A 245,991-nucleotide genomic window follows, 5' to 3' on the forward strand; every position below is an offset into this window, starting at 1 on the left:
ATAAGCCCTCATTGAGAGCTTTTCAACGATATATCATGTATCACTTATTTTTATTGGTTCCAGAGTTATAGCCAAATAAAATTTAAATTAATGAAACATTTGGATCTTACAAGGAGAAGGCACTTCGGTTTGAATCAGATGTCATCTTTTTTTTTTTCAACTTTTTTTAATTTAAATATATTGGATTTACTCATAATTATTAACTTCTGATGGTAAAAAAAAAATACGATAAATAATAATTCACTAATAACAATAAAAAAATAGAAATACGAAAAAATATTAAAAGTTACTAATGAAATAAAATTTGACGTACTTTTTATTTTAAAAATGTGTATAGGTAATTTAATAGGTCAAGGAAGTCATGTTGTGTCCCCATCAGACTCATCAGATTTCTTTTTAAAATTTTACATTACCAACTCACCGTTTGATCTAATGGTTAACTCGTCGTCGCAAATCAGTCTGTTAATAGCTGATTTTCGAAGTCGATGGTTCTGAGGTTCAACATCTAGTAAACGACGTTAATTGCTTTTATATGGATTTGAAATAATACCACACAAAGCACTCTAACTACAGTAATACATGGTTTTTATTACCTTCAAATGATTGATTCCATAACTTGTAAATATTTTGTGATGAATTTAACCAAAGTTTTAAAATTGCTTAATTCAAGTTGTTTTGGTATTGTAATTACTATATATATGCACGTTTCAGAATAATGAAAAGTCAGCAACATTGTAGAAATAAAAAGATTTGAAAAAAATGTAGGCCCCTCCCCGATAAGAAATGTATCATTCAATATATCAAACGTTTTCACTTTTATCAATCAAAAATTCAATATTTTACAATGATATTGAAACTATTCTACCCAATTAATATATTATTTCAAATTAATCGCGAAAATCTCGAAAACGTTATTCTTCATGTAAAAGTAGTTTACACGAAAACAGCTGTAAAGGAAAATCTTGAAATCGTACGAGAGACCGGTTTTCGAAAAACCTGTTTAGTTTATTAGTCACAAAAATTTATAGGACTTGGTTGCGGTTTTTTTTTTATTTATAATATTCGTTCTGAATCTTTTGTTATTTGATATTCTTAATGACTAAATAGTACAAAACAGTTTTTCCAAGATGAGGGATAGAATCTTATTTAAAAATTAAAATCATATTTCCTGGTTGTAACAAATTTTGCTCCATTTATCGTTAAAAAAAATTGTCAAAATATAATTTTTATAATCTTTACAAATTTAACAGAATTTATCTTCACCAATTTAAAAAAAAAAATAATTAAAAAATTGTAATAAATTATATGTACAAACATTTTTTTCACCCTTCAATAATTTTGATAAAATTTAGTCTTAATGAGTAATGGAAAAAATAAGTTTTTCATAAAGAGGCTACACTTATATATTTTAACTAGCATTCCCGTAACGGCTTGGCACGCGCTATTAGCGTATAGGATTCTAATCTTGAAAATAGTATTTTAGTGATTATTTGTTGGTTGCTACTAACAAGACTTATAGCTATTCACAATTTTCTTTTTCTTATCTCTTTTTGTCCAAATGATGTCATTACGAAATAGGGTGTTGTTTTGTTTAGAATTATCTAAAAAAACTTTCGGATAAAAGATTTGTTTCCAAAATCAAATTTTTAATGAAATCAGGAAAGTAAAATGTTCAAAAACTACTTTGCTCGCGACACGGAATTCCATTTTTGACATCGCAATAGTTACATACTTTAATCGTGTTATCTATCTGAGTAGCTTTCAGATTTAGATAGTCATTTTCAATATGGTAATCAAAATAGTCATTATCAGGATAATAATCGGACTGATTTGAAACCTAACATACTGTCGAAGATCAAATTGAGATTTTGAGCCGAGACTTAACACACTGCTTTTCAAGTCTTTGAGAACGTTTTGGCGAAAATTCGCGTTGTCTGCGATCGTAAATTCTAGTAGCCCTAGAAGTTCTTTCCATTTGTAACCTCGCCGACCTAGTCGTTATTAAAATATTAATATCAAACTGAAAGTCGAATATACGAGATCTGTAAATAAAGTGGACTAGTTTTCACTAGCCAAACTGGCAACACTCTAAAGTTACTAGTAAACATGTGGCCGTAAGAACAGCTGATTTATATCAGGTATTAATATTTTTAGTCTATTGTTGCCACGTGAGACGTAAACAAACTTTTCGTGAAACGAGTTTTTGTTATGCGTTACAAAATTGAGTGATACTAATTATGAGCAAGTTGTACAATCAAGTTTTGTGTTAAACTCGGTAAGAATACTACTGAAACCTTTTCAAAATTGAAAAGAGCGTATGGAGATGACGGTCTGTAACTAGCCCTAGTTTTTAGGTGGTTTAAAGCATTTTCAGATGACCGAGAATCAGTTGCGGACGATCCACGCTCTGAAAGACCGTTAACTTCAAAACATGACAACTTTGAGCGAATCAGATACTATACGACCGGCGATTAACTGTCACAATGATTGTAGAATAATTGAATTTGAACCGTCCATCAAATTTTGACAAACGAATTGGACATGAAAAATGTTTGTGCAAAATTGGTCCCAGAAAACCTCACTGTTGAACAGAAAAACAACAGGGTGGAAGTGTGCCGCGATCATCTAGGGCGAATTGAAACTGATTCTGACTTTCTAAAAAAAATTTATTATTGGTAATGAATCTTGGATATTTAAGTAAGACCCAAAAACAAAACTCAAGAGCAAGGAGTGGCACATTTCAATCTCACCCTTCCCAGAAAAGCAAAAATTATCAAATCAAAACCAAGCTAATTTGTTTCTTCGATAGTAATGACATTGTCCGTAAGAGGTTTTTACCTGCAGGACAGACTGTAGTCAATATGTTTACCTAGAAATTCTTGAAAGACTGCGAAAAAGAGTTTCCCGCGTGAGACCAGCCATCAAAGACAACTGGGATGCTGCATTATGACAAGGCACCATGTCACACTGCACTCTCAATAAATGAGTTTTTGGCATAGAAAAACACTCCTGTAGTTCCTCAACCACCTTATTTACCTGACTTGAGTCTGCGACTTTTCCTGTTCCCGATCTTAAAAAAACACCGCAAGGGATACCATTTTGGAACAGTAGAAAAAATTTAAAAAAATGTAACGGACCATCTGAACGATATTCCGGTTTCTGAGTTCCAACATTGCTACGAAGAGTGGGAAAACCGTTTGAAGCGTTGCTTGATTTCTCTTAAGAACTATCTCGAAGGTGATAAGAGTCAATGTATAATTGGATTGTAAATAAGAAGTTTTTTGAACCAGTCTCAATACTTTATTTACAGACCTCGTATCCCGATTATGTGTACGGCTTACCCTGAAGCAAGTTCTTAGTTCAATTTATAAAAATCTATAGAGTGCTACTTGACTAGCGTAAAGATGAGTTCTCGCGGACCTCCGCCTTTTTTTAGACAATGGTATTAAATTTAGTAGATCACATAATTTTCTGATAAATACGATAACGATATAGCAATTCAATATTTCTCAAACTATCAAAACTTCGTTAAATAAATAAATAGCAGTCATTCCCTTTAATTTTATTTTCAAAATAATTTGTTTTACGTATATTACAACAATACACATTGATATTTTACATAGAATGACATTAAGTTTAGTATATCGCATAATAATTAACTGAAGAAGTCGATATTGTCATAAGACAATGAACAGTAATGATTCGTTGAATAATTTTCGCGGTTGTCGGGAACAAACGAAAAGACGTCTCCTCTCGTATATAGGAGGGAGATGTAAGAAATTATATTTTGTAAACTGAATGTAAATGAAGTAGTTCACCTATCTACAGTCTACCTACTTCATCTACATCTAAAGAAGACTACTTCAAGACCAGACAATGAGATAATTTGCTTGAGGGGTTTTTGGTTTGCCTGGTATTTCTCCCACCACAACTCCATTCGGTCGCCCTAAAGCATAAGACTGAATGTCCGTACCACAAACAGCTACTGTTTCTCAAAACGCTTTAGCGACCAATATCCTAATTATCTCCTTGAGCTTACCTAACTGCGTGAGCGGAATAAGCGTGGTGGCCTATACCACTCGCTTGCGTGTCCCACCGCTCACTTATCATATATTACTAAAATGGGTAGCCGCACTCCGTCTACATACTAAAATATATGACCCGTCAATAAATAAAAATTTAATCTGTCAAGGACAGCAATTTACTGCTACGCCTAGGTCGCTGAATGCCAGCAAGTACCCGTCTATCATATTAGAGTGCTTGGAGCTATATTTGACCGATGGCCAGCCATTTCTCGAGGGCAGCTTCCTACGGCTAGCGGTAGGAGTCTTATATTCCTTAAACTACTGATGCCGGTTGAAGAAAGCAACGGTATCAAAGAATTCCCACACGGTCCGACAATGCGGCTCACGCCACATTGACTCGCCGCTTATGAATGGCTAATTTTCCCCCTGACCTCTAAGTTCCAGGGTGACCTGAGTTTTGGCCCCCCCAAGAGCTGGGCAGTCGAACATCATGTGTTCGTTCGACTGGACCTCCCCGCAGACGCACAGCTCATTAGCTACCAGGTGGAACCGAAGCTGATGTGCTTGCTTGAGTTTAATATGAAATCAAAAAAGGTATACTTTATTTAAGAAAAACAAAATAACAATAAACTCCGACTTGCACAAAAACTAACAAGGCCCGCACACAAAAAGAAATTTCTTTCAATAAAGACAAATATTAGATATTACACACTACAACACGGTAATACGACCAGAAATAATCTATGCATGTGAAACGCTATTAAATCTTAGAAGCAAAACCAGAACAGAAGAACTTCAGAAAGTGGAAAAAATTCTAAGAACAATTATAAACAAAAAAGTATAGTACACATAAAATATCGACGACTTCTTAATGAAATTGTATATCATGAGAACAAACTCTTATTGAACACCATAAGAAAAAGAAGAATAGCCTTCTATAATCATCTAGTAAGGATAACCAAGAAACTAAACCTACCGAAAAAAAAAATTATAAACAACTGGCGTAAAGAAATATAGAAGAACTTAAATAATTTACAATTACAAAACAAAGAACAGGAAAGAAAACATTATCCTTAGGAACAAGGAAACAAAACTAAAAAACAAAACTCCGAAATAAAGAAATAACATCACAGAGGAATAGAAAAAGATCTATAAAAGGTCTAAAAGACTAAAAATGTCTAAAAGAATGAGAAAGTATTGTGTAAAGAAGAAAAATTCGCAGAAATGATCTTCCCAACATTGATTAGAATTACTCCAATGAAGGCCTAAACCACGTAAAAAAATAACAATGAATCAATAGTAATCTTCAGAATTACTAATTTATTAACTTTAAATTTTATAGTTTATTGTAAAACAAACTGTACAAGTAGACATTTTTTAAGATATTTTTTTATTTTTAAATTGAGATTCTTTCAAGTTAAGAAATATGTATTTCATAAAATAGGCATCAACTGAAGCCCCGTTGAAAACTTTAATCATAGAAAAAAAGCACATTATAATGCATATGAGTGACCCTGACTGTAGCTTAATGAGAACAAAAAGACCAGTCGATTTATAATAAAAAATAAATAAATTTATTACTAAATAGAAATAATTAATTTCTAGATACACTGGTTTAGTTTAATGAGAACAGATTGACCAATCGATTTACTATAAAGAAAAACAAAAAATGATTTATTACTAAATAGAAGTAACAGATAGCTAGTATTCCATTTTACGGATGACTGTTAATAATGTAAAAAAATAAAATAAAATAAAGAAGGCCTGATAGATTTAGTTTAACCATGCATGGGATGGTAATGCCCTTGTCACTTGTTAAGATAACAAAGCAGATTTTCATGGCATTATGGTAATTTTCCTTCAAAACGTTTTTTTCAACTTTCATTATTTTAAACAAATTGGCTCTTATAAATATACTTTTACATAGATTTCATAAGAAAGTTACCTATTGTAATGGGTACAGTGATTCGACTTCCGGAAAATTTCGACATATCTTCGCGTTTCACATCCACCAAACCCCAAAGCTACCATCAGCTCAAAAGTATATACATTCAATAATATATACATATGTCCACAAGAAAGTTATGTGGAAACGTTGTAATGTGGAAATTGTGGAAACTGCTGTAATTTTCAAACTGCCAATCACTTTCAAATTGTTCCTTATAAAAAAAATCGACCCAAAATCTCGGTCGAGTTCGTTAACGTACAAAATCGAACCATAAGGTAGAAATTTTTTCGAAAAAAAATATTGCTATAAATTTTTTATTAAGTAAAATAACGAATTTGTTTAAAGTTCCTACGATTCTTTGGGTAAGGGCCTAAAACTTATGTACGTAAAGTTTTTTGATATCATTAACGATTGGCTCTGGGGGTAGAAAAAATTGGGTTTTGAAGACAAAAAAATCACTCTCCCTTAATAGGCAAAGTATTGCATCGGTTTAAAGTGGTCGTTAATTCTCTAAAAATTACAAAAACTTTTGTCTGAAGCAATCTTTGATGTCCAACCATTACGGCAAGGGATGACCAAAACAAAAAAAAAGAAAAAAACAAAATATTAAAATAACTTTCTTATTGAGTAAAATATAAAATTCAGTTAGTTCTTACTATTCCTTGGATAAGGATCAAAAACTTATCTAAATAAAGTTTTTTGATATAACCACCATTGGTCCAGGGGATAGAAAAAATTGGGTTTTGAAGAAAAAATAATACCGTACCTCCCTTAATAGGCACAGTATCGAAACGGTTTAAAGTGGTCGTTAGTCCTCTAAACATTACCTAAAACCTTTGTCTGAAACAATTTTTGATATGACCAACTCTTACAGCAAGGGATGATAAAAATGTTGCTGGAATTGTAACATCGGGCTGTCGCATGCTAAACATGTGAAACTTTTTTCACATACAATCACTCTGGAATTGAGTAAATTTGAAGTTTTTTTAACTCTAAGGTGGAAATTTTTTTATCCCCTCCTTAGCACCGGTGAAATCTTTTTTTAATTTATTTTTTTTTTAAATTTAATTATATTGATTTATTAATAATTATTAACCTCTGATTGTAAAAGAAAAAAACATTTATAATAAACAATAATTCAATAAAAAATAAAAATATGAAATAATCAGAAGCTATTAGTGAAATAAAAATTTATGAACTTTTCATTTAAAATAAAAAAGGAAATGAAGTCGGATTCGAACCGATGTATCTTCCCCTTGTAAGAACCAAATATTTCATTAATTAAATTTTGTTTGGCTATAACTCTTTAACCAATGAAAGCAAGTACCACTTATGATATATCATTGAAAAGTTCTCAATGAGGGCTTATTACTGCAGTTAAGAAAAACTCCATTTGGATTTTGGGCTATTTTGGATACTTTTGGTCAAGTCGATTACAATAAAAGGGGAGGCGCACAATTATATGTTTCAACAGTCCTAACTCCAAAATTCCAACATTCTACGCCTAATCGTTTTGAGTTTTACGAGATACATACACACATACTACGTACGGACGTCACGCCGAAAACAGTCAAAATGGTTTCTAGTATAGTCAAATGGAAATTTCCGTTAAAATCAGAAAACCGAAATTTTTCACGATCAAAATACTTCTTTTACCTCGTACAAGGATGTAAAAATCGAGATTTATAAATAACAGTATATTATTTTATTTGGTTCCAAATTATTTTTATTGGTAACTGGGCCCTGGTTATTGAATTCACTGCTGTAACAATTCGATTTCACAGATCATGAAGAGTAGCAGGCTTAATTGGTAAACCCACCGGGTTGGTCTTGTGGTTAACTTGTCATCGCAAATCATCTGATTTCGAAGTCGGAGTTCTAAGGTTCAAAACCTAGGAAAAAAAAGAAGATTTTTACGGATTTGAATATTACATAGTGGATACTAGTGTTCTTTGGTGGTTGGGATTCAATTAATCACTCATCTCACGAATGATCGCCTGAAACTGTACATGACTACACTTCATTTACATTCATACATATCATCCTCATTCATCCTCTGAAATAATACCTTACGCTAGTTCCGGACGCTAAATAGAAAAAAAGATAATATACCTCTGAAATAATAGGTTACATAAATATATTTGTTGCTTATATTCTAATCTCGACATATTGCAAAATAGAATTATAAACCAGTGTTCCGGTCTAAAGTAATAATAAAATGTATTATTACATTTGCTATTTAAAAATTAAAGGGATAAAACATTTAATTTAATATAACGTAATAATATTAAAAATGCCTATCTTATAAAAACAAAATTTATAAAAAAAAATATGAATAATACACGTGTAATGTGTATTACACATTACACGCTTATAATAAATTCCAATATGAAAAAAAGTTTAAATTTAATATTATATTAAAATAAAACAATACGAATAGGATAAGGAAGATTTCAATTTAATATCAACGCATCACTTTATGTTTAAATGACTTGAAAATAATGACGTAGTATTTAATAATTAAATATTAGATGTTTAATCTAATATAAACGAGGTCATGGTTTTAAATGGACTTTTATTTAAAATCAATAAAAGATCTTTAATAATTAAAAATAAATTTTTATTTTTTCGTAAAATAAAAACAATTTATTTTATGAATTATCCAATTTTAAGTAGTTGTAAATGGGTAAAACTCCCCAAATTACAAAATTGTAATCTAGCCGATCGAGCTAGCCGTCAGCTTCCAACCTATTATCTGGAGTTTACTAAGAATACTTCACATCTGAAACCATACAGACGGCAGCTCATTCAAACGCTTTCCTATAACGACAAAAATAAACGATCGGAATTTTGCGAATCGATGCTGCAGAAAATGGTAGAGGAAACCTTTGTTTCACCTTTAATTTTCACTGATGAAGCGATCTTTCACTTAAATGGCACAGTAAAACGTCATAATGTTCGCATTTCGGGATCGGAAACCATACATGAAACAGTTGAGTACGGGAGAAATTCTGCTACGGTGAACGTGTTCCATGCAGCGTGCAAGGACAAGATTTACTTTGTCTTTTTCTTCGAGGGAAACACAGTTACCAGGACAAACCTTCTCGACACGCTCCAAAACTGGTTCTTCCCGGAAGAACCATCTGAATCTGCTTCCAGATTCAGATGGTTTTATTTTAAAATTAGATGGCGCATCGCCTCATCGGTACCTTTTGGCACGAGCTTTTTTGAATGAAAAAGTGTCCCGACGATGGAACGGTTGAAAGATCTTGCTGTTTGTGCTTGCCCTGCGAGATTTCCAGGTTTAACCTTACGTGATTTTTTTCTTTTAGGAATATGTTAAAGATCTTGATTGCGTCCACCGCTATTGACAAGCATCGATGACCTTAAACATCAAACATAGACTCAGTGAATCGTGAAATGTTGCTAAGCGGCTGGGATGAATTAAATTATCGACTTGATGTTGTGCGTGCTGCTTCTGGTGGTCATATTGAACACTTGTAAGACAATTTATTGTAGTCGAAATGAAACTTGATTATGAGTAGAATATATGTGATTTGGTAAAAATTTTATATTATTTGTTCTGAATAAAATACGAAGTTATGAAATCGATTCATTCTTTTTGAATAACCCGATTTTACATATTTATCCTACATTATACTTTTATCCTGCTATTATAATAAAAATATTAAATAATATTTTTTTATTTTATTATTAAAATAAGTCATAAGGACAGCTTATGAAAGGACTCCTGAAGATTTCCTGATGGCGACTTCATAATCAATAGCTTATATTAATTTGTTAGATGTTTGTTTGTAATTTTTAATTGTAATTGCTCTTGTGTCTTGATGCCATACGCTAAATAAATAAATAAATATTAAATAATGTTGACAAAAAAGTGAGTTTTTCTAAATTAAGATACCGGTCCTTATTCAGACTCAGGTTTAAAGAAAATTTACACACTCAAATATGAGACAAGAAATGGAAAACCGTTACAAAGGTCACGCAACCCGCATACATTCTGCAAATAGCAAAGTTCATAAAGGAAGTATTATTAGTTAATACGGTTAATATTTTTCACTAAAAAGGTTGAAATGTTTCCGATTGAAAATAATTTTATATCATTTTAAGAACTCTCTTTTCTCCCGAATGAACAGTTTAGCTTAGACCCTTGCAATTTAGAAATAAATTTAATTCAACGTCTGAGATACCCTTTACTGAATACCCAAGGGATCATATTTAGAAAAAAAAAACACTTCAAATATATTATTGGAACGTTAAACTATATCTTATAAAAAAAAAAAATAATAAATACCTCGTATTTTCAATTCCCAAAAAATAAAACTTTAATTTCCAGTCGGACTGGGCGAAAGTGGTTGGGGATATTTAGCACAGTGACAAGATAAAAAGATAAATTTTCAGTTGATTGACTGGAATGGTTAAATATATAATGTTAATATAAATCTCTAGTTTTAAGAGCGGGTATTTATTGATTCCGGTTGAGAAATGCCCCCACCCTAATAACACCTCACTTAGAGAAAAAATAAAATTAATTTCGGTAAAAGTTTCAAACGGTTAAAAGTCTAAAAATTTAACCATTATTTTGTTTTGAAAAACTGAACTGAAGATTGAACTAGATTGGCCTATTTTTATTTTACACAGGTTTAAGCTTTACTTCGAAAATCTCTTGAAACTAAATGTTATTATTTTTCACGAAACTATTTTTTTATCGTTATTATACAAGAACCTCTTCTGGTATAATAAAATAGTTTTAATAAAAATTAAAAACAAATTTAAAATTGTATTACATTATAAAAAAAAATTGTTATTGAATATTTAATATTTAAGATGGTTCTTTTAAAAAATTCCGACTTTATAAAAAAGAAAAACCTGACTTTTAACCAATAATTTTCATCCTGTTGTAAATTTTTCCAAACAAGATAAGCCGAAAATCTTAAACATATAACATACAGCATACCTACACAAAAAAAAATAAACTGTCTACAAAGATGATTTTAAGATATTTATTTTCCTCATTACTTATTACTGTATTATTCTCTCTCTTTTTCTTTTTAGCCTCCGGAACCGCCGTCAGGTATTACTTTAGAGGATGAATGAGGTTAATAAGTATGAATGTAAATGAAATGTAGCCTTGTGTAGTGTCAGTTTGTCCGTTCCTGAGATGTGTTGTTAATTGTAGCCCAACCATCAAAGAACACCGGTATCCACGTATCTAGTATTCAAATACGTATAAAGGTAGAATTTTTATTGAAGCAGGATTTTTAAGCCTTCAGTAGAATTTAAAATTAGCTGATTTGCGATGACAAGTTCACCACTAGACCAACCCCGTTGGTTATTACTGTATTATTACATTCTAATAAAACAAAATCAGATATAATTGTGATAAATTTGTATTTTCATAAAAAAAAAAAAAAAAATTAATTGGCAAACATAAAGCAAATAAATAAAAAAAATAACTGCCCTAAACATTCCAATATTTCAGAGAGCCTTAATCCACGCTCGGTAGTAGTGTTATGTTGTTTCTCTACAACGTTTTTCTTATTTTCATCAACATGCAAGTTTCTTATCTTTGTTTATTTTGCTAGAGACTATTTTTTTATACCGGCAGAATTATTGTAAGCCTACTCTAATTTATATAAAAAATAAAACCAAAAAAATAAAATAATTTTTTTTTTTAATATTTAATACTTCTTAAATATTTCGTTAAAAAATTCCGACTTGTTTAAAAAAAACCTCAGTTATTAATCCATAATTAAGTAAATTTGTAATTGTTTTTTTTTTAAATTAATTTAATCCACCGGTTTGGTCTAGTGGTAAAACTCGCCATTGTAAATAAAGTGATTCAAAAGTCGAGAGTTTTAAGATTGAAATCCTAATAAAGGTAGTTGCTTTTATTCGGATTTGACTACTAGATCGTGGATACCAGTGTTCTTTGGTGATTGAATTTCAATTAACCGTAAGTCTCAGGAATGGTCGGTCTGAATCTGTTAACGACTGCACGTTTACTGGTATATTCACACAGATATTGTCGTTAACGACAATATATTTTTGATGTGACTATAAATAAAATATTGGAAAAAAAAATTTACTCAAGACTTCAAGAATACAAAATTCAAGAGAAACTGTCATATTTTAATTAATAATAATAATAATTTTACTTTGATATACGTTGTAATAGCCGGAAAAATAAATTGCTGAATACGAATAATCTGTAATATATTAAAAATAAATTAAGTAGAATTTTATAAAAATTAATAGTTATAAATGCAAGTATTTGGGCGCAAATGCAAATACAAATGTGCACACACACACACACACACACACACACACACACACACACACATATATATATATATATATATATATATATATATATATATATATATATATATATATACATTTATATACATATATATACACATTAATACACTGTAGTGTAATGTGATAAATTCTAGGTCTACTTAAGAGTTACTGCTTTAGTTTGTTTTATATTCATCATGTTGGTAATGGCATCAATTGAAGAAAATGATGATGATGATGATGACGGCGATGATGCACGAGTGTGTGTATGTATAATGAGTGCATGTTGTATGTGTAAGTATTTTTGAGTGAAGTGCTGTGGTTTACGCGCAGTCTCGGGTGGTGGTGATAGCGAGCGGAGGCGGTGACAGGACAGGTGCCCGCTTCAGTATAAATTTTGGCCCAAAGGGGCGGAACATTCATTGTATCTTCGGCGGCACCCGTGTAGATAACTACAAAAATCATCTACGATAAAAATATCATTATCACCGCAACATAATGTCTTTTTTAATTAAATCTACGACAACTTCTACAACAATGCTTTTATTATGTCTGTTACTGATAGCCGCCGCTTTAGCAGACATCGCTTCCGCGAAGAGTAAGTCATAAATTTTTAATAATTCTATTTTTTTTATATTAAAAATAATGTTAATGATTTTTTTTTAAATTTATTTGTAATATACCATTAAATAGTTAATTTATTCATATACACGTTAAAAAAGATTCTTAAATAACGACTTTTTTTTTCAATTAAATCGGCAAGAAATCTTAGTTAAAATGAGAAAAAATTATATAAAATATATTTTTTTTATATTATATCCAATAATTTTATTAAAGTAGATTTGATATTTTTATTTTGTTAAAAGAGCTAAGTCAACTAATTTGAAACCAAACGTATCCCTTGAAAATTACAAAATAAATATAAAAATTTTAATCAAATAAATTTAATGTAAGCTTACATAATAAGTTAATATAAATTTGCTCAACTTTTTCTTAAGTAGTACCAGTATTTATGTTTTATAACAATGAAAAAATAATATTTCAAATTAACTCGCATCCGTTTTTTACAACAAAAAAAGTTCTGCGAACGCTGAAATAATTTCACGAACAATGAACTAAAATCTAAAATAGTAAAAATAATATATATTTAATTTTAAAAAATGTTTTTTTAAGAAATTTTTATCACAAATCATTTTCTTAAAGACTATTTAAATTCGACGCCTGCGTCATCTTCAGTTTAAATGTTGATGTTAAAAAATAAAATATTTAAATTTCTTTTGTTAAATTTGTTTTAATTGTTGTCAATTAAAAAAAAAGAAGAAAAAAACGTTAAAAATTTGTCAACATTAATTATAAATTCAAAGATTAAGTTAGTAAGGAAACATGTAGTTTAATTCTGTTAAAAAAAAAGGTTTTTGCTCTCTCTCCTCACTCTATATATAAATAAATGTACGTGTGTGTATATAAAAGTTTCAAATTTAATCACAAAAACGTAACGTTATTAATTAAGAATAATTAATTTATATAGCTTCAAAATTAATTAACATATACGTTTACACATAAAACTCCACTGGGTTTAGCGTCTCCACTGGGAAAATCATATAATATTTAAAATAGCTAATCATTTAAATGATATATTTTTTAAAATTATTTATCAGTTAATTTGCTGTAAAATTTATATGATAGTAAATATCAACGTGTTGTTTTTAAAAATTTTATAATTATTATTTAAACTTATCTCATAGAATTTTTCTAAATAATAAACATTTTGAGCAAGACAAAGTTTTTCAACAAAAACAATTCTAAGATTTTAATGTTTTCTTGAATGAAATTTATATTGTCAAACATTTTTAATTACAATGAAAATTTATATATTTTTTTTAAATCATTAAATTGTGAAAAAAAAATTATATATATATATATATATATGTATAATGTGGAAGTAAAGTAAAGTATAGAATGGTAAGAAAATTGGTAATTCCATTATTTAATGTACACTACATCCATTACTACGTCCATTAATCCATTAAAATTGTACGACAAAATATGAAAGCTTGGTTTTAAAAAAAGCACGAATCTCATCTGGACAGATTCATAAATATTTTTATATATTAGCTCGTTATTGTTATTCTATTTATTTAAATAAATCATCATTCTATTTATTAAAAAAAAAAAATTATTCCGATGTATTACTAATAACAATAATTATCGAAATCGGAAAGATATACCAGAATTTTATTTTATTTTTTAATTTTATTATTAAGTCAACAACATAACTATTTATCAGATGTAATTACAAACAAAAATCTCTCTTTGATAAGGTATATTTCCATATTTAACAAAAAAAAGTGTTATTTAAATAATTTAATACTGTAGAAGTAGAGGATAAACACATACAGTATACTTTAACTTTCTGTATATAGGAAGAATAAACATTTTTTTTCATGAAGGACATGGAGTATCGGAAAAGATACAAAAAATAAATCGTCTCAAGGAAAGTATCACCAACATCAAATGAATACAAAAAATATAATACATAGAAATTTCGTAAAAGATGAGTTAAAGCTCCCTAGAATATAAACTATATATATTTTACTGTTAATTTTCCTGAATTTTCGCGTAAAATATTTTGAACATCAGCCCATATATCATTAAATTCTTAATTCCAATACTGTGTAATAATAATAATAATGACTAAAAATATGAAAAATATCAAGCATAACTGGAATTATGCTTGTAATGGATTTGGTGATACGTTCCTTGAGATGATTTACATCCATGGCCTTAATAAAAGTTTATTTTTCTTATGAATGGAAACTTACGGGGTTACGTGTTATTCAGCAGTGAAGGACACGCATAGAAATGTATTTTCAGAACAACGAAAATTATATAGAACATGTGTTATTTATATATATATATATGATTTTCAAAAAAAAAAAAAATTTTTGTACGGAAACTTACGGAGCACTCTGTATACAACCAATTTTACAAACTTAAAAAAAATATGAACAATAATCCCGAAAGAATTTTAATACTTCTGAAGGATTTTCTATAAAACTGAGTGAAAAAAAATCGGATGGCGGGTTTTTTTTTTAATTCAACATCAAATTAGGATGCCTCCTAAATAGGGCTAAGGTACAGATTTATGTAACATCTAGTGGTTAAACTCATCATTGCAAAATCAGCTGATTTTCGAAGCCGAGGATTTCTAAGGTTCCTTGTAAAGGCAGTTGCTTTTTTTTGTATGGATGAATATTAGACTGTGGATACCGGTGTTCTTTGGTGTTTAGGTTTCATTCCATTAATCACATTGAGAAGGCAATGGCAAACCACCCGTAAAAACCTGCCAGGATAATTCCAAGGGATTGGAATCGCCAGTGGTCGAACACGACTGTGAAAATTTATTTTTTAATTAATAAATTATAATTAAATTTTTGTCGATTTTATTTTTGTAAAATGTGAATTAGCGAAATAAAATAAGTAATAAATACAATAAAATTAAAAAAATGATTTTATTGCAAAATTTAACAGATTAAAAAGAAAAAAAATTAAAATTACTGGTTCATTTTATATTAATTCAGTTGTAGGTTTTGTTTCCATTCGTCTATTGTGATTAATATAATTTGTTTTAATTTTCCTTCCTATCTTGTTTTATAATCATTCAAAAAAGTCACGTTTATTTAAATTCCTATGAAATTTCTCTAATCCCTTATTAATATTAAGCATTCGACAGGAAAGTACCTTAGTGAAAAAATATGTTTTAATAAAGAGACCTTTTATAAAAATCCTGCTGCATCTATACCACTCTAACCCAAAAAATAAATCAGGTAGACGACATTAATATCGTAAAGTGTGTATATATATATATATATCTTCTTAATTCGAACCTTTTGTGATCATATTAGATACATTATAAAAACCGATTACAACGAGATAAAGTTGTAAAGCAAGATTTTGATAAATCTTGCTTTACTCTTAGCTAAAATTTCAATAAAAAGATATTTAATTTTTTGGTAAAAATACTTATTGAGAAATATTAGCAAAACATTAACAAAACTAAAACTATTTTAATAAAAAAAATAAATTAACAAAAATAATTTCACTGTACTGTTCTTAAAAAAAAAAAAAAAATAAATATATATATATATATATATATATATATATATATATATATATGCACATATAATTAAAAAATAAATAATATATTTGTTAGGTTTAATTCGTAGGAAAAATCGTTAAATATTTCGAAGGTATACCACTTGCCTCGCTCTTAAAGAGTCGCCTCTTGTTTAACAGGCTTTAACATTTTTAATATAACCATATAACACCTTTAACTTCTTACTGTGTAAGAAATTCTTATTTTCCAAAATTCATAACTAAATTAATGTTAACTAACTACTCTTAATCAACTTTTTATAGAGAATACAAGATCTGTTAAATGGAAAATGAAATAGCTGAAGAAAAAAAATCAAGAAAATGTACAAAAAGTTTTTAATAAAAATTAAATAAATAAAATAACTAATAACAGTACATAATAATTAAAAAATAAACAATAATTACAAAACACTATTATAATCTGTTAGAATTACTAACTATTAAATAGATAATAGAATTTACATTTTCAAGCATTTATTAATTATAGAAGATGTAGAATATAAAATGAAAAATGGGAAAAAGCTACTCTTTTTTGGTTCAGACAATGGAAAATTACACTTTTATAGTTGGAATAGAATAGTTTTTTAAATGTATACTAAAATTTAATACTAAATATATAGATTTTATTAAAAAAAATTGTATTAAAGCGCGTGTATATTGCAGAAAATCTATTTTATCCTATAAATACCAAATATAAAATTTTTAGATTGAAAAATTTAGCAAAAAATTTCTTTGAAGAGAGATAAACATTAAAAGGAGTGAAATGGATTTAAAAAGAAAAAAATAATTTTAACGAAAATTCTTATCTGGAACTCCCAACATATTTTCTGCAATCACCTTAACTGCTATACAACTATCACGGTGAACTAAAATTAAAAAAAAAAAAATAAGAATAATCCAAAACTGTCGTAATCCGGTTTTCTAAGTAAACTTATTAATGATAACTAATATTTGGGATATAGAATAACGGGCTAAAATGATGATTTTTATTATGACGAAAATCCACTGTGGTCAATAGGTGGATATACATCTGATGTATTTATGCATCACGATCAAAACAAACGTGCAAACAAAAATTTTATCAAAAATATTTTTTAGACAAAGATTTTGACAAAAAAAACATGATTTTTTTAGAATCGTCGATTTTTTTAAAAGTCAGAAAACATCTAAATATCATCGATAACTTAACGTGGAGATAAAAAAAGTACTTTTGTACAAGATACTGACCAGTATTACAGCTAAATTTAGATTTTTTTTTTAATATAAAACACTTTAAAATAGATTTAGTTAAGGGTTATAAAGATGGCAACGCAAGGGGTTGAGAAACAACGCTCAAATTAGTTGTTTTATTCTGAAAAAAAATTCAAACATCTGTTATCTTCATTTTTATTTAACTTGTATAACAATTATATTCGCTTTATTATATAAACAGCCGTAAAAAAAGAAATAAAAATATTAAAATGTAATTTATTACTCGAATCAATAAAACATAGTTAAATAAAAAATATATCAGCAGTTAGATATTTTATTACGCGATTTGAAAAAAAAAAATCGGTTATAGAAAAGCTTTGATGATACCGAAGAAATGATATTAAAAAGTCAATATAACCTATAACCGGTAGGTAATAAGCCACGAAAAGGCATTTCGTTGACAAAAAAATTATAACGAAAATATGTTTTTACGAAAATATAGTTTGTAATCAAATTTCAGTTTTACTTTTCAATCGGTACTAAACGTTTTTAAAACTTGATATTTATTTTACATTATAAAAGAAATATGTATATATATATATTTATATATAAACTACAAGAACGAGCTACAAGAACTACAAGAACGAGTAATTGGATTAACGTGGGGATTCAACTCGAGTTCGGGTAAGTGAGATTTCTAAATAACCAAGAATTTTGTAAATAATATATTGTAATGCAAAAATATTAGGTAAAAACGCTTTAAAAATAAGCAATTACAAAAAAAGGTAATTGAAAAATAAAAATAATAATTAAATCTTAATCTTAAAGTTTGTAGCAATAAAATATTCAATTTTTATTTTTTAGATGAATTTTTCTGAAAGTTATTTTTCTTCTTTTTCTACAAATTATACCAACCTGGTTCATTTAATATTTAATGTTCCACCAGTTACGTAATTTTACATATGTAGAACAATTTATGTTTATACTATTTAATTTGTAAGTATAATTATCATTGCAATTAAATTTTTTGTAACACTAATAAATTTAATAATATATATATATATAAATATATATATATATAAATATATATATATATATATATATATATAAAACATATTATAATATTTATTATTATTAAATGCTGATACGGTGACCGTATTAACATTTTATATTAGTTTGTACGTTAATTTTGTTTCACGTCGCTCAAATAGTTGTGTTGTAAGTGAGAAGGTGTCGGATCCGTAACCATGCACACATCGATTTGAATCAGACTTCATATACATACACACACACATATATATTTATATATTTTTAATTTATATATATTGATTTATTAATATTTATTAACCTGTGTAAAAAATTTCTGAATTACAATGAAAAGTATATAAAATATTATTTCATTAATAACTTCTGATTTTCTTTCATATTATTTAAAATTTTATATTTATTTTTATTATTGAATTATTATTTATTGTATTTTTTTTATAATACAAACGTATTATTAATAAATTAATATAGTTAAATTAAAAAAAAAAAAAAAATTAATAAATATATACGTATATGAAGTCGGATTCGAACAGATGTGTTTGCCCCTTGTAAGATCCAGATATTTCATTAATTAAAATTTCATTTGATATACTTCTGTAACCAATGAAAATAAGTACTTATTATATCATTGAAAAGCTCCCAATGAGGGCTTATTACTGCAAAGAAGAAGTCCAAAATCAATTTTTTTTGGATTTTGGACTTTTGGGGCACCTTTCGTCTAGTCGATTGCAATCCAAAGGGGGGATGCACAACTAAATGTTACAGCAGTCCTAAATCCAACATTTCAAAATCCTACGGCTAATCGTTTTTGAGTTATGCGAGATACATACACAGACGTCACGCCGAAACTAGTCAAAATGGATTCAGAGATGATTAATATGGATATTTCCGTTGAAATCTGAAATTTTTCGCGATCGACAAAACTTCCTTTACAAGGAAGTAAAAACTACAATTTGCAAGACCATTTTTTAAATAAATTTCAATATCGAAATCTCTCACTAGTAATTTACATATGATTAAAAATCAATTTCAACATATTTTTTGTAATACACATTTTACAATTTTTCTGCAAGTATTCTTATAACTCTAATAAAAAATAATTATTATTTTCAAAAAAATGCTAAATTCTAAAGCTTTATTTCTTAAAAACAGTTAATACAAATTTTTATAAAATTTTAATAAATTCATTGCTGCATACAATAGAAAATTTTGTGTATTTATTAAAGAGCAACGGGTAAAATTCACAAAATTATTAAAAAATACACTTTTTTCAAGTTATATATTTTTTTTAAAGCCGGCTGATAATATTGATTCAATGTCGAACTCTTGTTTATCTGTAAAATGCTTTAACCGAATGTTTAACGACTTCACACGAGACAAAAATCATATTAAAAAGTCTCATTACCATTATCAAGAATAATAAGTATCTCCTACCAGGTTCACTAGGATGAATAAGAATTGCCTCGTTGAGCCTAATCTAATGTTGTAAGTCAGGAAACAAAATCCACTGAAATGCAAGTGACATTCAGTATTAAAAAACCATTGTCACTCTGTTCTTCGAATATTCTGACCATATGATAAATATCACTACTTTCATAGAATGTTGTTCTTGTCAAATGCGTTATAACAAGAAATAATGACACTAATAGAGTACGACAAAATTAATAAACGAGGGTACATAAATTTCTAATAGTATTAACGTAGAATACGAATCGATCAAAACTACTATGTTTTTTTCACTTATTTCAATAAAAGGAAAATGCTAGCAATTACACCCGTACATTGTTCACAAGATGGACTGATTTCGATAATTTATTTTTATTTTTCCTGTAGGAAATTCGTCTGATCGTACCGTTCCAAGCATTAAGTCAAACATTTTTAAAAGAAAGTTTATATTTTACAAATAAACGATTTGAAGATATTTTTCATATTTTTAATCATTGCCATTAGACAGTTTGGAATTTTAGGGCTTAACTGATATAGGCCGATGTTCGAAAAATTTCTCCGCGAAAATTCAGGAAAATTAACAGTATTAATATAAGGAAAAATAACATATTCCCATATTCCAGGAAACCTTAACTCAAGTATTTTTTACAACATTTTTATACGAATTCTACTTCTTATTTTCATTTACTTTTTTCGCTTTATTATTTCCCGAAAACGGTTGTTTTTCTTGTATACTTATCTATATTTTAAATAAAATAATAAAAATAAAAATAATTAGAAATAAATACAATTTTAAAAAATATATATATATATCGACTTAAGAAAATTCTTTAAAAAAAAAAAAAAACAACTTTAGCAATTGATGTTCAAATTTTTTTAAGTCGGCGCCCAATTACGAATTAGTAAGCTATTGTTACGTTTAATTTGATTTTTTTTCTTTTTTTTTGAGATGACAGGCATCGACTGTTTTGTTCATTTTACTCTATGTAGATGAAAAATTTGTAGCGTATGAAAAATGCCATGCATGACCGGGATTCGAATCCAGGACCTTCGGATGAAAGGCTGAGACGTTACCATTCCGCCACGAAAATCGGCAATTTTTTATTTGATGCTGTATTCAAAAACTTGAAATTTAAAGAAACTTTTTTTTTACTTTTAAATTTGATTTTTTAATTTTTTCAACATGAATATGTTTATTTTATTCAATATTTAAAGAAAGCTTCTTTTTATGATACCAAGCATTACTATTAATACCAATTTTATACGCAATCTTCAATAAATTTAAGCCGAATCCCACAGGAAACTTTAGTAAAGCATATAAGGTTCAACTGGATACTTTTAAAACGCTACACAATTTTTGGGATGTACGAAGGTTTTCCTCGGGGAATGTTTCCGCTTTTACAGCACTAAAAGCAACTTATTGGAAGGTGCATTCACACTATAACATGTGAAGAACTAAGGAGGAAAACTCGATATTTTTATTAACAGATTCATTAAAAATTTATATCGGTCCTTACGATTCCAAAATGTTTCGAATAAAACCCATTCAATATGTTTTATGAAACTAAATGACAAAAAAATTCAGCTGACTTCATCAGCCATTTATTATAACATATATTTGAACTAATCTATGAAAAATAATCTATCAGTAAAACTGTTTTTCTTCATCGTAGTAAAAGCTACTTGAAGATTTCACAAAAAAATGTGGGTGTAACGGGCAGCCAGTAATCTAAAAGAATATGAAGCGCTCCTTTAGGGTAGGTTTGTTGCGTTGTCAGAAATATGAGTAGATCGTAACATTCTACACGCCTACATTTTTAAAAAAAAATTTTTTTATATTATTATTAACATTTTTTTCTCGATATTTTGTTTAGAAGATGTGTTGAGGAAGCTAGAAACTTTAGTTATTAAATTTTTGGTATTTATATATTTTACTGACGGAAAGCGCGGATCATCTTATGTCTAGGAATGTGTTGTCTATCCAGTAGCTGTAAAAAAGAAGAACTACGAGCTGAATACTTATCCAACAAACCTTTTAAACCTTCCAAATAAGATATTCAGACTGGATTAACGTCAACTGAGAATAGAATACAGGATTTCTATGCTCATTTCTATATCATGGATACCGGTGTTCTTTGATGGCTGGGTTTCAATTCACATCTCAGGAATGGTCGACCTGAGACTACACAAGACTACAGTTCATTTACATTAATACATATCATCCTCTGAAGTAATAACTTACGGTGGTTGCAGAGGCTAAACAGAAAAAAAGAAAGGTAGTATTTCTATGCTATACCTTTTTAAACAATACAGAAACGATTTTGTTACAATTTAATGAATTATTTTTAATAAAATTACATTAAAGTAATAATTAATTTACAACAATAATAATGCAGTAAAAAGTATTCTTTTTTGTAATACACGGATGTTATATATTTTTAAAATTCTGCATTTAATTTTTTCCTATCTTTTTAGTCAGATTTTTCGACAATACTTTTAAGAAGTTAGGCATTTTACAAGGTGTTTTTCAGGAATATAATAACAAATAAGAAGGGAAAATTTATATAAGCTATTACACTTTTAATACAACACATATTATTAAACATTAAAAAAATATTTTTAAGAAAGTTTTAAAAGTTCGTTTAATTTTAAGAATAAAAATATACGAGGCATGTTTTTTAAGTAAGTACAGTTTTGAAATTCCGCCTTTGTTATGTTGCGGTCGACATTACACACATGCGCACTGTGTACCCGCATCTGTTGGCAAATAGATGGAAATATTCGACTGTGTTTACGTTTGTCTGTCAGTATTTATAATGCCTCCGCTGATCGAGAATCCGCCGACTGTGAAATACGTGGTATAATTCGTTTTCTTAGTGCTAAAGGCGTGAAAGCGGCTGAAATTCATCGGCAGATCAGTGAAGTGTATGGAGAAAACATTATAAGCGATGGAATGGTACGAAAATGGGTTAGAGCTTTTAAAGTTGGCCGCCAGAATGTTCATGACGAGGAACGTAATGGACGACCGTCTGTCATTATTGAAGATTTGGTGTAGAAAGTTGACGAAAAAGTGAGAGAGAGAACAGACGCTTTAGGACTTCTATCTGAAGAGTTTTCTCAAGTTTCAAGAAGTGTTTTCTATGAAATTGTGACCGAACGCTTAAATTATCGACGATGATGGTGTCAAAACGATCGTGTTGCAGTGGTTATTAAGTAAGGCGGTAGACTTCTATGATGATGGTATTCAAAAGCTGGTTGCACGGTACGACAAGTGCCTTGATATTGGTGGCAATTACGTAGAAAAGTAGATTAAAGTGCAATTAAAGTGCAGGATTTCACGTAAAAATAAAATTGTTAAGAATAGTGTACTTGTTTTTTTTTTTTTTCAAAACGTACTACTTTAAAAACATGCCTCGTATATACAGTATTAGTTAGTCATTTTTAGTAATTCAATTATAAAAGTAAATAAATCAATAATTGTAACATAATGATAATAATAATTAAACGCGTGTACAATACTTATTTATTTAAACCGAAATCCCTCGTGTTTTACAAACTGTGGTGTTGCCAGATTGTGTATGTTTCGAACAAAATATAATTTAATTTTGTACTATGAATCTGATTTTCATTCGAAATTTATTTAATTCTCTTGAACCGTTTGCTTGAAACGTTTCATTACAATTATTTAAATGTTTAATTTGCAATACAACTACGTCTACTTTATAACTATTATATTTTTTCTTTTTAATTAATTTTAATCTGTATCAAAATAATTTATAATGGTTTTTCTATTTCACCAAAGCTTATGATCTATTTTATATATTTTTGTATTTTTTTTATCAAATACAAGAGAATCTCTTTTCAATAATCTATTATGTATAATTATAAAATTGCAACACGTCTACCTATTTTTTTTTTTTTTTTTTTTTTTTTTTAACCTCCGGACCCATCTTTAGGCATTCTTCAGAGGATGAAGCTGAATGATTTGTAGCGTGTCTAAAAAGGGCATGCCTGACCAGGATTCGAATCCGGGACCTCCAGTTGAAAGGACGAGACGCTACCACTCGCGCCACGGAGGCCGGCGCAACACATCTACCTTTCTTTCTTTTTCTTGTTTAGCCTCCGGTAACTACCGTTTAGATAATTCTTCAGAGGATGAATGAGGATGATATGTATGAGTGTAAATGAAGTGTTAGTCTTGTACATTCTCAGTTCGACCAATCCTGAGATGTGTGGTTAATTGAAACCCAACCACCAAAGAACACCGGTATCCACGATCTAGTATTCAAATCCATGTAAAAATATCTGGCTTTACTACGACTTGAACGCTGTACCTAACGCAACACATCTACCTAAAAACTCTTTACGTAACACAACCATTTTATATTATTAAAAAAAATAAATAAATAAAAAACAGAAAAAAAACTGATGTGGAGATCACATGACTTCCTTCTACGCCCATTAAATTATATTAACCCATTTTTTGCTGTACTTCATTTAATTTTTTTTCTTTTGAAAGCAAGATTTGATTCTCAAATTCTTCAGTAAAGTGGACACTTACACAATTGTATTGTGGTGGAAAAAACATTGCATCAGATTTTTTTTGTGGTGTCTGTATCAGTATTATATGTTAGTTTATATATTAATTTTATTTCACGTCGCTCAAGTAGTTATGTGGTGTAAGTGAGAACGTGTCGGATCTGTACCTATGCATACGTCGGTTCGAATCCGACTTCTTATACATATATTTCTTTATTTTTTAATTTAATATATTGATTTATAAATAATTATTAACCTCTGTAAAAATGTTTGAATTAAAATGAAAAGTACATAAAATTTGATTTCACTAATAATATTTTTTCATATTTTTTTTTTCAATCGGAGGTTAATAATTATTAATAAATCAATATATTTAATTAAAAAAAGTTAAAAAAAAAATTAAGAGTCGGATTTGAACCGATGTGCCTTCCCAAATAGATCGAAATATTTAATTAATTAAAATTTGATTTGGCTATAACTCTGGAACCAATGAAAATAAGTACCGCTTACGATATATCGTTGAAAAGCTCTCAATGACGGCTTATTAATGCGGTTAAGAAAAAGTCCAAAATCCAATTTTTTTAACTTTGGCCACTTTCGGTCCACTCTATTGGAATCAAAATGGGATGTTCACAACTAGATATTACAACAGTCCTAAATACAAAATTTTAACATTCTACGGCTAACCGTTTTTGAGTTACGCGAGATACGTACGTACGAACAGACGTCACGCCGAAACTAGTCAAAATGGATATTTCCGTTGAAATCTGAAAACCAAAATTTTTCGCGATCACAATACTTCCTTTACAAGGAAGTAAAAATGGATATTAATGGTTTAAGTGGTGTATATTCTAGTATAATTTAATATATTTTATCTGATTTAAATAGAACGAAAACGATTAATATATAAGATTGTATTGCGTAAAAGAATTGCTATTTCGGTATTTGTATATAACCCACCAGTTTGGTCTAGTGTTCAACGCGTCTTCGCAAATTAGTTGATTTGGAAGTCGAGAGTTCCAGCGCACAAGTTCTAGTAAAAGCAGTTACTTTTATACGGATTTGAATACTAGATCGTGTCCAATTGAAAGTATGATAAAACATTAAAAACTGAACGGATCTTCACAAAATTTAATGTTTCACTTTTTCCCCTTCCCCTTTCTCGTTTTCCCCTGTTCCTTTTCCATTTCTCCTCCCCTATCCCCATTCCATTTCCTTTTCCCATTTCCCCATTTTCCCTTTTTCTATTATCCCTGTTTCCAATTTCCCATTTTCCCGCGCGTAAATCGGTCAAGTAGTTTTTTTTCTATAGCGAACATTAAAAAACATTGCCTTTTATATACATAGAAGAAGAAAAACAGTTTACATATTTGTTTCGTAATTATCTTGACACCAGTGCCACCTAGCGAGTCCATTTTTCGCAGAAATATTTCTTTTCGCGTAATAAATAATATAATTTGAATATAAGCCAAATCGGACCATAAATGCAACTTTTCCAAATATCTCAACCCCAGCGCCATCTAGCAGGTCCATTTTTGCAGAAGTATTGCTTTCCATGTAACACATATTCTGAATACGAGCCAAATTGGACAATAAATACAATTTTTGGCAATATATCAACACCCAGCGCCACCTAGCTGGTCCAGACTAATTCAGAAACCTTTGCGGGCGTGCGCACAACAACTCACCAAAGTTTCATCGCAATCGGATGAATGGTAGAGGAACGCATACGGGACAAACAAACATTCATTTTTATATATATAGATTATAAAGAGTATGTATGTATACATATATATTTGTATTTTAGTCATAATCGATTAATTAATATAGTGAATTCCGGTTAATAAGACCACCGGTTATTCGGGACAGACGCTTAATTGGGGTAGTTTTGTAAAAAAAGAAAACTTATTGGTATAATTCATATAAAAATTAGGCCGGTTTAAAAAGGCCAAATTGCCCCTTATAATTCCCACTAGTTCGTAAGTTTCTTTAATTTACTCATAAAATAACATAATTTTATTAGTGATGTTAATCATGTAACCGTTGTTAAAAAGCTTTGGAAGAGAGGGATAAACAATGAAACTGAAGTTTTTTTCCATCAAATACCAGTTTAATTCAATCACTCGAAATGGTAGTAAGTTTTATTTACCGAAGTAAACTAGTAAGTTACATTTTACAAGAAATTGAAGGAAATATGTTAACTTCCGCTACGAGTGTGCACGTCTCCATTTGTTGTAAGAAATTCATAGTATTTTTTTTAGTTTATTTTTTTCAAGTACAGTTGTATTTCAGTTCATAGCCGAGTGTAATCAGAAACTGCTTTCCCAGATATGGCTAAAAGTCTCTGAAATAATCGATTCCGAAAATGATGGTAATACCTTTTTGCAGCAGCAGGTACACAATTTTACAGAATTCCAGAAAATGTACGAAAATATAGAACGCTATGACGGAAATTTAAACAATAAAAAAAAATTATTCAAAAACTACACGAAGTTGATAAAGGTGAACCCAAAGGCAACGCTAATCTATACAAGATTCAAAAACCTTTTTTGACAAACTTCAGCAATATTTCATGTAATAGGGCAGTGATGGAAAGCCCTCTCTCAGAATTGGGAATCTTTGTCAAATTTGCCAAAAAATGAAAGTGAGACGACAGAGCAAAGTAAAAGGTTTTTTTAAAAGAGGTTTAATCAACTAAGAGATTAAATACATAATATTTTTGTATTTTACTGAACATAAAAGGAACTCCTTTTTTTGACTTGTAATATGTTTTTTTTTTTTAATACCAAGCTTTGTTTTAATTACTGATGTATGACAACAAAAAAAATTGTGTAATCTAATAATGTTGTTAATGTATCTTTAATACTGTATTGGACATATAATTATGAATAATAAGACGTTAGTATGTACTGTACTATATTTGTGTATATTTTCTCATTTTTATTAATATATCTTAATAGGTTCAGCCGTTAATTAGAGCAGTATGGTCCCGGTCCCGAAGTGGCCCGATTATCCGAAATCCACTGCATAACATTCTGGCAAAAATGAATATATATAAACATTATATTGATTTTTATCAAAAAAGGTAAGACACTACATTTCTATTATCAAAATCTGCTATTAGTTAGAATCTTGTTAAAAAAAAAAAAAAAATATATATATATATATATAAATATATATATATATATATAAATATATATATATACAAGTTATAATAAATATACAAGTACATAATACAAGTCCTAGATATACAAGCTATAATATGTAATAGACAACAGATATAAAATAATAGATAATAAACAATGTTTAAGCGTTCCATATAATAAGTAACAAATAGAAAAATTTGTTATAAAACTCCAACCGGCCCGATTATGTAATACATATCACATTTACATAAGTAATACAATTCTTATGATTAATCGTTGTTTAATAAATAAAATCGGGCCGGTAATACAAACTTTTCTATTTTTTGCTTATTATATGGAACTCTTGAACATTGCTTATTATCTATTATTGTATATCTATTGTTTATTACATATATTTAACATGGATTTTTTTAAACGAAAACAGATTTTGATAATAAAAACGTAGTGTCATACCTTTTCTGATATCAGTAACATTTGGCCAAAAACAATTTTATTTATACTACAGAAATTTTTATTTGTACAGTGGAAGAAATGATATTTGCGCGACTCTTACCGTACCGTTTATAATTTCATTGTAATTTTTCTGAACATCACTGCGTTTTGGTAGATTATTATTTTTTTTGTTTATGAATTACTGATTGTTATCTTATGGATTTATTATTAAAATTTATTGCCTTTCTTGAACAAACAAAAATACATTTTATTAATTTTTTCGGCCAATTATTTTTGTTGATAATCATATCATTCACTTCGTACCACATTTATCCTTTTTTTATTAAAGTTAATATAATGACCTTCACGAATCAAAGTTCCGTGGTGTAATATTATACTTACTACTTTGTAAGTGTAACTCTCGATTTTTATCGTATCCGTGGACAAACCTTTTATAATATTATTATTATTAAATGAATATTTTATTTCTCCATCAATTATTTAAAATAGTTCTAATTGTAGAATAAAAATATTACCAATAGAATCTATTTCTGTTTTATGTAACAAATCTTTGTTGCTACATTTGCAACACTTTTCTACTGTTCGTGTTTTAATGAAGTGATGGGAATAAAAAAATTGTTTCATCTTCAGTACTTTCATTTACATAAGAGCATTTACTATTAAAACAAACTGTAGTATATTTTCTTTTAAATTTTATTATTTCAATTACATTATCAAGGTCTTGTATGAGATCATTCGTAAATTTAAAGGCGCCGTTAAATACTGCTACCTAGCGGCGCGATTCGTAAACCCACCTTTTTGAGAAAGTTTAACATAATCGAATACCGCGGTTCATGAAATGGAAGAAATACGTTGTCTAACAAAATTCGAAGTATTTTTTGAAAGTATTCTTTATTACAAATCTATTTGAACTGAAATATAATGTTTCATGCTTATTTTTTAATTTTTTCCCTTTTTATTTCATTTTTAGGTTAGGTCATGTTTAGAACTGTAAACATAGTTCGTTGACTTCGCCGTGCCGTCCATTCTGCGGATTCTTACCGGCAAAGCTCTAACGAAACTTGATTATGACTTAGAATACGCTAGCTATTACGTAAGATTTTAACCAGAAAGATGAAATTAACAGTGAAAAAATGCCACATTCTGGCCGGGAATCGAACCCAAAATCATATCATATAAAATACATCTGCAATAATTTATTAATTTAAAACAAATTCATTTATAAATTACAATTATAATCTTTTAATTTAATTTTACCAAATATTAATAATTTTAATTTCATAGGAGAGGTTTAGATTTAATCGATCTTTAATTACAGTGTTTAACGATAAAAATTATTTAAACTGTTTATTTAAAAAATAATAATAATAATAAATTATTAATTAGTATCATATTTTTTATTCAACTTGTAAAAAACGGACATACTGTACTAGTTTTTAAGTTATTTAAAACTAACCAGATCTTACAGAAAATAACCGAAAAAATTCTGATTACCGAAGGACAGTTGATTGAAAAACATTCAAATTTGATGAAAACAATGACAGAAGTTTAATTACCAAGAAAATAATAGTATTTTTTTTTCTGCGTTTCACACGAAAATTTTATAGAAAATAAAAAACATAATTTTTATTTTATTAAAATATCATTTAATATATGACACTTTATATTTTACAAAACTTATGAACCTTTAAATCCTTTGGGAAAGACTATTCTTACAAATTATCAATTAAAAACTAATCTCAAAGGTGTTAAACTCGCTCAGATAGCTTAGCATTTATATGTCTTGTACAACAACATATTTAATTGTTCCAAAAAATCTTCAATATATACTGGACTTAGCAGTTCCAGTATTATGCATATTTTAATGAAAAAAAAAAAAACAATATAAAATTGATATGCTGCATCCTCTAGGAGAGAGACATGTTAGTTCTCTCTTTAGAGAGCTTTGAACGATCACATCTCCCAACCAACACATAAATTTCCATAAAAACGACGAGTTCCATTAGGTTTTGTAATTACACCAACCTCTCTTAAAGAAAAATTTAACGTTTAAGTTAGTAAGAACTTCTTAAAGACATTGAACGATAAGTATTTCGTTCTTCAGCAAAGGACACTCTGTTATAAAAGTTTAATTTTCCCACGTTCTGATTCTTAAACATAGCTAACTTCCTTAAGGAAGTTATTGAGATAAGTGGTCTGAGATGGCTAATTGTAGTTCCTATTTGTTTATCGTAAAAGATTCTATGGTTTTTATTTTTTTCTTCTTTCTTATAATTTGTGTAATTTTTTTTAAATGTATGTCCATAAAATAATTATTCATTTATTATTATGTCAATATATTATTATTAACATTTAAATAAAATTTATTATTACTAGGGGTCCATGCCCCCTGGCCGCTTCGCAGCCCAACCCCCACTACAATCTGGTAAAAAAAATTAAAACGTTAAAATGAATGTTTCTGGTAGAGAAATAGTATTGTTAAAAATTAACATCATATATTCCACATGTGGATAACTTATTACTATACTGCTACAATATATCACTAAAAAATAGTTGGCCACACTAGATTTTTGACAGCGTTGGTTTACTCATTGTTTTTAAATTTAATTCCAGTATTGGCAGTAATGTAGGGAGAATCAGTGCTCGCTCATATCTCGACTGAGGGTTAAGGAAAAAGTTTGGGTGAGGCCTCATTAAGTGTGGCTTGTTTATCAGAGTGTTTCAAGTCATTGATCATTTCAGTATATCATTAGATCTCAAGTAATTGCAATTTTTGTGTTTTCAGCATTTTTCATACCATTTTATAATGTACGGACGATTATTATAACCAGATCTAATATAAAAATATAAATTTTCCTTAAATAAGGGAATGAAAATAATAAAATGGTGATTTCCTATAACAGGCTAATTTCATACTTATAAGTATAACTACAAAAATGTTTCAGTAATGTCGCTACTCTAACACTATATAAATAATAATTTGTATAGTATTTCGACCGTATCATCTAGAATAAATACAAATGTTTTTTTCACTTCACTAAACTTAAAAAAAAAAAAACACCATAACGGAAAACTAAAAAAAAGGAATAACAATATTATTCTTTCACTGCTTAAGTGTAGGAAGCACAACATAAATGTCACCTACAAAGAGGTTTTGAAGTAGCCACAACATAGCGCTAAATCTAATTTGATAAGTTACATGGAAGAGAATAACAGGTTACTTCAATACCGTATCTTTATTATACCTTTTTTTTTTCTACCATTAAATATTCAGTACCCTTGCAAAGCATAAGTGCACATTTACCTATTGATTTTATGACAGTAATATAAATAAGCTGACAAGTATTGTATGACTTTCCCGGCTATGCCGGGTGAATCATATCTTGCATAGTTTTTTCATTACAAAATCATTTCATTTTTTGAAATCCAAACATTAAGGATCTGACTTGAACATTGTTTAAAAATATTGAAAAAAATAAAGGATAACTTTTATGAAAGTAATAAAAAAAATTGTTTCTCATTTTGGGTCTGTAATATAATACAGGTGCCAAACCTACTTTAATTTTAACAGCCACTTAAGTGATGAAGAAAAATACGAAAAAAAATTTTCTGAATATAAAAATTAAAAGAGTTTGAGCCAAAAAAATATATACATTTATTGTACGCGGGGAATAAATTATAAGAACCTTTCTAAAAATATTCATATATAGGTTAATAATTTAAGTAAAGTTTTCTCTAAATCTAACACCCCCATCAATAAAGACAATTAAGAAAAAGGACACTTTTAAAAACATTTTCTGCATTTCAGGTCTATAAATAAAAAAAAAATGTACAAATCTCTTGATAGATCTATAATTTATATGAAGAATAAACTTTCAGAAACGTCTTAAAAAATATTTAAATCGAATGTAGGTAAATGAAAAGAACAAAAACCAAATATTTCCATTTTAAGGTGTAGGAATTGATTTTTTGGTATTATTTATAAAGGTATAAAGTTTTCGAGAATTCCAACGTTCAAGTCCTAGTAAAGACAGTTTATACGGATTTGAATACTAGATCGTGGATACCGGTGTTCTTTGGTGATAGGGTTTCAATTAATCACACATCTAAGGAATGGTCCAACTGAGACTGTACAAGACTACATTTCACTTACACTCATACATATCATCCTCTGAAGTAATACCTGAACGATAATTTCCGGAGGCTAAGCAAGAAAATTAAAAAAAAGGTTTTCCTAAAATACCTCTGAGAAAATCAAAATTGTTTTTTATGCGATATTCTCCAGCCCCTTAACGAATTCTTTAAAAATATGAATGTAATCAATATAAGAATATTTAAGCCAAATTTAAAGAAAATCTGTTCGGTCAATCCTGAGATAGATTTTAAACCGAAAGTAGTGTACGTATATGTACATACATGGATTTTTGGTCTAGATAAACTAACTGGATCCTTACACGTAAAAATTTACAAAAAAAAATTCTATACCCCATTTTTGACGATATTCTCGTACTTTCTCTTTTAATAGTATAATTATTTCAACTATATACGCGGGGAATGTAATATACTTGTTTTTCAGAAAATCATTAATTTTTAGAAGTTTACCGATCTTAAAAATAGTTAGTCAAATTTTCTTATAAAAGTATAAATTTAAAAAAATTTTTTTCTGAAGGCATAAATTTTGAATTTAATTTTAATAATCCCTTTTTGGGGCATTTTAATTATTCTTAAAAAATCTTTTCTATAAAAAAAAGAAGAGAAATAACTTTTCAACTTCAAAATAAATAAGATCTATTTAACGAATAAAGATCGCTGATAAAAAAATAAATCCAGTCTACCTTTTATTCCAATAATTCATTGATTTTTATTATTATTATTATTATTTTAGTTAATTTACAAATATTTCCAATTATAAAATTAAAATTTTTTAAATTAGTATACTAATATTATTAATTTTTTAATAAATATATTTTTAGTGCTTTTTGATTTGGTAAAAATATAGAGCACTCAAAGAGACTGATTGGGAGGTACATTTTTCTAAAGGTTGATGGAGCATGACTTTAAAGATGTATGTAGGCTACACATCATTACACTAAGGTAAGTGGCCGAACGTCCAAATATAAGAGAAATATTTGGACGTAATGTCCATAGATTAGGTTTATTATTCATTTTAAAAAGAAATGTTCTATATTTTTTTATACGTCCTTTTTTTCAAGAGGTTTGCAATTAGAAATTATTTTAAAAAAATATATATAAATGATAAATTGTTGAATATGTTATACGCTTATTTATTTAAAACTAAAAATTCATATGTTAATATATGATATTTAATAATGGAATGGAATTATTTTATCTGGTTATAAATAATAAAATATTTCAATAAATACCTAATCCTGATGATTTTATAAAAACAAAAATATTATTTTTTAATTTATTAATAAAGATATCTGAAAAACGTTCATGAAATATTAGAGGAAGTTTTATAAGTAAATTAAATTACAGATAACAATTTAAAATGAAATACATTAAATGTAGTAGAGGAAGTATAACAAAACTAAAAAAAAAAAAAATACTGGTAAAATTAAGTTTATTTAGAATATTAAGAAATAAAAATGGAAAAAAATATAAAATAATTGTAACAGGAAATCTAGTTATGTGTAATGAAAAAAAGATAAAAAAAAAACTAAATTTCCATAATTTGTTTTTAATGTTATTTAAATTGAATACAATTTTTTTTTATTTTTGTTTCATAAATTTTTCTATTTGTAAAAAAAATTATAAAATTAATATATGCTAGTTTACATAAACTATTAATGACAACATTGAAATGAAAATTCTGCCTCGACGTTCAAATCTCAGGTAATGTATAATAAAATTTCCTGTGAGTTTTCAAGTCTCATAAGACTAATCGTAAAAAATAAATGTTTAATTATTTAATAAATAAAATATTAAACAGGTTGTTTAAAAAGTGAAGCAACCTTACAGTAAAATGAGTAAGTTACAACAGTTGTTGAAACTGAGCTCCATTATAGAATTCACATAATTGAATACGAGACTGTATTCTTAAACACATGTTGCAATGTTTTCTTGAAGAATTGCAAAGACATATCGTTTAATTTTTTTCTGCAATTCAGGAACGGTGTGAGGATGAGTTTTGTAAGCTATATCCTTAAGGTATCACCACAAGAAAAGTCGGGAAACGATAAATCAGGAGACCGAGGATGCCATAACTCCTTCGAAATCATTTGTCCATGAAAACACTGATCCAAGAAAGTCATAGTGTTGTTGGTTGTACGAGCCGTAGCATTGTTCTGCTGAAACCACGTGTACTCTAGTCGATATGCAGGGATAGTGTTTACAAAATTGTTTCACCTTGTGTATGTAGCGCTCACTGTTCGCTGTGCAATGAAAGAATGTCATGAAGAATGTCATGCCTTCATGACATTGCACACTAAATACGCACTTTTTGCCTGCAGCTGATGTGGATTTTCCGTACACCACATGCGTGAATTCTGTGCAGAACTGTCTTTCAGACACGTAGGTAACTACTCGTGAACAAAACGAATTCTTGTACGGATGCATCTTTAAACACTTGTGCGATGCCGTGTGGTACTACCGACGGAGACCAGACTTACTAGATAGGAGTCGCGCTGGTGATATCAAGAAATAAAAACATCCCAACTTATATACGAGGGCTATCCAGAAAGTAACTTACGTTTTGAAATAAAAAACCAACGGAATAAAAAAAAAGAAATTTTATTATATACATTTGAAACGGACAATCATAAACAATTTTTCTACATAGTCGACATTTAAATTGAGGCACTTATCATAACGATGCACAAGCTTTTCAATTCCTTCTCTGTAGAAATCTACCTCTTTAGATTTTGGCACAAAACTTGTGATAAACAAGCTTCTTCGATACAATTTCATGCAGTAAACTCCGTAAAATGAAGCGAGAGTTCCGGAATCGTAATGCAGCGAGCGCTTTTCACGAATTTTATCGTTGATTTCCATCGTCAGTTCATCAGTCACAAGGCCAGCCCGACCACTGCGGTCCTCATCATGAACATTGGTGCGGCCATTTTTAAACTGAATGCACTCCACCATCATTCGTTATTTCATTGGCTTGAAATAACGAATTATTCGTTCTTTCATTCGAATTTCAATTGGCTTGAGGTTTTTTTACTGTAAAAACCTAATCACTGAACGCACCTCACAACTCGCGGGATGTTCTATTGAAGCGCACATTTCAATAATTCACAAAGAACAAAGTAGAAAAATCACAGTCCACACGGTACGATAGCTTGATGCCTACTGAGTGTAGAAACGTTTTGACAGCAAGATGGCGGCGGCTCTATCCCCACCCATCTCCACGCTAGGCAATAACATAAGTTTCTGGACTGCCCTCGTAGATACATCTTTTCTAACGTTCTCAATGCTAGTTATGTTTTTTTTTTTTTTTATTAGAAGTGGCATGGAACTACAACATCCCGCCAAAACACTAATACCTAAAATTTAAGCTGATTAGCATAATTTATCTTAAATTTTCCATGTAATTATACACGTAGGTAAGTAAAAGAGAATTACTATTAAATTTTTGTTTAAATTTCAACTTTTTCTAAGATGGCATCGGCTTCAAAAATACTAAATTCGAAGTATTAAGAGTAGAACAAGATTATTGTTTTTAATTTTTAAAGAGTTTGATTAAAGTCTGTTTTATTTGCTTAAAATCTTTTTTTAAATAATATTCAGTACATAAAACCTCATAAAAAAACTGACAACACATTTGTAGGACTTTCCCGCCACGCGGCTTTTTTCTGATGCACGGCTTACACACACTACTTAATTAAAAATATTCATCATTTTATTTAAATATATTTTTTCGTTTATTTCATTCAATGATTCTAACCAAAGCACGTGCGCACACCGTATTTCATTTGCGCGGGTGTCGCCGTACTATCGGAAACTTTAAATACTTTTAGGTAGGTTTCGTAAGAAAGCTACATATTGTAATGGGTACTATGATTCGACTACCCGAAAATTTTGACATATCTTCGAATTTCACATCTCCCACAACCCAAAACCACGGTCAGCTCAAAAGTTATATTTATATATATAATTTTTTTTTTAAATTTGTTTTTCACATTCTTGTGGACGGTATAACTGCCGTAATTTTGCGCCAATCACTTTCAAATTGTTTCTTAAAAATAACTCGTCCCAAAATCTCGATCGAGTTCGTTTATGGCCAAAATCGGACCATTTGGGGCTTTTTCGAAAAAACAAAATACTGCTACAACTTTCTTATTGATTAAAATATCGAATTCTTTTAAAGTTCCTACTATTTTTTCGATAAGGATCTAAAACTTACATAAGTAAAATTTTTTGATATCACCAACGATTGGCTCAGGGGGCGGAAAAAATGGGGGTTTCAAAGACAAAAAAAATTATACCTTCCTTTATATGCACAGAATCGAATCAGTTTTAAGTGGTCGTAGGTCCTCTAAACACTCTCTAAAACTTTTGCCTGAAACAATTTTTGATATTACCAATCCTTACGGAAAGGGATGACCAAAATGTTGCTGGAATTGTAACAAAATGGGGCTTGTCGTATGCTAAACATGTGAAATTTTTTTTCATATGCAACCATCGTCGTATTGAGTAAATTTGGAGTTTTTCTTAACTTTAAGGTGGACATACTTTTTATCTCCTACTAAGCACCGGTGAAATCTACCTCCGCCTTGCGGTATGCCGAAAGGAATTTTTTTAAACTTTGAATATGCTTCGTTTATTTAATTCTACTGCTCACCTGTGACGTTACAACACACCTGATGCGGGAGGCAAAAAAGAAAAAGAAAGACCACTACAGCAGCTATACATCAGTGCTATACTAGCGGTCCTTGTGGTGACCGGAAGTACTAATGACATACTGTAACCACTTAGCCGCTAGTTTATTTAGAGAAATTTTGGGAGTAAGGATACAATTTCGCAAAAGTTTTTTTTGAAATATTATTTTTTCATTGTTAAGAAATTTACTTAAGAAAAATCAGACTTTACTCAGGCAAAATCTCGAGATACTGAGTGATATTGTTGTACAGCATCACCCCCTTGACCTTTTAGATTGAAAATTTAATGGTACCAATGCCCCATATGTAGAAGTAATCTTAGTTTACAGAAATAACAAAATTTTGTCAGATTACATATTAAATCGGTCGAGTAGGTCTGCAGATATAAGATGATTTAGAGACCAAACCCCGAACACACGTACATACGAAGATCCGGAAAATTTATATCCGTTTTTTTTTTGTGTTTTGGATACCTTAAGAGTCAAAACGTCCGATGAAAACTATATATGTTCAAATTGGACCGATTACCATGATTTTCCTTTCTATAGGCATTCATTCTCAAAATGCGCAATAACGCCCCATTGTGAGCGCTGGAAGCCTTCAGTGGGAGCGGTAGAAGGCCCACAGAAACGTTGGGGCGTTCAGGCGGTCTAGGAAGGCAATAGCCGATTAAAAGAAAGACAAAAATTATGTCTTCCTGATATTTCAAACTCAGAAATAGGATATGCCATGTTTAAAAGCAATAATTGCAATTGCTGTTTTTTTTTAAAACAGCAATTGTAATTATTATTATTTAACAGATGGTAAATTTAAACGTTTTGGGGGCGCTAGAAAATTTTTGATTCTCAGTGTGGGCGGTGGGCGAAAAGTTTGAGAATCAATGTTCTAGAGATATAGCTCTGCTATAGCAGTAGACGGGAAAGTAAAAATCTGAGCTTTATTTATTTATGTATCCAGCCAAATTTAAACTTTTTCGGTCAAAAGGGTTTTTGAGATATGAAACAAAAACTGTTCAGAAATAATGTTGAAAATCCGATCTGCTTAGAAAGACGTCGTGTATTGACGCCTGGACTGCATCGATAATAATTGCATCTATAACAGCGCCATGCAGGTCAGATCGTTCGTAGCTGGTACGAATTATAGGTGGTGAACCTGTTTCCCGAAGATTGCAAAAAGTCGGTCTAATTTTTTTGGGACCAGGAATCTGGCGATTCGGTAAACGTATTTCATATTCTACTGCAGCAGCCGTAGCTTAACCGTTACACATACCCATAATGAATGCCATATCAGCGTATTCCATAGTTGCAAATAAGTTCGGCATTACTTCAATGGCAAACCGATCACGTTCAAACTAAAGTTTATAGAAACCCTTCGCTTACGACAGCATAGTTCACAATACCCGATATATTTAATGTACCTTACAGAATGATTGAGACACTAATACAGTATTGGGTATTGCTGATCAGGTGTTGTTTTTTTATTGCCAACTTTGAAACAATAATTTTTCAAAATAATTTATTGTACTTCTGTCATTAATAAAAATAATTATTATCTAAGTAATTTTTATTTAATCATTTTCATTTTCCAGCTTTTAAATTTTTTAACGGAAATTTTTAACAATAAATTTTATTTTTACAAAATTCTCGCATCACCAAAAAGAATTTGGTTTTTGTTTATATTAAATAGGTACTTTTTCTGATAAATGTTTTAATGAACCATTTCTAAATAAAATTTGAATTTTTCTTCATTGTATTCAACTTATCTTAAACCATTTTGCTCAAACTTAAATTCTCTACAAGGTTTATTTAAACGTTTTATGAGTTTATTAGCCGTTTAACAAAGCTACTGTACGCCAAACATAAAAAATAGAGTTCTTTAATCCAATTTTATATTGGGTTTCACTCCAAATCTCTCAAAAATTACTATTTTATTCGATTTTCAGGTCAAAAGCCATACGAAATCCCTAATTTTGTTCGTTAATTAACGTCCTAAAAATTACTTCAATTACCGGGTTAGCTGAAATCCGAGCGAAATCTTTCACTAGCCGTAACTGGCAAACGAAGCATTTTAGGACATGTGTTCATATGAGATTTTACATTATTTTCACGAGTAGAATAGGTTATGAAAGTCCCCGGGGAACTTCGGGATACATTATTTATCACTTCGAGATACATATATATGAGTAGGGATGTGAATCTACCCACCGGGTTGGTCTAGTGGTGAACGCGTCTTCGCAATTTAGCTGATTTGGAAGTAAAGAGTTCCAGCGTTCCAGTCCTAGTAAAAGGCAGTTACTTTTTTACGGATTTGAATACTAGATCGTGGATACCGGTGTTCTTTCGTGGTTGGGTTTCAATTAACCACCACATCTCAGGAATGGTCGAACTGAGACTGTAAAAAACTACACATCTGCACTCGTACATATCCTTAGAAATCCTCTGAAGTAATGCCTGACGGTAATTTCCGGAAGGTAAACAGGAAAAAGGAAGAGGAATGTGAATCTAAAAATGTTTATACAATATAATAATGTGTAAGTCGATCGAGAATACGAACATTTATATAATAAAAATTACCAATAATCAATTCTTTTAAGCGGGAATGAGTAATAAATGAAAGTGATTTTTACAAATCATTTCAATGCTATTCAAATATACAGTGGAATTAATCACATATTTCACCTACATTAAATAGCATATAAAAATAAAATATGTTAAGACGCATGAAAAATATAAAAATTAATTACAAAAATAAGAAATGTAACAAAAATAACTAGGTAAATGAACAAACACAACACAGATCAAATACACCACAACACTGAAGTAGTGGTTTCCTAACCACTTCAAGACGAACCCCCTAACAACAGTGCCACCAGCAAGACCGCTGACAAAGGAACCGCAGAATAGAATGAAAAGAGAACTCCTGGAAAGCACAAATTACATGTATATAGATTGTAAGTTGATTTTAGTTTTTTTTTTCTTTAAAAGAAAAGAGATCACATTTCGTTAGCAAATCAATGCAGTTTAATATACTGTAAGAATCTATTACACAGGTTAATAAACGTTATACTTTAATAATATGATAATAACCGTACTAATATTATAGACAACATTATTAGTTTTGATATAAAATTAATAAACAATCGACGCTGCATAACTAATTAAATTACCATAATGTTTACAGTTTTAATCAATTAATTGTAGACTATGTACATTTAAATAACTCAAATATTAATTTTAATTATATTAAGATACAGCGGTAACTCACACTTTGAAAATTAATTAAGCGCATATACTTGCTTCTATTTTCGAGATTTATTATAAAAACCGATTCGAAGCTACTTTAATATGATGATCTGAACCGTATTTATTTTAATAATTTTATTTATTTACTCACGAAAGAACTCCGCTTATTAAAATTACTGTTAGCGATGAGAGATAAATTTTTGTAACTTGCAAAAAATGTAAAGCCTGATCGAGATTCAAACCAAGAACTTTCCGGATAAAAAAATAGATATTACCACTTCGTTTACAGAGGTATATTTTTTCGTTTTAGAAAATATAGATTACGTTATTTCAACTTAGTCGTTTTTTTCAGTATCTTTTCTTTCACATCTTATTCATCATTTCCCGCTTCTTTCTTCTGTCCAATTATACTTCTTCCGTAGTTTTTGTTTTTCATGGAAACCTGTTATGTTTTGCAATATCTTTCTCAGTGATAAATGCACTTTGACGTCATCTTATGGTATTCTCAGTTCTTAATATCTATTTTAGTTTCTTCGATTCATTTTAACGATTTTAAAAATAAATAAATAGCCTGCTAGGATTTATTTATTATAGGTGACCGTAAAAGGCGAATCTTCTTTTTCTGATTATATCCGATATTTTCTATATGTTTATGTATAATTATCTATTGTTTCTTCTGTATTCTTTCCCGTTTTTGTGTATTCTTTTTTTCTGTTTGTGGTTTATAAATTTCTTGTTAAATGTCATTCGTTGTTAGGTGACATTCAGCTACTTATACAGCTTCCTGACGAAGTATTGTAGCTTAGTGTCTTAGTTTAGCGTTACTTGAAATTGACTTCTTACTGTAGGAGTTCTTACTTAATTTATCAACTAAGAACTCCATTTTATTGATTCTTCACCTGATGGCTTCCATTTCAGAGACGTCAACTACAATTACCTCTCCTCCGTATCTGAGATTTTTCGGTCATGAATTCTGTTTCCTCGAAGATTTTCAGTCGTGTTTTCTCTGATTGTTCTTTTACTAAATTTATTAGCTTCGTTGCCGTCTCTGTTTAATCTATTTTGGTAACCAGATAAATCATATGCAGACGCTAAACAGTCGTTAATTTTGTGTTCTTCCACTTTTCTTCTCCGTTCTCTAATAACATTTTCCAGAACGCAATTAAAAAGAATAGGTAAAAGTTCATCACCTCGTCTTACCACCAGTCTTTATCTACAAAGATTTTGAGATTTAACTTGGAACTTTATCTAGGAGTGAATATTTATTGTTAATGTTTGTCGGATGAATTCTTTTGTTTTATTACCTAGACCGAATTCCTATAAGATTTTAAATAGATTTCTCTAGCGACTGAATCGTATGCTTTGTTATAATCAACAAAGTGACACGAAGTTCTTGGAGTTATAATTTTTTTTTTTTTTTAATCGAACCCAACGATGCATAGGTGCACGGAAATTTAATTACTAATTAAAAATCTAAATAATGTATAAACGCTAAAACCTCGGGAATAGTATAACAGAATGTGCTGTCATACCTGTAATAGGATAAGCGATTAAGATACACATACAGTGAAAGAGTCATTGCCTTCCGCGCTCTTTCACCGATAAGAATACTAAAATACACTTTCACATATAGGATAGTTACCAAAACCGAAAAATTCATATCCATAGGGAGGTGACTCAATGTCTCTGAAAGTGAGACCATCAAGACAAGAATCGATAAAATGGAACTAGACTGTCAATCAACTAAGAATACCTACAGTAAAAAATCAATTTCACTGAACGCTAAACTAAGAAACGACGCTACGTTTATCATCGGAAAACTCTACCTTCAACTTAACGTATGGAATTTAACAAGAAACCCTAATCGATAAAAATACAAAAAAAAAAAAGATGAATACTCAGAAAGATTATAGGGTCCATCAAAGACGGAAACGAATACAGAAAAAGACACAATAATAACCGTACACGAACAAAGACGAAAAAAATTGCCTTCTACGGTCACCTACAAAAAATGAATCTTGTAAGCTATTTACACACTTTAAAAATCTAAAAACAAATAACTACTTTATTAGAAAAACTAAAACAGAATAAAACTAAAAATTGGACAAGATGATATCAAAGTACGTTCACCACTGTAAAAAAAATTGCCAAACACCACAGGTTTTTAGGAAAAACATAAAAACAATAGAAGAAGTACATCTGGTCAGAAGAAAGAAGCGGGAAATAATGAAGGAGATGTGGAAGAAAAAGAAATTGAAGGAGTCCAAACTGGCTAAAAGGAAAAAAATAGAAGAAATTTGGGCGTACAAAAATAATGATAAACGATGATTCATTATAGCTTTTTATTTTTTGTAATATGTAACGCTAATTTTTATCTTGAGCGACTGAAAAATCTCAAGATTTTCTTCTGTTATGTTACTCATTTGATCTAGATCAAGATGCAGACAGAAGAATTGGAAATTTACATAAAAATTTACTAGTTTTGATTTTAATAAATTACAGGGACTTAAATAACAGAGAATAATTTCGAGATAAATGGAATCTTACATTTCAAGCGGAACGTCAATTTATTACGTTACTGGAAAAGCAAGTATTTAGTTATATATCTGCGATAAATTATATGTTAACTTTTACGAGGACTACGCTACTTACAAACTATTTTAATAAGAAATTAATTAAACTTTCATAAAATTTTATTAAAACAAACATTTATTTATCGGTTAATATATATTAATATTAACTTAGTTATTTAATTGATATTAAGGAGCAGTTAAAATTAATAAGGTAAACAGACTGGTAGAGAGAATACCGCACAAGAAAAACAGTTTTCTAGTAAATAGATGTATTCCCAGCATATTATTGTCTACAAAATACAATATATGAAGTAACAAAAAATCTGATGTGGACACCACATGACTTCCTTGTACGCCTATTAAATAAATTATATATAAATATTTTTTGCTGTACTTCATTTGAACTTATTTCATTTCAAAGTGAGATACGATCTTCCAATTCTTTAATAAAGTGAAGAGTTACAAAATTGCATTGTGGTGGAAATCACATTGCATCACATTTTTTTGTGGTGTACGTATCAGCATTATCTATTAGTTTTTATATTAATTTTCTTTCACGTCGTTCAAGTAGATATGTGGTGTAAGTGAAAACGTGTCGGATCCGTAACCATGGACACACCAGTTCCAATTCGACTTCATATAAATTTTTTTTTTTTTTAATTTAAATATTTTGATTTAATAATAATTAACTTCGGTAAAATTGTTTGAATTAAAATGAAAAGTACATAAAATTTTAATTCACTAAAAACTTATGTTTTTTCATATTTAAAAAACTTTTTTTATTGTATTATTTATTGAAAAAAATATTCTTTACAGTCAGACATTAATAATTATTAATAAATCAATATATTTAAATTTAAAAAAAAGTTAAAAAAACAGATATACGAAGTCGGATTTTAACCGATGTGCCTCCCCTAAATATTTCATTACTAAAATCTCATTTGACTATAACTCTGGAACAAATGAAAACAGGTACCACTTATGATATATCGTTGAAAAGCTCTCATCACGCAATAAAGAAACAGTCCAAAATCCAAATTTTTTGGATTTTGTGCTTTTTTTGGACACTTTTGGTCCAGTCGATTGCAATCAAAAGGAGGGGGGGGGGGTACACAACTAGATGTTAAAACAATCCTAAATCCAAAATTTCAACATTCTACGACTAATCGTTTTTGTGTTATGCGAGATACATATGTACGTACGTACAGACGTCACGCCGAACTAGTAAAAATGGATTCAGGGATGGTTAAAATGGATATTTCCATTGAAATTTGAAAACCGAAATTTTTCGCAATCACAATACTTCCTTTACTTTGTACAAGGAAGTAAAACCCTGTATGATAAAGAAAATATAATAATAAGTTGATATATTAATCCGTCGATACTTGGGGATTTAAACAGAATCCGTCGATACTTGGGAAGTACCAACAAATCATCACTGGGATAACGATATATTGATATACACCGTAAAACAGTATTCCCGCCAAAATACTTTTATATAACTTTTTTTCTTTTTATCTTCAGCAATTACTTTTTCAGTTTAATAATTTTCAACGAATCTACACTAACTTAAGCTGTAATATAAGATAAATCTAGAAAAAAATATCAAAATTGTCTTGAACGAAATTAACTTACATAAATATAAAAAAATAACTTTTTCCTATTAAATTCTCTCATTATTAATGAAAAGGATGATTTGGTCTTCTAGAACTGATTAAAACTTAAGATTTTACCCAACTTGTTAAAAGAAAGACTTTTTCTTTTTTCCGCTTGGATATTTTATTTAAAATGAACGTAACTACATTTTAGCTTCATAAATCTTTAATTTTAATAGTCTTTTAAATTTTTTTTACGATATTTCAATACTTTCCATCTATTATATCACAATTTAAGAGTTGTAATATGTATGTATAAACCAGCCATCGCATTAAGGTCATCATTTTATAACGTAAAACATTAAAAAGAAAAATCTTTCTTGCACTTACATTAGGAAAAGTTTAGTTTTTGCATAGTCATACAATTAAATGAAGTAGATATAATGAAAAATCATCAAAACGAGTGTATAGAAAATAGATTCATAATGTGCTAAGTAAATGAAAACTATATTTAACAGTCGGCGAAGTTAATCTTTATAAATATTTTAGACCACAATCGAGCGCTATTTATAAAAAATGTTAGGTCTGTTTTAGTTATACAATAAGTAAAATAAAATATAATTGTTGAAAATATATATACACTGGTTGACCCAAGAAGAAACTTTCAGAACATGTTCTACTAGTGAAAATAATGAAAAACATTCATATAAACATAGGTCTGGAAAAGCTTTGTTTTCCGAGTTACGGCTAGCAAACATTTCGGCCGGATTTGAGCTCTTCTAATAAAAAGAAGCCCTACTGTAATTTCTGGGATTCAAATTCAGGAGTAAAGCGGGTTATTTCTTTGGTGGTTGTCTTTTTTTTTGCTTCAATAAAAAATCGATTTAAAAATGTTTTATTTACTTTTTATTGGCTATATTTACATAAGTTTCTTAGAATTGAATCCTCTAAAAGTTTTGTTACTAAATCTTTCGCATTAGTCATTTAACAAATATACTGTCAAACTTAAAAAAAACTTGTTTTTCGACACCGAAGTTTGTGTTTTACATAGAATATCTTAAAAAATACTGAAGTTACAGTTCTGGGACCTGTTTTACCCTATTCCCAGCTCAAATTACAAAAGAAACCACCAACCTTACACCTTAATTTTAGTCTCAAAAATTACGTGGGGCTTCTATTATTAGAAGAGTTGAAATCCGGGCGAAATCTTTTCTATCCGTAACTTGAAAAAGCTTCCAGACCTATGTTTGTACGGACATTTTTCTTTATTTTAACCAGTAGAACATGTCCTGAAAATTACTTCGTGGAACACTCTGTATAATCGGTAAGCTAAATTCACCACACAAAATTAGATTCACTTATTGGCGTTTCTGTTTAGAGAATGTTTTTTAAAATTTGTTGACCAATGTAATCAGGAATATTAAAAATGAATACAAAATCACGATATAAAATTCAATTGTCTGGAATACCGCGCCATACACCTGCTATTTTCAGCGCGTTGAATATTAAATTGGACACAAACACAGGTTAACGTGTTTTCAAATACTAAAAGAATAAAACAAAAAAAAAACAGTGTATACTCTCGTTTAAACTGAAACTCTTCTGATTTCATTTGGCGAATGAAATGAGAGAAAACATGACTCTGAAAGTGTTCGGAAGTTTATTTTATTAAATAAAAATCGATAATTGGCGAGGTACATTTATATATCAGCCAATTAATTTAATTACGAATAACCGCATAAAAGAATTTTAAAAATAAAACAATAAAGTATTTTTCTAACTGCCTTCGTGTTTATTATTTGTTTTATTCTTTTAATTTTTTTTACATCTCTTTTTATTTATTAATAATAGGCTACATATTAAGCTTAATATAAAAATATATTAATCTGAAATACGAATATAAAAATAGGAATAATATAAAATAGGAAAATATATAATATAATTAATATTTACATTTTTGAAAACTATCAGTCTCATTACGGATATCTCAAGATAATGCTTCTATAATATATCGCTAAGGTGAACATCCTAATGGCATTTCTTTCCTGGTTTGAAATGATTTTTTAAAACATTTTTTTATTTTTTAGTAAAATTTACATTTATACAAAAGATTTTTTCTATATACGGCACCCTCTTAACTTACTTTTGTTTATGAAATTTAATATAATCGATACAATATACCAAATTTCACTATTGCAGGTTAAACCGTACTTAAGATGTAAGTATCGTTGAAAAAAATGAACTTAGATGCGCCGCTCACAAACACCAAGAATTTTTTTTTAGACTGAAAATACCAAAAAATATAATTTATTTCCAAAGAAAATTGTGAAATATTCTATTCAACTAAAATATGCTGTTACATCTATACTCATATCTTAGCGATGTGCGTTTTTCGTTTGTTCCCGATAACCGCGAAAATTATTGAACCAATCGTTACAAAATTTTAACTGTAGCTTTCTTATAACCCCGGAACGTTTACCACACAGTTCACTGCTACATAAAAAAACACGTATAAATAAACAACCTAAAAATTCTTTAACTACATTTAAAGTCGACCCACCCGGTTGAACTAGTTTTCGGGTTCAAATCCTAATAAATATAGTTACTTTATTTGGATTTGAATACTAGATCGTGGATACTGGTATTATTTGGTGGTTAGGGTCCAATTAACAAGACGTCTCAGCATGAGTCTGTTCAAGACTACACATTTACCGTACAGTTAGGGATACGCTGATAAGTAAATAATGATTTTAATCGTTAATGTGACTATAAATAAAAGAATTAAAAAAAAAATTAATGTGGACACTACATGACTTCCTTGTACGCCTATTAAATTACACATACACATTTTTAAAAGTACATAAAATTTTATTTCATTAATAACTTCTGATATTTTTTCTATTTTTTCATATTTTTTTTTTTTTATTGTTATTACTGAATTATTATTATTTATTGTAATTTTTTTTATATAATGAAAGGTTAATAATTATTAATAAATAAATATATTTAAATTTAAAAAAAAATTAAAAAAAGGGGATGAAGTCGGATTTGAACCATGTGCCTTCCTAGATCCAAATATTTCATTAATTAAAATCTTATTTGGATATATCTCTGGAACCAATGAAAATAAGTACCTTATTTTGAAAAGCTCTCAATGAGGGCTTATTACTACTGTAGTTATGAAAAACTCAAAAATCCAATTTTTTTTGATTTTGGGCATTTTTTGGACACTTTGGTCTAGTCGATTGCAATCAAAAGGAGAGGTGCACAACTAGATGTTACAAAAGTCCTAAATCCAAAATTTCATCAACGGCTAATCGTTTTTGAGTTATGCGAGATACATACGCACGTACGGACGTCACGCCGAAACTAGTCAAAATGGATATTTTCGTTGAAATGTGAAAACCGAAATTTTTCGCGGTCACAATACTTCCTTTACTTCGTACATGGAGTAAAAAAAAAATTAATGTCTATATCGATGATATTTGTTATATCGATTGTCACATCTATGTCGAACATTTCTATGTTAATATCGACTTCTCCAGATTGTTAGTGTTTTATAAGATTTAATATCATTATCAATAAAACATCAATTTATATTACCATAATATACATAAAAACAGATTAATTTAACAACAAAATTAAAGGAAATAACTATTAACATATTTAACAAAATTTTGATGATAATATTGTATTTCGATATTATATCGACTTCGGAAAGTTAAGTTATTGTGTGTTTTACTAAATTAGATGTCATCGTCTAATCTGACGGAGAACTCATCCTCACGTGATCAAAGTCTTGTGAGAGTCGCGTTAAAATCTTTGTAGATTTTTTATCCTGAACTAAGAAGTTCCATCAGTGTAAGCCGAACACATCATCAGCTTAGATTCGACTTTCAGTTCGGTATTAAACCTTTCATAACGCCTAAATCGGCGAGATCACAGATAGGAAAAACCTGTAGACCTACTAGATTTTACAATCGTAGACAACATGAATATATGCTGCCACAATGTTCAAAAGGGATTGAAGGGTAAAATATACGCTTGGCTCAAAATCGAGTACGACCTTCAAGAAATGTTAAAAATCTTAAATCAGTTTTTGATTATCAGTCTGAAATTGACTCTAAATTTGATAGGTATTTAAGTATGTATTTAATGTATTCGAATAAACCCGTGAAAAAATACGTCCACATACTGCATCACTTTGACCTTTGACAAAATTTATTGGTTCTTTGTTGTTATTTTTGGGGTCATCTCAAACCCGTGTTTTACTATGTATTTTGCAGTGAATGCACTCTTTCAGCGTGAAAATTGAACTAAACACAGGAAGTAATTGTGGAGCGATAGTCTCTCTTTAATGTTCCAGTTTCCTGATGATGGGGAGTCAAAGGTCAAATTGATGCCGCATGTGGACATATTATACTATTCGATTTCTACAAACTAACGTAAAACTGATTTTACTTTACAAAACAATGTCTATCTTTATTTTAAAAATCAGCTATCAAATTTTTGAAGTAATGCTAATATAAAACATTTTTTTTTATTTCCTAGTTCGAAGTAAAGGAAGTATTGAAAACTGGAAACCGAAATTTTTCTCGATTTCAACGGAAATATACATTTTGATTATTCCTGAATCCATTTTGACTGGTTTCGGAGTGACGTCTGTACGTATGTATGACTGTACCTCGTATAACTCAAAAACGATAGCCGTAGGATCTTGAAATTTTGGATTCAGGACTGTTGTAACATTCAGTTCTGTACCTCCCCTTTTAATTGCAATCGACTGGACTTGCAAAAAATCTGGATTTTAGACTTTTCTTAACTACAGTAACAAGCCCTCATTGAAAGCTTTTCAACGATATATCTTAAATGGTACTTATTTTCATGGTTCCAGGGTTATGACCAAATAAAATTTTAATTAATGTAATATTTGGATCTTGCGAAGGAAAGGCACATCGGTTCGAATCAGACTTCATCTCCTTTTTAACTTCTTTTTTTTTTTTTAATCTAAATATATCGATTTATTAATAATTATTAACCTCAGATTGTAAATATTAAAAAAAAAATTTACTACAGGTTTATTTTTGTTAAACTTTTGTTAATTACAGTAGACAAAGTGTTTTGTTACATATATTCTGTCTATTACATTTCACTATAATTTTTTTCTTTAAATATTCCCTATTTAATAATAAATTAAACACAATTACTGAACCGTTTTACATTATTCAAAAACGCCTGAAAAATATGTTAAATTGACTAATCACACATCTCATAATTCTTACTTATTACAATAATATTCATATTAACGTTCGTTTATGGTGTGTATGAATGAGTATGTATATATATATATATATATATATATATATATACATGAATTCATCATAACAAAAAACCAAATTATCCGAAATAAGAAATTAACAGAAACAAACTGCTAAAAAAACCATTAACATTTTAAGGCAAAAAGAAATACAGAATGTAAAAAAAGTTACACAACATGGGAAAATGTGCAAGTTTATAGTTATTGAAATTGGTCTCAATTACGCGAATCACGATTAACATAACTGAATACGACGTAGAATGCTCTTTAACACATGTTTGTTCCTCAAACGTTTGTTGAGGAATTACAGTGACACACATCGTTCAATTTCGCTCTTCAATTAGGTAACGGTGGGGGGATGTTTTTTAAGCAGCATTCTTAAGGTATCCCCACAAGAAAATGTAAGGAATGGATAAATCAGGGCGCCACAACCCCTTCGAAATCACTTTGAAAACACTGATTTAAAGTGTTGTTGGCTGTACGAGCCGTAGCACTGTCCTGCTGAAACCACATGTACTCTGCAGGTATAGTCTTTACAAACTGTTGCATCGATTGTAGCGCTCACAGTTCACTGTGCCGTGAAAAGAATATCATGAAGGTTCGCCTACGTGAAATTGCACACCAAACGCCCAATTTTTGTCTGTGCAGTTGATGTGGATTTTCCGTACAGCAAATACGTGAATTCTGTGCATTCTCATATCCATCAAGCCGGAACCGTGTCAAGTCAGATCGAAACTGATCATAGAGTTCTTCCCGTGGCGTTACAGGTTATATGAACCGCTGACAGAAAGCTACACGTTTTCCGGTGTCTGCACGTAACAACTAGCGAATTCTGTACGGATGCATCTTTAAATGCTTGCACTATGCCGTGTGGGCACTACCGACGGAGAGACCAGACAAAGTAGACAGGCGTCGAACAGACTTTTTGGGAGTAACAGAATATGTAGCTTGCACGTCGATCAACTTTTCTGGTGTTAGAACTTTTGGCTGCATTTGCCACATTCTCTGTCTCTTGGAACTTGTCGTAAAGCCGCTTGATGGAAGACTTGTTTGGTACATCTTCATTGTACTTTTCTGTGAAGAACTAAGGATCTGAGCATAACTAGGAAATGTATTGGGAGACAATGAATATTCTCTGCTGCACTGTGTAACCCATTTTTCCTGAATTAAACGAGCAGAAAAAGTAGGAAACATTCTTCCATAAGGTTGCTTCAGTTTTTTTAACACTATAATAATTAGCAATTCGGTAACAATAATAAAATTTAAAAAACATATATTGTAGATAAATTATTTTAATAATTAACTGTTCTACTAGTTAATTATTTCAAAATATTTTAATTTTTAAAATGAAAGTGTAGTACACGCGGGAAAGAAATTTTTTAACCATAATACTTTACTTCTTTTTTACACATATATACTAATAATTTTATATTAGAAGATGTAAGTTACGTCCAAACAGACAGAAATATTAATGTAAAGATAAGTGTTTATACAGGTTGCATTTTTATTTTTTTTTTACCTCTGTAAAATCGTTCTCCTGGATACCTGTATAACAACAAACACCAACACAAACGCTTTGAAGCGTTTCTTTTAGTATCTTATAAATTTAGAAAAGGGTTTTACACTTAACATTTCTTACATTTTTACAATATTATCGACATGGGAATTGACAGTCCGGTCTTTCTGGATTGGTATATCGTCAGTTACGCTATGTTTGATCGTATTCTCACAGGAGCGTTCGGTTCTACGAGAAGTGTTCACTTCTACGTGGTATATCGGTATAACAGAGAGCACAGGAAACATTTTATACATCAATTTTTTCTTTTAATAAAATTTTTAGTTTATTCAACGATTCCGGTCTGGAATAGTTATTTACCAAAAAGTTTTTCATAATATAAATTCTTCCATAATTTATAACCCCAAATATTAACATATTTTTTTTTTTTTTAATAAACTTTAATAGATAATTCTTAAAAATATTAAGTTTTTAATAATCGTTTGGCTAAGAGGTTCTAATCGTTGCCAATTAGCTGCAAAAATAATTAGATATACCACTTACATATAACCGGATTTGAATATCCATTTTATCTCCGCGATTTAACCATTTGAGCTCAATTAAAGGCACTGCTTGGATAACAGAAATACGTACTGTTATATTTCTTTTTAATTTATGTTTACAGTACAATGCTATGATTGTACTGTACTGTACAGAACAATCTCTGGTCTCTTTTCACGAGCAGAGACTAGCGTTGTATAAAGTATTTTTCAGTGCTGTTTTTGAGCTGGTGGTCAAGTGTGTACGTTCCAGTTTCACAATCTTGCTGTCTGAGAACTGTTACAACGGTTTTGCGGCTTATTGTTAAGCCGATCCATGCCCTTTTCACGGAGATTCAGAGAATTTTGCGCACGATTTGTTCGAGCAACCGCATCATCGCGGCTAAAAGAGTGGCAACGACTCCTGGTCACAAGTCCCTCTTACGAGCAAAGGAGCTTTTACCCTTAGACCTGCTCGCGCTCTTTTAGAACGGGAGACGTAATCTTTAACTGTGTGTTGATCTTTAATTTCACAGAATTGATCCAGTAGCGGCGAAGAGATGCAAAGAGTGACAGGAGAATACAGAAGGTCTCCAGCTGCCCGTGGCTCGCTGCGGGTAATCGTCACACTTGTGGGCTTGTGCTCAATATATCTGGATAGAAGGAATACAGCGAGTAATTTCTTCATATACTGTTAGGTCAGGGAATCTCCAACCATGACCTACTTTAGAGAGGTAGGTAGGTAAGAAGCCTAGTCGGAGGAGGGGGCCGGAGCTTTTTCCTTCGACCATCTCAAATACAGGTTCTGACAATGATGGTTCAGAAGTGGACATACGGGTGACCACCCGGGAAGGTATGATGAACCCACTCATCGAAGAATTTTCTCAAAACATTGACCCACGATGTTTTGACGGAACTAGATGGCTTGTTCTCCTATCTAGCAAACCCGAAGTGTACCAGTGCAGCTACCAAGAGGAGATTATTGCCTCGTCTCGAAGCGGCTTTCGTCCTATATTCCTACTTTTTCTTTTTTTTTGAAAATATAAATGAAATTTTTTACTACTGAAACTAGTTTTTAATATAATAATTTATAAAATATGTATTGTATAATAATGTAGATTTCCCCCCCCCCCCTCCCGATGAATATAGATATAATAGCTATATTAAAGGGGAAGATATAGTGATCGTGTGAAAAATGTTGAGGTATCGGCTGTTTTGAAAATATTTATATTTCAACTACTTTGTCTAGACCAAAAAACATATGTAGGTGCGTACTGTGTGTGTAGCACTGCAGAACAGATTTTATTTAAATTTGGCTCAAATAAATCTAAACAATCAACATTCATCCTATTACTCTTTTCAAAATTCGTCAAAGACGTGGGTAATACCACGCAAAAACAAACTTAGATTTTCTTTTTACAGGCATTTTAGAACAAACTTTATTAACAAAGCAATTATTAGGTAATACATAAAAAAAAATTTCAATTAACCCCCAACTTTTAAAAATGAAATATGCTTTCTTTTGCTCTATCTCCATTCGATAAAAATAGTTTTGAAAGTTGATACTTCATATATAATGCTATCAAGAAACGTCTATAATTCTTTTTAAAATTATAGACTGCGGATCTAAAATGCAGAAAAGTTTTTTGAAAGCTTCCTTTTTCTTATTTCGGCCCTTATTGAAGGAGAAGTTAGATTACAAGAAAGCTTTACTTAAACAAGTTTTTATTTACGCTTAACCAATAAATGAACATTTTTAGAAAAATCTTTCATAAAATTTATTTCCAACACTAAAAAATATACATACCTAGTTGCTTGTTTTTTGGCTCTAACTCTTTTTAATTTTTTATTATTAAAAATACTTTTTTTTGTATATTTCTTCATCACCTACAGGGCTATTAAAATTGAAGTGTAGCTTTGATACCTATTTTATATTTCTGGCTCAAAATGAGAAATTGTTTTTGCAATGAAAAAACTGTACAAGGTATAAGTTGACCAATGTAGCCGGGAAAGTCATGAATACTTTGCCAGCTTTATTACTCGTATACGGGTAAATATTTTTACAAAAATTAAAACAGCTTAAACTCTCTTTCTTTAGAAAATTACGAAAAATAAAATTGCATGATTTGGACCCAAATCGTCAAGAAGATTTGGCGATCTTTTCATATTGTATGGATTTCAACCCTGAACTTTTGATAAAAATATTTTGATCAAATTAAGACATTTTAAAAATATATTTACAGAAATACTACAGAATATAAATATTTACAGAACGTCCTAGAGCCTCCAAAAGAAGTATTATTGTGGCTACGGTGACCTCCGCAATTATTTATGCAGCACCAGTGTGATGTGAAACCCTTCAAATTAAGCGTAATATACGTAGGATTAATAGTGTCTATCGACGGCTTGCACTAAGGGTGGCGCAAGCGTACAGATCAGTGTCGCTGGAGGTGGTGGTGGTGATAACGAGCATGTCTCCGGTGGACCTGCTGGCGGTTGAACGTTCAGAAAGGTATGAGGGTAGAGATGTTGCGGTTACCAGGAAAGTTGATCGAGAAATGGCAAGAGAGATGGTCCGACGCGGTTACCGGCAGATGAACCTTCAGGTTGACACCGCGAATCAAGACCTGGATCGAGAGAAGACATGGGGAGGTGAACTTTTGGACGGTCCAATGGCTTACGGGTCATGGATCGTTCGAGGTGTACCTTTATGGCAAGGGCAGGCGTGGTTCTCCACTATGTCGCTACTGTGACGACGGGGACGTCATAGAACATACTTTTGTCAGACTTCCAAGATGGGCTTCGAAGCGACCCTTTGATAGGGCGGTTTCAACTGAGGAAACCTGATGGAGTATGACTGCCTCGGGCGCAGGTTGGGACAAGTGGTCGAGATGGTTCAAAAGAGTTCTCTCCGTGAAATTACAAGAAGAAGGAAGAGTATTCTCTTCCTTCTTAGTAGTGTGCAGTCCCGAAGTGGTGATGGAAGGTCAGCCCTCGGGGATGAGCGGCAGGGGTCCAACAGGATCGTCGCCGCTGGGTGTCCCCGGGAGACGCCGGAAGCCCTTGCGAAAGGGCTTTGCGAATCACCCAGAGTACCCGTAGGCACGCGTGGTAGCGATGTGTACTTCACTAGGTGGTTCCGCCACCTCGCCGTGGGAGGGGGGTTTAGTGGGTCCCCCGCTTCACGCAGGAAACCGCACACACCCAGCGGTGCGGGCCGCTGGGCATCTGGCAGCAGATTTTCCCTTCTTCAACGCAAAAAAAAAAATACAATCAAGTGCTGAAAACAAATAAATTTAATAGTCATTAATAATTAAATTCCAGTAATACAGTAATAACCTACAATTGGAAAGTATCCGAATAAAAGCAGCTGAAATGAATTAACATAGTATTTAATTATCAATATAACGTATTACATAATTATTTTGCTAAAATATGAACAAATTGAAGATGATATGGCAGCTTACCAAAATGGTAAAAAATATATAAGTACTCTAAAAAAAATTAGCTAACACTTCCAAATGTTTCACTGTCAAAATTACTTTTCCACATAATTTTGACTACTTACAATGAATGCCTTACAAGCCAGGTTAGTCTAGTGATTAAACTCGTCATCGCAAAATCAGATGATTTTTGAGATCGAGAGCTCTAAGATACGAGTCCTTGCAAAGGCAGTTGCTTTTCTATGGATTTGAATGCTAGACTGTGGATACCGGTGTTCTTTCGTAGTTTGGTTTCAATTAACCACACGTCTCATGATTGGTCAACCTGTTTCTGTTCCAGACGACATTTTTATCGTTACATTTACTCTCACATTCCACTATATCTGCAGCTACATCAGGCTTAGTAAGCCAACAGCAGTAATTGCATTTGCCTATAACACACAATCTGATCCGGCAGCAGTTAGAAAACTGGTTGGAGAAATATATATAAAATAAATTCCTAAATAATAATAAAAATTAACCATAAAAAGAAATAGTAAATGAAGAAGAAATAGCGTAAGACAAAACAATAAACAAACTGGTACAAGAATTCATTAGTTTGTAAGAAAGAAGAAAAAATTAATCAACATCTGGTCAGAACGGAGATGGTAAAAAATGCGAAAGAATAAAGAATTACTGGAAGATTAGGAAACATTATTCTAAAAGAAACATAAATGAATGAAAAATGTTTCTTCACGTAATCTTGTATCGGTCAAACTATCGGATCTGATCATCACATCAAAGTTTAAACTCTTGACTGAAAAGTAATTAAATATTATTAATTTGTTTATATTAAGAATATAACTTAACAGTTGCTATTAATTAATATACAAGCAATTCACATAGGATTGATTTCAAGTTTATTACTGCTTTTCTTTCTTTTTCCTGTTTAGTCTCCGGTAATTACCGTTCAGATAATATTTCAGAGGATGACATGTATGTGTGAGATGTGTACACAGTTTCAGTTCGACCATTCCTGAGATGTGTGGTTAATTGAAACCTAACCACCAAAGAACACCGATATCCACGATCTAGTATTCAAATCCGTGTAAAATTAGCTGACTACTAGGATTTGAACGCTGGAACTCTCGACTTCCAAATCAGCTGATTTGGGTAGACGTGTTCACCACTAGACCAACCCGGTGGGATAACTTTATTACTGTTAGCCTAATTTAAATATACTGTCATTTGTTTATAATATATAAAGGATAGCAAGATTTATTACACAGCTATTAATAATAAAAATTAAAAGAGTGAGAGCGAAAAAGCCAAAATAAACCAGTATATTTATTTTTTAGAGGTGGGGAATAAATTTGCTTAAATAGAGTTTTCTAAAAACCTAACACTCCCTTCAAGAAAAAGAAAATTTCAAAAACATTTTCTGCGTTTTAGGTCCTGGGTCTATAATTTAAAAATAAAAAAATTATACATTTCTTGATAGGTGTATATAAGAACTTTCAAAAATGTTTGACAAATTTTTAAACCGAAAAGATACAGCAAAAGAACAAAAAGAAAATATTTCAATTTTCAGAGGTGGTGGTTGATTTCTTTTTTGGATTCTTTATATAGGCGTTGGAGGTAACAAGTTTACTTTATTTAAAGTTTTTTCTAAGATGCTTCATAACAAAATCGAAATTTGATTTTCGTGATATCCCCCACGAATTTTGAAAAAAAAAGTAATATAATTAATAATTCATATTTACAAATATTTGAGCCAAATTTTAAGAAAATCGGTTCGGTTAATCCTGGGATATAGGGCTAGCAAAAGGTGTGAGACATATACGCACATATATACATACAAGTTAAGTTTGTTACTTTATAACTTTTATTTAATTAATTAATATTTTTTTACAAAATTATATACATTCCCCGACTAATATTATTTGGCGCACTTGCTAATAACACATTACTGTAAATTATGACGTTAAGTTTAAATATTAACGAACGAGCATCAAGAATAAAATATGTTAAAAAGACAAAGGCTTTACAGTTGCAATTAATTCTTAAAACAACTTATTACTTGTAAAATTAATGATTAACAAGTGCACATGGCTTACAATATGTTTGTATCAGCATGATGCTACGACGTAACTTACATATGTTTTTTCGTCTATATGAATTAGTCGGTTCCTAAAACCTAAAAATTTACCAAAAAAAAACCTTGATACCCCATTTTTCACCATACATTTTCCTTTAAAATAATATACAACGGGAAAGCAAAAAGAGTATCTAAATATAATGGAGACTACTAGTAAATACTACTCAAATAATGCATTATTAAATTTTTATTCGCGTGCACTTATTAAAATAAAAGGAAAAACTGAAGTTCATCGCACAAAACCGACAAGACACAGCGGTCTAGATGAAATAACCAACCTGCAAGCGGCTATACCCGTTGTAAAATTATATCCGGCGCTGGCCGAAGCAAATTTAAACAACAAAAATTACGTCACACAACAATGAAGGTCAGGTTTTTCGTTACAGCGAATAAATTTAACTCGGATTATCTTATACCGTTTTAACCTTTATTCTATGGATTACGGGTTTATACTTTGTATTCGCTGTATTTAGAATAGTTAAAAAGCTTATGAAAATTTGATGCATTTTTATATGAAATATATTCCAGTTAGTATACACGTTTTACGTTCAGTGAACGCTTTTAAAAATGAATAATTTTTGAAAAAAAAAGTAGTATTACTAGCTGAGAAGAGATGATGATCTTCCTTTGTTTAATTACGAAATGAATAGTTAATATTTTGCTTTTGTTCAGTTCTAAAGCGACTTGTACGTAAGCGTGTCGTTATAATGCGCAGGTTATACAGTCATCATAGTTCGGTAAATACTATAGCATTCCTTCATTTATGCCTTCAATAAGAATCTTTTTAAGATATAATTTTATTCATTTATACTTTAATAATTTCTTTTTACAAACTGACTAATTAAATCTATTTTTTTTATGAATAAATAAATATCCTTCCACGATTTAGCTTTATTCCACAAAAAAGAAGAAAAGTAAACACACAAAAAAAATTGTTAAATATATATTCAGCTAATAAAATTCCCTTTATTTTTAATAAATAAAAAAAATGATTCTTTGAATATATTTCCCAAAATTCTCTTTATTTTTACTTCCTTGTACGAAATAAAGGAAGTATCATGATCGCGAAAAATTTCAGATTTTAATAGAAATATCGATTTTGACCACCCCAGAATCCATTTTTACTAGTTTCGGCGTGACGTCTGTACACTTATACGTATGTATCTCGTATAAACCAAAAATGATAAGCCGTAAGATATTGAAATTTTGGATTTAGGACTGTTGTAACATGTAGTTGTACATCTTCCCCTTTTATTCCAATTGACTGGACCAAAAGTGTCCAAAAAAGATCAAAATCAAAAAAACTTGGATTTTTTACTTTTTCTTACCTGCAGTAATAAGCCATCATTGAGAACTTTTCAACGATATATAAGTGGTACTTATTTTCATTGATTCCTGAGTTAGAGCCAAATAAAATTTTAGTAATGAAATATTTGGATCTTATAAGGGGAAGACACATCAGTTCGAATCCTACTTCATCTCCTTTTTTTAATTTAATTGTATTGACTTATTAAATTATTAACCTCTGACTGTAAAAAAATTTACAATAAATAATAATTCAATAATAACAACAAAAATAAAAAAATGTCAGAAGTTATTAATGAAATAAAATTTTATGTACTTTTCATTTTGAAAAAGCGTGTATAAGTAATTTAATAGGCGTACAAGGAAGTCGTGTGGTGTCCACATCAGATTTTTTGGTTTCTGCCGTAGTTCCGGTAATAAACAGTAATTTATTTGAAAAAATTGGTATCTTCAAAGCTAATAAATCAAACCGAAATAATTTTTTGATAGTAACAATGAATTTGTTATAGATATCGAAAAGTATCACCATTTGTAAAAAAAAAAATATTTTTTTTATATAAATAAAAAAAAAAAGTATTTTAGTCGGTGGTCTTGAATAAACGGCCTGCATCTAAATAAGGGAAACTGCCGATATGTAGTAGAGTTATAAATTTTCAATTCAAGAATGTAAGTTTGCATATGTTGAATTAATCAAAACCTTAACACTGAGATAATCTATTCTTAAAATCCAGTTTTAAGTAAAAACAAAAAAAAATCACACATAAGCGACATAATACAAGATTAATTTATATAAAAATTACTTTTTTTTTTGTTAAAATAAGTATTCGGAAATTAAAAACATAATAAATAAAGTTTGTACGTAAAGAAACAACTTAATAATTCCGTTAGTCTTTTTTTTTATGTTTCAAAAGAAGTTACCACAACTAACCAGACAAATTTAGGGATTTTGATGAAAAAGAAAGAAAAAGAGTTGCTCGTCTATTGAATTTACTAATATTAAATTACTGAAAATGAATGAGTTTCAATCTTCTGTTGCTTTGCTTGAAGAAATAAATTTCTTTCTGTAATTTAAAATTATACCTAAAAAAGTTTTTATCGAGTCTGGAATTCATAATATTACGAAAAAGGGTTGTTTTTATAAGTAATTGTATTTTAATTAGGTATTTTAAAACGATTAATATGTGATGTTAATCTACCCCGTACAAAACAGGAATACTAATTTGAAAAAAACGAAGAAAAAACAAAATTATATATATTTACTACTTTTCATCTCATACTTTTGCTCTAAAAATTATTCTTTCTTATTTCATGTAGTAATTAAAATTTTGTTCCTGAATTCAATAGGTACGGAAAAATCAAAATTTAAAAAAGGAGTTAATTTTTAAAAAAATTATGTTATATTTTGTTCCATATTTCACAGTCATACGAAGTTATAAGTTAGGTATATTTTTCTAACCCACCGGGTCGGTCTAGCGGTGAATTCGTCTTCCCAAATTAGCTGATTTGCGAATCGAGAGTTACAGCCTTCAAATCCTAGTGATGTCAAAGTTATTTTATACGGATTTGAATTCAAGATCGTGGATGCCGGTGTTCTTTGGTGGTTGGGTTTCAATTAACCACACATCTCAGGAGTGGTGGAACTGAGACAGTACAAGACTATACTTGATTTACACTCATACATATCATCCTCATTCATCCTCTGAAGTAATACCTGAACGATGATTCCCGGAGGCTAAACAGGAAGGAAAAAGTACGTATATTTTTCTAAGAGCAACAGAAGTGATAATCGTGGGCATCGCTAGTATCGATCGTTAAGCGACTAGTCTCTCTTTCCCCGTGAAATCAGGATTATGGTTTCTAACGATTTGTTAGTTACAGAGACGTTTATACATTCAAAGCATGTTTCATCAAATGATTTTTTTAATTGAAAAAAAAACTGAGAAAGTTCATTATTATTCGGTTTTAATTATACGAATAGAATCCGAAACATCGATCAATGTTTGATCCGAAAGTAGGAAAAAAATTGTCAGAATAATCGCTTTACAACTATAATCATAAATTTTGAAATTACATCAATAGGTAGTTTTTGATGGCCATATTATCGGCAAAGTTTTAAAATTTGGTTAAATAAAATCCGGATTATAGCGCGGGTAGTTTTTTATCGTTATCATCGAGTAAAGTTTGTAGAGATACGTTTCTTTATGAATGTTTGTTTACGGATTCTTGCCGTTATGCGGTGGACTGATGAAGTACAAACAGGAAACAGAGATAAATATGGTTGTATTTGTATTTAAACAAATGTACAATTTACTGTAATGTAAATAACAAATGTAAACGCACAAACAGTAATTTATTTACGTTCGTAAATATTGTTAAGAAAGGATTATTTAGGCTACTCGACCACCGGAAGATACTATTAGCGACTACAAGAAGCAAACCCGTATTCGAGATTTTTTTTTTTAGTAGGTGGAGGAATCCCATTTACGGGCGCCGAACCAGTGTAAGACTCGCTAACAGGTTCCACAAGATAGTAAAAAAGGCGAATATATTCCTGCACACTACCGACTAAGCTTCCACCCCTGGCGACCCGTTCCTCCCGGGTACAGCTGGTAAAACATTACTTCTGAAGGGGGTAGGCGCCGACACACATATTCAGACAACAAAGCAAATAGCAAGGCAAAGACCCACACAAACATAGATCCACACTTAAAACTAAAAACCAACTCAAAACAACACCAAACACATTTGAACCAAACACACCAACACGTATGCACCACCCTCGCACAGACACACGAACACCAACAACCCTCATACTTACCATACGCATACTTACATGCCATCAGCTTTAGCTCGGAAGTGGGCTAAGCCCCCGGGACCCCAGCCGGTAGAGTGACCGCGGCTTTATTGCATCCAGCCGACCCCCAGAAGATCGGGGGCCCTCTAGACACTCGCCTGTGGCCCTGTACCCCGCATCGGGACCCCAAGGACTCTATTTAACCTGCGGATTTCTTCGGCAGAACGTAATTTCTCCAAAACTGCTTTAGCATATCGGGCAACAGCCGCCCAGTGATTCTCACTGGTTAACATAATTTCCTGGAGGTCCTCAGGTTCAAACATTTCCTCTCTGCCAACAGCATCCACGATCTTCTCACGTTCTTCCACAGATCTAGAACAGCAAAAAAATATATAAAAAGGCGTCTCTTCAACCCCACAAACAGGGCAGCTATCTGAGTGGTCCAAATCGATAGAAATAATCTCTAAATCCCCCATGGCCCGCCAGCAGCTTAGTAAGATTAAAATCCAGCAAGCCATGGGTTCTCCCAGACCATCTCCCAACATCGTATCAACCTGTAGGTTAATCGGCCCTTCAAGGTGTTCTAACGCTTTTTGTCTGTTACAGCCAGTTATCGCCGTAGTCGGCCGCTCAAGATCGCTTGCAATGGACACGCGGTTCCGTAGCACTCATTACATTGGTATCAGACGCGTTATTACGTGCGTACTCGAGTAACCTTGTAGTCATTATACACATACATATAATGAATCATATATATGATTCGATTTTTAAATATTTTTGGATATATATGATGGCCTAAATGTTATTTTTTAACTTAAGAATGTCAAAAGTTCGTGGGTTTATTGGAAACGCTTGTAAATATTAACCTCAAAGTAAAAAATACATAAAAAGTCCATACAGTCAAAATATAATTTTTCTGCTGAAATAATAATAATGAAGATTCTTCGTCAAAGAATAATTATTCTGGAAAAATCACATCGGTTTCGTAAGAACAAAGTTAAACGTTAAATTACGTTTTTTTTTTGAAATTTGAGCGTTAATATATCTGTTATGGTAAAATCTAAATTGACGGTGGTGAGGAGGAAATTTCCACCCTAACTGAACTACATTTTAGATTTAGTCAACATCATCCATATTAATACGGGAATAATAAATAGTACCAGAATGGTACCAAATCAGTAATTCTTATCTAGCAGCCTAGCAGAAAATATCAGAAAATCTGAAGAAATTAGTCAGAAATTCATTCATTATTCTACGATACTCAATGCAACATTAGAAAAATATATAATTTTAAGTGAATTATTAAGAAATCTGTTTCGTGAAACTAATTATCAGCTTATAATTTATAAGGTATTAAAAAATATTAGTAATACGGTACTAAAATGTAAAAATAAATGATTCTGTTCGTTTTCGCCATTACTTTTCCGAAAAAAATTTAGTTTACTTTGAATTCATTCGTTAAATGCAAACTTATATTAAAAATATTATTCTTTTAAAAACTTTTTTCTAATTTTTAAAGTTAAAACACAATCATAGGCTTTCCACAGACCTTATGGTTCATACTGAATTTCTGTAAAATAGAACAAAGCGATGATAGATTTGAACCGGATCGAATATTTAGAACAAAGAAGGTGACTAAAATAATTACGGCAGGTCGCCGTAATTATTCACGGTATGGTCGCGACAGCAGGTTGGCGACAAGCAATTATCGGTCGTATCGCAGCAGGTAGTATATAATATATAGGTAATATATAATTCCTTGTATGCCAAACATAATACATAAACACATTTTTTTCAAAAAAATGAAAAGTACATGAAATTTTATTTAATTAACAACTTCCGATATTTTTTCAATTTTATTATTATTTATTATAATTTTTTTTTTTAGTCAGATTTTAATAATTATTAATAAATTAATGAATTTAAATTAAAAAAAAAGTTAAAAAAAACTCATGAAGTCTGATTCGAACCAATGTGCACTACGAATCCGACTTGTAACCTTGTAAGATCCAAATATTTCATTAATTAAAATTTTATTTTGCTATAACTCTGGAATGAATGAAAATAAGTAGTACCAGTTACGACATATCGTTCAAAAGCTCTCAATGATGGCTTATTACTGCAGTTAAGCAAAAGTCTAAAATCTAATTTTTTTTTATTTTGAACTTTTTTGGACACTTTTGGTCCAGTCGATTGCAATCAAATAAGATGCACAACTAGATGTTACAACAGTCCTAAATCCAAAATTTCAACATCCTACTCATTTTTGAGTTGTGCGAGATACATAATACATACATACGTACAGACTTACAGTCTATACAAAACTTAATTTGAACAGTTTAAAACTGTTTATTACTATAACTAATAAATTATATGTATACAGTAGTTAGAAAAAGGTACCAATTAATGAAAAAAATCTACAAATGTAATTAACAAAATAATTTCATTTTACTTAAACAAGTACAAATGTTAACATTCAGATTGGAAATGAATGAATATTTTAAAGAATTTTTAAATAAGAAAAAACTTCTGAATCCAGAACTTTTTAATACGGCTTAAACTTTTTTTTTAAATTCATCAACTATTTACACGCGAACAGAGTTACTGTTCGCGTGTCGGACACCACATCGGTGTGGTGTCTGAAACTTATGTATGTGTCCACTTTAGGCGTTGAACATCGATGGGAATGTCATTCGTGGTATTCGCATCGGTGGCATCTTGACAGAGGCCACAGTGAAAGATGTTTTGAGCCTTATTGAAGATGACCTCCGGTAAAGCCCCAAGGTACGGGTTAGGTACGGAGAGGTGGTGTGACGGTCGGACCCGTCACTAAGCGGGTGTCTTCCCTGCAGGGTCAAATACGAATATCAGCACTGTTCGCTCCATTATCCACGATATGTTAAATTAATGTAAAACGAGTTCGAGGTGAATTCTGAGAAGGTCGATGAAAATCACAAAGACGAACTAAATCATATTTGTACGGAAATACTACAACTTTTAGGCAAAGGCAGAAGGCAAAGGTTTTTTTTAGATCGCATAACTTGCGTTTAAACTTTGATTCATCATTTTGAGCCGGAATCTGAACATCAGCGTATGAAATGGAAACATCCAAGTTCGACTGCCAGAAAAAAATTCAAAACCTATGAGTAAGCCTGTAAAGTGATATAAAGGCCCAATTTATCGAAATTAGTAGAGGAAAGAGTTCTACACGCATCAAATTCAAATAAAAAACCCTATTACGCTTTCTCGTCCACGATATTGCACAGAGCGCTTGAATTTTTTAATTCTGGGGAAAAATTCTTTCCGCATTGCAAGAGTTCATGAGAATTTTATGACCGCAGATACGGACATTATATGCGTTAAAATTTCTCCATTAAGATGGAATTTTGACTCAAAATTTAACATAATACGATCAAGAAATTCATCTTCATACGACAACATTTCGATTGCGAAGTCGGCTGGGTTCAAAGCATGTAACAGCTGTAAACTGTATGGACATACAGTAAGCGTTTCCTCACAACATTCCACACCGTCATTATCGGCATTACTAGTTAGCAGCTGGCCTTATTGACAGATTTTTTAGGACTACGCAGAAAAGACAACCTACACGTTAGAAATTTTCTTCAGACACCCTCGAACATCCCGTAGTCTCCCCTTTACACAAGCACCCGGTCGTTTCAACCCGATTTTTCAGTCAAATGATATTATCAATCGGAGAATCACAATTAAACTTTGTACGGAACGAACTTTGAACTATAACAACAGATTCACAATTCGCAAACAGAAAAATACAGAAGGCTTTCTGTTCAGCAGTCGCCATCTTTATTAGTAGCGCTGACAAGCGAAACATAGGGACTCGATCAACGGTATACACGTAATTAAAATTATCCTTACGCCCTTTGATTTCAACCTTAAATTAACACTTAACAATCCATCCAAGAGATATAACAAATTAAAACCCCGATAGTCTTTTTTATACACCCGGTGTATTTTCGAGTAATTATATTTCACATAAGTACTTACACGGGATATTAGAACACTAACAGCATAAAGAGTCAAAGAACGAAACATGAGAAGGTGATAGTTATAATACGGATATGGCAAAAGTCACATATTTTTCAAATAAACCATTTTAACCGTTAACCATTTTTATATAATATTTTTATTTACTCAGCGATTCAAAATAATCTAATCGAGATGGTAATTGCGCATGAATAGTTGCATAGAAAACAGATGTATGTTACGATCATCTCTGTTTAACATTCAGTTAAATCTCATCAAAATTATTTGAGTTCGACACATTTATTTTTATCTGAGTAAGCATAATCAGAATGAAGCCAGGTATATAAGTATTATAAATAAGATGAAATTTATATTTACGGAAATTGTTTTTAATTATAATAAGCGTAATTCGTATACAAATTCTGTGTAATGACAATTTTACATTCGATAAAATTTCAAATAAAACTAACAAGAAATCACAAAATATTACGATTATGAACTGAATCTGATGAAAATACAAGCTGTACAAATACATAATTAAATAGCGTAAAATTAATATTCATTATGTCTATAAAAATTGCTATCGCTCTCTCTCTCTCTCTCTTCCACCATATACACACACTTTCACGCACATAAACGGTAAACAAACGAATTAAAACTGTTTGAGAAGATGCTGAAGAGTGTGTGTATATATATATATAGTCTTTAGCCGGCAGGCAAAAAACAGTTCCAATAAAAGTAATAAACTGTTTTAAATGTAAATATTACGGGGCATAATGAATTTTTATAACATTGTAATTTTTGAATTAATACAGTTTTAATATTGAATTGAAAAGAAATTTTTTTTTATTATTTTACCATAATTATAGATTAAAAATAAAAAATGAAAATGTTATTTTCATTTGAATATATAATTTTCTCTTATTTGTTTACAATTGATCTGTTTTAAAAATAATATCACAAATTTAATTATTTCAAATATCAATTTATTATTATCGAGTTTAATAATTTCGTTATATTGGTTTTCATATTCGTATTCATATTTAACCTTTTAAATATTTACACGTATAATCTTTTTTTTTTTATGAAATACATAGATCAATTATTAATTACATAAAGAAAAATTAATTACTTATATTATTAAAAACTTTTAACAAATCAGTATACAAATGAATACAAATAGTCTATAAATTAAATGAATACAACATAGTATATATACTGTTTCAAATATCTTAAAAATACTGACCTAAACAACCTTTTATAAATATAGTAAGAGAGAATTTTAGAAAGAAAGATTTAGAAACAGAAGGTTAGAGGGTCATTAGAAGCTGAAAAAAATGATGAGCCAAGAAGATTCATGACGTAAAGAGTTTTTCTACATAATATGAGTGTGTTGTGTGTGTGTGTGTATGCGAGTACAAGGAGTGTGTTCTGCCTTTTCACCCTTACTAAACTAGCTTTTCGCTAATCGGACGCTACAGAATGTCCTAACGACACCTCCCCGAATAAAAACAAAAAAAAAAAAAAACTAACAGAAAAAACCTTTTCGACATCATTTTCAGTCGATTACTTTTAAATATAACAAGATTACGTATTGCAAATCGAATTTCGAATTAAACTGTTTAAATTTTAGCGATACTAAAAATTGAATTACGGTTATTAAATACGATACTCACTTTATATGCAGCTGCTATAAACGACCTTTGTTTTATAATTCTACAGTTACGTTTATCCAATTAAATCCGATCGATTTCAATTAAAAAAAAAATTGAATTTTAATTTATTGGCTCTGAAAGTAAACCATCGTTTAATTACAAACATTTTTAATACAAAAAGAATTACTTTATTTCTTATTTTTACCAAAACTAAGCATCATCTTAGCCTGTTTTTGGTTACTTTATTTTTTATTTTTATTATTATGACCTCTTTTTACTCATATTTTAACGAGGAAGATGTTTTAGATGAAATTATAGGTGGAAAAAACAAAACCTATTCGGGAATCGAACTCCGACCATATATTTTATAAGTCAGCGTTTTAACCACTATGCCAAATTCTCTATATATACGCCCAACATCAATGCATATCCTGTAGCTTCAAAATACCTCCATCGTACACCTTTTTAAGTAGCCAATTTATTTAAACATCGCTTGACCTCTTACTTCAAATCCTTATTATTCGTGAATCGCTTGTAACCCAAAAACCCCTTCACTTTTTTTAATAAATCGAAGTCACACGGATCTAAATCCGAATTTTATGGTGAACAAATACTATAACTTTCTTTTTTCCTGTTTAGCCTCTGGGAATTACCATTCAGGTATTACTTCAGAGGATGATATGTATGAGTGTAAATGAAGTGCTTCTCAGTTCGACCATTCCTGAGAGATGTGGTTAATTGAAACCCAACCACCAAAGAACACGGTCCGAGGAGGGCGGAGAATCACAACTGTCGGGATCCTGACATACTCGAGCACGTGGTATTCCAGTGTCCAAGGTGGAAGGTGCAGTGGCGAGGGTGTCACGAACACGGAGGCGATGGACGTAGAGTCCATAGTAGAGACCATGCTGGCAAGTGATAAGAATTTCCACACGATTGCAACGTTCATGCCGGGGATACTAAAAGAAAAAGCGAAGGGGTGAGAGACAGCCTCGGCGGGAATCGTCGTCTGTCCGTGTTACACGGGTGGGCAGTGACGATGTAGGTCGGGGACTGTCGAGCCCTTGAGCTATTAAGACCGAGACCCGGCAGGGATTTCCCTCGGGGTTAGTCTTGAGAGGCAGGCACAAAAGGCCAAGACTCAGTTGCGGAGGCGGGGTGGCTACTAATGCCATAGCCGGGCCTAGCTGCCCGCCCTCGTGACTAGAGGCGAAGGCACTTCCCGGAGCTGTGTGATGCTTTAATGCATATCCGGCTCCGGGAAGCAGGGAAAAAACCACCAAAGAGCACCGGTAACCGCAATCTAGTATTCAAATCCATATAAAAGTACTAGGGCCTTTACTAGGATCTGAACGCTGGAACTCCCGACTTCCACATTAGCTGATTTGGGAAGACGCATTCACCACTAGATCAACCCGGTGTGTACTACAAACATCTGAATATTTCCAAAAAAAACAACATGTTACAGTTGAAGTAATGGAAAACCTTGTGCTACTGTGTAATAACAATTTTTATTAATCGATCCCGTAACCGATTTTCGATAGAGCTGTGTAATTACCGAATTGTTTCATTATTAAGTTTTATTTACCCTATGCTATAAAATTTCCATTCCATATTTTCACGCATAACCCTCGGAATTATGTGGTGAAATAATGTGAAAAAAATTATGAATATCATAGAGTGACGGCAATAAGATAAATTTAACTTGAAAGCAAAAAAAGATTAAAACAAAAATAATGAAATATGATAATAAAGGGATAATGAAAATTTTAAAAATATTACAAAAAATAAAAAATAAAAGTAATTTCCTATGTCGTTAAAAATTAGTAAAACAAGAGATAAATATTAAATATTAAAAAATATGACTGCCAAAAAAATCACTGTTCCTTAATATAGGTCAATTACTAATATAGGATAATTAAAGAGCGTGCGGGTGGCAATTTTGTATTCAGCATTTGAATATAGAAAGAAATATACTAAGAAATATAAAAAGAATTATACTATATTCAAATACTGTATACAAAATTGCCACCCGCACGCTCTTTAAAATTCTTTTTAAATTTATTTAAACATACATATATATATATATATATATATATATATATATATATATATCATACATATTTATATATTCTATGACACTCCCGGTAACGTAATGATTCCAATTCGGGGTCATACATCTAAATCGATTCAGCCGTTGAGCTGCTACGGTGGAACAAACATACAAAAATACATACCCGAAATACATTACACTCCTTTGTGGGCAGTTGGGTAGATCAAAATGTCCCGGTATATGTTCAGAAAGCTACTTTCATAAATCTTTTTTCAGAAAGCTTCTTTTATATTTTTTTTTTTAGTGAACTTTTAGAATTGTGTAAGGTGTAAATCTGACCAAAAACCTTTTTTTCGATGATCGGTACAATGTAAATAGATGGCAAGTTGTATTTTACACTGACAATTTTGGTGAAGTATCGCTGAATAAATCAGATTCTATAAGAGATATTAACACGAAAAAATTATACTAGTATATCCTTAGTTAAAATGAGATTAACTACTTTCGAGATATCGATTGTACCAAGATTTTCTTTGTTTGAATAACGAAGTAATTTTTCATAATTACATTAATAATGAAGAAACAGCAGTTAGGTTTTTTTTATTGATAAAATTAAATAACTGCAAATACGTTTTTATACCATGTTATCTTTTCGTTCCAAAGTAAATAAAAGCAGAAGCAAAATAGTTTTGCTTCAGTGTATGTTTATTTGAATTTGTAGCAATTACCAGGATTTGTGTTTATTTTCCCGTTTGCAAGGGATTATACATGAACGGCATAACATGTTTTAACGCAACTTTAGTGAAATATACATCGGAATGTTAACTACACATAGGACGTTAAACTGAAACTGAGAAATGTTTTTAACTTTTTTCCTCCGGGACAACATTAGGGGATGAGATGAAATGACAACTGTAGCGTGTGAAAATACCATGCCTGACCTGGATTCGAACCCGGGATCTCCGGATGAAAGGCAGAGACGCTACCACTTGCACCAAGGAGGCCGGCTGCTACTTCTTAACTAAACTAATATTTACTTGCGAGCCGCTCTTGACGAAAAGTTAATTATTTTCGTTTGCTTCCAACTGACAAGGTTGTTAAAAAATAAATCCGCTCCACCGCTGTTACAACATTTTATTTTGCATGCTCAAAATAAAATAAGTAAAAAATTAAAAATCATGAAAATTACAATAAATAAAACTGTGTACAATTTTTACGTATTTTCTCTTTTTAATTTCTAAATTAAAATTTTACATTCCTTTTCCCATCTTGGAATAATTTTTTTTTGTACTTGTCTATTATCGTTAACGCCACTTTTTTACAAATTTCGAAATCAAAGGTTTACTTCTGTATCGTATAATTATTATAATAATATTTCTTGGGTGCCGAACATACAAATATCATGTAATTCCTAAGTAACATTGTTTGAGAAACATACTTTTACTTATTTTATAATATTTGTCACCAAAAAAAGGTAACTACGCTCGCGTTGATCTCTAACAAACAAACGTTTAATACCCTGTTTTTTGACAAAGAAGTTGTGTCAAAATAAGTAAAAAATAGTGGCACTGCGATATTAAAAAAGTACCTTTTTTGTGATTGACATCCTGTGAATTATTTTAGTAAAAGATACCAGGAGACAAAAATTATATCAATAGAATTTCATTATGGGAGATTTTTGACAGATGATTTCCTTCCAGGTAATAAAGATCTGGTATCCGGAGGGATATTGGTTACAATTATAATTCAGGTTATAATTATATAATTTACTAGACGAATAGTTTTTTTTTTACATTCATAAAGACAATTTCATAAAATAAAAGTATAACTTTATAACTTAACCTACCAAACACGTAATCCTGTTAATTTACAACGACTGTGGATTTACAACGAATGTGATGGATTTATACGAACAACCTTAAAGATAAAACTCTTTTACCGCGTACGTTAAATCGCGGTAACTTCGTTGTCATTATAAAACAATAAAATTAAAATATAAAGGAAAATTTTTCTGAAGAGCGTTATTAAAAGCTACAGAACTTCTACCGAATTTACATATAAATAAATTGTGTAATATCCTAATGGAAATTGTCAAAATGTATAGATATAATTATATTTTAAATAAATATAACATAAACGATCGTTGAAATCGTTTTTGACAAATTAAAATTTTCTAACAGTATAATAATAAACTCTGAAATAATTCTAATTAAAGCTTTTTTTAGTTTTATAAGTGGAAATAAAATATTTATTAAATTTTTGTTGGATAGATTTAATAAAACATTTATATCCATCTCAAGAGAATAACATTTAAGTCTCCTTAATATTCTACTTATAAAGAGAAGATAAACAATGAAAAACTTAATTTCCGAGTTATTACTATTAACATTATAAGGAAACTTTGTTATTCATTAAAATCCGTGCATACATGTGGGAAGTCAGTAATAACAATTTTCTACATGGAGGTAGATGGTTATTACTGTTGCAGAGGGTCATAATATACTCAGGTTAATTTAAGGTAAACTTTTTTTTCTCTTTCTTTTTGTTAAAAACTTAATAAAAATGAACGATCTTAAATTTTGACCTAAAACGAACGTACTTAAATAAATAGTATACTTCATTTTCTTTAAATTAATTTAAAATTCTAAAACCTAAGGTGTATTTTTACGCCTAACCGATATAAAGGATACAAAATAATTTTCACCCGATTAGAAAAAACAAACAGCATTCGTACATCCTTTTCTAATGAAAAATAATTACATTTAAAACTCGGATAATTTTTTTACTTGTCGTTTAGACGGCGTTATAGCTGAGCTATAGCTCTAGAAACGAAAGTATTGTAATCGGTCCAATTTGGAAATATACGGTTTTCACCGGATCTTAACGTTTTGACATCTAAGGAACCCAAAAAACCAGAAGGAAATTTTCCGGATGTTAATATTCGTACGTGTGTGTGTTTGGTTTTCTCCTCGAAGCCACCTTATATCTCCACAACTACTGGATCGATTTTGATCAAACTTGGTCAGATTACTTCCATATATATATATATATATATATATAAATTAATTAAAATCGACATATATATATATATATATATATATATATATATGTCGAAAAAATATTTTGCAAAATCCCAACCCCACTCCAAAAAATGCTCTAAACTACTGCTATGTTGTGCCGTCACACGCGAGCGGTAGAATTAAATAAACGAATAATATTTCAAGTATAAAAAAGTAACTCGGGTCGGCTCGAACTCGATCACCCGGTCGATTCGGTGCCTGTTGTGTTAAGCCTCCCGACTACAACACCTGCTTACCGTACAAGCGAAATTAGTTCTAATTAAGTTGTGGAATTACATTAGTTAGTACCGAACGTCACCGCTAGTACCGCCACACCCGAGTGAATTAAATACGGTGCGCGCGCGCACTTTATTTAGAATCAATGAATTAAATAAACGAAAAAAATATATGTTTAAATAAGATGATAAATATTTTTAATTAAGTTGTTTTTTACGTCTGTGCAAGCCGTGCATCGGAAACAATCCACATTTATAAGACAAGTCCTACAACTGTGTTGTCAGCTTTTTTAAATTACATTCTATTTTTTTTTTTTAAATTATCATAAGACAATTTTAAAATCCAGAAACAGAACAATGACCATAAGAGAGAATGATGTGCAGTTTTGTTAAAATACAATTGGTCCGGTCGAATCTAAAACTGTACATCGCCCCGACGGGTAAGTATGCATTAACCGAATTGAAAATCATAAAATTAAAAAAAATAATAAATTATTTATTACGAATTATTATTCCTGAAAAATATTAATAAATGTGATTAAAAGAAATGTTAATATAATTTAATAAATCAATTTAATTTAAGCCGTAATTTAAAAAAAAATAATTAAATTAAATCACTTAATTTAAAAAAAAAAATAAGTTCAAAATTCATACTGAAAACTGTAAAAAAAAAAAGAGTAAACGTTACAATATAAAGAATATTGATGTCAAACATTCAAAAGATTTAAAATCTTCTTTAATAAGGTATTAAACACTCTTCTGTGTTGTATGAAATGCACTGTAAACGTGCCAATTAAAAAATAAAAATAAATAAATAAAAGTATAGTATTTGTGCGATTTCTTATAATCATTATAATGTTTTAGAATTCATCTATTCGAAATTTCACAGCAGATAACAATCTTTTTATCATTAAGGGAAGAGTTTGGTGAAAAATTTTTGTTTTTGGGAATTCCATTCCTACATTTTTTTTAGTTGAACAGTAAGACAGTGACTTATTAAAGAATTATTCTTACATTTTCAGAAAATTATCATCTCCCCCACCCCTAAAATAGTTGGAAAATCAGTGTTTCTGAAGTAAAATCATAACTTAATTAGTAATCGAGTTGCAATAAAAATCAAAAAGTACACAAAAGAATGATCTAGTGTCAATGGTCAATGGATTTTTTTTTTAATGGAACACTGTTTTGATATTTTATAATTATAGTAAGAGAGGTAATGGAAACTCTATTCATGGGAATCACATTCATAACAAGAGTAAACTGCTCAAGGGCTCCATAACCTTTCCCTACGGTTGAAAAAGCTTTCACTACACGGCGATTCACATCAAAAACATTACGGATTTTCTGGGATTTTCAGACATTATAGACTTTCAGACTAGCGTTTCTGTATAGCTAAGTTGGGATTCAATTTTTTTTTGTAAAAGATTTTTCTTTTTCAACTGATGTTTATTTGCCATTTTTTTGTACAAAAAAAATGGCAAAGTTGAACACAGAATTTAAATTATATGTAACAAAAAGATACCTGTTTTTACAGAATTTTAAGTTTTAATATTGTTATTCGCAAAACAGAATTTAGGAGCCCACTCACCTTTACAACCCATAAGGATCAATAAAAACTGTAAATTACTTTCATAAAACTAGAACTGTACATAGTTCTAGCTTCATTATAATAGTTTAAATGATTATTAAGCGAAATAAACAAACCAAACACAAAAAGAAAAACAAAGAATTTTCAACAATCGAAATGTAAACAAAAACACATGGTCCACGTTTCACCTTTATTCCTTGAAATAAAATTATATAAAACCTTGAAATAAAACCAAATAAAATTTTTAACTAAAATTTTATTTGGTTTTAATATCTGTGCCGCTTTCAATTAACTGCAATTCACCTACAAGAGATAAATCACAAAAAATTTCCAAGATAAGCGAATAATTCTTTAATTAAAATTTCAAAGTCGATTTAGCTAACTACAATTCTATTTGTTCTAATTTTCATTTTTTGATTTTTTGTAGCGAAAATACATCTTGAATTTTGTAAATAAAAAAATATTTATCAGAAGTTACACTTCTTTTGGCGCGTTAGGAGAAACTAATCACAATGTATTTTCAGCAAGTTACGGAAGTTGCTTGGAAGTATTATTTTTTATGAGTAAAATTATATTTTTTAATAACACAGAAAATAGCAAACATCAGAAAAATTCTTGATTTTTCATAAAGAGTTTTAAATTTACCAAAAACAAAATTTTTTATAAAATTACACTATTGTAAAATGAAATATTTGTATCATATTTTTCATATCATAAGTCGCTGAAAACCCTCGTGCCTATTCAATCGTCATCCGAAGAGTTAATCGAAATATATTCGATGAACTTTGTTTTATATGACAACGAATACTTCAATACTTTTTGAACTGTACAAAAAAGCTGTATAAAATAAATATTATTTAATTTAATTTAATTTAAGCGTTACTTATTCAAACTTTTATTCATGGTATTTAATGTCATCTATCGATCGTTTGACTCGGTTAAAATTTGTTTGGACGCGTAAAAAAAATTATTTTTTTATTAACGCCAAAGAAGTATAACGTCTTACGTGCGTACACAAGAACACACGAACTTTTTTTTGAACGGATGTTACTTTTTTCCGTTTTCTATTTATTAGCAATAAAATACCAACAATTTGTTTTTCAAGAGGGAGACTCAATCGTAAGTATTTTAAGAATTCAATCATGCAAACGGTTAAAATAAGTAAATTCTTCAAGTTTCGTTGACAAAAATTAAGTTATTAATGCGTAATCAAACACAAATAATAAAACACAAAAATTGAGGTTCTGCTACAAATACGAATTAATCATATCCACTGAAGCCCTTTCGTTTTTTTCTAGTATAGAAAACAAAGATAACATGGAAATAAATCGAATCTCTCCAGTTATCTAAGTATTTTTACAGTACATGCAGTACATAGAAAGCGCCTTTTATGAAAATTACGTTAACTCCTTACAAAAGCAAATCATGGTACAAAACAAATTTCTAATACATCGAGAACGGTAATCTGATTTTGATAAAGTAAATACCAGCCAATTATTTTTCTTTTAAATTTTACTAGAACTATGGAGCTATTTATACAGAGTGTTCAAAAAGTGACGCAAGCTTATGGAAGAATGCTTCCTTCTATTGTTGTCGGATTAACTGAGGAAAACTGAATCATACACTGCATCAGAGAATATTCATTCTCTCCCAGTACATTAGATGTGCCAGTTATGTCCAGACTCGGAATGTCTTCCGAGAAAAGTACAGTGTGGATGCACCAAACAAGTCCTTCGTCAAGCAGTTGTACAAGTTCCAAGAGACAGGAATGTGGCAGATGCAGCCAAAAGTGTTAACAACAGAAAAGTTGATCGACGTGCAAGCTGCATATTCTGTTAGTCCCAAGAAGACTGCGCGACTCTTATCTAGTCAGAGTCGTTCTCCGTTGATAGTGCCCACACGGCGTCGCACAAGTGCTTAAAGATGCATGCGTACAAAATTCGTGTTGTCCACGAGTCAGCTTCGTGTTTAGCTTTCTGTCAGCGGTTCATGTCATCTGTAAGGCCAGATGGAGAAGAACTCGATGACTGATTTCGGCTTGACGAGGCACGGTTACACCATGATGGATACGTGAATGCATAGAATTCACGAATTTAGTGTACGGAAAATCCATATTAGCTACACGAGTATCTTCTACACGGACAAAAAGTGGGTGTTTGGTGTGTAATGTCACGTAGCCGAATCTTCATGGCTTTCTTTCACGGCAAAACAATGAGCGCTACATAGAGATGTGAAAAAATTTGTAAACACTATACCTGCAGACCGCCTATAGTACACGTGGCTGGATCAGTGTCTTCATGGACACGTGATTTCGAAGGGGCTGGGGTCCTCTCGGTCTCCTGATTTATCCCCTTCTGACTTTTTCTTGCGGGGATACCTTAAGAAAGCTGCTTACAAAACTCATCCTCACACCGTTCCCGAATTGCAGAGCTAAACTGAACGATGTGCCCACTGAAATTCCTGAACAAACGTAACATGTGTTTAAGAGCATGCAACGTCGTATTCAAGTATGTGAATCGCATAATGGAGATCACTTTCGACAACTATTGTAACTTACTCGTTTTTCTATAAGGTTTCCATCATTTTTCAAGCACTCTGTGTTACATAACATGTTTACAGAATTCAATTAAATTAACAACTCAAAATATTACTATATAAAAATTACACTGCAAACAGAATACGCTGTTTGTTTTGGCTTTACTGCTTATCGAGTAAAAACGTTATCTGAATAAATTTGAGCCAAAAAATCCATCTTTATATGTAAGTCATTCAGATCGGTTCAACGGTTGTTATGCTTTAAGTGAATTTCGATACAAACAAACATTGAGATAATTTTGATTTATTTCATTCATTCATTGCGTTCTGCCAATGGGACAGGTCTTGCCATGGCTGCTCTTCACTTAGTCTTGTCCTGTGCAAGTGCTTTTGTTTCCGGATATTTCCCCTTTCCACAACTCTAAAATCTCAAAAATGTAATAATATAAATATTAGTTTTGAAATTTATTTGTTTTAAGCGACTAAAGTAAAAGCAAAGCCTTAAATAATGTCATCAATATATGTTAACTATTTTTTACGAATTTTCATATATGACGATTAGTATCGATTTTTTTTTTTCACCGGCAGATTTTCAATTTTTTAAGTAAAAACTGATGATATTTAGAAAAAAGGCGTTAACGCTGCTTAACGAAGTGTATTGTCGTAAGTTAATCCTATTTACTTACTTAAACAGAATTTGTAAAAGCAGTTTAATAAATATTAAATTATATCTAAAAAAAAAATGTAATTCTATCTTTATTTAGTTAAAAAAAAAAACATATTATTTATAAAATTTAATCCTAAACAGTTCTAACTTTTTTCAACCCGAAATTCATCTTTTAACATCAAAAATTGAAACCTACTTTTTAAAATAATAATAATAATAAATTAAGTTTATCTACCTTTGATCAACATATACACTTATCATATACGTGTTGATAACGAAATAATTTTTCAAGTAGTTAAAAAAAAAATGTTTTAAAAATATAAGAAAATTAAAATTAAGAAAGTAAAAATGATTTTTTTTTTTTTGTTAAATAAAATCTACAAAGCCGGCAACGTTTTTCATAATTTAAAGGCTTCGTTTAATCATTACATGTTTCTGACACAAATCAAAATGTTAACAGCCCACCTTTGTAGACCAGGTGTTTGCGCTGTGGTTTTATGTTTGTATTTATAATGGAAACATTAATTACTATCCTAAATAATATTTATATTAAAGAAATCATAATAATACTACTAAAACCAGCAATAATAATATATAATAATGGTAAAATATATTTTATATTTAACATAAACAAATTGTCTATGATAAGCGTAGTTATTTTACAATTACAATTACATTGGCTTTAGATAAATTTCACTTTATTATTTTCTCATCAGTAATATAAATTTAAAATCTACAATCAATAATAGTGAAAACAATGATAATATAATGATTTTAACAAAATTTATCCTCTAATATAAATGATATTATCCTCTAATGAAATCAATATCTCAATGGCAGCCCTACAAAACGAGATGTCATTAATTAGTTTTCCTTCTGCCACTATAGTTATTTAATAATAATAAAGGGGTTGGCCTAAGGATCAATTATTTGACTAAAAATTTAAAAGTAGTAGAAAACCGTTTTCGAACGAATAATCTAGCCATTGTGGGAGCGGGCAAAGGGTTGCCATCCCTAATTGTGTTTTACCGCCGCAATACACTTAGGCGGCCCAATTGATAGTGGTGAATAGATGAGCGAATTTTTTGAAGAATCGAATTTTTTTTTTTTTTTTTGTCTTCAGTCATTTGACTGGTTTGATGCAGCTCTCCAAGATTCCCTGTCTAGTGCTAGTCGTTTCATTTCAGTATACCCTCTACATCCTACATCCCTAACAATTTTTTTTACATATTCCAAACGTGGCCTGCCTACACAATTTTTCCCTTCTACCTGTCCTTCCAAAATTAAAGCGACTATTCCAGGATGCCTTAGTATGTGGCCTATAAGTCTGTCTCTTCTTTTAACTATATTTTTCCAAATGCATCTTTCTTCATCTATTTGCCGCAATACCTCCTCATTTGTCACTTTATCCACCCATCTGATTTTTAACATTCTCCTATAGCACCACATTTCAAAAGCTTCTAACCTTTTCTTCTCAGATACTCCGATTGTCCAAGTTTCACTTCCATATAAAGCGACACTCCAAACATACACTTTCAAATCTTTTCCTGACATTTAAATTAATTTTTGATGTAAACAACTTATATTTCTTATTGAAGGCTCGTTTAGCTTGTGCTATTCGGCATTTTATATCGCTCCTGCTTCGTCCATCTTTAGTAATTCTACTTCCCAAATAACAAAGTTCTTCTACCTCCATAATCTTTTCTCCTCCTATTTTCACATTCAGTGGTCCATCTTTGTTATTTCTACTACATTTCATTACTTTTGTTTTGTTCTTGTTTATTTTCATGCGATAGTTCTTGCGTAGGACTTCATCTATGCCGTTCATTGTTTCTTCTAAATCCTTTTTACTCTCGGCTAGAATTACTATATCATCAGCAAATCGTAGCATCTTTATCTTTTCACCTTGTACTGTTACTCCGAATCTAAATTGTTCTTTAACATCATTAACTGCTAGTTCCATGTAGAGATTAAAAAGTAACGGAGATAGAGAACATCCTTGTCGGACTCCATTTCTTATTATGGCTTCTTTCTTATGTTCTTCAATTGCTACTGTTGCTGTTTGGTTCCTGTACATGTTAGCAATTGTTCTTCTATCTCTGTATTTGAACCCTAATTTTTTTAAAATGCTGAACATTTTATTCCAGTCTACGTTATCGAATGCCTTTTCTAGGTCTATAAACGCCAAGTATGTTGGTTTGTTTTTCTTTAATCTTCCTTCTACTATTAATCTGAGGCCTAAAATTGCTTCCCTTGTCCCTATACTTTTCCTGAAACCAAATTGGTCTTCTCCTAACACTTCCTCCACTCTCCTCTCAATTCTTCTGTATAGAATTCTAGTTAAGATTTTTGATGCATGACTAGTTAAACTAATTGTTCTGTATTCTTCACATTTATCTGCCCCTGATTTCTTTGGTATCATTACTATAACACTTTTTTTGAAGTCTGACGGAAATTCCCTTTTTTCATAAATATTACACACCAGTTTGTATAATCTATCAATCGCCTCCTCCCCTGCACTGCGCAGTAATTCTACAGGTATTCCGTCTATTTCAGGAGCCTTTCTGCCATTTAAATCTTTTAATGCTCTCTTAAATTCAGATCTCAGTATTGTTTCTCCCATTTCATCCTCGAAGAAGAATCGAATACGAATTCTATATTCGGATAACGTATTCGATAATTTTTATTCGAAAAATTTCGATATGCATCTCGATACGAGTAATAAGAAATCGAATTCAAATACTCCTTGGATTCGTTCTGATAGCGATTCGATTCTGTGTATTTGAATGCGCGGCTGTCCGACCGGCCAAGTCCGATTCGAACCGATATGCCTTCCCCTTGTAAGATCCAAATATTTAATTAATTAAAATTTTATTTGGCTATAACTCTGGGATCAATGAAAATAAGTACCGCTTATCATATATCGTTGAAAAACTCTCAATGAGGGCTTAAGAAAAAGTTTAAAAAACAAATTTGTTTGGGTTTTGGGCTTTTTTGGACACTTTTGGTCAAATCGATTGCAATCAAAAGGGGAGGTGTACAACTACATGTTACAACAGTACTAAATCCAAAATTTCAACATCCTACGACTAATCGTTTTTGAGTAATGCGACATAAATACGTACGTACAGACGTCACGCTGAAACTAGTCAAAATGGATTCAGGGTTGATCAAAATGGATATTTACGTTGAAATCTGAAAACCGAAATTTTTCGCGTTCACAATACTTCCTTTACTTCGTACAAGGAAGTAAAAACAAACAAGTTATCTTTGTTAGAATGACCTAAGAAAGGTTTAATAGTGAAGGAAAGATCAAGATGAAGTAAAGGGAAATAAAATTGATTCTAGGACGGTAGCGTTAATAGCCGGGCTGACTACTCAACCGCTGATCGTTGTGATTTTTTAATCTTGATTGAAAATTTTTTAAAAAATCCTAAATTCAAAAATGAAAATTTCAATGAATTAAGTGACTATTGGTTGGCCGGAGGATTTGGGCTTTCTCATAATCATGGAAAAATTTAATTCTTTAAACTTGGAGCTCCAAGGAAAAAATAAACATGGCGCTAAATGATAAGCTCTGTAAAATCATTTAAAGCACAACTGGTTTTACAGATATCATAGCTGCAGATGTTTTAATAGTTAAAATTACAAAAAAAAATATATATATTTTTTTGTTTTATATGTATTAGAAACTATTTTCAAACAAAATTTGCTTTGAAAAAATTGATGATGCCCGTCGCCCTGCCGATATTTAAGAATGTGCTCTAGAGTACAAAAAGGTTGGAAACCCCTGATTTAAGGGGTTAGAAAGGGTTTAGTAACAACGTAAATATAAACGTTGTATTGTACAGAAACGCGTTGTTGTCAAACCATGGGTCATGTACAATCCCAGGGATATCAGACTGCAATGGAATTTACAAAATTGTTCATGGAGGGCGTTACAGTTGACATCCAACTCCACCAGTCTTCATGAAAATTGAAAAAAAACCTACTGTCCTCAGTTTACTGCGTAATTTTTTCTGGCTCATATGATTTACCTCTCAAAGGCAAAATTCGGGATGAAGGCGTACTTATCGATTTGTGCAATGTACGCATCGAAGTAGGTGATTAACAACTAAAAGACCATTTTGAGCACTGACCGTAAAACCCGTCAATGATCATCTATCATCCAAATATAATTTATGTGGCGCTACAATCAGGAAAAACATCGTCACAACGGCTAAAAAAACTTGCGTTTATAACATTTTTAATTTATTTAATTTTTAATTTTAAAGCCCCCCGTTACTAGCCCTGATGGGCTTTAACGGGAAGAATGAGGTACAGAAAGTACCAGACATAACTATGGAATAAAAAGAGCGAATCGTTTTACCAGAGTATAAGAATGGCTCTACTGATGTTTTCACAGCCCTGCAAAAAAAAAATACAATCGAGCGTTCATTTAGATCCCTTCGCCGAATTAAAACATGGCTAAGAAGCACCACTGGTGAAAACAAGTTAAATGGCTTAGCTATGTTAAGCAATCACCAAAAATGGGTTTTCTCTAACAGCGAACAATTAGTTGAAGCTATAGTTAATGACAATTTGCATCTAATCCTCGCAAATTATGGTTACAAAATTAGTTTCTTTTTTAAATATTTTTTTTTTCTTTCTTTTTTTATTGTGTATTACTGCAGAGCATTCCCCTCATGGACTAGCCATGAAAGAAGTTAATTTCAGAAACCTTCCCCCTTCCGTTTTGAGCGGTATTATTTCCAATAATACCAGCCGATAAGCAGTAGTTGTCAAATTTCATCCAGAATATAATTATAAAATCATCATTCTGTACAATTTATTATCTTATTAATTAAAGTATCCATATGTTAAGAATGCAATTCAGTTAAAGGGAATTAATACAATTTAATCTAGCCAATCTCTAAACTCACTTTATCTAATGAAGGAATTCTAAGTTTCTGTGTATAAAATAACATAAATAAATAAAATAATAGTGATTAAGAAAACTTATAACAAAACCGTCGATTAAATTGTATCAACATATCTATTGAAAGGATAAAAGATCGATATAATTTTAAGGAGATAAGCTCTATTTTCCTTTGTAGCCTCCGCAACGACCGTAAGGTATTACTTCAAAGGATGATATGTATGAATGTAAATGAATGTCTTGTACATTCTCAGTTCGATCATTCCTGAAATGTGTGGTTAATTGAAACCCAACCACCAAAGAACACCGGTATCCACGATCTAGTATTCAAATCGGTATAAAAGTAACTGCTTTTACTAAGAATTGAACCTTAGAACTCTTGACTTCGAAATCAGGTGATTGGCGATGACGAGTTCACCGCTAGACCAACCCGGTGGGTTGGTTGAAATATTTGACGTTCCTTCAATTACCAAGTACTATTTGTTATTACCCAAAAGCGAATCTACAATTATAATTTAAAAAAAAAAAACTTTCGTAAAAATATTGTGTCAAAATTTTTCAATTTAATTTCTTCACTACCTTTAAATTAAAACATTTTATTAAAATTCATCCTTAGCAAGTAAATCACAGCAAAATCTAACTACAAAAGAGAAGGTAAGAAAACGCTGTTAAAATTTTTAAAAAAGCATTTTGTTAATTTTATTTACAATTCTATTTGTTTTAATTTCACTAGCATAAAAATTATTAAAATAAACTCGCTTTAGAAGCAGGATAGTGGAATCACCATTTATCATTCGAAATCAAATTTTCTTGCTTCAATCACAATTAGGTCTATTAATATATTTTGCTAAAATGTATCCTAAGATTATAAATTTAAAAAAAGTTTACAAAATGAAAACCATTTTAATTTCATGATGTATTACTATTATTATTTTACAGTAGATCAGACATTCCTGAGCGAGTAAATGCCAAATAATTTTTTTTTGAGGTCACTGTAAATATTTAACGTAAAGAAATACGAGTCAATGTTCAGATTTCATTCGTGTAAATTGCTAGTACGGTAAAAATAATTTTATTCTAAAAGGTTGAATAAAAAAAAATATGTCATTCGCGTAATCCGTAATCCAATACTTGTAAAAAGCAGACACAAATCGATATATTGTGCACTAATTAGACAAAATCAATGAAGTAAATATAATTTACACTATTGTAAACTAATGAAACGCTAAAACACATGACAATAGAACATCTTAATAATAATTATTCAATACATAAAAATGCTACGAAAAAATTATATCACTCGCTGCTAACAAATATTGTAGTACAAAAGAATTTTTTATTAAATAGTTGATACATACAGAAGTTGTTAGCCGATTTTCATGCACTAAATTCAAGAATAAAATACAAAATTTTATTTTTATTTTTTTAAAATATCACTCAAGAGAATCGTACTGCCATCTTTAACAGAACATAATTTAATCAGCGACTGAAAAAAATGACCAAAAAAAGAAGCTGTAAACTGAAACATTCTTTAAGTTTAAACTTTAAATATCATTCTATAAGTAATTGTTAATTATTAAAAAATAATTATTTTTTAATAATTATTCTAAAAATAATTATTAAAAGTTCTGAATATCTATTTGGAATTGCAGAGTTCTACGCGAACATGAAAACATCCAAAAGTACAAACTGACATTCTGATTTATAAACACTAAAACCTTATTTATCCGACAATCAACGTGACCTAAACACTGTTCGTATAAGGCGAGTGTTCAGGAAAAAAGTACCATTTTAAATTACTATGAGTACTTCCACGTAGATTGCCAATCTTCAGAACTATTCGACAAAAATTAGACCTGGGTTCAGATGTGAAGTGTTTACTAAACCGTAAGCAATGCATAAAAACTGTTGCGGTTTCTCTCTGATGGTGGGATGAAGAACGTAATTTAGCAGTTTTGCTTAGTTAGTGTAATTTAATTTGCGTTTACTGTATATTATTTACGATCATGTAGTTATATTTAAGTCGCTAATGACTAACTGTTGATACGACTATAAAAAAATTATTTTAATTTGCTGTAAACAAAGCACAACACCCTCCACTGTATCGGACAACTTTTAGTAACCACATGACACACAAAATCACGTACTATATTGAACCGAATGATTTTTTTTTAATTAAATAAAACCCCTACTTGCAAAATTAGCTTTGCTATTTTCGGTAAACCTACAAAAACATTATATTTTTACCCATATTACATTTAATTACATTTTGATATTATTTTTAATTATATCTTCATGATTTTAATTTTTTATTTTGTTTTAATTTCATGATTTTTTTTTTAATTATAATTTTCTTTTTTTCAAAATCGTATTATTACTATTATGAAATTTTGTAGCTATTTTTCTATTTGATATTGAAATATTCAGATTAAATACAAGACTTGAGTTTTAGATGTAATTTTTCAACTCGATAAAAATTTCGTATACCATTTTTCTTTCCTTAGAACTGTCATTCACTCGATACCACTAGCTAGAATGAGACAAATCAATACTTGTTTCATGAAAATCGCTACAGCTGTTCTGGATTTACAGAATTACAACAAACAAACAAAAAACCCCAAACAATTCCTTTTCTTTAATTGCTTTATAAAAGAAAAAAAAAACAAACTAGTAAGCTACATCGTACGATTCGTTTGCAATTTTGTAAAATCAATATTAAATCAACATTCGCATTAGTTTTCAGATTAAAATTTTCTTCTAGATGTAACGATAATTGTGCAAATAACATGGATTATTTTTTTTAACGGAAGTCATTTATTTAATTAAAATAACGTATTATATGCATAAAGACGAAACGGAGGTCAAAGCATTTGGCAGTTTTTTAATTTTTTTTCTTTAATAAAAAATTAAATCTTACAGAATTCTCCGCAAGAAGACCTTCTTTTCGTAACTTTATTTTGTTTCCACGTTCCAACTTGCAGCATGATAACGAACCACATCTCAAATTTCAATTTTTTTGATTTTAAATTTGGCGTAAGTCGATCAATCATCATCAAACTTTCACATATACAACTTCAGATACACTACATATATCAACTACAGCACATCAAAATTTCAACGAAAGTGAGCGAGTAGTTTTGGAAATTTTCGAGTCACAAAGTTTTATAAATATGTCTTTAAATAAATAAATAAATAAATAAATATATATATATATAATTTTTTTTTAATTTTATTTTTTTTTGGTCATTTGACTGGTTTGATGCAGCTCTCCAAGATTCCCTATCTAGTGCTAGTCGTTTCATTTCGGTATACCCCCTACCCTACATCCTACATCCCTAACAATTTGTTTTACATATTCCAAACGTGGCCTGCCTACACAATTTTTTCCTTCTACCTGTCCTTCCAATATTAAAGCGACTATTCCAGGATACCTTAATATGTGGCGTACAAGCCTGTCTCTTCTTTTAACTATACTTTTCCAAATGCTTCTTTCTTTATCTATTTGCCGCAATACCTCTTCATTTGTCACTTTATCCACCCATCTGATTTTTAACATTCTCCTATAGCACCACATTTCAAAAGCTTCTAATCTTTTCTTCTCAGATACTCCGATTGTCCAAGCTTCACTTCCATATAAAGCGACACTCCAAACATATACTTTCAAAAATTTTTTCCTGACATTTAAATTAATTTTTGATGTAAACAAATTATATTTCTGACTGAAGGCTCGTTTCGCTTGTGCTATTCAGCATTTTATATCGCTCCTGCTTCGTCCATCTTTAGTAATTCTACTTCCCAAATAACAAAATTCTTCTATTTTACTATTTTAACTCTTATTTACGAGGATCATTCAATAATTAGACCCAAAATACTCCAGAGTTAAGACGATTAATTTAATCGAAGTGGTCTTTTTATTTGGGTTTCTACTTCACCTCTAGTAAAATTAATACATCTGTCCAATCTTTGAATTAGCCAATTTATGCTTGCGGTAAAGTAATCTTTGTGTTGATATAGTTGCAAATTTAACACATTTTCTTTGATGTCGTCATTACCATTAAAATCCTTACCAGGTAGCGCCTCCTTAATTGAACCAAACAAGTAGAAATCCGATGGTGCTAGGATTGCACGGGAGGTGAAATACTATTTCCCGATCGAATTTGTAGACGGTTTTTCGAGTTATCAAAGCTATATGAGGCCGGGCGTTATCGTGAAACAAAATAAAACCTTTGCGCCGAGATCCAGGGAGTTTTTTCAACATTTCTGGCTTCACTTTGTTCACATTTCTGCTTCAAATACTACCATCTGACAGTAGTATTCACCGTTTACTATTAGCCGATCTTCAAGAAAATCTACAAAAGCCGGGCCTTTTGCATTCCAAATGATTGTCATCTTGATTTTTTTCCCGTTGATGGTAGGGTTCGGAAGTTTTTCTCCACAGGTGAACTCGTGTGCCTTCCAATTCATGCTAGGTTTTTTGATTACACCTCTCATCACAAGTTAGAATACCGTGCAAAAAACTTTACCTTCCTGTTGATACCATTGTTTTAGCTCTACGCACATTCGGAAGTCCAGTCTCCGTATCAGTAAACTCTCTTGGAACCCATCTTGCGCTAGTTTTACAATAATAAAGGACTTCGGTGATACTTACATGAGCAACACCGACAATACACTGAGCTTATAATCTCGACTGTAATGCGACGGTCTTCTTGGACGACAGTTTAAGCGATTTTCAAGCGCTGGAGTTACACTTTAATTTAACGTCCAAAACGGTGCTCGTCAGTCACTTCGATCGTATTTAAAGTTCGATCGTCTTTAAATTTTTCTACCAGCTTTTTAAAATTATATATTTTTTTTTAATTTTCTGCGATTCATACAGATATGTCTGTACCGTTCGGTCTTACGAGGGTAAATTTTAATCGGTTTTTCTCGTTCGGAAAGCAAAAAACGGATCATTTAAACGCTGTTCAACTAATTCACAAACTTTAAGAGGACTCGCCATCGTAAAATGAGATTTTGACGTAATAAACAAAACAGATTTTCTTAAAACAGCTGATCAAAAGTCATCACAGGGTTATCGATTTACTGTTATTATAACCTTCTTATCGACTGTTTTTCCTCGACGGCTTTTACGGTCTTTAATTATTGAATAATTATTTTAAAATTATAAAACTTATCCCATTTGACAAAGAAAATACAGGAATACAGTTCTCAATAGGATTAAAAATGTGGCTTGCTTTTCTGGTAAACTTTTCTATAAATTTATATAGAACTTTACGGAACTCTCAAATTATCTATGCCATAAAAAATTCTTTTTTTTTGATACAGTGTACAAGAAAGTTCGATTAAATAATAAACAAAAATACAGAAGTGAAAAAGAGGGAAAATTTTGTTTTATTGTTTCAGGTATAAAAATACGAATTTACATATCTGTCTTGTCATTGACCGATTGTTCAAACACACCCTTACCTACCCTTATAAAGAATCGAATTTATTCTATTTGAAATATGACAAACAACCGTGTAGTTTTATTTGTTCCACTTACATAAAATATTTGTTTCATTTTTGTTTTTCTTTAAACTTTAATATTGACTTTGTTCTTCAATGAAGTTAATATTACTCATGTGTATAATATATTTGTCTTTTTTTTTTTTGTAAACATAAAGGTTAAAAAAATCATGACAAAAAACACAAAAATAAGAGTATTGTACTATAAGTTACATGAATATAAGAGCTTACAGCTCTGTTCATATAGAGCTGTAAAAATGTGCGCTAAAGTATGTATATGCGCTGTATTAAAGTATAAACTGAATATTAACGCTTGAAAACTGAGGGATACTAGCAGGTAGAAACAAATTTCGATATACACAATAACAAAATTACTGCTTTATGGTGTTTTTAAAATTTTTGACCGTCATATAGAATCAATCATTTTGTTTAAATAGTAAAGACATGTGATACGTGACTTTAATATAAAAATTAACGAGAAAACGATAAAAAAATCGAAACCGTTTCTCGATAAATACCTTCGTTTTCGTGTTTTAAGCAATCAAAGCTGCAAAAACGGAAAAATAGCAGCAGTAATAAAATCGAGGTGAAACGCAACGTAATAACTTTTTAATTTTGTATTTCCTTCATCAACATGTCAATTACGTATGCGGGTTTTCCTACACGAAGTTACATGAAAGTTAATGTAACGAGCGCTATAAATCTCATATGTACTTACGGAGAAAATGGTTGGACCATTCATAATGAATAAAGAAGTTGGGGGACGGACGATCAGCTCATAAAGGGACAAACGCAAACGATCAGATTAATTTACCATCCAATTCAGATCGATGGGCATTTCTTTCTCTTTCATGTTTTATCTTTGGTAATCACCTTTCTATATATGAATGTAAATGAAGTGTAGTCTTGTACAGTCTAGTTCGAGCATTCCTCAGATGTGTGGTTAATTGAAACCCAACCACCGAAGAACACCGGTATCCACGATCTAGTATTCAAATCCGTGTAAAAATAACTGACTTTACTAGGAACGCTGGAACTCTCGACTTCCAAATCAGCTGATTTGGGAAGACGGGCGATGGACATTTCACCTAAAATAAAAAAAAAAAAAAAAAAAAAATTAACGTGAAAAATAAAGGGTTTGTGCAACTCTTAAAAGATTCTGCAATATTAAAATTCGATAAAAGCCAGTTTACAGTTTACTTATTACATTTTGTTTTTTTCTTCAAAACAACGAATAAAACTATATTTAAATAATACATAGTAATTCAAATAAATAATGACATTTTTTCCTGTATTTTCCGTAACATATCTATGAAGACGTGCTTGTTTTGACCTCTTCAAGACACTTTCAAAATTGTAAACAGCATATAACAAGCGTTTCTGTATTTCATCATTTACACACTGTTACGATCACTAAGCAAGAAGTACCAAACGGATTCGCTCAATACATCGTTACCTAACATTTCATACATTGGTAAATCACTAAATAATTCTTCTAAAAACAAAAAAACGGATCAAGCTTTTTTATAAAATTACGCTTCCAACATAATTTGAAAGAAATAAATACTTCTCAAAACGAAGTGTACAACATTGGGCAAAATACTTTACATGAAAAAAAATCTCGTAATGAACGAGAAGCTCAAGGTTATCGACCCAGAACTTCTGAGAGTATGGACCAAAACATCAAGAACTTTTGCCATCAAGCTAACTATTCGAACAAATAGGTGAATAACCACCGGAGAGTTATCAATAAATTCAGAAATTAGTATTGCTATCGTTGATTTCAGTACTAATTTGACAGCACGATGTTTTACGTACTTTTTACGATTTTTAATGAACAATAAAAAGAGATCTCCACCTTGTAACAAAGAGCATTAAGAAAAATGGAAGTGATAACTTCTTCAATATCTTGAACGAGGAGAAAATATTTACAACTCAATTTACACAATAGAACAATACTCAATTTACAATAGAACTGAAGAGAAAAGATATTATATTGAATGAAGATAAGTCTACCCTCCATTTTCTACAAGAAAACTAAATTTTAATTTTTTAAGCGAGTTACGACATGGCTACCGTGTTCTGAAATTTAAAAAGGATTATTACGTAAACAAAATTATTAACACTAAAATATCTGATGTGGACACCACATGACTTCCTTATACGCTTATTAAATTACATATACACATTTTTAAAAGTATACAAAATTTTATTTCATTAATAACTTCTGATATTTTTTCAATTTCGTTTTTTTATTGTTATTATTGAATTATTATTTATTATAAAAAAATTTTACGACAAAGTTTAATTATCTCTATATATAAAAGAGAATGTCCTGACAGACTGACTCATAATCAACGTACAACCAAAAATATTATAGGTAGAGACTTGAAATTTCCAGGGTACCTTCGTATGTTTAAGTAGGCGAGCACTAAGGATTTTGCGAAATTTTGATTTTAAGGGGTTCAAATAAATGATTTTAAGGGGTTCAAATGAATAATCGATACTATTTTCAGTATCGATTTATTTGTGTCGAAAATATTTGTTTTAATATCAATCTATATTGAATGAATGGATTACGGTACTAAAATTGATTAATAATTCAATTTTTTAATTTAATTTAAATTTATTATTAATGTTGTTTTTTATTGTTTATAAACATTTAAGAAAAAAATTTATAATTTTTTAACCGACATCATCATGTAAGCATGTTCCTCCTTCTGGCTCTTATTTGTTGGTGTTGTTTCTTCCTACTGGTCGTTTATAATCATTTAAGAAAAAAGAAGTCATGATTTTTTATTAGTCAAGTAACTATGATGATGAATGATGATTATGAATTATAAGAACAAGAGTTCTATTATCTTTTCTAACATCATCTTTTAAACATAGCAACATAATAAGCAAAAGTATCACTCCAAAACATTCAATATATGGGTTTAAAATTCAAGTATCGCGTGGGCGAGGCCGCGACGGGTAACCTTCAAGTTATTAATAAATATATATTTAAACTAAAAAAAAGTTGAAAAAATAGGAGATGAAGTCGGAAACGAACAGATGAGCCTTCTTGTAAGATCCAAATATTTCATTAATTAAAATTTTATTTGGCTATAACTCTGGAACCGATGAAAATAAGTAACACTTACGATATCGTTGAAAATCTATCATAGAAGACTTGTTACTGCAGTCACGAAAAAGTACAAAATCCAATTTTTTTTTTATTTTGAGCTTTTTAGGACAATTTTGGACCAGTCGATTGCAATAAAAAGGGGAGGTGTACAAATAGATATTACAACAATTCTAAATCCAAAATGTCACGCCGAAACTAGTCAAAATAAATTCAGAGATGGTTAAAATGAATATTTCCGTTGAAACCTGAAAACCGAAATTTTTCGCTGTCACAATACTTCCTTTACTTCGTAAAAGGAAGAAAAAATGATCCATTCAGAATTCAATTACGCTTAAAAATAAAACCAGCATATCGATAAAAAATAAGCCGAAGTTCAGGCTCTTTATATTATCTGTTTAATAACAACACTATCAATTAAAGTGACCTCATACAACATAACGATTTTATTTGGCTTCGTTAGATCACTAATTATGATAAACGAAAAAATTTTTTGGAGGAAAATATATCAATAAAATACGGTCAAAATAATCTGCGAATATCCGGTTTAAGAATAAATTTAAATATTTCTTTAGACTGCAATTATGATATTACCACAATAAAGGAATGGAAAAAGCGAACTGAAATAAAGGAGAAAGAACTACATTGAAAAGCAGCGATAATAAATCTTAAATATATTAAAAATAAAAGTTATAGAAACGAATTATATTTTATATTTGAACAACAAATATATAATATGAATAAGATAAAAATAAAAAATATATCATCTGCCTTTATACGAACGAAGTAAATATAAAAGTATTTTCATGGATTATACGTATACATACTAACTAAGATAAAATAACGCTACTGTTTAGAAAAATTGGTTAAAAAAACAAGTTTGTACTATGTAAACTTTTATGAACTACACGGTAAGAAAAAGTTTTTTAGAGTCGCAACAAATTTTATAAAATAAAATCAGAGCAAAAAAAAAAAGGAAAAATATATAAGTAACTTTATGTAGCACAGTCAATGATAACAATAACAGTATTACTTGAAATAATATCGCGTAACGGATTGAAAAATATCTACAGTTTATTTATGTGGTAAAACATTTTGCAGTAAATATTTTTATGTCAAGAGTTGGAAGAGATGATATTCAGTTAACTTGATTGATTTTTTTTCCAACCACATACACAGTTGTAAAATCGGTTATTTATTTCCCTTACATATGGACTACGTATATGTGCCTATTAAGTTAATTTTTAAAAAAAGTGAAGTACGAGTACAAATAAGTATTCGTTTACACATTTTTTAAATAGTTTTATTTATATCCGCATCATCAATTTAAAATCATTAGCGACTCATCAAGATTTGTGTGAATGTACCGGTAAATTTGTAGACTTGAAGAAACTCAGGCCGACCATTCCTAAGACGTGTGATTAATTGAAACCAGACCACTAAAAACAACCCACCGGGTTGGTCTATTGGTGAACGCGTGCTCGCAAATCATCAAATGGAAGTCGAGAGTTCCAGCGTTCATGTCACAGTAAAGGCAGTTGCTTTTATACGGATTTGAATACTAGATCGTGGATACCGGTGTTCTTTTGGTGGTTGGGCTTCAATTAACTACACATCCCAGGAATGGTTGAACTGAGACTGTACAAGACCTAAACTTCATTTACACTCATACATATCATCCTAATTAATCCTTTGAGGTAATAATTGAACGGTATTTACCGGAGGCTAAACAGGAAAAGAAAAAAAGACCATCAAAAACACCTATCCACAATCCTGCATTCAAATTCTGACAAAATCACCAACTGCCTTTATTAGTATTTAAACCTGAGAACTTCGACTTCGAAATCAGCTGATTTACGACGAGTTTACCACTAGAACAACCTGGTGGGAAACTTTCTTTTTTATCGTGTATTTACATATTAAATTACAAAAGTAAATGTTTTTTATAATATTGAAAAAAAACTTATTTAATTTTTAAACATAGATACAAAATAACTTTTGCTTAACTCAGACCGTTAAATTAATTAATTGTTCTATCCTTTTTATATAGTTTCGATAAAATTACCAATTTACATCTTAGATGGAGGTACCATTTTTAAATTATTAAAATCGTGTTCCTGTATGAATAAGTTTATAACGTTTAAGAATGAAATTTAAAATAAATTTTATAATACTTTATTTTTGCTAGTTGAATTAATTCACCACAGAAACATCAAACCTTGTAAATGAGAATATGTAAATAGAATTTTATAGCGTATGAAAAATGCCATGCCTGACCGGGATTCAAACCCGGGACCTCCGGATAAGGGCCGAGATGACTCCGCCACGGATATTGGCTTTTGATCTACAGAAATAGCTTATTCTACATAAATTTTTAATACAAACAATAATAATAAAATATATAAGTAATATTTGTTCAGGTATCGGAATGAGATGGATCACAACTGTTAAGGCTGCCAAGTTTGAAGAAATATTAAATCACCTAAGTTTTCAGTAGTTTTTGAATTTTTACAAAACTATATGGTGGTAAATATATATATATATATATATATATACACATTTCTCCTAACCTTAAACCGCAGTATCCTCCCTTCACTTTCTCCTGTAAGTTAATCACATGTAACTACAAATTGCCTTTTTGAGAAATTACAAATTTAAATCTACCATTTCAAAATTAATAGGGAAGATTTATAGATATATCACTTAAGTCATGTAACATTATAATATGACATTCATTTCTATATTGGTGTGAGTAAACCAATGTATAAATTTCTTATCTGTGAACATTTTATTATTCACTTAGGTTTCAAAAATATCCTGCACATGCAAAATATTACTTAATATGTCTGGGTTCAAAAAGGTAATTGAATGTTTAACGTGAATAATTAATAGGAACAAATATTAACCATCTAAAGTTTACCTCAGCCCTATCTACGAAAATTAATCGCGACGTGAAATTAAAATACTTTTTATATTATTTATTATGTTACTAAAATCTTATTACATTAATTATAAATTTAAAATAGAACCGGAAAAGTGACATTCTTTGAGAGCAATTTTTTTCATACATCTGATCATGTCGAATGTTAAAAATCTGATAGATTTTGATTAAACTTGTAAAACTCTAATATCAATTAACATGCTTTTAATCTGTTAAAAATTAAAAACACGACCGCCAAAAAAAAAATTAAAAAACAGAATGTCTGGCCAGTGCAGATTATTACACGAAAGCGTAATGTGAAGTGCGGAGCAGCTAAATTTCATTCTGTTGCCATAGATCAGTCAAGGCATGCCAATATGACGGTTAAAATATTTAACTTGGTTAGAATGGCCACATGCAATAAACGTCCCGTTCCTTATATCTTGGAAATGACATTGTTCATTTCGTTCGACGTATTGATTTTGCTGCGTTATTTGTATAGAGTAAATTAAAAAACTTTTTTAAAAATTTATTTAAACATATATATATATATATATATATATATAAATGTATAAGCCTATGACAATCCCAGTAACATAAGGTTTACAACGTGGAGTTATACATCTAAATCGGTTCAGCCACTGAGCTGCTACGGTGGAACAAACATACGTACATATACCCTAAACACATTACACTCCTTTTTGGGCAGTCGTGTAAAAATTAACGTGCTCTAATTATACAAGTGTTTTTACATCAGTAAATAGACTACGTAATATTATTAATAAAAACTATGAATAAATAATAAATAAAAAATCTGACGTGGACACAACACGACTTCATTGTACGCCTATTAAATTAAATACACACATTTTTAATAAAAAATAAAAAAAAAATGGAGATAAGTGGATTCAAACAGATGTGCCACTTATGATATATCCTTTGTAAAGCTCTGAATAAGGGCTTATTATTGCAATTAAATAAAAATTCAAAATCCAAATTTTTGGGGATTTTGGGCTTTTTTGGACACTTCTGGTTCAGTCGATTGCAACAAAAGGGGAGGTGCACAACTAGATGTTACAGCAGTCCTTAATCCAAAATTTAAACACCCTACGGCTAATAGTTTTTGAGTTATGCGAGATACATACGTACGAATGTATCTCATACCTAAAACCGAAATTTTTTGCCATCACAACACTTACTTTACTTCGTACAAGGAAGTAAAAATTATTTATTAATTTAAGAAATATTCTCTCCTTTTTTATATCCGCGGTTATTATAAAATGATGTCAAAGAAATTCTATTTCTCGAGATAATGACGCCCGCTATACTAAAATAGTTAAAATCATGGCTATATATTTTTTATGCATAGATTTTTTTATGCAATATGGTACAGCAGGTTTTGAATACGGGACTATTTTAACTGATTTTTTTAAAATGAACTGAGGAGGTGGGAAGCTATTGAATAGGTGCGCCATCTTGAAGGGAGTAAAAAATAAAGAAAAAGAATTGATTTTGTGTGTGTGTGTGTGTGTGTGTGTGTGTGTGTATGCCGTTCCTAAAACATAAGATTTAAAATTGTCTAAAACCATTTTATTCTTACAATCTATCAATATAAACTTCACCTTTTCTGAAATTATTTTTTTCTAATAAATCGTTATAATACTATGGTAACACTTTAACTTTAAATAAAAAGGGTAAGAAATAGTTAATACCAGTAAATGTAATTCTATAGAATTTAAAAGTTTAATTGGTTTGAGTAATAAACTCTTATTATTATTTTTTTACTTTTGTGGCGAATATAGCTATATAAAAGGAGAAAATATGGAGATCATGCCAAAAATGGGGTATCATTTTTTTTGCAAATCTTTACGCTTTTGGAACCAACTAGTTCTTAGATCGGCGATCTGGACCTGCAGGTCGTGAAATTAGTCTACAACTTTACATGTAAACAATAATGAAATCATTTTATTAGAAAAAAGATCATAAACATGTTAAATTTATAAGTAATGAGAATAAATTAACGAGATAATTGCGTTTGTTTTTCATTTAAAAGTTTCTCCATACGTGAATCCATGTTAAAAACTCACAAAAGCAAATTGTTTTCAAATGATAAAAGACGATTCCTATATTTAGCTTTAAGGGTAACCATAGACGAGAAACCCTCTGAAACCCCCAATTAAAACTCTTAAAGGCACAAGACGCACGCTTCGCATTCAAAACTAACTGACGTTCTGTAATCCCTTACGCCTCTTTTATACTGCTGAGAGCACGACGTGTTCAAACGTATCAAATGCGTGTTCGAACATGACGCTCTCACAGCGAACATTCTGCAAACAGACCAAATTACAAAGAGCACGTACGCATCAAGTTGGAACCTGTAAAATTTTAATGTTTGTACACTTCATATTTGCATGTTCATACACGTCGCTTAACGCAGCTAAATCATTTTAACTAGGTTTCATTCGGTTGGGGTTAAGAGGTCGCGCAATAATTATTACATATAATTTTTTTTTACTTTTTGGGGGTTGTGAAGATAAAAATAAAAATATACGTATGTGAATCGCATTGCTTTATGCCTTATATGTCACGATTAACCAAACGGGTTTTCTACAAATTTGGCTCAAATATTCTAAATATGAGAAACTGATCATATTAATTTTTTTTTCGAAATTCGTTAAGAAGGTGGGGGATATCGCGAAAAAATAAATTTCGATTTTTTCAGACCTTAGAGAAAACTTTATTAGAGCAAATTTATTACCTACAATGTATATATAAATAATTTTTTTTCAAAAGTTAACTCCCACCGACTAAAATTGAAATGGACTTTTTTTGTTCTTTTCCTCTACCTCCCTTCAGCTTAAATTTAATTAATATTTAATATTTAATATTAATTAATATTTATATTTGAAAGTTTATACCGCATACGTAGAGCTATCAAGAAATGCCTTTTTTCTTTTTAATTATAGACCTCGAAACCTAAAACACAAAAAAATTTATTGAAATTTTTTTTCTTATTTCAGCCTTTATTGAAGTAGGTGTTATAGAAAAATTTACTTAAGGAAATTTATTAAGCTTAACCTATATTTGAATATTAGGTAGATTTCATAAGAAAGCTATCTATTGTAATGGGTACCATGATTCGACTTCCGAAAAATCACCACATATCTTCGCGTTTCACATCCTCCAGACCCCAAAAACACCGTCAGTTCAAAAGTATATATATATATATATATATATATATATTATATTAAAAAGTTTATATTATATATATTAACACGATAACTGCCGTAATTTTGCGCCATCACTTTCAAATTAATACATAAAATATTACGACTAAAAATCTCGATCGAGTTCGTTAATGGGCAAAATCAGACTATGGGGGTGGAAATGGGAGGGTTCTTTTGAAAAAACAAAATAGCGCTATAATTTTCTTATTAAGTAAAATATCGAATTCGTTTAAAGTTCCAACTATTCTTTGTATAAGTGCCTAAAACTTATTAAAGTTTTTTATATCACCGACCATTGCGCCAAGGAGTGGAAAAAATGGGCTTTCGAAGACAAAAATAGTTATATCTCACTTAATAGGCAGACTATCGAATCGGTTTAAAGTGGTCGTTGTTAGTTCTCTAAACATTAACTAAAACTTTTGTCTGAAACAATGTTTGATATGAACAAACCTTATGGCAAAGGATGATCAAAATGTTGCTGGAATTGTAAGATGGGCTTGTCGTATGCTAAACACGTGAAACTTTTTTTCACATGCAACCATTGTTGTATTGAGTAAATTTGAAGTTTTTCCTAATTTTAATGTAGAAATCTTTTTTATCCCCTACTTAGCGCCGGTGAAATCAACCTCCGCAATCTGGCGTGCCGAAAGGGATGTTTTTCTTAAAAAACTATTCCCCACCTTTAAAAATTATATATTCTGTTTTTTTTTCTTTTTGGCTGTTTTAATTTTTATTATTCATTTTTTTCTTCATCACTTAAAGCTCTATTAAAATTTTAGTAGTTAGACCCCTATAACATATACCGGATCCAAAATGAGAATCAATTTCTTACATTACTTTTATAAAAATTATACTTCATTTTTTCAATATTTTTAAACTATTCTCTTTTAAATTATTATTTTTTTGTTAGGGATCCACTTTATTTACAAATAATTTATCCTAAATTTTCTCTAGAGGAAGGAAGCCCCAAAAACCAAAAATTATTTTATTCAAAATTTGGGAATTTCGACGCTTAAATTTTATTTTGGTAATCATGACATAACTGGTATAGCCGGGAAGGTCTTGCAATACTTTGCCAAATTTTCTAAATGAGATTTTATCGAGGTAAAAACACTTTTATCATACAACTAAAGGTCAAACTGAAAAAAAAAATTTTTAATAATTTTTTGTTCAAATAAAGAAATATTTTAGAAATCTTAAAATGAATCAAAGATATCTCCATTTTATTCATAAGACGCAGAGTTTTTTCAATTTCAGCAAATCTTGACGTGTTATTTTTTTTACAAATTAATATAAAACAATACTATTTTTACTATCCCTTTAATCATAAACATTTTTTTCAAGTTTTATATTGAAAATATGAAAAAATATACTCCGAGAAAATACTACATATGGAAAAAATAAAGAAAATACTCCCACCTAACAACATTTCATTAAGTATTAAATTGGGATTACGCACGATGAAGTAAATAGAAAGATTACAATGTATAGGACAGCCAAGCCAAAGAGAGGTTCCAGATATGCATTAGTGATAGGGGATTCTCCCACGTATTACAGTATATTTGTTAGATAAAAACGACTAGTAGACTTCACAATTCAGCCGGTTTCTTCTCATTTTGCCCTCGGAAGAGATTGTAGGACTATTCTTGTTTGGCCTAAATACATCAGCTACCGTTTCACCAACTCAGGATGAAGTAAAAAAGGATCTCAAATAAATTAAACGTCAAACATCACTAAATACTTTTTGTTGTTTTTAATTAATTGTTTTTAACGGTCGATAAATTTCATTTATACTTTTAGTGATAAATTACAAACGTTTCATGAAAACAAGGTATTTTACGCTCTAAATTGTGGCTGTAGTTTTCGGTGAATGTCTTTTTATAACTTGGAATATTTTTTGTTCAATCTTAAGTAATTAAATTTACAATATATTCCTTAACATCTTTGACATTTTATATTTGTTTTTTTCGTTTAAAACGAAATTTTATTATAAAGCGCCTTCTGCTAATATATACAGTATTATTTTTGGTAATTCGGCCGATAATAGTCTGCATGATTTTTCTTCTTTATTGTTCATTACAACCAACGACACAAAAAATGAAATAAACACATGAAAAAATTATGCAAAATACAATTCCGTACGATATAAAACGTACACAGAATGAACAAAAGCACAAATGTAAATTTATTGTATTAAAAAAATTTCTCAGGCAGAAAATACACTAAAACTTATTTAAACACAAATATCTTATTTTTTTTTGTGTTGTTTCGTTACTGGTTAAAACTGATTAATAACAAAACATTAAAACGTTTCTTTTAAATCTAATTAACAACATTAAATGAAAAATATTATTAATTTTTTGCTTATACTAATTACATATTAATTTATTTAAACTCAGAAATATCCAACAGAATAAATTATAAAAACGATGGAAAAATTTACTTAAAAAAATTATTCAATGCGGTTTTTAATTTATACACTTAATGAAACGAGATGGCATTAAAAGGAGAGAAAACAGTGTCGAAAATATTTAATTATTTTTTAAAGAACTCTTATTAAAAAGCAATCAGAAAATTTTCCAAATGAAAACTGTACTTTTTAGAAAAGAAAAAAAAAATCAGCAACGTTTTTTCTTTAATAATTCAAGGGTGAACCCGTGCATTTATTATTACTTCTCATTTGTGAGGAATCGGGATGAAACAAGAAGACTTTACAGATAGAATAAATTGTGCGAGGGGGAGAAGAGTTACGAAGTTCAAAATGGTGAACGATAACGGAAAGAGTATGACATCACGGTATTCATTCTGTAAAGATTTGTATATATATGTAATTCTTGATGAGTTACCCATCAAGAAGTGTTGAAGAGACGCAGTGAAAGTGTGAGTAGGGGTTACAAGAAGTACCATTTCTGCTTTCGAGTAGTCAAGAAGTACGGTATATTATCTGTTAGTAGGATGAATAGACAGGATGCGCAGTTCACAGTTACGTTTGGAGAGAAATGCTTCCAACAATCCGTCTCTCCCTACCCCCTTATTTCATCAGGAAACAAACAGTAGAGTCGGTCTTGCTCCGCGATGAATGTATGTTAGAGGATGTTACGGAAGATGTAATAGTAATAATAATACGTAGAAAATAAAGGTTAGAGGTTACATACCATTCCAACTCATCGAAGATGACTTTTTGCACACTCGAGTAAAACTTCCTAACAATTTTAAACCTGCTCCTCTCTCTTTCGCTTCGTCTATTGTTTCCGTATCTTTTACAGTTTTCTGCTCCTCTGTCTCTTTCTTCGTGCTTATTTGTCAAATCGTTCTGTTTTTCCCTGCTTCTTCTTGACACTATTCTTTCTTTCTTTTTATACCTTTCTTGAACGATTAATTTATTAAAAAAATATATGTATTATTCAACGAGCAAAACATGCCAAGTTTTCCTTACATCTTTGTATAGTTTTCCTTCTTTGATCGCTGATAATTCTAAAATAACTGAATAGCGTTTTCAATAAATTGTTCCTTCGTAAAGTCTAGAAAAATACATGTCTTCAACACCTAAAATAATATAAAAAAAAGAATTGGAACGTATCGTAAAAACTGTAAAAAAAGAAAAATGTTCTTTTTGATTTTTCCATAGTACACAAGACCTGAGATAGCCAAGATTTATTCTAATCCTCGAAATCTTCACGAATAATAGTTACCTAATATTCATCAAATGTAATTAAATATTGCCAGATAAATCTTCGGTTTACCAAGACGGGATATGTATGGTAACAAAAGAGATTAATAAGCGCGGTTTTACTCGATAATCTTTCGGCTTAGGCTAAATATCATTCCGTATCTGTCAACAGATAAGAAAAGGAGATAGTTCCACATGTAGACTCACCCCCTCGGAGTTTCAAACTGTTCCCCATTAAATTTCCCACGGATTCAGCAGGGATCGAACAAAATAAATAGAAAAATTTAATTATAAGGGATCGAGGATAAGAAAAAGGAAAGACTAATAATAAAGATGCGATCTAACGAGACAAAAAAGAGCAATCTTGAACACCTCCAGCTGATCGTATCAATCTATCCCGTAATCTTTACCCGGATAAAATATTTCAGGAATTAATAACAATTTTTCTTTTACGATCGCAAAAATTAACAAAACAAATTGTATATCCTCAAATAATAAAATGAACTCTAAAATCTCAAACTACACATTCTAGGACGTATAAAAACTCGATAACAATTTGTGGTCAGATTCTAGAATCGATAGTGGGGTTGTTAAAATTTTAGTGATTCAGGTAAACGTAACGTTATCGATTCAGATGATAAAATATGTAACGCTCTATCAATCGAGTACACGGTTTTTAAACTTTTCATTGTTATAAAATCAAAGATAAAGAAAAGCTTACAACAAAGCTGTAATATTTTCCTGGCATTGGTTAATTATTTTTATATAGTGGAAAAATAATGTATATGAAAAAAGTTAAGTAAGATTTATAATTTACGATTTAAATTAATAATTATAATAAGGTTTTATTGTAAAAAGTTTAAAAAAATTAGAAAAATCGGTTTTATTTTTTTTTCTGTCACTCCACCACCAAAATCACCTTCCTTTTGATTTTTCTACGTTTAGTATGTTGTTAAATGGAAGAAATTTAGAATATTTTTACTGAAAAACGTACAAACAATAAAACGATATCTAAAATTTCATTTTTGGGGCTGGGGAACTACGATAAAATGTTACTGTTATATTATATTTATTTTAACTTTTTGGGATTTATTTAAACTTTAGTATTTTTAAACTTTGATCGGCTCCCCCACCCCAATATGGCCCCTTAAGTAGTTATTTTGGGGTCAATTGCACTACTACTATGTCTCTCTTTCTGTATAGCCTCCGTAACCACAGTAAGATATTAGTTTAGAGGATGATATGTACGAGTATAAATGAAGTGTAGTTTGTACAGTCTCACGTCAACCATTCCTGAAATGTGTGATTAATTGAAACCCAATACCAAAGAACACCGGTATCCGCGATTTAGTATTCAAATACTAACACTACTAGTGTGCCTAGGAAGATATAAAGAAAAATTGGTTACATAAAATATGTAATCCTTTTCGATTTTAGAGAAGGAAGAATTTTGTTGCAAATATTTTTTTAAATGCTGAAATAAGAATGCACGCATGTACAGAGCTTAATATAAGTGGGGTTATATTTGCAAAATTTTGAGAAGATTAACCCCAAAAAACTATCTACCTAACCGCCTGGAAATATTGAACCCAAAATTTTAACAACAAATTGCCCCGTATGCAGCAGTCTTATCTATAAAATTTCACCAATATCGGTTTATCTCAAAAATTACAAAGCTTAAAACACGCCACACACTTCCATCCGTATGTATTAATATTATCACCGCTTTTTTTTGTGTCCCCGGGTCATGAAACGTCGAGTAAGTAAAAAAAAATCCACACACCATTTTGGACTGATTAACGTGCTTTCCTTTTTACAGCGTAACTCTAAAGGTATGATGCCAATAAAGTAAAAACTGTAAAAAAAATCAGTTAATTCAGTTTTTTGCTGAATGATTGAATGTTGAATCAACAAATCAACAGATTACCACAATCAACATTCAAATAAAATATTTAAAATCAACAACCATAATATGATTTCATACTCGTATTTTTATTTTGAAATCAATCCATAATAATTTATAAAATTTAAAAATAATCGAAAAGACTTTTTGTAAGAATATTAATTAAAAAATTATCGTATCTCTGAATGTATGGGACTAAAAACAACTCTGGTGTAAAGGAATAGAAAATTAGGAAATAGAGAGCGAAGAAAAGTTAATGGTTTAGTCTTCCCCAACTCCGAGTTCACTTCTTTATTTATTAGCATTTCCCAGTTAAAAAATCATTAAACAGAAATTACTACAAAGAAACGCCAAAATAGAATATTTCCTGTATCACTCATTTTTACCCAAACAATAAAGTAAAAAAATTAATAAATCGACAAAAAAAATAAAAACTACTGTTACTAAATATATTATTATTACTTAATATATTACCGCTGAACTGTTAAATTTCCTTTTTTTTATTAATAATTTCATCTAGCTACAACATAAATCAACGTCTTTTTCGTTTGTTCCGATAACTGCGACAACTCTACTGCACCAATCATTACGAAAAATTAATTGTAGGTTTCTTTGACCAACGGATGCAGAACTTCTTTAATAAATTTCATGTGTTTGTATATGTCAAATATCGACTTCAACTACGACTACGTCAATATGTTCGTTCGACAAAATGTATGGTAGACTATGTCAATATCGACTTCATCAGGCAGTTATTATGTGATTTACTGTATTTAATGTCATTATCTATAAAATATGAATTTGTATTATTATCGTAATATAATAAAAACAAATTAATTTGTAATAAATTAAAGGGAATGAATACTACTTAGATAATTAGACAAAGTTTTGATAATTTGAGAAATACTGAATGTAGATATCGATATCGAGTTCTTCAGAAAGTAACGTTTTATTAAATTTAACGTCATTTTCTAATGTGGCGGCCCGCAAGAATTCACCATCACGCGAGTAAAGTAGCTCTCTGCAGATTTTTTTATATCCGGAACTAAGAAGTTCCATCAGGCTAAGCCGTACACGTAATCGGGATAGATTCCTCTTTCAATTTGTTATTAATATTTTTATAACACCTTGGTCGGCGAGATCATAAATAGAAAAAACGTCAAGGGCAACTAGAATTTATGATCGTAGACTACGTGAATCCACATCAGTCTTCTCAAAGAATACGCTCGACCGAAACTAGAGTTCAATCTTCGATGTCAGGTTTCAAATTAAATTTTGATTATCAACCTGAAGATGAATTTTAAAAGAAATTCAAATAGGTGACATGATTAAAATGTGTAACCGTTGAAATGCCAGTGAGATGAGGTGAACCTCGTATCTAGAAAAGCGAGTGCAGAGGATTGCAGAACATCTACCAAATACGAGTTATCAATTTTCAGACATCGGATATGACATAGGATAACCACACCGATATAAATTCCACTCATTGATTCATAAAACTTAATGTTCGAAATATTTTAATGATATTAATTCAGCAGCTTTATACGATGATGAAGCATAACTATTTCAACGTTCATAAAACTCAACGTAATTTTACTGTCGATAACAAAATCAATATTAAATCTAAAATCAAAGAACGTGAGCAATTATTTTAGACAATATAGGAATTCCAATAATAATAATAATAAAATAAAGCTCAAGATTTAAATTAAATCAACTATTAACCCAAATATTCAAATTTAAAACCCCTTATAAGTAAGTAAGCCTTAGTAAATTTTGTGCAACATTTCATAATTTGATATAAGAATTAATATGACGTAAAAAGATTAAAGAATAATTACACAAATTAAAAACGACTGCCAAAAAATAAAAAAAAATTGATGTGAACACCACATGACTTCTTTGTACATATACAAAATATTGAATTACGTATACACATTTTTATAAAAAGAAAGGACAAAAAATTTTATTTCATTAATAACATCTGATATTTTTTTCATTTTTTTTATTGAATTTATTATTCATCGTAATTTTTTTTACAATCATAGATTAATAATTATGAATAAATCATTATTTAAATTAAAAAAAGTAAAAAAAAAAAGAAGGAAATGAAATCGGAGTTGAACCGATGTGCCTTCCCCTTGTAAGATCCAAATATTTCATTAATTAAAATTTTATTTTGTTATAACTCTGGAACCAATGAAAATAAGTATCACTTATGATATGATAAGCTCTCAATCAGAACTTATTACTACAGTTAAGAAAAAGTCCAAAATCCAATTTTTTTTGGATTTCGGGCTTTTTTGGGCACTTTAGGTCCAATCGATTGCAATCAAATGGGAAGGTCCACAACTAGATGTTAAAATAATCCTAAATCCAAAATTTCAACATCCTACGGCTAATCGTTTTTTTTGAATTATACGAGATACATACGTACGTACAGACGTCACGCCGAAACTAGTCAAAATGGATTCACGGATGGTCAAAATGGATATTTCCGTTGAATTATGAAAACAGACATGTTTTGTCGGTACACAATCACAATACTACCTTTACTTCGTACAAGGAAGTAAAATATAAATAAATTGAACTAAAAAAAGGATAATAAATTGAATTAAAAAAGAGAAAACAAGGCATAGAAATAAAGGACTAAACATCTTTATGCAGTATTTAATTAAATAAAATAATGAGTGATCAATCAACTTTCAGACAGTTTTAATTTGTATAAATATATTTTTCATATTGATGAAATAGCAGGCATTTAAGATTATCTAATGATTAAGTTCTCACCAGGTCTTACATCGATAAGAAAATTTTGTCCTCCAACGAAAACATTTAAATGCAGTCGAGCGGCTCTGAATAATAATTATCCTATACTAAAGAACTTTGAATAGTAATTATTCTATATTAAAGAGCCCCCTGACTGCATTTAAATATTTTCGTTAAAGGACAAGATGTTCTTAACGATGTAACAACTGGTGATAATTTATTAATTAGCAAACCTTAAATGCCTTAATCTACAATATGAAAAATATATTTAAACAAATTAAAACTGTCTGGAAGTTCATTGGTCGCCCGTTATTTTATTTTATTTAATACTGTATAACGATGTTTAGTCCTTTATGTCCATACCTTGTTTTCTTTTAAAGTTAAACTTATTGTGTTTTTTTTTAATTTCAATTTATTTACTTTTTATTTTCTGACAATCGTGTTTTTTTATTTTCATAATTGTTTTTTATTAATTAATACTTTTAAGTCATCATCGAGAAAAATTCGCGAATCGAAAACTTATGGATATAACGTAAGTAGTACGGAAATGGGTGTACGGTCGCCTTTTTCCAAGATGGCGGCTGTCCGCCATCTTGGATTCCAATATGGCGGCCGTCCGCCATCTTGAAACGTCACTACTGACGTCATTAATTCAAGATGGCGGTGGTCGGCCATCTTGGATTGGCGACCGTACCCCGTCAGTGTTGCCAACATGATTTATTTTTTGTCGACAGTGAGTCAGTGTTGCCAACTTGATTTAATTTGTGTTTGTATTGTTATATATTGAAGTAATATTTCAAAGGTTGGTATCACTGTTGTTTGGCGGTCGGTTTGAATTAAATGAATAATATTTAAAGTGAAAAAAAATTCTGTCGGCTAGAGGATTCGAACCCGGTCATGACGGGACGCGACCGACTGACGCCTTAAACCAATCGGCTGCGGTGACTCCCTGATGTAATGAGTGAAAAATGTTCTACGTAAGCTGTGAATTTTAACGTAACATCAGTCTGTACACACACACACAATCACACATGCACACACACACGCGCACACACATACATATATACACACAAGTGAATATAGACGTACCTCGAGGATGATCCTGGTCGTCCAGGCGATGGCGTCGGGAGGCGTTACAGGTTCTCGTCGTAGATCGTGCACCGGGAGGCGGTGGCGGTAATGTCTGCTATGACACACACACAAACACACACGCACACACACACGCGCACACACATACATATACACACAAGTGAATATAGACGTACCTCGAGGATGATCCTGGTCGTCCAGGCGATGGCGTCGGGAGGCGTTACCGCGACGGAGAGAGGTTCTCGTCGTGGATCGTGCACCGGGAGGCGGTGGCGGCTGTGTTTGCGTGCGTGCGTCAGCGGAGTGACGTAGAGGTGTTTACCGTGCGAGATGCGGCGCTCGACTGAAGAATTGTGGGACCGACGTGGTCTGAAGTTGTCCGATTGACCAATCGCAGCGTTGGAATTCGAATCGGCGCATGCGCACTAGCCGTTAGTGCGTACGTGCGAACTCGAACGTCGTCTCTAATAAGAGCGGAAGCGATAAAGAAATTTTTTTTTTTTATTATTATCGGGTCACTAATACAAAAGTGACTTGAGTTGTTGTAACCGGTTAAATCCGGTTGCGTCTGGATCTGTAAAAGGAAAAAAAAGTTATGAAATGAATTTATGTGTTGGAACACTCTCCTCACCATTCGCAGGTGTAATTCGACAACAGATGGTGAATCTGACGTCGGGTTACACCGCAGGCCTTGGAACCTTCATCCAGTAATGCCAATCGACTAAATTTTATTTCTAAAAAATAGTTTTACATTACTGTATGGGGGTTTAGAGTGTTGTTGCATTTCCACACCACCCCAGAGGTAGCAACCGCGGTGCGTTGAGATTTTATTTTTAGAGTGATATCTCTCCCCAGTAGGCCTACAAAACACTCGACTATATATATATCTTAAGAAACGTCTTCATGATACTTCTTTACAAGAAAGAACATCTATGTTAAACAAAAAAAAAAATCCCAAGATAACTCTAATTTATGTTGTAGTCCTTAAAAGGACTTATTTAAACATCGTAGAAATTAAAAAAATCGTTGACGGTTTTCTTTATACTCTTCTTTGCGTTTCGTATTCTTGTATAAAATAAAATAAAGAGAAGCGATGTGACGTCCTTTCATATATCGATTGGTTTTAACGTAATCGAATTCTGAATTTTCATTTGTGTCGTACGCCACCAACAGCGGTTGGGTATCATCGTCACAACCATCGGCAGAACAATCTACCTCATCACGACCTCTGAAGAAAAGTCCTCCGTCCGTCGCTACATTAGCTGTTACTCTTCTTCTTTCGTTTGCAGCAAACACGTTTACAGCGAGTACGTTATTTTTTCGATGCGACGTATTGAGATTTTTTAACACGGACGCATTCAACTTCATATTCGACGAACGATTTAATTTGAACGCCTTTACGTTACCGTCGTCACCGTAGAATCCAGAAAACAGTACTTCTTTGCTGTGAATAAGTGCGATAGCTTGTTCACCGCATTCAAATTCACAATAATATTTTTGTCCATATCCAAAATCATCATCATTGAAAACCACTCTTATGGTCAAGTTATCACCGTTTTTATCAAAATCATAATCAGATAAATCGACAATATATACGTAACTGTGTTTTAATTTAAAACACATAGTCGTCAGTTGTTGGTCACCAACGCGCACGCGTACATCTTCTTCACTAAACTGAATCATGTTTACAACTCGAACGTTTCTCAACGAATAAACTGCTTCACTCAGTTACACTGTATTTATAAGCTCCTCCCCACCACCACAACTACCACACCCTGCTATCAACGAATCAGAATGTCACAACCTCCCCTCCACAATTCGAAAAAAATTCATCTGATAGGTATGGTGATATCCTGACAAGTGCATTTTGTATGATTTGAAGCTACAATTTTTCAATTTATTGTTAAACACTCTCCTCACCATTTGCAACAAAATCCGATAGTAGATAAATCTATTACCAGATCGTGTCGCGGGCCTTGGAACCACTACATTCAATAAACGTAACTAAATATCGTTTTCTATCTTGTTTACTTTAAAAGAAAACATTTTTTAAAAAAACAATAATTAGTTACAAATTTATTGATGGGGGTTTAAAGTGTTTTTTGTTTTGTGTATGTATGTGTAATTTTGTGTTGTTTGTTTAATGTGTTGTTGTCCTGAAAAGGACAGTTTGAATAGCTACCTGGTATTACTCGAATACCACATCGAAGGCTTTTCCGATGCGTCCTTTGAAGACGAGTTTCAGCTTCATTTCAGTTATTGTGTCAAATTCGTCCTCTTTCAATGTTTCCGCAAACCGTCTCGGCAAGTAAACGTTAAATGGTTGTTCTTCCTCACCTTCATGTAAGCGACATAATATGCTCTTCCCATAACGTGTAGCGATTTTCCTTAACCATACAACCTCGTACGGTTTCCCAATCGTAAGATCACCAACGCTCTTCGTCTCTAGGTTGGTTGCAACAAGTCGCTTATTCAAATGATGAAGAAAATCTTTTCTGTTACCGTCAGTCATGATGATGTTATTTCTTCAAACGTTAGCTTTAGAATGAGACTAGAGCGATTACAAATGGCTATTTATACCCACACATCTGCTTATCAACATCCGCAATCGGTATTCCAAGAATCGACAATTAATATTTATTTTAATTGCTTAACAACATCTGGTTGAGCCAATTATTTTTTCTTATCAAAGCCATAAATTATTTTTATTTTAAGTTCTTATCTACTAATCACATCCGGTCGAGCCAATTATTTCTTATCAAAGCTATAAATAATTTTTTTATTGTTATCATCACGATAATTAATTCCACGAATTGAACCAATTATTTTTTTTTATCAAAGCCATAAATTATTTTTTATTTTAAATCGCCAATTATTTTTTCTTATCAAAGCCATAAATTATTTTTATTTTAAGTTCTTATCTACTAATCACATCCAGTCGAGCCAATTATTTCTTATCAACGCTATAAATAATTTTTTATTGTTATCGTCATTATAATTAATTCCGCGAATTGAACCAATTATTTTTTTTTATCAAAGCCATAAATTATTCTTATCAATATTTATTTTAATTGCTTAACAACATCTGGTTGAGCCAATTATTTTTCTTATCAAAGCCATAAATTATTTTTATTTCTTATCATCGCTATAAATATTTTTTTTATTGTTATCGTGACGATAAATAATCCCACGTGCCAATTAAAAATTATATTTTCCTTATAAAACAGTAATCACAAATAAACAAACATTTACCACCACCAAAAAAAAAAATAAAAAAAAAAATACATTTGTTTGAGTTGCGTTTCCACACCACCCAAGAGGTAGCAACTGCAGCGCGTTGAGACTTTTTTTTTATGCGAGTGATATCTCTCCCCAATAGGCCTACAAACACTCGTGCAAAATTTTACAAACTGATTTTTATATCCTCGTTGAACTCGTCAACGTCACCGTTGGCGAGTTTTTTCTTTCCATAATAAGTTAATTTCATCGAATGATTTTTTACAACGTTCAATTCATCGTCGGTAAATCTGTTTGTATACGTCTTTGGTAATAAGGTTTGAAAGCTGTCCGGTTCATCCGATTCGCTGTCGAACAATATTACGCAAATACGGAGTTCGCCGTATTGAGTAAATATCTTTCTCATTTCCAACAGTACGTAGCTCACACCGATATCAAGATCGGTCAACCTCCTGAACGGTATCTTCTTTAGAAAACAATATTCATCGTTGAAAACGTTAATAAATGCTACGGTGTCCATCTTAACATTCGCAGTGCTCACAATCGAATGGCAATTGCAAGTGTGATTTACCTTCTTACCCCCTATTTCCACGACAATTTTGCAAAACAACCGATAGAGTTCGTTACGATCGATAACTGTACAGGCGAACGGACTTTCCCATAACACTTCGTATTTATTTGCACGTACCATAGCGTGCATTCTTTTCACGTTTTCAATAATCAATTCGCACGAACATAAGTATTCTGGTAGACCACGACCGCAGTAGTCGAATTTCTTACAATCGAAAGCATGTATTTCATCATTAACATCGTAGTGGATGGTAAGCATCATAAAACAATATTTGCAAATATACGATGCAATAAACCTCAATTCGTTTACCGAATCGCTAAACGTTTTCATCGCTGCTATATCGGGTCGTCACTATAGTGAATATAATGTCTACACAATCCGTCTACAGTATCTATTTTTAAACTGTCTAAATATTCTTGTAAACCGTCGTGAAGTTCAGCGTAAGTAGCGTCGTAATTGAAAACCACTCTAACCGTATTGAAACGGTGTATGTCTGCGGTAATACTTGTTGCGTGAGGAAACGCAGCAATTGTAAGTTTCATAAGATGACGCAACGTTCTTACGCGACGATTTGGAAAAAATCTAATCGTCCACACCGATGCGGCTATGTCAACGTCCATCGCTAAACTGCGGATGGAATTACACATCGGAAGGTTTTTCAAGGGGAAAAAATAGGTTTACTATAAAACACTCTCCTCACCGTTTGTAACACAATTGATAGTGGATAAATCCAATATCATATCGTGTCACGGGCCTTGGAACCACTACATTCAATAAATGTAAATAAATATCGTTTTTTTTTAAATTAAAAAAACAATAATTAGTTACAATTTATTGTATGGGGGTTTAAAGTGTTTTTTGTTTTGTCTACGCGTGTAATTTTGTGTTGTTTGTGTAATGTGTTGTTGTCCTGAAAAGGACAGTTTGGGAAAGACGGTGAGGTGACTAGTTGAAATAGATTTTTATATAGCCAGTCACCGCTTGTCTACACATCCCACATGGAAGGTTGTGTTGTATTAAATACCGTACACAATCTATGCAGAATGTGTGACCACACGGTAGTATCGTTGCTCCTACACGTCCAATCAGACATATTTTACATCGCAGTGTACTGGTCAAATCTTCATCCCGTATAACACCTCGTTCTACTGCACATTTCACATTTCTTAATGCCTCACTAAGCGATTCTAAAAAGGGTACATCTGCACCCTTCACACTTGAGATACTACGCACCAAGTTTCTAATACTGGTAACCACTCTTGCTTTAGCAAGTTCGAATGATGTCGATGTTCTCTCACCCATGTTCGTCTGATGTGCAGCTGTGTTGTGAAATGAATGATGTAGTGAGCAGAGCGACAAATATATATACCTTATCAGTGCTATGGACCCTGTACTTCCTGTTATTTCCCGCTTGTTATTTTAAATTTAAAAAAAACGGTTACGTTTCCACACCACCCACGAGGTAGCAACCGTGGCGCGTTGAGATTTTTTTTTTACATGAGTGAAATCTCTCCCCAATAGGCCTACTGTAAAACACTCGAATCTTTTTTTATATTTTTTTAAATTTTTTTTTTATTTTTTTTTTATTTTTTATTTTTTTCATCAACATCTTGCAGCAGACTGAGCTCTACAGCGGTATTCGACGTGGAACAACATATTCAAACGAAAGCGGTACGTTTTCCTTGATGCAGTTTTGACAACGAGTTGAGTGGTGATGCACATCCATCCTTTCGTTACACCAACAACATTTTACACACAATTCGTTGAAGGAATAGTAATAACCGTTTTTTGCCAATTCCTCTTTGTTTTCCGCGTTTGTGTTCGCAAACGATCGCAATCGATCGGCTTCTCTCACCAGATCCAACGGCTTTTTACACATCTTCAACCACTCCATGTAGAAACAACCGGTTTGTAACGCACATTTTCCACTCTCCTTGTGCGTGTGGTACGGACAATTTACGATATAATTTGAATTAGGTTTCGGTGCGCCGTCCGGTATCTGACGAACATCGTTATGAAACCGTCGCAAAAATTCCACTTTCTCCAACCCTTTGGTGTGTATTGTGGCAAACTGCGAACATAACGCCTTCATGATATCGTCGTTGTATACGACTTCGCCGTAATTCCAATCGATTTTGTGAAAATTCCTCTCCAACCATCCGACCATCCGTTTGTATTTAGATGTCAACTCAGACTTTGGGTACGGTGATCGAAAGTGAAGAATCATATAGTTTCCATCACCAACAACAGCAAGTTCTTTAACTATAAACTCACCTCGTTTGCCGAGAAAGCCGTGATACTCGATAACTCCTTCCATGACGATGGCTCATCCGTGTATGAGGATGGCGATATGTAACCACCAACGATGTCTATGAAATCACAATGTTGGTGGGGGATATCCCTTCGTTCCCCTTATCCGCCTTCTTTTTGTCCTTCTTCTTCTGCTTCTTATTGGTCTTGGTCTTTGTGATCGTGTGTTCAACTGAAGAAGGTTTATCATAAGATTTTTTACGCGGATTTCTCCTTTTGCGGATCTTCGTTGGTTTCGATTTAACCTCCTTCTCAATCGGTTTCGTAACTTCAGGATGGTGATTGATGTTATGCAAAGAATCGTTCATGAATAGAAACGATTGAACGTCGTCTGGCGAATATACACCACTTCCTTCCATGACGGATGCTCAACAACTACTGATTTGTATGCGTGCAGTCGGATTAAGCCTTTTTATACTTTCAAAGTAGAAGTGGTGGGGGTTACCCCCTCCACATCTTCTTCTTCCTCGTTTAGAGGACCATCATAGTCATCATCACCATGTGCATGTAACGTCATGTTACGTAATGAGATTTTGGTAGCGTTTACCTTTGGTAACACTGTTGTCCTCGCTGAAGGTAATGATGTCGTTACATTCACTATGTTTTTCCTCTTCAATGCGGTTTTGTCGATGTTTACCTTTAGTAATACTGTCGTCTTCGCTGAAGGTAACGATGTAGTGATGTTGCTAACTACGTCAGCAGACAGGTTTTTTGAAGATGATGGTGGTGATACGGTAGCGTTGTAAAAAATGGACAACACGTCCACAGACGATGAATTACACCATACTAACGGTATGTTAACCGGTGATTGTGTAGAAAAAGTCACTCTACACCGTATCGGTTTGATCGTTGTACAAGATTCATGCGAAAAGTCACCCAGTAACAGTGTTACGATTATTCCAACTGCAATACCCGTTTTAAATATGCTAAATGTTATCAACCATTTCGTAAACTGTCGCCACGTAGCTAATATTTGCTTTTTACCTTCCTCTCCCCGTCCACCACCTAATTGATCCATCTCAAATACCACCGGCATTACATACGTTTTTTCACTATTCCACTGAGCGGAGTGTACGTGACGATGCTATCATGTATAATGAGACAGTAGGCAGTCGTGTTGGCCGGTATATTGTTTTTAGTATCGAAATCGATACGTACATCTACTGTTCCTGTTTTAAGCGATTCGTTCTGACGGGAACAGTCGATAACTATTAACGGTACACTGGTCTTGAAATCCGCCAAACTGTAAGCGGGACATTCGTCCTGCGGTTTGTTATAATACCCGGACCGAAAGCTGGCGAACATTTCATACATCATATTCACATCTCCCTGTAGATTGTCGTACGGATAGTACTGCGAATTCAAATACAGACGAACGTTTACCAACTCGCACATATCGAAGTTCGTCAATGATTTTGTAGCTTTATCTTTTCTGTCGGTCTGTAAACCGAATATCACGTATCTCGGTCTCTCCGTTTGCGCACATGTTTTTACCGTCCATGAATGTATGTTTGTTTGTGGTAGAGCCGGATATTCGTGGATCTGCCATGTACGAAAAGCAATAGCTAACGGTCTATCTCGTTCTACTACCTTCAACAAATGCAATCGCATCGTATCGGCAACGTGAACATACGGAATTTTCCACGCTATCTTAGTCACTTTCAACTTGGAATCAGGCGCCTCTTTTGAAGACACTAATGCGTTCACGTCGTTGGAAGATCTAAGCAAAACCAATTCTTGTTTGACGTTCAATATTATGTGTCTGTAGTCTTCGGCGAAACCCATAAGCATACGCAGCGGTACGTAGAAGCAAAATCTTCCCGTGTTTTCTTCCAAATCGAACTTATCCGACGCTTTGAACTTCCACCCGAAATTTTCCAAAATATTTTCTTCGCTTTTACGCAACGAAAGAATATTCTTTATTGTTGTCGTTATTCCTAGCTTTTGTACGCGACACATTTCCGTACCGTTTATCTCATATCGTATCTCTTCGAAGAGAAACGGTATCGCGTTGTTTGTTAACCACGATTCCGTTGCCTTTTTATCGCCTGCTTTAGTAGTTAACGCACCTTCGACCATCAAATAGCTTTTATGCGGTAAAGTGTACACATCTTGTTGGTGTATCGGAATCCGGATTTCATCGTTGTTGTTGTAAGTCGACGAAGCGTACGGTAGATGGGTATGATATTCGTACTGTGTGATCGTGTTATCGAACGAAACACTTTCACCGACGTCCAACATATTCGCTCCTGCCATTACTGTTCACCAAAACTGTAAAACCAAGTTTACGAAGAAACAACACGTTACGCGATGTTAACGCTTTGGTGTTTGCACGTCGACTGATCGGTTTGCGTGTCGTTTCGCTACTAGTACCAACGCTGTTGTATATTAACCCCATCTATTGGCTTTCTTTTTTTACTTCGTTTTCCTTTGTAAATGCAATCTCACCGTAACGGTTTCACCGCGAAAATTAATCGGTTTTCCGTCTTGATCGGTAAACTTTATAGCGATATCGTCTAAGCTCTTCGTATTCACCGGTAGATAGATTATATTCTTCGGCGATTCGATTATTTTGAAACCAGGCGGTACGCTTAGCGTGAATTCGTGCAACACGTGTCCCTCTGATCCGTTCGTGTAGGAGCCTCGTATAAGGTTGCATTCGACCCGTACGGTGTTCACGTTGTTAATGGCAACTGGCTTCGATGACTCGTGCCATATATTCGCCGTCAGATTAGTTTTCTCGAACCCCAACAACGGTGCTAAACTATCCGTTGATGTCAAATCGATGGCAGCGCTGCATTTAAGTTCGCATTTTAACGTGTTGTTATTCGGACGCATAAGTAAATCTATTTTGCTTTTGTCTTTGAGTTCATCGCTCAAGCGTTTGGCGATATCATCCACTTCGTACGATCCGGTCGCAAGTGTCAGCTTAATCGGTTTTTGAGGTTTCATTGGTATAACAGTAAATGTGTTGTTGATTCCCTCTTCGACATTTGGAATCGAGTTGTATGTGGTTAAGTTTATCAACGCCAATTCCCAATCGCCATCAGACAAATCCAATGGCGGAAAGAATGTAGCGTGTAAGAACGACGTAGTTCCACTTATGCAAAACATGTTTACCTGTAGGCTGACGAATCACGACTGAGAAATTCAAGACATAAATGACCGCAGATAACCGTGTTTATACTCTGTCTGGCGTTATAATTGAAATTTATAATCGAATCGAGTGGAAAATAACGTATCAATTCGTTAGGTGGACGCAGATTACCGAAACTGTCGAAATAGTCCACCATCCGTCCACGTTTTCTATAACATACCCAATGTGTTCCATGACCAGTACTGCGGTCAAGATTAACTATCGCAGTTTCGTTAATCTTCGGTTGTGTAGGTAATGCGTCCAACATGAAGACCCCTCGAAAATCGGTTATATTTAGTCTTCTCGCGTACCACATTAGTTCTATGTTTGATAGCGGTCGCACTGGTATTCCCTTTATTGGAGACGACGACGACGGCGACGACGTTTTTTTTTACCGCCCATCCCCGATCCCGTCAAAGGGTAGGGCTTAAGGTATAATCCCTGCCCTGCAGCGTCCGCTTTTCGTTTCATCATTTCGACAAGGCGTTTTATATTATTCCTTTTTGTTCGTCTTCTTCGTCTTCGTACTCTTCCACCGCCGAACTTTGCTTTTAATTTCATCGCGTTTGTAACCGCCAATGCCGTAGCTTTTTCCGCGATACTCGAATCCTTAGCTTTAACTCTTTCCCAAGCGCTATCGGCTAATTTACGATCTGCAGCCGCTCTTCTTTCGTTGTCGCTGTACGTTGCGTATGCGATATCGTGTTCTTTACAAGCGGCGTCCAACTTGTTTACACCGGGATCGCCTCTCTTTAATCGTTTTTTTAAATTCGTTCCAGGTCCGCAGTACTGATATCCCGGAATATGTAACTCTATCGGTAATAAATCGACCCCTTTGTTTACGACCGTACCCACCACCTTTTTGACACCTTTTAATGCTTTATCACCGATATAGGATCCTAACGCTCCTGCAGCTCCTGCTGTTAGAGTTGTTAACAGTCCACCGCCTCGTTTAAGACTGGCTATTCGTTTAGATCTTCTCACCTTACCCTTTTGAACGGGAGAACATTTTGACCTCCTCACTCTTGCCATGTCGGATAGACAATGAACTTGTTTACAACATTCTACCATCTTACATTGGATCCATGTTCGACAATCATACCATATTTTTATTCACATCATCCGAGACCGGGGGACGTATCATATTTTTATTCACATCCTCATTCTTCAATGTCTTATCAGTGATCGGAGGACGCACCATATTTTTTGTCACATCCTCGTCCTCCGAAACCGGGAGACATATCATATTTTTATTCACATCATCATTCTTCATTGTCTTATCAGCGATTGGAGGACGCACCATATTTTTTGTCGCATCCTCATTCTCCTTTGTATCTTTACTATTTAGATCTGTGTTTGCAGAATCGCTTTGGTGATGATTGTCAGCGGTTAATATACGCATAAGCGATATTTGATTTAAGTTTCTGTTAGCGCTGTCATTAATGTTTAATACAAATTTGTAAAAATTAAATAGTGCGCGTGTTAAAAGCAAATTAATTATTTGCTTTTCATCGAAAAGTTTTTTTTGTAAATAGTTGACAGTAACGACGTCCGTCTTTTCGACAGGATCACCGACTCTACATATTCGCTTATTTTGGATATCCACAACACCGTTTTTAATCGTTAAAATCCCATTTGTCAATTTGTCTACGTATGACTTTGTAGTGAGATCTGTGGTATTAATTGGTGCACCAGCATTTGCGATAACGCACCCTCTCGCGTTAATTCTCTCATTTGTACCGAAAAGGTTTTTCCGTAAATAGTCGACAGTTACGGCGTCTGTTTTTACAATTGGATCGGCGATATCGCACAATCGCCTCTTTGAAAAGGAGAGTGCGTTGTTGTCCATCGGTGAAACCGTCGGTAAGTATTTATTATTCAACTCGCTTTGCTTTACGAACATTTTCTTAACGTGACCGATTGTTGCACCATCATCATCTTCAACAGGCGGTCCGACGTTGCACAAACGTCTTTTTTTGATATCGAAATCTCCATCGGCGGTTTTGTCAAACGTTTCAACAATCCGAGTTGGTGGTGGTTGGGCGGTTGCACTCCCAACGCGAGAACGTCCGAACTTGTCGATACTCATCTTCAGACTGTTTAAAATAAAAGGTTCCCTGTACTACCTTCCTTTATGTATCCGCCTTCTTGCAGTTCTTCTACGATTGAAACTATTTCGTTATTATGACCGGTATGCCCCGCACGTTTCGAAGCCAATAAAAGTCGCAGTCTATCGCACAGTTCATTCGGATCGTCCCAGTAAACGTAATCCGGTCTAACCGTTTTCTTCGCTCTCATCAACAGACCCGATCCAGTTATTGGACTTTCGTCGTCATGACCGCTTTCCGACGAAAGATGCGTACGAGGAAACAGTCTTTTGATAATATTTTTGTACTTTAACGATCGACTGGAAATTATGCGACCGGTATTTTGACTTTTATGCGCCTCAGTAGTTTCTAATATTTTCTTATAGTTATTTAAATCTTTGGTTGTATAATCTACAGGCTCATTCAAAAAAATCAATTGATATAAACCTTTGGAACCGCTATACGTCTTGTTGTCGATAACTATTTTATTTCCTTTGAACTGGAGTGGTTTTGTTCCGATCATCCATTGATCGTCAATGTTTTTAACTCCGTAGACGTTGTCTATTTTTTTACCTTTATCCGTTACGGTAAGATCCAAGAATTGTTTTGCACGATACCCCATCGTTTTCGGTGTCGACGGGTCTACAGGTTTAACGAACTGTTTTTCCGACGTCGGTGTTTTAAAGAGTCTTCTCATAACCGTTGGTGTCTCTTCCACCTCCTCCTTTGCATTCTCTTCCTGTTCTTTTTTAACATCGTACTTTTGTTTAAACGATTGATTAAGTTCTCGGAGCGGTTCGACAATAGGCTTAAATTGCTTTTCAATAACTTGTTCCGATTCTGTTATTCCTTGCGTAATAGCGCGATGTTTTCGTTTAATCGAATCTCGTATTCTATCGATTTCCATTACCAACTTCGCAGACGACGATGAGGATGGCATATCGACCTCGTTCTTGTTCGACATCGTGGTTACGAATGATCGGAAAACAGTCGATCACATCACCATCCTAGTTCCACCGATCTAAAGAACACTGCATGTTTTTTGGTTCTGCGTAGAAAACGTATAACATCGATTAACGAAACATTCATTCTTGTCAGACGACGATTGGTATTGCACAATTCGCGGTAATATTGTGTCACACCCTGATCGATAGACGGTATCATGAGTTTCGTGCTTGTGTCTTTAAAGACAGCAGCCCTTTTTACATTTCCAACCCACAGCGGAATATCCACAACCGTTGAGTGATCGCGTTGTGGTACCTTTGTCAAGTACCGTGTGGAAAGTCGTCTGATCGGATGACGGTCACCTTCCGAATGTAAATGCAACAGATAGCTATTCAACAACCAAAATTCGTCCGGTTTCGCTCCTGCATATTCGCACCATTTTCGCAGCAGATCTTCGTTTTGGATTTCAAACAGTTCGCGTCGTTCGTTGTACCTCAATCCGAACGAATCGGCGTATAATCGCAACGTAGGTAGCGCTTCGTTTAGAAATTCGCCAGAAAAGAGCGCCTGCGCCCTGTTGTTCACGATGTCGAACGGTAATCCTCCTCGTCTTATCGGTAATGTTTCCGGTACGTCGTCGGTAAATTGTACTCCGTAAGCCGTGTCCACAAAACATTTTCTACCGTATGATAACGCTAAGCGGTACAACGTTTTTGGCGACCTGATCGGAATAGTTCGTTCCGTGATCACTATACAGCATCTCGCTCCTTCTAGACGACTACCGTATTCCAACATGTGCATGTAAACGTTTGTGTAGTCCATAGATGCATGTCGGTTTCGAAGTTCTAATAAAGGCTTTTTGTACACGAGCGGAGAGGGTCTAAATCTTGAAATAAAGTTCCATCCGTGTCGAATTGTGGTGTTGAACATGTTTTTATCGTATATCACCAGTTCAATTGGCATCTCGTATTTGTCACATTCTTCTAAAAATTTTAACCATATACGCTTATTGAAAATCGTACCTTCGCTAGTAATCATCAACAGAACGACCAACGGATAGTCACGATTCATTCTTTTTACATGTCGCCAACATCGTCGGTCTTTATTTTCACAGTAGTTCACTTTACGACAGACGTAGTTACCGCAAAACTTCTGACGGTCGCTAAAATATTTGGAACACAAGTTGTTTTGCGGTTTTTGCCTAAAACGTATCGCGTTAGCGTACGGTGTTCCGTCCTCGTAGGTGTGTATGCTTGCCATTGTTACCGACTATCAACTGATCTCTTTTACAAAAACATCAAAGCCTACTCTATATCGTCCACCGTCGATATCGCTCTCCTTATCCACAACCAAAAATCCATGAGGTTTTCTCCATGCAACACCACACAGACTTTTAAACCGATCGAATTTCATATCGGTATTTACATGATCTTGATATAAGTGACGTAAGTTGAGATCGTCTTGTTTGAATATAAGAAGGAGATTTGCGTTGTCCCGTACAAGGTGCTTCCCGACACTGGAATATGTCTGTGTCAAATAAAAGCTATCTATGTTGTTGTGTCGCCCCATCGCAAAGTACTTGCGAATATTATGTTGCTTTTCGCAAGCTACATCGTCGAAAATCATTATCGAGTTCGGTTCCGCTTCGTCGGGTGCCATCACATGATCGTTTTCTGAGTATGCAAAAAAGCCGATTTCCGGGACACCAGTCATGACTTGTTCTAGAAACTTATATTTCGGTTGGTACAGCGATTTAGAAAACACGTAAATATTTCTGAATCGTAAACCGTCCGGTGAGAACAGCAAGTTGAATAGAACATTTGTTTTTCCGCAATTAGACGGTCCACAGATAATACATCTGATTGTATTCGGTAGAAGAGGTCCATGACGAGTCCTTTTTCCTTCTCCACACCCGGCTCCTGTATATTCGTCGAAGTTTTCTAGCGTAATATTACCGACCTGTTGACGTTCCAACTTCATGTTTATGACTGATCGATTCACTACACCAAATCCGCCTTATGTATCCAACTGTTGTGTTTTCCATCGAACCCTTGCCACTTTACAAATAGCCTATCGCCTTTTCTTCGTAAGACTTTCTCGACTAAATAAACGTTATTTGTAACGTTAGTTTTAGTGAGCTCTTCAGCGTAAAATTTACCGCTCACCACCTCACCGTGAACATCGATCAACGTGTAAGTACACGGACGCGTATTATCATGTACCTTATGTACGATAAATATTTCATTCGTCCAATTCGGTAGATATCCTTTGGCGAATGTCTTTTTAAATTTGCTTATACGCACTCGATCGCCGACATTGTATTTCGGTAAAGTAGGTTTTCGATAGAGTACCGTATTTAACCGCTGTAAAACAGCGGCTTGGTTTCGCTTATTTACATCTTTCGGTTTCATTCCGATAGTGCGGTGACTGGTGTTGTTGTATTTTGCGATCAATTTCGGTAGTAATTCTAACCACCTGTAGGTTCCTTGTTCGGTAAATTTTCTCCACATCATCGTTTTCAGTGTTCGATTAAACCGTTCGACTATCGATGCTTTTTTATCCGAATGTGTGGAATAGTGATTTATATTGTACGACTGTAATAGTCGTTTAACCGTCGGATTGTAGAACTCTTTACCCAAATCGGTTTGAAAATGTCGCATCTTGTGTTTATCCAATATGGGTTTGAGGGCTTTAGCGATCTCCGTACCGGTTTTGGTTTTAATCGGTACGGCAAATGCTAGTTTAGAAAAACAATTTATCATCGTCAGTATGTAACGATAACCTTTGTTCGATTTAGCATACGGTATCATCTCAACAAGGTCAGCTTGATATAGGTCTGAAATACCTTTAAGTTCAACGCGTCTTGTGGGGTAGTTTCGACGCGCCTGTCGATGGAGCTCTTTAGCTATTGACGCCTTGACGTTCATTGTTGTACTGACCGTATTTCGTGTGTGTTTGTTTGGATAGGAATAGGAAGAGAAAAAAAGGATCTTTATTTCTTTATTTTTTTTTTACCCGCCTCACCACTCTTATATCCCGGCCTTGGCACCGGCCGTATCGATAACAATGATAAATCATTAATCGATCTGCACATGTACAGATCGGTTAAAGATTTAATGTGTGATCGATTCGGGGGGTTTAGGGTGGTCCTGAAAAGGACCGTTTTACATAAAGGGTCGTTTTACATTTTAAACGGTTACCGAAAAAACGGACAAGATGGCATACGCCGTGTATGTTCCACATACGGATTGTCTGTCTCTTCCCATTTAAACAAACGTATACGACAATAGTCACATCTGACCACATCGTCGATACCTTCATACCTGAATCCATGCATAGCTAGGATCAGGGGGGAAAGTAACGGATTGTCCATATGTGGCCATAAGGGTGTATAAATCTTTTTGTTACCGTTTCTAGTAACCCTGTAAAATGTATGGACTCTATCATAAAAAGAACGTTCCATTATGATTGAGTGTTAGCGCAAGAATGAATAAAGTTTCGAATAATATTTTTTTATCTCTTATAAAATTAAATTGTTTTATTTTCCAATTATTTTTTATCTGAATGCAAGTTCCGAAAATAAAATTTATACAAAGAGTTGACTTTGTAACCGCGATTAAATTATCGTATGCAATTTATTTTATTTTCCAATTATTTATTATCTGAATGCAACTTCCGCTGATAAGTTATATAAAATTTAGTTTATTTTCATAATTTTATTTATTGTTATGTGCAATAATTATTTCTTTATTATGAAATGCATTACGTCTCTCTCTTGATGATAATAATTATATTTGTTTGTTATAAGAAGTGTTATCAAAACCGCATAAATGTTATCGCTCACAATGCAGTTAAAATTGTATTTTAATAAAATTAATTGGTAACTGCGTACTTGTTATTGCTAACACTGCAATTAAAAACAGTACATAAACTAAATTGATAAGATTGCAGTTTACTTAATATTTCTTTTTTGTATAAAATTAATTGGTAACCGCGTACTTGTTATCGCTGACACTGCAATTAAAAAAATAGTACATAAACTAAATTAATAAGATTGCAGTTTACTTTTTGTATATATATAACTATCATTCTGCATTCAACGTTTCAAATGTCATCATTACATATTGAGAGTGTGTTCACAATGACATCTTATACAGTTAGACATGAGATTGATGAACTAATGATCGCTTTTCGGGACCTTATGGAAATAAAGGACCGAATACTTAGAAATGTATATGACCACTCGGAGATCGAACACGCGGCGACTGATTTGTCAAACGCTATATTGAGGGCAAGAAGACGGGCAATGCTATTAGCCGCTCGTTTTGATGGACCGCCTCCACCGTCATCACCATCTCAGCATCATCAACAAGAGGTTGCAGAATCCGATGGGTCCGCGACGGATTTCAATCCACACACCGACAACGATGACAACAATGATGACCAATCACCGTCATCGCAATTACCTGATAATGAATTACACATTATTCAGGAAATTGTCGAAGTTGAAGGTGATAACATTGAACATAGTGCCAATCACCGTGTTCAACGTGGTCATCAATGTCGTCGTCGACGTATTCGGGTATGTCGTCGTCCCGTGATCACAGACGTGGATAGTAGTTCAACACCACGACGACCTCATTGTAGTACTCTAAACAGAGTTCTGCAACAGGTCGTCAACGCTAATCCAAGCCAGTCGGACGAGGGCGATGATGGTAACCCGACAACCGACAGATGTCCGATCTGTTTAACAGAATCGGTTACTGTTGAGTTGTCGGGTTGCGGTCATCGATACTGTGAAGACTGTGTGAGGAAATTAGCGAGATATAGCAGGAATTGTCCCGTCTGTCGACGGGATATGTGTGGATACCATCGGATTAGAGAGGGAGACGACGGCAGTAATTGATGTAAGTAATTATAATTTTTTTACATTAAATTTTTTTTTGGGAAAAGGTGATTTATATAATTTGTCATATTTTTTTACAAATAATTTTTTTCACTTAAAATAAAAAAAAAGTCATTTATATTATTAGATATATACTTTATTTCATATTGTTTTACATTAAATTTTTTTGAAAAAAGTGATTTATATAATTAGATACATAATTTGTCATATTTTTTTACAAATAATTTTTTTTCACTTAAAAGAAAAAAAAGTCATTTATATTATTAGATATATACTTTATTTCATATTTTAAATTTTTTTGAAAAAAGTGATTTATGTAATTAGATATATATACTTTGTCCTATTTTTTTTACATATAATTTTTTTCACTTAAAAAAAAAGAAAGGCAATATATATCCGCATGATAAAATAATATTAAAAATAGTTATGATCGTGGTCTATGTGGTCTTCGGTTCTCTGGCTTCTTTGTATGTAGTCATGACCATGGGCTATGAGGACATCGTTTTCGATTCTCGGTCTCTTTCGGGAAGTGTTGTCATTGGCGGGTACTTTTCTTTTTTTTATGCTATAATGACCGTAAGGAATAGTGTCAATTTTGTTTTCTAATATGTAACGTTTATCGTCGTAAGGTGAAAGCGATTTCTTTGACTTGTTAATGGAAAATATATTGTGCAAAGTGCTTATGATTCCGTACGCGCTTGTATACGTAACGGAATCATTAAAAAGACTTTTTTTGTACAGATCGTGTCTAAGATCCTTTGCAATGGATACTCTAGGAATACCCTTTGCTACATTCTTCTCTTTCTTGTCGAATTCGAGAATGCTATACATCTTAGCACGAAGTCCGACAAATTCACGAATAGCTTTTCCATTCATTTCGTCTTTGAATTTACCAAGTCGTTTCTTATTGGTATTACTGAAACATGCGTGATCGCGAGGATAATCTGAAGTATCGAACCGATCGATATCGTGAAGAATATCGTCGTAAACGTTATCGGTCACGATATGATACATCAGACTGTCCGTATCGGTCATTAGAAGATTTATATTATGACCGTACTTTTCTACCATGTAGTCATAGTGGAATTCGTACATGATCATTTTGCTAATGTCCAATACGGTAAATCCAATGTAGATCGGACGATTGAGAAATATCTCCGTTTTCTTCAGACTTACCCCAACGACATCCTTGTTATAGATGTACCAAGCTTTAACTCTCGGTTTTGCAATCACCTTATCCAATTTACGTTCGTTAGTAACCAGTTGGAAGTCTATTCTGTTTCGTACGTTTTCCAAGGACTTGCCGTACACCGCGTTGTTCATCAACTTAAAAAAGTCCTTTTCAAAACTGTTTCGTGCTTGTGCACGCTTTTCAGTATTGAAGTCGATGTACGGTTTCAACCAAGGCGACTGGGAGAATTCCAGAACTCTGTGAACGTTTTTCATTTTCAGTCCTAGTCGAGTATACAACTTTAGGTTTCTGTAATGTAAAACGTATTTTTGTTTGTCGTACAATGTTGTCATTAATTTCTTTACGGGACATCTCTTTATGTCCTTCAAATAGGGGGACAACATATCATCGGTTGGTACTAACCGTTCTGGTGCGAGAGGGTAATCCTTGTGACGATCGTGCAATTCTTGTGGATACTCAAGATCCACTTCCAAGATGTAGCCCTTTTCACCACGATCGTCAACGCTGTTAATATCGAGATTGTCAATCTCTTCAGTACTCAACCACCTAAATTTAGCGTGTGGTAAGGGCTCAACCATGGCTGTTCCGTAAAGGTTGTTGCAATCGTAATATTGAACCCAGGATGTGGGTTCGGATGGGTCATACTGATCTGGAATGTTTGGATTGTTCGCCTTGGCGTGTCTGGTTGAAATCATGGCTACACCGCCTCGTGTACCTTTTTCGACAAACAGATGCATATCTATGTCGGTCAACAGTTCCAATTTTTGTTGGGTAAATTTTAACATGGCATTCCACGTGAAATGAGGGGTGGAGTAAAAGTGACAGGGGTCCAAACCGTAATATTGCATAGACGTACTTCGGAAATTTTCAAAGACGTCTGCCAACAATAATACGTCGCTAAGAAGATAAAGATCGTGGTAATCGCCTAACGTATTGCAGTCAAACGTTTCCCACACGTGTTGAGCGTGGACGTAATCATCGTCCGTTATGTTCTCTCTTCTTAGCGTACTGTAAAATGCCATCTGCGGTGGAAGTTGGGTTTCGAAAAACTTGTTTATATGGGTCATGTACTCGTACGGGTAAACGCCTTTACGGATTAAACAATCTCTTTTCTCGGGTAGCGGGTAACAGTTTGTGAGACGTTTAAATACGGTGTCTTTGTCCTGACAATCTTTTACTAGATTTTCCACAAGTTTTTCGAGTGACGACGAAAGAAATTGTAAAGAGTCCAAGAACCTCAACGGACCGACGGACAGTGACTGTAATCGCTCGGACGTGTTGGCGATACAGTTTATTTTTACATCGTCCTTATATTTTCCCAAAGCTTGAACTATATGATGGCTATCGTAACCGCGGAGGTTATGAAAAAATACTGGGATATGCTCGGTGCGCTTACAATTTAAATTGCACTCGTTATGACATGCACCGAGAAACCGTCCTGTGGTATGCGAGTGATGACGTACACGGTCATCGGTCAACTCACAATGACAAAGAAAACACTCGGTAGCCCTTTGAAATGTTTCAGTGTCTTCGGGAGTCATCACCATCGGTTTTTCGGTGATCATAATTTGGTGCAATCTATCGGCGTGACCGAGCAATTCATCCAGCATCTTTTCAACGATATTTTCACCATCGGTTCTCGCACGGTAGACTATAGGACCTTCACAAATCTCCCCTTCCTCGTCGACGATTACATAAGCGTAACCGGACGGAAGATGATGGGCTACCTTATCGGTAAAACTAGTGTTGGGTTTAGGGGTGGCAGTGTCCATCGGATGTACAAATGATTCAAAGTCTGCATACACCGTATACGGAACGCGTAGTGTGGACGAGTAGTCCCTAAACTTCATCACACATTCCTTTTCTTTAGTGGGATCGGGTATTCTTATCCTTTGTGCACCGTGTCGCTTACACTCGATCAAATGTTTGTTTAGGTTTTGTGTAGCGACAAGTTGGTCTGATGAACTGAAACGGTGCAAACAGTAAGGGCAATATTGACTGGTACCGCGATGTTTTGTAAGACCTGAAAGGAGACGAGATAGCCCATTTTTACCTGGTTTGGTATTTATAAGGCAGTAGTGAAATTTATCTCTCGTCTCCCCTGCAAGCAGCAATAGGTGTATGCAGTGGGTACGATCGCGGTTTTCGGTAACACGCACCGGGTACACGCGATCGTTATCTTCCTCATAGCCGTAGACATTGATGCTTATTGTGGGGTTCAACACCTCGAAGCGATCAATGTCTTTTACCTTTACTGGATATGATATCCCGGTCATGTTAATTTCATGTTCGTACCTTGCATACCAAACCGTTCTTTGGTGTTTGCCAGGTTGATTGTAGAGGTATGCTAGTACGGACCATAGGAAACATTTTTCATCATGCGGATTTTTTACATTAATTATTGCCTCTCTTTTTACAAGTTTTTTTGGTGTTTTTATAAATGAACTAGAGGCGCCATATAACGGACGGTAACGGATAATATTTAAATCAATATATATTATTTTATTCATTACCCATCCGCTGCCGTTGTTGATGAATTTGGTCAGTGTCTCTATAATTTTCTCCACTGATTCTATCCATGATTCTTCAACAACGTCGGTGTTATCGTCCAAATTTATCACCGTTCTAGTTTTTCCATGCAAGTACAAATTTGTGAATGTTGTTTCTACTCCGTCTTCGAGTTGTGTCCGCTTCATCAATTCAACATTTGCTGCAACGTACCTGTAGAAACAGAATAATTTTAGTACATATTGACTACTTTAAAAAAAAAACAAAAAAAAAAACAGTACATTTACAAAAAAATATTAACGTTTTTTTTAATTACCATTTTATGTTGCCATCAAAGCGTCTGCCTTCTTCCTTCAAACAGTTCAGGATGTTCTTCTGATACCGTAGAAGGGTTGAAAGGAGATACATCTCCTCAGAGTCAGACAGGTCCCATCGAAGACGGATGACGTTGTTATTTATTGCATGGATAACTACCGGTGATACCATTTCAATTTTTTTTGTAATATCTGAAACAAATTAAAATAACATATATCGTAACATTGTTTTTTTTTTTGTGTGTTTCAGTGAATAACAGAAGAAGACATTTTTTTCATTATATATATCATTTATTTTATTTGTTTAAAAGTATTTTTTATTGTATTTATTTTAATTATTTAAAAGTATTTTTTATTGTATTTATTTTAATTGTTTAAAAGTATTTTTTTTAAATTTATAAAGTATGTTTTTATCGTATTTAACTTTTTAGATTTAATTAAATAATTTATTTGATTTGATTTGATTGAAAGTTATTTGATAATACCATACTGTTCCATTAGTATTTATTTTTTTTATTTAATTAAAGTAAAACTTACCTTGCTAATTAAGATGAAAATGTAATGATCTCTCTCCGATCGATGTATTCACTTTCAATAACAGATTGCGAATGATGAAATCACACAAATTTTTTCACTTATATACAAACACAACCGGATTTAACCGGTTACAACAACTCAAGTCACTTTTGTATTAGTGACCCGATAATAATAAAAAAAAAAATTTCTTTATCGCTTCCGCTCTTATTAGAGACGACGTTCGAGTTCGCACGTACGCACTAACGGCTAGTGCGCATGCGCCGATTCGAATTCCAACGCTGCGATTGGTCAATCGGACAACTTCAGACCACGTCGGTCCCACAATTCTTCAGTCGAGCGCCGCATCTCGCACGGTAAACACCTCTACGTCACTCCGCTGACGCACGCACGCAAACACAGCCGCCACCGCCTCCCGGTGCACGATCCACGACGAGAACCTCTCTCCGTCGCGGTAACGCCTCCCGACGCCATCGCCTGGACGACCAGGATCATCCTCGAGGTACGTCTATATTCACTTGTGTGTATATATGTATGTGTGTGCGCGTGTGTGTGCATGTGTGATTGTGTGTGTGTGTGTACAGACTGATGTTACGTTAAAATTCACAGCTTACGTAGAACATTTTTCACTCATTACATCAGGGAGTCACCGCAGCCGATTGGTTTAAGGCGTCAGTCGGTCGCGTCCCGTCATGACCGGGTTCGAATCCTCTAGCCGACAGAATTTTTTTTCACTTTAAATATTATTCATTTAATTCAAACCGACCGCCAAACAACAGTGATACCAACCTTTGAAATATTACTTCAATATATAACAATACAAACACAAATTAAATCAAGTTGGCAACACTGACTCACTGTCGACAAAAAATAAATCATGTTGGCAACACTGACGGGGTACGGTCGCCAATCCAAGATGGCCGACCACCGCCATCTTGAATTAATGACGTCAGTAGTGACGTTTCAAGATGGCGGACGGCCGCCATATTGGAATCCAAGATGGCGGACAGCCGCCATCTTGGAAAAAGGCGACCGTACACCCATTTCCGTACTACTAACGTACTTAGCCGAATGAGATAACTGTAAACATTTCAATTTATTTATTGAATTAGGTAGGATATACCAGTCTTAACTTACAGATTTCTCAAGGACTGAGTTCCTCGACCGACCTTTTATATCGTGCGGATCATACAGCAACTTTCTGGATCACAGCCCAGCACTATATTTAACAAATATAGAAGTTCGGCGGGCTCAAGCTGGTCGAGTAACGCAGGCCACTCAAGTTTTCTAAGTAATCAGTTAAATTTTGTTCTGATTTGATTCCTTTGTGATTTTGCATTATACTAGCAAATGCCCAATTTGAATTTTGAAAATCGAATTTTTAAGACTGTTTGCATAGATATTATAAGAGCACCCGAATGCACCTCCCGAAACAGCGCCCCGCGGGCACCCCATTTGTTACCGGTTGATGATGATCGGTCTACCCTCGCACGACGTGTTAGCAACACCTCACCACTACTCTAGCCTCACACGCAGTCTCCACGAGAACCCCATTATTATTAAATAAAAATGTTTATTAAACAGATATTTTTTTTCATTTATTTAATATTATTTTCTTTTCTTTAACGTAAATTTAATTCTATTATTTTTGTAATATCAATCATTCTATTGGTTTAAATCATTCAGTTCAAACCCAGTTAACACAATGATAAGACGCATACAGTTCATAATTCAATTCATTAAAGTTTGTACTTCAACCAACAAATTTCCACTACTACAAAATTATATATATATATATATATATATATATATATATATATAGCGTACGACACTCCCGGTAAGTTAAGGATTCCAATGTGGGGTCATACATCTAAATCGGTTCGGCCGTAGAGTTGCTACGATTGAATAAACATCCATACATACATACATACACCCTAAATGTAATACACTCCTTTTTGGCAGTCGTGTAAAATCTAAACAATCTATCACCTTGATATAAGTCATTAAGTAAATTAAACGAAAAAAAAACTGACAAACTTAAGAAAAGAAATAAAAACATATTCGCTTGTTTTTTAAAACAAGTTAGAATTTAAAAAAAAATACAAAACGTTGAGAACAAATAAAATGTGTAAATTATACTTCTGAACCATTATTTTCTTCTTCTTTTTTTAAATTTATATTTCGTATTTGAGAAAAATGATAACGGGGATTTAATATATCAGAGGAAAATTTAGATTTCCATCATGATATATAATATTACCTTGCTAAACGTAAAATACCAACCGCGCTATAATAAACTGCATGGAAGTAACACGAGCACTCACAATGTATGTGTGAGTACGTACTAACGTGAATTTCCACATAAGGATGCATAACTGTGTTTTAAATAAATTTGAAAAAAAAAATCATGTTCAGAATACTTTAAATTAAATCATGTACTTATTTTTTTAATCTTAATCATTTACGTTTTAATATTAAAATTATGTTATAGCTACACATAAAACAGGAATATTCAATTTGGTAAATAAATTTAATAAAATAAAAATATTAATATATTTTATTTTTTATTTTGACCTGAAAAATATATTTAAGATTACTTGTTACTTCATTCTGTACCATAATAAAAGAAATTTTTATAACTTAAAAAAAGCATTGAATATCATAAAGACTGATTATCTTGATACATAATTATGTTGATACTTAAATCATATATTTTATCGTAATAATCACGATATAATGTAATAAAAATAAGCTACACTACAAGCTGAGGAAATATTTTTCCTTTACATTGGATAAAATACATAAAATTCCATTCATAATATATATATATATATATATATATATATATATATATATACACTAGCAAACCCGGTGCTTCGCTAATACTAGATTTGAGTATATATATATGAAATTACGGAATTAACAAAATTTAACCTTTCCCTTTTACCCTTTTTCTTCTATTTCCCCTTTCTCATTTTCCGTTTTTTTCTTTTCCTCCTTTCCCCTTTTCCTTTTTCCCATTACAATTTTTACCCCTCTTCACTTTCCACCATTTTCTCCTTTTCTCCCCCTTTCCCATTCATTCCCTCATTTTTCTTTCCCTGATTTTCCTTTCCCCCTTTCTCTTTCTCTTCTTTCCTTTTTTCTTCTTTCCCCTTTGCATTTCCTTTTCCCGTTTCACATTTTCCCCTTTTTATTTTTTTCAATTTTTCCTTGCTTTCCTTTTCCCATTTTCATATTTACCACATTCCATTTCTCTTTCCCCCACTCCTGTCTTCCCTTTTCACAATTTTCTTCTTTTTATCTCCCTCATTTCACTTTCCCTTATTCTGATTTTTTTAAAATTATTTTTATTTTTATTATTGAATTATTATTTATTGTAAAACTTTTTTTTTCAATCAAAGGTTAATAATTATGAATAACTCAAATTAAAAAAAAAAAAAGTTAATAAAAGGAGATGAGGATGATTAGTACCGATGTGCCTGCCCAAAATATTCCATTAATTAAAATTTCATTTGGGTATAACTCTGGAACCAGTGAAAATAAGTACCACTTATTATATATTGTTGAAAAGCTTTTAATGAGGGCTTATTACTGCAGTTAAGAAAAAAGGAAATCCAAATTGTTTGCATTTTGGGCTTATTCGGACACTTTTAGTCCAGTCGATTACAATGAAAAGAAGAGGTGTACAACTAGATGTTACGACAGTCCAAAATCCAAAATTTCAACATCCTACGGCTAATCGTTTTTAAGTTACGCAAAATACATACGTATGTACGTGCAGACGTCACGCCGAAACTAGTAAAAATAGTATCAGGGATGGTAAAAATGGATATTTCTGAAAACCGAAATTTTTCGCGATCACAGCACTTCCTTTACTTCGTACAAGGAAGTAAAAAAGTAATAAATCTAATACACAACTATTCTTTAATTTTCGATCTTTTTTAAACCGACTAACTTTAAAAATAAATTACTGGCCGAGTTCAAGATCTAATCATTGAGAAGAAATACACGGTTGTAATCAGTACCGGATTAAGCCTCTACTGGCCTTAGACAAAGTTTTAATTTGGGGCCCAATTTTCGGACAACCGGAAACAAAGATTGAAGGATAGTCGGAAAATTCCCTTTTCGAGAACACAATGACTATTTACTGTTTACTAATGACTATTTACTGTTGTTTGATATATTTGTAATTTTACAAGGATTACTTCGTAATCAATTAAATTTGAATATATTTTTTAATGAATATTATAAGCATGTAGCGTAAAAATAAATAAATTTTATTACACCAAGTGGAGGAAAGAGATGGAATACATGAATACCAGGAAATTGCTTTCGGTAAGTCATATTTATCATATTTTTTTAATCGATAAACAAACAGCGAATAAAACGTTTTTGATTATAAAAATAAAGATACGTGGTCGGTTAAAAACGATGTAAAAATACATATTTTTTTTTTAAACGGTAACTTATATAGATTAACCGTGTACATCATAACACATCAATAACAGTACAGAGATTTTCGCGCAACATCTAATTGGAAGCTTAAAACTACGTAATACGTTGTAATATAGTCCGTCATTTAAAACAATAACCATTATACATATATCGGCTATTACATGTAAAAAAGTATAAAGTGAATTCCGTTATACTAAATTGAAAAATGTTCTTGATACGTGGAGGTAACATAACCTTGTCGAACATTCAATCATATTTCATTCACATAACGGAATTGAGTTGACGTAACGGGCAGCGAGTAAAAAAAAAAACAAGGGAGGATAGAAAGTAGGAGGAGTAAGTACTTCATTTTTCAGTAACAGATCACATGTTTCAGTATTATAGTAGCCTTTCGTAATATGTAAGCAAGCAGAAGTATTTATCCAATTTATACGTTTTTAAGCAGCCGCAGGGAAAATAAAAAATACGGAAAAAAATTTTTAAAACACCAATCTTAAATTAAACGCACTAAAAGGTAAAAATAATTTTATGACGATATCTCAGAATAGATTAGACAACCGGCTTTGATGGTGATATGTAAGATTATGTGAAAGTCATAAGGTTCAAACTAAATTTGACGTTTTTGCCAATTTTTTCTTGCGCCTATTTGCACCTCACTCTTTAGGCCAGGCCATTCATCGCGCATATGAAAAAATCTGATGTGGACACCATATGACTTCCTTATACGCCTATTAAATTACATATACATTTGTATTTAAAATGAAAAGTACATAAAATTTTATTCCATTAATAACTTCTGATATTTTTTCATACTTCTTTTTTTATTGTTATTATTGAATTATTATTTATTGTAAAACTGTTTTACAATCAGAGATTAATAAATCAATATATTTAAATTTAAAAAAAATAGGAGATGGAAGTCGGATACCAATCGATATGTCTTCCCCTTTTAAGTTCAAATATTTTATTAATTAAAAGTTTATTTGGCTGTAACTCTGAAACCAATGAAAATAAGCACCACTTATCATATAACGTGGATAACTCTCAATGAGGACTTATTACTGCAGTTAAGAAAAAATCCAAAATCCAAAAAATTTGGATTTTTGGCACTTTTGGTCCAGTCGATTGTAATCAAAAGAAGAGGTGCACAAGTAGATGTTACAACAGTCTAAATCAACAATTTAACAATTTCAACATCCTACGACTAATCGTCGTCGATAGATGGGTGGAATATATTGAAGAGTTATACGGAGGAAATGAATTAGAAAATGGTTTTATAGAGGAAGAAGAGGAAGTTGAGGAGGATGAAATGGGAGAAACAATACTGAGATCTGAATTTAAGAGAGCATTAAAAGATTTAAATGGCAGAAAGGCTCCTGGAATAGACGGAATACCTGTAGAATTACTGCGCAGTGCAGGGGAGAAGGCGATTGATAGATTATACAAACTGGTGTGTAATATTTATGAAAAAGGGGAATTTCCGTCAGACTTCAAAAAAAGTGTTATAGTAATGATACCAAAGAAATCAGGGGCAGATAAATGTGAAGAATACAGAACAATTAGTTTAACTAGTCATGCATCAAAAATCTTAACTAGAATTCTATACAGAAGAATTGAGAGGAGAGTGGAGGAAGTGTTAGGAGAAGACCAATTTGGTTTCAGGAAAAGTATAGGGACAAGGGAAGCAATTTTAGGCCTCAGATTAATAGTAGAAGGAAGATTAAAGAAAAACAAACCAACATACTTGGCGTTTATAGACCTAGAAAAGGCATTCGATAACGTAGACTGGAATAAAATGTTCAGCATTTTAAAAAAATTAGGGTTCAAATACAGAGATAGAAGAACAATTGCTAACATGTACAGGAACCAAACAGCAACAGTAGCAATTGAAGAACATAAGAAAGAAGCCATAATAAGAAAGGGAGTCCGACAAGGATGTTCCCTATCTCCGTTACTTTTTAATCTTTACATGGAACTAGCAGTTAATGATGTTAAAGAACAATTTAGATTCGGAGTAACAGTACAAGGTGAAAAGATAAAGATGCTACGATTTGCTGATGATATAGTAATTCTAGCCGAGAATAAAAAGGATTTAGAAGAAACAATGAACGGCATAGATGAAGTCCTACGCAAGAACTATCGCATGAAAATAAACAAGAACAAAACAAAAGTAATGAAATGTAGTAGAAATAACAAAGATGGACCACTGAATGTGAAAATAGGAGGAGAAAAGATTATGGAAGTAGAAGAATTTTGTTATTTGGGAAGTAGAATTACTAAAGATGGACGAAGCAGGAGCGATATAAAATGCCGAATAGCACAAGCTAAACGAGCCTTCAGTAAGAAATATAAGTTGTTTACATCAAAAATTAATTTAAATGTCAGGAAAAGATTTTTGAAAGTGTATGTTTGGAGTGTCGCTTTATATGGAAGTGAAACTTGGACAATCGGAGTATCTGAGAAGAAAAGGTTAGAAGCTTTTGAAATGTGGTGCTATAGGAGAATGTTAAAAATCAGATGGGTGGATAAAGTGACAAATGAGGAGGTATTGCGGCAAATAGATGAAGAAAGAAGCATTTGGAAAAATATACTTAAAAGAAGAGACAGACTTATAGGCCACATACTAAGGCATCCTGGAATAGTCGCTTTAATTTTGGAAGGACAGGTAGAAGGGAAAAATTGTGTAGGCAGGCCACGTTTGGAATATGTAAAACAAATTGTTAGGGATGTAGGATGTAGAGGGTATACTGAAATGAAACGACTAGCACTAGATAGGGAATCTTGGAGAGCTGCATCAAACCAGTCAAATGACTGAAGACAAAAAAAAAAAAAAAAAAAAAAAAAAAAAACGACTAATCGTTTTTGAGTTATGCAACATAAATACGTACAGATTTCACACCGAAAATAATCAAAAGGATTCAGGGATAGTCAAAATGGATATTTCCGTTGAAATAGGAAAACCTAAATTTTTCGCAATCACAATACTTCCTTTACTTCTTAAGAAGAAGTAAAAATTAGTAAAACCATCAATTTTTTTAATTTGAAGCTATGACTTTTACATATCACCGTCATAGGTTGTTGTCAAATCCATTCTGAGAAAGGCCCTAAAATTATTTGTTACCTTTTAGTGCGTTTAATTTAAGAGCGGTATTTTAAAGATTTTTTTGCTAATTTTTTATTTTCTGCTTTTTAGTGCATTTTATATAAAAGTGGTTTTTAAAAAGTATTTTTATATATTTTTTATTTCTACTTTTTAGTCATCGTAAATTTACAGCTGCGCTATAACTTTACAGCTGTGCTAGCGCACAGGTTTGAACGTATTTAGTGAAAAATCGGATCGGTACCTTTTAAGATGGGCGTGTGCGATCAAGACATAGAACTAAACGATTTAATTTCCGGATAACCAAGATCCGATCGATCAAGACTGTACTCGATACGTTAAACACTTAGCGTTCGACTTGCTGATACATACGTCTATTGAATCGTGAAAATCGGACGAGCGGTTGCCGAGATATTACGGTGGCACCTCATCGCACCCTGTCACCAATTTCCGAACGGCGCCCCAGGGCACTTGAAAATATTATCACCCGGCGGGTACCACTGGGAGCGGAAGGGGTTATTGACCAGAAGGATCAAAACACTTTTTCAGAGCGCTAGGACCGACCGTTTTCGAGATACTTGCGATTTTCGTCCGAAAATTCGAATTCTGTGAGAAAGTACTAAATTTTCCTGAAAGTTCGGTCGCTACTGTATACCTTAATATATATCTCACTTGTTTATAATACTAATAGTTTATAATACTAATTGAGCTGGGGAATAGAACACAAGTCCCAGAACTATAACTCCAGTATTTTTTAAGATATCCGACGTAAAACACAAAATTCGGTGTCGAAAAAAAGTTTTGTTTTAGGTTTGTAGTACGATAGCTTGTTAAATGACTAATAAGTGCGGAAGATTAAGTAAAACAACTTGTAGAAGATTAAATTACGACGAAAATAATATAAAAGCAGCCAATAAAAACTTTTAAAAATCGGGTTTTTATTGAGGCAAAACAGACAAAAAATAGACAGAAAATCGTATTATTTTTTCTACACCTAATAAACGTTCTTTTCAAACATTCTTCAGTGTATCAGCATTTACAAACGAAAAGGTTATTTCCAACGTGTTCGTTTTATGTTGAAAGCTAACTAAATCACGGTGCTAATCATGAACATAGCATGATTCAGCATATTCAGCGTAGCCCAGGCTTTAGTAGAAGGCGAATTTCATTTCGAACTGATTCGCCAGAAAATCAAACTGTGGGGGCGTCCTACGAAAAGAAAATCTTTATCCTTTGAAGAAGGTTCAAAATTTGCAACCGACAGATTACCCCCAGCGGTTAAACTAGTGTCATCGGCTTTAAGACAACGCTGACAAGGTAAATTCAATTTTAATTACTGATGAAGCCACTTTTACGACAAACGAAGTCTGCAATTCTAAAAATAGTAATTTATGGAGCGAAACAATCCACGCGGTACTGTGGAAACTAGTTCTTAATATAGATTTCACATTAATGTTTGTTGTGGCATTATTTATGACAAAATTCTGGGACCGTTTGTTTTTTCAATGAAAACCTTACGAGAGAATCATACGTTCATTTCATAATCTGCCGCTATTTTGGAATATGTAACTTCTACAAACTAGATTGCAAATGATTTTCCAGAACGATCGTGCAACGCCACATTTTTCTTTAATTACTAGAAATCACTGAAATACTAATTTCTTAAATTGGATTGGACGATTGATCACCTGATCATTAAAAAGGTGATCAATTGATCACCTGACTTAACGCCACTAGATTACTTCATTTGTGGCCAGATGAAAACGTATACCGACAAAAATTTAATACTAAACAAGAATTACTCATTAAAATACAAAAAGCTATTGAATTTATACGAAACGATACCGTAATGATACGGAAAGCCACCGGAAATATTTTACGTCGGGGAGACTGCTGTATACATCGAGAAGGAAGGAATATCGAACAATTACTGAAACTGAGGTTTGTTATTCTGTTACTATTTATAATTTCACGTATTTTATCTTTTGCTTAACCATATTAAGAATAATGTTTATTAGGTACAGCAAGAATATACATTTTCTGTCTTATTTTTCGTCTAATTTGCTTCAATAAAAAAACGATTTTAAAAGTGTTATTTACTTTTTATTGACATTACTTGCTTCAACATTCCTTAACATTTTTTTTTACATCGATTTTGGGAGATTTTCGATTCTCTACAAGTTTTGCTACTAAATCTTCTACATTTATTTTTTTAATTTAATAAAGCTGTTGTACTACAAATCTAAATAGAAACTTATTTTTCAAAATCGAAATTTTGTGTTTTACGTCAGATATCTTGAAAACTACTGTAGTTACAGTTTTGGGACCTCTTGTGTCCTATTTGCCAGCTCAAATTACATAAGAAACTACCATGTTTACTCCATAATTTTGGTTTTAAAAATTACAGTAGGATTTATTTTTATTAAAAAAGTTGAAATCCGGGCGAAATATTTCCTAGCCGTAACTCGAAAACGATGCGTTTCCAGACCTATATTTTATAAAATGTTTTCGTTATTTTCACTAACAAAAAATTTCCAGAAATTTTCTCAGTTTGTTCGTGTTCTCTGTGTAATTAGATTTTATCATATTATTAGATACAAAAAAAATTTAGTTATGTTATATAAAGCAGAGAATAAATGCGACAGAAAAACTTTAATAATTAAATTAACTAGCATGTTTTATACTGTACGGTAGGGAAGGTATTTCCGAACAATATTAATTTCTTTACTTTTTAAAACGTTTTACAGTTTATATATTAATGTAAAACGGATGAAACTTTGTTCTAGTTTAATGTAAAGAAAATTGTTAATGCAATAGTAAATAGATCGATAGACATCCCTATCTGTTGCACCATTTTAAATGTTTTTAATATGTAATGCTCGAAGAGATCGGTTCTGTAATGTAAACGTAATAAATTTCTCATACACGGGTACCGTTCCTTAGATTTGACATTAATGAATATTTAAAGTTATATTATCTCTCGATGCAAATATTCTGTCGTACAACGTTGAAATTGGAATAAGATAAGTCAGACCGCTGTTTCATAAAACAAATTACAAGACAGCGCATAAGCCGTATCGGAATATGACGGTTTTTACTACCTTTACTTAGGTTAATTATTTCATTAATAAATTACCTACCTCAAAATTATATATTTTGTTAGCAAGATCTTACTGAAAAGAAAAATTTTTACTTTCCCGTCTAGATAGCGCTACAGTTCTAGAAGGTAAAGTATTGTAATCGATCCTATTTGGACATATGCGGTTTTCACCGGATCTTGACGTTTTGACACCTAAGGAACCAAAAAAACCGGATGGAAATTTCCCGGATGTTAATGTTCGTACGTACGTGTGGTGTTCGGTGTTGTCCTCTTAATCACTTTATATCTCTAGAACTACTGGACCGATTTTGATCAAACTTGGTCAGACTACTTCTATATATGGAGTAATGATGCCATTAAATTTTCAACTTAAAAGGTCAACGGGGTGAGGCTGTAGAGCAAGGTCACCGTCAGTATCTCGAGATTTCGCCTAATTAAGTTCGTCGTATTTTCTTGACCACATTTGTTAATAATTAAAAAATAATAATATCTGCAAACGATTTTTTCAAAATCGCAGCCCCGCCCAAAAAATGGACATACTGCGTCAATAGCATCCCTTGTCACTACACGGAGCGCTAGCTTAGCACTGACGTACAGCTGTTGTAGACGTCAGGTGAGCGGTAGAATTAAATAAACGAATAATATTTAAAGTTTAAAAAGCTACTCGTCTAGATCTAGATTAAAAAGCTAGGTCTCGAACTCGATCACCCGGTTGACTCGGTACCTGGTGAATTAAGCCTTGAGGCTACACGTGACTGCCAAACGAAATTTGTTCTACGCAAGATGTAAAATTACATTAGTTTAGTTACTGTCGACCGTCACCGCTAGTACCGTCACACCCGTGCGAATTAGATACGGTATGCGCGCGTGCTTTAGGTAAAATCATTGAATTAAGTAAACGAAAAAATGTTATATTTATATAAAATGATAAATATTATAAATTAAGTTTCTGTATGTGTGTGTAAGCCGTACATCAGAAACAACCCACAATTAAGCGACTTTGAAGCGGCTTTTAACCGCGTGACAGGAAAGTCCTACAACTGTGTTGTCAGTTTTATTAAGTAACTTTAATAACACATGTAGTACACCAGAAATAAATGAACCACCAATCAGGTTTACGTTTTATTTAAAATAACAAAAAATGCATAATTTTCCCTCTAAACAAAGGTCTGACTGAACAGTTTATAGTTCATTTGAATGTTTCAAGAAACCATAAAAATCCAGTAAAGGTAGAGTGTTGTGTCACTAAAACTGTAATTCTTAGATTCCAGAAGAAAAGCGTATAAATGAGTCAGTCAACACCAAACCGTTAACAACAAAAAAACTACTTTTATCTTAGGTAAACAATCCCGATGATCCGAGAATCTGTCAGCTTAAACTTCAAATACTTGTAATTTTTCTCAAATCAATTAAATGAATCGCAGTACACTATAGCCAACCTCCAAAGTAACCCAAGAAAGTTCTCAGTTCTACGGCCAAATATTATTTAAATTGTACGCGTAATGTTCAACAATACATTTAGCTCAGCAAAGTGGAAAAAAATACCACTTAACTTCTCACATTCCCTATTTGTCCGGATCTGTATAGGGAAAGTCCGTATAAATATAGTGTAGTCCGTATAAATAGTAGTCGGGTTGGTAGTTCCAGCGTTCAAATCCTAAAGAAGGTTTTATACAGATTTGAATACTAGATCGTGGGTACCGGTGTTCTTTGGTGGTTGGGTTCAATTAACAACACATCTCAGAAATCATCGACCTGAGACAGACTATACTTCACTTATACATATCATACACACTCATCCAATGAAATAACAACACCTGATGGTGATTCCCGGAGGCTAAACGAAAGAAGGAAAAAAAGGGGAAGGCTATATTAAGACCCCACTTTGATGGGAAACAAATTTGTAAATCCAACGAGATGTTAATAGAAAAAACTGCAACGAAAAAGACCCACTTATAAAACATTTCAAAATTATTACTATTTTTTGAAGTGGAGGTTCAATTTAGCCAAAAAAAATTATACAAAAGATGATTTTTCCATAATTGTCACAAAAATATTATTAAAAGACTACAACGAAAATCACCCCTTGAACTGCCTTCTATAACTCTTCAAAATTAAAACCATGTATAGGGGGGAGGGGTGAAATTTGCGCAAAAACCTTTTTAACAAGTTATTTACTTTATTAATATTCGCAAAATTATCAGAAAAAATATACCCTTAATTAAGCAAAATCTGGAAACGATTTCGTTTTCTCCCCTGTAAAATCCACTCACTGACCTCTTGAATTGAAAATTTCATGACATCAATGCTCCTACTAAAGAAATATTACTAAAGAATAATACTAAAAGATAATACTAAAGAAATAAGTTTCATGAAAATCGATCAAGTAGTTCTGGAGATATATAAGGCGATTTACACGCCAACATACATGCATACGTACTTAATTTTTTTCGCAGAAATTTCGATGCTTTTTTTTCAGTTTTCTGGGGTCTTTATTGGTCAATTCTTCAAATTCGGGAAAAAAACGGATATGACCAATTCTGACCGATGCCATTTTTCCCTTCTATATAGATACACCTGTTATATATACCGGAAAGTAAAAGGGGTTGGAAATTCATACATTTGATCGACAAACTTATCAACTTATAAAAGTGTAAGCACCTAATATCCGTTGATGTTCACTTAGCCCAAATACATGTTTTCATGCAGTTGCAGTATGAAGAGAACAAATCGTATGCGTGAGGTAAGCAAGCACAAGTGTGTGACGAACTATCAGTATTATACTATTACGCGTATGATAAAACTTAAATTACGGTGTTCTAACAGTAGCGTATTTCATTCATTACCTAGCTGACTTATTTAGTCCGGTTAGTAGGTATCAACCACCACAATTGCAGTGCTAGTAAAGCATTATTAATAATGCTTTATATTCAGCTACCTATTTTATAAAGACTTCATTGTATTCCTTTTAACTCCTCAGAGCTTATAGTATACTTACCCATCTACTCGTTGCTTTCTAAACATCTATTATTCTTTCATAAGTTAGTTTGTGGCAAGGCATGTTAATAAACCGATAGCTGAATATTATACCAATGATGATTCATTAAAATACGGTCTTCTGAACTTCTCCTGCATGTAACCTTAAGGACTCTGTAAACAAGAACATTAATTTACATCGGTAAAATTATATCTTTCGTAAAACATATTCAAATCTTAAAATTATTTTTAAATTACAATTTTTTTTTAAATGTTTAAATCTTTATGAAATAATAATAAAATCCGGTTATTTGTATTTAAAAAAATCATATTGATAAATTTATTTTTTCAATTACAGGGCGTTTGATAAACACACGAAAAGTCTCTCGTAAGTAAATGCTTAAATTTTAAATATTTTTTTATTTTTTATAATTGTTTTTTCTTTAAAAAGTAATTTTTATTATACATTTTTTATTCAGTCTATACATATATATATATTTTTTTTTTAAATCTACGCTGAAATTTTTTTTAACACTTAATGTTTTATAATATAATCACTGGCCGCTAATGATGAAAATTTAATTACTGTTTTGGGTCCAATAATAACCAGTACCCATAAAAATTTAATCTATCTGTAAGAGTCTAAGGATTCTTCTTGCCAGCATTTGTTGTCCTTTATCCCACCAATTTGCTGAGCCAAAAATATGTAAAATAATCACCAAAATATCTTTCACAATAATTTATTTGTGATGCTCAGGATTTAAATTCCAACTCTACCAGATTTTTAGAGCTTACAAATTCAATTAACAAAATTGTTAAATGTCGAGTCAAACTGCACCAGGGTGGAAAAATAATATATTAAAAATTAGCTGACAATCTAACTTTCTTCGAATACCAGTTATAATCTATTACTGAATCTATTACTCCGTTAAAACTTAATAAACCAATTAACTTAATAAACCAACTTACTCCGAGTAATCTATTACTCCGTTAAAACTTAATAAACCAATAAACGGTTCCGAGTAAATAAAGCAAAATGAAATCAAGATAACCGAAAATAATTTTATTAATTTAAAAAGAAAGTAGATAAAAATAAAATTTATTTTGTAAATAAAAAGTATTGAAAGTTAGAATCAGTCTTTCTTAAAATTAAGAGTAAAGAAATAATATAAAGAAGTAATATAAAAGAAATAATTACAAAAAAAAATATTTTTACCAATAGGAGGGAGGAGGCCATCATTTGAAATTTTTCAAAAATGTTCGTACGTAGATTTCACATTTTGTTCGCTTTAATTTTCATCCCTTGAAAATGATAGTTACGAGGGGAATCCAAAAAAGTAACTTACGCTTGTGCCTACCGTGGAAATAGGTGGGGTAGAGTCACCATCTTGGCGTCAAAACGTTTCTACACTCAGTATGCATCAAGCTGTCGTAACGTGTGGACTGTGATATTTTTACTTTGTTCGTTGTGAATAATTGAAATCTGGGCTTCAATAGAAAATCCCGGGAGTTGTGAGATGCGTTCAGTGATTAGGTTTTTACTGGCAAAATACCTCAAACCATTGAAATTCATCGGCAACTTTGTGAGGTGTACGGAGATGGAATTATACGATAGTGGAGTGAAGAAGTGGTGAATTCAGTTTAAAAATGGACGCACCAATGTTCATGACGAGGACCGCAGTGGTCGGCCTAGCCTTGTGACTGATGAACTGACGATGAAAATCAACGATAAAATTCGTTAAAATCGCCGTATTACGATTATGGAACTCCCGCTTCATTTCCCCCAAATTTCACGAAGTTTATTGCATGGAACTGTATCGGGGAAGCTTGGTTATCACAAGTTTTGCGCAAGATGGGTGCCAAAAATCTAAGGCGGCAGATTTCTAAACAGAAGGAACTGAAAAACTTGTGCATCATCCTACTGCCTCAATTTAAATGGCGACTATATAGAAAAATAGTTTAAGATTGTCCCTTTCAAATGTATATAATTTTTTTTTTATTGGCTTTTTATTTCAAAACGTAAGTAACTTTATGGACAGCCCTCGTATTAAAAATCATTAATAAATTCTGGACAAACAATTACGCTAAAAGAATTAGGCGAACGCCTCTTTTAAAATACATTTTTTTTAATATTTCTTAGGAAACTTTTTTCAAATTTCACTTGATTTAACTTTTGATAATTGAATTTGTTTTATACCGTAAACATACAGTACTTCTATAACTAAATGAAAGTGTAAACTCGCCTGTTCGACTGTTTATAAACGTTTTACCTGAAGCTTTGCTATAAATTCATTTTGCATACATTCGTTAGTCAAATTTTTTTTAAATTAAATGGTTTATAATATGTAATTATGTAATCGGATACACGCCAGCAAATGTTTTACTTACTCGGTTGACTGTGGCGATAACTATAAAATAATGCTGATCTTTTTAATATAATCACAGTCTGTAATGTGATTGAAGTTATAAAACAACAGCAAAAATAGAAAAAAAATGTATACATATTAAAGCTTTTACATAATTTCTCTTCAATGCAATTAAAAGTTAAGGTCGGTCATAAAGATCGTCCTACCCCTAGAAAAGTCATCTTTTGTAATTGACTTTAGGATGCTCGTAAAACTTTCTTCTATGACATCTATCGACTCGTACCGCTCGCTCCTCGTGGGTATCCTGACTTTAAAAAATAGACAATAGTCCCCAGGGGCTACACCTGCCGAATATGAAGGATGATACGGCACTATCAATCGTGGTTTGGCAAAAAACTGCCACACAACAACGGCTGAGCGACTTAGCGAATTGTAGTGAACTAGAAACCAATCCTTGGTTTTATGACGACGCGGTCGCACGCGACGAATTCGGTCCAATAAACATTTTAGTACATCTTGACAGATAACAACAGTAATTCACGCATCCGTTCCACATTTTCAACGTTACAACTGGTTAGGCTGATTTCCCCCTCTCTAAACGTCTTCTAATGACATCCGACCGTCACGAAAACAAGTAAACCACTCTTTCACGAGTACGAGACATACCACTACTTCACGTACTTGTAAAAAAAAGCACGAATCCGAAAAAAAATTTATACATATTTAAGCCGAGAACAAAATAAAACAAAACAATTTTTTTGTCGCTAGTCGTTTCATTTTTAAAAACCTGACAATAAATAAAAAAAGATTCCTTCACAAAAACTAATAAACTCGGAGCTGCTAATCCAAACTGAACGGCTTCGGTTATGTTGATCACAAGGCTTCTCTCGACAAGTTACAATCTTGACCACGAGATCGCGCCACTATTTTTGTTTTTATAGACTTATCCTGGAATATTTTATAGCAGACGATGTATACATACAATATTATATACTTCTTTTCTCGTATATGATTTTATACGTATAACATTACATAAACAGTTTGCCCTACTTAATTAATTCGTATAAATAGGAAACATTAAAATAAATATTGTACTATGTTTAAAAAAACCTAAAATAAACGTAAATAAAAAGTAAAATAAAACAGAAATTATTAATAACTTTAAATAAATGTAATAAGCTAATGTTATTTAACTTAAAAAAAAAAGACAAAGACAGCTAAATCAAACTAAAAACATTTAATTAGAAATTTACTAAATTAAACGAAAAACTTAAAAAGAAGTCGGCAATTTGTCCCAAATCAGCTGATTTGGAAGTCGAGAATTCCAGCGTTCAAGTCCTAGAAAAGGCAGTTACTTTTATACGGATTTGAATAGTAGATCGTGGATACCGGAGTTCTTTGGTGGTTACGTTTCAATTGACCACACATTTCAGGAACGGTCGAACTGAGACTGTACAAGCCTACACTTCATTTACACTCGTACATATCATCCTCAATCATCCTCTGAAGTAATATCTGAACGGTAATTCCCGAAGGCTAAACAGGAAAAAGGAAAAAAGGCGACAATTTATGCTGCTGATTGCACTGTTGAAGTTTGCATGATATGATTACGAATACCAATTAAAAAATGCGCTTATACATTATATAACAAAAAATCTGATCATAAACGGAAATATATCTGATTTTATCAAGCATTTAAATAAAAAAATAAAAATCCATCTATATATAATGAAATCTTCATCACATGAAATGCAAAAAGTTCACAAAAAAACCATTATCAACTAAATAAAGACACTTTCAATTGTATAAAATAAATAAAACATATTTTACTATATTAAAACAAGCGTAATTTTGTTTTATTATAAAAAAAAAACATTAATTAGATCAAGATCAGTAAGGTTTTAGAAGTAGCTTAATGGCAGCACGAAGCATGACTTAGTTTAATGATGTTTGAATTAATTAAGTAGGTTAGCTTATATCATTTTGCCGGTGAATGTGAAGACGTTTAGAAAATTATAGAAAAGAAAGCATGTATTTTCAGTAATCCGGTTTTACTCGTTCAATATCCTCTAACAAACTATTAAGAATTTCTTAATTTACTCTGTACTTGAATGAAATATTTATTAGTAGTTTGTAAATGAGCTAATCGAAATAGTTACTTTAAAGTAGCATTTTTTATAAATTTATATCAAACTATGGTTTTAGTCGGTCAAGCTTTATTATTATTGTTAAATTTGTTTACTTTCATCTTTTGTGTTTTCTTTAGACTCGAAATTTAAGATTTAAAAATAATTATTTATTACATATAAAAAATAATCCCTTTCGTCACGCCGAAAGGCGGAGAGGTAGATTTCACCGGTGATAAGTAGTGGATAAAAAAGATTTCCACCTTAAAATTAAGAACAACTTAACAATTTACTACGACAATGGTTGCGTATTTAGCATACGACAAGCCCCATCTTCTTACAATTCCAGCAATATTTTGATCATCCCTTACCGTAAGGGTTGGTCACATCAAAAATTGTTTCAGAAAAAAAATTTAGGTAACGTTTAGAGGACTAACGACCACTTTAAACCAATTCGATACTATGACTATTAAGAGAGGTACGATTCTTTTGTCTTCGAAACGCTAATTTGTCCACCATCTCACCATCTGGGCCAATGGTTGGTGATATCAAAAAACTTTTCTCAGATAAATTTTAGGCCCTTATCATCCAAAGCGCAGTAGGAAATTTAAACGAATTCAATATTATACTTAATAAGAAAAACCTTCCAATTCATTTTGGTCGTCCCTTGCCGTAAGGATTCGTTATATCAAAAATTGTTTCAGACAAAAGCTTTAGGTAATGTTTAAAGGACTAACGACCACTTTAACCCGATTCGATACTGTGCCTATTAAGGGAAGTATGATTTTTTATCATCAAAAAATGTTTTCCCTCCCAATTTTTAGTCATACTTTAATCAAGTTATTATCATACAATGCAGAAGTTTAATTAGTAGCTTAATTTGGATTTCAAAAGATAATAACATATACTGAAATTTTTAATATATATTTATAAAATACCAAACAAATTTTCAATCAAACATTTACTATACAAATTAACGAGAAAGTGAAGTTTTTGTATAGTGAAGTTTTATGGAGCCGAGTGAATCGTAAGGAGCTGTATCTCGACATACTGCCCGCCAAAAATCATCATTATATATATATATATATATATATATAGTGTGTATACGGTTTGGACAGAGGAACGGAAAATGGTTTTTCCAGGAAAATGAAAGAGTACTGGAAGATAAGAAAGACTAAACATAAATGACTAATTGGTCCTTCCGGCCGTAAAAAATAAAATATACAAAGAGTGTGTGTGTGTGTGTGTGTGTGTGTGTGTGTGTGTGTCAGTAAAGGTAAAGTGCAAGATTTGAGGACAAACATGAAAAATAACACATTGTGAGTATCAAAGAAAAGCAGATTAAAAAAAAAAAACATTTCTTGCTGGTGCCGATCTGCTTTTAACCTGTTTCGTTATCTTTCAAAATTTAACTACGTACGAAAAAAATTCCGTAATTTCTGGTATATACGATTCCCGAAGCTAATATTATACTCCTCTGTATCACATTTCGTGAACTCTGTTTTATCTCGCTCTTTACTTATTTTTAAACTAAATACTTCACTTACAAAATACTGCGTTGAATTATGTATATAATAATAATATAATATATATATTTTTATTATTTTATTATTATTTTATTTTATATTATTATTATTATTTTAATTTTATATTTTTTATTATTTTTTTTTAATATAATAATACATATATATATTCTGTTTTATATATACATATAATTACCATCCCTCGTTGCAGCTTCACTCATACAATATTCGTACGAACTTCCAAATTTAAAATAATTGTTTTCGTAATTACGTGTTGGTTGTTTGCTCCCTGTTATCGCTATTAACAACTTATAGATAAAATAACATTTTTAGATAACAAAGTATTTCCAAAAATTAAATTTTTTAATGGAAATCATAAGATAAAGAAGTGTTCAAAAACTACTTTGCCACCAGCACAGCAAAGTGCAGGGTTTTCATCCTTCCATTTACCAACATCGCAAAGGTTACATATTTTAATCACTATTTGAATTTCTTTCAAAATCATCTTCAGAATGATAATAAAAATCTGATTTGGGACCTAACATATTTCTCGAAGACTGAACTCGAGTTTGGGCCGAGCGTTTACGTTGGAGTTGAAACCTTTCAGAACGCTCTGGCGTAAATTTACATCGTCTACGATGACAAATTCTAGTAAACCTAAAAGTTCTTCCTATCTATCCGTCATCTTGCCGACATAGCCGTCATAAAAATATTAATAGCGAATTTAAAATCGAATCTATGCCGATTATACGTATTGCTTACCCTGATGGACTTCTTAGTTCAGCATATAAAAATCTACAGAGTGCTACTTTATTCCCGTGAGTAAGAGTTCTCACGGGTCGCCGCCAGATTAGACTAAGACATTACATTTAGTAAAACACATAACTCTCTGAAGAAGTCCAAATTGATATCGAAATTCAATATTCACATCAAAACTTTATTAAATATTTAAAGTCGTCATTCCCTTTAGTTCTATTATCAAAATAATTTTTTTTTACGTATATTACGAAAATAATAGAAACTATTTTATATAATACATATTATATTATAATTGATATTATATTTTATATATTAAGATATTTATTTACGACAACATTAAATTTAGTAAATCACATAATAAAAAAACATCATTTTTTCTTTGGAGAAGTCGATATTGACATAAACAAGATCGATATAAAAAACGAATTAAATTTAATAAAAGAAGTTCTAGGTTATTTATTTATTTATGATTTATATTTTAATGAGATCGACGAGGTCTGAATTATACTAAAAATTCCGGGAATCATAAGAAAGCTACAGTTAACATTTCGTGATGGTAGATTCAGTAGTTTTGTGTGGTTATTGGGAAAAACGAAAGAGGTTTTATTTAGTAGAGTTTTATTTATTATCCAGTGCTGTATGAATACGAGGAAGATGAAAGTAACTGACCGTCATATCTACTAGTATTCATCTAATATGACTCGTCAGTGACCGGTATTTTTGTATAACTAACGGTAAAATTTTTGAGTTTCAAACTACACACGTACACTCAGCGTTAAACGCTAAATTCAAATGTTAAAATTTGTACTGATTACTGTAATTAGAAAATGTTAAGAAACAATACCATAAGAATAAAGATTATATCGATTCCTTGTTCGAATAATAATGTAACTAGAAACTGGTATTAAGATTAAATGTTTGCATGTAATACTCGTATTAGGTAAAATAAACAGACTATATATATATATATATATATATATAGAGATAATACATTGTATAACCTTTAGCATAATTGTATCTAAATAATTCGCTAATCCTACATGCGAACAAATGTAATAATAATAATGATTATGATTTGTAGTTAAACCAAACTTATGAAATAATATACTGTTACCTTAATCTAATTATATACACTAAGCAAATTTCCTGAAGCTAAAATTATTAATTTATATCTATAGCTTTCAAAAGAAGGATGATCGTCAAAGTTTTCTAACAAAACTTAGTTAAAATATTTAAACACGCTTTGTAAACACGGTATTAAACATTTCCCGACAGATAAATTTTCACAAAATGCTGTTATACTTTTGGAACGCAAGTATTAACCGTTTATTGTAAAAATATATTTGGGAAAAGATCATAAAAGGTTAAACTGAAAAAAATATACGAGGATATAGGATTTTGATATCATGTGAAGGATACGAAAGGACATCCTAACATATCACAGATTCCACATAATTTTCAACGTTGAACTCTTCCTAATAAACCGATGTTCATTTATTTTCACGAATCAGTAAACACAGACAACGAACCAATCAGAGATCGTATTTTCCTGACAAATTAAAAACACGAAAAATATTAACCAATAAAAAAGATCGTATTTTACAACAATCAAAGCTTTGACAAAAGCTGACCACTTATAATGCTGTAAATTCCAACCAATCACAACGCTTGGAGAATAAATCTCACCAATGGCAACAACAGATTTTGGTTAATCGTAATAGGTTACACCCCTGATTGCTGTTGCACTACATCCTACCCGATCCAAAAATCTTACATTTCATCAGTCATAAGGAATGATACCATTTAGATATCAATAAGTTTTGATTAAAGAAAATAAACGGAATTATCATCAGTATTATCATACCGACATGAATAACAAAATTAATTGTATGCCCTAGATAACCAATCCGATTCAATTTATGATTCAACATATTTACATCAGTGAAAACGCATTATACACGTAGTACATTTTAACATTTCAATTTAAAATAAGAACGATGGATTTCAGTGACAATAGTAATTTTGCTGGGTAATATTACAACTCATAATATCCTGAAGGCGATAATGTATCGAGATTGCAATTTAATTTTCTTAAAAATCAACAATTTAAAAAATTAATTAATTATTTTAAAAATATCAGGATTTTCTTAAAACTGGGAAGTATATGAAATATATTTTCTGGAAATTGAGGATTAGATTTTATAACAGTATTATCCTTTTACCTTGTTCTTTTCACAAGTCGCAAATCCTAACGGAAAATAAACATGTTTAATTTGTGACGTTCACCAAAAATAGAAGTTGTTTGATAGACTAGGTGAATAAGCTTACCGGTCTAGTGGTTAACTCGTCATCGCAAATCAGCTGATTTCGAAGTCGATAATTCTAAGGTTCAATTCCTAGTAAAAGCAGTTACTTTTAAACGGATTTGAATACTATATCGTGGATACCAGTGTTCTTTGCTGGTTGGGTTTCAATTAACCATACTTCTCAGGAGTATCGACCTGAGACCGTACAAGACTAAACTTCATTCACATTCAAACATACTATCCTCATTCATCCTCTGAAGTAATACCTTACGGTGGTTCTGGAGGCTAAAACAGAAAAAGAGAAGACTAGGTAAATGAAAGAAGAGCCAAATAATTGCAAATTTAACATTGAAAATGATAGAATATTTTGTGTAACTGGAGGCACACTTCTAATCAAATTTCAAACTAGAATCTTATACATTATTTCTTTTTATTTACATAAGATTCTATTCAAAACCAAAGCACTCTATGATATTCAATAAATTGTTTTACTGATGTATTTTATATATTTTTTTTAAATCTTGATCGTTTAATTTTCTAAATATCTAATTCTTTTGTTTCGTAATATTGAAATTTTGATACACAGTTAAAATCTGTCACATTTTGATAAATTTATTTTTAACTACCAGACCCGGCAAAGCTTCGCTATTACTAGAGTTGAGTGTATATATATATATATATATATAAATGAACACAATTGAAACTTTGATGAAACATTAACAAAATGAACATTAAGGAACTCACAAAACTTAACCTTCCCTTTTACCCTTTCCTTTCCCCCGTTTAATTTTTACCATATTCCCTTTCTCCGTTTCCCCCTTCTCCCCTTCCCCTTATTTCCCTTCCTATTTTCTTTTTTATCCTTTCCCCTTTCAATTTCCTTTCTCCGTTTTTCATTTTCCCCTTTTTTCCATTTTCCTCCTCTCTTTTTTCGATTCTTCCTTATTTTCCTTTTCCGATTTTTCCCTTTCTCCCTCTTCCCCGCGTGGAAATCAGACCAGTACGTTTTTAGTCTAAAGCGGACACACATATCGAAAACACTGAAATGGAATCGTAAAATATTTAGTATAACGTGTGTTGATTTTACGTCCAACAGATAGGGCTGTTTTTAAAAAAAAAGCATATTTTTACCCGTCACAGGTGTGATATCTTTTGAATATAAATGATAGGTATATAAAAACATGCGCGTATTCGAATGCAACGTTGTGTCAAAATTTCAAGCAATCTGTGAAGCACGTTCGGAGATGTAAGATTTTGAACAAACGAACATTTAAATTTTTTTTATAGATAAACTTCGAAATTTTGGTTTTTAATTTTATATAGAATCAATTTCTCTACTAGATTTGTTTAAATATTTTATGCATTCATTACCCGCTTTACAAAGATATTTTACGAAAAACATAAAATATTGTTTTTTTGACCCTAATATTTTGTCTTTTACCCCAGATTTCTCGAAAACTAGTAGAAAGACAGTTGTAGGACTTTCTTTAATTTTTTTATCAGATTTCATACGATAGCCCGGCAACTACCTCGGACAAATTGCAATCTGCAATGCACGCCATCAGCGACTGGTTGCGTACATGGAGGATAAAGGTTAATCCGGCGAAGTCCAGCCACGTGACGTTCACAATGAGGAGGGAAGATTGCCCTGAGTTTTGGTTAAACAGTGTCAGGACACCTCAACACGATACGGTACCTGGGCTTTTACGTTGATCGCCGTTTGACGTGGAGAGATCATGTTAGGGAGAAGAGGATGTTGCTTGAAATTAAGCTTAAAAGAAAATGTACTGTATGTTGGGTAAGAGATCACAACCTTCTTTGTCAAACAAGGTTCTGCAATACAAGCTTTCTTGAAACCGATGTGGACATACAGGATTGAACGCTGCGAAACGGCCTGTAACAGCAATGAAGTCATTTTTTTTCGTAACAAACTTTTACGGAACATAACCCACGCGCCACGGTTCACAAGAAATGCTGAGATCCACGATTACGTAGGCATTCCATACGTTCCAGAGGAAGTTGGACGTCAAGTTTCAAGGTATGTGTCCAGATTGGATAAGCATATTCATCATCTCGCTTTGAATTTGCTAGACAACAGCGAGGACGCTAGGAGACTAAAAAGGCTCCACCTCCTTGATCTTGTTGATGGCCCTTTATGAAGATCCAGTTTGGTGCTCACGTTTATTGTTTCTTGGCTGTTTCAAAGTTATCGTTTCATTTACTGTTCTATTTAAAGTTATTTATTTTGTTTTAATGTTAATGTTGACTGGACATTAAAAGGGACCATCAAATGTAATATTATTTGTGTTATTTTATAGTTTGTTTATGTTATAGTATTGTTTTTGTATTACTTGAGGAATATCATTGGGTGGTCCTCTTTCAAGTGACGGTCAGTCATACGACTTACCTATAGCTTCATTGTAGAAGCCGATTGTAAGTAAATAAAACAGTTCAGCAAAAGGCCTTCATATAAAACGTTAAATTTACTCCTTAATTTAATTTCTAAGAATAACAGCCTGGATTAATTTTATCGAAGGCGCAAAAATCAGTGCGAAATCTTTCGCCAGCCGACAGTCGCTAACGCAACTTTTCCGAACCTATGTTTATACGAACGTTCTTCATTATTTTCACCAGTAGTACATGACCTAAAGGTTTTTTACATTCTTCGTGAATCATTCTGTAAAATAAATTGAATGGGTAAATGTAAGAAGAGACCTGCATCACCATCAAGTAAATTGAGAAAAGAATTAAAATTATTCAGGAATCTTGATTTTTTAAAAACAACAAATTTTTTTCTCAAAGATTTCAATATATTAAAAACAAGAAACTGTGTACATCAATTCATTTTATTTTAGAAATTTTTTTAAATATTGTTGACTTAGGTCCTCTTTACAATCGGCTGATTTAAAGTTTTTACTTCTTTGTACGAAGTAAAGAAATTATTGTGATCACGAAAAATTTCGGTTTTCAGATTTCAACGGAAATATCCATTATGAACATCCCTGAATCCATTTTGAATAGTTTCGGCGTGATGTTTGAACGTACGTATGTATCTCGCACAACTCAAAAACGATTAGCCGTAGGATGTTGAAATTTTGGATTTAGGACTGTTGTAACATCTAGTTTTTTACACTTTTGATTGCAATCGACTAAACCAAAAATGTTCAAGAAAAGCCCAAAATCCAAAAATTTGGATTTTGGACTTTCTCTTAACTGCAGTAATAAGCCCTCATTGAGAGCTTCTCAACGATATATAAGTGGTAGTTATTTTCATTGGTTCCAGAGTTATAGCCGAATAAAATTTTAATTAATGATTTTTTTTACTTAAACACATTAAATGAAAAGGAAAACTAAAATACTATGCTTCATTACGATATAAAACAATAATACATAATATTAAACAAATATATATAAATGGAAGGGTAGTATATTACTTCCTATTACGATTGAATTTACCGCACGAGTTTGATGGGTTGCTAAGTTAAACACCTGACGATGCAGGAGATAAAAAGAATAAGAAATTAATAAACATGTGGCGTGACAATGATTAATTGAATTAGACTGACAACAATCGTTTGTAAAAGAGGGGAACAATATAGTGAATAATAGACTTTGAATGTTGTTTCTTTAGTTTACAAATAAGCTTTATAACTAATATAATTAGCAGTTGTAAAATTTGTAAACAAACAAAACTTCCCTTGGTTTACAGATAATAAAGGGTTTGGTTTACAGAGAAATACTTCAGTTTTAATTATTTGTGTTTAACGCCAAGAAAAGAATAAAAAAAATTTAAAACGCATTACATATATATTTTTTTTTAATAACAAACTTTTAATGATATGATCAAAAAACTTTTCAAAATTATCATGTGCATAATTATCTTCCACTGTTGGCCGTAAGACAATCTCTTCAAAAACGTTGCTGTATTCCTCTGTAAAATAAGAAACAACTTTTTATAGTATATATTTAATTTTTATTTTTTCGATAAGAACTTTAGCAGCTGGATGAACTTAACCGTTCAGCATCAGCTCTCTCTAACCTTACTCTTTTTTTCAAAAGAAAAACGCGCGTCCAACAACACCACCGATGTAATCAGTCGCTTTGTTATCCTCTTTTTTCGTGTTGCACACTCAAAACAATGGAATCTGGAATTGTTTAATAATTCCCGGAGTTACGAGGGCAACACTTTATTTCAAGAAAGTTTGTTATAACACAATATACCTTTTTATGCAATTTAAGCGGTCGACTAGCATTATCTATAATAATCAAATCTTTCTACTAAAGGTTTTATATCCGGTAAAGTTATGGAAGTATTATTATATGAGCTAACACTCCTCTTTAATATTATACATTGAAACTCCCAGTTTTAATCGTTTTTTGTTTTTTTTAAAATGATTTGTCCTTTTTATTTAAACTTTTTGAGTTATCTCTATTTACTATTACCCGGAACTAAATACGTGTAAAGATTTTTACTTAAATTTTCCGTTAAAAAAAGGCGGCTTCTACCTTTCTTTATTTTTTTTGTAACGAGGAAATTTCCGTCACAAAACCGCAGACACGACGTATTCCTGACGTCACATCATTTCCAATCTTCTCTCTAAGAAACTGGAGATAGATAATTCGCCATTTCACATTTTACTTAGTCTTTAAGCTTAATGACCGCAGTCCTACTACTGCATATATACGGACCTTCCTTTCTAAATTATTAAATACAAAACGTTACATGGTTTTTGATAAATTCATATCTCATCAAATAATTTACAAACGTTTTATATGAAAGTACCCCCAAAACTATCATCGATCAATCATTAATGTCCGGTATCGTAAACATAATAGGATATTCCTAAAACAGTAAAATTACTTTATTGCTTTGGTTAATCTTCCACATTCTTCTAGACAATTTATTTTTATACATTAATTTTCATTAATTTTTTTACATTAAATTTCGTTGTAGAGTTCAATCGGTTAATTCGATACAAATTAAGCTACTAACTTACATAGCTAACTTACATACTAACTTACATAGCTAAGTTACGATACAAAATCTACTAACTTTCATAGTACTAATAGTTATAAACCAAAACCAATTTTAAAAAATTATACCTTTATCGATTACAAATCAGATGTTTGAAATTAAATTTGTTCTGATGTTCGCTTAAAAATTAAAAACCTATTGATCCAAATAATTATTTTATTAATAATTTTACTGAAATTCTGGGACGGTTTTCAGTATAAACTTATTCAAGCAATATAACTCCATTATTCGGTTAACAGTAAAGCATATATAAAAATCACTTTCGGCACGCTGGAAGGCGGAAGTAGATTTCACCGGTGCTAAGTAAGGGATAAAAAAGATTTCCACCTTAAAGTTAAGAAAAACTTCAAATTTATTCAATACAATAGTTTTACATGTGAAAAAAGTTTCAAATGTTTAGCATACGACAAAAATTTCGTAATGATTGATTTAGTAGTTTCACGGTAATCGGGAACAAATGAAAAAGAAGTTGTTTTTTTACGTAGTAGTAAGAGATTATAAATACAGGAAGAAATTAGAAAATAAAAAAAAGCCATCTGATTAGAGTCCAAATTAATTATTTACATACAAATACATGAAATAATGTTAAAGCAAATAGATAAAATAAAATAAAAAATTCATAATTCAGAATGACCTATTAACGATTATTTTGAGCACGTATTTACAAACGTGTTAAAAAGGATGCGAAAAAATCAAGGTTTTTAAATATTTAATTAGTATCATTTAAAAACTCATCGATTGGGTATTACCGTTCTGTAAAGGAAAATCATTTAATTGTAGTTTAACTAAATCGGTGGGAAGAGTTTCAGGTGGTTTCATAATTTATTAAAAATAGCAACGAAGTATAACAAGGACTTGTTTTACAAGTCCTATTGTATTGTATCTGGTTCGATAGAGGTGATTATTGTTATTTTTTAATGAATAACACATTCTTTTTTTAGTACACTCATAAATACAAACACGAGTTCTATTGATTCAAGTAAATAGAAAATTTTATTACACCACGATTTTCCAAACTGGAAGATAATTATCTACGTACAATACTTACAATTAAAGTTACTTTTGGAATTAACAGTAAAATGAATTTTTTTTTTTATAGTATTACTAGCCGGTCTAGCGAAGAGGCTCCGAGACTCAGGTCAACACAGGCGTGCCCCGGGGTTCCCGGAGGCCTTCTACAGCCACTGAGCCGAACAGCTCGCTTCGCTCGCTGTTACCGTCTCGCCAAGACCTCGACCAGTGTTCAATACCTTCATGTAAAATAGTTCATGTAAAATCCAGATAGTAAATTCCAAGGTGATAATAAAAAGCCGTGAGAAGAGAACTGAAAAATAACAATTACAGTATTCAGGCTTTATAGATACCTGAAAAAGAAACTAAATTAAAAGAGAAAAAATAGTAGTAACTATGATAACTAAAGTTCACAGAACGTTGACGAAGGAAAACTTCACAACGTATTTCTCTTACGATGGTGACAGAAACTAATTTAATTTTTTCTTCTTTAACAAATATTTTTGACTTCACCACAAAGGGGCTACGATTTTGATCTATAGCTTAAAACCTTCCGTGGGATAACACAAATGTATCCTGAAAATTTGAAAGCAATCGGTCGGTTAGTTCAAAACCTGTGGCGGCTCGCGTTATAGGCACTGTGGAACTGCAGCACTCTCTATTTCCACTTGATATTATCGATTACATTTATTATAATGAGTCCTTTTTTCTTTAATTCTTTCTTTATATTTGTACAATATATAATCCATAAGCTTAATGTCAGTAGCCATCCCCCAGTTTATGAAAAAGATAAAAAAATTCTATGGAACTGTGCAGCATGGTGTTTGGCTGTTGTGCGCATGCGCACATAGGAAGTTGCACGCGAGGCTGCGAGAGAGAGAGCACTGTCGCTCCCTCGAAAGGGTGTTACATTTATAGAAAACTTTACTTAAGCAAACTTGTTAACTCTAACCTATATATGAATACTAGCTGACCCGGCAATGCTTCGCTATTGCTAGATTTGAATATATATATATATTATATATTTTATCCCTCACTCACTCTCTCTCTCTCTCTCTCTCTCTCTATATATATATATATATATATATATATATATATATATATACACAGATAGATTAAATGAACATAATTGATAGTTTGATATTAAAAAACTGAGCATTACGGAACATCACAAAATTTAACCTTTCCTTTTTTCACCTCTTCCCCCCTATCCCGATTTCCTTTGCCCCTTCTTCCCTTTTTCAAAATAATATTTCTTTTCACGTAAATAATATATATTCTAAATATGAGCCTAATCGGACCATAAATACAATTTTTCGAAACACTTCGATCCCAGCGCCACCTAGCGGATCCATTTTTGTCAAAATATTTCTTTATACGTAATTAATATATATTCTGAATACGAGGCAAAACGGACCATAAATACAATTTTTGGATATATCTCGACCCCCGCGCCTCCTAGCGGGTCCAAACTAATTCAAAAATTTCACGGGCGTTCTCACTCACGAGTGTCATCGCAATCGGGTAAATGGTATAGGAATGCATACGGGACACGCAAACGTTCATTTATATATATATGATTTATAAAAAGATTTTTCTTAAAATTTATTCCCTACCTCTAAAAATACATATTCTGTTTTGTTTTTTTTGGTACAGATTCTTGTAATATTTATTATTAAAAAAAACCGTATTTGTATTTTTCTTCATCACTCAAACACACCTATTAAAATTGAAGTGCATTTGACACCTATTATATTTCGGACCCAAAATGAGAAGCAACTTTTTTCATTATTTTCGTATAAGTTAGCCGGCGGATACCAGGAAAGTCATGCAAAACTTTAGCAATTTTTTTTTTTAATATCGTTCAAAGATGCTTTTATAAATAATTATAAATTAAGATGTACTAATTTTTTTCTGACTGAATACACCCAAACTATTGCATGAATGTTTTCAGGCGATAAATATAATCTCAGTAATGCATTTGAAAAACAATATTCACTATCAGTAACAGTCTAATTTACTAATTTAAAATAATTTTGTGCTGTACATAATTTACTACCATCCGTTCATTAATATTGTTTGGACCTCTACTACACTGTAAAATATAAAAACGTATTCATATAGTCTTAATCACTAGTTACAACATTTTTACATTTAAGACACATACAGAAATACAAAAAAAAGTTGAAAATTTCGCACAAAAAAATTAGTAATAAAAATACAATACCTTAACAAATTAATCACCTTAATAAAAATATTACATTTTTCTGAAAATTACATGAGAAAATAACAATGACTACAATAATCTTAAAAAAACTAAGATTTGATTTTTAAAAACGTGTACATCTTAAAACGCACATAATCTTAAAACCTGTCGTCTATAAACAATGTACAAATGGCAAATACAATTTTACAGATTGTACTAACTACATAACAATTAACTTATTTTTTTATTTAGGCCAGACAGGCAGGTTGTTTTTATAAATAATCAACCTAAAAACAAAATAAATAAAAAACACCAATTAAATGGAGTTGTTATTTGGAGTGGGAATCAGAAAGCTCACCGTTACCTAACTGGCACTTCAGCGTGCTAATACTGTCGGGTCAAAAGAGAAAAGTCAATCTGCAGTCTCTATTACCAGACACAAAAAATTTAACAGCTCTCCAGAACCTGGTATCATCAGCAAAGTAGGGTAATAAAAGAAATCAAGAACAAAAAAAACGTTGGTGGTTCAAAAGGACGATCAACTCATAAGAACAGATCAAAATCGTTAACCATCTTGTCCAGATCCTGAGAGCCTTAACGTAACACACAATTAAGTTTTACTGATCTCTTGCAGACAACAAATTGCATTTAAAAATGGAAAAATATGCATACAGGACACACAATCACAACGGAAAATTTATTAAAACAATTACGATATAACGTCAAAATAAAAGAGAAGGAAATTTAATTTTTTGCGTTAAACATTTGTCCCCATCATTCTTTTTAAATACACGTTAAATATCTGAGTCAAAGCTGCTACGTCTAAGAGTAATAATGTCTCGATAGAACAAGTCCCTGTCGTAAACAGAAGTGAAGATGTCGCTTGTACAGCTCAATGTCAGTTAATTGTCTCATCATTTTGATGGACATTACATTCAATTCAATGGGAAAATCAGCGAATAAGCGTTCAATCTTAAATTTTAGTAAACTTATCTTTTGATGTTGTTTATTCTTAAGAATGACTATGCCTTACTTACATCACATTCTCTACAATTGTTATGGTTATAATAAAAATTATAAAAATTTTAGACATAAAAAAAATTGAAAATTTTTAATACTGAAATTAGCAATCCAAAATATATACAATTTGAAATACAACTTTTACCAATAATTTAACAAATCAGCTTTCTTACATTTAAAACTCACCCGCTTTTTTATTTATACGCTCAATACTTATTATATCACCATATTGTAAAACTCATCCATATCAATTCCATGAAATGATGCATGCATCAACACAAGACAATCATCGATAAAATGTTTTTAATAGTTTTTATGTAACGTAAATTATTTTTCGTATAATTATTATTTATTAAATGTTGTAGAAACTCTCAAATTTCTAATTCGATTTTGGTTAGTTATATAAGGTATATAAGTATAAGTATATAAGGAACTGATTAAAATGATATGAATGGAATATTACTTTTATAATAATTCATAGTTATATTTTAATTTTATTACTATCATTAACTGCACGTTAAATTGACTTTTTTACTTCTTTGTAAGAAGTAAAGTAGTATTGTGATCGCGAAAAATTTCAGTTTTAAAATTTCAACGGAAATATACATTTTGACTATTTTCAGCATGACATTTATACGTACGTATCTCGCATAACTCAAAAACAATTAGCCGTAGGATGTTGAAATTTTGGATTTAGGACTGCTGTAACAAGTCGTGCACTCCCCTTTTGATTTTTTGATTGCAGTCGACTGGACCAAAGTGCCCAAAATCCAAAACACTTTGGAATTTGGACTTTTCTTAACTGCAATAATAAGCCCTCATTGACAACTTTTCAACGATATATCATAAGTGGTACTTATGTTCAATGGTTCCAGAGTTAGGGCCAAATAAAATTTTAATTTATGAAATATTTTCATCATACAAGGAGAAGACACATCATCGGTTGGAATCAGACTTCATTTCCTTTCTTTTTATTTAATTTAAATATATTGTTCTATTAATGAAAAAATTACGATATATATTAATTCAAAAAAAAAAAAATATCAGAAGTTATTAATGAAATAAAATTTGATGTAATTTTAAAAATGTGTATACGTAATTTTATAGGCGTACAAGGAAGTCATGTGGTGTCCACATCAATTTTTTTATATTCAGTTAATAATTCTACCATATCATCATACTCTAAAACTCTACGAAATGATGTTTGCATCAACACAAAACAGTCATCGACAAAGTGTATTTTCAATAGTTTTTACCAACACAAATCATTTTTCATATAATTATTTATTAAATGTCGTAGAAACTATCAAATTTTACTTTACAAACTTCTAATCTGATTTTGGTTAATTACTCAAATAAGGAACTGATTAAAATGATAAGTGGCATATTACTTCTACATTAATTCATAATTATATTTTAATTTTATTAACTATAGGTTACCGCTAACAGTAAAAAAACGACTACTTCCAGAATTATGTATTTCTCATCATCTTTAGGTACTACTGAGTCCAAAAATACCTAAACTCTGGGTTATCAAATTATACAAGAACAAATGTATGTTTGATCGGCTTAATATCTCAATAATCCTATAATAAAATCATAAAATGGTACGCGTCTGTTAGCATACTAAGCAGAATTGATTACGTTAAAATCTTTTATAGATTCGGTGAGGCAGTGGAAAATTAAGGATAGAACAGGATGATTATCTTAAAGTGAAACCTGCATGTATCTTTTATTTCATCTTACAAAAATCTGAAAGATGTATTTAAATAATATCATTAATTGTTAAATAGCTGTTCAACCTTTAAAACTGGAATTTTATGTATTTTTCAGGCTTTTAACGTTTTTCCAAACGAGGCTTTATTAAAGTAGAGGATTGGTTTTTAAATTTAGCCCAACAAATTTAACATTTAAGTTATTTTAAACGATATTTCATGATAATTTTGAAGAGTACTTCAACTTAAATTTCTATATATAAGAATTTTTATATATTTTTCACCAAATAATGAAATAAACCTACAAAATATTTTAGTTTTTCTATAAATAAAAAAAAGTAAAAATAATTTTCAATATATATTTAATGTGGTAAGAGTTAAAATTTAATTCTATTTAAATAATGTTAAAGTTGAACTTTTTTTTTTCAGTTTTCTAAAACGAAAGTTAAGATCATTAATTCAAGTTAGAGAATACTGCATTCAAAGATCTTAATTTTGTTAAAATTTGAATTTCTATTTAAAATGCAAGTAATACATAAACCAGTAGGTACAACAACAAATGATTTAATTTCTCATAAAGTCAATTATAAATAAAAATAACTAATAACAGAGATACCTGGTTTTTTAATTCATAAAACACAAATAAAGTAATTATATCACGGATAACTAATTTTTTTTTTTAATCTACCAATAATTATGCTTCTTACGAGAAAGGTATTGACCACAAGGTTTAATATAACTACACAATATTTTTTTATTTATTAACAGATAGTAATGCAGAATATATAATCATGGATTTCCAAAATTAATAGTAATATAGACCTTCATGAAACCAGTCAACAGAATTATTGTTGTATAACAGAATCCAATACCTCAGCATACGAGAAGTATCCTACTATACTTTTGCTTAATTTTTACTGAATTACCAACCCGTTTAAAAGTTCTCCAAACTAATTTATTTAAGATTAAATTTTTTAAAACCCATTAGCATTACTTTGTTAATGAGTTTTTAAATAAAACTAAAATCATTCCGCATCCTTTTTCTAGATTCATTAATACTTTCTGAAATGTTATTTTTTTCATTGATATTACTACTTGCTTTTCTTTAACTCGCAATGTTTTTTTTTCATGTTTGTCCTTAAATCCTTAATTTAACATAATTCCTGACACTGCCGACAGATGAAATTTTTTCAGTTACTATGGTCGAACGACAAAACAATACTGCAGCATTACTTTTGCAAACATATCCCCCGTACGGGTATAAAAAAACTGCAAAATCTGAAAAACGACTATGCAGGGTTTTTGGGGTCGCAGATGACAAATCCGATAGTCGTTTGACATAAAAAAAATGACAAAAACTTGATACGGGAGTTTTTGCGGTTTCGAATTTGACAGCATTTCGTCATCACTCAAAATATATTTATATATGATTTTTGGCGGGCAGACACAGCTCCTGACGATTCACTCGGCTCCGTACCATTCACACAGCTCCTGGCGGCTCACTCGGCTCCGTATGATTCATATAGCTCTTGACAATTCATTCGGCTCCGTACCGCACACAGCTCCTGGCGGTCCACTCGGCTCCGTATGATTCATACAGCTCCTGGCAGTTTCATATTAGTCCTCAAATTTTGTATCCTTAATTTAACATACCTAGCTTTCCTAGACAAACCTGTACAGAAACACGCATCATCAGTCACCCGTCACATGAGTTCATTCGCAATAGTGGAATATTGTGATTACAACGTAAAAAGAAATAGTTCACCATTGACTAAAAAAGTATAAAACAAGTTTTTAAAATTTGTTGTAATATTATTTTTCATTACCTTCACATATTTACTTTATTAGTATTTTAAATATATTTAATATTTATATATATTAATACGAGTTTTAACCACTGTTTTGATTTATATAATTTTATATTTTGTGATACTAGACTGATCAACATACATGTTAACATAGTTTCCCTCGGTAATTTCATTTTTATCCACAGATGAACACACCTATCCATTTTTGACAGATCTCAATAAACTGTATAACTACGTACTGGTTTATTAAACTGCAGTTCAAACTGACGACATAGTTATTTATATATATAACACATAAAACCAACTGCCTTTCAAGTTGTGTAAAGAATGAGAAAAATATAAATTAATACAAAACTTTTATGAGAAAGGAAATTGATCATTATTATTTATAACGGAACGAAACACAACGATAGCAAGAGAATCTGTTATCTCCTTACTAACGCAGAACCAGGAAGAATACCCCTTACTGCTCATTCGTTTATCGGGCGGGTCATTATTTATTTAGTGACGGTTGTAAATTTTTGTTTTATTTATGGACGGAGTTATTTGCGTTCCGGTCCCTTAGATCAGTGACAAAAAATTGAATGGGGCTGATCGTGGGAGACTAGGCGCATATGAGCTTCATACTTCCGCCGTGATTCCCCTTCAGTCCGTCCCCTGCAGTCCTTTCGGTGCTAGCGCTTTTCGGCCTAACAGCGCCTTCCGGAGGAGGAAGGAATAGTGTTCGGAGGAAGCAATCCGCTTCCCTTTCCCGAGGGAGTCGCATGCGCTGGCTGAGGACATAATTGTAAGAATTAAGTAAAGAGGGTGGTGGATGATTAGCGCGAGGTGAAGTTTTGTCTTCCTTCACTCGGGCTCTCTTCGCTGCTGCGTCTCTGATGGGCTCCGTCGGGTCGGATTCTACTTCGTGTTGGCGGGCCGTTTTCATCCTTTTTTTCTTCCGTACCCTGTCTTTCCGTAAACGGGCTTAGTCCCGTGGCCAGGAAAGGGCAGGCCTCTTCTCTCTTCCGTCGGACGGCTGCTGGGATTTTCTTCTACAATCTTCGTTTTCCACCGGCGATCTTCTTCCTTCTTCTTGGATTAGGAAATGGGATATTCGAGTGTCTTACAATTTTGAATCAAAAAATCTCGCGTTCAATAATTACTTTCTTGTACGAAAAGAAGTACTGTAATCGCGAAAAATTTCGGTTTTCAGATTTTAACGGAACATTTTGACCATCCCTGAATCCATTTTGACTAGTTTCGGCGTGACGTCTGTACGTATGTATCTCGCATACGTACGGCTAAAATGATTAGCCGTAGGATGTTAAAATTTTGAATTTAGGACCGTTCTAACATCTAGTTGTGCACCTCCCCTTTTGATTGCAATCGATTGGACCAAAAGTGTCCAAAAAAAGCCCAAAACCTAAACAAATCTGGATTTTGAACTTTCTCTTACTGCAGTAATAAGCCCTCATACAGCTTTTCAATGATATATCATAAGTGGAACTTATTTTCATTGGTTCCAGAGTTATAGCCAAATAAAATTTTAATTTATTAAATATTTGTATTATACAAGAAGGCACATCGGTTTGAATCAGACTTAATTTCTTTTTTTTTAATTTTAATATATTTATTTATTAATAATTATTAACCTCTGATTGTAAAAAAAAATGTATTTAATTTAATAGGCGTACAAGGAAGTCATTTGGTGTCCACATTTTGTTTTTGTAATCCATTACCGGCACAAGTCATTTGCTGCTATAAATAACAACACGCAGTGAAATTGCAACAACACTCTTTAACTTTGGACAGATAAAATAATTTTATTTAATATGACTTTGGCTGTTGGCACTTTGTTTCTAAGCAACACTTCAATTTCACGGCTACTACCTTCCCGAGACATTCGTAATGTTATGGAAACATCAGTCGTACCGGATGGACATGTATTACCTAAGGACTCTATTGATGTTTCTTTTGAATTTACTTCTCATTTCATTATTGTTACATACAGAACTGTTTTTATTACTTATTTTCTAATTGAAAAGTTACAATTTTATTGAAGATTTTTTAGTAATTTATATCCTAAGAAAAAAATAATTTGATTTTGTATACAAGGCACTAAATTTAATTATGAAAATAGTTTTACAATATGAATCATTCAAAAATGAAATTTTTTAAAGTTATTTTTATGTTATACATACACTTATATAATATTATTTAATGAAAAATAAAGATACAGAATGATTATAACGCTGGGTTTATCATGTTTACTTAATACAATTTCTATTTCTCTCTTAATTCTTTCTCTGTCTTCTTCTCCCACACACTCTTTCTATTTCCCTTCTTTATATTCTATTATATTAACATTATTACTATTATTTCTGCTTTTCATTCTTACTTCTTCTCACTATACCATCCTCTTCTAGTAATCGAGTTTTATTCGTGTAACTCGCTCACTTCGTTTAAATGAACGTTGTCACGGACTTAACAAGTATATATACATATATACTTGTACGGTGAAAGAGAAATGAAATAATATTTAATATATCTCTTCTCTTCTTTATATACAGTTCTTTTTCTTATTATCCTTTCCCTTCTTCATCTCGTTTTCAATGCTGATTTGTTTATCTTTTAATTCACTTGTCTGTATTATGTGTATATTACACAACTGTATAATAAAGTATGATGTAACAGCATCTGTCTACCCACTCAATACATTAGTTTAAAAAAAAATTGGTCTTAAAAACAAAGTATTTTTTTTAATATAATACATTTAAATTATAAATATACTAATTTTATATACTTTTTTAGATCTACAAGATTAAAAAAAACTTCCATTTTTAATGATGATGTAACTATAGTTATTCAAAATTGTATAACCAAATTTAAATGTTATTATCTGTTATTGCCAACTCATGAAATAAAAAATTCCTCGGATAATTTAATTTGTTTATTTAAAATTGTAATGTTTCTTCCACGATTTGCTCAGTTTTGTTTGGTAAAGTAAAATTTCTAAAATTTTAACTATTTCCTATCAACTTTATTTATAGTATATGTCTCAAAATTAAATTCTTAACAAATTTTACTTTACATTTTTGTTCCTTTATCAGCAATTTAATGAAGCGAATATAAAAAAAAGGAAAAATTCTGATATTTTTCAGGTATCAAACAATTCTCTTTGAAACAGTTTTGGGATTTATTTAATTTTCATATTGACCAGCTAACATATCCTTTAAGCTGAATCTCACAAATTTCAGTATGGCTTCATTTTATCCTTGAAACATAAATTAGAGTAAAATACTTCACTAGACGTAACTTGAAAACAGATTAATATAAAACAATAGGAACCTTTTTTGTTATATTTATGTCCTAAATCATTTCCTAAATTAATATCATCCAATTTTTTAATTAGGTATATATGTGATTTTTTCATGAATGGATTGACACCCCCCTCCAATAAGAACACACATTTTATTGGTTTACAATAACTGTCTACGTCTTAGTCTTTCATACAGTTGAGCCCTGAGGTAACCAAGGTTGATTAACCACCAAGTAACCTGATCAAAAAACCTGAGGTAAAAGGGCAATATAGTAACTCTGGCGTTACTCAAGAGTTACTATATTTGAGAGTAATGACGTTCACTATTCAGATAGACCCTGTGGTAAAGGTGTTGCATGCAAAATTAAACTTTTTTGCACTTTGGTGAACTTGGAATGCTGATAAGAAACGGTATATGAGTGAATGAGACATCTGAAAAAGACAAGAAGATGAATATGAAGAGGAAGAAAATGTTAAGAACAAAGAAAGAATAAAAATATTAATAGAAGGAGAAAAATAAAAAGGGAAGAAAATATATAAAACCCAAAAAAAATAATGAAAAGGTTAAGAGAATATGCTAAATATAAAGAGGAAGAAAACGTTAAGACCAAAGAAATAATAAAAATATTAAGGGAGGTCGATGAAAATAAAGAGAGAAAATTTTAAAACTAGAGAACGTGTACACAGATTATTATATCATACCAAAGAGCGATTAAACGATTGGCAACAAAAAAACAAATAAACAAAATGATTATCAGCTCCGACTTAGGGAGAATATTGTCCGACAATATCAGAGGAGTAATGAACTAAAGGATAAGAATATTTTTGCAATTTATTAAAGATCAAGGAAGTATGCTTCAGTGTATATTGTTCTTGTGAGAGTCTATTTTTCAGTCACTCTAGTTAACTTTATTGTAGATAAAATTAAACAGAAATTCCAGAATAATTAAATAAAATTAAATAGAAATTAAACTAAAAAATCCAAAAATAATACGATTCTTAATAATAATTTTCAATTAATATTATAATAATCAGATGTTTCACCAAATCTATTACATACACACATATGTAATAATGCCTACTGAATACACATTTTTAAAAGTACATAAAATTTTATTTCACTAATAACATCTGATTTTTAGCATATTGTTTTTATTATTGAATTAATATTTATTGTAATTTTTTTTTTACAATCACGGGTTAATAATTATTAAATCAATATATTTAAATTTGGAAAAAAAGGAGATGAAGTCTGATTCGAACCGATGTGTCTTTCCTTGTAAGATCCAAATATTTCATTAATTAAAATTTTACCCGGCTATAACTCCAAACCAAGGAAACAAAAACCACTTAACCACCAAAACAAATACCACTTATGATAAATCGTTGAAAAGCTCTCAATGAGGGCTTTATTATTGCAATTAAGAAAAAGTCCAAAATCCAATTTTTTTTATTTTGAGCTTTTTTGGACACTATTGGTTCAATCGATTTCAATCAAAAGGGCAAGGCACAACTAATGTTACAATAGTCCTTAATTTAAAATTTCAACATCCTACGACTAATTGTTTTTGAGTTGCGCGAGATACATACGTACGTACGTACAAACGTCACGTGGAAACTAGTCAAAATGGATATTTCCGTTGAAATCTGAAAACCAAAATTTTTCGCGATTACAATACTTCCTTTACTTCATACAAGAGACTAAAAATTGAATAAAAAATTTGTGTACTTAAAATAACCTGTAATATATTCCTCTAATAGTTTCCAAGGAAATGAAGTTGAAAAACGTTTATTGTAGGTTGTCATAAATTCGTTTATAAATTTTTAAAATTAGTCATTTAATAATCTTTTATAAAATAAAACGTCTTATAATAATTTATAAATCTTAGTTAAATTACCTGTAAATAAAGATTAATAAAAAAATCTATAGAGAAATTAAATCTGAAAAAATTGATGGAAACAAAGTCAAAAGAAAAATCCTATATTTTTGAAAATTAAAAACCAACAGCCCAAAATATGACAGAAAACGTTACAATTTTATCTAAACGGAACAAAAATCCTCATAACCCTAAAATAAGTAATAACTAAATTAAACAATACACATTAATAACTTCAAAAAAAAATTTGACAACAGGACGAATTACATACTATAGTATGAATAGTTCACGTGGGCCGTTGGAGGAAGTTACTAGCAAAAATTAAACTCAGGAGTTTTGCAATATTTTCGAACAGCAAATTATCACACTGAAAACACCAGTTAAACGGTACAAAAGATAACATTAATTGAATAGCCCGATGACATACAACAACGTCAAAGTTGGGACGGAAGTTTGTTACCAATCTATAAGAGTTACGATCGGCTATCCTATATTATTTCGGTGAGAAAAGAGGTCTTTTATGATAATCAAAGAAATTTCACTGCTTCGAAAACTTACTTACAATAATGGTATTTTAGACGTCAGTAAAATACGACACACGTTTTAATAATCCGCTTGGATACACGTGTCCGTTCTATTACAATTGACTTGTGTTATGCTCACTTATTTCCGAACATAACATAAAGGCTTACATAATAATGTCATCCATTATACCCTAATACATTACATTACTTTCTTTTATATGACCAATTATATTCATGAGTATATACTCATAGTCATTATTATGACTACTTATACTCATATTTATAATAGAGAAGTTATTCAATATTATACCTTACTTCACATTCTGATATTTTTTATTATATCTACAGTAATATAAACCTAATTATTTTCTTTTAACTAAAAAAATAATTCCCAGTAAAGGTAGGGTATTTAAAATACGTTTCAGTGATCTGTTTACTTTATAAACTACATATGTTTACGCATAATGATATGTAATGTCAAATGTACTTTAGTACGATAAAATAACATGTTACTTCTGAAGAAAAAGATCAAATAAGAACTGAAGTTTAAAAAACAACCTTCTAAAAATGAGATTCACGGGATATTATTGCAAAAACATAAATGCTGAATGCAACTACCCGCTTCACCGTAGCTATCTCATTTAACATAAAATAGCTTCATCTTATATGCTTAATTATCCATTGGTAGCAGATTGTAATTTTTACTTCCTTGTACGAAGAAAAAAAAAGATGTATTGTGTTCGAGAAAAATTTCGGTTTTCAGATTTCAACGGAAATATTCATTTAGACTATCCCTACATTTTGACTACCCTACAAATACATATCCTATCATACATATAGACTATCCCTACAAATACATTTTGACTACTCTCAGCTCGACGTCTGTACGTACGTACATACTTACGTATCTAGCATAACTCAAAAACGATTAGCCATACGATGCTGAAATTTTGGATGTAGGACTGTTGTAACATCTAGTTCTGCACCTCCCCTTTTGATTGTAATCGACTGAACGAAAAGTGTCCAAAAAAAGCCCAAAATATTTGGATTTGGATTTTTTCTTAAATAATAGGCCTTCATCAAGAACTTTTAAAGGATGTACCATAAGTGGTACTAATTTTCATTGGTTCCAGAGTTATAGCCAAATAAAACTTTAATTAATGAAATATTTGGATCTTATAAGGGAGGGCAGATCGGTACGAATCAGATTTTGTCTCCTTTTTGTAACTTTCTTTTTAAATTAAATATATTGATTTATTAATAATTATTTACTCATGATAAAAAATTGTTTACAATAAATAATAATTCAATAATAACAAAAAAAAAAAATATGAAAAAAATCAAAAGTTATTAGCGAAATAAAATTTTATGTAATATATACGGTAAAACATCTAATTATTTAATATTAATTGGAAAATATAATTTAGAATCGTATTATTTTAGGATTTTTTAGTTTAATTTCTATTTAATTATTCTGGAATTTCTGTTAAATTTTATCTAAATTAAAGTTAACTGAGTGACTGAAAAATAGACCATCACAAGAACATATACACTGAGGCATATATGCCCGATCTTTAATAAATTGCAAAAAATTCTTATCTTTTAGTTCATTACTCCTCTGATATTGTCGGATAATATTCTCCCCAAGTCGGAGCTGATATTTTAATCGCCAATCATTTTTAATGATTGGCGATTAAATGATCAGCCAATCATTTAATCGTCAATTCATTTTAATGTCAATCATTTAATCGCTCTTTGGTATGATATTTGTGCACATTTTCTCTAGTTTTCAAATTTTGTCTCTGTATATATTCATCATCCTTTCTTAATCTTTTCTTTCGTTGGTCTTAACGTTTCCTTCCTGTTTATATTTATCATCTTTTCTTAATTTTGTTATTCTTCCTTTGCTCTTAACATTTTCTTTCTCTTCATATTCATCTTCTTGTCGTTTTCACGGGATATATTTCTTCATGTTATGTTTATTTTTCCCGTATGGTTGTTTCTTTTTCATGTTTGATTATTCACCAAATATTCCAATAATAAAAACTGAATATTTTACACCATAAGGTCGAAATTAGCATTTTAATCAGTGTACAAGAGTATATAAACGGAATAGTTTAATTATTACCTTTTATTTATACGACACACCAGAAATCTGAAACTTTTGTTATCAGCAACTCATGAAGATACGAATAATATTGATAGTAATACGAGTAATAAAGAGACTTTTACTCTACCCTAATATTTCATATATGATTGTTGAATTAATAATCGTATAAATATTTGATGTTAATAAAATTTTAATATTGTGTAACTATCCAGTTTATTAAAGAATTGGAGGATCGTATCTCACTTTCAAATGAAGCGCAACAAAAATGTGTATATGTAATTTAACAGGCGTACAACGAAGTCATATGGTGTCTACATCAGATTTTTTCATTAAAGTGTACTCTAAGTAAGAATTATCAAGTAATGATCAAGAGATGAGATAAATAATTAGATATCTGTTCCTAAAAAACCACTGCTACTTGGAATTAGAAATTTAAAAATGAGCACTTCATTCAAACCAATTACACTTGTTTAGCAATAATTATTTTTATCTAAAATCCTTTTAGAAATAAATTTTACATTTAAAGAGATATTAATTTTTTCAAATAAAATTTTCTTATTATTAGATAAGATGTATACACTCATCTAAACGGATATGTTTAAATAATTTTGAGTACAAAATCTTAGTTACATCCTAATCAGGCACCTTTGAATATGCATGAATTAGTTATGTATATAATATACCCTACAGTAAGTAGTCTAGTGTAAGGGATGTAGTGCACCTGCAGCAGTAACATTTACTATCATGAGAAAGGGCACTGAGGAGAACAGAGCAAACCCCGCCATCACACATTCTCACCACACCACCTGATATATATATATATATATATATTTACATCTTGATCAGTAGTACAACAGATAAACTGAATAGTAATTCATAACACGTAAACAACAAGATTCCTAAAGGTAACAGAATTAATGCACTGTATAATTAGGTACATGTATTACAATTATTTCAATACAAATTATCATGATAATGTATTTATTTAATAAAACTAAATTGTAATAATAAAAGCAGCTTTGAATTCTGAAAATCATGCATTTCCTTTAACTTAACGAGCATTGAAATATAAGGAATTATACAAATATGTGTACTCAAGTTCATAAGACTTAAAATATAATGGTACTAAATTAAATGATTTTCTAAAAACCAACACTGCAAAAAAATAATTTATACCACATCAAACTTTTGCCAAATAAAACGAAAGAGCAACGTTATCACCGCCTCAGCTTGATATAAGAGGAAGGAGAGTTACCGGAAGCTGTACTCATAAAATTTTATGACGAGAAATTGGTCTTAGAATGATAATGTTGATAGTTGCGTATCCCTTTCACCAGTTTGTAGAACATTCCATGCGACAAAGGAATACAGAGATGACGAGCGTAGAATGCTACGTCTAATATTAAGCCGGGTTGTAACTGTTCACAAACTGCAGGATACAATTCTTGACAGGGTAGCGATAGACCTCAGCAGAGAAACATTTTGCCAAGGGGCCGATTTATGTCGCTCTCAGTCGAGTTAAACTTCAGAGGGCATCGCCTTCTGATTTGGACCAGGTTTGATATTAATTTTAAACGATTAATATTGTAATTAATGACCCAAAACTAATAACAGCCTTCACAATAAACAATACTAAAACTAATACAATTTCCACGACTACTATAAATTAAATGGATATATCAATTGATAGAAAAATATAGTAAATTACCAAAATCTTAAATATAAAGATGTAAAATAATCAAACTAACACGAGTACACGTAAAACGTAAAATACGTGTATACACGGAAAACGGTTTGAATACAGAAAGATTTAAATTCGCATTGAAAAGCAAGTACGCATTATTTTACATAATAATAAATATGATAAATTTGTTTATACATTCAAACCTCCCTAAATCGAACCTCCCTAAATCGAATAATTCCCTAAATCCAATATTTACTTTATCCTCTTAAAAATCCTTTAAATCGAATTAAATTATAACCTTTATTCGAAAATTTCGAGGACTTTATATACATATTACATCTTTGATGAAAACATTTTTTTAAACGTTTTCAATAAAGAATTTACATACTGTACACTATTTCCAAAGAATCATAGATAGCAGTAAATTCAGTTTAATAGTATATAGCGATCGTTAGTGTGGACTGTGAATTTTATCCTGTACTGTACACCTAACGTTAATCAATTTCCGGTCGCCAGAGTAGTCTGTAAAAAAACTACGTGTCCGATGCCACTGTATGATGAGTAATATCCGGTCTTATTCCTTACAGCAAACTATTCATAACATAATGAGTCAGATTTTACTACAGTACGCGTTTTAATTTTACGTAGTTTAAAGATTAAAATTGTCGTTACTAATAGTATTTTACAATTTATATTTACAAAGTGCACTAGTTTTTCTCGGGGAATTCAAATTTTATTTCATTTTTAAATTTACGATTCGATTACGTACATGTTTGTGTATTCTGGCTCCTTTTTGTTTAAACTTTGATACGTATGCCTACTGTACATTTTTAATAGCCGCATTTTATAATGAGCGTACAGTGAAAACATAAAAGCATAATTTATAGCTGGTAAAATAAAGATTATAAAAGAGGTTAAAAAAGGATAAGAAAAAAGAAAGACATTACTCACGGATTTCGAATTCCATCAAGCACAAAAAAGAACAAAACTAAAAAAAATTTCAGACTTTTTTCAACAAATATAAACGTATTGTTCCGTATTAGATTTTTTTTTTCTTTTTACATAATATACACATTTCGTATTTTCTAACATAATTTAGTACTGTAGTACATTATTGTAGATTAACATAAATTTTTATTAAACTAAGAAATTTTTCTGTATAATTTTTGAGTTTCATTATTTTACCTCTCCAAAAAGAAATCTCCCAAAATCGAAAAAAATATTCGTCCCTTGAAATTCGAATTAGACAAGTATGACTTAAATTAAAACCGTAAACATTATATTATTATTAATTAATTTATAAATAATGAGTCTGTTACAAATAACTTTTTAAACTAATTTGAACGAGTAATATTCGTTTTTTTTTTTAATAGCGAAAAATGAATAACTGCATACAAATTAAATAATAATCAGTAATCAATAGTACGCTAGTAAATCGTTAACGAAACACACGGAACGGATGAAAGTTCATTACACAATGCCTGCGTCACAGCGATTTAGTTTCAAAATTTAAATCTACCGGTTGACAGAGGCCTAAAGAGCTGTTAATGATGAATTAAATGAACTATTTAATTTAAATAAAAAAAGGATTAACCAACAAAAAAGGTTATAATATAAAGATCAACTATAATAAATTCACAATAAGTTTTAAAAACAGATAAAGAACAAGAAGCAATCAACCAAATTAACCAATTGAAAAAAATTGCTGAAACACAAACTTTCAATAGCTGAAATTACACAGTTGTTTTATTGTGTTGAAAGAAACGTTATTAATTAACAGAAGTCATAAGGAGAATTTTTTTTATCAGTTAGCATCAAATTATTCGGTCTTATTTAAATTATTCTATTCAAATAAATGACAAATGTACACACACACACACATACACACACACATATATATATATATATATATATATATATATATATAACAAACAGTATATACCATACATTTATAATATTTTTTCATACTTTAATAAGAATGATGTATCACACAAACGGTGTAACCTTTAAAATATTTCAGTTACAACCCCTGGGCCACCCCTCAAGAAGGGGTTGAAATTATATTTCTCGTCAAAAAGTTAAAGGAGTTGTCAGATACCTTATCCTGAAAGATACAGTATTCTATCTGGAACGGTTTCTAAGTTGTAGAGGGGTTACAATACTTTTGACTCGCTCTGTAGAAAGCACGTCATCAGAAATCTATAATCCCTTACAATCGAAAAAATCCAACATAAAACAAACAAAAAAATATAAAATAAAATAAGAAAAATTAAATACAATTATTGGATTACGAAAATTAATTTGTAAAAAGGTTTATATTTATAAATATGAGTTATATATTAGTTAGTTTTAAACAATTTTTCATTTCTTTTAAAATATGTTTACGTATCGCAACTTTTCACTTTTACACAGACCTCTGTAAATGAGAAAAATTATTTTAAAAAACTGCTTAATTATTAAAACATACAATTATTTCTGAATGAATAAGGCTCATTAAAAAATGGAAATCATTTCACGACGTTTCTACAAGTAAATATAAAGAAATGAGTTCATTTTTTAAAAGTTATTATACGTCAAACTTAAAAAACATGTTTGACGACACCAATTTTTGTTTTATAATTATTTTCTAAACAAATTATTAGAGATACAGTTTTGGGGCTTCTTTTATAAATTTTTTTAGTCCTTCAAATTCACTTCTTAATTTAAATTCAAAGAATCTCAATAAGGACTGTTCTTCAAAATATTAAGCATTTCTGGACCCAAGTTTAAATGAAATTTTTTTTTAATTTTACTTATAAATACGTCTTAAAATTCCTTCCCTTCCTTCTAATAACCTTATAAAAACTATTACTTAAATCTTTAAATATTAACCCGCCCAAAAATAAATTTTATCTTTTTATAATTAAATTTTTTATATTTTATTTCTGTAGTTATAAAAAATAAAATAATAAATAGCTTAAAACGATCTGAAATATCGGTTAGAATTGGGGAAAAAATTAGCTGATATTTTAAATACAACAAATATACAGAAAAAATAACAAAAAAATTAATAGAAATTTATAAATAATACAAATTTTAGTTTAAAATAATGAATTCAATATATAATTAATTAAGCTACTCGACTCCTTGTGCCAATTTTACTTACTGATGATGCCTCGATCGAAATTTCAACGGTTTCACGAGTTATTGGGTTAATAAGAGCAAGTAATTAATTTTTGAATAAAGAAGATTTAATTTTCTTTATAATACCAGTAACAGAATAGATTTAATTTATTATTATTCGTAAATTACTTCTTTAAAAAAAATCCAGACAAAAAAAATATTGCAAATTAAAAACGTTTTTAATAGTTAATTTTGCCAACAGTTCCCAAAGTTAGGGAATAAAACAAGTCGAGTGACGGAAAGGAAATGAGAAAGAGGGTTAATATTAAAATAAAAGAGATACGAACGAGACATGAAGGTTCAACGACTATGACAGGCGACCGCGCGTACATAGAAAAAACTGATGTGTAATTTTCTGTTACGTATATACATACAGGTATATATACAAAAAAACAAACTATTTTTAAACATCACCTGAAATAAATTCTAAAATATAACATATTTACTATTACACTGATGCAGTCGCTATTTTCATGAAAGTGCTTCAACGTACATGAAAATTAGACTTTTAAATGAAACTACAATTTCATACACGTTTCATTTAACAAAAAAATAAATAAATAAAAGTGTTTACGAATAAATTAAAAATATATACTATAAAGGTTAAACTTGGTAACGTTTTGATTATCAATACGTAAGACTTTGCAAGTCCTGCATGCGTGGTTATTTTTGTACTAAATAAAGGAAGTATTGTGATCGCGAAAAATTTCGGTTTTCATATTTCAACGGAAATATCCACTTTGACCATCCCTGAATCCATTTTGACTACTTTCAGCGTGACGTCTAGACGTACATATATATCTCTCAATTAACTCGAAAACGATTAGCCGTAGGATGTTGAAATTTTGGATTTAGCACTGTTGCACAACATCTAGTTGGGCACTTCCCCTTTAGATTGCAATCCACTGAACCAAAAGAGTAAAAAAAAGGACTTTTTCTTAACTGCAGTAATAAGCCCTCATTGATAGCTTTTCAACGATACATCATAAGTAGTACTTATTTTCATTGGTTCCAGAGTTATAGCCAAATAAAATTTTAATTAATGAAATATTTGAATGTTACAAGGGAAAGGCATATCGGTTCAAATCAGACTTCATCTCCTTTTTTTATATTTTATTTTTTTTATTTACATATATTGATCTATTAATTAACCTCTGGTTGTAAAATAAATTTTACAATAAATAATAATTCAATAATAATAAATAAATAAAAAAAAAAAAACATCTGAAGTTATTAATGAAATAAAAATTTATGTATATTTAACTTTAAAAAAAAAATGTGTATATGTAATTTAATAGGAGTACAAGGATGTCATGTAGTGTCTACATCAGATTTCTTATTTAAAGTAATCCTAGTTAAAAAAAAATCAAAAATGATAAGCATAAATGGGACTGAATGTTTCTATCAAATTCACATCCTAATTCGGTTGAAATTTACGATGCAAATCTTTCTAAGATTATTTTAAAGATTAGATTAATAAAAACTGTATGGAGATTCAGTAAAAAAAAAATCATAATTCATTTTTTCCGGCAATAAATATACCATACATCGCATACAATTATAAAATAACTGGTACAATTTGATACAAATAAACATATGTTTATTTAACATTTATTGTAATAATTCATACGTATAACATATTTATTTTTTTATTCCTTAATATATTTTTTTTTAATGATATCACGCATTATTTATCTTTCTTAGAAACGGAGTTTTACATCCGTTTTTTTTTTCAAAATATTTCTCGATAGCTGGGGCTCTTTTATATCTCCCATGCCCATTTAATTAATATAATACATAAATTACAATGTTTGAAGATATCTGAACATATTTACTATGTATTGTTTTTATATTTAAACAAATTACATTATTTTTTAAAAATATATTATAAATTATATTATTTTTTAAACTGTATTTTGAAAATTAATTTACTGTATTTTGTTATTAATGTTTTTAAATCCTTTTCACAAAATTCTACGAATGTTTTTTCCAGTTTTAAGCAGCCCTAAACTTTAAAATTAATTTTTATTAATCGTTCTTAACTCTGCGATTCTTTAAATAGCACAAATCTTTTGTCGTATACACATAAATTCAGTATATTTATACACAGCCATACAGTAATAATAAGAATATACACCGGACACACTGTTCTATTTTACCATGTATGTACTAATGCACATACATAAAAAGTCTAGACAAATCTATTTGTTTGTATACCATGTTATTTAGACTCAAATTTCATGGGAAAATTTTGACAATAGAACCACTTGTTGATCATATTTCATTCTACAATGGAGCACCAAAATAACAAAACCCTACCCTCATATACAATTGTATGCACATATGTATTTGATGTGTGTGTACGCATTCAGACAAACAATTAATCAAGACGGCTTATATGACTGATGTACTTTTCATATAAGAGTACGCACATTCTGTACTCTCAAGCCCGAAGTCCTCGTTTAATTTTGACTTTCCAAAATACTTGTATATACCTCTGTTATATTCCAGAGTTTAATTCCCGTTAAACATCAAGTATTTTGCTTCATCCATTATTGCACCGTAAAAAACACAATAAATTGATCGGTAGATATAAACCTGTTGCGCAACAAATAAATTAACGAATGGCTTCTCGACCTTTGTATGCCAGTTCCCACCGCCTAAATCAAACCAATCCTTCACCGCAACCTGTTGCTATTTTTGATTTTCAGTTTCTTGTAATATTATTTTATCAAAGCCTTTGTCCATCTGATATTTTTCTAAACTGAAGAGTAATTAGTATTCAAAACTTTTATTGCTTAGTATAAAACTAAAAATCCATTATTCTTCAACAGAATAGGCAGGATAATCAAAAATGTTGTCAATCTATGAAAATATGTTTTTATAAGTGAATTATTAATTCTAATATACTTTGATCTGTTTCCATCTTTTTTTATTAATATAATACTATCTCTAAACAAGCAGTAAAACTATTTAATGTTTTTGGCACAGGATAATATAAAGTCTAACACAAACCTGTTATGAGGAAGAATCACTTGCTTAACTCAACAGCCTAAGTACACTAAATGGGCATTCAAAACTCGTTCCCTATTTTTAAACGAACTTATCAATTTACAAGAACAGGGCACATTTTATCCTAACAATGAATCCTAGATAGCAGTTTTGAGTGCTTAACAACAGCACTCAAAAAGGTAGTTGGTATATATGAAGCCAAAATAGAATTACAGAGATGGTCAAAGACAAATATTACAATAGATGCCGGATCCTTCAACAATACTGAGCATTAGAAAAATTTAAGTGACTGAATAAATACTCTTTTTTTTATTTAAATAATTCTAGCCTATTCAAAGGCGGTAGGTGAGTTACTATATATTATGGAACTGTTTTGTGATTAAATTGGGGTAAATATTTCATTTTAGTACCATACTTCTTTTTGTTGAGTGTTTTCTTTATATTATCAGTTCTGTAGGTGGAGGTTTGACTTCGCTATGTTGTTTACGCTGAGGCAAAGCATCTTTTGTATCTGGAAGGGTGAATTCCCCCTTTTACAGTTGGATCCACAGGCATCATCCCTTGAACCATCTTCAAAATTTTGTTAATTTTTACTTCCTTGTACGCAGTAAGGAAGTATTGTGATCGCGAAAAATTTAGTTTTTCAGATTTCAACAAAAATATCCATTTTGACTAGTTTCGGCGTGATGTCTGTACCTATGTATCTTGCATAACTCAAAAACTATTAGCCGTAGAATGTTGAAATTTTGGATTCAGGATTGTTGTAACATATAGTTGTGCACCTCCCCTTTTGACTGAAATAAACTTGACCAAAAAAAACCCAAAATCCAAAAGATTTGGATTTTGGAGTTTTTCTTAACAGCATTAATAAGTCCTCATTGAAAGCCTTTCAACCTTTCAACGATATATCATAATTGGTACTTATTTTCATTGATTCCAGAGTTATAGCCAAATAAAATTCTAATTAATGAAATACTTGGTCTTAAAAGGGGAAGGCACATCGGTTCGAATCAGAGCTCATATACATATATTTTTTTAAATCTTTTTTTTAAATTTAAATATATTGATTTATTAATAAATCTCTCCGATTGTAATAATCTCTGATTGTAATGATCCCACTGATTGTAAAAAAAATACTACAGTAAATAATAGTTCAATAAACACAACTAAAATAAAATATGAAAAAAAAATCATTAGTTATTAGTAAAATAAAATTTTACATAATATTTATTTTAATTCAAATATTTTTACAGAGATTAATAATTACTAATAAATCAATAAATTAAATTAAAAAAAAAATCTAAAGTAGATGTATATGAAGTTGGATTCGAACCGGAGTGTGCGTAGTTATGGATCTGACACATTCCCACTCACCACATAATTAATTGCGCGACGTGAAACAAAATTAATACATAAACTAGTATGAAATGCTGATACGACACCGCAAAAAAAGGGATGTGTATAACTGTCCACTTAATTAAAGAATTGGAGGATTTGAACTTATTTCAAATGAAATAAGTTCAAATGAAGTGCAGCAAAAATGTGTGTAAGTAATTTAATAGGCATACAAGAAAATCATGCGGTGTCCATCGGACCGGCAAGAGTTTTTGCATTTTCAATAAACAAATTTGACGAATTATTTATTATACGATTTGTGTTAGATAACAATCAGAATCCTTCTGATCATTTCGATAGTTCAAATCGTTTTAAAAATGAACTTACAACCCCTCTTTTGCAGGTACTAAACATTTTTTTTGAGTACCCTAAAATTCATAGCGACGTAATGAAAAATAACATTTCGGTGAGTCACAAAATCAAATCATTTGATGAACCTGTAAATCCCATAGATATTAATGAAGTTGGTGATAATCAAAAAGATTTATCGAATGACTCAAAAACAGTAAAAATCGAGAGTAGACAACAAATAGAAGCTAAAAACTCCAAAACAGAGAAAAAGCACGAAAATTTTATGATCGCCACTAACAGAAAATTTTAAGTGCTAAAAAAGTAGCATAAAACAATCGAAAAATAAGGTATTAAATAAAAAAAGGATACCAAAAAGAAATAATTGAAACAGATTCTTTATTAAGCACATTCGAAATCCAACAAAAAAAAAACAGTCATGGGATTGTAATAAGGATCTGTGCAAAACGAACGATTTAAATTTAATAAATCCAACAATTTTCGCATTCCACAGAATGTATTGGATCGCCACTAAAAGACTTTAATAATCGAAAGACGGAAAAAGAAATGTTTATCGAATTTTTTGAACGACAGTAAAACTGTGGAAAATAGAAAGCTTCGAAACAAAGAAAAAGCAAGAAAATTTTATAATCGACACAAAGAGTACTCGAAAAGCAACATCAGTCGAAACAAAAGTTATTAAATAACAAAAAAAGCATACCACTGAAAAGTAACTGAAACAGAATCTTTATTAAGCATTTTCAAAATTCAACAAAAAATAAGAGTGGTTGTCAAAAATATTTCAGAAAAATGAAATTATGGGTACCGCAATAGAAAATACCATTGAAGCTGAAACGATAATAAAATGGTGAATGGTAGGTCGGATGGAATATTTTTGTAGATTAATTAGAACATTGTAAAAGTTGAATGAAAAATCAGAAAACGTTTATCGAAAAAGCTGCACTTGCAAGTTTTAATAATATTGAAAATATTAATAATATTAAAATATATATATATATTTTAAGATCAAACAAAGTTGAATAAAAATCCAAAAAGTATTTATTTACAACAAAACCTGAATAGTTAACAATGAAAGATATTTATATGACGAGGAGCTTTACGATACATTATTAGCAACATAAAATACTTTTTTAATAACTAATTTTCCAGACAACTTTTGTCAAAAAGAAATAACTACAAATATAAAAAATAATAATAGTAATAAAAACTCATTTTTTCTTTCTGCAATAAATTTTTTTTTTTTTAAAGAAAAAGGGTACTGTTAAAAATAGTTAATATTTTTTTAAGTCTCTTTATATTCTACAGTTTACAACTAAAAGATTAAAGGAAAATTCTTCAAAGATATACGAAATGAGATGAGTTTTGTTTTTTTTAATATATATGTCAACTAATTATCCTTGAGGATATCTATATATATATATATATATATATATATATATATATATATATATATATATATCATGAGAAATGTAGACGACTTTTACACTGGTAACATCATATTAAAAAAAAAGAAAAAGTTTCTTATGTTTAGAAATTTTTTGAGCGGTGAAACTTTAATTAACTTATGTGAATGTGTGATACACACGTCTTTATTGTATGCACAGCGATATTAAATATTCATAAAATAAAATGCTCTCGTACAATTAATTGAAACTTAAAAGAATTCTTTCTTCTTCATATCGCTACAAAATATAAAACGAAGAATGAAGAAAAACTTGTTTTTTTATCTATTCATATTTTTTTTCTCTGAACTCTGTGATGAAGCTGAACTGTGGGAGTGTGTAGGCATCGACCTCGCTCCCGAAAGCGGACCAAAGTCCGCTTTAAACGGAGTAGATTTTCATCAAAGGCTTATTAAATTTGAAAATCTGTTTCTTAATTTTGAAAAGGACGTGAGTAAATTGAATTGTAGGACAAAACTGTTGTTATAATCAACACTTGTTTAGTTGGTATCAGGACAGTTTTTTTTGGGGGGTTTAAAGACTCGATCAAGTAATGATCGGAGGAGCGCACACTCTACTTGAAGTTAAATATAGGAAGATTTTTTTGTGTAAAACCTTCAGTGTTAGGGGAACATGTGGGGATCGTGCTTCTGTGAATCTATTAATTTGATAGTTCAGGGTTTTAAGTTATGCTAGATGATCGTGGTTGGAAGAGCCCATAAAAAGGCCACAGTAGGCTGTGTATGTATACTGATGGAAATGTCTGCCAAGAGATTTGCATCGTGACATCCTGATATCAGCTTGGCATCCTGACAGAGGCCAAGCTGATGACTGTTGTTATCAAGTTTAGAGGGTCTAAAAGACGACCTCCTGAAATCCCAACAGGGCTAGAAACAGAGGGAGTGGTTTGACACCGGGATCGTCACAAGGCAGATGTCTTCCCCACTGCTTTTCTTTTCTTTTTTTTCTTTCTTTCTCTCCCTCCCCCTCCCATCGATCTCTCTCTCTCTCTCTCTCTCTCTCTCTATATATATATATATATATATATATATATACACGTGTTTGAGAGAGTGAGAGAGAATACGCAAGCGAGTGAACGAAAATTAGAATAATGTATATTTATACGTATTATCTTCACTTAAACTCAAGAACTGCTAGGTCAATTGGAATGATTCTTCCGAATTCCGAAATGATTCAAAACCGAATTTGTGTTATTTTACAGCGACATTATTTGTGTAATAAAGTGAGATTCAGATAGAAAATAACAATTTAATTTTAGAATTTTATAAATAAAAATTGTTTAAACTGTTCGCAAAATATTTCATAGCAAGCACTATTTATATATATTTAAAATTTCATAAGAAAACTGACAATTCTTTATTACTTATACAGATTCTTTTTTCATGGTGTCAATGCATGCATCTGAGGCACCAGTCAGACTTGCTTTTCCTGATACTTACATACACAACTATCATTGTGATGAACAGAGCGAATTGGCATTTGAGTAGCTCTTGTACAAAGCTACTTACTTAAGTACCTTTAGGTTTTTTTTGTCTTCAGTCATTTGACTGGTTTGATCCAGCTCTCCAAGATTCCCTATCTGATGCTAGTCGTTTCATTTCGGTATAAATAAATCTAGGTTAACAGAATAGAATTATTCCTTGACTTTACTAGCATTAGCTTGTGCAAGTATGCACATGTGCATACACACACACACACACACACACACAAAACTCATTTGTGGTTTTTTCGTTTAATTTCGGTAGGTTTGACATACTGATATGAAACCATATATTAGAATCTATGAAGAAGGCAATATGAAATCACTTACCGCTCATTTTATATACAACAAAGAACGATAAATTTGATATATATCTTAATAAAATAATTTACCTAGTAACCATGGTATAAAATGCTTTTTATTTGAAATGACTATTTATATCATTTTTTGGAGTGACTACGAACTAATATGAGTTATCTACAACCATTATGGACCTTACATACATATTTATTTAAATGTGTATGGTGTAAAGAGTGCTTGGTTAACAAAATAGTAACGTTTGTAATGTAATAAATTATTTTAATTAAAACTTTCATAACATAAATTCTTAAATTCTAACTTCATAATTTTCCAATACTGTATGGCACGATTCATAAAAATACAAAGGAAAGGAAAAAATTAAAACAAATTTTACAGTAATCTTTGTATGGAGTATTATTAAAATTGAGATCGGGACAATCAATACTTTTTAAAGAATTAATTTTTTTTCCAGCTCAGGATGAAATTTAGCAAAGATTTGATGAAATAAAAACTAAAACAGGTTTTTTTTTCTTTTCACGTTGCTTTTTGTCAACAGTCATTTGATTGGTTTGATATTATTCTGAGTCTCCTTTCAATACTCGAAGAAAGTTCCAATAGAATTTTCTATCAAAAGAAATAATATTCTATTGATTAAAGAACTTTTTTTCTATAATCAATAATCACTTATAACACTACATTTTCAAAGGCTTCTATTCTTTTCCTTTCTATTTTTCCTACTGAACATACTCGAGATCATAAAGCACTTACACTCCATACAAATATTTTCTAGAATTTCTTTCTAATTTATAATTAAATATTTGAACAAATGAACTCCTGCACGAATGTACTTTTTATTTATGCTGGTCTGCATTCAATGTCTTCTTATTTTATCTACTGCTCATAATTTTAAAAACCTATCTTAACATTTATGAAAATATCATTGGAAAATATCTCTTGAATGATCAATTTAAGTTTACTTTTAATTTTTTTTTTGGCAAATCCTTTACTTTTTTTTTTCTATATATAAGGATAGTAACCGGTATTCATTTACATGTTAGGTTTGAAAATTACAACAGGTGCAATCAAACAAACGTGAGACAAAAATTATATAAACATTTTCTACAACCCAATCTATTCTCAAAATCTCAATCCCATGCTAAGATCACTAAAAAAATCTGAAGAGCAAAGCGGTTCCTTGTTGCCTTCTTCACAGAGACAGTATATATATGGTATATATGGTTGAATATCAACACACCTAGTCTACCATAAAGCAGGTGACATTCATACCTACATTGACACCTTGGCTCTATTCAACACGTGGACTTGCTGAACAGTAAATATCATTACTCTCACGAAATGTAATCTTGACTAGGTCTCTTTTATCTTAATTGCTTAATGTCTTACAGCTGTAAAAAAAATTGGTAAAAACGATGTAAAGCAGCAAATTAATATATCCCATCTATCAGTAAACAATACAATTATACCCACTATGTCTACACAGTAAAATAATTAATTAATAAAACTACTAAAAAATATATGTATATTTTACTTACAACTGGTATTTAATTATTTTATTAAATAATGAAGTAGTAAACAAAATTGTACGTGTTGTAAAATAGAAAACAATTGCTGGTAAAAGAGTAAACTGCAACCTTTTTCCCTAATGATTCCTCCTACACCTGGAACATTAAAGAAAGTAGCTTCAAGAAAATTGAATCAACAGAATGCTAATGGCTTAAATCATGTTAAATATATATTGCAGTAAATCACTACGTTAACACTTGATATAGTCTTATTGCATGCGTCAGCGTTAATAGCTAATGAACAGCAATTGATATAATCAAGATATTCTTAAATGTAAATTTATACATTAATACTTGCTTACTTAATTAGATACAAAAAAAAATCATTTCTACAATAAACCTCCAATTAACAGATAAATAATTTTAAACCTCTGTCTACATGACTTGCTTGCATGAGCTCAGACTTTCTATGATATTGACAAATTGTTTAATTGTAACATTTCATTCCAACAGTACAATAGAAGCCTATCCCAAAATTGTTATGCAATGTTACAGACGATTAACACCTAGGCAGTAAAATAGGATTTGAATTCCAGATCATGGATACCGTGTTCTTTTGCAGTTGGGTTTTCAATTAACCACATGTCTCAGGAATGGTCAACCTGAGACTGTACAAGACTACACTTCAATTACATTTATACATATCATCCTCTGAAGTAATACCTTATGGTTGTTCCGGAGACTAAACAGAAAAAGAGAGAGACAGTAGAAGATAGCATTTCTGTTATCTTTCATTTGAAAGATTCTGGCTTTGAATCCTGATCAACCGTAGCAAACTTTCATACCTTATTTTTTGTTTTCTTCTTTCAAATAGATTGGCATCAAAAAGGTCATAAAACTGTAATCTCAGAAAATTGGAAAAAATAGGAATTAAGGCAAAAAAAAAGTCGAAACAGGGATCTTATGTAAACGTAGTTTAATAATGGGTGAGCCGTTGAAACAGGTACTTATAAAAATTTTCTTAATTTTTATTTTGGTATCATTTGAGTGTGTTCAGTAATATTCAGTAAAAATATTCTTCTTTCTATAGCATTTAGTTACAATGGAATATTGAACAGGTCAACAGTGTGCATTTATAATAAAAGCATTTTACAAAAATGGGAACAGTTTCACGATGTTTATTTTGATGGCACTTCAATATCCGTCACGGTACGGTGCCATAAACCTACATAATTAAAGTTTCAAAGTAAAATTTTAAAAAAGAAACTAGTTTAGTGGTGAACAAATTGCCTCTTGATAAGCAAAATAAGAGCAAGAATCGATAAACAAAACAAAGACTTTGTATAAGCTGCATTATTACAAAGCCCCAAACAATCTCTCTAGCATCAATCAGCATCAATTGGTTAGTCCACACCAGGGTTTGAAGGATTCAAGAAATTACATATACATCCAAATAGGCTGAAATTCAAGTACTTCAAGCATTACACCACACATCAAATTAATCGTATGACTTTTTATCTCCAGCTTTTTGAATTTTATGAACACTAATGTAGACATTATTCACAAAAAGCTGAGTGATGAATCACATTTTATTTATTTAGATACAAGAATATAGATTTTGGTTTCACGCAACAAAAATCCATAAAGAAATGTATCAAAAACTGCTACAATAATTCTAAAATCACCTGGTGTGTATAATAGTATTCTTTGATATATCAATCTGTATCTCTTTGTGAAAGAAGATGGAAATGTTGTTAAACTCGGTATGATTCATGATAATTGAGAATTTTCTCAATTCTCCCCAAGGACTGGAGAAACCAAACCAAACATAAAATCAAACCAGATATATGATTTCAACAGAACGGGATAACCAGTCTTACAACTTGGTAATCAATACATGCAATTAAATGATTCTTTTGGATACAGATTCCTAGTGCGGCAAGATCACCAGATTTTACAGCATAAGATGTTTTTGTTATGGAACTAATTTTTTTTTTGAGATTAGGTTATTCAGTATAACCTATAAAATCATTAGAACTCAAGAAAAAATTTTTGTCATGAAGTTACTGCAATTCCTATGGATATGTTACAGAAAAAATAAAAATTGACTTGAAGAATGTATGAATCGAAATAATAGCTTTGTTTAAAATAAAGTGTTCAGAATTTATGTTTCAAGTTATAGTTAAATGTTATTAAAAACACTGCCGAATTAATACAATTGTTTTTATGTAAAATAAAAAGAAAAATTAAATTTTTAAAATGGCATGTTTTATTGGCTTACTCACGTAAATTGTTTTTTTTTTGGAAAATGAGTATTTGTGTGTGTGTGTGTGTGTGTGTGTGTGTGTGTGTGTGTGTGTGTGTGTGTGTGTGTGTGTGTGTGTGTGTGTGTGTGTACGCACACGTGCAAACTTGCACAAGCTAATGCTAGTAAAGACAAATGTCTTTATAATAATTCTATTACGTTAACCTAGATTTATTTATATTCAAAAGCTATTAAAGTTTTTTTCTTTACAACAATTTTAACACTTCTATATTAAACTTATCATTGAATATTATTAAAATTATTTATCTCCTTTTCATGCTTGATTTAGAAAGTCGTCTACTTATTTTCTTTTAGCCTGCAGTAATTTTAAAGGTATCTTATACCACATAATTGTATCATTCATCTGAAAAAAAAACCCAGAGGAGTTTTAGTTTATTAAGCTTGTTTTCATCCACTTTTTATAAGATTAATTCTAGTGAAAACCATTTTTAAAAACAATCCTTACAAAAAGCAATTATGAAATGTCAAATAATTTCATAACTTTTACTTAATTTAAAGTTTATAAATACTACTTTTAGCCTAATGAATCAAAAAAGAAATTTTATGATTCACTATGTATGAGAAATAGATCACATGTGTTATATTCCAACACCTAAATGTGTAAGTAAGCACTAATTAAAATCTTGATGTTTCCATTGAAAGACTTAGAAGATCAATAAGTTCACTAGTTATATCAGCAGTCACCATTTGTTCATGAACTCTAATACATCCTATCCTGGTAAACCTAGAATTTGACATAGCAAGATGTGTGTTTGTGTGTGCGCATGTATAAATAAAACTGTGTGTGTGTGTGTGTGTGTGTGTGTATGTGTGTGTGTGTATGTGTGTGTATGTGTGTGTGTGTGTATGTGTGTGTGTGTGTATGTGTGTGTATGTGTGTGTGTGTGTGTGTGTGTGTGTATGTGTGTATGTATGTGTGTGTGTGTGTGTGTGTGTGTGTGTGTGTGTGTGTGTGTGTGTGTGTGTGTGTGTGTGTGTGTGTGTGTGTGTGTGTGTGTGTGTGTGTGTGTGTGTGTGTGTGTGTGTGTGTGTGTGTGTGTAGTATACTAACATAAAAAAATATTAATATAAAAATTGAATAATTTTTACTTTCCCAGAGAATCTAGTAAGAATAACTATAATAAAAATTGAAAATCATGTCAAAAATGGGTTTCAGCCTTTTTTGTAAATCTTTATATTTTAGGGTCCAATTAGTTCATCTAGACCAAAATTATACATATATGTATGTACATATGAGGATAGCACTGGTTTTGACCTTATATCTCAGGATTGGCCAAACAAATTTTCTTCAAATTTGGCTCAAAATTTCTATACATGAGACATCATCTTATTTTTTTCTTCAAAATTTAAGGGAATAAGGAATACCGTGAAAAAAATAATTTAAATTTTTCAGAGACATTTACAGAAAACTTTATTAAAGTAAATTAGGTATCTACAATGTATATATAAATAATAATACAAAAAGCTTTCTTCAAAATATCAACCTCTTAAAATTGAAATATATATTCTTGCTCTGTCTCCGATTGGTTTAAATAATTTTCAAAAATGTTTTGAGAGTTCATACTACATATATAGAGCTAACAAGAAATGTGTATAATTTTTTAAAATTATAAACCCAGGACCGAAAATCCAGAAAAGATTTTGTTGAAAATTTCCTTTTTCTTACTTTAGCTTTTGTTGAAGGGGGGGTTGTTAGATTATACCTAACAAAAATTATTAAGCTTAACCTATATATGAATATTTTTAGATAAATGTTTTTCAAAATTTATTTCAGAAAAATGTATAACAATTAAAACACAAAAAAATTTTAAAAAAGTAAAATTTGAAAAGTAATAAAAAATTACTCATGTGTTTGTGTACTTTATTTTTGTTATAAGTGTAAATTTTTTATTTTATATTTAAAATTATAAAGACTTATTAAGAACATTAAAACATTTTGTTATCAAAAAAGTTTTTTAATTGTGCTAGTACATTTTGGTTATTGTTTTATAAAAAGACGAAATTGTTTTATTATAAAAATAAAATTCAGATTCTTCATGATTGAACTGCAATGAAAAAGCAGGAAAAGACTTGCAATACTTGATCAGCTTTTTTTATATAAACTGGTATTTACTGCCTTGGAAAAAATGCATACCTAAGGTTTGAGCTTTATAGAAATAAAACTGTCCAATTAATTTCAAAACAAATTCCAATATGTATAAAATTATTTTATTCTGCGTTCAATATTAAACTCTTCTTTTTTAATAAAAAATGGCATTCTGTTGCATAGCTTGACATTGATAAAATAAAATAATTGTATTTGTCAACAAATCACATTCAAAAACTGTAAAAACCATATTATCTTTGGATTTACATGTGAAACACAGCAAATGGATGGTTATCTTTATTGTTGTTTTAAATTAATGGAATAGGATATTTTATAAAAAGATACATTATTATGGTTAACACACAAGGTAATTTTATTTTTTTAGGTATTTTAAGGATTTTTTGAATTTTTATAACGGTTGGTAGAACTATGTTGCCTAAATGCTTATAATCAGCTACTTGTAAGCTACCTATTTATTTTATTAACTTCATGTTTTTAAAAAATAGTTTTTTGTAAAATTAATATAGTTGAAAACTAGTCAAAATGAATATTTCCGTTGAAATCTGCAAACCGAAATTTTTAGCGATCATAATACTACTTTACTTCGTAAAATGAAGTAAAAATTAATACACCATTTATAAATTCTAAATTATTCTTCAAAACAAGCTTTGCTTTAACAGAAAATGTATTTTATCGATCTTTTTTTGTCTATTAAATGATTTTTTTTGCAATTTGTAAAGGACAAAACATACAAATAACTTTAATCCTATGTTAATAAATCACAAATTAACTTTTGAAAAAATTGATGGAAACACATTAAAAGATCAAACGATAATTATGATGTAATGGCTTACATAGCGGGCGTTCACACAAAAAACTCATGAATGTTTATCTACGTTACGGATTGATTACAGCAACAAAAATATGCGATTCTTTGTTTCAAACAATGACGTGGATCTTATAGCTTATCAAAGAAGATAAACATTGAAAGTACTTCGAAAAATAAATAATATTTTTAAGTTTTGACTGCCGGCCTCCGTGACGCGAGTGGTAACGTCTCGGCCTTTCGTCCGGAAGTCCCGGGTTTCAATCCCGGTCAGCCATGGCATTTTCATACATTTATCTCATCCTCTCAAACAATATCTAACGGTTCCGGAGGTTAAAAAAAAGAAAAATCGATTGCCACTATGTTTTATTTTATTAAACATACTGCAATTTCTTTGATTTTCTGTTATCTATGCTATTACAGAAGAGAAGGATAGTGTTTTTGTTTGTTCGGGTTAAACAAAAAAACTACCAGATCAATTACAACCAAATTTTTACCCCTGTTTCCTAGCATAACTGAGAAGGTTTTTAGAAATATTTAATCTCGAAAAAAGATATTTATGTAGTACTGGAGATTTCCCGGTTGAAGCACAAACTTTAATGAATTGAATTCATGAACTGTGAGTGTCTGTCTGTTATAGCTGGATTTGAACTGAATAACTATGAATACCTAAAAATCAATTTCTAAATTTTTGAAATTCCGAGTTTTAAGGGTTAAAAAATGGATGTTTGAATTTTTTTTGAAACGGTGTTATTTTTTTATTTTCTCGGTAATAAATGAAAAAATCTACCTGAATTTTGACGAGTGTAATCTTCACGTCAATAAATCAATTTCTACACTTTTGAAATTCGACCTTGAAAGGGGATAACGAAAGGTAAAACAAACTTTGAACAATGATTGTAAATTTTCCCAATCCCGACTATAGTAAACTACATATTCAGTAGATTTGGGCTTGCAAATACTCTAAAGATAAATATTTTAAATCATTTTCGGAGCGTTTTGAAATCCGATTTTTTAAGGGGTGCTAAGTATACGACGCTCTGGCTTAACCAATACAGCCGTTGTCACTGTTACTATATGTGTGACTGGCTGCATCTGCCTCCGATTACTTGACTAAAAAACATAAAATAAAAAGATTCACCCCTACAGGAAACGCAAGTAACCATACATTGCTGGCCTCCGTGGCGGGAGTGGTAGCGTCTCGGCCTTTCATCCGGAGGTCCCGGGTTCGAATCCCGGTCGGACATGGCATTTTCACACACGCTACAAATCATTCAGCTCATCTTCTGAAGCAATACCTAACGATAGATCCGGAGGTTACAAAAAAAAAAAAAAAAAAAAAAAAAAAAAAAAAAACAAGAAAAAAGTAACCATATATTGCGGACGAAACTGCAACGAGGAGCTAGTTTTTTTAATAACTACATTTTTCCATTTTCTATCAGATTTTTTATAGTAACTTATTCAATTTATTTTTAATACTTTTGTAAAGTACTTTTTTAGTAAGGTTTTTAAGCAGCATTTTTCATAAAACATTACGGTAATAAATTTTTATTTCTTTCATATATTTTTGTAAATTCTGATTCTTTCATTAGCAAATTTCTACTCTTAGGATATTGTGTAACATATTATCGTACCGGTTTTTTTTTGGATAAACCTTAATTTTTCCAAATGCTCGTTTTTCTAACTATCCGGATTCGGCCTTGCAAAGGTCGATCTGCATAATAACGTTCCTCTGTAATTCTGTAATTAAATAAAAAGAGAGGATTTCATACTTTAATAAATGCTAAACTCTTTCGATCTCTCCGACAATCAACATCAAGTAGTTAAACATAATTTTTATTTTATAATCTTCAGAAATTTCCTTGTGGAAAGAACTAATGTAATTTGTTGTATATTTTTATGAAGAGAAAAAAATACACTGCTCTTATTAAAGAATCTTATTTTTTCTTTGATAGTACACACAACATTAATAGTACACACTCTTTTCCTTTAATTAGAACTAAGATGTGTGTGTGTGTTGTTACACGTTTAAGCTCTGTTGCCTCTTCTCAGTTTTGAATTTCTTTGATTTAAGTCTTTATTATAGTTAACATTAAATTTAAATTAAAAACCGACACTAAGCTTAAAAACCACTTTCTTCAGTTTTCTTTGAGGTCATAAATAAAATCTTCATCTCCTGATACGTTATAAACATTAAAATATACATATAATGCCCCACAAGTTTTCCATATATAGAAAAATAAACATTTTTTTAAGGAAACGATTTTTATTTATTCAGAATGTCCTACGAAGACACGGAGTAACTTTCACGACATTTTATAGTGACCGAGGACCCCCTTGCTGGGAAACAAAAGACCGTAATCCCGGCTGGAACGACTCTTACATGAGGGCACCGCTTAGAGGCGAGGCAACTTAAAAAGAACCGAGTCCCGGCCAGCGGGGGATCCTCTGTGGGACACGGCATAGTCGGATCTCATGGAGTCCCCCTGGGGGTTACAGGTCAAGGTACCCACTGTGGCTGCGGAATGCTTCGGCGCAGGACCAGCCCAGGGAAAAAAATTTCACGTAAGATTGTTGAATTAATAATTGTATAAATATTTCATGTTTATAAAAACTAATATTTCAGCAACTGTGTCACTGTTCACTTTATAAAGAATTGGAGGATCGTATCTCACTTTCAAATGAAATAAGTTTAAATGAAGTGCAGCAAGAAATGTGCATATGTAATTTAACAGGCGCACAAAGAGTCATGTGGTGTCCACGTCAGATTTTTTATGAAGACCATGGTGTGTCAAGAAGACACGTTGGACCTCAGAAAAAAAAAGGTTTTAGTTGTCGCCTATAAGTAAGTTATAGTTGTTGCCTATAAGTTTCCATGCGAGGGCATGGAAACTTATAGGCGACACCTACATAAATATTTAAAACAATTTTGATTTTCAGGAAGACATCTACTACAATGTATTTTTCTTTAAATAATTACCTTATGTATGGCGGGTATAATTTACAAAACAAACAATTATTTTATTTGCCATTAATAAATATTACTCGTACATCTTCATTTCAATTTTTTTATATTTAATTTACATAATACTTGTATAAATATTTATATTAATGTATACTACTGAACAAAAACGATACAGTGTATGTAGAAGACCCTATTATAAATTGTTAATACATATATCTGCCTAAAAAAAAATAATAATTACTTAAGTAAACATTTCTTAGCTAATTAAACGTTCCATTTACAGTTTTCCATTGTATTTTATATAACCCAACGATTTTATACTTAAAAAAATATTTACAAGTAAATTAAAGAACAATTTAAATTGTGAATTTCTATTAACAATTACACGATTGTAAAATTAACAAGATATAAAAACCCTAAAGGATAAAAGAAATAAGAAAATACGCTAAAAATATATAACATACGACTTAATTAAAATATCCTATACTACATGCACAAAAAAAAAATAATTGTGGTTATTTAAATAGAAATTTTTATCAGCAATATTCTATTTTAATTAAAGAGAAAATAAATTCAAACTTTTAAAGTTATTCAACCTCTCCTTATTTTCATTACCTCTTATCACTCCTCTTCCTTTTACTTATAATTATTTATCCCCTTCTTATATTCAATGTTCTCCTCTCCTTTCTATTAATATTAGTATTGTAACATCCTTTGGTAATAGGTATATGTAGTCTCTAATAAAAGAAGCATTGTAATTATGCTGAATTTACAGTTATAGATATCCACTGAATGAGTGGCGGCAGCGATCGTGTATCTATACACTGATGTATACATACATCATGGTGATAGAAAGGCTGTTTTCTTTGAAAGTAATGTTGTTTATTATATATTCAGTTAAATTATAATTTATGTTAATTTTATTCAGTTAAAATTTATTCAAAAAGTATAGCTTGTAGGGTTAAAGATTAATGGTTATTTAATCCCAAATAAATATTTGTATGTATTTTGATAATATTAACTGTTTGTATGAAAATTAAAACTTGAAATTTTTCTCAATTTCTTTATACAGTGTCCCATAATTTTCCGTAAAAGGAACATTTTTTTTTTTTATGAAGGCCTTCATAAAAAAAAATTTTAACGTAAAACATACACTAAATGGTACATGATACTTATTTCGACTAATATTCGACAACAGTTTTGTTCAACATTGGTCTGTTATATGAGCAGTAAGAGATATAAGGCACAATATCAACATCAATGTGACTGACTGGTGAACGTACCAATAGATACTGTTGTTGGTTCTGCAGGACCAACCGCTTCAAGGTAAACCAAACGGATTGTTTTCAAATACCGTTTTGAAGCGTTTGTCCGCTGCACGCCAGTGGTCCTCCATAGCATCAAATCGACTGATGTTGATATCCATCAACCCGGAGACGTCTTCGACAGATGTATGGGTATTATCTTCACTAGTTATGCACATTAGTTCAGGTACAGCAGCGGTAGAGGTGCTCGCGCTGTCGTTCACTGAGCGCGCCGAGCCAATTTTGTGACGCTCCGAAAACAGTCTCTCTCGCTCGCTCGGCACCGGACATTTGGGTAACTGAGCGTGGCCCATACCCTTTCCAACGATATGCGTAATTTATATTTCCGGTTGGCTTTTGCGCGGGTTGAGGCTGACATAATGAATTTTTATACTTTTTTAGATGTTTACTTTAATCTTTTACTCATAAATATTGTTCAAAATACTTTTATTATAATTAAATCGATCTATCTCGACAAACCCTAAACTAAAACACACGAATCACGGCGCTATTACGTGTAAATCGTGAGCTACACTGAATGGAAATGAGCGAGAGCGACAGTTTTGGCCGATCTGCGTGCCCCCTCCCCTCCAACCCACTCGCCAGTGACTCAAAGTCGTATCGGCGAGCTGAGAATGTAAGTTATAAAATGACACCGAATTTACGTCTCTGAATCTAATAGTTAGGGAGTTATTAAGGTAGGAGACTTTTTCGTTAAGCTACAAATTTCTGTTCTGGTACTCGTATGTTTCTTGTGATTTTAAAGACGTTTCGCGTCAAAACATAGAATATGTCGCGACTCCCCAACCCCAATCCAGTGAACCTATTTTAAACTATTCAGTTGTGTTGATAGCGACGAGTAAGAACATTTATGTAAAAAGTATTTGTATAATTATGTACAAATAAAAAAATTTCTTAGAGATTTTTTCATTTCGCCCACTTTTAATAAAATTAACCTTTTTTACAGCTTTACAAAGAGTTTCTTTGAGATTTTACGGCATATTTTTTGTGGCAAGAGCATGTCTGTGAAGGAAGCAGTGCGTCCATTCCGCCCATGGTATAAGACGATCTTTTAATTTTTTCAGAAATCCACTGTTCTTTCCTGTTATCGCCGGGGCACCATCACTACATACCGCAATACATTTTATTTAATCTATATTTATATCTTTAGATGTGTACTTATAAATGTAGTAAGTAAAATGTTTATAATAATTTTTTCTTCTCATAAAATGACTTCATTATTGTCTACGTGTAATTTCGCAGCCAACCTTTTATATACCGCGACACCCAGGTTGAGAAACGTTGTATAAGTTTTAGGCCCCAACAAACAAGTTTGTAAGGCGACATCAATTTCATATTTTGTTTGTTAATTCACCGTATTAACTTGAAGGCTTGTGCCGTAGGAATATGAAAACGAAATTTCGTAGCGTATGAAAAATATCATGCCTAATGGGATTCGAACCCGGGATCTCCGGATGAAAAGCCGAACCGCTACCACACCGCCACAGAGATCGGTAATGTTATTACATTTCTTATAATATCAGTAGCACTTTTTATATTTATGCGTTTGCCTGAGGTTGTAAATTTTAGGTGAGACGCCATATCACCCACAAATTAAACCAACGTGCTCAATGGTCACTTTTAAGAAAAAAACACCAGTTGTATTATTTTATACCACGAAAACAAAAAAAAAAAAGTCCAATTCAATATTCAAATTTCAAACTACATTCGATGCCCTCTATCACCTAGTAAAATATTACCTGAACAAGAAACACCTGTAGAAATAGATGCCTATATTCGTTATCTAAAATCTGTTTCCATTTTGTTTTTTTTTTATAATTGATTTATTATTAAATCAAGTTTAAGTAACAATAACAATAAAGTTTTTAATATTTAAAAACTCTATGGTGTATTTAAAAAAAAATCTGTCATGGGCGAAAGGAGGAAAGTTATGCAAGCCAGTCCGCAATTTTTTTTCCTGTTTAGCCTCCGGTAACTACCGTTTATATAATACTTCAGAGGATGAATGAGGATGATATGTATGAGTGTGAATGAAGTGTAGTCTTTTACATTCTCAGTTCGACCATACCTGAGATGTGTGGTTAATTGAAACCCAACCACCAAAGAACACCGGTATCCACAATCTAGTATTCAAGTCCGTGTAAAAATAGCTGGCTTTACTAGGACTTGAACGCTGGAACTCTCGACTTCCAAATCAGCTGATTTGAGAAAACGCGTTCACTACTAGACCAACCCGGTGGGTAGTTAATTCCTGGCTGATTCCTTTTCTTCCAACTCACCTTTATTTTCAAACTATATTGTTCTTTCCATCCTTTCTTGCGAATATTTTTTACTGCTACACTTTCTGGTACCTTTCTGAAAACATTCACAAACTTTGATCATCTTCCTAATGAAATCGTTTTATTTGTTAAGTTTTTTTTTTGTAATTTCTAAAAACTATCTTCCTCTTTTAGTTTTAATTTGAAAAGTATTAAGATTATAAAAATTTGTACAATTCGTCAGAAAATTCGATCGCTTTTTGTTTAACAAGAATTTTAAAAACCAATTTATTCCACATAGCTTGAAAAATTTTACACGAATACTGTCGGATCGTTAAATACTTTTTTCTTTCTTCTACTCTCGACGAATTAACTAGCTGAAAATTTAAGAGGAAAACAAAAAAATAATAATATAAAATGTGTAACACCTACGTATCTAGTCGGTCAAAAATATATACGAACATAACGTGACCGAAGGTGTAATGTTATATTTAATGATCCAAACATATCACCCTTTTATTATATTACACCTTCGCCCATTATATAGCAGTCTGCCATTAAGATAAAATAAAGCTGAAGTAATTTTGAAGGAAATGTTTTAAATTTAATGCTATAATATGTTAGCGTAAATAATTTATCTTACACTGAACAAAGATTTAATCTTTGTACTAGAACCAAATACAAAAAAATAACCGAAGCTAAACCGTTGTTGAAATACTCTAGTATTGCGTAAATTTTCAAAAATAAGTGTCAAGAAAATAGTAAACTAGAAATGCATTTTGATAATTAAACAATCATCATAATCGGTATTTATAGAGGAATAACTAAAACTCAATTTAAATATTAAAAAAATGAACAAAAATATCTCAGAAAGCATTTTTAATCTTTTTTTAATTCAACCAACTGCACTTTCTATAATACGAGGATTGGCTGATAAATTTTGTTTAATATTTTTTATTTTTTTTGTTATTGAATTATTATTCATAATAAAAAATTTTTACAATTAGAGGTTAATAATTATTAATAAATTTTTATTTAAAAAAGTTCCAAAAAAAAGGGAGATATGAAGTCCGATTCGAACCGATGTCTTTCCCTTGTAAGATCCAAATATTTCATTAATTGATTTTATTTGATTTCAACTCTGCAACCAATGGAAATAAGTACCACTTATGATATATTGTTGAAACGCTCTCATTGAGGGCTTATTACTACAGTTAACAAAAAGTCCAAAATCCAAAGACTTTTTTGCAAAGCTTTGGTACAGTCGATTGCAATCAAAAGGGGAAGTGCACAACTAGATGTTACGACAGTTCGAAATCCAAAATTTCACCATCCTACGGCTAATCGTTTTTCAGTTATGCGAGATATAAATCTACGTACGTACAGACGTCACGCGGATACTAGTCAAAATGGATTCAGGGATGGTCAAAATGGATATTTCTGCTAAAATCTGAAAACCAAAATTTTTCGCGATTACAATACTTCCTTTTACGTAAAAATCAACCCTCACTTGTTAAAATTGAATTTTCTTTTGTTCTTTTACCCTTCAGTGTAAATATTTTTTTTAATTGTTTTGATTTTATACTTCATATAAAGACCTATCAAGAAATATCTACATTTTTTTAAATTATAGGACCCGGGCCTAAAATGTAGAAAGTTTTTTCTTTAAATTATCTTCTTATTTTACCCTATTGTTAGTTTTATAAAAAGATGAAATTATTTTATTATAAAAGTCGGACGCTTAATGTTTGAATGGTAAAAACGTTTCACTTCGCCGGTAAGATATTGCAATGAAAAAACTGTTCAAGGTATTATTTGACTTAGCCGATGTAGCCGAGAGATTCATGCAATACTTTGCCAGCTTTTTTCTTTATTAAAAACTGGAAAATATCCAGTCGACCAGTTTTATTATGGATGTTATATATTGATTAACTAATGAAAAAATACATTTTAAAACCAACTATAAAACTAAAAATAATAAAAAAAATAACACCTAAAAATGAAATTTAAAGCAACACGTATTTACATGGTGCTTTAAATTTTATTTTTTGAATCTTTTTGAATATAGCTACAGAGCGTTCAGAAAGCTTCTGTGCTCTGGAATAATGGAAGTGTAATGATGAAATTCTTTTAATTATTACTTTCTATTTTTATTTCAATATTTTATAGAAACTGATATACTACACTAACTGGAATAATTATAAAAGGTGTTGAAAATGACCTCCAACATCCATACAACACTGCACATTTCAATTTGGTTTCAAAAATTTTAACCAGCAAATGTACTGGAATGTCTCGTACGTTTTCCGTTATTGCGGTTTTTAGTACGTCAATCGTGCGCGGTCTGTTGCGATACACTGTTTGTTTCACTGCCCCCTGCCCGTAGAAAGTTGTCTGGGGGAGTCAAATCGGGCGATCGTGCAGTACAGAAACTCATTAAAAAGATTCGTTCACTAAAGACATTTGGTAAAAAAGTCATTGACCTGTGAAGTCTGTGCGCTGTGGCGCCATCTTGTTGGAACCAACCGTGATTGATTTCCACTTCTGTTAACTGACTAATGAACACAACATAAAACAGTATTAGGGTTAGTTGTCGACCACCGTCGCGTATTTTGTGAACTAATATAACCCTCCCAGATTAAACCACGCTTCATCTGTAAAAAAAAAAAAAAAAAAAACATAATGTTGAGGATTTCTGTGAAATTTTGGTCAATAAAACATTTAAACCGTTGATAATAATTTAATCTTTTGGCATCATCTGTAGATTTCACTTCTTGAACACACATTACTTTGTACGGGAAAAGTTTAAAACATTTTTTTATTAAAGCATTATATGCGATACCAGGTCCGATATCTTGCTGGTATGCTAACTTACGCATTAACTTTGATAATCTTCGTCCACAACATCCGAAATATCAAGCAGCTTCTGTTCATTTAGTGAGGTGATCTTATGCTTCGATCAGCATCTTCAACAGAGCCTGTAATCCGAAATTTTTCGATGAGTTTTGCAACTGTATTGTGGTGAGGAACAGGAGTATTTGGAAACTTTTCAGAAAACTTGTGCTTCACTAAATCAGTATGCTTGTTATCTTCACGAAAGACGTGTCAACGAGAAAAATGCGTTCCTCTGCCGAAAGAACCGTTACGTTTCTCCCAACAATTAATTCCGATAAACGAAACGAAACGAAGCACGTTCAATCACAATTCAAGACCTAACGTCTTGGTTTATTACTGAGCAACGCCCAACGAACCTGCAGGGTAACGCCGGCCGAAAGAACAGAATGCACCACATAATTTTAAAGCATACTGCACAGCGACGTTCAGAACGAACGGTACATTAACTTATAAGAATAAATTGTAAAATCCACCGGGTTGGTGTAGTGGTGAACGCGTCTTCGCAAATCAGCTGATTTCGAAGTCGAGAATTCCAATGTTCAAATCCTAGTAACGACAGTTACTTTTATACGGTTTTGAATACTAGATCGTAGATACCGGTATTCTTTTGTGATTGGGTTTCAATTAACCACACATCTCAGGAATGGTCGACCTGAGTGTGTACAAGACTACACTTCTCTTACACTCATACATATCATCCTCATTCATCCTCTGAAGTAATACCTAACGGTGATTCCCGGACGCTAAACAGTAAAAAAAAGAATAAATTGTAACACAATTACGAACTCAAAAGAAAAATAATAATAAAAAATTAAAATTTTTCGTTCTACATTCAAATAGAATAAAATAAATAAAAAATCTACAATCAGCCTTAAATTCATTGATCAATGAAAAATACTTCTTTGATTGCTTCAAAACTGGTTTTCATATTTCATTTTAAGTCAAATGACTTTCTTAAGAGAGTTATTGTATAATTTCCGTCTAAGCGGGAAATATTTTAATTACATTAGTACTACTACAAATATAATTTCATTTACAATCATAATAACGGTTGTATGCTATTTATAAAAAATTATTATTCCGCATTAAAATATCCAGCAGTTGAAAAATTGCGATTAAATGAAAAAACCTCTGATCCTGAAAACGTACCAGGTGAAATCAATGAGAAAAAAAGTTAATGGGAATTTAATAAAGCCGTATTTTTCCCGTTTCACACAGTTTAAAGTGAAGATAGAATGTTGAACATTCTTTTGTTTTTCTTTAATTTAAAAAAAAATTAATTCTAATAATAAAATTAAATTAATAAGTTAACAGCAAAGTGATAACGGAATAAAAAGTAGAACTAATCTCAATTTCTTAACGTTATAATAAAAATACAAGATTGAAACACAGAGGCAAAAATATAGCGCGAGTAGTACGTAGCAATTCGGTAATATTACTGTTAATTTTTCTGACGCCCTTAATCAGATAAATAACTAAACTTATTTAAATCTGATTTTTTAATTTTTTTTTTTAAGCAGCATAATCATGTTAATAAAACAATTTTTGGATTTTCTCTATAATAATGTGTTCTGTTTAACAAAATTACAACAAAATTTAATCTATATTTATCAAGCCTACAGGAGCAAAATTTTACGTTTCATTAATTAACTTGAAATAATGAAAATAAAAACAGTTTTATGTAAAACATATCCCTTAACGGCAATAGGTTTTACATATCACAAATTTATTATTTTTGACAAAGAGAATTAAATCATCATTTACCTTTTTAATAACAGTATGATTATTATTCAAAGCGACATCGTTTTGTGAATTTCGAATACATTGTTCATATACTCGTACATATCCTTCGGCCAAGATTTTTGTTGGTTGAGCAAACAAAAGTATCACAAGTGCGTAATATAGTTGTACCGATTCTGTTTTACATATTTTTATTTAGTTAGTGGTAACATATATAATTATCGGCTAACATATAAATGCTTCTTAGAAAATTCGAATAAATATTGTAAAAGAAACTTAGTTAAGGATTTTTAATTTTTACGACCAAAATGTTCTCCTACACAGCTACTTTTATAAATATATATTTAAGAAGAATACTGAATATTAAATGGGGTAATAAAAGAAGAAATGAGGTCTAAAAAAGGGCAAGGAAAGAAGGAAATGTATGAAGAGCAGATTAAGGGTCAAAAATTGAGATCAGCTGGAAATGGACACTTTGAAAAAAATATCGAACATTAATAAGAAAGCTTTTAAGTAAAATTAAAACGGCGAAGATAAAAATAAAAATTCCCAGCAACAGAAAGGGACAGGCATCACATGAAAAATAACAATATAGAAAGAGTAATATCAACAACGTAAATCGCCGAATGATTTGAAACGGTCGTCGAAAAGTAAAACCACTGCTTAATAGAATAATATTCAACACGAAAAAAGCCAGATAATACGTTTCTTATAAGAAAATGGAATTGGCCAACGCTATACAAAATTATATTTATTGTTATCTCCTTCATTTCAACCGAGGAAATACAAAACGCATTTATTTTGAAATCGATTCTTGTTTATTAAAAGACACTATTTACTAAATTTATTCATTAGATCTCCCATCTACTATCTCATTAAATCGGTGATTCAAAAAAGACTTCACAATTTTAAAAACATATAAAAATCTATTGAGATAACTTACAGATTCGGTCGAGGTTACATTTCATAGAAAAGCACATCAAGTTTGTCACCCAACATTCACTTTGTTTGGATACGACTTTCATTTGTAATGCGACATAAAAACCCACTTGAAATCGATTTCATTCCAGACTGCAGCCAGCAAGTCGGGCGTTACCTCTACAGCTGCGGCGTTAATTCGAAGTCTTACCTCAACAACATCGGCAGGCAAATGTGGTGGTACATAAACCCGATCTTTAATGAAACCCTATAAGAAAAGTCTAGATGAGTCAAATCTGGGGAACGAAGTGGTCATGCGACCGGACGTTCACGACCGATCCACCGGCCTGGGAATCGATTATCAAGAAAATCCTCGACTTCTAAGCGGTAGTGTGCCTCGTCTTTCTGATAGTAATGGCGTCCATCTTCGTCATCATCGACTAACTGGGGAATTAGAAAATTTTGAAGCATTTCCAGATAAACTATACCGTTTACGGTTGCCTCCTGGAAGAACAGGCCATTCTGCCTGGAAGAACAGTCTCGTTTGATGCAAAAGTAAAAGGCTCCCTACCGTACTCTTTACCAAAATTCAAAAATTAAGTTAAACTGCAGATGCTGACTGCAAATCGTGAAACCAAAACTCACAGCGAGAATGTTCCGCACCAGTAATTGTATACATTTTAACCAACAATGGTAACCGAATTAGGCCACCAGCGTAGATGTGTTTTACTATGAATTGAGATCTCAATCGAATCTGTAAGCTATCTCAATAAATTTTTATATACTTTTAAAGTTGTAAAGTTCTTTTTGAATCATCCGTTAGTAAAAATATCAGTCTCCTATGCTTACGTAAAGGCGACCAGTTTCATTCTAGTCAGTGTAAAAACCAACTGTTATAAAACACATAGACAGAATTTAAGTCTAAAGTACGATGAAGTTCCTTTCTATTCAAAAATTTCAATGATTGAGAGCCCAGATGAATATTTATATTTCCATTTTTTTTTTTAAATATCTAATCGATAAAATGCAGGGAACGGAAGAAATAACTACTCAAAATACTGAAATAAATAAGTGAAACAAATGCTATCTTGATATTAACAAGATGTTAAAAATCCCGTGTTTTTTTTTTGTCTACAGTAATTTTCTTCTTTTTTTTAATAAGCCACTCTTTTAAGTTTTTCTTTAAAATATTGCCAAATAAACGTTCAATGTACAGAAAACCACCTCCAGTACGTAATCTTCAACAATTAAGTTGTACTTCGTACCCATCTTCGATTATAGGTTTACATTTACACGTTACTGGGAATATAATGTGGGTTGCAAGGTTAGATATAATGTCGGTTCTGCTCTTCAACTTGATTCTACACATGACAATAGACAATCTTGATAACAGAGGAAATATTATCTACAGAATGATCCAGGTGCACGCACACGCAGATGACATAATGTTGGTAACCAGGAATATAAGACAACTGAAAGAGACTTTCCGAATATTGGAGAATGAGAGAAACGTGGGCCTGGAGATGAACGAAAGGAAGACTAAGTATATGAGAATTACAGGTACAAGGATGGGACGACGGAATGGGGAATTACGAACCAATAGCCGTATCCCTTTGAGTGGGTAGAGTATTTTACATTTCTTTCAACAAAACTCACCCAGGACAGTAAAGAATCCCAAGAGATTAAAAAATGAATATAGTTAGATAACAAAACATATTTTGCCAATATGAAATATTTAAAATCTAAAACGATGTCCCGTAAAACTAAAATGATTTATGAAACATTAACAAGGCTAGTAGAAATTTATGGTAGCAAGGCGTGGACGCTGACTGCAGTAGAGATAAAATTGCCGCTAGTATTATTTGAAAGGAAAATAATAAAGAGAATATACGGTTTATCAATGAGGATGGTACATAGAGGTTGATATATTAAAGAAACAGAAAGTATATTGCAAGAGAAAATATTGTTAGATTCCATCAAATCCAGGAGAATCGGCTGACCCACCGGGTTGGTCTAATGGTTAACGCGTCTTCCCAAATCAGCTGATTTGGAAGTCGAGAGTTACAGCGTTCAAGTCCCAGTAAAGCCAGTTATTTTTACACGGATTTGAATACTAGATCGTGGATACCGGTATTCTTTGGTGGTTGGGTTTCAATTAACCACACATCTCAGGAATGGTCCAACTGAGACTGTACAAGACTACACTTCATTTACACTCATACATATCATCCTCATTCATCCTCTGAAGTATTATCTGAATGGTAATTACTGGAGGCTAAACAGGAAAATGAAAGAAAGATCAGATTAGCGAACGTAGGTTTATGTTTGGCTTAAAATTTACATTTCTTTTTTTTACGAGGGTTTCTCGTAATCTATTTACCTTAAAGATTTGTATTGATTGGGTGATTTTTGTTTTTAATTTCTAGTTATCGTTTCGACTCCCACCACAGCTTATCTGTGTTTGTCGACATATACCGACGACGGTCCGAATAAGAAAATATTTCCATCTTTCATCAACATATTTGTTAAGTATCGACATTCACCGAAGAATATCGACATTCACTAATTTCGGTCTTTTACGGTAACAAATATAAATAATTTGCCTCATAAGATCGAAGCTTGTGTGTGAAAATATGGAGTAGAAATTAAGTAACATATGAAAAAGTCATCCCTGATCGAGATTCAAACACGGATACCTTCAGAAAAAATGCTGAAAATTATATAGAAACGAAATATATTTTATAGATATTTTCCTCCGGTAACTAAAACGTAGGAATCTCTAAACGTAGGAATTTGTACTTACTAATCGCAATACAATTTTCCGATGGTTTTAAAGCTAAATAACTCGCTTCATAATGATGGTTAAAAACTGAGAGGTAGTTTTATGTCATTCTCAAATCACTTTTCTGCTAACCTTAGTAATTTTATTTTATTACTGAAATCAGTTTTTAAGACGATTAAGAAAAACTAAAGAAAGAATCATTTTTTAATCAAAATTCAATATTACATCCTTACAAATAGTAAAAAAAAATAAATATTCATATTATTACAAACTAAATAATAATTAATTCGTTTTTTTATTATCCTTTTCTAATTTGGGTGTTTTTCAAACAATGTTATTCCAGTGAACAGAGATTTCTCTATTAACAGTTATTTATGCAGGGACGACTGTTTTTAAAAACAGAACACAGAATGCTTGGTTTGATAAGCTGATTAATAAAACGCGTATTAAAATTAACCTTTTACACGAAAGACAAGTAGTATTTAGATTTAAAAAAATAATTTTTAAGTAACTACTAATTTCTGTGAACAGGTAAGGACTATAACCTTCACCAAATAACACTAACTACATACTTAGTATATTGAAAAATTTTGATTAGAGTAATTTAACATTAACATAAATGTTTCATTCATCATTTTTTAATAATAAAGGAGAGCCAATGAATGAATTTCATGAAGGAAAAGTGAATGGATTTAGTTAAGGATAAAGGGAAGACTGAACCGACGAAAAATTTATTAATACTCAAATATCTCCGCAATCGTATTTACAACAAAATACTGCGTTATAACCAACCATTAACTTAATTACATCAATAATTCATGAAAGACGCGTATTTAATCGCTCTTTAAAACTATTTCATCAGTTTTCAGATAAGCCTGAGCATTCCAACGTAACATCTGTACTTCTTGTTAACAGCAAAATAACCGATCCATTATTGAATTATCATAACATGAAATTTAAGCCTACGAAATGTACTTATCACTGATCGCATCTATTTATACATAATTTTAGCATATACGTATTTTAGAAATTGCTGATTTTTGAGCGAATTAATTTTTTATTAATAGGAAAATGCTTCCCTATCTAACCACAACAAGCAAGAAGAGTATTCCAATTCTAAAAAAAAGTTCACTTACATCCGCTATAAACTGTTACAATATATTCCAGAAGGATAATACTACCATAAATTAATTTGAAAATAAAAATGATACACAATCATTTATCGTTTGTATAAGAAAACGTTTGCTACAATATAGTATAATTTCTTTAAAAATCTGATGTTTTTAGTTAGTAGAGTACAACAGCGTTGTCAATAGTATTAATATAAACGCAAACCACAATCCTTCTTAGAATACAAGGAGTTCAATCTAATGCAATAGTTCAATGGATATTTTTACACTTCATAAAATTTTACTAAGGGGGAAGGTTTATTTCATTCCCAAGCGGTTTTTTAGTTTCTTTAAATAGTCTTATTTAATTTTTATCAGCATACATTGTAATTGAAATGATCCACAAAAAACAAACTTCACTAGTAATATGCTAATTTTATTATTTATAAAATATCATGATCTTCCAAGAGGTTGTAAAAACACTTAACATTAGTAACGAACTTACTAATGTTACTTTTATTTAGGATTTTTAATTTTATGCCACGGTTTACCCTCGGGTAAATTGTTCTTTTTAATCGTTCATCTTATCCTTTATTGCTTTTCCCAAGATTTCCAAATTATGTGTATGCTGAATATTTGGCGATGTTGTGAAAAAGGTATCTGAAACGTAATCTGGTGAAAAAAAGGTTGCCTACAGACCTGACCGGGAACATTTTTTTCTATCAACAATGGCTGAAAGATCAATGGCTGAAATATCAGTTAAGCAAAGCAGGTTTTAAACCTTTTAAAAATAAGGCCCGTAAAAGAATCATGTTTTGTTTAAACAACTTTCCAAAATGTTTAGCCATATTATTCTGAGCAAAACACACTTTCTTATGATTTACTAGCAGATGTTTCAGTGAAATAAAAGAAGTCCAAGAGCAAAACCCATAAGATTATTTAATGTTAACTGAGAATAACTCGAAAGAGAAGATAATGGGATAAATATTTAAAAATAATATCTTTTATTTATCAGATTAGTACAGGAGATTTTATCTTATTTTAATATAAAAGGAATTCACGAAGAATATAACAAACTTTCACGAAATGTTCTACTGCTGAATATAAAGAAGAAAGTTCATATAAACATAGATTCGGAAATTTTTTGCTACAGAGTGTCAGCTGGCAAAAGAGTTAGTTTTGTTTAACACCTAGTTAAAATCTGCCACACTCTGATATGTTTTGTTTTTAATAAACTTCAAAATTCTTAAGTTTGTATTTAATTTCTGTGGAATTTATTCATACCATTTTACTCAGAATAAAGTTCTCTGTTTAAAAAGTTTATGTTTTATTACGCGTTCAACAAAGTTATTTTACGCCAAACATAAAATAATATGTTTTTCGACACAATTTTTTTTTCTTTTACCCCACCCGAAAATTTCTGAAAACACATTATATGACCAATTTTTACTTCCTTGGACAAAGCAAAGGAAGTATTATAATCGCGAAAAATGTAAGTTATCAGATTTCAACGGAAGTATCCATTTTGACTAGTTTCGGCGCGACGTCTGTCCGTAGGATGTTGAAATTTTGGATTTAGGACTTTTGTAACATCTAGCTGTGTACTTCCCCTTTTGATTGCAATCGACTTGACGAAAAAAGCCCAAAATCCAAAAGATTTGGGTTTTGGACTTTTTCTTAACTGCAATAATAAGCCCTCAAGGAGATATTTTCAACGATATATCATAAGTGGTACTTATTTTCATTGGTTTCAGTGTTATAGCCAAATAAAATTTTAATTAATGAAATATTTGTATCTTAGAAGGAGAAGGCACATCGGTTCGAATTCGACTTCATTTCCTTTTTTTATTTTTTATTTATTTATTTCTTTTTTATTTAAATATATCGATTTATTAATAATAATTATTAACCTGTGATTATTAAAAAAATGTACAATAAATAATAGTTCAATAATAACAATAAAAAAATTTAAAAAATCAGTTATTAATGAAATAAAATTTTATGTACTTTAAAAAATGTGCACATGCAACCTAATAAGCGGAGAGGGAGTCATGTGGTATCCACATCAGATTTTGTTTTTTGCTCTAAGAATTACAGTCTCGCTTAATTTTTACCCAAGGCGCGAGAATTAGGAAAACCTTTTTCGCCAGTCGACACTGTAATAAAAAGTTTCTAAACCTACGTTAATAAGAAGTTGTTACTTTATTTTCACCCGTAGAACACATCCTGAATGTTTGTTACATTTTTTGTAAATCACGCTGTATAATAACTCACCGTACTAGCGCTATCAGTTACAATATATCAATAGATTTGTCCAAGACATTAGATTGATAACATTAACTACAATTTTATGTTAATAATTTTACACCAATTTAATTATTGCAGTATATATGTATATATTTTAAATGTTTAGTTGACAACTTGTAGATTATGTACACTTATTCTCGGTTGTTATCTATAACTCCTAAAGAGCCACCTAATTACTGTACTAAGTTACGAGTACTGTAGCAAAATAAAGGATCACTACCTATGTTATAGTATGCAAACAGTTTTATACAAAAGCTTAATATTAACATAATTAGAACCACCGGGAGACTGAAAACAAAAACTTTAACCGGCTGAATACTCTACTACTTTCTTACGTCGTTTACCTTTAAGATAAACTTTTACCGGGCAAGGAAGTTTTAATCTCTTATCTATTAAACAGAAAGAAATCTAAGATCAAATTATTAAAAAAAAATAATTATGAATACAATATTTTTCAAATTGTAATTTTAATGCTAGTCTAATGAAATTTATCACTAAAACCCACCAAGTGAAATTTTTAAATAAGTTTCAAAAAGAAGGATAAAGCTCCATTTGAACATTAAGTTCAATTTAAGATCTGTTAGCTTTAACTTTTACCGATTAAAATTTTACTTTAAGAAAGAATTTCTCTAAGGAATAATCAAATAAAAAAATCTTTAAAACATAAAAACTAAAGAAAAATAGTTAATTAGTTGCCTCGTAACTATTTAACAATTACTGAAAAAAACTGAAAATCAAGCTTCCGCTCCGAAAATCAGTTACTTAAAATTTAAATTAGATGGTTAACCAATCAGACATTACGAAAAAATGTATAACTACAAAAAAAGTACACATAAATTTAAAATAATATATTTATTGACAACCAAACAGTACTTCGGAAACAGTTAAAAACAACTTTCGGTCAAGATTTTAGAATAAAAATAAAAAATAAACAGGATATAGTAATTCTAGGCAATCGTCACAGAAGTGTAAATTTAGTAAAAAAACTTTTAAACCACCATCACGGCTTACCGCACGCCTCTTTCAAAAGTTCGATCGATAAAACGTCTCACGAAAGATAAAATCAGCATGAACCTTTAACCGATCAAATAGATATCCCCGCCCATAATCAGCATTTAAGGAAGGAGATAACACTAAAACGTTCTTATAATGAAAATCTTTACACAAGATTTTTAAGATTTAAACTTAAAACAGAAAATCAGTCCACTATCCTTCAAACGAAGTTTATTCTTCACTTTCAAATCAATTTTAAACCTGTTTACTACCATCTAATTCCTGAATAATTTTTTTTTTACTAATTAATTTAATTCTGTTTTTCAAAATTGATCCTAGTAGTAAAAAAATCTTTAGAAGATTGTTCAGAAAGTCTACGAGTTGTCAGGCCGTTAAATATACATGGTGTACCGAGGTGTCTTTGAAAGTGTGACCTCTTACGCGGCCCCCGTTTGGGCGCATACGTTGAATATCAATAACTCACTGTATAAAAAAAGAAGTGGAAGCACTTCTTCAAAATTTAAGGAGTGCCCAGCGCAGAGCTTTAATTGTATGCACTGGAGTTTTTAGAATCTCCTGCTAGGCTATCACCGGATTGGGAAAGGCTCTCCCATTCGATTTAGTGGTGAAAGTTCGGGTAGCCATGTGGAGACTGCGAAGAGACCGGGAGGCCGAAGTATTTGGGATCCGGTTTCGAGCCGGGCCAGTAACGGTGATCACAATGCACCGGATCTAAATTTCGTTCAGTTGCCCATCTCCCGCCTGCGGAAGAGGCTGCAGAACCTCGCGACGGAAGCATGGCGGCTGGAATGGAACACCACGACTAAGGGAAGATCCTTATATACGTTTATACAGAATCTGGGGGGTGGTATGCCTCGAGCTCGTTTTTAAGGGCACCGGGTACCCAGGTTGTACTCACCAACCACGTTAACTTCAACCAATATCTGTTTCGGTTCCGCCTGGCAACTGATGAGCTATGCATCTGCGGGGGGGGGGGGTTCAAGTCAAATGAACATCTGATATTTGACTGCCCTGCTCTTGGGGGAAAACCAAAGACCGGGCCACCCTGGAACTTAGAGGTCAAGGGGAAAATTGGCCACCACAACCGGCGAATCAATGTGGCGAAAGCCGCACTGTCGGACCGTGTGGGAGTTCCTAGATGCGGTTGCTTTGTTCAACCGGCATCCAAAGTTTGCTAAAGGGAAAGACTCTTACCGCATTGCCGTGGGAAGCTAACCCTGAGTACGGCTGATCACCAGCCAATCATTATTGCTCTAAGCGCTATAAAATGGTGGACAGGTACTTGCTGGCATTCAGCGACCTAGGCGTATCAGCGACTGCTGCCTAGACGAAATAAAATTTATTTATGGATGTCATATATAGTTTTAGTAGTTGACGGGGTGCGCCTAACCATTTTAGCAAATATAGACAAGTGAACTAAAAACTTTTTGTTTAACTAACAATTTTTTGTGTTTTACAATAACTTTCTAAAAGGTTACTACACAGTTCTGGGACGTATTTTATTCACCTTTTCAGGTCAAAGAAATATGAAACCATAAAATTTGCCTCTAAATCTAAATTACAAGAATTTCAGTATGGTTCCATTATTTTATCCTTGAAGAAGAAATCAGGAGAAACTTTTTTACAAGCTGTAACTCGAAAAAGTATGCAGCATACAGTTTCATCAAAATGTTTTTATTCACTTAATGCATGTATTAAGTAATGTTATATGTAACATTTTTTAATTAATATGTATATTTTAATGAGCCATTTTAAAGCGCTAAGAATAAAATATTGAAATAAGTTTTTAAAAAAAATTTGTCCCGAAGAACAGCGGATATTTCAGCTTGTCGGTGCAAAATTATTTTAATTATCTAATAAGTAAGTTATAATTTAAATTATACACATTTTCAGAGATTAATTATTTAATCTCATATCGATTTATTCACTTTAAGAAGAGTACGTAAGGAAACGGATGTTTAAGGCGGAAGTTATTTATTAAGCCGGTTATAAAATGTGAAAATGTACTAATATAATAATAAAAATCTTCTGCAACGTTTACGAAAATTAAATCTTTTTAATAACTCATTTTATTGTAATTAAATTTTAGAAAGCACTGCAAAGAATTTGGAATATTTATGAAATGGGTGCAGATACACACGCTCGCGCGTTAACACAAAGCCAAGTTGTTGGTCGCGGGTAAACTTATTTGCAAATAATTCATTACAATTATGTTTTTTAATTAATGATAATATTAAGTTACAGCCCAAACAAATATATATATATATATATAATATATAGATATTTATATAGCGTATGACACTCCCGGTAACATAAGTATTTCAACGCAGGAGTCATACTTCTAAATCGGTTCGGCCGTAAAGCTGCTCGGTGGAACAAACATACATAAAAATACCCTACGTACATTACACTCTTATCTGGGCAGTCGTGTAAAAAATAAATGCTGGATAAACCTACAAGAAGATTATTTAGTGAAATTATTCACGTTACAAATTGTATTATATTAAGTTGAATTATAATTTATTTTACAACTGTAAAACAATAAATATATTTTTAAATCTATGATATCTCGAGAACAGTTTACCCAAATTTTATAAATTAAATATCAAAATAAAATTGGTTTTTGTTTTTTAATTTAATTCGGAAAATTCATAGAGTATATTTATCTTTTACAGAACGTGATTACGTCAACGACTAGAAATAAAATATAATCACTAATATAATAATATATAACTAACAGATAAAATATAATGCATTGGTGTTTAACCCTTAGCACACCGAATCGAGTTGTGGGAGAAAAGTTACGAATAAAACTTTCCTAAGGATTCAATAAAAACCAACAGCAGCCAAATAAGCATTCAGATCGGTACGAGTCTTGATATTTAAGCAAGCATCAATTCAAACAAATATATATGTCATACTATTTTATGTATAATGGTAATTAGACTTGCAATTGCTTAAAATAACAGTAAAATGTAGATGAAATTTAGGAACATAGAATATCAATTCTTCAAAACTATCAATAATTAAAGTTCTGAAACCGATATAATTTCATAATTCAAAATCTACAGTGAAAAAAGTAACTTGATATAAATAAAGGTAAGAGCTTATTAGTAAAAAAAAAAATCTTCAGTGTGATAGCATAAATAGTTAATTTAATTTTAAACAAACATTCACAGACGCAAGAATGTTTTAGACAAATTAAATTGTTTTAGATGAGACAAAGTTTCTCTTTCTTCTTCGTTCACAAACGCCCTGAATAGTAACTTTTCTCACTTTACCTATCTTCGTATCGCGATAATCTTCCCACCTTTATTGAATTCCCAGGATCCCATTTTCTTTATAGTTTGTAAATATAGAAAAACCAAAACGTTTTCTTCGATTTAAATTTTTATCCATTTCTTTACTATTAATAAATAATTAAATTCAAAAATTATTCCGTCAACACGATTAGAATAATTACATTTTTATTCAAAGCTAATTTTATTGTTAATGATTAAACATCTTTTTTTAATTTTAATTAAATTTTTAATAGTAATGTAGTGTAGTTAAGTAAAAATAAGATAAAGATGTTACGATTTTCCGATGATATCATAATTCTAGCCGAGAGTAAAAAAGACTTAGAAGAAACAATGAACGGCATGGATGAAGTCCTACGCAAGAACTACCGCATGAAAAGAACAAGAACAAAACAAAACTAATGAAATGTAGTAAAAAGAATGTATACTGAATATAAAAATAGGAAGAGAAAACATTACGGAGGTAGAAGAATTTTGTTATTTGGGAAGTAGAATTACTAAATATGGACGAAGCAGGAGCGATATAAAATGCCGAATAGCACAGGCGAAACGAGCCTTCATTCAGAAATATAATTTGTTTACATCAAAAATGAATTTAAACTTCAGGAAAATATTTTTGAAAGTATATGTTTGGAGCGTTACTTTATATGGAAGTGAAACTTGGACGATCGGAGTACTTGAGAAGAAAAGATCAGAAGCTTTTGAAATGTGGTGCTATTGAGAAATTGTTAAATCAGATGGGTGGATAAAGTGACAAATGAAAAGGTGTTGCGGTAAATTTATGAACAAGGAAGCAATTTGAAATATATAGTTAAAAGAAGAGACAAACTTATAGACCACATATTAAGACATCCTGTAATAGTCGCTATGATATTGGAGGGACAGGTAGAAGGGAAAAATTGTGCAGGCAGACAACATTTGTAATATATAAAACAAATTTTTAGGCATGTAGGATGTATGGGGTATACCGAAATGAAACGGCTAGCACTAGATAGGGAATCTTGAAGAGCTGCATCAAACCAGTCAAATGACTGAAGACAGAAAAAAATTATTATTATTATTACCACAAAATTTTATTTTTTTAAATACAAAAATAAAAATGAAAATAAAATAGGATTTATTTTCATAAAGTAGCTGATTTTTTTGTAATTTAACATTACTTTTTTTATTTTGAAAATCTATTTAAACATTTTTTCAGTTTCTACAAGTTTGTTACACCTATTTAATTTTTGGAGATGATAACACATTACCGAAAAACTCATTGAACTATGAAGCAATACGTATAAAGAATTTTTAATTTTGTAAAACCTTCCTAATTGAAAAATATAAAAATGTATATATTTTTTTAACTTATACATAGACATAATTAATTTTTATTTTTTTTAATATGAAATTGGGTAAAAATCTTTTTTTACGACGAATAAAAGTAATTAATTATATAAGAGTTATTTTTAACGTAATAATTTTCATATTACATTAACAGCACAAACAGAAACTTTGGAAAACAATGTGATCAGGAATCCCTGTTAGGAGTCGTTACTTCAGTTATGACACTATCAGACCTTTTTTCCAGGTTCCCTGGGCTGGTCTTGAGGTCAAGCATGTGGAATAACTCGATCCAGAGTAGTGTCCTCCGACTCTAACGAGCCTTCCCACCCACCGGCAGTATGTCCGGCACGACAGGTCGGCCCGCCGATTGTGGTGTTTTCGTTTCTTCATGTGCCTGCTTCTAATTGACGAAGCAGAGGTTAACCCAGGCCCGGCTATGTCGTTCCCAGGGTCCCCGCCCCGCCAACCGGGACTCGGTCTTGACTAATTGTTTTGCCTGCCTCGAGCTTTGGGACGCGAAGTCCGGACCCGGCTATGCCGTTCCCGGTTCCCGACCCATTACCGGAACTCAGTCTTTTTTTAAACCTTTCTCCATTGGCTGTAGCTTCGCCAGTTGTAAGATTTTATTAGTTTTTAAACGTAAAAAAGCATTGATCATCAAGAAAAATCACCAACACAGAAAATTATACAGTGTTCAAAAAGTGATACAATCTTCTGGAAGAGTGTTTCCTTCTTTTGTAGCAGGTTTAACTGAGGAAAACTAAGGTACACAAGGCAGCACAGAATAATCATTGTCTCACAATATATTGGATGTGCCAATTATACCCGGACCCAGAATACTTCACAGAAAAGTACGGTGTGGATGCACCAAACAAGTCCTCCATCAAGCGGCTGTACAAGTTCCAAGAAACTCTGAATGTGACAGATGCAACCAACAGCGGTCGACCGAAAGTGCTAACACCGGAAAAGTTGATCGATGTGTAAGCTGCATATTCAGTTATTACCAAGAAGTCTGTGCGATGCCTATCTGGCCAGTCTGGTCTCTCCGTCGGTAGTGCCCACACGGCATCGCGCATGTGTTTAAAGATGTATCCGTACAGAATTCGTGTTTTTCACGAGTTGGTTACCTGCAGATCCTTGAAAACTTATATCTTCTGTCAGCGGTTCATGTCACCTGTAACGCCAGACGGGAAAGAATTCGACGATTGGTTTCGGTCTAACGAGGCACGGTTCCACTTTCATGAATAGGTGAATGCACAGAATTCACGCATTTGGTGTACGAAAAATCCACATCAGCAGCACAAGTCTCCTCTGCACGGAAAAAAGTGGGTGCCTGGTGTGCGATGTCACGTAAGCGAATCTCCATGACATTTCACGGCACACTGAACAGAGAGTGCTAAATGCAAGGTGCAACAATTGTTTAAACACTATACCTGCAGGCCGGCTAGAGTACACGTGGTTTCAGCAGAACAATGCTACGGCTCGTACAACCAACAACACTATGACTTTCTTGGATCACTGTTTTCATGGACAAGTGATTTTGAAGGGGTTGTAGCCCCCTCGGTCTCCTGATTTATCCTTTCCTCACTTTTTCTTGTGGGGAGACCTTAAGGATACCGTTTAAAAAATTCATCCTCACACCATTCCTGAATCGCAGAGCGGAAATTTAACGATATGTCACCGCAATTCCTCAAGAAACGTTATAACATGTGTTTAAGATCTTGCAATGTCGTATTAAATTATGTGAATGGCATAATGGAAGCCATTTTCAATAACTATTATAATTTACTCATTTTGCCATTAGGTTGTGTGACTTTTTGAACACCTTATTATAGAAATCTTTAAAAAACGTTACAAGGCGTTTTATGTACTGTACCAAAGATGACTTTCATGTTTTCCTAAAATTAAAACAATTTTTTATCGGAAAACGCATAGAGTGATAAAGATGTCAATCAAGCTATCACAGACTGATTCAAGCAACAGACTACGATATTGTTCTTCAATGACGACTCCCTATCTCAAAAATGTTTGTATGTCAAAGATGTTTTAAAAAGTTTTAAAACGTATTTTCATTGAAAAAACAACAATTCTGAATTGAAATTAAAAGAATATTAGAGCTGCAAATTAAAAAAAAAAAAAACAACTAGTAACTCGCAGATTACAACCGTCCTTCATTATAAGAAAATCAATGAAAATATATCATCGGCTGTTAAAAAGTAATAAATGGTAAAACATTCAATAAGCATATCGAAAATAACAATACTTCTCGAAATTACCATATACATATCGACATATAATAAGCTTAAATCATATCAACCTGCCGTAATTCATGTCTGTAACGCAATAGATTACAGTAAAAGCATATTAATAATACTGAAATATAAAACTGATTGCTATCAAAAAAAATTTAACTAATGATTCATCAATATTAATCCCTTAACGTTTTTTTTATAATATTTCATACTTAAAATTCAGAAGAACGAATTACACAAAAAAGGATAAATGTATCCTTAATGGAGATCAACTTTAGAGTTTTTATAGCATGTTTTTAAAAAAGGATAAAACATTGCATAAAAGATGAATGGATATCATTACTAATAATTTATAATTTGTTTATTGATCTTTTACCGAAGGAGGTCGATCGTTATTAATATTTCGTTTATAATAAAAATTTAATAATTTTTTGTGTTTTAGCGTGGATACACGGCTGTTTTTAGGTTATACATGGCTGTTGTTTTACTAAACGAATATCAGGTTGAAATACTTTTTAATACGATATCAATTATGAATCATAATGGTTAAAAATTTTTAGAGTCGTTCCAATAATATTACAAAGTTATCATATTTAAAAAAACGATAAAAAATTTAATATATTTTTTTTTAATAATAAACAATAAATTCCATTTAAAATATAAGTTTTAATATTTAAAACGAATAAACAAGCGGAAATTAAATGTATAATTTAAAGCAAATTATTTTTTTAATTTTCTATTTTTATTAAGTAGTATTTCAATTTCTAATTTTTATTCGTTTAAAAAACGCTGATCTTGTAAAAAAAAAACACCTGTCATAATAAAATCACAAAATGAAAACACTAGTATCTCAATAAAAAGAATTCAAAGAAACTACGAAGAGAAACAACAATCGAGTGCAAACTAAGGCTTAAATTTACAGTTGCACATTAACTAAGTTTATTCATGCACATTCATATAAAACCATAAACATAAAAAAAATTAAAAGATTTTTTTTAATATTTGAAATGTACTTTATATATATATATATATATTAATTAACGAGGAATACAAAACATTTTCAGGACACGTTCTACTTGTGAAAATAAAGAAGAAAATTCATATAAATATAGGTTAGGAAACGCCTCGTTAGCAAAAGATTTCGCCTTGATTTCAGCGCATTCAGAGAAAATTAAGCCAAAATGTAATTCCTAGGATCCAAAATTAAGGGATAACTTTAGTGATGTTATATAAGATCTGACCTGAAAAATTTATAAAAAGAAATAATAGATCCCAGAACTACATTTTTAGTAATGTAACTTGAGGTAAAAGACAAAAGATTGGGGTCAAACAACACACTACTTTACGTTTGATGTAAAATAACTTCGTTCAATAGGTGTCACACATACAACAAAACTTATGGAGAATTTGTTTCCGATTAAAATGGTATGAATATAGTCCAAAGAAACTGAACACGAAGTTAAGAAATTCGAAGTTCATTAAAAAAAATCAAAATGCGACAGATTTTTCTCCCTGGATAAAAAAAGAAGGAACTTCTCGGCATTCGTCTGGATGGTTCAAGGGAAACAGTGTAAAAATATGTGTTTAAAAGTGTACTAAGAACGGCGTGATGTTAAATAACAACAGTCTCAATGACGCTGACAGATTTCAACTGGTGTGTCACACCCAAAGTGACCAGATAGCGGAGGGGTGGCTTGGCGATGGAAACTTCCCACCCACCGCGTTCCTGTCTAAGAGAAACAGCATTCAATTTAAAACGAACAATTTTTACGTAAAAAAAACACCACATAAATATCGCATTTCTCCCGACAGCAACGAATGTTAGTGTGAAAATTTTCATGAAAAACGGAAAACACGTTTTGTTCGCTAACTGCGTAAGCACACAAGCAGACGACGTGCCAAAAGGTCAAGTAAAAAAAGACCACACCTTACCAGGTATATATTTTAACTAAATATCATATCGCATTTAAGGTAACATGATGTCTTTCATCCGTTCAAATAACGTTCAGCCATTTTATTTTTTAAACGATGTAAAATTTATTTATCAAAAAAAAAGAAGAAAAATAGGAAGAAAGTAGCTAGACATAAGTCAGCAGTTACCAGCGAGAATAAATAAAAAACTGTACTAAAATTATAACAACTAACATTACGCGTAACACCACAACACCAGGTAATGATAAACAAACAAAAATCTTTTTAAACTGCCAACATAGAAAATATTTATTTTTTTACTTCCTTCTACGAAGTAAAGGAAGGATTGTAATCGCGAAAAATTTCGGTTTTCAGATTTCATCGGAAATATCCATTTTCATCATCCCTGAATCTATTTTGACTAACTTCGGCGTGACATCTGTACGTACGTATCTCGCATAAATAAAAAACGATTAGCCGTAGGATATTGATATTTGGAATTCAGGACTGTTGTAACATCTAGTTCTGCACCTTCCCTTTTGATTGCAATCGACTGAACCAAAAGTATCCAAAAAAGCCCAAAATCCAAAAGATTTGGATTTTGGACTTTTTTCTTAACTGCAGTAATAAGCCCTAATTGAGAGCTTTTCAACAATATATCATAAATGACAATTATTTTCATCGGTTCCAGAGTTACAACGAAATAAAATTCTAATTAATGAAATATTTGGATCTTAGAAGGAGAAGGCACATCAGTTCGAATCCGACTTCATCTCCTTAGTTTTCGTTAACTTTTTTTTAATTTAAATACATTGATCATTATGTAAATATTAATAACGTTTTAAATTTTTAAAAAAAATGATTGACTAACAAATATTTGTTCTATACATTTTAATGTAATTATATGAAGACATTAAATAAAAAATAATTCAAAATTCAGAAGACTTTACTAAAATTATTTCAGTATATATTTACGTGTATTGAAAAAATTCAGCCTTTTTTAATTAGCATTATTTAAAAATACATCAACAAATAATAGTGTTTCCGTAAAAGAAATTCTTTAAATTGTTCTTTAAATAGATTGGTTGGAGATTTTTTTACTGGTTCAATAATTTATAAAAATGGCAACAGAAGAATAATACGCCCTTTCTCATAAGCAGAAGTATTACCAAAAAGAAATCGATTTGAATACAGATTTTGTTTTATAAGTTACATAGTAACAAAGTTTTGGTTGCTAAAAAGTAACTTCTGTTTAGCGATACACAAGAATTCTTATATTATAATTCTTTTGTTATAATTAAAATAAATGTGTGGATGCTCAGGGCAGTTAAGGCACATGATTATCCGCTATATGTATGGGGTTAATCCGTATGATTAACCTCTGACTATCCGATCAAGGCAGATAATCAGGGGTTGTCCATAAAATTATTTTAATCTAGTACACATTCTGTTTCGATTCTATTAATTGTCTTTTTATTAACAACGGGTAAAGATTCAATCTTCGACATTTATTTTATTTTGAATTACATTTATACTTCATAATTTTTACTTATTTTATTATTCAGAATAAGTTATGAATCAAAAATACATTTTTACGTTACGGTGAGACTGTTATGTCAACATTAAAATACATGTCATATTAACTTAAGAAAAGCAAAATTAAATTCCCTTCATTTCCTCTTATATGTCTACATATTTTTACTGCTAGAAAACCAACAACCTGCTCCTCTACACACCTCACATCAACACTTCTGTCTTTTCTATCCGCACCTTCAACACATCAGACATTCTTTCCCCTTTTCCCATCCCTTCCATACATCTACCGTGATTTGTAACTTTTTTCATTTTGAAATATGTCTTCATGCATTCTGATATCACAGCTTTTTTTGTCAACGTGATTCCATTGCTTGACAAATTTAATTTTTTTTTTTTTTTTTTTACAATAGCCAAAACCCCATCCATATTTCAATTTAATATCGAGTGAAATTTTGATAGATAAAAATCACATCTGTGTTCATATAAAATGATCTACTATTTTATAGATGACTTTATTACGATTTTATAGAAATCAAATTTTACTTGTCATTGATGGATGAATTTATACTTGTCACAGAAAGACAGGTAGAAAAAAATTTAATAAGCAATAAATTCAATAAATCTGTAAGCGTTTTTAATTTATATACTTTTTAAACCGTAACTCAAAAGTCGCTCCAAACCTTGAATTAAATATTATAGAGATAGGAATTAACTTGAGTAAAATGAACTTATTAAACAAACTTATGTCCACCCAAATATGATAATATTTACTGTAACAATGAATGAAAAAGTATCGGACATTTTTTTTAATATATAATTAAAGATATTTTCTAACAAAAAATCATAAGCCATAGTCAAGAATTACAGAATGACCACGATATTAGTAAGCTGCAACAACGAAGAAATTAAATCCATTCTCTATTTATTCTATTTTTGAGCAAAAAAAAGCTGTTATGCTAATTTAGTATAACTAATGTTGGCTTAGCACAAAACCCATCAAAAGAAAAAAATGATACAAACAGTATATAACATTTTTAATTTTGGTTATTAGAAAAAATCTGATGTACGTATCACATGACTTCCTTGTCCGCCTATTAAATTACATATCCACATTTTTTTAAATGAAAAGTAAATAAAATTTTATTTCATTAATAACTTTTTTTTAATATTAATATTGAATTATTATTTATCGTAAAAATGTTTTTACAATCAGAGGTCAATAAAATGAATAATATATCAATATACTTAAATTAAAAAAAAAAGAAAGGAAATGAAGTCTGATTCGAACCCTTCTTCCTCTTGTAAGATACAAATATCTCATTAATTAAAATTTCATTTGGCTATAACTCTGGAACCAATGAAAACAAATCCCTCTTATGATATATTGTTGAAAATCTCTCAATGAGGGTTTATTACTGCAGTTAAGAAAAATACCAAAATCAAAATGTTTTTTAATTTTCGGCTTTTTTGGACACTTTCGGTTCAGTCGATTGGAATCAAAAAGGGAGGTGCACAACTAGATGTTACAACAGTCCTAAATCCAAAATTTCAACATCCTACGCATAATCGTTTTTGAGTTATGCCAGATACATTCATGTTTTCTATTTTAGAAAAGACGTCACACCAAAACTAGCCAAAATGGATTCAGGGATGGTGAAAATGGATATTTCCGTTGAAATCTGAAAACCAAAATTTTTCGTGATCAAATATTTCCTTTACTTCGTAGCAGGAAGTAAAAATTAGGAATTAAGAAATAATCAGCTGAAGACCAGGATCAAAACAGCCCTGGTTTCTTTGCCAGGTCCTTAGTTCTAAGATGATTATATATATATATATATATATATATGTGTGTGTGTGTGTGTATGTGTGTGTGTGTGTGTGTGTGTGTGTGTGTGTGTGTGTGTGTGTGTGTGTGTGTGTGTGTGTGTGTGTGTGTGTTAGGAGGAGGCTGCCTACTCACCAACTCCGGGATTTGATTTCCTGTTAAGTGGCTACACAACTGAAATGTCTTATGTGTAAATCTTGACCTCCTAATCCCCCAACCAAAAAATAAGACTACAATACTAAGAGAGTAGAAAAAAATAATTATTTGGTTCTGGGAAAAACAGTAAACTGCATTATTTAAAACCTAATAATGCTGCAACGCCTTTAAGATTTCAGAAGAACCACAGTGAAAATTAAAGGCATGGAATAAAGATAAAATACCAATGTCCAAATCCATGTTTCTACACCACACAACGGCTAAACAGTTTCCATACATCAATCGAGTAAAGAGCCCTTGATTCAGTTGGCATTGGATGTTTTTTAACTAACAAGTCAATGGTTTGTCACAAAAAGAAAGGTAGATTTTATTGCAGAACAATAAGAATCTCAAACAGAAAAACGGTATAAAAAATTCACTTAATGGAAACCACAGCATATAATTAGATATAAGTATATTTATACTTCTTAACTAGTACATGCAGGATATGAGATTTTACATTTCAATGGCCACCAAATCATTAAAAATGCAGAATATTTTTCTGAACAAGATTTTTAAAAGAAATTTTTTGTAAAACAATTTTTCTTAATGTTTAATACTGATCCCAACATTTTTATAGATGGGAAGAAAACTGAATACTTATGGCTGTGTGTACTTATCTCTCTCTAGCTCTCTCTCTCTCTCTCTCTCTCTCTCTCTCTCTCTCTCTCTCTCTCTCTCTCCCTCTCCCCCCTCTCTCTCTCTCTCTGTGTATGAGAGAGATATGTTTTTTGTTAAAAGTTAAGTTTAATGAAAACACATCAAAATAGAGAAAAAAATTTGTGTGTGTGTGTATTAGGAAGCATATGTGTGTATAAATAACAAGTGAGTGTAGAAATAAAAGGAAAGAAACAAAATGTTACCATTACAAAACCTAACGATGTTGTTGATAGAAGACCTAACATGCTGAAAATCTAATAAATGAGGTGGCAGTGAGAGGTGTAATGAAATGAAACAAGTTTTTTAACAAACTACACTGTAACAACACATACCCCTACATGTACACACACAGTATATTAAAGATAAAAATATTTTTTATTTATACGAAAACAATTTAGAAACTATTCGTACTGAAATTTAAACTACCAAAATATTATAACGATCTGTATTATATAATATGTATAATACTGAATAAAAGTACATACGATGTTTTGATTGAAGGCTGAGTTTTACGGTTGTAATTCGCTACATGAAGCGTATTTAATTCTAGAACATTATGACAACCCAACATTTCATATTGCAGTAATCGGTTACTTTCCCTTTCATTTCATAAACATACATTACCAAAAAATAATAATCGATTTCTTTAGCAAACAATCTAAACAAAGAATATCTATACCGCATTCCAATTAATAATTATGAGTCAAATGTAAAGGGAATGTGCAATAATTATAAATCATCGACCCAAAGTTCAGTTAAGATTATATCTATTGCTTTCATCACCAGTTATACAAAACTGATAAAATCTAATTGGCCAAGAATTAAGGCGTAAAAAGTTCAGTTAATTTTTACCAGTAGTACATCTGCTATTAGATAAAATTTTCATCATAAATTTTCAAATATGCATTCAGTTTCTATATCTTTTACTTTAATAAAATATTTTTTGTTTAAACTTAATAAATCATTAATTTTGATGTTTTGAAGAATTAAGGGAAAGAAATTTATATAAAACGTTAATATTGCGACAATTTCTGTGTTTTTTATCATTTGAGATAAATAAATTTTTTGTATTAATCAGCAACTTAAAATTTTTGTTAGAATTAACACTCAGGCTTCCAGCCCTATTTCTGAAAACTAAATTAAATAACTACTGGCATCTAAATCACTATCTTGCAAAACTTAATAAAACCATACACTCGTATTTATAATTCATAATGAATAATTATTAACTAGAGTAATGATATATTAGCCGTTTAAAAATGCAATAATTAAAACTTACAATTTAATAACAGTAACATAAATTAGTTGGAAAATTAATTATAGCAATCCAATATAATATAATAATATATTATAATTACAATTATAATTTATAAAATAATTAAATAATAATAATATATTACAATAATGTATAATATTAATAATAATTAATATTATTTTTAAATATATTTAACAGTAATTATATAATAATCCAATATAATATAATTATAATCCAATATAATAATAATAAATTAATTAAATTAAACTTCTTACTTACACTTTTATAATTCCAAATAAAGTAAAGTTATCAAATACCTGATTACACATATAATAATATAATAAAAACCCGTATCATTTATAACATACAATTAAAACTTTCAACCAGTAGGATTTTACTCTCAACATCTATCAATTCCCATGATGCTACTCGCTAGGACAATCCAGGACAGAACCCCCCCTCCCCAAGTTGTAAGGAAATGCAGTTTATTTCTTAACAAAGACAACTCCAGATTTTATTAGAAATATTCATTATTTTAACTATTACTTTTAAAAAATAATATAACAAAGTGTTAATATTTATTTATCCAAAAAGAACAGGCTGTCACCCAATTACACTTACTGATGAATGACAATAAATTTTACCATGCCTGACCAAAACTCAAACCCAAATCCCGGAGTCACCATCACAAATAGTACCGCCAGAGATCGCCGTAATTTTTAAAATAATAAAGTACATTTCAATTTATAACATAAGTAATGATAATAGAATTCTGTACATAACAACGGTCAAAGAGTAAATATAAAAAATGAAGTAAAAAATATCACTACATAATACAGAAAAAAAAAAATGGAGAAATGCTTTACAAATGGCAAATGGAAAAAGGAAACAACCACTTAAGCAATATATATCCTCTTGTACAATAGTGTGTTGAAAATCTGAGTGTGTGTGAGTGTTTAAGTGAACAGTTGGGTTAAAAAAGTAACATACATATCACTTATTTATTTCAGATTTACACAATACAATAAAATACTTCCACAACTATCAAACTTAGATGTAATAATACCTTTAAAAAAAATGTACGTTAATAGTTTATCATATTTAATTATTTTTAACCATTTTATCACTTGGTAATCATATTTTTTTTCTAAATGCATTCTTTGAATTATTATTCTTATTTGAATCGTCAATTAATACAATTTTTGGAATGGTTGTAAATTGCAAATTTTCACCGATAAGATATTAACTCCAAACTTAATCAATCTCTTCGTACTTGATCAATCTTGTAAAAACTTTGTCTTTATATTTTTTCTTAGTCCAAATTTCATTTCATTTCTTTCAAGCCATTAAAATTCACTGCCTCAAAAACCTTAACATGTCTATAAGTACAATCACATCATAAAAAATTCTATAGATGCTATTTTTTCTTCCAACGACATACAGTTTGCATAAGAACCCTAATATGCTAAGTATTCTATATAAAATTAAAAGATATAAAATTATTCAGAGATAAGAAAAGTTGTACGAAAAATTATACAAACCTAACTTCAGTCACAATCTAATTAAATTAAACATTTAATTTTCCTATTTTACATCATTGGTGTAGAACACAAATAAAGAAAAGAGCTACAGAGATTTTCACAGTAAGAAAACAAGATATTATTAACCATTTTTATAGTTTTAATTGTAGATTCTTATTTCAATGAAAATAAAAAATATTTCTGTACTCTTAGAAGCTTAAACCGCATCTCAGCTAGAATTTCAGATGGCCTAACCCCTATTAATGTATGAAGCCAATTCACTCACAACCTCATGATACAGACTGTAATATTACTACTACCTGGCAAGGCTGTCATTTAACGACGACATAATTGAATGTTAACTCGTTTAGTTATAATAACTGGTAAAACTAATTATTACTATTATTTGATTAATTAGTTATATCTCTATCTTTTATGAAAGTCGTCCAGAAAGTAAAAAAAAAACATTTGATCTTGGCACATGCCTCCAATCTGGCCAACCATTGTGGGCATGTCATTGAACTCCCTCCACTAGAAGCTCGGTGTGATTTGCCACTGTATAGACATTTGTTTTTTTTTTACACACTTTCACAATATGTAAAAAAAACAGAAAAAATCGGTAAATGTGTATTGCACGATACGATTCAGTTTTTTAGTGAGAAAACATTTCAGTCCGCTGAAATTTGCAGAAAATTAAAGAAAGAATTATATGGTGATAGTTGTTGGATGAAACATGAGTTTCAAAATGGTGCATTATGTTTGATGAGGGTCAAACAAATTGTGCACGACGATGAAATTTCTAGTCAACCATGCCTCATTACTGAAGAACTCAAGAAAAAAGTCAATGATAAAGTCCAGGAGGAAAGACACATTATACGGTTTCTTCTTGAAATTTCAAGGGCTTTATTTCAAAAATATTTAATTATCGATCTTGTCCAGCCACAATAATACTTGCTCACAGTCAACTCCAACAACTGAAGCTTTGCTTCAACAATTTGGCTGGGAGTTTTTCAGCAACCATCATACAGCCCCGAGTTCATGCCCAGCGACTAACATTTACTCCCCAACTTGAAAAAGGGTTTTAGGAGGCAGGTACTTTCAAGACAATGATGAGCTGAAAGTAGCAGTCAATGAACAGTTAAGAACTTGGTGGCACGGTACAAAAATAATTTGAAATTGTATGCTGACTATGTTGAAATGTAGTTTAAGGAGAATACATGTAAATATAAAATAAAAATTGTTTAATTATTTTCTTAATTTTTCTATATCAAAACATTCTTTATTGTCTGGCTGACCCTTTTATTTTAAAAAATAAATAATTTTAAAATTAATATTAGAAGCATCATCATTATTTATTGATTAAATATCTGGATACATCTGAGTAAACGCTACATTTTGTCAAATTATAATAACAAATGGCTTATTAACTTATTTTGGCACATGAAATATATATTTTTATTATTATTTTCAAATAATTATAGAACTGATGATGCAAGCTAATAATAACAGCTCTGTAATTTTTTAAATATATATATTTTTTAAATTTAACTTAATGAAAATTTTATAAACATTCAAAAACATTTTTATTCTTGTACAAAACAGCAACAACTACAAAACATTATTTTTATACAAAACAATAACAACTAATATGATATAGTAAAAACCATCACTTTATTAAAATAGTTTTTAGTATTCAATAAATTATCCACAGAAATTTACATGATAAATATTTCTTAGGCAGCATTTACGAAACTATAAAGATTACGTGGATATGCAATTAAGATGTAATTAATAATGATGATGTAAACGGATTATAAAAACATACTCCGAAAGTAACATATTTAAACAAATAGTTATTTAAGTAGTTTCCAAACACATAACTAAAACAATAAGAGAGATGAGGATAGATCACAACACTGATTCAAGGCAAACAAAACCTATTCACTGCAACTAAGGACAAATGTGATTAAGCGAATAATTCATTTGCTTTAATATGTTATTACATGTAATAAATTATATTTTAATTCCTACCCCTTATAAACACGTAAATTCTGCAGTTATATTTTTACTTCCCATATTCAAACAAAGAAGTAAACCAAAAAAAATTTGAAATATAAGAATGGAGCTATTAAAATAAAGCGTTTTTCAAAATAAACGCATTCTAAGTTCCAAAAGCTTCATATTTGAATACAGTTACATTTTTATTTCTTTTCTTGAAATAAAGAACCATATACAAAACAAAGAAACCTATTAAAACTGTGGTAGTAAAACACCTATAAATAGGGATTAACCCTGACAAAAGAAAATATGTGAATGGCACTGCTTTTTCAAAGGGTGAAAGCTTATTGTAAGTAATAACTGACGTAAAAAAAATCAGTTGGGTGTAAAGAAAGCTTTTTTTGCTTTGTAAATGTTATTTAGTTTCAAATGCATAATTATTATGCTTTATAAATCAGTTCAACGTATCTTTTTATATTAATATTTTCATGTTTTCCATGATGATGACTTTAAAAGACATCAGTTGTAACCTTAAAAAAAATTATCACAAGTTAATATTATATACCACGAATAAAAATATAATATGAAATTAAATATAATTTTTTTTGCAAACTTTTTTTTCTTTGAAAATCATCACATGAAGCTACAAATAGCAAACATTATTTGTGTTAATAAGGGTGTTAACATTATAAATTTTTATTTAACATTTATTACAATTTTTTTTAATTGTACACAGAACACTGTGTACACCTTTAAAACGTGAAGCAAATTTTTTCAATTTTTGATCTAATTATGTTAAAACACTCTGTTTTCATTTATTATTAAATAATTAAAAACTGTTAAAAAATTAATTAATTGCATAATACAGAGTGAGCAACATAAAACTGAACCCATAATGTAACCGCTGCAGAATCAGTTAGGTAACGTTGGAATGAAATTATATGAATGATACGGATAAATTAAATAAGGAAAAAGTAAAAAGACAATTTAAACGTTGCATTTATTTACCTTATTGTTACAAAAGATGTTCAAAATGACCACCCTGGGCACTGATGCACTTTTGTGGTCGACTTATCATATTGAGAATCGTCTGACGTAAAATGTTCTTGTCAATTGTATTGACTTCTCGTTGAATGTTTAACTTCAGTTCATCAACAATGTGGGGATTAGATGCATAAACTCTCTCCTTTAAGTAGACCCAAAGGAAAAAATCACAAATAGACAACTCTGGGGAATGTGGAGGCCACCATCCCCTGCTGACAGCTTGTTCATTTGTGAAAGCGGCATGAACACAATTCAGGGAAACATTTAATGTGTGACATGTTGCTCCGTCTTGTTGGAAGAAGCTGTATTCTTTTTCATTATCGGTTAATTGCATATATAATTCTTTGAAAATTGTGAGATAAACTTGTGTATTGACAGTCCAGCCAAAAGATATTGGTCCTACTGTACGATTACCGGAAACAGCACACCAAATACCAATTTTCTCATCGTGAAGTGGATGCTCAAATATCTCATTAGGATTCCTCGCCATCCAATACCTCATGTTCTGCGAATTAACTTGGCTGGATAAATGAAACCATGCCTCGGCTGATATGAAACACAACATTGGGTCTATCTGTCCACCAACAATGTTTTCGAGAAGCCAGTTGTAATAATCAAGTCATTTCACTTTGTCTGTCCCCTTCAGTTGTAGCACAGTTGTAATGCGGTATGGTTTCAATTTTAATTCATGAAGAATTTTATGACAAGAAGTGCATTTAACACAAGATTGTTGGGATAACTTGCATAGTAATTTTTTTGAATTGGCAGTAATTCTCCTTTCAATATCGGCAATGGCCTGTGAAGTCCTTACGGAAGGTTGCCTATTTCACTTTGAATTTGAAATCGAACCTGTTGTACGCCATATTTTTTTTTAAACTAAATCATGTATGCTACTCTTCACTGGGATATAGGCATTCAGAAAATTTTCTATGAATACTTGACTTGATTCTTCAAACAATCCAAAATGAATGTAGGCCTCAACTATAGCTATCCTCTCCTGGATTGAATAAGGCATTTTATACAGACACAACTGCACTCACAATACTGCACTGTAACAAAACATATACTGCACTGATACATAACCACGTGACAAATCACAGCAACAATCAGTAGTAACATATACTTCTACTAGTCGACAGTCTTTCTGAAAGTGTTGGATAGCGGTTTCATTATGGATTCGGTTTAATGTTGCTCACCTATATATATCTCAGATTCATTAATTTTAATAGATTAAAAATAGTAATGATAAAACAACTAAAACTTCATTTTCAATAAATTTTATAAAATTCGACAAGAAAATGCTCAAAAACTGTCTGCAATATATTTACTAATAATTTAAAACAAAAAAAAAAACTAAAACTAACCCACTTCAAGTATTAAACAATTATCAGAACATGCTGATGAAATATTGAAGAAAAGTTATAATAAAAGTTTTATGTACCAGACGAGTTATAAAACGTACAAAAAATATTACAAAACAAAAGCCAACTGAAAGAAATGATAAGCTTTATGTCAAAACTCCCATAACATTTAAGACATTTATTTCTATAATTCTTATCTTAAAAAAGCATACATATATCTAACACTGTAAGCAATCTGATATGGTATGATTGTTCTCAAGAATAAAAAGCAGTCTAGCCATATTTACTAGAGAAAATCTTTACATCAGAGCTGACAGCCAGATCTACAAGTAACATATCAATTCTGTTCACTGAACAGGATTATTAATCCGAGGACAAGCAACCTTTCTTTAATATTATTTGTTTGTCAAATTCTTTATGTGCATAAGCGCTATAAGAAAGGCTGTAATAGACAGCATAAAGAAAGAAATGTATGCACAAATTTCACTACACAAATGATGTATGATATAAACAATGTTTCTATTTGGTACAGGATAAAAACATATGAAAAATTTTACAATAAAACATGGGAAATAAAACTTTTAACCAAAATTAAAAATGTTTTAACTAAATTAAAATACATTTATATGTAGCCAAAGACTACTGGTTACATTTAAATGGCACTTTTTTAATGTAACTGCCATAACTGTAATAGTTGTAGATAATCTAACATGACTCAAGTAATCTCCAAAACTGATAGAGCAACATTAAGAATAGCAAAAATTTCTAGGGAAAGTGAGGAGTGAACGGTCTCCTGTTGCCCTATTCACTGCGGCAAATATACAACTACATATCAGCACATTAGGTTCGCTAAAATACAACTGATATTCAGCTGGGATGACTTGTTTTTCTTTTTTTTGTTAGTACAATAAATTTTATAGTGACAAGTAGAAATTTTGCATTAACTAATCTAACTTTGAATGAACTAATGTAACTAATGAAAATATTAATCCAACAATTGAAAGAACTGTATGAATTATCACAAACTGATTTTAAATAAACTGCACTGTCATGATACCATGACCAATACTTAAATTTAGTTATAAGTTTTTAATTTTAATTAGACATCCTTATTACTACTGTACTTTGCAAGTTGGGATTTATTTGATGATAATAATAACTCAAGAATGTTTATAACTAACTCCTAAAATATAAATAAACTTACAACTTCTTTAAAGGTAATATTATCTGACATTTTAAGAAATTTCAAATTAACAAAAGAAATCTAGAATAAAATTAGAACACTTAATGCTGTATGAACTTATTATTTTTGTACATTAATTGTCTAAGTAAGTTAGATTTTTTATTTAGAAATATATTATTCTAGATACTGTGACATTTTTTTATAAGATGTTTCTGAATTTATTTAAACTCTATCTGCAACAAATACATAAAAAAACAATCCCTCCTGGTTCTATCACTTAACAGTGGAGTGGTAAAATATTAGCCATTCAACATAAAAATCCTGAGTTCTAATCGAAGTCAGATTTGACATTTTTCAGTTCATAAAAAATTTCCAAATTATATTAAGCTTCAACCAAAATGGTGGTATCATCAAAAAAAAAAAAAACTGATAAATTTACTGTCTAAAAAATTAAAATATATATTCATTATTTATCTAGTAGAGAAATAATTAAGTATTTTAAAACTGTGTATACAGTTTCAAAAAATTTTGAGAATTAATGGCGGCGATGTTTTATGGCTGTAGGCAAAATTAATTTTCAAAAAAAAAAATGTTCCTGCAAAAACTATTTAAAGTAACTTAAAATATGTATTCATGCATAAAAATAACATACACATTGTGTGTTTGCTGAATACTGTTTAATTATCTCACGAGAAAAAGCTTATGCGAAAACAGAGCAAGTCTCATTGAGCGAACTAGAATTTGCAAACTACCGGTGATGATTTTGTTTACATTGAGTTCTTTTTATGTAAAAGACACTGAATAATAATAGTAACGTTGATGGTAACATAAAAACAGCAATTTTGAAGAAGGAGTGCACCTAGGCAGGAAATAGTATAATATGGTTTTATTATAATAATAATACACATATTTTTATTCATTTCCTTCTGAATTTTTGTCTCAAAAATTTCGTTTGAATTCAAATGAAGTAAGCCGAAGATGAAGTTTTGGAACAGTTTGTAAACAAATTACTTAAAAATGGGTGAAAAACACAAAAAAAAAAAAAAATAATGCATGCACCTTGTTATATACGCACAGTAATTTTGTTATATAGTCATTGAAATCATCTGATAACTGAAGTAAAATGGTTCCCAATCATGTGTATCAGGAATTCCTGTCTCAAAATGATTGAAGGAATATCTCTTCCATCTCTTGAAATTTATATGTAACTATGTGAAGACAAATAGCCAGTTACATTCAGAGACCTATAAATGGGGTTTTGCCCTTAAGTACAGGTAGCCCAAATATGTGTTTCCACCCGTAAAGAGTTAAGCTAACCCTTACATTTTCCTTTTTTCTGTACATGTTTGTTTATAGTACACTTTATATGTATTTTAAGAATGATGAAATAATCAACAAATGAAAAAATGCTACACCCTTACCGGAAACTAAACCCAAAACTAACAGATTTATAACCTAGCATAGTAATTATTACTAAGTGGCTGGAGATTTGCTAACTTCAATTATACGCTTATATAATATTCTACAATTAAATATAATTCTGAGAAACCAAGATAATCTTACAAGAATAGCTCAGCATAAACTGTATCTAGGCAAGAAACGTACATTTTTAATGTAAGTGAAGTACATTTAATTTTACTTTCATATCTCTAAGGTATGGCAATTGTGGATACATTAATAAGACTGGACCGAAAAAAATTATGTAATAATTTCAAAATATTAAAAATTAAAAACAAAAAGAAAACCAGTACATATTCTGAAGCTTTAATTTCCTTTTATTTGAAGAGAATGAAGAGCATTAAAAAATAATTAATTTTATAAAAAAAGTCCCAAAACATTTTAATATCTTTAACAGCATTCTTTTATAAAAACCTAATTGTACATACACAACAATTCCTGTGTGTACCTACAAACCTACAGAATACAAAAACATAAATTGGATCCCTTGATATTTCATTCGTTAACAAATGATGTGAATGTAGGCCATGCATACAGACATCACATAAATCCTTGACAATTCTAAATAAAATTTTACGATTTCACAGACTGTTTATAATTTCAACACAGAATAACTAAAACCCTTGGGGCATATACTTTACACTGCTAAAAATAGGATCTACAATGCTTTCAAAATAAAAATTAGATAAATTTCATTAGAGCTTAAATTTCTCTATTCGCACTTATAAAAGCTTTAAAAAATTCTGAATTTTTTTATACAAATAATGTGACTAAATTTAGGAACAATAATTAATTCAAATATAGACAAGGGAACATGCCTATTTCTTTTTTTTATTTTAAGTGAAAAAATAAAAAATTAACTAAATTAATTTTTTTAAACCAAATCAACTACTATAAGGTATTAGCAACCAAGTTGGCGTTGACCCTTCAAGGCCTAACCAAGAATTGAACTTTGTGTTATAGGTAGACATACCCGCAAATCAATTTACATTTTTTAAACAGATAAAATAAATAAATATTTAAAAAAATTAAATTCACTCACAAAATGAAGTCCTCAATTTCAAAAATGTAGCTCAGTTTCTTTTGCCATATTAATTGTACCAATTTCAAAAGATTTTTATTCTGAAAATAATAAAATAAATATATTTAATATGATAATTTTTTTTGTATTAAATGGGTATCAACTACTAAGTCATTTCCCTTCATCACATTGTTTAAAAAAAGGGAAAATTTTTACCGTTAAAATTAACAGCTGTTATTCAAAGCCTAACAGGCACTGATAAGTAACTAGTCCCAACAATTAACATTTTGACTAGTTTTATTTTTTACTAGTTTTTGTATTCCTCAGATACATAAATGATTGGCTTAATAATTTATCTTAAGGGTAAAAGTTCAAATGGCAAAATCTGTTTATTACCAATAATAACTGACTAATCAATCAGTCAATGGTATAATCTGGGAAGTATAACTATTAATTATATATAAACATATATATGTAAACCACTACATAAAAATAAAATATACTGTAACAGAGGATTATTATCTGATTTTGATTCAATATATACAATATAGTCTTTCAAAACAAGATGGAATACGATAAAATTTTTTGATTTATACTATACGTCTCAGTCTTTTTATGACACAGAGTATGGACAGCAATAGAACAAGAAATACCAGATGAAGTTTTTTCAATTAGAATAATGATATTTAGTCAGTCCTCCGGGGCTAACAACATGAAATCATTGCTAGTAGAGATAAATAAGAACTGCATACCAGAGGACTTGTACAATATACTGACACAGTGGTATGTTTGGCTCAGTGAAAACAGCTATAGAATAAATTTTAATTCTCATTTCCCTAGTAATCCTGGCATAGGATCTTAGTGTTTTTGAGAATTTCAATGCCATTGTTAGGTCTAACTTGTAATACACATAAAGTCACTAACAATTATAGTTGTGATGTCAAACAAACAAAACAAAGGAGTATCGAGTTACCTGATTGAAAAATTAATAATCTTGCAAAAAAAAAGAAAATACCTAAAAGAAAATTTGCAAAAATTAAAGCTAGTTAATCTTTAAGTAGTAATAAGATTCCAATAAAGACTGACCAGGTAAACATAACCCTTGTTCAAAATATTATGAACAATTATTGACATGTATACTATTAAATTTCTTTAAAACGTAAATACAGTAAATAAATAACAACATAAAATAGTTGTAACAGCACAGTCAAAAAACAGCTATCATCAACAATACTAAATTACCTGATGTCCGTTATGAACAACAGACTAAGAATTAAAATCTTAGAAAAATTAAGTAAACGCCATCCCTTACAAGCTAATGTTTTAGCAGTACCTGGGGTGACTCATGGTATAACACTGAATGAAGGATGTGAAATAAGCATAAAATGCTGATAAACAACACTACAATTAATAAAACAATTTCAGTAGATTCAAACTTAAACAGCATATCAATCAATGCCTACTAAAAGTCGAAAAATCTAATATAACATTTTTTAAATTTATCTCAGAGACCTTTGCGCCATTCTGGTTGAAACAATGGTTTACTTTGATTGTGAAATTATTTTGAACAAAATAATTCTGAGGTTATTTCTATTGAGTCATCACACATTTGAGACAATTGTAATAAAAAAAAAACTATGTAAAAATTTGATAGATGAGATGATATATGAAATAAAATGTCATACCTACAAAGAAAATTAAACAAAAACAATCTCTTTGAGAAAATCAGCATGCTGATCATCACATCAATCAGCCTAACAACAAACACCTAACAAAACTACTAGGTAATTTGGTTAAAATATAGATAAAAAGAAGAAAATTAGAAAAAAATACTAGATACATATATATATATATATATATTATTTTATTTTAATCATTAATTTTACATTAAGACCTGATGTGACAAGCACATCACCTACTTCATGATAGATTTAAAACCTGTTAATCATAAAGCCCATACGGTGAGTTTGTGACCAATCAGAACAGAATTCAATTGACCAAACACTGCTGATCAGATCAGAAATACTATGTTTTAGCATTCTAACTCAAGTCCATTTAAAGTAGCATTATTTTAACTTGATTTATAAAATGTGCTTTTGGTATTTAGGGCTCAACAAAATATCATTTGTTAGGCAACATTGACATTAAGTCTAGATAAGACCACTGCAAAAATTTAACTGTTCCCTTACAATTTGTTTTAAAATATTAAAATCATTAATGTGAAGTTTTCCATAAACAACTTTTTTATAGTAAAATGCATGTATTAAAATTCATAAATTTAACATTTGGCTACTTATTTGATTTATACATATAAGCTCTTGTTGATTTATTAAAATAATCTGTTTACTCTTTTTGTTTATAGGAGGATGTTCTGCATTTGGTCATTCTTGTTTTGGTGGTCATGGTAAGAGGGCGGATGAGGAATTTTTTCCACAGACAGATTATGACTCAGCAGTACCATCTTCGGCTGATGCAGGCAGCGTTGATAATAATATGATGGAAAAACCACACAGAGCAACAACATCAGTATTAGCTCCTGATATAGTACCATTATTAAGACAATGGGTAAAGATTGTAAATTTATTTAGTATTTATATATTAATACACCTTCAATCATACAAACATGAAAAAAAAACTGAAATGAATATAGTTATAATTTGTAAGTAAACATTTTTACATTTATGTGGTAGAAGGGTGTAGAATCATACTTTCTTCAAAATTACATTTAACTGTATTATGGGGTCATATCTTTTTTTTTGTTAGATGAATAATTCACCTAACTTCCGAGATTTGGGCATGGGAAGATCATGAAATACTTTTAGTGTATAAAAAAACGCTATGTGCTCAACCAGGATTAAAATCCAGAACCTTCAGATAAAAAATGAAAACATTACCACTGCGCCACACTAGTTGACACATATTTTTATAGAATACTTCATATGAATTTTATAAAGTAACCCCTAAAGATATTAAATATTAAAGCACTTGCAGTGCTGCATTACTTTATGTATAAGCCCATTTAGGGCTTCCTCGCAACAATTCTACATTATGTGTTTGTATGCCAGAGTACAAGTTGATGGAATCAATTAACCTTGAAATTAACAACTCTTGGTTTTAAACACTGACAATTGATATGTGTGTCATGAATCAAAGAAGAAATTCAGTGGAAAGGTAAAAATAAATCTCAGCCATTTTGTGACTCACTCTGACAAATAAACTTAAAGAATTTCTCATCTGGTGTCTAACTTGAAATTAATAATAACACTCCTTGTACATAAATATTATAAATATAGCATATAAGTAATAATATATTCATTTCTGTTAGTTTATAGTTAGTAAAAAGTTATGAGTAATGGCCAGTAGTACAAAGTAAACTTATTTCTAATTACTAATTTTAATAAAAAATGAAATCACCTCATCAAACTAAAAACTTCCCAAATATATTACCAGAACTTGAAGCAGAACAAATGATTTCAAATTTCAATTTAACTACCTTATTCCTAATAAAATAAATTACTTTATATTTGTGGGTCTAAAAACATTTGTTTCGCACACCAAGTATTTTCTCACTAGTCACACACAATAACATAGTAAACCTAAAATCACATTGATTTTTCAATGAAACTATAAAAATGTCTCCTACCTGAATTTATTTCCTAGTGTTTGGAATTATATTTCTTAACATTTCTAAAAAATAACTTTGATTAGTTCACAAGTTTTTTTTTTTATCTTTATGAAATATAACCTAAATAGGAGAAAAACACTATGTACTTTGGAATGAATTTTCATTACTAATAACTATGAATAAAAAAATATTTACTTTATATTCCATGAAATATCTTTTATGATATAAAGGTGATATTTTTAAATAATTTCTAAGATGCATCATTAACAACAGTATCTCTTGAAAATATTAAAATTCAAAAAGCTATATATTTTAATGAAAACCAACATAACGGAACAGTGGTTAATTTCGGTCGTATAAGATTTATTAAAACAGAAAATTTTAAAAATAAAAATGAGGACACAAATGACTTTTTTCAAACAGAAAAACTGCAATTTGAATAACATATTTATTAAATTAAAAAATATGAAAATATAATAATCAAACATTAAAACTGAGTTGTTAGAATCTTTTTTGTTTTAAAGTTTAAATTTTAATAAGAAAAGCAAATATTCTTTTAAACTAAAATAATCAATAAACATATTTTGCATATAACAAATATGTTATATAAACATACCTCTCAGTGAGAAAGAAACTAGTTCATTCTCCATAAATTTTGGTCGAGCAAACCTCTTACCTACTGCTCAATATTTCTATAGTATCAGCCTGGTATCTTTACAAACGTTAAAATAATCATTGTAAGAATGAAAATACTTAATTATAAGTGCAATATTGTAATACTTACAGCCATTATTAGTAATGAGTCCATATTGTGGACAAGAGACTAGCACTGGGATTTTTTAATGTTATCTGAACTCTCATAGCAACAGAAAAACCTTTTCATTCTAAAAACATGATTACATATAATAGAGGATGTAACCATAAAATTAACAAAACAGGTCTTTTTGTGATATCTATGTAGAACACCATATAGGGTACTATGTAGGGGGATTTCTGAACTGAAGAAATATTAATTAGAAAATATGAGATCAAATTCAAAGAAAAACTGAATACTTCTCCAAAATGGAGAAAAAATTTAATATTTATATTTCCTCTCATTAATGAGAAATCACTCTGCCTGAGAAAATAAAACTAGATAATTTCCCTGAAGAAAATCAAATATAAAATCTGCACAAAATTTCTGAATATTTCTAAAAATTTTGAATCAACCTTTCATTGCATTTTTAACAACCAAATCATAGCCAAAAAAAAAAAAACAAATACAGCGTGTTCTAAAGCTTTCTGTGCACTGGAATTATGGAAGTGTAATAACAAATTTTTTATAATTATTGCTTTGTATTTTTATTTCATTATTTTTTAAATACGGATATTACAATAACTGGAATAGTTTGTAAAAGGTGTTGAAAATGACCTCCTCCAACATCAATACAACACTTCACAAATTTCAATTTATTTTCAAACACTTTAACCAGTTGATGTACTACAATGTCTCATACATATGCCATTATTACAGTTTGTGATATGTCAATAATGCGTGGTCTGTTGCGATGTACTGTTTGTTTTGCTGCCCCCCCTCCACCTCCACCCATAGAACATAATTTGAGGGAGTCAGATCGGGAGATTTTGCAGGCTACAAACCCCTTAAAATAATTTGTTCACCAAAGACATTTTGTAAAAAGTCATTGACCTGTTAGCTGTGTGCGCTGTGGGGTAATCTTGTTTGTACCAACCGTGATTGATTTCCACTTCTGTTAACTAACTATTGAAGTTTGTTAAAACAGCACAATAATGATCACTATTAGCTGTATTTTCAAGAAAGATTGGACCCACAATGCGCATTCCACTCAGTGACCCAGACTCCAATTTTTGCTCCATGTAATGATCGTTCATTTATTCATAGGGTTAGTTGTCGACCACAGTTGTGTAATTTGTGAATTAATATACCCTCCCAAATGAAACCGAGCTTCATCTGTAAAAAAAAACATAATGTTGAAGATACAGAATTTTAGTGAATAAAACGTTTAAAACCACCAACAATAATTCAGTTTTTTGGCATGATCTGTTCAGTTCTTGAAAACACACATTACTTTGTGGAGAAAAATTTCCAGTTCTTTTCTTACAGCATTATGTGTAATAGCAAGTCCAGTATCTTGCTGCTGTGCTACTTACGCATTGACTTTGATGAACTTTCAGCCATAGTATTCAAAATATCAAGCAGCTTCTGTTCATTTAGTTTAGGTGATCTTACGCTTCGATCAGCATCTTCAACAGAGCCTGTTGCCCGAAATTTTTTGATAAGAGTTCGAATTGCATTACGGTGAGGAACAGGAGTATTTGGAAATGTTTCAGAAAACTTGTACTTCACTAAATCAGTATACTTGTTACTGTTCACAAAAGATGTGTTTAACTAAAAAAAATGCATTCCTCTATCAAGAGAACTATTTACATTTCTTGCAACTACTGATTCCAATAAACGAAGCAAATGAAATGAAGCACATTCAATCATAACTCAATAACTGACGTCTGAGTTTATTACTGAGCAACACCCAATGATTAATCTATAAACTGGGATAGTTAGTTAAAGATAACACATTCATTGGGTTGTAACTAAACACACGTCATGTACATTTCAGAAGTAGTGTTTAACATTTATTAATAAATAGTACTGAAATAATATACTTACATGTTGCAGAAATGTATCTGCAACACATATCTTCTTCAATCATTCTTTCATGTAGAAGTAAGTGGTAACTAGTTTAATATGTTTCATTTTATGAAAATCGGCATTTAAGAAAAAATGAATTTAAAATTTTATTTATGAAATTAACAAATGTTTTTAAATTGTTAAATGAGCAAGCTGAATTCTTAAAAGGAGATTTATAGTGTGCCACTACTATTTTTATGAATTAAAGCTTTAATTTTACGAAGATTCAGTAAAGAAAGCTGTAGCTACTTTAATATTACATTACATATATATAAAATATATGCACTGTTTTATGTTATGTTAATGTTTTTAAATTTGTAAACAGTGTAATTGATATACCTTATTGTTTAATTACTTTTAATTAATTTTGACAATACTTTAATTAATCAAATAACACATTTAAATGCAGTACCTAGCAATATAAAAAAAAACATATTATTTTAATTATTAATTGATTTAGGAAAAAATATATTGTTTCCTCTTCACATAAGTACTTTAAACAATTTTACTGTACATATTCATAGAAATTAGATTCATCTCCAAAAAAAAATTAAACAGAATACCAACTAAAAAGCAACAAAAAATAGAATCAACCTAAGAAACCAAAATCTGTACTAACACAAATGGTTAGATTTACTGAACTTTGGAAGAACCTTTATGTAAGAACCATATTACAAATATTGGTGGTAGTTGAGAATAAATTGAGATATTTTAGTAAGTTTTTAAAATATAATTTCATTCCCAGGACAGGTGTTTATATATCTCTTCTTTACTTTTCCTTATTATCTATCCCCTCCTGCCCCCCGCTTAACACTAATCATAAATACCATTTATTAACTTGTAAGACACAGGGTACACCTAAGGAAGTCTCCCATAGAAATTGATTCCAAAAAGCATTGAAGTCAAAAAAGTTGGGAACTGCTGATTTATGGCTTCTTTATTAAATTACAAATCTGACTTGAAAGTTCTTCCTTGGAAGAGGAATTTCTGAAGATAATTCAGTTGGGGACACCACTGATTACTTTAAAATATATTAAAATAAAACAATAATTCTGAATTCATTTTTTTTGTAATTTTCTTTTGTTTATTCTTTGTTTCAGCTGATGTCTTATAGGCGATCATCTGGATCAGGTTTTAAGTAGATATTAGAAAAAAGTAAAAAACATAATGTACTTAATAACATAAAATCATTAAATTTATTATAAAATAATGTAAAGAATAAATAATAAAAAAAAAGATAACATTATTATTCACAATGAAATTACTTTGTTTTTATTATTGTATAATTACTTTATAATACTTTGTAATGTAAGATAATATAATTTGTTAAATTAATAACAGTATATTGTATTAACTTATATTACAATATTACATGCAATGTATACACCCTAACATGAAAAAAGAAACTTAATGGATTTTTAAAAATTTATTTATTATATAACAGTACATTAGATAATAATATTATTCATAATAATAAATGAATAAATAAATAACTATTAGAATAATTAATAATTGTTGTTTATTATAAAAATAAATGTATAAATCATTTATTATGTGTAAATTTCTTCTTTTTTTAACTATATTAAGATATGCGCAGTAAGTCTTACTATTCTTAATTTTGTACACCCAATAACTATAGAAACTAGAAAGCTGAAACTCTGGATACGTATAGAGTACAATGAAATGTAGGTGTACAGAATCACATTAAATAAAATAAACAAGTTAAAAAAAAGAATATTTATGTCTCCACACAAAAAATGAATGCAAAGTTTGCATATCTGTATGTAGGTCACTAGCTACTTGTTTTTGAGGCGGAACATACAATTAAATGCCATTGTCAACTACCTCCTCCTCCTCAAATAGTAAAAAATCTTGTAATAAAATAATTTTCAAAATAAAAGGAAAATTTGTAACTTTATTTTTGTATGATTCTGGCTGCATCATTTTAAAAATATATACATATTTTTAATACATTCCTCAAAAATATAATATTTATATTTTTATCCATGCGCGCGAGCGCGCGCGCACAAACGCACACACACACACACACACACACACACATATATATATATATATATATATATATATATATATATATATATATATATATATAGATAGATAGATAGCCTAGTTTGCAATCGGTAATTATTAATAAAAATAATTATCACTTATGTTCAGACCAGAATACCAAGATTACAATATACTTAGCAATCTAAATAAAAACCTTTTTGAATCTAATCTTTAATTAATTTAGTTAAAAACATTATTTCAGACAATGCAAAATGTTATACATAAATAATTTCCATGATCAACTCAGAAGTTAATCATGAAAAGCTTTATTATTGAAGTAAGTAAATTTGAAAAGTTAATTAATAAAACTGGAATGTTTATATTAAACTTGGATTTTGAAGTGAATTTTACCTATTCTCTTAACTGGGTTCATTTTTGTATAAAAATATGTCTAAAAATCAGTGAGTAAATTTCTAGCCAACTCTGATAAAAACAAATAACTGCTGACCCTCTCTTACATGAAACATCTCTGTTAGAAATTCCCCAAAAGGAATGCTACTCAAATAATTACATTTACACCAAGAAAAATAAAAAAAATTAGTTCAGTATGCATTTTCAAAAAAAAAAAATTAAATTTTTTCAAAACACTCAATACCTCTTCTAATAATTAACCAAACCAAAATCTCTGTACAATGGATCCCAAATTAAAAAAATGTAAGATAAGATCATCAAGCATGATTAATATATAATACTAGTAGTATATCTTCAGTTACATTTTAAACTGAATCAATCAATCATTTTAAACAATAAAATTGATTAGCTACAAGAAAAGAAGATTTGGCTTTATTCAGTAGACACCTCAGCCATTAGTTTGGCTTTGACTTGACTGGGGTAGTTTACCATCTCACCTAGGACCAAACAGCTGATTAAGACACACATTTTTTTTCCGCCACTCCAATTAACAATAAATCCTGGCCTGACCATCTATGGATTTAACTAGCACACTCATTATATGAACAAAGATTGCAGCGGTCTAAGAATCAAAAAAATTACCCATTAATTTAAAATAAACATTTTAAAAAACAAGCATTACCTTATAAAAAACTGTTGAGAAATAAGGGATCAAAAGCAAAGTGAATCCAAAAGAAAGAGATAATTATTTGTTTTTTATCAATTTAATAATTTGTGTAAATACTATGTTCATAAAATAAATATCATTACTTTATAAAAATAATTATATATTGGAACTTGACAATTATTTTATTTGCATTCTCAATAGCATAAGTATACACTAAATAACAATATTTATAAATACTGTAATTAAGAATTTCTTGTTTTAGTAGTAATTAACATTTACAAAATAACCAACTTTTTTAAATATGTAATTACAATAAAAGTAGCAATTTAAAATAATTAAGCAGAGCTATTACTGTAATTAAATTCTCAATCTTTCTTTATTAATTAGATAATAACTATTTTATATGTGGTCAGTTGGCTGAAGAAAAACTTTTTATTCTTAATCCCCTTCAAACCAATTACAATAATTATTCTTAAAGAGATGCATAACAGAAGAAATTAATAAAAATTTGAATAAATAGGATGAAATTCATTAACAAATACCCAATTTTCAGTAAAATAATTAAAACAATAACCCTATTAAAGATGTTTGTTAATGATGAAGGTAAAAAAGACCAACTGAATTTTACCTAAAAAAGCACAAATTTATATACAAAAAAATCTGGTAGAAGAAAAGTACTTCATAAAGTAACTTTTTTTCTTATATATTTATTTTTATTTAAAAAAGGAAAATACAAGGGACTGTTTGAATCAAAGAAAACTGCTCTGCAGAGACTGAATTCTTTATTCCTGCCCAGAAAAATATAATTGAAACAAAATAGTTTTTGTGTAAGATAATATTGAACCCCAGTAGCTAACCGCATACAATAGATTGTTGGCACATAAGTTTCGAGTATAAGGGAAGGCTTAAGTCCTAAAAATGAATTGGTTCCAGACTGTATAGAATTTCCAGATAGTAGAATGTAAGAATGGTTATTAGTAGAGACCGGATTATATGCAAAATAAAAAATGCTTCAAATATGCATGAAAAGTGTCAAAATATGCACCTTTAAATAATAAAAAAAAAAAATAGTAATTTTTAGTTTTTTTTATTTCAAAATCAGCATACAATTAGTAAGTAGTTGAATAACAGAGATAAAGTCGATAATTAACAATTATTAAACATTTTGTTACTTTTGTAAACATAAAAAATCAGGTACTGTTCCAAATGTTCGGTAGTAAGATTGTGTCTTTGATCACCCAAAATATTTTTATAATGAAAAAGGATCGCTCTACATCCACTGAGGTAACACATCTACATCCACATCCACTGGCAGTAATTGAATTTGGGTGCTATGATAGCACTTGTTTCTGGCAAAAGTTCACCCATCCCATTAATAAAACTATCAATTTGACACAAAAGTTCAAAGCCTGGGTTATTGTTCAAAATGTTTTCAAATTTTTCTTTAAGTTTACACAAGAGTACCTCTGGCAATACGGAGTTCATTTGGCGGATTTTATTCATTAATTGATTAGATTCAGTCAACGCCAAACCTTGAGTTTCAAGATTTTTAATAGTGGCAGGTATGTGGGAAAAATGAGTGCTAGTCAGAGCTATGTTTTTTTATACTAGAATCGTTAAATTTGGACTGACAAACTGCCATAGCCTCTGCACTATCAAAGTCATATACTACACCTTTGATGACCTCAAAATTTTCATTGTAAAACAGTACAGCTTCAATCCACATTCCCCATCGAGTTACCACTGGTTTGAGAGGCATGATACACATTAAACCTTGCTCAAATAAATAAAAACTAAACTAATGAGTGCGTCAACAATAACTTGCGTAATTTAATTACCTAGTGGGAGGAGTACTGCAGTAGGCGTGCACTATGCAGAATGGTATCGTCTGTCCTTGTCTCGTGTTAGCCTCATTATTATTTGGCCTCATAATAATATTATCCTACCAAAATCATAGACGTGCAGCTGCTAAGTGCACTCTCAAAACTGTGCGGCTAATAGGTTGGCCGGCTACAACGTAAGTTTTCATTTATTAACTAGGTAGTCGACCAAAACATATTGTAAATACAGCGAAAATATGCATCGTCACTAGATTTTAAGGAAAACATGCAATAACCGGTGAGAATGGGCTTTATATGCAAATGCATATAATCCGGTCTCTAGTTATTAGGTAACACAATGGTGCTCTGGATACCAATCCAATCCCTAGGTCGAGAGGAGAAAAAGCTGTCCAATTAGGACATCGCTACAGGATTTTGGAAGCAATATCAAAAAGAAATCTTAGAAAGACTAATCAGAATAGTTCATTTTAGT

The 245,991-nt window shown here is 30.9% G+C and overlaps 1 protein-coding gene across 2 annotated transcripts; it reads left to right on the top strand.

The window, feature by feature from the left end:
- The first annotated feature begins 12,679 nt into the window (after nt 1–12,679).
- On the top strand, nt 12,680–241,994 carry CCHa2 (neuropeptide CCHamide-2). 2 transcript variants are annotated; one of them, XM_075375375.1, is made up of 4 exons: nt 12,680–12,892; nt 142,207–142,236; nt 236,624–236,826; nt 241,691–241,994. In XM_075375375.1, exons 1-4 carry the CDS (start codon nt 12,793–12,795, stop codon nt 241,730–241,732), a joined length of 375 nt encoding a protein of 124 aa, XP_075231490.1. In that variant the 5' UTR covers nt 12,680–12,792; the 3' UTR covers nt 241,733–241,994. The 2 variants fall into 2 exon arrangements, with proteins under 2 accessions (XP_075231490.1, XP_075231491.1); XM_075375376.1 differs by lacking the exon at nt 142,207–142,236 and having other exon boundaries at nt 12,689–12,892; nt 241,691–241,992.
- The last annotated feature ends 3,997 nt before the right edge of the window (nt 241,995–245,991 follow it).

Source organism: Lycorma delicatula, chromosome 9 (genome assembly GCF_047948215.1).
Source record: "Lycorma delicatula isolate Av1 chromosome 9, ASM4794821v1, whole genome shotgun sequence".
NCBI lineage: Eukaryota > Metazoa > Arthropoda > Insecta > Hemiptera > Fulgoridae > Lycorma > Lycorma delicatula.

What these genes read in the sequence shown, in the direction of transcription:
- CCHa2 (XM_075375375.1), top strand. Translation starts at nt 12,793, where the DNA reads ATGTCTTTTTTAATTAAATCTACGACAACTTCTACAACAATGCTTTTA. An exon ending in AGACATCGCTTCCGCGAAGA is followed by an intron (nt 12,893 to 142,206) that starts GTAAGTCATAAA and finishes TTTCAATTACAG; the next exon opens with GGCGTTTGATAAACACACGA. An exon ending in AAACACACGAAAAGTCTCTC is followed by an intron (nt 142,237 to 236,623) that starts GTAAGTAAATGC and finishes TTTTGTTTATAG; the next exon opens with GAGGATGTTCTGCATTTGGT.